This window comes from Camelus bactrianus, chromosome 12 (assembly GCF_048773025.1).
Source record: "Camelus bactrianus isolate YW-2024 breed Bactrian camel chromosome 12, ASM4877302v1, whole genome shotgun sequence".
Classification (NCBI taxonomy): domain Eukaryota; kingdom Metazoa; phylum Chordata; class Mammalia; order Artiodactyla; family Camelidae; genus Camelus; species Camelus bactrianus.
The window spans coordinates 11,493,419-11,770,190 of NC_133550.1; the positions used below are offsets into that span (position 1 = coordinate 11,493,419).

General features: G+C 45.3%; 18 protein-coding genes and 3 long non-coding RNA genes across 52 annotated transcripts in view; 14 read left to right on the plus strand and 7 right to left on the minus strand.

Moving 5' to 3' along the window:
- The first annotated feature begins 1,386 nt into the window (after positions 1-1,386).
- Positions 1,387-21,663, plus strand: GDF11 (growth differentiation factor 11). Of its 2 annotated transcripts, XM_074374666.1 has the most exons (4): positions 1,387-1,918; positions 6,816-7,213; positions 7,726-8,107; positions 20,736-21,663. In XM_074374666.1, exons 1-3 carry the CDS (start codon positions 1,468-1,470, stop codon positions 8,104-8,106), a joined length of 1,230 nt encoding a protein of 409 aa, XP_074230767.1. In that variant the 5' UTR covers positions 1,387-1,467; the 3' UTR covers position 8,107; positions 20,736-21,663. The 2 variants fall into 2 exon arrangements, with proteins under 2 accessions (XP_074230767.1, XP_010962201.3); XM_010963899.3 differs by lacking the exon at positions 20,736-21,663 and having other exon boundaries at positions 1,393-1,918; positions 7,726-11,096.
- SARNP (SAP domain containing ribonucleoprotein) lies at positions 10,919-55,755 on the minus strand. 2 transcript variants are annotated; one of them, XR_835958.3, is made up of 12 exons: positions 55,623-55,755; positions 47,157-47,256; positions 45,468-45,514; positions 45,175-45,242; positions 42,022-42,073; positions 41,095-41,168; positions 40,615-40,643; positions 38,263-38,288; positions 37,008-37,076; positions 17,388-17,477; positions 15,065-15,231; positions 10,919-11,057 (listed from the first exon to the last, which is right to left on the minus strand). XR_835958.3 is itself a non-coding variant. In XM_010963900.3 (11 exons), exons 1-11 carry the CDS (start codon positions 55,656-55,658, stop codon positions 15,190-15,192), a joined length of 633 nt encoding a protein of 210 aa, XP_010962202.1. In that variant the 5' UTR covers positions 55,659-55,755; the 3' UTR covers positions 14,943-15,189. The 2 variants fall into 2 exon arrangements, 1 of the variants encoding a protein (XP_010962202.1); XM_010963900.3 differs by lacking the exon at positions 10,919-11,057 and having other exon boundaries at positions 14,943-15,231.
- A 158-nt stretch (positions 55,756-55,913) lies between these two features.
- ORMDL2 (ORMDL sphingolipid biosynthesis regulator 2) lies at positions 55,914-58,533 on the plus strand. The gene is made up of 4 exons (XM_010963902.3): positions 55,914-56,071; positions 56,933-57,107; positions 57,277-57,428; positions 58,035-58,533. The coding sequence occupies exons 2-4, from the start codon at positions 56,934-56,936 to the stop codon at positions 58,168-58,170; spliced, it is 462 nt and encodes a 153-aa protein (XP_010962204.1). The 5' UTR covers positions 55,914-56,071; position 56,933; the 3' UTR covers positions 58,171-58,533.
- Positions 58,534-58,769: 236 nt separating this feature from the next.
- DNAJC14 (DnaJ heat shock protein family (Hsp40) member C14) lies at positions 58,770-65,931 on the minus strand. Of its 2 annotated transcripts, none has more exons than XM_045523251.2 (8): positions 65,342-65,931; positions 64,917-65,076; positions 63,008-64,473; positions 60,952-61,058; positions 60,649-60,768; positions 60,117-60,277; positions 59,932-60,034; positions 58,770-59,720 (listed from the first exon to the last, which is right to left on the minus strand). In XM_045523251.2, the coding sequence occupies exons 3-8, from the start codon at positions 64,415-64,417 to the stop codon at positions 59,510-59,512; spliced, it is 2,112 nt and encodes a 703-aa protein (XP_045379207.1). In that variant the 5' UTR covers positions 64,418-64,473; positions 64,917-65,076; positions 65,342-65,931; the 3' UTR covers positions 58,770-59,509. The 2 variants fall into 2 exon arrangements, with proteins under 2 accessions (XP_045379207.1, XP_010962200.1); XM_010963898.3 differs by having other exon boundaries at positions 65,769-65,929.
- Positions 65,932-66,339: 408 nt separating this feature from the next.
- LOC105075915 (transmembrane protein 198) lies at positions 66,340-70,752 on the plus strand. 5 transcript variants are annotated; one of them, XM_045523253.2, is made up of 6 exons: positions 66,350-66,496; positions 66,714-66,944; positions 67,490-67,749; positions 68,342-68,923; positions 69,371-69,531; positions 69,653-70,752. In XM_045523253.2, the coding sequence occupies exons 3-6, from the start codon at positions 67,575-67,577 to the stop codon at positions 69,788-69,790; spliced, it is 1,056 nt and encodes a 351-aa protein (XP_045379209.1). In that variant the 5' UTR covers positions 66,350-66,496; positions 66,714-66,944; positions 67,490-67,574; the 3' UTR covers positions 69,791-70,752. The 5 variants fall into 5 exon arrangements, with proteins under 5 accessions (XP_045379211.1, XP_045379209.1, XP_045379208.1 ...); XM_045523252.2 differs by lacking the exon at positions 66,714-66,944 and having other exon boundaries at positions 66,359-66,496; XM_010963897.3 differs by lacking the exon at positions 66,714-66,944 and having other exon boundaries at positions 66,359-66,496; positions 69,374-69,531.
- Positions 70,753-70,901: 149 nt separating this feature from the next.
- MMP19 (matrix metallopeptidase 19) lies at positions 70,902-76,454 on the minus strand. Its single transcript, XM_010963896.3, has 9 exons — positions 76,225-76,454; positions 75,862-75,947; positions 74,843-74,973; positions 74,380-74,595; positions 73,666-73,911; positions 73,108-73,233; positions 72,336-72,500; positions 72,046-72,173; positions 70,902-71,873 (listed from the first exon to the last, which is right to left on the minus strand). Exons 1-9 carry the CDS (start codon positions 76,312-76,314, stop codon positions 71,418-71,420), a joined length of 1,644 nt encoding a protein of 547 aa, XP_010962198.2. The 5' UTR covers positions 76,315-76,454; the 3' UTR covers positions 70,902-71,417.
- A 17,471-nt stretch (positions 76,455-93,925) lies between these two features.
- On the minus strand, positions 93,926-108,714 carry PYM1 (PYM homolog 1, exon junction complex associated factor). 2 transcript variants are annotated; one of them, XM_010963895.3, is made up of 3 exons: positions 108,641-108,714; positions 95,361-95,454; positions 93,926-94,882 (listed from the first exon to the last, which is right to left on the minus strand). In XM_010963895.3, the coding sequence occupies exons 1-3, from the start codon at positions 108,672-108,674 to the stop codon at positions 94,399-94,401; spliced, it is 612 nt and encodes a 203-aa protein (XP_010962197.2). In that variant the 5' UTR covers positions 108,675-108,714; the 3' UTR covers positions 93,926-94,398. The 2 variants fall into 2 exon arrangements, with proteins under 2 accessions (XP_010962197.2, XP_045379232.2); XM_045523276.2 differs by lacking the exon at positions 108,641-108,714 and having other exon boundaries at positions 95,336-95,445.
- A 3,063-nt stretch (positions 108,715-111,777) lies between these two features.
- DGKA (diacylglycerol kinase alpha) lies at positions 111,778-130,404 on the plus strand. Of its 5 annotated transcripts, none has more exons than XM_045523259.2 (24): positions 111,778-111,926; positions 117,205-117,352; positions 117,785-117,858; positions 118,191-118,323; positions 118,572-118,646; positions 119,109-119,158; positions 119,523-119,597; positions 119,797-119,916; positions 120,030-120,144; positions 120,707-120,795; positions 120,932-121,051; positions 121,253-121,351; positions 121,534-121,617; positions 121,857-121,930; positions 122,069-122,143; positions 122,542-122,627; positions 122,718-122,807; positions 128,082-128,242; positions 128,494-128,558; positions 128,758-128,848; positions 129,132-129,330; positions 129,438-129,558; positions 129,747-129,807; positions 130,072-130,404. In XM_045523259.2, exons 2-24 carry the CDS (start codon positions 117,289-117,291, stop codon positions 130,153-130,155), a joined length of 2,205 nt encoding a protein of 734 aa, XP_045379215.1. In that variant the 5' UTR covers positions 111,778-111,926; positions 117,205-117,288; the 3' UTR covers positions 130,156-130,404. The 5 variants fall into 5 exon arrangements, with proteins under 5 accessions (XP_045379215.1, XP_045379214.1, XP_045379216.1 ...); XM_045523258.2 differs by lacking the exon at positions 111,778-111,926 and adding an exon at positions 112,570-112,721; XM_045523260.2 differs by lacking the exon at positions 111,778-111,926 and adding an exon at positions 116,583-116,604.
- Positions 130,405-130,584: 180 nt separating this feature from the next.
- PMEL (premelanosome protein) lies at positions 130,585-138,571 on the minus strand. Its single transcript, XM_010963892.3, has 11 exons — positions 137,822-138,571; positions 135,755-135,865; positions 135,453-135,599; positions 134,616-134,750; positions 134,078-134,239; positions 133,197-133,838; positions 132,190-132,306; positions 131,865-131,949; positions 131,549-131,754; positions 131,359-131,446; positions 130,585-130,751 (listed from the first exon to the last, which is right to left on the minus strand). Exons 1-11 carry the CDS (start codon positions 137,973-137,975, stop codon positions 130,610-130,612), a joined length of 1,989 nt encoding a protein of 662 aa, XP_010962194.3. The 5' UTR covers positions 137,976-138,571; the 3' UTR covers positions 130,585-130,609.
- Positions 138,572-138,688: 117 nt separating this feature from the next.
- CDK2 (cyclin dependent kinase 2) lies at positions 138,689-144,328 on the plus strand. 3 transcript variants are annotated; one of them, XM_010963889.3, is made up of 8 exons: positions 138,689-139,032; positions 139,766-139,843; positions 139,952-140,072; positions 140,751-140,921; positions 141,394-141,495; positions 142,163-142,306; positions 142,610-142,813; positions 143,093-144,328. In XM_010963889.3, exons 1-8 carry the CDS (start codon positions 138,917-138,919, stop codon positions 143,195-143,197), a joined length of 1,041 nt encoding a protein of 346 aa, XP_010962191.1. In that variant the 5' UTR covers positions 138,689-138,916; the 3' UTR covers positions 143,198-144,328. The 3 variants fall into 3 exon arrangements, with proteins under 3 accessions (XP_010962191.1, XP_045379217.1, XP_010962193.1); XM_045523261.2 differs by lacking the exon at positions 143,093-144,328 and having other exon boundaries at positions 142,254-142,306; positions 142,610-142,748; XM_010963891.3 differs by lacking the exon at positions 142,163-142,306 and having other exon boundaries at positions 138,690-139,032.
- A 1,200-nt stretch (positions 144,329-145,528) lies between these two features.
- On the plus strand, positions 145,529-160,507 carry RAB5B (RAB5B, member RAS oncogene family). Of its 2 annotated transcripts, none has more exons than XM_010963887.3 (6): positions 145,529-145,662; positions 155,118-155,380; positions 156,489-156,640; positions 156,911-157,033; positions 157,597-157,690; positions 157,905-160,507. In XM_010963887.3, the coding sequence occupies exons 2-6, from the start codon at positions 155,218-155,220 to the stop codon at positions 158,018-158,020; spliced, it is 648 nt and encodes a 215-aa protein (XP_010962189.1). In that variant the 5' UTR covers positions 145,529-145,662; positions 155,118-155,217; the 3' UTR covers positions 158,021-160,507. The 2 variants fall into 2 exon arrangements, with proteins under 2 accessions (XP_010962189.1, XP_045379220.1); XM_045523264.2 differs by having other exon boundaries at positions 145,639-145,862.
- A 1,680-nt stretch (positions 160,508-162,187) lies between these two features.
- On the plus strand, positions 162,188-166,611 carry SUOX (sulfite oxidase). 5 transcript variants are annotated; one of them, XM_045523269.2, is made up of 5 exons: positions 162,188-162,500; positions 162,984-163,208; positions 163,918-163,980; positions 164,267-164,444; positions 164,682-166,611. In XM_045523269.2, exons 3-5 carry the CDS (start codon positions 163,928-163,930, stop codon positions 166,089-166,091), a joined length of 1,641 nt encoding a protein of 546 aa, XP_045379225.1. In that variant the 5' UTR covers positions 162,188-162,500; positions 162,984-163,208; positions 163,918-163,927; the 3' UTR covers positions 166,092-166,611. The 5 variants fall into 5 exon arrangements, with proteins under 5 accessions (XP_045379225.1, XP_010962186.1, XP_045379226.1 ...); XM_010963884.3 differs by having other exon boundaries at positions 163,009-163,208; XM_045523270.2 differs by having other exon boundaries at positions 163,066-163,208.
- A 140-nt stretch (positions 166,612-166,751) lies between these two features.
- On the plus strand, positions 166,752-192,051 carry IKZF4 (IKAROS family zinc finger 4). 5 transcript variants are annotated; one of them, XM_074374669.1, is made up of 10 exons: positions 166,752-167,510; positions 174,829-174,880; positions 178,571-178,720; positions 180,470-180,563; positions 181,837-181,941; positions 182,934-183,194; positions 183,790-183,957; positions 186,873-187,022; positions 187,481-187,612; positions 188,218-192,051. In XM_074374669.1, the coding sequence occupies exons 3-10, from the start codon at positions 178,634-178,636 to the stop codon at positions 188,976-188,978; spliced, it is 1,758 nt and encodes a 585-aa protein (XP_074230770.1). In that variant the 5' UTR covers positions 166,752-167,510; positions 174,829-174,880; positions 178,571-178,633; the 3' UTR covers positions 188,979-192,051. The 5 variants fall into 5 exon arrangements, with proteins under 5 accessions (XP_074230770.1, XP_074230772.1, XP_074230771.1 ...); XM_010963881.3 differs by lacking the exons at positions 166,752-167,510; positions 174,829-174,880 and adding an exon at positions 177,775-177,888; XM_074374671.1 differs by lacking the exons at positions 178,571-178,720; positions 180,470-180,563 and having other exon boundaries at positions 174,826-174,880.
- On the minus strand, positions 169,595-178,715 carry LOC123619399 (uncharacterized). Of its 3 annotated transcripts, none has more exons than XR_012510554.1 (4): positions 178,521-178,715; positions 177,087-177,337; positions 170,950-172,644; positions 169,595-169,694 (listed from the first exon to the last, which is right to left on the minus strand). It is a non-coding gene; the product is annotated as an uncharacterized LOC123619399 (long non-coding RNA). The 3 variants fall into 3 exon arrangements; XR_006727993.2 differs by lacking the exon at positions 169,595-169,694 and adding an exon at positions 177,746-177,830 and having other exon boundaries at positions 170,341-172,644; XR_006727992.2 differs by lacking the exon at positions 169,595-169,694 and having other exon boundaries at positions 170,341-172,644; positions 178,521-178,701.
- A 2,391-nt stretch (positions 192,052-194,442) lies between the features above and the next one.
- Positions 194,443-196,591, plus strand: RPS26 (ribosomal protein S26). Its single transcript, XM_010963879.3, has 4 exons — positions 194,443-194,598; positions 194,847-195,024; positions 196,007-196,137; positions 196,478-196,591. Exons 1-4 carry the CDS (start codon positions 194,596-194,598, stop codon positions 196,511-196,513), a joined length of 348 nt encoding a protein of 115 aa, XP_010962181.1. The 5' UTR covers positions 194,443-194,595; the 3' UTR covers positions 196,514-196,591.
- Positions 196,592-211,496: 14,905 nt separating this feature from the next.
- On the minus strand, positions 211,497-229,255 carry LOC123619398 (uncharacterized). 5 transcript variants are annotated; one of them, XR_012510559.1, is made up of 4 exons: positions 227,845-229,255; positions 223,230-223,294; positions 222,163-222,254; positions 211,497-214,420 (listed from the first exon to the last, which is right to left on the minus strand). It is a non-coding gene; the product is annotated as an uncharacterized LOC123619398 (long non-coding RNA). The 5 variants fall into 5 exon arrangements; XR_012510560.1 differs by having other exon boundaries at positions 223,218-223,294; XR_012510557.1 differs by having other exon boundaries at positions 211,497-222,254.
- A 209-nt stretch (positions 229,256-229,464) lies between these two features.
- On the plus strand, positions 229,465-246,584 carry ERBB3 (erb-b2 receptor tyrosine kinase 3). 2 transcript variants are annotated; one of them, XM_010963876.3, is made up of 28 exons: positions 229,465-229,697; positions 233,119-233,270; positions 233,839-234,025; positions 234,729-234,854; positions 235,501-235,566; positions 235,887-236,005; positions 236,114-236,255; positions 236,629-236,742; positions 236,844-236,964; positions 238,573-238,646; positions 238,820-238,910; positions 239,155-239,360; positions 239,551-239,683; positions 239,869-239,959; positions 240,182-240,336; positions 240,729-240,782; positions 241,127-241,268; positions 241,874-241,993; positions 242,120-242,218; positions 242,409-242,594; positions 242,748-242,903; positions 243,125-243,200; positions 243,383-243,529; positions 243,623-243,720; positions 243,818-244,006; positions 244,169-244,240; positions 244,455-244,749; positions 244,934-246,584. In XM_010963876.3, exons 1-28 carry the CDS (start codon positions 229,616-229,618, stop codon positions 245,455-245,457), a joined length of 4,017 nt encoding a protein of 1,338 aa, XP_010962178.1. In that variant the 5' UTR covers positions 229,465-229,615; the 3' UTR covers positions 245,458-246,584. The 2 variants fall into 2 exon arrangements, with proteins under 2 accessions (XP_010962178.1, XP_010962180.1); XM_010963878.3 differs by lacking the exon at positions 229,465-229,697 and adding an exon at positions 232,817-232,869.
- A 949-nt stretch (positions 246,585-247,533) lies between these two features.
- PA2G4 (proliferation-associated 2G4) lies at positions 247,534-255,357 on the plus strand. Its single transcript, XM_010963875.3, has 13 exons — positions 247,534-247,844; positions 249,662-249,790; positions 250,053-250,158; positions 250,254-250,323; positions 250,454-250,546; positions 252,327-252,390; positions 252,624-252,702; positions 252,849-252,927; positions 253,021-253,154; positions 253,456-253,550; positions 253,657-253,784; positions 253,939-253,992; positions 254,212-255,357. The coding sequence occupies exons 1-13, from the start codon at positions 247,757-247,759 to the stop codon at positions 254,275-254,277; spliced, it is 1,185 nt and encodes a 394-aa protein (XP_010962177.1). The 5' UTR covers positions 247,534-247,756; the 3' UTR covers positions 254,278-255,357.
- Positions 255,358-257,098: 1,741 nt separating this feature from the next.
- LOC105075927 (uncharacterized) lies at positions 257,099-258,334 on the plus strand. The gene is made up of 4 exons (XR_006728000.2): positions 257,099-257,156; positions 257,271-257,295; positions 257,694-257,716; positions 257,984-258,334. It is a non-coding gene; the product is annotated as an uncharacterized LOC105075927 (long non-coding RNA).
- A 2,876-nt stretch (positions 258,335-261,210) lies between these two features.
- On the plus strand, positions 261,211-264,096 carry ZC3H10 (zinc finger CCCH-type containing 10). The gene has a single exon (XM_010963873.3). The coding sequence runs from the start codon at positions 261,211-261,213 to the stop codon at positions 262,516-262,518; it is 1,308 nt and encodes a 435-aa protein (XP_010962175.1). The 3' UTR covers positions 262,519-264,096.
- A 2,176-nt stretch (positions 264,097-266,272) lies between these two features.
- ESYT1 (extended synaptotagmin 1) overlaps positions 266,273-276,772 on the plus strand; it is a 14,053-nt gene continuing 3,553 nt past the window's right edge. The window contains exons 1-26 of one of the 2 annotated variants that reach the window (XM_045523275.2): positions 266,273-266,405; positions 267,183-267,238; positions 267,988-268,278; positions 269,863-269,904; positions 270,088-270,222; positions 270,344-270,417; positions 270,534-270,606; positions 270,763-270,852; positions 271,029-271,084; positions 271,513-271,636; positions 271,725-271,901; positions 272,019-272,101; positions 272,408-272,456; positions 272,615-272,701; positions 272,801-272,893; positions 273,085-273,156; positions 273,338-273,424; positions 274,153-274,302; positions 274,631-274,786; positions 274,901-275,077; positions 275,253-275,335; positions 275,438-275,486; positions 275,592-275,681; positions 275,814-275,909; positions 276,154-276,225; positions 276,315-276,401. In XM_045523275.2, coding sequence (XP_045379231.1) covers positions 266,321-266,405; positions 267,183-267,238; positions 267,988-268,278; positions 269,863-269,904; positions 270,088-270,222; positions 270,344-270,417; positions 270,534-270,606; positions 270,763-270,852; positions 271,029-271,084; positions 271,513-271,636; positions 271,725-271,901; positions 272,019-272,101; positions 272,408-272,456; positions 272,615-272,701; positions 272,801-272,893; positions 273,085-273,156; positions 273,338-273,424; positions 274,153-274,302; positions 274,631-274,786; positions 274,901-275,077; positions 275,253-275,335; positions 275,438-275,486; positions 275,592-275,681; positions 275,814-275,909; positions 276,154-276,225; positions 276,315-276,401 — 2,634 coding nt within the window. In that variant the 5' untranslated portion in view covers positions 266,273-266,320. Of the gene's footprint in view, positions 266,406-267,182; positions 267,239-267,285; positions 268,279-269,862; positions 269,905-270,087; positions 270,223-270,343; positions 270,418-270,533; positions 270,607-270,762; positions 270,853-271,028; positions 271,085-271,512; positions 271,637-271,724; positions 271,902-272,018; positions 272,102-272,407; positions 272,457-272,614; positions 272,702-272,800; positions 272,894-273,084; positions 273,157-273,337; positions 273,425-274,152; positions 274,303-274,630; positions 274,787-274,900; positions 275,078-275,252; positions 275,336-275,437; positions 275,487-275,591; positions 275,682-275,813; positions 275,910-276,153; positions 276,226-276,314; positions 276,402-276,772 lie in introns of those variants that run through there. The other variant, XM_010963872.3, reaches the window with a different exon arrangement.

The following is a 276,772-nucleotide window of genomic DNA, read 5'->3' on the forward strand; positions in this document are numbered from 1 at the left end:
GCAGACCTCTCTCTCACCCTCACCCCTGCGACTACAAGCCCCTTCTCAGACTTCGAAGATCCTGCAGGTCCAAAAGTACATCTAGGAATTCAGAGGCCAGATTTCTCTGCAAGCACAGTGGTCTCAGCCCTGATCCCTCCCACTCCTCCCCCGATGGTGCCCAGTTCCTGTCTGTTCCAGCCTCTGACTCCCTTATTCCCTTTCAAGCCTCAATTTCAAGTTCACATTCTTCCCAGCTCTAAGTCTTCCTCTTGTTTCAGGGCTTCCCACCACCTCTCCACCTTCTCAGATTGTCTATGGCCTCTTCTCCTAGTGTTCCTCACTGACCCCCATGTCAATCCTTCCATCCCAAGCTGTGCTTCCTGATCCCCTGCTGAGCCCAGCCTGCTGCTTCCCTCCAAGCCCCCTTCAAACATCTTTTTTGGGCTGCTTCTGGTAACTAGGGCCCTTCTGGGCTAAAATCCTCCATCTCCGCCCCCTCGGGCTCTCCGTGCTTCTACCAAGGCTGACTTAAGTGAGTCAGCCTTGGGCTAGGCTGTTCTTCCTTCCGCAGGAGTCTCTGTCTTCCTATCTCTGCCTTCCTCTGATCCTCTGTGTCCGCTTCCTCTGTGTCTACCAAGGAGGCTCCCTTGGTATCTCCCAGTCTCTGTGCCTCCTGCACCTCCTCCTCCTGATTTCTCTGTATTTCTCTTTCCCAGGGCTCTGGTCTCCGTCCCATCAGTTCTTCTGCCCAGCTTCCATCTCTGTGCACCCCTGACCTCCTGTGGTCTGGTCCATAGACCGCCATCTCCCCTCCTGTCTAGCCACAACTCTCTCCTCCCTCTGGTCTCCCTCCTCTATCGTTGTCTTTGATTCTCCCTACTCTAACTCTCCAACTTGTTATGCCTGTCACTTTCCTTCTCTATCTGTCTCTTTAGTTAAGTCTCTCCTCTCTGTGTCTTCCCCACCTTTGTCTCTCTCCTCTTCCTCCAGCTCTTCCTATCTCTATGTCTCTGATCTGTCTCTTCCCCTTTATCTCTCGGTCTTTCTTCGATTTCTCTGACTCTGACTTTGTCTATCTGTCCCCTCTTCTCCCCCACCCCAATATCTCTGTCTCTCCATCTCTCTGGGCCCTCGCTCCCTCCCTCTCTCTCTCTTCCTCGGCTCTCTCCGGCTCCCTCTCTCGCCTCGGATGACAGCGCTGCCTCTTTTGTTGGCTCCGCAGCCAATCGCGGCCGCTGACGACACGGGGGCCGGGGCTATAAAGGGCCAGGCCCGGGCTCGGGCCCCCCCAGCCGCCCGCCCCGGCCGCCCGCCCGCCCCGCCCGCGCGCCCGCCGCCCCCGGCCCCCCCGGCCCCCCCTCGGCCGGGCAGCCCCCAATCCCGCGGCGCCCGGACCCCCTCCTCCTCCCTCCCTCCTCCCTCCGCCCCCTCCCCGCGGGACTCCGGCGTCCCCGCCCCCCAGTCCTCCCTCCCCTCCCCTCCAGCATGGTGCTCGCGGCCCCGCTGCTGCTGGGCTTCCTGCTCCTCGCCCTGGAGCTGCGGCCCCGGGGGGAGGCGGCCGAGGGCCCCGCGGCGGCGGCGGCGGCGGCGGCGGCGGCGGTGGCGGCGGCGGCGGGGGCCGGGGGGGAGCGCTCGAGCCGGCCGGCCCCGTCCGTGGCGCCCGAGCCCGACGGCTGCCCCGTGTGCGTCTGGCGGCAGCATAGCCGCGAGCTGCGCCTGGAGAGCATCAAGTCGCAGATCTTGAGCAAACTGCGGCTCAAGGAGGCGCCCAACATCAGCCGCGAGGTGGTGAAGCAGCTGCTGCCCAAGGCGCCGCCGCTGCAGCAGATCCTGGACCTGCACGACTTCCAGGGCGACGCGCTGCAGCCCGAGGACTTCTTGGAGGAGGACGAGTACCACGCCACCACCGAGACTGTCATTAGCATGGCCCAAGAGAGTAAGTGGTTGGTGGGACATGAGCGGTGGGGTGCGGGCTCCAGCTCCCGCTCGGGGAAAGTGAGCGCCTCCCTCTCTGATGCGGGGCGCTCCTGGCTGCTCCGTCCGGAAAGGCTTTTCGGCGAAAACTTGATGAATTGGGGGGCGGGGGCTGTTCCGCAGAAGTTTTTCGAGCTGTGGAGATGGGCTGCAGAGTTGTGTACACGCCCCGTCCTTGGAGGTGAGGGGGCAAACGGAAAGGATTGCGAGATACCGACTCCCACCCTGGGTGTGCAGAAAAGACCGGTGTTGCGGGGATTCTGGGGAAGCAAGGGTCCGCCTGCAGCGGAGGGGAAGGGGCAGCAACTCAGTCCTGAAGGGCCTTGGTGGAGAGGCTGGAGAACAGAATCGGGAGGCTTCGGGACCCCCGCAGTTCTAGCCAGGTTGCAGTGCTCTCCGCTACCCAATGGCCCTGGCACCAACTCTCCACTCCTTCCACCTTGGGCTTCGCAACGCGCCCCCGGGGCTGCAGAAAATCAAGTGCCCCTCTCCCTCTCCCGGGGACGAGATCCCAGAGCCCTTTTGACATCGGGTCTCTCAAGGGGCTGGAAAAGCTGTGCCTTCTCTTACTGACCGAGCTCAAAGAACTCAACTCCATTGCGCTGGGGATAAGGGTACCCGTTTAACTGTTCAAACCTTAGTGTTGTATCCCATATTCACCCGCCCCTACCCGCAACCAGGCTTGAGGAGAGAGAGGAACACTTAGGGAGAAAAAGAAAGAGGTAGATGGGAGGCAGGGGAAACCCAGGCATCCTAGCTCCTGGCCAAACGGAAGATGAACATGTTAATAGACTTGAGCTGCTTTGAAATTTTATGGCCTGGAAAATCCAGGCCAACACTCCCCGACACATACACCCAAACCCCCCAGCTCTCCCTAAGGTCAGATGACTCCCTTTTCCCCTCCCCCACTGAAGTCTCCCCCAACCCCCAACAACTCCAGGGAACCAGGCCCTCTCTTATTCCCTAGTGGTTTGGCAAAGTCGCCGCCCCCCCCTCCACTGTTTGGTTTTATGGCTCTGAACAGAAGAGGGGGAGACTGGTTTATTGGCAGATGGGTCATAAAAAGCTGGGGGCCTAGGGGAGTCCTAGTGGCCCACCCCCAAGGGAGAGGCACTGGAACCCAGGTGTGCATCTGGGAGGCTGAGTGCCTCACACTGCCACCAGTTTTTCTGCAAAGCTAACTCCACAGTGCTTGGTCAGGGCTGTAAAGAAAAGAATACTCAAAGGACTAGTAAACTAACCTGGGGTTGGGGGTGGGAAGGCCTGGGATCTGGTCTTGGGTTCCTCAGTCTCCCTTCTGTTCTTAAGGCTTCTGCTTTATAGATGCTGGGGTCAGTCTGAGACTGACAGAGGGCAGGGTTGGGGGTGGGGAATTATAACAGAGTTAGAAACAGTGGTAGAGGAATTCTGAAGAAGAGTTTGCTAGAGGAAGATGAAGGATACAGAAAAAACGATACTTTGGTCTATGTGGTGGAGTGTGTGAGAGAGGCTTTCCAGAATGAGTGATGGAGCTGTGGGCTTCCCCCTGCCTCGTTCTGTCCCTAGCATCTCTTAACCAATAGGCCTAAGCCCAGAGTTAGCCCTGGTAATGCAGATGCAGGAAGGAACAGACACCACACGCACAGTTTGGGAAGTGCAGGTTAGACGTAGGGGGTGGACAGGACAGGGAAGGACACCAGTAGATGGGATTCCACCCCAACTTCTACCCTCTTGCCACCCCAGGACTTGGATAACTAGGGAACTGGGTCTCCAGCCAGGTATTGTGCGTCCCCTTTAAGAGCTAAGCTGAGCTCTTAAGAGAGGGAGGGGGAGCAGAGGGAAGGGGAGGGAGAGAGGGGAAAAGGAAAAAGAGACTTTTATAGTCTAATCCCCAGGGACCCGCTTTAATAAGAGACTTGTGCTCTGCTAATCGGGGGAGGTGTTTGTCAGCAGAGATGGCCTCCGCTCCCCTCCCCCTTCTTCCCCTCCCCCAGCCCTCAACCCTGGACCCCAGCCCCCACCTCTCCTGGGCTGCAGTGCCTGCCCTAGTTCCCTCCACCCTCTCGGGCTCTCCCACCCCAGCCTTCATCCTGGGAACCCAGCCCCCTTGCCCTTCTGGGAGCCAAGCCCAGCCCCTCAGTTTCTCTCTCTTCCTTACACCAAGAGGCCCCTGCCCTCTCAGCCCAACCTCCTGCCCCTAGGCCTTCCAGCCAGGGTGAGGAAAGTGTGTTTGGTGTTTGGGGGTGGCGGGGTGGGGGGAGGAGGAGGTGGTGAGCAGGGAGGGGGTTGGGCTTTTGCTGAAAATAGTGCAATGACCTCTCTCCAGACCACAGCCGCCTACTAAACCTGACCTGCTGCCTGCCACCAACCCGATCAATCCAACACAGATGTGGCTCCTTCCCCTCCCCTTGGGAGCTGGGCCTATGTGTGTGTTGGGGACTCTCTCAAGCCTCTTGTTCCTCTGTGGCTCTACCTGCTTCTCCTTTGTTCCTTCCTCTGTATCCTTCTATCCTTTCTCTTTTTCCCACTAGGCTTAGCTACCTCCCTTCTTTTGGCTTCTTAACCCCCACCCACTCCTTTTGCGTCCCTCCTTCTCTCCTGGTGTTCTCCAGCTCCCAAACTTATTTCTTCTCTCTCTGCCATGATCTTCCCCTCTCTCTTCCTTCTCGCCTCCATTTCACTGCCTCTCTCTTCTAACCTACCCCCATCTCTAAAATCTTTTCTCTATTCTTATCTTCCTTGCCATCTTCAGTCTCTCCCCTGTCTCTTCTGCTTTCCCTTTTCTTCCTCCATATGTCTTCATCCTGTCCCCTTATAGTACCAACTGTCCTCATATCCACTGGGTGAGAAGTGTATGGTGATTCCTAGGGGTGAGGATGGGACCTGCCTGAAGGAACCAAAGACTGGCGCCCAGTCCCCCATCCCTAAGCCTTGGGCAGGTTTAGGTAGGGAAATATGTTTAGAGTTTAGAAAACTAATAATAAACCAACACTTACTGAGAAACTACTACTATTTTCAAATTCTTTATTTAATGCTCAGCACTCCTATGAAGCAAGTATTATTATCTGTATCACTGAGAAGTCTGGTGAGTGAGGTCAGACACTGAATAATATGGCAGACAGTGATAAAACCCACTTCAACTGCAGTCAAAGAACAGTGCTTAGATGCCAGGAAGAACTTTCAGACACTTGCCTATATAATTTAAGACTGGGAGTTTAGGGAGTTAACTCAGCATGCACTTACTTAGCACTCCCTGGTATTATGGGAGGCAGTAAGGCTGCAATGGTGAGCAAAACAGAAATAGTACTGACACAGTGTCCACTTTCAGCAAGATTAGCACCTAATGGTGAAGACAGGCAGGAAAATAAAACAATCTCTGTGCTGAAATTAGGTATAGCACACTGTTCGAATTGTTGCTATCACTCTCCATCTCACCAGCGACTACCTTGCCCCAGAGACTCCTAATCCCCAAATCTCCACTCCGTAAACCTTACCCCATTGCAGCTCCAGCCAGAGTTAAAATAATCGGGAGGACTATCAGTGCCCTGGGGCTTCAGAGAAAAACCAAGGGGAAAGAAAGCTGCAGAGGAACTTTGTGTCTTGTGTCCTGAATATATGAAGATCATTAAGCACTTTCCTTCCATTTAAATTGGAGTGTCTTCCCTTTCTTCCGGTGGGGGTTGGGGAATGCTGACGGGAGACAACAGATGCTAAATTATCTGTGATTATGCAGAACTCAAGACCAGGGTATGACAGACACATAAGGGCCTGGACTTCCTGATCATACTTACATGGCTCTGGAAGCTCATTCCTGATTCTTCCTGTTTAGCGTAAAAATGGATATTCCTATCCAATGGAAACATGACTTAGGGCATTCCCAACTAATTTAAGAAATTAGAAAGGGGAACTGAGAGGAGCTGAAATGGAAGCAGCGGCAGATATGGAGAATCATCCTTTAAACCCAAGAAGGGTCAATTTATGGTCCAGAACAAGGGGAAATGGGCCAAAATGTAAAATTGGGATGTTAAACCTTTGTAAAGACTTATTGGCACTGGACTAAGAAACCAAAGGAAGCTCAGAGGAGAAAAGAAGAGTGATTACATCTGACGTGGTGTGTTGACTATTATTTCCGATGCTCCAGGGAAGTATGAGAAAAAACCCCGGGAGGCAGTTTTTCCTCCCTTAAAAGTGGAGGCAGTGATGGTGATGCTGCGGAAGCAGCTGAGGGTCAAAGAAGTGAAGAGTCAGATGCATGAGTGCTTGAGTATTCCATACTTTTGGGTGTGTGGTTTCTAGTGGGAATGATGCCAGAAGCCTAGATCTGAATTCTGGCTTACTTCATGGAATAAATTTGGCCCCTGCTCCCTATCTGGACCCTGGATTATCCATTCTTTGAGGCCATCTGCTTTGCGGGGGGGGGGGGGGGGCTGTGCCAGGATCCACTCGGCCACCAGACAAAACAGAGCAGAAACGGGGCAAGGTGACCTGAGGACAGCAGGTGTGATATGAGGTTTGGCTTCCATGAAGAGCATCAAAGGTTCAGGAAAAGTTGAAGCCCTACATGCTGGGGAAAGCTGGAGGAAGGAGAGGCTACAGGTTGAGGAATTCCCTAATAACCGTCTTTGCAGGTTATCTGGTAGAAGGGAACTCATGCACTAGGGCAAGCAGGGTAAGGAAGGGGTACAGATCAGTAAGGCCTGAAAGAACCATCTTATAGGGAAAGAGCGAGGGGGGGTTCTGGGTACCAGTGACACTGCAGTCAACAAAACAGGCAAGAGAGAGGGGTAAGAACTCGAAAACAGGCTGAAGGGATTGCCAGTGCCCACAACAGCTGCTGACCCCTCCACACTCTTCACTCATGCTGTGCCCTTTCTTTTCAGCGGACCCTGCGGTACAGACGGATGGCAGCCCTCTCTGTTGCCATTTCCACTTCAGCCCCAAGGTGATGTTCACAAAGGTACTGAAGGCCCAGCTGTGGGTGTATCTACGGCCTGTGCCCCGCCCAGCCACAGTCTACCTGCAGATCTTGCGACTGAAACCCCTAACTGGGGAAGGGACTGCAGGGGGAGGGGGCGGAGGCCGGCGTCACATCCGAATCCGCTCACTCAAAATTGACCTGCACTCACGCTCCGGCCACTGGCAAAGCATCGACTTCAAGCAAGTGCTACACAGCTGGTTCCGCCAGCCACAGAGCAACTGGGGCATCGAGATCAACGCCTTTGATCCCAGTGGCACAGACCTGGCTGTCACTTCCCTGGGGCCAGGAGCTGAGGGGCTGGTGAGCAGGGAGCCTGAGATACTGGCAGATATATATAACCTGGCCCTGAGGAGGTGGGATGTTGGAAAAGGTAGACCAGGAATGTAAAGGGGGCTGAGGACCAATATTATTTTTCTAGGTTCCAGAGCTGATTCTAGAGGAGCAATTAGGTGGTAGTGATGGGGTGCTAATCACTTTTCAAAGATCCAAGGCAGGCAACAGCTGGAAACTGGATTTGGGGTGGTGTGTTAATAGATTAGTGGAAACACAGAGATGGGCTGTTGTTGAGACCTTGGGCCAGGGGCTGATGAGGGTCAGGTTGCCAGGAGAGGGAGAATTAGGGAAGGTGAATTGAGGGAGAGATGGCTAGCTGGCAGGAAGAGTGGGCAGAAGACGGGCTGGGGATGGGAGCAGGGGAAAGGCTAACAGTCTCCGTTTCTGATACTCCTGTTGAGGGGCAGGTGAGAAAGGAACAGGGAGTAGGAGCTCTTGGGGAATATGTCACATCTCTTTCTCCTCTCCCTCACCCCCAGCACCCTTTCATGGAGCTTCGAGTCCTAGAGAACACAAAACGGTCCCGGCGGAACCTGGGCCTGGACTGCGATGAGCACTCAAGCGAGTCCCGCTGCTGCCGCTATCCCCTCACAGTGGACTTCGAGGCTTTTGGCTGGGACTGGATCATTGCACCTAAACGCTACAAGGCCAACTACTGCTCCGGCCAGTGCGAGTACATGTTCATGCAAAAGTATCCACACACCCACTTGGTGCAACAGGCTAATCCAAGAGGCTCTGCTGGGCCCTGCTGTACCCCCACCAAGATGTCCCCAATCAACATGCTCTACTTCAATGACAAGCAGCAGATTATCTACGGCAAGATCCCTGGCATGGTGGTTGATCGCTGTGGCTGCTCCTAAGGTGGGGGATAGGATGCCTCCCTCACAGACCCTACCCCTCGAACCCTCAGCCCTGACCCCCATGCCCCCAGGCCCAAGAGCTCCCTCCACCTCTTCCCATGAACATCACACCTTGTTCCCTGCCCAAGCAGTGTGCAATACAACAGAGGGAGGCAGGTGGGGGATTGAGGGGTGAGGGGTTTGGGGGAAAAGGGGAAGAGGAGGGGGCATGGTCAGGTGGGGAGTGTTAGAGGTTTGAGGTGAGAACGTTTGGCAAGAAGACAGAGAGACGTAGAGACAAAGGTAGAGCAGAGGGATAGAGACAGAGGAACAAAAAGAGCAGCAGTGAGAAGGCAAAAGGATAGAGATGCAGAAGAGACAGAGACTAAGGCAGAGATAGAGAGAGAAACCGAAATGGAGTTTTAAGAGAAAGCCCCACACCAAGCCTCCTTTCTTCCACTGGCAAGGTGAGGGGCTTGGTATGGTTTGGGGAGATCCCCTGACTACCATTCTCAGTAGGAGAAGAAATCAAAATTCATTCTTAGCTTCTTCCCTTTCTCTCTCCAGCAGTGGCTGGGGGAAGGGAAGCGAGGGCAGGGGCAAAGGGAGGATTTTGGAATTTTATTTATTTATTTATTGTGACTTTTCCTTTTTTGGTATTTGGCTTTACTGAAATAGAAGGGCCCCTGCCCACGGTGCCCCATTTGTCCCTTATTCCCCAAACCCTGTTCTCCCTCAGTACCCATCTACTTAAGCACTTGTTTGAAGCCTCCAGGGTTGAGAATGGGAGTAGAGGGCAAGAGGGCTGACACATGAAGTTCCCAACCCCAAGTCACCCTACTTAAAACCTTCCTGAGCCAAGTGGGTTGAACTGAATTCCAGCAGTCACAGAAACAGGAGGGTTGGGGTTTAGGAGCTGGAGGGGTGGGGGGAGTGGGGCTCAACATCCAGGATCCGTATGAGAGCCACTAAACTAACCCTCAGGTCCACCCTCATAGTACTGACTTATTTAGGCAGAGGTGTGGCCTACTCATGCCCAAATTCCCCCCAGCTAAGAGAGAGACCAAAGAGCCTGTGGAATGCCTCTGCTGCCAGCCTTTATCTTCAGGTCAATAAAAAGAAGAGTAGAAAGCCCAGAGTCCCCTAGTCTGGGCAGCATTAGGAGGGGTCAAGAAAGTAGTAGTAAGGAGGCTGAAGGTAACAGGGCGTTTGAATCCAAATCACTGCTCTGGGCTAGGGAATAGAGCCGGCAGACCAAGGTGGAAGGGATTCTGGAGGGGGGACATTTTAGTCCCCCAACCCAAAGCTCAGGGTGGAAGAGGGGAGAACAAGGGAGCAGAGTGTCTATAATTATTTTTATCTTTTATTTTTTGGAATCTAGCAGTACCTGGCAGCAGGGAGGGGACAATACAGTAGGGAAAAGCATCTGACAAGGCCAGTTAGAGCAGATGGGAAGGATGGAGACTCCCTGGTTTGGAAGGCTAGGAAGCAGGCAGGGACTGGTTGCCACTCCAAGTCACTAGCTGGGCCTATTCATTCCTTCCACAATCCTGACCCACCCTCCTCTGGACTCACTGTGCCTCAGTTTCTTCCCCTCGATGGAATGAGAACTAGCAGCACCCGCCACAGCCAAGAGATGAATTCTGAGCACTTACCACGGGCACTTTATGGACATAAAATACCTCTCGCTGTGGGACAGATAACCAGGGCACCAGAGTAGTGGTGAAGAGATGTGAGGCTTAGAGGAGTCACAGGCTTCCGAGTACAAGTTCCCCTCTGCCTCCCAGCTGGACAGTGCCTGAAGCCAAGGAGCTGAGAATCTCCTGATCTGCACCCTATTCATACCTCACCACCAGACCTCTTGGCTCCGGGCAAAAGCCTAGAGGATATCAGGAGAGGAGGGGAAAAGGACCTTCAGCAAAATTGTCACTCTAATTAGAGCCAACAGTTACGGCTTTGATGCAAACAGTACTGAACTAAACTCAAGTCCAAGCTGGAGAGCTGACCTGGAAGGCTTGTTCTTCCCAAGAGCATGACTTTCCTGACTGGTCCAGCTGGTAGAAGGGGCAAAGGTATGTGACCACCCTTGGAAAGGTGATGCTGGTGAGTTTTGGCATCTTATTCCCATCCCCACAGTGAAAAAGTAAGATGAATTATTTCGGTATAGGAATGGGCAAGGGCTGTTAAGCATTTTAACTCACCTCTGCCCATATAGCAGCTATGCTAACCCCAGCCTCTCCTTTCTGGCCCTGTTCTTCATCCTTCCTTCTGCCCCAATCTTGGAGAGCAAGATACACCTGACCATCAACACCATCCACGTTTCCTTGGTGGAAGGAGAGGGAGAGAAGTGAAAGTGAAGAACAGAAGATGCCTCCTCCAAGGTCAAATGCCCATGTCTCTTCATGTTGGCACAGGGTGGGGGCTGGGCAACAGGCATCGGGTGACTTCCCTCTACAAATTCTAGAGAGCTGGGGCATTAGACTTGGGGGACACTTAGAATATGACCCTTTAGTATCACCAAATAAAGACCTTTGGGGGGGTCTTTCTCTATGAACATATATCTATGAGTTGAAGTCTCATTCCCCTGGTCCTCCCCACCCCCAAAGAGGCATGAGGTAAAGAAGCCTGGGGGCACAGCCCAGCAACCACCCCCCCCATCTCCCACCTTATGATGTGTATGGACATGGTCAGTGCCCCTCCGATCAAAATTAGTGTAATTATTATTTACTTTGTGTATTTGTTACACCATGTGCGTGATTGCCTTTGTTTGTTAAGGGTGTCTGAGGAGTATGGGGCTGACAGGGGCACTGGAATGCCGGGAAAGGACTTCTTCACTGAGACCAAGGCTTCCTGGAGGGAACCACTGCAAAAAGGCCATCAGGCAGTTTTCAAGTTATGTGACAGAGGACAAAGATGGCCATAGGGTGCTCTGAGTTTTGGGATGGTCACATGACACAATCCAGCACTTGAACCTGAAAAAAGAAAAATAAAAGCAGTCAAAGAGTTTAGAATTCAGTGATGAGCTCTTCTCCCTAATCAAGCGCCACATTTACACCTTGGAGACCAGGAAGCAGACGATCTGAGAGAGAATGAAACCCTATGTTCAAGGACTAAGAAGATGGGGTCTCTGAAGCAACGGAAAACACTGAGGGCACCTAGGATGAGGGATGGGATGTGCAGCCCAAGGGAGGTTGGGCAAGGGACAGGAAAGAGAAGGGACTTAGAACAACTCTTCTTTGGAGACTTAATCCTAAACTGTCTCAAAGATTACAAAAACCCTCTCTCAGCCTCCACAGAACAGAAGATCTAAAAGTTCTCTTGAGATGACCTAGCTAATGTCTACCCTATTCTCCTGCAGTTCCCTGATCTTAAGGTTTCTTCAACAAAATCCTCAAACCAAACCAACATTCAACTTGCCAGTGTACCAAGAGTGGTTAAGCATCTCAAATATTGATTCCACCATAAAAACGTCTGCCTAGGGCCTAAAGAGTTGGGGATAGCAAAGGAATCTTGCCTAACTCATATCTGGAAACAAAGGAAAGTTCCTGTGACATCAATCTGATCCAGATGGGGGACAGGGCCACTGACGGCTCAAGTGCAACCATGCTTTCTCTGTCCTGTCAGTTTTCTCAGTAGACTGACCCCACCTCAGACCAACTACAAGACTGAGGTTGAGGGAGGACAGGAGTGCCACATATTGTATTGTCCCCCCAAGGAAGTGCTTTACCCACACTTCTCCCTACCTTTTGTCCTGAGCTAAAAATAGGTCCCTGCCCCCCAACTGCTTATTGTTTCCTACATTGAGAGGACACCCAGAAGAGACTGCAAGATGACTTCCTGCAACTCAATGCATGAATAGCTATCCTATACTGTCTTTGCCCATGTCAGGAAGCTAGGAACCAACAGGCAGTGGCATTTATAGCTTCTGGTGTGTGGTCATGCAGAAGAGGGAAGTCAATGCCCCTGGCCACAACGTGAGCTGGGGTTAAGGGAGCAACTGGGACTCCTCCCATATCTCTAACCTCCAAATGCACCAGCACCTGCAGTAAGCATACACATACACACTCTCAAACTAGTCCACTCAGCCCCCTTTCTTCTAGCTGGACTCTACTCAGGGAAAAGAATGTTTCCACTGTAAATCACCTCGTAAAATTAGGAGCTAATATTTATGGAAAGATTACTATTCAAGCTATGTTAAGCAAACTGTGCTCAGTACATAATATGATAGTGTCAATTCTCACAGCAATCTTCACAATAGGGTTGCTCTTGGCACAGAGTCTGGGAACCAGCTGAGCTAGTGTGGTAGAACAAGGAATTACACCAAAAGAGTTGCAATACAGTATTTCATTGTTACTTACCTATTAACAGTGATCTGAGAGGTTAGAAAAACGAAAGGCAGGGACAACTGAGAAAGGAAAACAAAGAGAAAGCTGGGAGCACTTCGGGCTCAAAGGGTCCCCAAAGTTGTGAAGTCTGACATTTTTAGTCCCTTTGAAAGGAGAAACAAGAGGAGTGTGGACATGTAGCAAGAGTGGGAGATTAGATTCTGGAGAATTCCAATCGTCAGAGGCCCTTATAAAAGGGAAAAACCGTTCTTCTCCCTTATTTGTGTAAGTTCCTTCCTTTCCCCTCATCTGTTTCTCATGTCAGATATGACAACAGGACTCAACCTCAACACCAAGAAGTCCTGCTCTTATTCACATCTTCCTTCCTTACAGCCCTCACCCCCCAAAGAAGCTTCTAGCCTTGTGTCTTCACAAGTTCCCAGGATTTGCGGAGGGGGAAGGGCAGTTTAGAGTGATGGTAGAGAAAAAGAGAATGATCCTAGAGAACCATAAAAAGGTGCAGATTTACAGCGGAGGAAACTGGTTCCCTCCAGCATCTTTTATAGACTCCCTCATTAAGAGCTTCCAGGTATGCAGAGAATGTCACAGCCTCAGGACAGGGGAAAGAAGACTGGGGTTGGCTAACTACATCTGGATCCTGGATTAGCTACACTAAAGAGACTCGGGGATAGGAAGGAAGGGTACTTGGATCTCAGATAAAGAATTGTAAGCATGGATATCTGTTTTGCCTTTCAAGGGACTTACCATTTTAAGATTGAATTAGTAAAAGACATAGGCATCCTGAACTATTCCTGCTCAACAAGTATGTGTGGAATGGTTACAATGAGACAGGAAGAGGATTTGGTGATCAGGCTTGGAGGTGAGACTCCTGACCAACATAAGAATAGCTGCTGGAACAGGATGAAAAGGGTTAGTAAAAAATCCACACAAACTGAGAAACATTGTATTAAAGAAATGGGAAAAGTGAGTTGAGTGGGGAAAAGAATGATTAGGCTTCAGGAAGAGAATCCTCGGGGTGGGGACAGGGAGGTTGAATAACTATCTGGAACATTATAGAGGATAAGGAAACAAAGTGAAGAAAACTTCTGAAGGACCTAGTACTCCACTCCATTATCAGCATCTACTCCATTCCTTTACCTATTTCTTATTTTGGGTAGAAAACCCTTACTGAATATATAAACTCTCTAAAGCTACAAAACTGAACGAATTCTCTCTGGTTCTGTTTTCAGAGAGACAGAGTAAGAGGGGAAAAGCTAAATTCAAGATCAGGGCCTGGAGAAAAGAAAAGGGAGGCCGACAGTAGAGGCCAGAGAAAGAGAAGGAAGAAGTTTAACCAGTGTTCCCTTTTGTTCCTTTCTCCAAAGTCTCAGAATGGGGCAAAATTCACAACCAGTGGACAAACAGGCAATCTCTGGATATGTTCTCCAAGACAGTGTATTCTTAGGCATCTAAACTTAGGTCCTTGTCCTCTAGCAAACAAAGGGACTTTGTGGAAAGAGATCATTAGGAAGGGGATCAAATCATTACCTTTCTATTAATCACAAAGCCAGACAGAGGTGTTAGTAGAAATGGGAACAAGGAATTACACCACAGCAACATGGGATCTGATCACGGTACCAAGGTCTTCCAGTAAGGTGCCAGGTTCTTAAGTTTTATTATCAAAAAACCCGAATAAAACCCAACCTTATATAGCTGTACAGAAATAAAGATTAAGAGGAGAAACTCCATACCAACAAATCCAAAAAGATTAAGCAGCACGTCTCAGATCTATATGAAACTTTAAATGCAAACAAGCAGTCTGCTTACGGAGAGCCAAACCTTTCTAAGTAGGAGGCTCAGCAGAGAAAATGGATTTTAGTAGTATTTGAGAAACACTACCACCAAAACTGCAGAAGGGTATTTCTGCAACAGAAGAAGACAAACTAAACTAGCACAAGGCTTGATTAAAAAATAGAAGCCTCTAGTCCACAACTTATGTTCCCAAGGATCTAGGTACTAACGCTTAACACCTCTGACATCCTGTCATACTTTGAATCCCTGTATTTTCTTCCAGTTCTGAGGGGTACCCAGCCTATCTGCTTCCCTGAACTGCATAACCAACAGGGTAGGTCCCACATACTGGCTGCAGCACTCTTGAAAATGGGGATAATAGGGACTCTGGACTCCATTCCATAATAGACTACCAATCACTAGCCCTTGTATTTATATCCTTTGCACCTCCTAAAACCCACAGTTTTATCCCAATGGGTCAGGCCAACCTGCTAAAGCAAAGATTCAGGATGAAACCTGGCCTCTTCATGGAGAATAAAGAGGTAAAAGGATGCCTGTGAGTATGAGAGAAGGGAATAAACAGGCTTAAAGGGATAGACTCAATCCTTTTCCTTGTTCTCCTTTGTAAAGGATAAAGGCATTACGGCTAATTCTCTATAGTGTTTACCCCTGAAGCTCCCCTTATCTGGTCTAATCTGGCTCTAAGAACTCAAAAGGAGCACCTGATAAAACACATTGTTCTTTTTTCTGTTTTTTTTTTTTTTATTAACAAGCAAAATAATAATTAAAAAACAATAACACAACAACAACAACCTAAAAGTTGGAACAGCAATAAGTCAAATTGCTGAAGTTCACAGATGTACCTGGGGTACATGCTCCCTCACTGCGAGGCAGGACCTCAGCACATGACTGCATTTAGGCATACATGTGACCAGGAAGAGTCAGAGATGGAAACCACCAGAGAACAGAAAGCATCAAGAGCTTTTGATCAGGCAATCCCAAAGCGCTCTGCTCTTTTCCTCTTCTTTGCCTGTAAGGAAAAAGCAAGAAAAAAATTAAGATTGCAAGACACAGTGGCCTGGGTTCCTGGCTTTAGCCTAAACCCTCATGGACTGTCACAAGGTCCAAGAAGGAAGGCAGGCCGAGCTTAAGCTTGGCGGCCAGAGATTTAATGTCTGACTCTCTTCAGTTATCCAGTTAGTTATCCAGAGCTGGGGAGGTCTGGTGGAAAAGGAGGGTAAAGAGAAGACTGTGGGGAGCAGGGGGTGGGAGGGAGAGAAGAACAGTCATAGAAAACAGAAAGACTCCTAAAGGAGAGAGGGCCACTCGGCCTTATAGAAAGTTAGCTTGGAAACAATGGGACCTTAACAGGCTAGGGAAAGTCTTCCAGTCAGTGGAGAGATGGGAGATTTCAAAGAACAAAAGGTCGGCCAATGTTATGTCACGGAGAAGGTGACGGGGGATGCCATTCTGGGCTGTTATGCCCAATCAGCAACTATTCCTCAGGCCTCCCAATCCACAGAGAGGCATATAAATTTTCAGTGCCAACAGAGTAAATTCAGGGAAGGGGGAGGCGCAGTGAAGAGGCCAAACATGGATCTCTTAAGGATGGCAGCATTGGAGGGCATACAATGTGTAGAGGGGAGAAAGAGAAAGGTATTTTTGCTCTGGGAGTGACTCACAAAACAGAATTGAGTCCATCCTCACTCCAACCACTGCCCCAAAGCAAAGAGGGGACTCATTTAATTTAGATTAAAAAGAAAAGATGAGTACATGTAAGCCCAGTGCACTCCGCCTGCATCACTTACACAATTCTCTGGAATCAAAAGTTCATGTAAACTCCATCAGCCTCAGAAGTTACTACTCCCTTACATACACTTACTCGCCCCCAAAAAGCTACTATTCCTTTCCACCCCACAAAATCCTCACCTGCCTTATCTTGGAGGCCAAATTTACCAATTTAGTGAGCACTCCTGGTTTAGCAATGGATTCCCTGGCAAAGAGGGAGTAATTTTTAACTAGAATTAAAATAAGCCTAAGTTTACTTCTAGCTCATGCTGGCAAGTATCAGTTACATTTACTTACACCATGCAATGCTTTATCCTGAATTAGTAGCACAAAGAATACAAACTACTTTAGTTTTTTCCCTAGTGGAAAATGTAAACTGATCAGATTCTAAAATTTTCAGTGTTTATTACAAGATTGTTTTTGATATTTATTCATAAAGAGACTATAATTATTTTGAGTATATGAGGTAATAGATTTTCAGAGGCCATCTCCAGAGGTAGATGGAAAGAAGTAAATCTGGATCAAATGGAAGAAGCAACATTCCAAATTCCTTGCCATCTAGCTTTCTATAATTCTAAACATATTCATTATTTCAACTGTTCATGTATACCTGAGGTGACACCTCGTCTCCATTATAGATATTCTCAAGTCAGCAAATCAATATCATCCATTAAACATCCGTTAAAGCTCCGAGAGCTGTGAGCAGTCTGCCAATGCTCAGAGCCTCAGTGAATGCGAGTTACTCCAAAGAACGCTGAGATACGGATGAACACAAGTCTTTTTTTTTTAAAGGGGTAAACCACTCTTTCATTTTTAGAGCCTATCTGTAAACAGAGTGATAAGAACATGAAGTCTCCTTTGAGCCCACTCTCCTATTCCAGAGGGCAGTTAGGCACAACTGTATTTGTGTCTGGGCTGGACATGGCCTTCATTAAATGATCAAAGAAAATGCTTGGCAGATAATCACAGACATTGCTACTTACTGAATACTTAACAAGATGACAGGCACTGTGTCTAACATTTTATATAGAATCATCTCATGCTTAAAATACCACTTTGAAGTAGGTTTTAGTATCGCCACTTCCCAGATAATGAAACTGAAGCAGAAAACTACCATAACTTGTAAGTAATACTGTGATGTAAGTGCCACAGCTACTCTTCAAATCCAAGCTTAACTGATTCCATATCTTGTGCTCTTTCCTACTAGGCTTATCAGCTCTAACAGTGAATTACCTGTGGGGCTACTTTACCCAGAAAACAGATATTAAGCAAAGGACAAAAGATCCTGTCATCTGGTCACTTAAGAAGTAAGCCAGAGAAACAATAATGTTTCTCCACTGTTTGTCACCCTTATTTTCCCTTCAAGTGCTCTAGGAAGCAGTTCTCAGTAAATTTTACCTCTGTATCCTCTGTGGTTCCTGTTCCAGCTGAACTTGTGACAATCCCAAATCGCTCCTTCCTCTTTTTCAGCTTCTCGTCATCCTCAGACTGTTCAGGCATAAAGAAAAGAGTTAAAACAAGCTAGCCTCCATTCACAAGGTAAATGGGAATGAAATTATAACTTATTGGTCACAATATGCCAGCCAAGCTTGTGTCAAGAACTAAGGATCACACAAACATAAAGAACAGAAAACGGAATAAGCTAGCATGTAGCATATTGTCCTTGGAATGACTAAAAACAATCTTAAGTAGGGCCTCTATACTCATTAGACAAGTAGAGTCAAGAAAACAGTAAAAAATACTCATCAAACAAACTTTTGTGCTGAAGGAATTTTTGTAATTCAGAGACACGGAAAAATGAGGCTTTACTAAATAACACCTGCAGAGAGCAGGCTAGTAGAAGGCACCCAAATTAGTTGTTGAACACTGCTTACATGTTCCATTCACTTGCCAAGGGAAGGGGAAGAGAGCCAGAGTGGTGTTTCTGAAGAACTTACAAAGAAAGCTAAGCATTATGAACACCTAGCAAAGTCACAGAAAGTTTTGAATAGTTTGAAATGATTTTAAAATAAGGAAACAGCGGCAGTCATCTCTCTGAGAGAGATATTGTGGACCTTTTCCAAGCATCCAAGACTCATGTATCTGCCCTGTAACGAGAGAGAGAGAGAGAGAGAGAGAGGGAGAGAGAGAGGGAGAGAGAGAGAGTGAGTGAGTGTGTGTGTGTGTGTGTATGTGTGTGATGTATACAAAGATCCTATCCTCTAAGCTTTCCCAGGAGACACTCCACTCCACTCCACACACACATAACTACCCTCAGGTCAGGTCAAAAGGGCTCAAACAGACTTCTGAACAAGCTTCTGTGTGGTGCTCCTGAGCTGGATTTAAAAAAAAACAAAAAAGCCCTAAGGAGTTCATATTCCTGCAGTCTGTAGGCAAGTTTCTGGGTGTCCCCAAAACCAGAGCCAAAAGGAAAGGCAATAAACAGAACTACAGAAACATGGGAATGTTTAAAATACCTTTACTCTCAACTCCAGCCGAGGAGCTACCTTTGCCCTGACGACCAGGGAGCCGCCTTCTGGTCCAAAGCAGGGCGGCCCTACAGCCTCTGCGTTCAGTCTGCCCACCTGCCCTGCTCTCTGAACACAGCAGGCAGCAGTACTTTCTTGTTCTTACTTCAGCTCTTTCAACTTGAGAAGCATGTTCATTTTCTCCCTTTTACTGCACCTGCCTTCCAGCAAGGAAGAAAGGAGCTAAGAAAGGTTGGTGGCTATTCAAGGACTGAAGACTCCTATACAGGAGTTATCACTTAATAGTGTATTACTAGAATAGAATATTGCCTACATAGTTTTTCTGCCTTTTTCATTATAACCATGAGCAAATCCATAGTGGGAGCATAATTAATGTACTCTAAACTACTGTAAAACATTGAGCCAGGTTCCAAAAAATAAAAGAAGTTCTTGTCTTTAATAATCGTAAGTTAAAATAATGATGATGATAATATTAATCTCATTTATGTTTTAACAATCTTAAACATAGGTACTATGAATAAAATCATTTCATAGATAGGAAAACTAAGCCTTAGAGAAACTAAGTATCTTGCCCAAATCTCACAAATAGTAAGTGGAAGAGCCACAAGTGGAACCCAAGACATTTTACTCAAGAACCCACTTTCTTAACTTGACCATATTCTCCAGTATCTCACATAAGCATTTCTTTGGAAGAACAGTAGCAGAATGGAAGTAGTGCTTAATTTCCAAGGGAGGAAGGATCACTAAAGGATCCTTGCAAACTACTTCAACTACTTCCACTATTTCCATATCTCTCAAATAACTTGAGTCAGTGCTAGGATCCTATCCTTTCTCTACTATACTGTTTGCCTCCACTTTATAACTAACTAGGGATCAAGGGAAAGGACTCCAATTAGTAGTCTCATACTAAACATTTTCACAACTGAATTTGTTTCTAATTTTGGCTAATTGGCTCTTCCATCTGCTGAAATCTATGAAAAGAATTAGGATTTCCAATGAACACAGGCCTCACTATTTCCTTACCAAGGTCACTAGGGAAAGTTTTCTTGATTTTTGTCTACCGCCACTAAGATAAAAGTGATTAAGAAATATAAATGGAAATTTCAAAATGAGAACATCTATAGAATATTCTAAATGAAAGCCCTCCCTTTCATTAAGCCTCCAGGCCAAGCAAGAAACAGTTTCAGGGGGAATAAAAGGAGCATACCATACCCTTCTCAGGGAGAGGTAGGACTAGACTGTATCTTGCTCAACTACCACTATGTATTTTTTTCAGTGCTAGTGGGTACACAGCTAGGGGTACATCAGCAAGTTCAAATCACAGAGGGAGATGCTACTTCTGAAACCTAGCCATTCTCTCAGCACAAACCATGGGGCCATTCCCTCACAAATCTCATCACAAAGCCTAGATCCATTTAGAATATGTGGGACAGCCTTCCCTCTGGTTCTCTACTTTGCTACATCCTAAAATGTAGAGTTTCACTTCTAAATTAAATTTCCTGGGTTTTTTTTGTTTTTGTTTTTTTTTTTTAGTTCAAAAGTGAGGAAAGAACGAAGTAGGAAAAGAAGAGGAAGTGGGGTCAGGTGGATATATTTCTCTAGCCACTAAGGCTAGTATCAGAGATTTCCCTATGAGCTTCCTTTTTAAATCCCTTGGTGCCTCTCCTGGAGATCCAGGCAGAGCATCTGCTCCAAACCTACCAGAAGCTCTAGAGAGAAAAAAAAACAAACAATACAGATCCCCCCACCCACTATGAACAGCCTGCCCACCTCTCACCCGCAGAGACCAATAGGAGTTCTATTTATTTTGTGCATGCCTGCCCTTCTCTCCCCACCCAGTGCCCCTCAGCTCCCCTCCTAAAGCCTCTTTCCTCATTGCCCTGCAGGGAAAGTGCACAACAGGCCCAGTAAATCAACACAGTTCTAATGATCTCTCTCACTTGACCCTTCTAGCGTGACGGTGTCGCATGGAAACAAACATACAATAAACTTCACTCCATCTTTAGCTCCTTGCTGACAGGTTTTGATTCATGGGATGGTGAGACCCATTTCTGAGGGAAATTACCTCGATCAAAACGCATCTCTCTGTGCATTCATCAGGCCAATGCTCCCCCAGGCCATGCTCAAGTGCACAAATGGGGTTGTGCATCTGCAGGCAGCACTGACCCCTTTAACTCAGTGTCATATGCATTTGCAAACCTTCCTCTGCTTCATCCCTCCCCCACTTCTCTCCTGCAAAACTTCAACCACTAACAAATCTTTCTTCTCCCCCTGCAAGTCCCTATGTGGGAAGAACACTGCTGGAATCTGAAGCGCCCTTATTTGCTACCAAGTGAAAACTCCTCAAAACACAACTTGCATCCAAAATCAGAAGAGAAACCTGTCCTCAATGACTAAACACAGGCATTGGATATTCAGATTGATCCATATACTTCACTTCTCTCATTCTTACTCAAGATTTAAACAGCAAGCCAACTAACTGACTGATGCCAATAGTTTCAGCACAATCTTCACTCATCTCCCAGTAACTGTCTTTTCTTTTCAAAAGTTTGGTGATAAAATGAGAAAGAGAATTGTGCAGAAGAGGAGAGAGCCCATATAAGCAGCACAGGACAGAAAGCATGATATATATATTTAATAAAGACAAACACCCCCATGAATCACTATCACTGTATTTTTCATCATGGAACAAGATAGTTCTAAACTGTATCCTTCAGAAGATATCTTTCACTTTTCTTCTTGTTTCCCTTTCATATTTGGCAAATCCTCAGACAATATAAGGAAAATGATACCTGCTGAGGGAAAAGACTGAGACATTCCAGGCTGCCCCAAGATACAAATTACATGTGTGAAAGTGCTTGGTACACAGAAACTATCATACAAGTATTCAATAAATGTTAGCCATTATTTCTGTTGCTTCCTCGTGTTCCTTGAAATAAAGTCAGAGACCACCAACAAAATTTTGCAGCTAACAATGCCATTCATTCTTCTGCTACACTAGAAGTGAAGTCATCAAAGAATCATACTCATTACCAAGGCAACAAGGAAATTCCCTTTAGTTGCAGAGCAAATGACAGACAATTAGATTTAGCATTCCAATGTAGCAGAACAGTAACTGGACAAAACTCCAGGTACTATTAACCATCTTCTCTTTCTAGATCTGGCCTCTAACTCTGCAGACCTAATCCTAGATACTCTAAAGGCCCCTGGGGAATTGCTTTCACTGATTTACACATCAGTTTCTATCAACATTTTCAGTAACACTGAAATCATAAAATTAAATCATTCATTCACTAGTCATTCAAATAGCCACTGAGAGTCTACTTTGGGTCAGGCACTGTTTCAGTCCTAGGAACAGAGATATGAATAAGACAAAGATCCTTAACCTCATGAGGCTTATGAATTCACAACTGAGTTACAATACAGATGTGTGCCACTGTTCATTATACTACTGAATTATGGGGACCCATGGGGAAATTTTCTTTCCCATTCCCAGACCCCAAATAATTATACTTTTGCTGAGCAACTTGTTAGTTTTTACCTTCTGAACCCTGTGAATCATTGTAAACAGTACAACTGTGTTTTTCTTTCTATTGACTACTATAAAGTTTGGAGCAAAATGTGTGGCCTGTCTCTGTCAAGTGGTTTTGAAAATATTTCTATTAGAAAGGTTGAAGTGAGAGAGAAACATGAGATCAAAAGATGGAGATCAAACACCCAGATCCAGAGGCAGAAGCTTAGAAGACAAGATGAAGTACAGATAATCACAGGATTGCTACTGGCCGTTTCAGAACTTATTTCTCTCTAAATATAATTGGATTAATTTAAAGAAACTTCAATGCCCCAAGAAGGAAAAAGAGAGGGGATAGAAATACAAGGTTATAGCTAGAAATTTTTAATTAAGGGCTCTTGTCAATGGTTTCCATGGCATATACACTGTAGCCAGGAATTAAGTCCCAAGTGGAAGATCAGCTGCAACAACTGGCAGCCAGTGTATCATAGATACTTTCTAAAGTGACTGCCTCTTATTATGGCAAAGAGTACCATGGATTAATCTCTACCCAAAATGGAGTTCAAGCTTTATCTTCCAAACCCAACTTGTGTCTCCAAGATTCAAATTCAAGTGAACATTTTTCAAAAACAGTAATTACTAATTTTATCTTGAATACAATAAAGAATACCACTGCAAGCTTAGTGTGCTAGGGTTATTTGCGCCACCAAAAGGAGCCCACTTTGATTTAATTAGCACCCCCACAGGTTGTATGCTAAAGCATTCACCTTCTTCAATCTTACTACCAGGGCCACCCACTCTGGATCATAAAGAGAAACTAGGAGAAACAAAACAGTGACCCAAATGTAACCCAGGCTTATTTAGGGGATTTGAACTTGGTAAATCCCAAAACACAAAGCAAGAGTATTTACTAAATTCAAATAAGAGATATCCTCACTATTCTCACAGGAAATCAAAAGAATTAACCAAGTCAGGTATTTTTCCTGGTCAGTACAACAAGCTCACTCATTCATCATCCCTTCTTATACTGTACGTGAGGAGCAGAAATTCCAATCTAAACAATTCAGTCAGAGATATCCTCACAAGTAGAAAGGGGGATTTCAGGGAAGCTCACGTACTACTGAGTTGGAACTGGCCCTTCTGCTATAGCTGTTTTAATGACTGAGCTTCTATTCACATCCAACACTGTTCAATGTAAAAGTCTCATATATATTCCCAACAGCACCTAAACCATGCCACTTTATTCATCTCACTTTAACAGTTATTTTCTCAGAAGTCTTTTCCCTGGAGTGATGGAAGAGAGGCTGACAGTGAGCTAAAGATGATCACAGCTTGCAAAAATAAACAAGTAATTGCCCTCTTTTGTAAATGAATTACCATACCAAGATGTTAGTAATTCTCAGGCCAATCTGATTTTCCAAGGGAATGTAAGAGTGAAGCAAAAAGGAAGAGAGGGGGCCTTATGATGACTTTCCTGACTTTCACTGCCACATGACTGATGGTAGGATGAAAAGCAGAGCCTGGGGGCTTTCAGGCGATGGTAGATTAATAATGACATGGCCTTGACTTCCCAGAGGTAAAGGTTATGAAACACTCCAGGGTAAGTGGGCTTCCAATTTCATACTCTCGGGGTGAACGACAGCAACTGATGGTTTTTCTCTCAGAAACACTTCAATGCTTAAACACACAGCTGTCACCTCCCTGCCCCAGTTTCTGCAATTCATTTGAACATGTTTACTCCTGAGCCTTTACACCAGCCAGATCACAGAACATGGGGTGGTCCTAGAAACCAGTGCACAGTCTAAAGGTGAAGGACTGGACTAACAGAGGGTATGCCATCTTAACATATACATAGTAAAGAAATACTCTAACACTCCTGCACACACACATAACATACTTCCCAATACAATAATCTTACCTACTCACAACAATCTTTACACTGTTAAGATCAGAATCAACTTTCTAGGGCCACAAGGGTACCAGGAACTGTAAAACTACATCAAAATTAGAGACCACTAGGAACTGCATCTTCTATCTTTACAGTATTTGAAGCCCCAATATATACTCAGCTCAGAACCAAACACTCTTCTGGGTCACTGGCTCCCATTACTTTTTCTCTCTTATCCACATCAAGCTTTTCCCCTCGACCCCCACTCTTCCCCAACACCAGAGGAGGTCGTCTCGGTCTTGCTCTAGCTGACTGTAGGACAAAGCAAGGAAGGTGGAGGAAATGAAGGCTTCACACTTGAGACACTTGGAAATCAAGTTTCTATTAAAAGTCCCCACCTCCCTCTCTTAAAAGCCAGGAAGCTGCTGCTTTTAAGGATAAGTGATGCAGAGCTTGGCAGAAATGTCAAGAAATCAGTAGAGGGAAGCTAAAAACTTTCAAGAGGAGGTGAATTCTGTCTTCACGAAAATATACAGAGAATGAAAGACGATAGTTACCTGAGCATTCAGAGATTTATAATGAGCGCTAGGAAAATAGGTTCTTTTCACCTGTAATATCTTAAAATGCAGATTTCTGGCTTCACCTCAACCTAAAAAATCTGAATCTCGAAAGGTAGAACCTAGGAAACTGTAAGGGACCACTAAGACCCTTAGGTGCAGCAGTAGTTAGGAACAACTGCAAAAGGCTTTGATAAAGTATAGGGGGAAAAAAATTCTTGTTAAGACCAAATAAGGCTGCTATTCCACTCCAATTTCCCCCCAAAAACACTGGGGGCCTTCCAAAAAAGCTTATGCTTTCTGCAAACAGGTTATCTCAGCTGCAAAGATGTGAAGGGAAAAAGAAAGCTACTAAGGCATCACAGCTGGCTCAAAGGCACACATCTGTCTGGCTGCCTTCCTAGAATTAAAATAGAGAAACAGACTCTTCTATCAGGGGAGTTTAATACAGGAATAACACGTCAAAATAAGATCAGGGAACACCTCAGGTTTGTGGGAAAAAGAGAGAGGCAACTAGTTTCAAGCACACAAAGGTATTTTTTTCTATAGAACCGATACAGGGGAAGATGGAGAGTATCAATAAAGTGGAGAACAGACAGGAGAACAGATGGCTTTTGTCTTAAGGCTCATGTGTTTTGCTAGTTCATTTAGAGCACTAAAGAGGTCCAACATCATGTAAGGCTCATCTCTCACCTTATAGGTCTGTTAATTTCCAATTGTTCTTCCTCCTGAACAATTACATACCTTAAGCATAAGCATGGTAGTGAAAATTCTATAACTGCCTCCTCTACTCTACACCCCAATAAACTCCTCACCAAATAAATATTTTCTAATATCCAGACACTAAGCACTTCAAATATAATCTCCTTCTCAATAACACATCTTCATTGTTAGGAATTTAAACATTCAATATTTGATATAAACTCTAAATGTAGAACACTCTGAAAATACATTTCTATATCTGTCCTAAGAATCTGCTCTGGGGATGAGAAGCTATAAATACATTAAATACTACCTTTAAAAATATGTGAACAAAGTAGCAAAGGAAAAGGAAGGGAGAAAAGGAGTTAGCATTTTCTAGATCTTAACAAGGGACCTCAGATTTTATTAAAAAAAAAAACAAAACAGGGCCTTTGCTAGTTTGCAAACATCACCACCAAGTATCCCCCCCATAAAACACCTAATCTGATACCCTACCCCTGCCTCATCACCATCTCCATCTCCAAAATACTACAGGATTTTATCTGACCTGCTTCAGCTTTCAGGCATGAACGCAACTTTACTATTTTGGTGAAAACATAAGAAAATGAATTATCATGTAATAATTAACCCTTACTTGAACTCAACCCATATGTATTTTTTAAAATGCTACTTCTCCTGAAAGAAAAATACCATATGATATCACTCATACGTGGAATCTAAAAAAGAAAAAAGAAAAAAAGAGGACACTAATGTACTCATCTACAAATGAAACAGACTCACAGATATAGTAAACAGTCCTATGGTTACCAGGAAGGGATGGGAAGGGATAAATTCGGGGGTTGGAGATTTGCAAATGTTAACCACCATATATAAAAATAGATTAAAAAAAATTTCTTCTATATAGCACAGGGAACTACATTCAGTATCCTGTAATAACCTTTAACAGAGAAGAATATGAAAACGAATATATGTATATATATGCACGACAGGGACATTATGCTGCACACTAGAGACTGACACACTGTAACTGACTATACTTCAATTAAAAAAAAGTCACCTCTCCTTATCAATATCAGCCCAACAAACAGTATTACTCAAGTATTAGTCTCTCAGGTGTTAGAATACATCTTCAACATTCTGACACTGCTACAGCTCTTGTATCGTGAGAAGCCTTTGAACACCAAAATTTCATACTCCCTCCCAAAATTAATAACACACATACCAAAAAACCCAAACCAAAATAAAAAACATTCCACACTTTTCCCTCCCATACAGATTTTGAAGCATGGACAGGCCTGGATTCAAACAGTTAGCTCACATTTCACCATAGCCAGGGAGAGTATCTGGGAGTGTTCAGATACTGCTCTGCTTAGAGAGCCAGGCCAGCTACTGGTCACCCCAAAATTAGACATACAACCAGATATACAATCAGATATAATATGACTTATGGGTGGCTTTTAAAAGCCTTATGTACTATAGTGGCAATTTTTTAAAACCTGACATTCAAAGAATGATCCCACCCCCAAGAACTTGGTTGGCAAAAACAGCTGAAGGTATTTAAAAGCAAAACAGACTCAACAGAATGCAGCATTCTCCTCCTTTTCCAGGCTATGTTCACTCTTGAGGTAAAGACTAAGGGGGTCAACAGAGAAGCATAAAACTCGTTTTTTATCAAATTCATCAGTTCCGACAAATCAGAAAAAGGAATGTAAAGACATTAGTGGGAGTGGGGTATCAAGCAGAGGAGACAGAAAAGAGAATAAATTTTTTTTCTTACTACAAACTTTTTTACCTTCAGTTTTTTTGGGTTCAAATTCAATGAATGAAATGAGAGAGAGAAAAATAAAATGAAATGGTACAAGATCCTAGTGGTCTCAACCATGTACCTTATGGAAGTACAACCCTCTATCAGAAACTTCTCAGAGATCCAATTTACAGTAAACAGGGCAAATACCAGTTATAAATGCTAGTATAGCACCAAAAATTTCATTGTGTTTCCCCCAATTTTTAAAGATTTTCCTCTTAAAGTGATCAAGTTATATTCCTAACATTTCTTGCCCAATTTTCTTATGTACACAGCCAGATAAAAAGTGTATGTCTGAGGTTTAGGGCATAGAGGGAGGGTAGAAGAAGTTGAGCAAAGAAAACTCTGACTCCTATTTCTCCTGTTAAAATTAGAATATATTTTCAAGAGCCCTGGACAGGAGAGAGAAAAATTCCATTCTGCCTCTTTGCTCTTCCAAATTCCTATAGCCAAGTGGTTCAACAGCAGTTGAATGGCACACATAATGACATCATTGATTGGAACCATAATAGAAGGGAATGAGAAGAGAGGGTGGGGGGGAAAGTGGGAAGGGAAGGAGGTAAAGATGTATTTGTGTTACAGACAAAAGATAAGTTCTGTTCCTCAGCAGGGACAAATGAAGAACCAGATGAGGGGATAAACTGAGGTCAGAGAGTTTTCCCTATTGTTTCCTCTTTGAACAGCTCCTTCACCACTCCCTCAAGGTTTGTTCCAGTGGGTGGATGGAAAAACAGCAGCATATGTGTTATCTTAGAGGAGGAGGCAGAAGGGGAAAAAAAACCCCAAATACTTATTTTCAAATTATTATGAATTAGAAGGGGATTTAAAGGACTGGTTAAATTTTAGTTGGGCTCTGAACTCCCAGAAATGCTGAGGACTATGTGGGCTTGGATTTTGGCTTTTCTGAAATTCATCTTCTCTGATGGCCACTCTCGAATGCCATCTCTATCTATTATATAACCTGTTCTTATCTTCTCTTCTTGTTGGTTAATGTAAGTTAGAAGAACACAATTTTGCAAGCGGAAGAAGCATTTTTTGAGACAATGACAATCCAGGATGAAAGAGGAGGGACGGAAATTTCCCCCAAAGCCCTTCATCTATTAAATACAATGACTTAGAGGATCTACACTGATGTTTCTCCATCTACAATCCTACTATTTTTCTTACTCTCATAGGGTACCATGAGAAAAGAGAATAGAGAATTAAGTGTTGCACTTGGCCTAAGTACTGCTGCTTGAGTATACGTGAATGTAAAGAACCCAAACCTACTCAGAATGCTATTTTTCCAACTTACCCTGTGATCTAAATCTTCTACCTTCTCTTCCTTTAAGAAATATTCTACCAAACTTCTTGCCATAGCTTACGGCTCCTCAGGTTCTTACAGCTCCATGCTGGCAATGTCCTATGCATGTCCTACAATTCTTCCTTTGGAAAAGGTTTGTATACACACACTTAAACTCTCTAACAAATCCTAATTATAGACCTTGTGGGAAGGCTGATGACCAACATCTAATTCTATAGTGTGAACTTCCTTCTCTTCACATCCCTTCACTGGCTAACCTCTATACCAAAACTCACTGCTGAAGGGAGAAACAATCATTCTTCATCTCCTTCAGATGGTGGAATGCAATCTCAATAGAATCAAACAGGCCTTCCAGAAGAGAGCGAATGGAGTCAAGCCCATCGTCAGCCACAATGAAATTTGTAGACACCGGTGCCCTCCTGTGCTTGGAACTGACTCTTCTTTGTCCTAGCTTCCTCTTTGATATCTCAACACATTTCTGCGACAAGCTCCTCAGAATCAAGGCAGGTCCAACATCTCTCACTCTGAAGTGGTTCATCCCCAGCAATACAAAAGGTTCATGAAACTAATCACTGCAGCCTGAGAATCTTCTAGTTACCAGCCTCAACAAGAAGACAGTAGAGGGATATTTATTTTCAACCTTTTTATATTCTGACACTGTGTAACACAGTACATTCATCAGGGAAGATACTGGAAAATCACAAATCTGGAAAAAGTAGTCTTTAGGGTTTACAGGCCTTAAGATAACTCATCAGGACAGTTACTTATATGAAGAACTACAAGTAAGGAAAACTCAGTGATATCCTAGTAGAGAAGGAAGATGTATTAAGGTCAATATTTTCAACTACTAATCAAAAATCAAGAAGCAGTAACACATCCCTACTTTCTCAGGGAAGAAGAGTATAAACCATACTCCGGTTTTCTGCTTAATGCTTGGGCTTGGTTTTGTTTGTTTGTTTTAACTACTTACCTAACTGGATTTCCTGTAACTTCCTAAAGTATCAAGTTTCACTTTCCCAAATGTGTCAATGTTTGAAAACAAACCAAAAAAACCCAATCCACTCAAATCAGCTACATCAGTTAACAATACAACTATAAACCCAGACTTCGTTTTTACCAAAACTAACGTCCGATGACCAGCATATATTAACTGAGCTGGCTTCCCATCTATTTCCTCTATCCATCTCTCACTCCTTTTAGAGATGAATTTCTTATGTGCCAGGCCATGTGCTGTCCGTCACCAACAGGGACTAACCCAAGCACTACTTCTCTTGGGAGGCATGGAAAACTAACTGACAGAGAAAAAAAAACCACCAGTCAAGCACAAGGTTGAAAACTTAGCTGGTGATCAATCAGAACCAACCAGGCAGAGGTTATTTATCTGCGTTTTGTTTTGAGGTGGTGGAAGGTTTCTCAGTCCATAGTCACCATGAGGCTTATATGAGAAAAGGCATGCCATTCTATCCTCAAATAGTCCAAAGAGTTGGAGGAGACAATTTACAGCCTCTTGTGTAAAAAAATGTCTATAAATGCCAGTGCCATTCTTTGCCCTGTCACTTCCCATTATTCTAAACCTACAGGATTCTATTCACTGAGACTTGAGCTGGAAACATGAACGGGCAGGCCTTTCTTGGGCAGGGGGAAAGGGGGAAGATGATGGGGGGAGGTGTGGTAGCCAGATTTCTTTAAGTTTCTGTGTACTGCTTAATATGTATAGTACACTAGTGGAGCTGAAAATTGAAATATATGAGCAGTCATGCACAAGTCAGCCTAGGAAGAACAGCAGAAATTTGATATCTTCAAATTTATAATATGCTGAAGTCATATATTTAAAATATGAAGAGGAGATGGGCAGACTGTGACAGTTAGGAAAAAAATTTGTCATTAATACTATTGATCTATGGCTCACTCCTTTCACACATCCTGTCTCTTTATTACATCCAATGCAGCAGAATCTACTGAAGAGAAATCAACCAAGCAATCAGGGCCTTACACTGGATCAAGCAAACACGCCATGCACTGGAGATGGTAAGAGGTAGATCTCTCATTGCCCCTTTTAGGATACTAGGATGAAGAAGAGGTTATCTTCACATCACCTATTAACTTCTACCATCTGTACCATATCTAACTAAATGAGATTTGTGCCTAGAGAATTGTACAACTTAAAGACAGATGACCAAACACACAGGAGGAGGCTATACTTGAACCCAGGACCCCAGGATGAGATGGACATTAAGTGTGCTGATCTGGCTGTTCCATAAATACAAATTTAATCACATCATTAACCTCTAGCCAACCAAGTACAAGGCAGCAAATCATTTCTGACAATAGAGAACTGTTAAACACAAGACTCTAAACCAACCAACTCTAACTGAAAATATAGCCAGGTGCAATTTCAGGATTTGGGTCTAGAACACTAAGTTCTACCAAAAAAAGTTACTTGAAAAAAAAAACCACTTCCTTTTCTTATTTCCTATTCCCTTTTCTCCAACTTTTCTCCTTTTACAGATTTACTCTCAAACTGCTTATATTTTACAAATACTAAAAAATTCTGGGCTATGGAAACAATGGTCCAAATATGCGGTTTGATAAATGATTTCTATGCTATGTAAGTATGAAAACTGTGTGGGAGATAAAAGCTAGACTTGAGTCTAATACAAATGTGGCTATTTAAATTTAAGATAATTAGTGGCGAAAGCAGCAGCTCAGTGGTAGAGCACATGTTTAGCATGCATGAAGTCCTGCGTTCAATCCCCAGTACCTCCATTTAAAAACATTATTTTAAAAAGTTAAAAAAATAAGATAATTAAAGATTCCGTTCCTCAGTCACACTAGCTACATTTCAAGTGGTCAACCACCATATGTGGCTAATAACTAGAGCACAGGGACACCTTCTTTTACTGTGCTTCGATTCACTGCATGTCACAGGTATCGTACTTCTTACAAATTTAAAGTCTGTGGCAAACCTATGTTGAGCAAGTCTATTGGAGACATTTTTTGAACAGCCATTTGCTCATTTTATGTCTCTTGTATCGTATTTTGGTAATCCCTGCAATATTTAAAACTTTTTCATGATTATTATACTTATGGGGATATGTGATCAGTGACCTGTGACGTTACTATTCTAATTGTTTTGGGGTGCCACTAACTATGCCCATATAAGACAGTGAACTTAATAAATGTGTGATCTGACTGCTCCACCAACCAGCCATTCCCCTGTCTCTTTCCCTCTTCCTGGGCCTCCCTATTCCCTGAGATACAATATGGAAATTAGGCCAATTAATGACCCTACAAAGGTGTCTAGGTGTTTGAGTGAAAGGAAGAGTTGCATGTTTCTCACTTTAAATCAAAAGCTAGAAATGATTAAGCTTAAGGAAGAAGGTATGTCAAAAGCTGTAACAGGCAAAAAGCTAGGCCCTCTTGTACTAAACAGCCAAGCTGTGAATGCAAAGGAAAGTTCTTGAAGGAAATTAAAAGTGCTATTCCAGTGAACATTAGAACGATAAGAAAGTGAAACAGCCTTATTTCTGATGTGAAGAAAGTTTAAGTGGTTTAGATAAAAGATCAAACCAGCCATAATATTCCCTTAAACCAAAGCCTAACCCATGGCAAGGCCCTAACTCTCTTTAATTCTATGAAGGCTGCTGAGAGGTGAGAAAGCTGCAGAAGTCTGAACCAAGCAGAGCTTGGTTCATGAGGTTTAAGAAGCCGCATTCATGGAACATAAAAGTGCAAGGTGAGGCAGCAAGCGCTGATACAGAAGCTGCAGTAAGTTATCTAGAAGACTGAGTTAAGATAATTAATGAAGGTGGCTATACAAAACAACAGATTTTCAATGAAGACGAAACAGCCTTATACTGGAAGAAGATGCCACCTAGGACTTTTGCAGTTAAAGAGCAGAAGTTAATGCCTGGCTTCAAAGCTTCAAAGGACAGGCAGACTCCCTTGCTAGGGGCTAACACAGCTGGTGATTTTAAGCTAATGCTCATTTACCATTCTGAAAATCCTAGGGCTCTGCATGTGCTCTATACATGTAACAACAAAGCCTGGATGACAGCATATCTGCTTACAACATGGTTTACTGAATATTTTAAGCTCATTGTTCAGACCTATAGCTCAGGAAAAAAAAATTCTTTTCAAAATATTACTGCTCATTGACAATGCACCTGGTCACCCAAGAGCTCTGATGGAGATGTTCAGTGAGATTAATGTTGTTTCCACACTTGCTAATACAACATCCCTTCTGCACTCTTTGGATCAAGGAATAATCGCAACTTTCAAGTCTTATTATTTAAGAAATACTTTTCATAAGACTACAGCCATCACACATAGTGATTCCTTTGATGGATCTGGGCAAACTGAAAACCTTCTGGAAAGGATTCCACATTCCAGATGCCATTAGGAATATCTGTGATTTCACAGGAAGAAGTCAGAATATCAAGTTTAACAGCAAGCTGAAAAGAGTTGATTTGAATCCTCATGGATGACTCTGAGGGGTTCAAGACTTCAGTGGAGGAAGTAACTGCAGATGTGGTGTAAACAGCAAAAGGACTAGAATCAGAAGTGGAGCATGAAGATGGGATTGAATTGCTACAACTCACTGCAAAACTTGAATGAATGAGGAGTTGCTTCTTATGGATAAGCAAAGAAAGTCGTTTCTTGAGATGGAATATACTCCTGGTGAAGATGCTGTGAAGACTACTGAAATGACAACATAGGATTTAGAATATTCTATAAACTTAGCTGATAAAGCAGGAGTTGGGTTTAAGAGGGCTGACTCCAGTTCTGAAAGAACTTCTGCTGTGGGCAAGATGGTATCAAACACCACTGCATGTTACAGAGAAATCATCTGTGACAGGAAGAGTCAGTCAACTGAACCTCACTGGCAAGTGTCACTGTTGTCTTATTTTTAAGAAATTGCTACAGCCACCTCAACCTTCAGCAACCACCATCCTGATCACAGTCAGCAGCCCTCCATGGCAAAAAGATTACAACTCACTGAAGGCTCATATGATTGTTAGCATTTTTTTAGGAATAAAGTATTTTGTGTGTATTTATATATACATATTTATATATATGTATGTATATATTTATTGACGTATAGTCAGTTTATAATGTGTCAATTTCTGATGTACAGCACAATACTTCAGTCATATAGGAATATACATATATTCATTGTCATATTTTTTTCACCATAGGTTACCACAAGATATTGAATACAGTTCCCTGTGCTATACAGTGTAATTCAATAAAGTGTTTTTAAATTTAGGTGTGTATATTGTTTTTTTTTATTCGTGACTCGCTTTATTGCAATATTCACTGTACTTCGGTGGTCTGGAACTGAATCTGAAACATTTCCAAAGTATGCCTGTATTAGATAACACAGATTATTCAATAGAACAATATTCTACAGAATATTCCCATCATCACAGAAAGTTCCACTGAATGGTGATAATCTAGATGGCAAAATACCACCATTTCTGGAACATTTTAATGGTTTATGTGAAGCAAATTAGGGCAAAGTGTTAAAATTAGGATGGTTCTGAAAATCAGGATTTATGACTAATGTAAATGGAACCTATACTCAACCTATCTCAGAAAGTAATAAGTCTCCAAGTGGTTCTTGGAAGAAATCATATATACTCTAATACAGTGTTATTCAAAACGTGGTCTGCCTTTAGTGCTGTTTGTTACCAGTCGGCAGTAAGTCCAGAAATTGAGAGTGTTTAGAAATTTATGAAGCAACTTAACATTGCTTTGACATTTTTATTGTAGTTTACAAAAGTACCACTCTACAATTAACTGGAAATTTTAAAAACTAGTCTTTTGCCACAGAACTGGAGAAGCACTACTCTAGAACATGTGCGACAATAAAAGTTATTAAAGAACAGAGCTCATATAGTCAGTTCTTCCAATTACCATTATCTCATCATAACTTCAGAATTTAAAACAGGAACTGAAATCTTATCAACAATCAACTAAAACAGAAGTTAATTGACTCAAAGTGATAAAACCAGTTGGCCAACAGAACTGAACTAAGAAAACTAACATTTATTGAGAGTCAAAGTGTAACCATGCAGATAATTGCAAATATACAATTATTTATTCTTTGCAAACATGGTGTTAGGTTATTATTTCCAGTTTTACAGATGAGGACCAAAGAAGTTTAGTAATTTGCTCAAAGTCACAAAATTTGCTGGAAGTTAATAAATGTACCTCTTCATGTTTTATTCAGCCTCCTGTGGAGGCTAAAAAGAGATCAAATACACAGAAAGATTCCAGGAAAGGGAAAAGACAAGACTGATATCCCTGTATAACTCAGGTGGACAGTATAAAGTGAAGAACAAATTCCTCTCTAAATACAAATTTTATTTACAAACCGTAAATAGACTCACAGATACAAAAAACAAACTGTGGTTACCGGGGGGAAGGCGCGGGGTGGTGGCAGATAGATTAGGAGTTTGAGATTAACAGATACACATTACTATATATAAAATAGATAAACAACAAGCACCTACTGTATAGCACAGGGAACTATATTCAATTTTTTGTAATGAGCCGTAATAGAAAAGAAACTGAAAAAATATGTATGAATGTATGTGTATGTATACTGAATCGCTTTGCTGTACACTTGAAACTAACATTGTGAACTGACTACACTTCAATAAAAAATAATTAAACAAGTTTATACTGTACAGCACAGGCAACTATTCAATATCTTGTAGTAACCTACAATGAAAAAGAACATGAAAATATATATGTATGACTGAAACATTATGCAGTATATCAGAAACTGACACAACATTGTAAACTGACTATATTTCAATTAAAAAAAAGAATTTTAAAAAACTCCAGGGGGCAGGGTATAGCTCACTGGTAGAGTGCAAGCTTAGCATGCACAGCATGCAGGAGGTCCTGAGTTCAATCCCCAGTACCTTCTCTAAAAATCAATAAATAAACCTAATTATGCACCCCCCATCAAAACACAAAAAATAAATTAAAAAAATTTTTTAATAAAAAATTTAAAAACCCCAAATTCCTCTCAGGAATGTGTCCGTATGAGCTAAGGAGCAGGAGATATGATGTTCAATATTGTTAATTTTGATGGAATACACAATGTATGGCTGTAAGCATAACTGATGCCATCCATTTAGTTCCTCTTGTCCTTCCACTGACCCTACCTAGGACTATATTGTGTAATAAACCTCTTCTGTCATCAAGGGCTATTTTAATAGATACTAATGATCATTAGGTCTAGGTGGCCTCTATGCTCTGTTAGTCTTTAAACAACAATGAAGACCTTTGCTGACATACTCCCAGTGCCCCCGAAACTAGTTAGCCATTCATAAATCTTGACTTCCCATTTCCAAGCATGTACCCACAAACCCAGGTTAACTATAAAACTGTCCCAATGGTCCTTCAGCAGTGCAGAGTGCAGCTGCAAATGCTTCCGGATTGTTGTGTAACCGATCCTAACCTATGAGTAAGTTACCCTATAATAAACTGATTCACTGATTATATGGAGCTGCATGTTTCATTTTTTGTTCTCAAGGTAACTTCTCAGTTCGGTGGGTACCTTTTGTTCCCCTCCGCCCTCCAAAACACAAACTCAACAATTCCCTACGGGAGTCAAGTTACTGCTGAGATTCTCAAAATACTTAGCCCTCATATACAAAAGAAGGAAACAGATGACAACTAGGGCCACAAATCCAAGGAACCCTTCCCCCTGACCATCTAGCAAAACACAAATGACTTTTGGTTTATAACAGTTCTTCCCAATTAAGCTGCATATGGCTTGAATCATATACTCTGCCTACCTCTCAACTCCTAACTTATTTCATATAAACTAGCAAATACTCCTACTGAACACCTATGGTCTCAGTGTCAACCTGGGTACACAGATCTGATGCTGTATTTCTGCTAAACATAAAAAAATGTAACCCAAAGGGAAGGAAGATGAAGCACAGTTGTGTTCAAGATTATGAGCCTCATAGAGACACAACTAGTGTTCACTTTTATGTGCTTTTTTTTTTTTTTTTTTGAACAAAACTATAACTACTATCAGGTCAGTTTTTTTCAACGGATTTCCAGGGGGCTAAATGCTTCTATATCCAAATGGGAAATAATTCTTTTTTTCCCCAATGACAGTTTTTCTGGTTTGAAATAGTCTTCCCTTAACCCTACCACCACTTCAAACAAGAAACATGTTCTCATTCCCACAGAAGAAAGATTAAGAGACTACCTGGCTCTAGGCAAACAGAAGAGTCCTCAGCATTTTCTCCAATGTGCCTAGCAAAACTCCAAACACAACAATGCCCTATAGGACTGATTTACCCACCCAGCATGGTGCCAACAAAGTTATCTTGCTTAAACTTAATAGTATCAGTTAGCAGAGGGGCAGAAAGAATGAAATAACTTTCTCAATTTTGTTCCACAGAACCTCCAAATTTTGTTTCTAGGTACTTTTGACTTAAAGACAGGATTGTCTTCCCCTGATTATTCAATTTCCATTATGCCTACATCACAAGTTAAAGCAGATGTAACAAGTTTTAAAATCACTGAAATCAACATCTTAACCAGCCTGCATGGAAGCTTTGAAAACAATCTGTGGGGAACAATTAGCTCTGTGAAACAATTCACATAATGTAATCAATAGTCAGTGAGAGGAGGTAATAGTAAAAGGACGGCATTAAATGAAGTGCTGAGCAGCCAGCTCTATGCTCAGGACAGTCATTTCCAGACTATGAGCCCCAAAGGCTGTAATATTGCAAAAACAGTATCTTACCTTTCTGGAGATTGAAGAGACGTTCAAACCAAATCTTTGAGCTCTTTCTTTTAGCTTATCCAGGTTAACCTACAAAAATACAGGAAAAAAATTTTAAGAATCAAAACAGAAAATACGGAAAGCATAAACTATGGTCCAAAGCTAAGAGTTCAAGTAAGCCTACACACAGATACCCTATGTGCCAAATTAAGAAATTAAGCAACACCCATCTACGCCACTAATTATTAAAAGGCCTCTCCTGGAATGCAGTGAAAGATTTAGCCCTGCCTCCTTCATTCATCAAAGGTGGCAAGACCCCAAGGAGGGTTTAAGATCAAAGTAGGCCAAATACTGCTTGAAAAAGCAAACAAATGTCTAAATCATCACCTCCAAACAAGTCCATCATTCACAGTCCAAAACTGTTAATTCCTATACACAGTCTTGGCAAGTAGTTCTTAACTACCTCCTAGCAAAGAGAAACTATCACTGCAGTTACCCTTGCTTCAGAAGATAAATCTACTACCAGTACCCAACTCAATTTTATTCCTTACTTTTTCTTGGAAGCCCTGATATGTAAGACTTATCATAAGGATATTTGGGACATTTTCATTACTACTACTGTTCTAATTACTACTACTACCACCACCACTACTATTACCACTACCACTACTACCACTACAACATTTCACCTTCACTTACAGTATTGATCTATAACCCCAAGAGCAGGATTTCATAATGCTGAATATAGTTTGCAGCATTTATTCCCATTTTCTAAATATGCTGAATAGTCATAATGGCCCAGAAGGGATCTTATTCTACTAGTCTTTATTCCCTGGTTTTATATTTAATAATTAGTGTTGAAAATTCCCAGTATCTACAAATAGAACTCATAAGTTGCTTCCACAGATTCTCTTGTGGTAATCAAGAACCAGACATTATTCAAAGCCACTGGTTGAGGCCTAAAAACTCCAGTACCATAAAACAAAGAGCTACATGAACTGTCCTCAAGCTAACAAAATCTACCCACTATTTTTCCCCCAAGGAGTGGCAGGAAGAAAGATATCTATAATGACTTTGAAGATGCGGCAATTTTCCCAACCTCTTAGTACCTCAAACAATTCTTTTTATTCAGGACATAAAACACTGCACTGAAAACAGTCACCAAACTCATATGATCTCAATTTCCTCTGATCTGGGGAGAAGTAAATCTCTAACTTTAACTGTACAGAGCTAAGATTTGGCACTCAAGGTTGAGAAAAAAAAAAAGATTTCTTACCATAGGCTTAGTGTCAGATGACAGGCCTAAAGAAGTAAATTAAAAAGGTTTATTTAATATTTTTAAAAGTTGTAAAGAAAGTTGACAGTCTTCAACTCAAGTGAGACAGCACAGAAATCATATATAGGATAAATATCCTTTATCCTATGAAGGGAAAGAAAAGGCAGAAATTATATCTAGAGATCATGTCTGCATTCATTGCTGATGGGAATATAAAAGAGTACAGCCGTTTTGGAAAACATTTTGATGGTTTCTCAAAAAGCTAAACATGGAGTTTACCATATGACCTAGCAATCTGACTCCTAGGTAACTCCCCAAGAGAAATGAAAATATATATCTACACAAAAATTCAGATATGAATGTTCACAGTAGCATTATCCATAGTAGACAAAAAGTGAAAATAACCCAAATGTACACTAACTGATGGAAAGATACAATGTGGTATATCAGTACAACACAATATTATCCAATAATAAAAAGAAAGGAAGTAATGACATATCCTAAAACATGGATGAACCTTGAATACATTATGTTAAGTGAAAGGCGGCAGTCACCAAAGACCATGAATTATGAGATACCGTTTATATGAAGGCAAATTTATATATACAGAAAAAATTTAGTGGTTGCTTGCTGGAGGTTGGGGGGGAGGTGATGAGTAAAACTGCTAATGGGTACGGGGTTTCTTTTTGGGGTGATGAATATGCCCTAAAATTAGACTGTGATGATGGTTACACAATCCTGTGAATATATAAAAAACACTGAATTGCATACTTTAAGTGGATGAGCTGTATGACATAGGAATTATATCTCAATAAAGCTGTTTTAAAAAAGAGAAAGACACTGTATCTGGACAAAAGAGCAGAGCTACTATCAAAACGAGTTAAAATCATGATCTCTTAAAGCCAATGTTCAGTCCTGAAATTATCACTAATAAGTAGTATACTGGCCTATAGGCCCAACCCCAATCTAGTCAATAATTATTTATTTAAAACTTGACAGAATTATATTTTAAGCAACCTCAATCTTGTAATTGGTTCCCTAATTGTCCACCATAAACATTCAGGTATGGACTCAACTTTTACCATAGCTATTTGCTAGGAACTTTTAGGTATTTTTATGTTCTCACTCATAAAAACAATACTTCCTTTAACTGCTGCCAAATTCTATTCTTTTAAGAGCCACTCTGTAGTTCTCCAGATTATACAGATAGCACTGCAAACGTTATCTTTACATTATTTTATTGACAATCTTCCTTTTCAGGCTAAGTATTAATTTTAACTTTTGTCTTTCTTCAAATAGCACCATCTAATAATGCCTTTAATAATTTTTATTGTACCATCACCAATCCTATTATCTCTCTCGATGTAACTAAAAGCCAGAAAATATTTTGTTTCTAAAACATGTAGTGACAGTGACCAGAACTTTGCTGGACTTTTATTAAAAAGCATAGCAGAACTCTCTAAGATTTTTGAAGCACATTTTCTTAACGGACTTGAAACTACTAACAGGTCACTAGAAGACTAGATTGGATCAGGAGACTACATTTAAAGTCTCTGAGAACAGGAACTATGTTCTTTTTAAAAAGTATAACTTTTCTCCCTAATTTGTTACAAATATATACTCACTGCAGAAATTAAAAAAAAAGGCATTTAAAATTCTACCAACCAGAGATAATGTGTTATCAATTCAGTATATATCCCTCCAATCTTTTTTCCTATCCATAAGTGCATTTTTATTACTAAAATAGGAACACACTACAAATATTATTTTATAATATTTTTTCCATTTATATGTTTGACAAATATTCTTCAATATAATTTAAACATCTGCATAGTCTTCAACTGTACTATGATACATATTTATTTAACCAATTCTCTATTGTATATTACATTGTTTCCAGTTATTGATAACTATAATGCTGTGATAATCCTTGTGGCTAAGTCTTTAAACATAGCCAAAGTTTTCTCCTTGTAATTTCCTAGAAGGTAAAAGATACTCTCTTCTCTTTGCCACTCACACTAGGCAGTACTAACAATGGGCAGGTACACAGTAATTACATGCTGACTTGTGAAATCAGAATAAATAAGTAAGGTACTAGAAACTTCCCTAAAGATGTCTAAGAAAAGGAAAACAGATGTTGGTGCTTCCTTCTATTCTCTCATAACTTCAGTACCTTCTCTATAAATTGCCCAGGAAGGGTTAAGCATGGTTTTACCTAAAGCACAGAGGTGAATATAATAACCTCTTAAAGGCTTCTAGCACTAACAAGTTTACCTTAATTTGGAGAAATGGAATCTGTTGTGCCAAAAAAGACCATAAAGATAACTTTCTCAGAAGTCTCTATATTCTTACCTTTTGACGGAACGGAAGAAATCCCAAATCTGTAGAAAGAAAAACAAGCCAAATTTTAGGAAGCTGTTCACACTCCTGGTTGTCTGTCTCCGTGTCAAGTGTACATATGGCACTTCTTGCTTGTGATCTCAAGCCTTGCAATCATTAGCTAATTCTAACAACCCCATGAAAGAGGTCCAGTTGACTCTTTTTCTCACCAAGAGTCCAGAGAATAAACTAAAAGGAAGCCTTATCAGAACTGGGAGTAGCAGTCAGTTTCTGACTTTCACCTATTACAAAAACCCTGTTTGACAATAAAACCCAATCTACAGCTACTATATTGAATGAACAGACAAGTCCTGAATAAAGTCAAGAGAGTATTTCTTTTCGGCAAAGGCCTCTATTTCACTTAAAATCAACAATTATATTTAAAACCTAGGAACACACTTCCTCATCTTTGTATGATCACTATCTCAGGTCCAAAACACTGGGGACACTCACCTAGCTGCTCTGGCAGCTTTCTTACTCTCCAAGCTCACAGGTACATTGAATCGTTCAGCTCTCTTCTGCATTCTCTAAGTGGTAATAGACAAAAGAAGGGGGAGAGAAACACTCATTTTCTGGTTTTCTTTTTTTAAGAGAAAAGTTGTTAAGAAGTGTGTATCTTTAGAACATAAAGAGTAATTTCTTAGGTCTAAACTGAGTTATATTGACAATCTTAGAGGATATCAGGGTGTACCCCTCTCAGGGCTTAACTCAACAGCCCTTTCCAGAAAGCAAACACAAAAAGACTATTATTACATTCATGTCCTCAAAAACAAAAGGGAAGGAATAAAATAAAACCCACATTCTGCATCAAGCCAAGAAGACAAAAGCTGTGTTTGGTTGACCTTTGAAAAGGGATCAAAGGAACAGCTTGGTTCCAACACTAGTTGTACTCTTTCAGTTAGAAATGAGGCAGCATTGTCCTATGCCATCTCTACTTTAAAGGTACAAAAAGAACACAGATCTTGACTGGAACATAGTTTCAGAGATCTTGAGATGGAATTCAGAGAAATTTCAATCTCTCCATCTAGCCAGTAGTAACTTATAAGTGATATCTTCCCTTGTTACTTTTCAGCTCTTCCAAGGTACAATCCTCCCAAACTCTAATCCTAGTTTGTAAATATCTTAAAAAGAGTTACCACTAAGACCAGAATATTATACACAAAAAGACTAGGGCTTCAAAGGTGACTATGCCAGCCAGAGTATTTTCCCAAATATAGTTAGTTGGTGGAAAAATGTATCAATACCAAAATCTGTCAATATTGATTTTCTGCCTATAAGTAAAATTTTTAAAGTGATGATACAGATAGAATAGAGGGTAAGAAATAGAAAACAAAAACTAAAACATATATATATAGACTGCTCCTCTAAAAGAATGCATACCTCAGTTTGTGGTATTTCAGATGTAATTTTTACTACTTTCTTCTCTGCTGCCCTGGAAAAGAAAGAGATTTTCAAAATCAAAAAACTGATATTCTAAACCAAAACCTCAGAATTGTATAAGAATTTACCTGAGTTATATCCTCTGTCCCCTATCTCTCTGCCTTCCCTTTGACCAAAAAAACATGAAGCCCATTAGCTCTTCAGTTCCTTAAACTGTCGTCTATTGATAAAGAGTTCAAATAATAGACTAAGATACTTTGCTAGAATATAAGAAAGTAACCAGGAAAGAAGTTAATATACTGGGTGAGGGTAACACTTAAAGGACATTGGCACCCATTTCATTTACCTTTAGGAACTTTAAATGTACTTCTGGAGTAATGACTATTCTTCTAACCCTCATTTAAATACCAGCTCTCAATGTTCATCACAATAATCAATGAGTGCTCTACAAGGTCTGGTTTTCTTCTTTTACAAATCCCTTATTTCTCCCATGGGGACTGTAGTTCTTGCTGAAACAGTCAAAATGGGACAAATAAAAATGCCAAAGGGAGTAGAAAGAAAAAAGCCTAAGAGGAGTTTGAATTAGGACAACATGGTAAGTTACTAGTCAAAAGGTTTAAGAGAAAACAAAAGCAGGGGGTGGTGGTGGGGTGGACCAGAGGGGCGGGAGACAAAGTTCGGAAGTACCTAGGATAAATGGAAGGGTATTAACTCTCCACCAAACAACTCCCATAAAACTGTGGGTCATAACCAGTCTCATTAAGGTCCCTCATTTAAGGACATAGGCAGCTTTTGTTCAAATATCCCGGACACTTTTCCCATTTGATGCCCTGAAAGGTAGTAATGGTGTAATAGCATTTTCAGAGGAAGCAATTCTGTAACAGGAACTTACTCTCTCCTCCATCCTTTTGTTGGAAGTCCCTGGACTCACAGATAAGCAATGGGAGCCCCCTGCTGACCATAACTAAGTCCTGCAATATTTAACTGCCTTAGCTTGGGGTGGGGGTGGAAATCAAACTAGAAACAGGTATTTCTTTGGAGAACCTCAAGCGAAAAACAAAGCAAAGGGATCTACTTTTGAATGGTCAAAGGATCTAAATTAGCCCTCTATATTCTGACTTTTAAAGAAATTTCTGAATTCTTTCCATTTCCTGGTCATCCTTCCTTCCCCAACCCTCTGTTTTGTTCAGGCAGAGAGGGCCACTGAAGTTTAATGTTTTACTTGAAGTCCAATGCCATTAAAAAAGCAGTCCTCTCCACCAAACCCCAGGCTAATGACTTCCTCCACATTCCCATCTTAAAGCACAATCATTGCAGCACACCTCATGGCAGAAAGGGAACAAGGAGAGAGGAAGCTTCCTTCTGCTCTGTTCCAACTCCCTCAGGCACAATTAAGCTCAAGCAATAAATACACATCATATTCTGGGACTCATTCTTCTGTTCACTGAGAAGTTTCTCTCCTATCCAGTCATGTACAAAACATTCTCCAAACTACAGGCACCCAGAACCTTTCTGTATATACTTTAATCTAATCACTACTAGCTCTCTAAAAAGCAAAAGCACCCCCTCAACACACACACAATTTCAATTCCCTTGTTTAGAAATTCACTGACTAAATTAAAGCACTCTAAACAAGAGAATTACATATTTTAGATATTCTAAAGATAATGAACTTCTATAAATTTTTAAATTTCATTATTTTTAACCCACACAGGCCAATTATTACTGTATTTACCTCATCTTCCTTTTTGCCCCATTAAGTCCTCAAAACATCTCTATCTTAAAGCTATTCCATTAGGCGTTTTCTGAAGGCATTATACCTAGACACTAACCTCCTATGATGGAAGATAAGTAAATGATTTTAGAAAGCAGTAATATTTGAGAAAATCTAATAAAACATTAAATGCACATCCCCTATGTTGCCTCAAATCCATTGCTAGAAATTTATCCTACGGATATATCTGCATAAATTTAAAACTAGTTGTATAAGGACATGTAGTGCTGCATTTTCTGTAATTATGAATAATCTAAATGTCCATCAACAGGAGACTGGTGAAATTACTGTTCATTCAAAGGATGGAGCATTATTAGCTACCAGAAAGAATACAATTCCAAGTTGATGGGTTCATGGGGGTCTATATACTATTCTCATAATTTTTATATATACTTGTAATATCCCATAATAACTAAAAAAAAGAGAGCGAGACCTACTACTTACTAGGATAATCATTCCCATTTCACAGGGTTGAAGTGAGGATTAAATGAGAATACATGTAAAATAGTTAGAACCTTGCCTACTATATAACTATATTTAAATAAGGACATTATTATATAATATAGAAAGATCTGTATGTGAAAAAAAATCAAGAAACCAACAATTTGCATGGTGTGTACATATGTAACTGTATATACACATATACACACAGCATATAAAATATTCCAGAAGCATATACTGAAAACATCTGAGAAGTCAGGTGGGGATGAAAACAAGGGTACTTAATTTTCAATTTATATACTCCTCTACGTACTGTTTGACTTTTTACTAGTACATATATTATCTTTTATAATTAAATAGATTAATACAGCTATGAGGAACAAAAATGTTAAAAAGGACTCAACTGTTCTTAATGTGCTGGAGTATAAGATGGCCAGACATTTGTGGGGAGATCCCAAATAAAAGATGTTTGTGATCAATCTTGTGGAATAATTTAAATAAATCAAGATTCACTTTCTACTCTAGTACTCTGTCCTCCCCTCCACCACTGTAAGTCAAAAGGAAGAGAGAATACAGTGTTACTTTGAGAGATAATCTCTGCTCAGCACCCTCCTCCCTTACAAAATTCTTTATATGCAGAAAATTTGCATGACTCGATACAGAAAGAGAATCATCTATTACAGTTATACAACAAAGGCTAGGAGAACTAAACTTTATCTGGGCTTGAAGTCTCCAGCTCCTAATTATTACATAACCCAGAGACAAACTTAATTTTGCTTCACTGGGACCATGCACTTGAAATGAAGTAGACCCTCTGAAAATGTTTGATCTAATGAGAAATGAAAAAGCCAATGGGAATGTATGAGGTAAACAGAGTGAAACACTAAAAACCCCAGAACTGTCTGCTTTGTACTCATTATTAAAAAAAGGATAGTTACACATCAACAGTTTTTTCAGGTGGTTCTTCCTCTTTGACAGGCAGTTCTATGGGCTTTGGTTCTTCTTCCTAAAACCAAATGAAACAAGATGGTTAACATAAATTAAGAGTAAATACCCAATAATAGAAGAATATGAGAACTCCAAAATGAACCAGTCTTTCAGAACCTTCATTCCCCCTGTATGCTCCCCTAATGAGTTAGTATTTAAGCCCTCTAATGATTGATGTTCAGCAATGTGACCAAGGTAGTGGCACACTGCCAGGCCAGTGACTAACCTTACTCTCTCAACTCACCTCTGTTTCATCTCCCAGTACATCTTCTTCATTTGCCTCCTCTTCAGCTAAAGAATATTAAAATATTCAGGTCAAGCCCTGCTACAAAACCATCTTGATCACTGTACTTAGGCTAAAGTTGTATTTATTTTGCTTTCCCAAAATAAAATTAAATAATGAAGGCAGAACTGATGCTTACAAAATTTGTTCCACATGGAGAAGGTAAAACTCTTCTTTACCTAACATTGATATGAGGTTAAACTCTAGCTGGACTAAAGAAGTGAACGTGATGAGTTCAAACTACAACATTAATAAAAAATAATGTGGGAGAATTTAGTGTTGGTGAATAATTTCTTAAAAAAAAAACCCACAAACAAAAGTAATATGCAAAAAACTACAAATTTTTCAAAACTAGGGGAGGGCTCCACAGAAAAAGAAACAAATGAAAAAGAAGGTATTTGTGTCTAGAACAAACAAGGATATAGTTACTAGAATTAAAGAAGAAATGCCTGCAAACTAATAAGCCAATGATGGAAATCCCAATAGAAAAATGAGTAAAGGAGAAACCCAAAGAACCATGAACAAAAGAAATGTTTAAACTTTTTAATAATTAGAGGGATGTAAATTGAAACCACCAACAGATCAGCAAAAAATCGGGCCACTTGATAGGTCAGTGCCAAGTTTAGGTTTGTGAAGGAGATACAAAAACCCTCATGTGCTGACAATGAGATTTATAAAGCAATTCAGAAATACAACTTGTCTGTGTTTAGTCACACTGAGTAAACATTTATGAATAGATATTTATTAGCAATCCCATTCCTGGGTATATACCCCAGAAAGACTCTCACACCAGAATATAAAGAAACATGAAAGAAGTGGTTCAGGAGGCAATAAAGGCATCAGTCACCGAGTGAACTGAACAAAATGTGGTAAATTCCATATATCATACACTACCATGCAGGAATTAGAATCAACAGACTAGATGACCACACAGCCATAGGCCACACAAATACATCTTAAAAAAACACAGGACTTAGAGAAAAAATGAAAAATAAAGTAAGGCCTTATTAAGTAAGTATGGCCTTACTGCCAATGACATAAAAATACTGTATGCCAAACAACACTACATGATTTACAAGGACAAAGACAAAAAGTATTTATCAAACACTTCAGAATAGTTGCCTAAGGGAGTTGGGGTAAAAGGAATGGAAATAAAAACTAGGGAGGGATGACAGTATGCCTTAAATGAAGCGGTTTTTATTTGTTTTTAAAAAGGTGGAATTAGAGAATGTCAGAGCTAGAAGGGACCAGAGACTATCTAGGTTTATGGATTTCAAGGGTGGAGACATTTGTCTCATGTCACAGAACAAAACAGACACTTAGCCATGAAAACAGTGGCTGTCAAAGTTACCAAGTAAATTTCTGGCGTAAGAGTAATTAGAATTCAAATCTTTAAATTCTCAGTCTAATGATACTTTTTTTTTACCACACTCTCTTCAACATAATTTGCTGAAATAAAATTACAATGTCTTAAAAGGGAGGGGGGTAATTTCTTTTCATTGTAACCACTGTTTTAGATGACCCAGAATTTTGATACAATTAAGAGCTTACATCATCAACAACCTAAAGGAAAAGAAGAAATCTTCCATATGGCAGAGCCTAGAAATTAATCCCCTCACTCACATCACTCTGCCTCCACAGAGCACTCACCATGCTCTTCAAGATATGCCTGGAGCCTGTTGATGAGATCTTGTTTTATTCCCTTGGTCTCCAAACCACGAGCAAGACACTCCTGCTTTAGTTCAGCAAGCTGAGGAAAAAGAATAAAGCTTTTCCTTAATTTATAGAATGAACCTGGGGCAGGCGGGGAAGAAGAGGTAGCTCTCACAAGAAAGAAAAAGAAAGTTCAACCCCAAACTACTGCTCTTAATCCCACCAAGCCTCTAGGTCCACAAAGATGGTGTACTTTCCCCTAATAATACTCAATATGCAAGAGGACTTTTCTAACAGATTCTGAAGAATAAACAGCCTAAGTCAATAAAATTTGATCTAATCATGTATCTGTTTACTATCATAAATCTTTAGCTATTTCTGAGGGGAGAAAAAAAGGTGTCTTTTTTTCCGCAAATAATTACTGTACTAGCTCATACATGGAAAGAATGAATCTAATAGTCTAAAGGTAGATTATTCTTACTATCCCAGACTGTTTACTGCAATATTCCATATACATGCATACAAGTATGACCACCATAGAATAGGTAGGTATGTTAGCTTAATGTCAACAACTAATTGATTAAAGGATATTTGCCAAAATGGAAAAAGTAACAGCATGCTACAGAAGACATTATGTTGAAGACTTTGAAATCAGTAACATGACTAATTGTGAGGACAACAGAAGGAGGAAGAATTGATAGATTACTGACAGAACCAAATAGGGGGTGTCACTGGCTCTTCAGGGAGAACAATGAGTCAAAATGAAGACTCAATTTAGAAAGAATAAGGTACACTATAAAGTAGTACACTTATATTCAAAACTTAAATTGTTAAAAAAAAAAAAAACAGATGATAGGGATCTGGCTCAACAGTAACTCACAGGATAAAGACCTCAGTCAGGGTTTTAGACGATTACAAGTGCAAAAAGAGTTAACAGTATGATTTGTTACCAAAGTAATTTTAAGTTAAGGGTAACTGAAAGAAACAGAATCTATATTAAATGATGTAATAGCTTTACTGGGCTCTGTATTCTCATTTTACGGAGCAAAATGATATGCTCCTCCAAGGAGAAAAACGAACAAAAGGAAGGTCCCAAAAATCCTATATGTAGATCAGTGCACAAATATGTATTTGTCCTGAAAAAAGACTTAACCAGTTTTGAGGTAGAGATCTAAGATCAACCAGTAGAAGTTAGAAAGCAGATTCCTACAGAAAAAAGAAATTTACAATTAAGGGAATATGATGGGCATCTTTAGAGGCTTTCAACCACAGGAGCATTTGGAAATGGAGGGGAGCTTTTTTTTTCTTTCCCAACCGGGCAGATGGAGCATTCAGTGAGTGGGGCAGGCAGGGAGGAAGGGATACTATGTGGAAACTGTCCTACTCAACAAGCCAACAGCACCCTCTATTGAGAAACATGGTAGGTAACCACCTATTAAAAGTGTGGAGTGGATGCATAGCATAACATGGCCTCGGACTACCTTGGGTTCAAATTTCAGCTTTACCACTTACAGCTGAATAACCATGGGTGAGTAACTTAACCTCTGTGTGCTTCAGTTTCCTACAAAATGGGAATAATGCAACAGTACCCATAACATACGGCTGTTTTGAAGATTAAACCAGTGAATACTTATAAGGCATTTAGAATAGTGCTTGGCAGCTAACAAGCACTTTATAAGTGTTAGATACTAGATGAAGAGTTAGACAAGACTGGATAATCACTGCTTCTCAGATTTTTGAATTTCAGATTGATATATTTTTATTTATTGATTGATATATTTTAAAATAGGTAGACCGATAGGGCTGCCAACTTTTTATAATATTTCAGCCAGGTTGTGAACCAACACTTTTATGGAACAATAAAACCATTACTTGAAAAATGATCATACACTTGGATGTAGCAGTGATGTAGAAGTTTCTAAAAGTTTACCCAATTTTCTATTTTTGTTTTTTTACTTTTCACTAACCAACACTGGCCTACAGACCATACCTTGAATAGTATTAATCTAGAATCTAGACTGTAAGTGATCTCTAAGATCCATTTCTTAAGTAAGACTCAATCTTTCCTATATTGGTACTTTATTTTCTTTCAGTTTCCTGGAGAACAAGTCTTCTGATTTTAGTTAAGAGTTTTGTTGATTTGTTATAAAAGTATTACATTCACCGCCAAATAGTTTGACAATTCTGAAAAGTACAGAAGAAAGTAAAAGCCTTATTATGTAACCCCAGGACTTAGGGATCACCTAACATTTTAAATATATCATTTGGGTTATTTGGTGTGTGTGTGCGCGCGCGCATGTGCGTGTGTGTTTAGAGGGTGTTGGTTGGTTGTTTACAAAGCAATACAGCTTCTTTATTTCCTGTAACTTCTAATCTTCCTCAGAAGACTCCATTCCTTTTTTCTTTTGCTGGTTTAAGAACATTAAGACCACCTACAATAAAGGAATGCAAATATTCAGGCAATTCAAAATTCAACTTTCTAATAGAGTTGTTCCTTCCTTCCCCAAATTGTGTCTAGACATACGCAAAAGTTTACAAAAACTTCCAGATGACAAGGAAACAGACAGTGATGGTTTCTGCATAGGGTGCTGATCTGGTAGATTTGAAGCTGACAGACTGGTACAACTGGTTGTTTAGTGTGGATAGCATCTACCACTGCTGACCACTGACCTTGCCATTGCCTTTGGTCATTGAAATCTCAGCCTCCACTGGTTCTCAGTCCCAAATCTCAAATCTCTGGCTTATTAAGCAGTCTTCTCAGCACCTTCATATTCCCTTTCTGGTCATATGAGAGTGTTACATACAGTTTTTATACCATGTTGTATTACTTTAGTTATTACATTGTAGGTTCTGCTCCTATACTGGGACATTATTTCAAAAGGGAAATAGATGAGTAAAAACAAAATAGCTAAAGATGAAGTCGTTTTACACATTTTGACACAATTACGTTAGTAGTAGGACAAAATCCTTTTAAAGTCTCAAATAAGAACTTATAATATCAAATCTTACCCATTTTTATATGCATTTGACTTCAAAATATTTTAAAAGAACATATTTTAAAAGCAAGGTATACTGAATGAATTGCACAGTATGTGAAATTGTACCTCAGTAAGGCTATTTTTAAAAACCAAGCTATAGAACACTGTATACAGGATACTAACATTAATGTGAAAAATAATATGCACCCCCCCCATATAATGTGTATACATAAGATGCTTGGACAAGGAAAGAGCTAAATTAACACTAGTTTAAGGAGTTTGTTGAGGACAAGTGTAGGAGGGAAATTTTTTACTATATACCCTTATTACCTTCAGAATTGTGAACTTGTGCATGAATTACCTATTCAAAAGTTAAATTTTCAGTATCAATCTAAAAATATTATTTTTCAGTATTAACAAGGTACCTTTCATTCTACCTAGCCAACCAACAGAGAAAGGACCAATCAACTGACTACATAATACATTTGACATTACTCATTCATAGCCCTGTGATTTCTACTAATCTTGATTTTTTCTTTTTGGTATATACATATATTTTTATTGAAGTATATAGTCAGTTTATAATGTTGTGTGAGTTCTGGTATACAGCATAATGTTTCAGTTATACATGAGCACACATATATTCATTTTCATATTCTCTTCACCATAAGTTACAAGATATTGAATACAGTTCCCTGTGCTATACAGTATGAACTTGTTGTTTATCTATTTTATATATATTAGTTAGTATCTGCAAATCTCAAACCCCCACCAATTTATCTAATCTTGATTTTTGATTCAAATCTTTTTCATCTGTTATCTCTCAACCTGGTTTGTAAACATTTCAGGACAGAGACATTTTACATCATTTATAACATTTCATACGATAGAAACTAAAATTTCAAGTATCAATACGTGCCAGGAAAAGGGCTAAGTACTTTTAATGTATGTTCCTCATTTAATCCTTACAACATCATGTGGTTGGTACTATGAGCCCATTTCATAAAACAAGAAAATGAGGCTTAAAGAAACTCAGTAATTTGCTTAAAAATCACCCAGCCAGAGAACAGCAGAGCCAATACGCCAGCTCAGGTCTCTCTGATTCAAGCCCAGTCTTAACAACCAAAATGCGGCACTGCTCTTATGCACACTCTGTCTCTCTTACCGTTTTCCTCGTACCTTTCCTCCTCAGCCTCCTTGCTAGCTCTTCTTCCACCCAACCCTGTAAATACTGGTATTCACTGAGATTCCTTCTTTGGCCTTTTTATTCTTCCACTTATACCAAAGGCTTTTTCACTTCCTGGAATCCAATTATTGGCAAATCCTGTTGGCTCTACTTTCAAAATATATCCAGAATCTAACCCCTTTTTAGTCTTTCTTTCAAACATACTATCGTAAAAACTCTTCAGCCCTTGAGCCTCATTACAGTTTATTCTCAGCAAGGTAGTCAGAGTGATTCTGACAATTTAAGTCAGAATATGTCATTCTTCTAGTCAGAAATCCTCCATGGGTTTCCTATCTCATTAAGGGTAAAAAGCCAGAGTCCTAATGATCACCTCTAAGGTTCTCTTATTAATACTTTGCACAAGGCTCACTCTTCTACCTCCTTCAAGTCTTTGCTTAAACATCACCTTCTCAATGAGCCCTTCCCCTACATCCTATTTCAGATACCTTCTTACCACTGTACTCCCTGTTCTTATTTTTCTCTACAAACCTTATCATTATTTGACATACATCAATAAACTTCACTTATTTATTGTCCCTTCCCCCAGTAAAATATAACCTCCATGACAGCAAGATTTTTGCCTGCTATGTTCATTGCTGTATCCCCAGTACCTATGGTAGCTGGCACATGGTAAGCAATCCACAAATATTTTAAACTTTGATCAGCTCTCAGCTCTTGAGCAGGAGACCCCACATTTCCAAATGACTACTAAATATCTCCAAGGTCCTGTCTCAAAGACACTTAAACCCAAAACTGAACTTTTCTTCTCCTGCACAAAACTGGCTTCTTCTCCCAACCTAGACTAAAAGTATCACTATTTGGAGTCATGTTTCATTCCTCCCACATCTAGCTAATCTGTAAGTACTTATAATTCTATATCCCAAATTTCTTTCAAATTCATTCCTATTCTAAAAGCCACTACCTTTTCCAGGTCTTACTACGTTTATTCACTTGACAAATAGTTACTGAGTACCCACTGTATGTCAAGCATTATCTTAGATACAAGAAAATGATCATAAACAAAACAGAAAGTTCCTGCCCACATGGAGCTTACAATCTAGTATGGAAACAAGACAATCAATGATCATACATACAATGTTTAACTGATAAAAAAAAGAACTATAGTATAAAAGCATTTAAAAGGTGGCCTGACCTTGTGTGTGGATGGATGGAACCCATCCTACCTAAGGGTTCCTTGGATAAATGATGTTTGACTGATATCTGAAGGACAACTAACAGTTATTTCAACAAAGGTATGGAGGATGGGAGTAGCAAGAGCACTGAGTCCAAAAGCATATGTAAAGGTTCTGGGTACTAAGCTAAGGAGAGGCAGTCATGCACGGTGATTAAAAACATGAATTCTGGAAACAGATTGCCTGGATGTGAGCTACCACTTATTAGCTGTGTGACCTATAGCAAGTTATCCAACATCTCTGAGCTTCCATTTTTTGAAATGGAAACAATACAGGCATTCACGTTATAGGATTATTGCGAGAATTAAACCAGTTAACATGTAAAAACAGCTTTGACCAGCATTTGCCACATAGTAAATATTATGTAAATGTCAGCAATTAATGAACACAGCCATTCTGAGAAATGAAATAAAGCCACTTTGCTTGGAATGTGAGAAACTAAGCTGGAGAGACTGGCAGAGATATAATTAAAACGTTTTAAGCAGGGGAGTGACTTCTATAATAAAAATCTAACTGATGAAATATCTTCCTCTCCAGACCCCATCCTTCTTAATGCTAAAAGAACACAAGCTGATAACATCAGCTCCTCCTTTCAAAATTCCAAAGGCTCTCCACTTTCTGCCTACATGACAGAAACCAAACACTGTACACAACTTAAAAGGTCCTTTTCAGTATCACTCCAATCTACCTCCAGTGACACAGTTCACCTACTTTACTTTCCAAACTATCTTCAACTACAAACATATATGCACTTTATGCTTCAATATCACAAATGTCTCACTGTTCTCAACACTCTTGACACTAATATACCCTTCTTGTTCTCCTCTTCTCTGTAGTCCCTTTTTTCATCCTGGATTGGAAATCTGGTACTATTACAGTTCAGAGCATTTTTACCCACAATTCAGTCTCTCTTTCCAACTGTGTTCGAATGACTGCATTTCTACAGAATCTTCAGAAATTTACAGTTGATGTGGACTTACGTATCAATTGGCAGGTATTATGTTTCCTTCCCACTTCAAAGTTTGTACCTTTCCTCTGAGATCCTATACTAAAGCCCCCAAATTCTCTTTAGAAAAATGGAAAGTTGTGTTTTTGTTGTTTTTTTTTTTAAAGAGACAAACACTAGGTCAACCCAAAAGTCAGGATCACTCCACCAAGATCAACAGTGGAACCAAACATTAACCATCCTGGAAGTCAGAATTAAAGGCATGGGTTCTTAACCAGAGGTCCATGGACTCCTCAGGGCTACAAGGTAGTTTTATAAAGCCCCTTAAATCGCATGCAAAGTGTATGTACATGCCTTTTTCTGGGGAGAGGGTCCATACCTTTCATCAGAGTTCAAAGATATCTGTGACCTCCAAAAGGTTAAGAAGTGCTCTAGAGAAAAAGCAAAAACAAGCAAATATGATTAAAAGAGTGAATCCCTTTTAGGCTGTCAGGACTGTCTCATGTTCTCTTAGACTATAACACCTGAAATCAGGTCAGAGGACATTCCCCAATCAAAATGAAATTTAATACAGACCTGACAAATACAGATTTTTATGGAAGGTGGAACTCCATAAACCAACAAAATCCATAAAGACAAGTCACTAGGCTAGCACTTACTCTAGGGGTTTCAAAAATGGAACTACTAGGAAGAAAAATTAGAAATTCACATTTCCTTTTTATCTCATTCATTCAAAAGTTCCTTTTCTGTGTATATTTTATAACATACATAACAAGACAGTACATAATTTATATAAGTAAGTATACACATAATGGAGGTGTTTGCTCAACTTTTTTTACTTGCCATCCTACTTGGAGAGCACTGATACAATCTACACCTTTCAGGACCACCAAGTTAACAGTAACTCCAGGATAACACAAAAACCCACTAGGACAGTTTAGAATACAAGAGTAAGAAATCTATCAGCTTTCACAGAAAGGCTAATTGGTGTCAACTAGTAAGTGACTAAAAGGACCTCTCCCTAGCCTTAATCTCCTTATGCTCTTTTTTTTTTTAAAGGCCTATTAAGCTTTAAAGGGTAAGTTTTCAGCTTGGGCTACACCACCTTGGTTTGTCAAAGGTTCCCAGGGCGTGACCAAAACATGTGATGGGAAAACTACTTGTGAAACCACAAATGGACATCTAATAGAGATATTTTATTAATTCACCCTAAAAGAAACTACTCTTTTCTTCCAGGAAAACAATAATCTAAATTTTAAAAAGCTACCAAGATTTCCAAGACACAACTCAAAACCGCTTTTGTGGTTGAGTGTCACCCAGTGGTGACACCAAGAGATGCAGGGTCCATCCGCGATATGAAATGGGACAGAGATAACCCTAATCTTGGAAATGCTTTTCCAAACTATCACAGCTCTGAGCGAGTTGCTCCCTGGTGGTGGGGGCAAGGCTGGCGGGCAGAGAACCGCGTGAGAGAACTCGAAAAACTTTTCAATCTAGGGTATCTGTGCCTTTACTAATTCTTAAGGTCTCTAAAGCCCAGGCCTCTACACAGAGGCCTATCTTCGGAGGCCTCTCCTCGGGTTTCAAAATTCGCCCCGGGGGCATCACCCCACCTAAAAACGGGGAGTGGAAGCATTTTCTGCATCGAGTTTGAGACCTGGATGGGCAGAAAAACACGAAGGTGCCATAATCTGCTAACGGGAAGCTCAGTTTTGGACGAGAGACAAAAAAAGCATCAACCCAAGGGAGAAAAAGGGGTCCCGGGTCCCGCACGGGCCAAGAGGAGGAGACAACTGACGTAATGCAGTCTGACGAGAAACGAAAAGGGAGTGGAACAGGTTGAAGGCACTTACACAACCCGGCGGGGAAGTGACGGACAACACAAAGGTGGAGGAAGGGGCCAAAATAATAAGTAAAGATACAGTAAAACTGGGAGAAGAAATGGGAAATTAGGGAAGGCGTAATGGGGAGGAAGGGAGGCACAAAAGAAAAGAACTACGGTAGTAGCCGGAAAACGAAGTGGAAGAGCCCTCAAGGAGAACACGCAGGAAAAGGCGCAAGCCACTCGGCAGAATTCAGTCTCCGGAGAAGTCCGCTCCGGTCCTTCCCCCCTCACGGTACCTTCAGCTTATGGAGCTCCACCGTCTCGGCCGCCATCTTGATACCCCTCCACTCGGCCAGGCCCCCACCCGCTGGCTCCGTCTCCAGGAGCTCCCGCCTCGGCGCCGACAGCCACAGCCCGCCAATCGCTGCCGCTCTTACTCCCGCCTCCTACCATCAACTCTTCTCATTAGTCGATAGCTGGCGTCGCCCTCACTCCAGTTAGAAGCTTTCCCCACCTCTCTCGAAAGGTGGGACTAGGAGAAGGGCGGGTTCGGGACCTTCCGATCGACGGAAATGGTGACCAATTGTGCGTCCAATTGGAGACAGATAGCCAATGGGTGGTGGCAGCCCTGACTCCGCTCCACCAGTAGGCAGCGCGCAGATGGGCCGGGGCGGCTGCTTCCTGGAGACCGCAGGTGTAGAAGCAGCGCCGCGCCCCGAGTCGGACGGGCTTCCGAAGTTGGCAGGTAGGGGTACCAGGAAACTGAAAAGGGGTGCCAAAGAAAAAAGGTGGGAGGCGAAAGTGGGGCGTGGGTGGAGCAGCGGCGAGCTAAAGACCGAGAGAGGAGAGCTGAAGAGAGCCCTGAGGGGAGCCGATGAAGGAGAGAGGGGAGCTGGGAGGAGCAAGGGGCGGGCTCAATACCAGTGTTTAGGGAATTTTAGGTAGAGGGCGGGCAAGAGCTGCTTCCTAACTGGGCATCAACTTCTGGGCTAACACGATTTTAAAGGGCCAAGTTCAGACTATCAGAGCCGCCCCTGGAGTCGGGAATAGGACTTCATCTCTCGAGACGCGTAGCTCAGGTCCCTTCCTAGCTAAATCCAAAAGCCCTAGGTGCATTCTTGCAGCGCCTCACGCTTGAGAGAAGGACACTGCCTGTTTACATGCCAAGGAGATGACAGGACGGGCGAGCCCCAGAGGAAAAGATGGGGATTAGATGAGAAAAGGTAGTTCTACCCCATATCCCTCCTTAGTGGTTCCTTGTTTCCCATGTTCCTCTTCTGAAATTCTGGGTGTACGTAACGTCTTCGAGGTTCTTTATTAACTTCTTCAGGAAAGTAAAGTGAGGCACTTGTTTCCATTGCTCCTTTAAGCAAGTGCTAGGCTTAAGCCTTCAAGTTACAGTTAAGTGTAAGAATCAGAAGAAAGATTGCCTTCTAGTTTTCTCCCTCAAGTCTGCAGTTTTTCTTTTGTGCATTTTGGGGAAGTTCTTTCCTTCCCAATAGAGTTCAGGGGATTTTGGCTATTCAGGAGACAACTTGGAGGAAGTCTCAAAGAGGGGTTGAGAGGAAATTAAGTTGGATTCCTGCCTGATCCCCCACTGTGGTAGGATGAATGTGGGGGTGGCACACAGCGAAGTAAACCCCAACACTCGAGTGCTGAATAGCCGGGGCATCTGGCTGGCCTACATCATCTTGGTAGGACTGCTGCATGTGGTTCTACTCAGCATCCCCTTCTTCAGCATTCCTGTTGTCTGGACCTTGACCAACGTCATCCATAACTTGGTGAGCACTAACCCATGCCCTTACCCACCCCAGGCCCTAACCAACCAAAAACAAAATAAAACCACCAATTATTTGGGGATTTCGCTCTTCCTTCTGGGGTCTAAGCATACTTCTTGGGCTGAAGGACTTCTTTCTGCCCTCCTCACACTGCTCCCTCCCCTCCTCCCAGGCTATGTATGTCTTTCTACATACGGTAAAAGGAACACCCTTTGAGACCCCTGACCAAGGAAAGGCTCGGCTTCTGACACATTGGGAACAGATGGACTACGGGCTCCAATTTACCTCTTCCCGCAAATTCCTCAGCATCTCTCCTATTGTACTGTGAGTCCAGGGGGAGATATGGGAGCTGCTTCAAGAGCCAGGTACAAAGGCCCACATGGAAGCTTTAAAAAAGCAGACTACTACTCACTTAGACCCTGTGAAGACAGTATAGTATCCTAGGGTCTAAATCTAGGGAGAACAGTAAAAAAATAGAAGACAGTAATCAAGCATTACTTGCTGCCTCCTTGGTGGTAGGGGAATGGAGAAGGGACTGAGAAAAGATAAAACATATAATAAAACAAATTGTACACTTCCAAAAGAAGTGAATAAATAAAGGGAGAACTGACGTAAAACTGTGAAAACTGAGAAATGGAAGCAAAAAGGAATCTAACAGTCATACAGGCTGAAACTGCTTCAGCTGTCATTTGTCACGTGTCATTAACAATCAAAAAAAAAAAAAAAACCACTAATTTATAAATCGCCAGTTAAAGGTGCTATCTGATGATCTGCCCAACACCAGAGTAAATAGTTAATATAGCTGGAATATTTTCAGATATCCTAGGATTACATGCAGTCAAACTGGTCATTTAAAATAGAAGAGGACGTCACTGGAAAGGCCTGATATGGAAGGCCAACTTGACTCAACCTATTTCTTCTCTTCCCCAGCTACCTCCTGGCCAGCTTCTACACCAAGTATGATGCTGCTCACTTCCTCATCAACACAGCCTCATTGCTCAGCGTACTGCTGCCTAAGTTGCCGCAATTCCATGGGGTTCGGCTCTTTGGCATCAACAAATACTGAGGGATGGAGCCGGGGACAACATTGGAACAAAGGGCTATAACATCCCTCTCCTTCCGTCATACTGTCTTCTATATCTTGAAAGCCTGAGAACTAGACAGCCTTTCCCAAACTCGCACTGGAAACGCAAACATCCCCAAAATTTCACTGGAAATGGGTGCCCTTGGCTCAGCCCTGCTAGGAGCAGGTTTCTTTGAATCACGAAAGACAGGTGAGGTAAGGGCCAAATCACTCTTCTCTACAGCAGGAAGCCATGTTTGGGCAGCTTTTTGGTTGATTATAAGTTTTTCCATATTATCCATTCCCACTGCCTTCCAGCTCTGTTTTGTTGTGTATTTTCCTTATAATAAAGATACACTTTTTTCAGATATGGCTACAGTCTGATCAGCAGGAGGGGTAAGGAGATGTCTTCATAAGGCTGGGGAAGAAAGATGCAACAGTGACTTACTTAGAGAAGTATAAAATTCTCTAAGGTATTTTTTTTAATCCCCTGTCCCTTGGTCCAGTAGGAGGTGCCCTTCACTCTCAGCTAACAGTAGGGAAAAGATTCTCAAATGAAAAAAAGGGCTCCAGCTATATGGGCAAAGAAAAGAGGGCAGATACAGGTTGCCAGTTACATATTTATAGAAAGATAATCCCCTGGCTTTAAATAGATATGTACATACAAATATGAACAAACTTAAAAAAATACAAACCCTTGGATCATATGGGGGCTGCCGGGAACCTCTTTATCCTTCCCCATCACCCAAGGGCAGAGGGCATGAATCTGCTCTTTAAAAGTTACTAGTTTTGGCCATCCCTGCAACAAGCATGAAGTTGGATGCTTACCCACAAGGTGAGAGTTGCCACTCTGAACTCTGTATGTCCTGTAATGAGGCTTACATGCTTTCTTGTTCATTTTTACTAGTATATTGGGGCAAGGGAGGGGGGGCTCCCTCCTCAAATGGGTCAAGAAAAAAGATAAGACTTGTAGTTTAAAAAGGGGAGAAAGTGTCATCTGCCATAGAAGCAAAGGACAAAACAAAGGCATACAGACCTCAGGGAAATACCCAGTTCCCACACTACTGTGGGAGATATTGTCCAGCCCAGATCCAGGCCCTTAGGTTCTTTGCTCTAGCCACCCTCTATTTCTTTGGTATTGTCAGAAGACAAGATTCAGTTTCTGGGTGCTGATGGAGGAGGGAGAGTGGTTCCAGGGCTTCCTACAAATACTGAGTGAACGATTTGAGCTTAAAATCTTCCCTTTTTAAAATATTTAAAAATAAACAAATCAAACTCCATCAGGTGCTATACACAGCCCTTTTGACTCCCTGACATTGATTTGAGGAAAGAGAAGAGGGGGTCAACGTTGGAAGGGCCTCCTCACTTTCTTCCGCCGCTTGGGTTTGGCTTCTCCCTTGGGTACTGTGCTGTTGGGCTTGGAGGCTGCAGTGGCCCCAGGACCAGGCTGAGGAGCTGCAAAGAAGTTCCCATTGGACATCTGGCCTGGGGGTACTTGAAAAATCCGGCTCAAGAAATCCTGAAGGTCAGCAGGAGGGGCATCTGGGGTAGCTCTGAGAGAAAAACAGAAGGCATGATGAGGCAAGAGATACTGCAGTCAAATGGTTACCCATGTTATCTATCTATACGTACGTTAAAGATAATTCTGAGTCAGTTCCCGAACTTCTTAAAGGTGACACGACTACATGTCCTAAACAGCATGTCATTTGAAACCATATTCAGAATGAGAAGAATGGATAGATTATTGAGAGAAATACCACCTACCTCTGCCGCCCACTGGTGCCTGGCATCCGCGAACCAAATGAGATGTGATAGGGGACTCTGTGGGTATCTGGGGAGATTCCCACACGCTGGCATCCAGCCCACTCTGCAAGCATGAGAGATAATTAGCCAAAATATCACAGTTTTGAGGATGTATGAGCCCGGACTTCTAGAGGGCAGAAGTATACCTGTGATGTCATACACCTTTCCATCCATCAGCGCAAAGTAGGTGATCTTGAGGCCCAACATGCTTGACTCTGCCCAGAAGTCTCCTTCCTCAGCAGGATGCAGCCTATTACACTCAGCACAGTATCTGGCATTCTTAGGTTCCCGGTCCATTTCAAACCTCCTAAAACCAAACATAAGGACAGTTCCTTAATAATTCGTGAAGCCTTCCTAGGGCACTGCTGTAGTCTCATCCTTACTGACAAATATGGCTGCAACAGCTAAAATGATCTCCATGTGTAACAATGATCAGTTGTTACATATGCCCACATACACCCTGCCCTCAACCTTCTACCTTACATCTAGAAATGTTATCTTTTCTTCTTGCTAATTCAAATTCTCAATCTCTTGACAATATGGCAAAAGTAAAAACCTCAGGGTCCTTTTACTCTTTTTACCATCTGTATCGCATAACTACCAATAATACTCACAAGGAAGGTTTTTGGCTACCCAGTTCCTAAGCTGTGGCTGTCCCATTCCTGTCCTATTTCATACCTATGCTTTCCCTGGCATCGGCTGCACATCATAGTATTCATTGCCTCTTTGAGGTCATCCTGCAGCTTGGACAGAAACTCATTCACTGACCGGCTCAGCTCATTCTCTGCCATTCGTTTCCTAAGAGAAGAAAGGCTTTGTAAGTCAGGGTATCAAGTGAGGGACAAAGGCCCCTGGCCAGCTAGAAACACAAGCCACCTCAGTTCTCTCTGCCTCAGAGAGCCTCCATCCACAAGTCTAGGGATCTCTGTTATTGAAGATTGTTCATTTACCCAACCTTACAATTTCCTAGCCCCAACTTACATCTCATATTCCTTCCGTCTTTCAGGGTTGCTGACAATGTCCCAAGCTGCCCGCAAAACCTTGAAGGCCTCCTCAGCCCGGGGGTGATGATTTTTGTCAGGATGAACCTACCGACACAAAGATTTCATTACAAATCCATTGCAACCCTCTCCCCATCTTGAGTCAAAATAACCTCGTATCAAAGGGTTCTCCTTCACCACCCTTTTGGAGAGTCAGTACAGCTTAATGGTTAATTGCTTCAGCTCTGCAGACAGATCTGGGTTCGAGGCCCAGCTCTGTCGCTTATGGGCTATATGACCTAGAATATTTTCTCTCTCATGGATTGTTGGGAGTATTAAATGAGAATACACGTGAAGCATATGTCACAGAATCAAGTGCTGTGGTGATCCCAGTGTGCCTGGGACTGTCCCAGTTTTAGCACTGGAAGTTCATGCCTCAGGAAACCTTTCAACCCCAGGCAAACAGGGATGGTTGGTCACCCTACCTGGCACACACATACTAAACCTTCACATTTTAACTTTATTGTCAGTCATAGAGTTCCAACAATATTACATCCTCAGACTCATTGTTTTCTAACTAGGGAATTCTCTGATCTACTCAAAACCTCCTACAGTAGTTTGCCTTTCTGTCCCAGAAATGTGGTAACACACCAAGATCCTCACAAGCTTTTTATCCACTTTTCAGCCTTTTCTCCAAGACAAGTAAATCCTCACTTCCTACAGCTTCCTGATTGTTCCCATTCTCATTCACCAACTAGAGAGAAAGCTGGTCTCTTGATTGATGCCAAATAAACAGAATGCTGTTAAATCTCTCAAATTCCCAAGCTCATAGAATGTGGGTCATGGTACTTTAGGGCCTAACAAGGGCAGTGAGAGGTATGAAAGAAGCCCACAGTAACTCTGGCCCAGAAAAGGGGGAGAACTTTGAGGTGTGGGTCAGGTCTACTAAGGATCAGGGAACAACTATCTCTACTCCAAGAAAGTAAGCTGAAAATGAGAATTTTTGAACGGTATTTCCCAAGAGAAGACATCTGCTAGAAGACACGAATGAGAAAAAAGAGTTCTACCATTAGTAATAATCTGAGTGTAAGCATTGTTCCCCACTCAGAATATCCCTGGCTATCCACTAAGGGGCATACATTTCTCATTTAACTAATTTAGTCCTCTGGTAAGTTACTTTATTGTGCCTTGAATGGTTAATGGAAACTTTGCCCATTCCTCTTTGGTGTCATGCAACCCTTGAAGTAATTTGCACACTGTAATATTTTACCAGTCAAGTTCCATACACTCAGATAGGCCTCCAATGCAATTTACACACATTACTTATATTCATAATACAGTTTTACTTGTATGGAAATATCAGTAACAATCATATCTAAAAACAGCAACCTAATATCTACTTCTAAAAACAATTTGATCTCATGCTTATATTAAACCATTTCTGTCAAGCATATGGTAAGTCACAATTGAAGCAACCATATTTTCATGTATGACATATGTATGCACATGCCTCTGTATGATTTATGTCCCATTCTTCTTCCCTTTCCCACTTAGGGAAAAGTTGGGTTGCTGGTCTTGAAAAAGCTTGTTTCTTTCACCTGGCCCTGGAATAATCATTCACATGTATTCCCTGAACCTTCCCCCACTAGTCCACATTTCCCTTACTGGGCCAGATAGATTTCCCTGTATTTTAAAAACTCTCATTTGTTCAGGGGAGAGAAACTGACAGGCTTCCTGACTAGGCCTCCACCCTGCTCAGAAGGATTTCACCTGGTTATTCCAGGGTGAGTGAGTCCAATACTCTAATACACCAGGCTCAATTATTTATATATTTATTTGAAAGAAAGAATCTCATGACAAAAAGCTTTAAATGAAGGTAAAGTCAGATCCCATAGTAAAGGGGAAAAAGTCTAATTCTTTCCTAAGGATTAAAGATACTAATCTTCAGATTGACTTTCTACTCTGCCTTCCATTTATTCTGCTCTCCCTAAAACCGTAATAGAAAATAAAATTTGGGAACAAAGAACAGGTAACAGGGAACAGGTAACAGTACTCACCATCACTGCCAGCTGCCTATAGGCCTTCTTCAGTTCAACATCTGATGCTGTGGCTTCAACTCCCAACACATGGAAAGGGTTTAGCTCATCCTCAGAAACCCCAGCCATGGTCAAGAGTCGAGCCACTTCCTCTTCAGGCTGGCAGTAGCGCCCACTAGCTACCGGTGCATTCCCCTGCCTCTTAGTCCTCTGCTTGACCCAAGGCAACTCCAGCCAACCCCACTGAACCATTCTTACCAGCTGCTGCCATGGCCTGCTATCTCTCAGCAGAATCAGGCACCGTTGCCAGGTGGGAGAAGCCAGCCAAGAGAAGAGCCAGGTGGCTTTACCCCTCCAGCCTAAACGGTCACCCAGTCCTACCAGAAACCGCCAACCCAACTGTAGACAGCCCAACAAAAGGGCCAGGGCCAGAAGCAGCAAAGCACCCAGTAGCCTAAGAAAACGGGTGAACAGCCCTGCCCCATAGCAAGACCCTTGGCTCAGAAATTGGAATATCACCTGGGCCCAGCCCCCCAGTCGCCCTGCCCAAACTCCCACCCAGACTCGAAAAAGGTCCAGATCACTGCCTTTCAGCTGCCTGCATGCATAGATGAGATGGCCACAAGTTTCCACGTACTCCCCCACTAATACCAGCAGTTCGATCAGCCACCAGAAGCCTGCCTGTCCAAGCTGACACAGCTCCTCTGCTCCCCACAATCCCAGGCCTCTGCGTTTATCTGCCTGACTTCGTTTGCGACCCAGCCGATGCCGACCAGGGGATCTGGGATCCCTGCGTCCACCCTCCCGAGTATCCTCCTTGGCTGGAACTCGGTGCCGCTGTCTCCGGGGTGGAGGTTTCTTTCCACTGGGCACACGTGAAAAATCACTGGGGAATTTAAGAGGTTCCTCATCATCGTATTCCTCTTCCAACTCTTCATCTTCCCCCAAAGCTGGAGAGGTACAGTGGTGGCAAAAGTTGCTAGAAGAGCTATCTCCTCCCTCAGAGTAAGGCCCTTCAGGGATTCCAGGGGTTCCCTGGCAGTTACAAGCAGATGGAATGGAAAGAAAAGACGGGTTCCCATCCTCCTGGTGCCCAGTCTCATTCTCTCTTGAGAGTTCCTGGTCCACTCCTGACTCTTCTGAAGATGCCTCACACTGATGTGGGTCCTCTCCATCCCTTGGGGGTCCTGGACCCCTCGGGAGGCCATGGCTTGGATCCGACCAGTGGGCTGGATTTGGGGGCTGTGTGTACTTAGGACTAGAGTGCTCTGTGAGGCAGCGGGTACCATTAGGAGCAGGCCCCGCTGAGTCCCTGAGTCCTGAGAATGAAAGTATTTCAGGGTCCACAGAGGGTCCTAAAGTCCTGAGGGAGGCACCACCACTGTGGTGGGCTCCACACAACCCTCCTTCTCCGGGGTGCTTCTGGGCCATGACCCCGGGGCTTCCTGAGGACTTTAGGTCACAGCCATTATGGTAAGTTCTGATGCCTGTAACAAAGGTATCAAGGTGGGAATGAGCAAGGATAGGACAAAGAGAGAGGTTAAATAATCATATTGGGGATATATTGAGTAAACCAATCTCCCTTGTTTTCCCAAGTTCTTTTGGGGCATTCATTAACCCTAGCAATAAAGCCACTACATTAACGACAACCCTGATCCCTCCCCCATTCCTCCAAATCCCCTTATTTTCTCTCTGCCCTCAAAAGCTATAATCCTGAATCCAGGAAAAAGGGAGGTACCGCAAAGGGTGTGGTCCCGGGGTCACTCTTGGGAAAAAGGAAAAGAAGACCGGAAAGGGGGTCGCAGGCTGCCAGAAAAGGGTGGGGACTGTACGGCCCTTAAGGAAAATCTGAGGGCGGAGCTAGGGGTTGCCCCTGAGAGAAAAAACCAGGGAACCTTTGAACTAGGTAGAAGGTGCGAAGGTAACGTACCAAAGAGCGGCAGTAACTCCTCCCCCTCGAGCAGCTGGGCCTAGGGCCAGGGGGAGCTACGAGAGCAGCTCCCCCGGCTCCGCCTCCTCCTCACGCTCTGCTTCCGCCTTCAGTCCCCGCCGCGGCCGCCGACCTGCGCCCACTTCCACTTCCGGGGTCACTAGAGAAGAGACGGGAAGGAAAAGTAAAAGCGGTTGGCGGAGGCGCGAGCCAGCGCCGCAAGTGGTATGTCAAATCAGAGGAGGCGGTCCTTGGGAAAGCACTGGCCCCGCCCCTTAAAGGGCCCTCTGCTGCCGCCCTCGGCGTGCTGGAGTGGGGTCTCCGAAGGTTGCACCACTGGAAGCGAAGCAGATGGGCGCTATAGCAGTGCCTGCAGACTGGGGACAGATCCTTAGGGCTCCTCTGGCTATATTCTTGGGCTTTACCGAGACCGGGAGATAGAGGAAAGCCACCAAGCCAGTCTGTTTCCCTTGCAGAGAAAACAAGGGAGCTTAGAGGAGCCACCGGCCTGATCCCTTCCTTGCTGGCTGTAACGAGAACAGAGGCCCTTTTGTATCATGCGGAGGTGGAGCGGAGGGGAGGACGCCCCGGGCCTACCCACGGCCTGGCCCTCCTTCTCTGCCCCTTCTTTCCCATCAACCCTCAGCCTCCCAGCGCCTGACCCAGCTGGCCAACTGCCCTGTATAACTGTAGCTCTCACGGCCTGGACCCCTCCTCTAGGTGCAGCTCTCAGGCCCCGTCACGAAGCGGAGCCGGAGGACTTAAAGCGTAGGCCCGCTGGGCTCAGGACCCGAGCCGAGCGCCAAAAATCCCTGCACTCATCTCATGCTGCTTTGCATCTCGTTTGCATACCAAGCTGTTCAGCCAACGTAGACACGCGCCCCCGCCCCCACGCAGACCCGGCTTGGGTTTCCTCTTTGTCGGTCCCCTCTTCTGCATACGCCTCTCTCGTTAGTCCCCCTTTCAAATCCCGTCTTGCTCCGCAAGTTTCTCCACCCATGAACCCCCTTGCCGACGCCCCCAGACCAGTACGAGCCCCTTCCCAGGTCCCCGATCCCCGATCCCGACCACCAAGTTCTCCTGAAGACAATACTCCAATTCTCTGGGAAGTGGAAGAAACCAAGCCGGAGCTGGGGGGGACGGTAGGACATGTAGGGTCTTTGAGAGCTTCGAGTTGTTGAGTCAGCGCCTAAATAGTCAGAGATCTTTTCCCAAACCTCTTATGGTTCCCCCAAGACCCTTCCCTGTTATGGTTGGGGATCTGTGGTCTCAGCCTAGAGCAGTAGGCAAACTGGGTCCCCCCACACACAGGGAAAAGAGTTGGAGGGGCCCGCCCCGTGATGTCACCCCCCCCTCCCCACACACACACCGTGTCCCCTTCCTCCACCCACCAAGCTGGTTGCATTTAGCTTAGAGGGCTTGGGCTACGACTTGCAAGAGTTTAGGGGGCAACGAACAGAGTGGCCCTGGGGGTGCCCTCTCCCGACAGCCGCCCCGACGCCTAGGACTCCGGGCAGGGATGCAGCTGGGAGTCTAGGGAAGCACATCTACCCCCTCCTCTCCTCAGCCCTGGCAGGGTGGTGAGTAGCTAACACCCCCTCCCCAACCTCTCCTTGTTTAGGGTCCCTAGACTTCCAAGCTGATTGAGGAGAATAACCCCAGGGATTCCCCAAGCCAACTCTCCTGCCTATTAAGACCTTGATGTCCGAAAGACCACTGAAGGGAAGTCCCTGCACCCACCCTACCCCACTCTCATAGTGCCCCAATGCCAGCCCCTCCTTGGTGTTCTCCTTTCAGGAACTGAGTTCAAATCCCATGGCAGCCCTGCCACCCCAGGGGAAAGGGAGAGGTAGGAAAAGTCCCATCAGTATCCTAAGGGGAGGAGCCAAAGGCTACCAGGATATGAGACGTCTGTGGGCAAGGCGCCTGCTTAGTCCATAAGGGACCGTGGGAGTTGGACTGTGACTGGACGCTCCTTCCCCAACAACTCCATCTTTTGAAGCCGAGGCTTCAAACCCCTGACAAAGTGTGGGTTACTGTCTCTGCTTAATTCCTTGTCCCAAACTCTTCTGGTGTCTGATTTTTTTCCCTTCTTCTCTGGGGTTGGAGCAGCTGTCAGGGGACCCCCACCATGACTCATTCTCTCCTCTTTCTCCTCCTTCTCCCTCTCTATTAACTCCACCCTTCCCAGTCCAATGGGATAGCTTTGAGTCCCGGCTGCAGATGGGGCAAGCTTTCTTTTCGGCTGGAACAGGCTGCAGGGCCTTTAGCCCCCAGTCTCACCCCTGGGCCTCCCCCTCCACAAACCTAGGACTTCCTACTCCTCCAGCCCCACCCTGAAAAGCCAGGGGGCAAAGATTCATTTCTTGTATAAAATTTTAATTTCTACTTTAATGTCCTTGTTTCAGAGGGTGGTAAATAGACAGCTGGCTCCCCTCAACCCAGCCCAGTAGATTTTTTCAGTGATCTCTTAATTTCTCCCTCCTGAAATTGGCCTTTCTTCTAAAGCAGTAGAGATACAGAGTCCTCAAGATTCATGGGCACCTGAGTTCCTGCCCCTTACCCCCTTGCAGGTTTCCCAACCCCCTCAAGACATTCATGGATGGATGAGAGGAGCTGACACTGACCTCCCCCTCTGTGACCACCTTCTCTTCGGCCATGGAGGAAGCCTTGCTGCCCCTGGCCATGACCTCTGACCCCAGGCCCTTTAATCAACAACTCCCAGAGCCTCCAGACCCAAGATGTGTCTTGGAACCCCAGGACAATCCTGAATTGGCACCTGCCCTGGTGTGTGCTCTTTGCTGCTGCTTTGGAATCATCTACTGCTGCTTCGGTGAGGGCAGGGCCAGGGTTCTGGGGGGCAGCTGCCCAAAACTGTCACCCTCAAGGATGATGCCAACTTTCTCCTTTGCTCCTGGGCCACCTCTACTCCTCTATCAGGGGACGCCTACCTTCAGTGTGGCCAATGCTGCTCTTGCCAGCTCTTCCATCCCCCATGCCCACTCACCTTCCAGCTCTGACTCCTGGCAACTATCACATGCTCTCCCCTTGCCTCCTACCTCAAAACTCCATTCCCAAATTATCCTCCTTGCTTAAGGCGTCTCCACCCTTCCCCAATAACCTGAATCAGCCTGTGCTGATTTCTTCCTGTCTACCATCCCTGGAAGGATTAAACCTTTTTTCTATACTTAGTCCCCTCAGTGCATCCATCTTACTTCCTGATTTGCCCTCCCATCCCCTCAGTTTCTGAAAAGTCCCTGCCCTCCCAAAAATGATCCTTTCTGCTCTTTGCCTTGATGTCCTTGAGTATGCTGTTCCTGTCTTCTGCACCTCTGGTTAGCCATTCCTCTCCCTTCTAATTCATCAGAGCTATCCCTGTAGAACCCCGCTTTCCACGTCTCAGTGCCTCCTGCCTCCCTTCCCAGGCTATCGCTGCTTCAAGGCAGTGATGTTTCTCTCCGGCCTGCTGTCAGGAGCTCTGGTGATCTTCCTGCTGTGCCACAAGGAGCGAGTACTAGAGACACAGTTGAGCCTGGAGGTGAGCGCGGGCATTGCGCTAGGCATCGGACTCCTCTGCGGCCTGGTCACCATGCTGGTTCGCAGTGTTGGGCTCTTCTTGACTGGTCTCCTGCTAGGCCTAACCCTGGGTGCCGGGGTCCTGCTGGGCACCGAGCCCATCTACCAGCCGCCTTCAGCCTGGGTGCCGGCTGGGGGGCTGGTGGGGCTGGCACTGCTGGGAGCCCTGTTCACGCTTCGGTGGCCACGTCCATTCACAGTTCTGGGCACAGCCCTGCTGGGTGCTGCGGTGCTGGTGTCCTGTGCTGACTACTTCCTGGAGGGGCTGGCACTGGGCAGTCGGCTGGGCCAACGCTTGCAGGCACTTCCAGCCTTGCCTCCTCTCTGCTGGTATAGCTGGGTCTTGCTGGGGACCTGGCCAGCCCTGGGGACCCTTGGGGCCCTGGCCCAGTGGAAGCTCATGGATGAGGAACATGGAGGCCACGCCAATGGTGAGTTAGTGCCGTGGTACCGAAAGCAGCCAACCTGTGCCTTCTCTTGTTTCTGGTTCCCAGACTTGAGGAGGGGAAGGGGGAAAATACATGTGAGGGCAGAGGGCAGAGGCATCTAAGATGAATGGGGCAGGGCTTTGAAAGAAAGTTACAGTTGGAGGAGCCAAATGTCTGGGTAACAATGACAAGAGAAATTGTTGTGGGAGGAAGCGCAAAGAAGAATTATTGGGGACCATTATGGAAGGAAAGGAAGATCTCAGGGATATCCAGAAGGAAATAGTAGGATGAATCCAAAGAAAAGCTTCTTTTAGAATAACTGGGGGGAAGGTGAGGTTTGAGAGACACGAAACAGGGAGATTGAATGGGTTTCCCTAGAGTGTGAGTGTATTTGGGGGTGGGTTTCAGGATCTAAAGAGGCCTCCCTGAATCTATATTGCCCCCCTCAAGCAGTGGTCTTGAGCCACCAGCGAAGGCATCTCCAGCTCCTACGGATCCGTCAGCAAGAGGCCAAGTGGCACCGGACCTCCTCTGGGGTAGGGATCTGTGAGGGCAGCTTCCGGCGCCAGCTCCCCTCCAGCACCCGGAGTCCTGCTGACAGTCTGGCTCCAGTGAGTGGAGGGGTAGGGGCTCTCTGGGGCATGGGGCAGAGGGCACATGGGATGGCCAGGGTGGGAGGAGGGCTCTGACCCAGGCCCTTCCTTCTGCCCTCTCTGCCCTGTGCCCCTCCAGAGTTACCTCCAGAGCCTTCGAGAACGCCAGCTGGGACCAGGCATCCAGGCCACAGCCCCCCACACCGTCCTGGACCTGGATTCTGACTGTGGCTCAACTGTACCGCTCACCACAACTTCTGGTTCTGTCCGAACCTGAGCCTAAACCTCCAGTGATGCCCTCACCCCTAGCAAGGGCCTAGGAACAGTAGGTGGTCAGACCCTGAGCCCAGAGGACACACAAACCTCCCAACCTCTTGGACTTGGGGATAGAATCTGTGCTCCAACCCAGACCAGCCCTGTAGGGATATGTTTCAGAGACAGACAGAGAGGAATCTTGTGGTGAAGGGAGCGTGATGGAAGTATGAGTACCTACCTCTGTCCAATAACAGAGGTGCCCTGGTCCCTAAAGCAACTGACTCCTTAATTGTCTCCAGACCAAGGAGGCCCGTTACCCAAATAGCCTTCTGTATACCCACCTCAGTGCCTCACAGCGATAAAACAAGGGGCTTTGTTTCTGTAGGATCTATAGAAAATCAGGAAGCCTCCTAAAGCACTTCATAGCTTTGTGATGGGGAGAAGGGCACAGAGGTGCTCCGGGATTCCTTCATCCCCGGACCCTTCATTAGGGGGTAGTTGGGTTCCTGGTTAGCCTGTCCCTCTGGACCCCCATAGGCTCAAGCCCCCTTCTACCTCAGTTGGGGGTACTGTCCTCCATGGTGCTTCCCTTGCCCTCCTTCTTAACATGGGGAAGAGCAGAGAGCAGTGCCTGGCTCAGTACCCACCTTCCCCGAAAGCTGGCTTCTTGCTCCAAGGAGAGAGCATTGGCCCAAGTGCCAGAGTCTTGCCCTTTTGCCCAAAGGAGCCTGGTCTGCGGGGCTGCATGGGAGACAAGTGCCTTCTCTGCCTCTCATTATAGGTGATGCTAATCTCCTTAACCAGAACATTGTCCCAGCCACTAACCCATTCTAACTCTCTCCCCTCCCCTGATCCTCCTGCCCAAGGTCTGTTCCCTGGTTCCCCAGACAGCATGAAGGAAGATATGTCCCTCTCCTGGGCAGCAAGGTTATGATGGGAGGAAGAATGTGGGAGCATGTGAATAAAATGGCATTGAACACTGAACCAGGGAGTCTGGCCTTTACTGTTGCTGTTCTTTTCTTTCTTTGCACCCCAAAACAAAGAGTTAGCCATACTGACAAGTCCTCTGTCCCTTAAAGATCTTATAAGGGTAACTTATCAGACAGAACTACCTCTGGCTGCTCAGTCCTCTCTTATGAAGATGAAGTTAACCTTTATTAGGCACAGATGTGCCAGGCACTTCACATAGAGTATTTCATTTAATACAACAACCCTGAGGGGTTGGTATTAACCTTATTTTGCAGATGGGGAATCCCAGGCTCAATGAGGTTAATTAACTTGCCCAAAGTCATAAGCAAATCAATGTGATTCTAAGGATTCCAAAACCCTTGCTGATTTTACTGGCCATGTTGTTTTCTTGCACTCTGTCTAGGAAGAACAGAACCAGGCATTCCCAGCTGTTGCCTCTTGTCACCTAAAGGCCTGATGGATTCCTTTCCTCTACCAACGTCCTCCAGAGAGTAGATAACACAGTTGGAAGTGCTATCTAGGATGGGGAAGAAATGGATGGAGTTGGGGGCTGTCCCAGAGTTAGGGGGTCACTGCCCAGGAGAGAAAGAATACAGGGGAGTGGTGGCTGAAGCAGGGACATTTAGAGGCCTGAGGTCTTTGGTTCATGCCGAAGCTGCAGCAGACATTTGACTCAGGTGTTAGGCCTCTGGGAGGGTGACATTACCAGGGAATGAACGAATGGTAGAGACTGTGGCTGAGGGTGAAATGTCCAAGATTGTATCGCTGGGTGAGTGGTCAGTGTTCAAGGTGATATCTATGGCCAAGGAAGTGGTATCCGAAGTTGTTCCTGTGGCTGAGTGGTCAGTGCTTGTGGCTGAGGAGGTGGTATCCCCACCTGATGAGGTGGCGTTTGGGGTCTCGGGATGACAGTGCATCCAGTTGTGGGCTATATCTCTGGGATAACCTTTCTCTACTCGAAGCTGCCGATTGAGGCGCCAGTACTGTTTGCCCTTGAAGAAGTAGACACGGCCATCCCGCCAACTCATAGCAGCTGACGGCTGGTCTGGCACTCCTGTAAATAACAGCTTGGTTGGTTTGGGGTAGCGGCTGAAGTCAGTTGGGGCCAGCTCGTCCCATTGCCAGTATTCGGAGCCCTAGGTGTGGGGTGGGCAGGGAGAAGAGAAGGATGAGGAGAGACTTTAGAGACACCCACAGGTCTACCCTCAGCCCACTGCAGCTGCAGAACTCCCTTCAAGAGCAAGTCTTCTTGTGTGAGGGAAGCCCACCCTCCTAAGAAAGGATTTGCCCTTGCTTTGAATTTTATACCTTAAAGAGGAACACCTTTTGGTTGACAGGCCAATAGAGAGCTGCATCCAGGTTGGGTTCCACCCTGTTCAGTTTCTTGGGGAAGCCAGGAGACATCTTGAAATTAACATAGCGCCACACCTTGTCTCCTGAGAGCGTGCAAGGAAAGATCAAGTCACCCCTGTCCTCAGGTGATAGCTTTCGGATCCTCCATTCCACCCTTTCAGAAACTTCTCATCTCTCCGTCCCTTTTATGGCTTCTCTGATGGGAGGCCCTCCTCAGTTGACACACTGTAAACCAGCCCCCTTACCCTTAAAGAAGTGAATCCATTGTGTTCGAGGAGAGTACACAGCAGCATCCAGATTTCCTGGGAGCCCCTCCCACAGGGCAGACACTTGGAACAGGGGACCCAGCCCTGAATCTGTCACGGTCCACACGTAGTTTCCCTTGAAGGCATAGGTCTTCCCGCGGGGACCTGAGAGCACAGGTGCATCAACAAGTCGAAAAGACGGGGGTCAAATAAAGACTCATGGGTATCTCAGGCAGGCTGATCATTTGCCCTCTTCCCACAGGCTGATGCCTCAAAAATTCATTCAACTTTAAGGAGAAGATTAAGGTCAGAGAAGGCAGACCCAGTGCTCAGCCTCTCCTTTGTTCACAGCAATTCAGCTCTGGTCCACTCAACAAAACAAAAGCCCTGCAGATAGCTGCTCCCCCTTGGGGCTCTCAGCTACTCCAAGTGACTCCCAAGCTGTAGGTCCATGCAGGTATAATTCCCTCTCTAGTAGACATTCCAGTTAAGACTGTTTTCTCCATCTTGCTGTATTTTCCAGATGTGTTTTAGTTTTAGTTGCCCTCATAAGGTGGCAGCCAAGGTAAATGCCTCCCTGGCCCACTTCCATTTGGCTCTGAGCCCTCCCTTCCCATGTCACATGCCTCCTTCCATGGCTACCAACCCCTGCTTGGTGTCTAACCTCCACTGCTCATGCTAAGGTCCCATGTCATTCCCATCTGTCCAGGTCTCAAGGTCAGCGGGCTGCCCCTACTGCCTGCCTATACAGCCTGGAGGGGAAGGGTCTTACCCAGCATCATGGCATCCAGTTCACCACTGCAGGGGTCTGGCATGGGCATGGGTTCTGTGGGCACTTGGGGGACAGCAGGGAGCTCTGTCTCTTCTTCCTCATTCTCTGTCTCTGGGGTCTTCTTGCCTGCAGAGTAACATAATGCTGCTCAGGGTAAGAACTCGGAGTGCTGGCTTCCCTACACTTCTACTGTCAGTTCAGCTCAGAGGCCTCATAGAGAGAGGAAGAGGGAATCCTGGAGAGCTTCCCTTGGTGGGAGGCAAGATCATATTTATATCAGCAGGAAACACGTCTTAGTTCTGAGAGGCACTAGAAAGGGAAAAGGAGGTTTGCTAGAATGCTCATTCTTTGTCCTCAAGAAGGGGTGTGAAGGGAGAGAGGCCTGGAAGGAAGATTAGACCTGGGAGTATCAGAAAAACAGCTCCTGAAAGTGAAGGAGCCTGAAAAACAGAGCAGCTGGAAGAGAAAGAAGCCAAGCCATTTCCTTCCCTGGAGATTAGACCTATCTCTTTAAGCCTGAAGAGATGCTGGTCTTGATCGCTAGGGGAAAGGACTGACCATAGAGAGCCTGGATCCCTGCCACGTCATCCGGGTGCAGCTTGAAGTGGGGTCGGTAGCCAGCGTAGACAGGGGCCATGAGGGCCTGGGTGTATCGAGAGTGCCCAAGCCCCAGGGCATGGCCCAGTTCGTGGGCTGCAATGATGCGCAGGTTCACCCCCCGGTAGGTCCCCTCAGTCCAGAGCTCATCTTCATCAAAGTGCACACTGCCCATCTCTGGGATGTCAGCATGGGCCAGGACCCTCCCTGGACAAAAGCAAAGGTAGATAGGAAGGTAGTCAGAGTCTCCTAGGCTGGAACATCCCCTGCCCATTATAAACTCCAATTACTCCATTCCCTTAAAATTCCCCCATGCACATTCAGTCTCTGGGATGCCTCTCTCGCCTTTCAGATTCCCCTGTCATCACCCAGTTCTCTCAGGGATGCCCATCACGCTGTCCCATTACCTCCCAGCCACTCCGTTCTCTCTGGCCCAGTCCTCTCTGAGGTCTGCCTTGAGCGGAGGAACTTAAACCAAAGAAGGCATAAGCTTTGTAGAAGAGGCTTAGAAAGCCTCGGGGAGGTGACATGCTACTCCCCAAGGGAATGTCAAAAGCTGGTTACAGAGTGTAGGGTGCAGCTGAGCATAGAGGGCAGCCTGAACATTAAGGTTCCAGAGTCACTGACTCAAGGAGACAGAGGTCTGTGAGGTGGGAGCTAAGAGCTGGTGCCTACCAGGTCCGTCAAAGCTATTGGAGCAGTACGGGCTTTGGCGGCCGTGAAAGGAGAGGCGGATGTCAGCCCAGCCAGCCTTCACCTCCCGGAAGGTCAAGGGAGCCACATTGCTCCAGTACTGGAAGGCTCGAAGCAGGGCTGCCCGGGCTGTGTAGGATGGGAGCGTGGAGGGCAGGTTCAAGATGCGGAAGGTCAGGTGCTTCTTTCTCCAGCGGCCTGGTTATTGGACAAGAAAATAGATTAGAAACACACATACTTCTGCCAACCCTGGAAAGCTTCCCGGAGTCTGGGCACTCACTTATCAAAGCTGTGTGACAACCCCTCCAGGCAAATGATGATCAGTTAATCACCATGTGATCAAACATTCAACACTGAGCTGGTCCAGGCTGTCCCAATGCCACCTGTGATACATAGCCGTGCCCCACCCCCAATTCGTCCTTCCTTTCCCAGGCTCATTCCTCACCCAGCAACAGGTATTTAAGGGTCTTCTGGTTGAAGGGGTCCTCCAGGCCACAGCGTGGCTGCCTCATACGGGCCCTCGTGGCATCATCCAGCTGACCTGAGACTGGCAGCTCAGATGCTTCCTGAAAAGCTCTTAAAAAGAGAGAGAGGGATGGGTCCAGCAGGGCAGGAGAATCTGGAATGACTGGGAACTGGGGACAGCTCGTTGGCCCCCTGTTGCTCAAGGTGGTGGCTAAGAATGGTGACACATAAACTCTGTAGTTAATGGGATCACTTTAGGATCCAGTCCTCATAAATGGGACTTCCTCTTCTGTTCTGCAGAAAAGGGAGTACTCTAAATTCACCACCAATGCTCAGTCTCTTATTTGGGTAAAGTTCTCCTCCAGTGTAGCCTTCTTCCCTTACTGCAATTTCTAAACTCCTGCTCTGGTGAAGTGTCCTGCCCACTGCTCTGGAGACTCTCCTACCACAACTCCTACCTGAGGGCCTGTCCACCCTCAGTCTTCTCCCCTCCCGGATGCTCTGGGGCAATTTCATCCATCAGGCCCTGCAGGTACTGTGGTTTTTCAAGGGACTGTGAATATACCTGAGAGTAGATAGAAAACTGACCCATTAGATCCAAAATACGAAAAGAGGACTTCAAAATAGAAATAAATAAATGCTGAAATAAATGTCCACAAAAGGCAACATCTGTCAACAACTCAATCCCAACTCAACTCAACTCAGTTTTGCATACAAATTACCCTTTATGTGGGATGTGACCAAATATTAGTATTTTGGATACAATGTGAGCTGGAGCCTCCAAAGGAGTAATTAGGGCCTAAGAAGATCCAGTGACTGTGCCCTTCATCTTTGAATCGCCATCTCACCCCAGGGCCCACCACCCATTCCCTAGATCCCCAACATGGACCTGGGTCAGGCAGATGTGGGCCTGGGGAGTGGAAGGGATGAGGAGAGAGAAAGAAGACCTTGACACCTTGTGACCTTGATCCTGAAGCCATGTGCCTTACGACCTCTCACCTCAGCGCCTCCATGATATCTTCTGGCCTGAAGTCATCAGGTCCTTCTAGAGGCTTCTGTAGGTACCCATATTGCAATAAGTAATCCTATGATGAGGGTAGAGATCAGCAGAATAAAAATGGTGTTAGTAAAGATTCTAAGTGACATAACAGCCCATAGGATAGGAGGGGACAGACTTGAAAGGACTAGAGGAGAGGCATCTTAGGGAAGGAACAAGGGGAAGGAGTGGGAGATGGGTTGGGGTGGATCATGGAGGAAGGGAAAGGCAGGCAGTTGTAGGTCAGAAGGGAAGCTTGGATGGGACTGTGGAGCAGTGCCTCTATCCCTCCCCCAGCCTGGGTCCATATTTCCCAGGGGACTCACCACTGCTTCCTCCTGCTTTCCAGGCTCCAGGGCCCGGCCTGAGACTGTCATGGGGAATAGAAAGCCCAGCCATAGCCCCTGCCAGTTCATGGTCCCACCAGGCAAGAGTTCCAGAGGCTGTCTGTGCCCTCTGCCCTGAGCCTTCTGAGAGCCTGGGGAAGCAGGGCTAGGTGAGGGGCTCTTATCTCCAGTTCTTTTCACTCTCCAGTCTCTGGTCCACTTTATGAAACTCCAGGGGAGGGGAATTGGGGGGAGTGGCAGTAGGTGGTGACTCAGCCCAGAGATGTGTTGCAATTCACCATTAACCCCTGTCCTGCCAGAGAGCAGAAGTCAAGATAAGCCTCCAACCCACTCCCCCAGGGTCCTCTGGTGGAGATAGGAAGATATTTCATATTGTCCTGTGAGTGGTTATCCTGGCAGGATTGGAAGCAGAATATCTGCAGAGACTCAGGATAGGGGCTATGGCCATCCCCTAAAGCTGGACATTCTTGTGCCCCAGGGATCCCGGGGCAGCAACTCCCTCATCTACAACCTTCAGGTCTCCCTGTTAGCTCTAGGATAGGAAAAAACAAACAAACAAACAAAAAAAAACAACTACTAAGAGGTAGGAAGCAGGTTGCTTAGATGCTTGGGTTTCAGGTGAAGGAATGAAGAATGAGATCTCTGTTTCTTCACATCCAAGACCAAGTTGGGAATTGAAACGCTCTGGAAGCCTACTTGTGTCTGCTTTAATAAAAAGTCATCATATCAAGCATTTAATGAATCTGGAATGCATGGGTGAGGCTAAGGGTTAACAAAGACACAAAGAAGTAAATGTCTGGAGCCTACCTGCAGGGAGCTTACAGATATAGGGTGAGTCCAACCCAAATACCTGAAATGCAGGGAATAGGATGCCAGGCAGGAGGTGCCCCATCCAAGGGGTCATGGGGCTATGGGGGGGGGGGTTCACTGAGAAGGCAGGCTTTGAGCTGGACTGTGAAGGCTGGCTATGAGTTAGATTGAGTAAAAGAGTCTTAAGGCACAGGGACAGGGCAGGTCTTGAGTAAAAGTACAGAGCTGAGAAATGCCAGCTGTGCTCAGTGACTAGGTTCTGAGGGTCTGCTTCATGCACCAGAGTCCCCAGTGCCCACCCCAGGCTAGCTCAAGGCTTCAGGTGATGCTTAATAAATCTTTGTTAAATGATTGACTAGAGTGGGAGAGTGGCTGGGAGCCAGAGGTTGGAGAGGGTCTTGAATGCTATTTAAGAAAGCAGAGAAAAATTTACATTAAAAAAAAAAACCCTACTTTGTGTTAGGTGCTTTATATATCATCCCATTTAACTCTCACTATCCTCCTGTGAGGGAGGAATTACTCTGGCCATTTTTTATGAGAGGAAATGGAGACCCAGATAGGGAAACGGTGACTAAGGACATGGAGCTCCTAATTGATTCAAATCCTTCTGCCAACTCCTTAACCCATTCCCCTTGCGTGTGCTACAGCGACTCTTAGAGCTTTGTTCTCTGAGTGGTTGGGAGCCACTGAAGTTTCCACCATCATTTGTGCATCACACAACATTTACATGCTGTTTGAACTCAGGGAAGTAGGGATAGGAGTGGGGGAAAGGGTTACTGAACTCATGTTCTCAGTAGGACCCCAGTTCTGAGCCCTTCCCCACCTCCCCAGGCTTAAAGGCTGACAGGCCACCAGGGAACCCTTCTCACCCCAGGATCGAGGTGGGGGATACCGCTGACTCATATAGCTGCCCTCAATGATGCTGGTCCTCTTGACCCACTCAGCGCTCAACTGGGTAACAATCAAATGACTAAGTCCCAAACGGCCAGTGACAGGCAAGGAAGGACAGAGCCTCTGACTGATGAGTGACAGAAGCCATGACTAAGGCCATGACCAAGGCTGATTCCCCAGGAAAAGAGGGAGCTTGGAAACCATCTCCATTCAGCCTCTTTCCACCCCTCACCCTTCAATCCCTCTTCTTTTGAGAACAGAACATGGGCCAATTGGAAATTATATATATATATTTTCCGATTGAAGTCTTCACTACCTTTTTTTGAATAAAAGTTATCCATTGCTCATTGTAGTAAATTTGGAAAATACCAAAATAAGCAAGGAAGAAAATGAAAACCACCAGTAAATTCTACCCAGAAGAGAACCACTAGTAACATTTTCATGCATTTACTTGAAACTGTCTGTGGCTCTGAGTTCAGCTCCAGCTCTGCCAGCCCAGCTCAGTCCCTGGTGACGGAGTGGGATGAAAAAGAGAATGATAGGAAGTAGTGAGGACAGTGGGGAAGGGCCAGGAGCTGATGGCGGTGTGGGGAGAGGAGGACACAGGGGAAAGCGGTGGAGTAAGATGAATGTGATAGCACATTACTCCCTCCCCTTAGACACCTCATAAAACAAACAAACAAAAGAAGTGGAGAGGAAGCCTAGGTTTGTTAGTGTGTTAGTGAAAGAGATGGTGTTTATTATAAGAGGTGAAGGATGGGCACTCACTGTCACTCTGGCCTCAGAAGACCCAGGAGATGGAACCACATTCTAGATACAAAGGAGCCAGGGAGAGAGCAGAGTGAAACAGTAAATGCTGCCAAACAGTTTATCTCATTTAAATCTGGACAACAACCTGTGGGCTGCTAGTATCACCTTTCACAGAAGAGGAAACTGAGTCTCGAATAGGTTACTTCAGGTCACACAGCTAGGAAGCAGCAGGGCCTCAGACCCAAGCTATGATCTCCTCGGCCTCCCAAGAGTTTCCGCAGGCACCCAAACAAAACCCCCTAGAGCCAGGAGCTGCAGGCTGGGCATGTGCACAAAGACGGCATGACTAACTGTTCCCCAAACGGCGTCATGACCAGCCCTTCCGCCAGCCCCCTCTCCCTGAACGGGCTGAGCCAGCTCTTTTCCCCACTGAATTTGTCACCTCTCACTGGGGGAGATGTGGGAATGTGTGCAAAGGGTTGGACCTGTGGTCTGCCTGCCCCGAAAAGGGAACTTGGGTCTGACAGCAAGAACTTCTGGGTTCTTTGGCTGGTTTGCTCCTGCCCTGCAAACTGGTTTCCCTTTCTGCTCATAGTTTGTGGCAGAAGAGTTTGTACAGAAATATGTTTAATTGAAATATTTTAAACTGTAGCGGCAGGGAGTAGGTGAGACTCTTGAGAGTACTTTCTAATGATCAGGGGCTACGGGGCTTTGGATGGAGGGCAAAGGTTTGTAGAGGTCTCTCAGCCCAGGAGGAGCCAATCTCTAAACCAGCCCCCAGCCCCTTGGACAGCCATTCATACCGAATAGGGTGGCCTGGAGGGCTGGGCATCCTAGTAAGTAAAGGGCAAGTCTGGGGCCTGAAACTGGAAGCTGGGGATGAGAAAAACATAACGCATAACCAAGTTAGACACTGGCCTAGACAGCGCTCTTGATGGAGAGAAATATGAGAGAAACATAGTGTTAGCCTCTGGCCTGTTTTCCCCGCAGAGCCCTGGGGGGGTCAGGAGAGAGGGAGATTTTGCTGGCTGGGTGAGACTGAGTTCTCGCCAAGCCGTTACCCTGGAAACCTCTGTTTTAACAGGACACCCCCCCACCTCCACACACACACTCCTTTAATTAGTCATGAGTTCCTAGAAGCCAGATGGGAAAGGAGGGCCAGGACTGCGCACAGCTGGAACCGGTTAGTAACCAGGGAAGTGGGTGGGGTTTGGGGATGGCTCAGGCTCATATTCTGCTCCCAGGTTGCCCCAGACTTCCTCAACCCCCATTATAAACACTTTCCGGTATTCCCTCCCACCCACTGCTCCTTAACACGCATCCACTCGCTTGGGACTAGCCTGAACTGGCTCAGGTGAGAGTACGTCAGACCCAAATTCTTTAATTCTTCGTTTCCTGTCAAGTATTGGGGAGACCAAGATTAGCTCCCCTTCTCCAATTCACAAAAAAAGGTGTTATCCCACAGGACTCCCCGGGAGATGCTTGAGGTCCCATCACCCAGTGCCAGTGCCCAAGGGATGCACAAGTTCTAGCCTCTGGAATAAAGAGGGGAGCAGAGGAATAAGGAGTTTAAGATGACAGGGAAATGATGGTAACACAAAAGATTTTTGCTCCAGAAACAAAGAATTTTTGCTCCTTCTGGGAACAGCAACCTTTTTCTTAGCAAAACCCAAATGGATCTTTATTGCTTTTCCCAAGCAAAGTAGGATGTAGGGGAGCACTGTGGCCTCCTGTCCTCATCCTGTGACCCCAGGAAACTGATCTGTCCTAGTGTTTGGGGACAGTCATGGGCCTGGAAAATCCACATTTGGCTGCCTTTACTGTTGGCAAAAGTGTTTGATAGGGGGTTGGCAAGGGAAGGAGCTCAGCACTGCCTTCCCCTTTTGAACTGGATGGGGGAAGGAGACCTTGGGAAAGACCCAAGTTTCTCTGTTTTCTGTCAGGCCACCAGTGGAGGAGAGGGCGGTTGGGGTGAGAAGGCTGCCCTGATGAGGGTGGGGGAGGCAGGCAGGGAGAGGGTTCTCCTCGGCATCCTCTGTTTTGCCCCTATTAAGAAAGATAGTGGATGTTCACCAGTTTAGTTTTATTTTTGTTTCTTGGTGAATTTATTCATTTGACGATGGAGGAAGCGTTGATACTATACAAGCATATTGTGCACAGAGTGAGGAAGAAAGAGCAACAGGATTTTAAAGTGACAGAGGGGCACAATTCCAGTTTGAGTTGGAGCCCCGTGCCACTTCGGCATAATGAGCGCTCCCCTTCAGCTGTGGAAGAAGATTTTGAAAGGGGAAATAAGAAAAGACAGCTGAGAAAGAAGACCATTAAGAATATGAAAACAAATATATGTATGGCTGAAACATTATGCTGTACACCAGAAACTGACACATTATAACTGACTGTACTTCAATTTAAAAAAAAAAAAAGACCATGAATCCTAAGGAAGACTGTGTTCTCAGATTTTTTATCCAGAAGCTATTCATAACTATGTGTGCTTGCCTGTTGTCTATTTTTATAAGCCCCTTGTGTGTGTGTGTGTGTCTGTGTGCCTGTGTGTGCACATGCATGTGTTATTACAGGAGTGACGCTTCCCTATTATAAACAATTGAGCTGATATATAACTGTTTACCTACTTCCAAAAAGGAAGCCAGATATTGATAGAATAGAAGCACACTGGGGGGAAAGATTTGAGGGTCTTTGAAAACCAAAGGCTGGAAAAATATCCAGTTGATCACTCGCCATAAAGCAAGTCTGGCCACTGACCAGAGGTAGCCATGGTGATCAATAAGATCAGAAAGAACTGATTGACAAAATGTTGGCCTCTATTATGAGGCCAGTGGTGGTGGCCAGAGGCAAAAATAGAGTAAAAGAGAAGCAAGAGAAAAGGGCAATCTGGTTGTGGAGCTGAAGGAGCATGTGAAACCAAACCTGGCTTAGATTACGGTCATATATAGAGGGCAAATGGAAAGAGCTGTTTTTATGACCAGACAAATGTAAGAATGAGTATTGCAGGGGAGGGGATAGCTCAGTGGTAGAGTGCATACTTAGCATGCACGAGGTCCTGGGTTCAATCCCCAGTACCTCTATTTAAAAAAAAAAAAAAGGATGAGTGTTGGTAAAAGTTGTATTCATCTGTCACTCATTACCTTACTTATTGAATTTATCAATGCTTCAACTTTTCTGCAAATATTTCCTAAGTAGATTATAAAAATATATATGAAGAGTGTAGAGGTGTAGGTACATAACTGTGGTGGTTACACCTTCAGGGTATTTGTCCATCTCACAATGATGACCCCTTCTCTGCCCTCCTTCCACAGGGTCAGGGGGTGGCTTCCAGCAGCCATGTTTATCCTCCGTAAAACTAAGTATAGAATTCGATATTGACAGGTTTTCTTTTTCCCTTAGAGTGCTTTAAACTGTCTTCTGATCTCCACAGTTTCTGGTGAGAAATCCATGATGACTCAAATTATTTTTTCCCCTGTGTTGTTTTTCTCAAACTGCTTTCAAAATTGGTTCTACTTTTTGGTTTTCAACAGTTTGAGTATGATGTACTTAAATGTGGTTTGCTAAGCTTCTTTTTTTTTTTTTTTTACTGTATTTTATTTTATTTTTAATGAAGTGTAGTTGATTTACAATATTATATAAGTTTCAGGTGTACAACATGATTTACAAATTTTAAAGGTTATACTCCATTTACAGATATTGTAAAATATAAGCTATATTCCCTGTGTGTACAATATACCCTGTAACTTATTTATTTTATACAAAGTATTTTGTATCTCTTAATCCCCTACCCCTATTTTGCCCCTCCACCTTTACCTTTCTTCACTTATAATCACTAATTTGTTTTCTGTATTGGTAAGTCTGCTTCTTTTTTTTCCTATATTCAATAGTTGGTTTTATTTTTAATTCCACATATTAAGTGGTAAAGAGTATTTGTCTTTTTCCGTTTCACTTATTTCAGTAGAAATAATATCCTTCAAGTCCATCCATGTTGTTGCAAATGGCAAAATTTTCATTCTTTTTGATGGCTGAGGAGTATTTCATTGTATAAGTACACCACATCTTTTTTATCCGTTCTTCTGTTGATGGACACTTCGGTTACTTCCACATCTTGGCTATTGTGAATAGTGCTGCTATGAACATTAGGGTGCATATATCTTTTCAAATTAATGTTTTTATTTTCTTCAGATATATACCCAGGAGTAGAATTGCTGGATCATATGTTAGTTCTACTTTTAGTTTTTTGAGAAACCTCCATAACGTTTTGCATGGTGACTTCACTAATTTACATTCCCACCAACAGTTGCTGAGTTTCTTTGATCTGAAAATTTGTGTTTTTCACCAAGTTTGGGAAGTCTTCAAACATTATTTTGTTAAAGAGTTGTTTGCTCCATTCCCTTTCCTCTCTTTCTGTGACTCCAATTACATACATGTATATTAGATTTCTGAATTTCTGTTCACAGTTTTCAATCTTTTTTCCTCTGTATTCTTCAGACTGGATTCTTTCTATTATCTATCTTTAAGTTTACTGACTTTTTCCTATATCCCAATGTCTATTAAGCCCATTTAGTGATTTTTAAATTTCAAATACTGTATTTTTCAGTTCTAGAGTTTTCATTTGCTTCTTTTTTTATAGTTTCTGTTCTTCTGCTGAGATTTTCTATTTTCCCACTTATGGTGAGCACAGTTTTCTTTACTTCATTCAGAATTGTTAACAAATTCAGGCTTTAAAGTCCATGCCTGATAATTCTGATAAATGGGTTATTGTATGAGTCTGCGTCCAACCAGGAAAGAGAAACTACATGGTAATTTAAACAAGAAAAGTTTACACACACACACAAAAGCAAAGAATAAGTGTGCAAAAAAAGAGAGAGAGAGAGAAAGTTTAATATGCTAAATGGCAGGCAAGAAGCCGTGGTTCCACACCAATAGGACCTTCTGGAAATACGCCATATAAGGTGTCAAGGAAAGCTGTTCATAGGAAGACGCCCCGCCTTTCACTATAAAACCTCCTGAGGGTGAGGGGTTACCATGGAAAGCTGTTGGCTTCTGGGTGCTGCCAGTCCCCACGCACTGGAGAAGCCACACATTGCAGGAGCTTGCTGAGTGAGCACATCAGAATTAGGAAGCAAATATACACAAAATGTTATGATAACTCACAGAGAAAAAAATGTGACAATGAGTGTGTACGTGTCCATGAATGACTGAAAAATTGTGCTGACCCTGGAATTTGACACAACGTTGTAAAATGATTATAAATCAATAAAAAATGTTAAAAAAAAAAAAAAGAATTAGGAAGCGAAAGACGTTTCTCTAGTGATGTTTCTCCAGCACCTTCTACTGACAAAACTTCAGTGCCCACTGGCAAAGATTTTCCAAAGGGCCCCCATCCATTTTTATGGAGCAGGCAAACAGGTGAATTTGGAGCTGAGAGGCAATAAATCAATAACCAGCAAGGTCGTTTTAGGGTTGAGCTCTGTTGATTATCTTTTCCTTTGAGAATTATTCACATTTTCCTGATTTTCTGTGTGCATACTGTAGATTTTTGGATTGTATCCAAGACATTGTGACATGGTGTGGGGACTGTTTTCTGTTATGTTCCTCTACAGAGTGTTATTGTTTCTGAGCAGACCATTAACTGGATTAGAAATCAAACTACAAATTCTGTCTCACCTGTGGTGGTTGGTAGGTCAGATCTCAGATTATTTTAGCCTTAACTGCAAGCTGCTTTGAGTCCGCCACAAGCAGAGATCGTCCAGACACGTGGGTAATGTTTATAAACAGATATGGGGGCCCCACTTTCTGATTTTTCTCCTTCCTGGGATTACATCCTCACTGTCCCATGGCTACGGTTGCCCTGGGCTCTGAACTCTGGTTCTTCAGGCCAGATAAAGGTGGGTTTTCTATCAAAGTTTTAGCTGTCACATGCCACACTATGACTGTGGTCTGCCCTCAGGCTAACATTGCAAAACTGAGAAAATCATTCTTGACTAATCCCTTTTTCCAAGTTTTGACTCTCTTCTAAAATATACCTGCTTTGGTTCCTCCTCCAGAGCTTTCAGGTGGTTGTTTTGTATTGCGTCCTGAGTTTATAATTGTTATCTGCAGAAATGTAGGACTGTTAGAGGTTTACTTCACTATTCTGGAAGAAGAAGCCCCTAGACTCATGTTATTATTAGTAGTAAAAAAAAAAATTGTTCGTTAAGAATTAAGCTACAGTGGTGATTATTTTATAATGTATATAGTACCATGGAATAGCTATGTTGTGCACCTGGAACTAACATAGTGTTGTAGGTCAATTATAATTCAATTTTTTTAAAAAAGAATTAAGCTATAAACACCAACATATAATGAATAATAACAGAGCTAGGCAAAGCCTCCAATTAAAGAAATAGAATAGTTCCCAGCAAGATGAAAGACAGAAAGACAGGAAGAAAGACGAAAGAAAGAAAGACAGACAGAAAGAAAGGCAAGCAAAGAAAGAGAGAGGAAAGAAGGGAGGGAGAAAAGGAGGAAGGAAGGAAAGAAGGAAGAAAAGAAAAACTAGGCAAATCAAAAGGAGTTTTGTTAGTCATGGAGACATCAAAAGGCAGAGTCACAGAAGCAAACACTGGCAACGGCCATCCAAGCACTGTATTGAGAAAATGAATCTTAGCAATGGACTTGAGTATTCAGCATATTTGACACGACCATCCCTACTGTGAAAGTAAATGCATCACACAATGTAGTCTGGTAACTTCAGTCTTTCTAGTATAATTGACTTTTCATGTCCCAATTTCCATCCTGTAGAAGCTGAAAAATGTGCCTCCTAAATATGATATCCATCTCTGAATCCCTGGAATTTATACATAATACCTTATATGGCCAAAAAAAAAAAAAAAAGTGAGGGAGGTCTTTGCAGATGTGGTTAAATTAAGGATTTTGTGATGAGGAGATTATTTTGGATTATCTGAGTGGGTACTAAATGCAATCACATGTATCCTTATAAAGCAGAGAGAGGGAGATTTTACATACAAAGAGGAGAAGATAGTGTGAAGATGGAGGCAGAGATTGGAGTGAAACTGTCACAAGCCAAGGAATACTGGCAAACACCAGAAGCTGGAAAAGGCCAGGAATGGAGTCTCCCCTAGAGTCTCTGAGGGCACTGTTGTTTTGCTGTTACCTTTATTTTGATCCAGTGATACTGATTTTGGACTTCTGGGATCCAGAACTGTGAAAGAAAAAGGTTTTGCTGTTTTCAGCCACCATGTTTGTGTAATCTGCTAGAACAGTCGTGGGAAACATGTGTGTTCACCAAGTGACCTTATGAATATAGTTTGGTGAACCAAATTAGGAGCAATGTTTGTGGGAAGTTGGAGTGCTGGTTGTGCTGGCCCAAATATTCTGTTTCCCATGGCAGGTGTAGTATGTGTAAATTGATAACTTGACATTGTAGTTTATATATTCTGGTTTATATATCAGTCTTATGAGCTTGACTAATATGAATCTGACCCGAAGATCTACTATTTGTGCTGACAAAACCAGATGTCTGTCTCTGTAGGGATATTTGCAAGATCCTGGCCATAGTAAACACACACGAAACTAAATACTATATTGTTGAAGTCTCTTGAGAAATATATCTGGCCTCTCCTGGTTATTCCATGATGTGATCATCAGTTCTCTACTTCTAAACTTCATTAATAATAACTTAATCATAGAACTTACAGTTTAAAAGCGACTTCATATTTATTATCTCATTTAATTTTGATAATAATGCTGTGGACTAGGTTTTATCATCATTCTTATTTTTATAGTTGAGGAAAGCAACATTCAAGAAGGCTAAGAGTTTTGCCCATGGCAAGTGGAACTGAGATTTGAACTCAGATTTTCTGACGCTGAACCCTAGGGACTAGATTCAACCAACAGACATTTGTATTATGTTTCATTATATGCTAGGTACTAAAAACTAGGAATTCAGATATGAATAAGACCAGCCTTATTTCCACTGCCATGAGGAGCTCCCAACCTAGTAGGAATAAGTATGCAAAGTGTAAAAATGTTTAGAGCAAGGGCGAAAACAAGTAGCGCAGAAAAACTAACCTTACATTGTGCATAAGGAACTATAATTCACTGAATTTGCTTTGTATTTGAGAGTTTTAGAATTGTTACAGCCTGCACATTATTGTCTGGGATGTTATTGCTAGATAAGATGCCGTTTTTACAATCCAGTTAAAACAAGCTTGCCACTCAGAGGAGGAACTCTAGGCAGAGGGATTCGTGTTAAACAAAACCACACTTATAATTAATTCTATGTGTGTCTACGTTAGATTTTTGATGAATATAGAAGTAGTTTACATAGTGTTGTCCTTCCCAATAATCTCCTTCATTTCTAAATCCTGGGTTAAACAATTTACTCAAATATCATTAACCTTAGAAATACCTATACTCAAGAGGACCCATCCCTTCCTCTAGAGCAGTCTTGATGCCTGGGTCAGACTAGCCCCTGCTGAGTGTGCTAACCTAAGTCATACAGATTTTTAATCAAGTGGTGCTGAAATAAGCAAAATCCCTGATTTTTGGTAGTGCCTGGTAAGCTAGTCTCACATATGTTCAGCAGGAGAGGTAAGCATGATTCATAACTAACTTTAATACATGGATCTATGTGATAAGTACCATGAGAGACATATAAGAGGCTACAGAATTTGAAGAAGAAAAGAACTATTCTTAGTTGGGAGATTCTGAGAACAGTTCACAAATGAGTAGCTTCTCAGCTGACTTAGGTTAGCACACTCAGCAGCTGAAAAAAATGTAATAAACTTCATTTTTTAGTTTATTAAAAATAGTACATAATTTATGATAATAATTGTAGAACATAAAAATTATATAAAAGAAAAATCATCTATAATCCTACTACCCGGAATCCCAGTGGTGGTTATCACTAACATTTTTCAGTATTTCCGCTTAGTCTTTTCATGTAATTAAGTGTCCTTCTTAAATCTTTTCAAGATTTCTTTTTAAGAGACTGTAAGAAATAAAAAATACCATTGTATAATCTTAACAGGAAATTAGACAATGCAATTGAAAGACTTGAAGGCATAGAAATAAAAACTATCTAAACTGAAGCATAAAAAGAAAAGAAAGCTAGGAGGAAAAATGAACAGAGCCTTAGCAAACGATTAGACATTATCAACTACTCTACCATACATGTAATTTGGAGTAGTGGAAAACAGGAGGAACAGGAAAGAATATTTGAAGAAATTATGGCAAAAAATTTACCAGATTTATGGAAAAAATACCAACACACCTATATCCAAAAAGTTTGGTGAAACATGAGCAGGAAAAACACAAAGAAAACTATAGCAAGACACAGCATTAATCAAATTGCTGAAAGCCAATAATAAAAAGGACATTTGAAAAGAAGCCAGAGAAAAAGATCATTACATACATGGAAGCAAAGATAAAAATAACTATTAACTTCTCATCAGAAACAATGTAAAACAGAAAACAATGGAATGACACCTTTAAAGTGCTAAATGAAAAAAGTGTCAATCTAGAATTATATACCCAGAGAAAATAACCATCAAAAATGAAGACCGAAAAAAAAGAGATTTTAGAGGAGGAGAGTATAGCTGAGTGGTAGAGTGCATGCTTAGCATGCGCAAGGTCCTGGGCTCAATTCTGAGAACCTCTGTTTAAATGAATGAATGAATGAATGAATGAATGAATGAATGAATGAATCTAATTCTCCCCCTCACAAAAAAAGAAAGAAATTTTAAGACAAACAAATGTTGCAAAAAATGTGTCATTAGCATTACAAGAAATATTAAAGGAGGTTCTTCAGATTGAAGAAAAGTGATACCAAGTGGAAACTGAGATCTACACAACAGAATTAAGGGCATGGAAATAGCAAACATGTGGGTAAAGATAAAAGACATTTTTAAAATTCTTTAAAATATGGAAACAAATATACATATGTATATGCATGACTGGGATATTGTGCTATATACCAGAAACTGACATTTTGTACTTCAATTTTTTTTTAATTATTTAAAAAAATCATCATCTCTGTAAGACAAAAGTAGTCATTATATATAATGAATATACTTTATGTAGAAGTTAAATATATGACAACAATAGTAAAAAGGATGGGAGAAAGGAAAATGGAAGTATACCTTTGTGAAGTTTTGACATTACACATGAAGCCATATAATATTATTCGAAGGTAGATTGTGATAAATTAAAGATGTATATGGTAAACCCTGGAGCAACTACTGAAAAAATATATAATTAATAATAGAAGATTATCACTAAAATAAAATACTAAAAATACTCAATCCAAGGTCAGCAGGAAAAATGGAGCAAAAACAGATAGGACAAGTAGAAAAAAAATAGCATGATGGTTGAGCATTAAACCCAACCATATCAATTGGAATTGTCTATTTATGGAAACTGCCTATTTTTCTGTTGGAGAGTTTGTCTTTTCTTGTTGATTTGCAAGAGCTCTTTATATAATCAAATATAAGTCCTTTGTCATATATGTTTTCTGCCTTTAACATTATGCTCAGGAAAACTTTCCTCTCCCAAAACAGGTAGTGTTTCGACAAGGAAGATGAGACTAGTATAAATTTAAACACTGAGGTAGAGAATCATAAGCTACATTTAGGAAATTAATATTGATTAGGTGTGTTTGGCTATAAAAAGCACGTAAGGGAATCACAGAATATAAAGTAGAAAGAGTAATTCAAGACCAAAACTTTGAGCGCTGTCTTAGTCTATTCAGGCTGCTATAACAAAGACTTATAAATAACAGAAATGCATTACTCCCAATGGGGAAGGACTATATAGGGGTAAGGGATTAAGAGGTACAAACTACTATATATAAAATAAGGGGGGAGGGTATAGCTCAAGTGAAGGAGCGCCTGCTTAGCATGCACAAGGTCCTGGGTTCAATCCCCAGTACCCCCTCTAAAAAAAAATAAATAAATAAACCGAATTACTCCTCTCAAAAAAATAAAAATAAAAATAAATAAACTACAAAGTTTGATTATACAGCACAGGAAATACAGCCAATAGTTTATAATAACTATAAATGGAATACAACCTTTAAAAACTGTGAGTCACTATGTTGTACACTTGAAGCTTATATAATGTTGTAAATCAACTATAAACCTAGAAAAAAAGAAAAAAATTTATTACTCACACTTCTAGAGGCTAGAAGTCTGAGATCAGGGTGCCAGCATGGTCAAGAGAGGGCTCTATTCCAGGTCTCAGATTTCTCTCCTCACGTAGTGGAAGGGGCTCAGGAGTTCTGTGGGTCTCTCTCTCTTTTTTTTTAAAATTAATTAATTAATTATTTTTTTGGTGGGGAGAGGTAATTATGTTTACTTATTTAGTCATTCTTAGATGAAGTACTGGAGATTGAACCCAGGACCCCATGCGTGCTAAGAGCGCACTCTACCGTTTGAACTATACGCTCCCCGCTGTGGGTCTCTTTTATAAAAGTATCAGTCCTCTACATGAGGGCCCCACCCTCATGACCTAATCACCTCCCAAGGGCCCCACCTACTAATACACTTTAGGGGTTAGGATTTCAACGTATGAATCTGGGGGGACATAAACATTCAGACCCAAGCAACTGCCTTTGGTAGACCAAAGGGAACCCACTAAATGTTTGGTGAAATGATACCATCAACAATGGGCTTAAGGGAGGTAAATCTTGTTGAAGATCAAAGTGTGTGGGACTGACTGGGGAAGTGGGTTGTGGAGAGAGATTTAAACTGGAGAACAGTTAGTGTGCTTTTGCAGTAGTTCAGATGAGAAATGACTAAGAGAGCAACCCAGACAATGAATAAGGATAAAAACTACATGATTACTATAAAAATCAACAGCCTCAGGCTTCTTTCAGTGCTTGGTTTTAGATAAATTGAATCTGAAGCACCAACATCCAAATAGGAGATACTGGATAGGCAGGTTTTAGAGATGCCTGGGCTAGAGAAAGTTTGGGAGTTACTAGCACTGAAATCACAAGAGTAAATGAAGAACCTTGTGGATTTCTAGAATGTTGGAGGGCTCCTACTCGTCCTTCCAGACTCAGCCTTAATCTAGGTGTCGTCTCGTCTGTGGAGCCTTTCCTGATCACCACCTGCCCCACCCCACAGCTGACTTAGGGGTCCCCTCTTGGCCTCCAAGGCAACCTGGTTATGCCCCTAGTAGAGTATCTTTCATACTTTATTATTGTTGAGTGTTTGCCTCTTTTTCTTGAGACTCTAGAAAGGAGTCACCAACATGTATCCATCTTTGTGTTCTCTTGGCTATGGAAAGCTCTTGGAGAATGTTTGCTGAATTTAATCAAATTCCATGTATTGTTGCTTTCCCAAGGATGAGATACTTTAACATTTCTCTCCCCTCCTCTCAGCCAATTTTACTACCCCCATCCAGCCAGTTACTCGTTCTGGGGTATAACCTCCACCCTTTCCACTTGAGTTCAGCATCCGTTTTGATCTTCAGGGCAGAATGGAAAGGATTGCTGTTGACCATCTTTTGAGAGATGGCATTACTGACAAAAAATTGTACCCTCTCGATCCCAGATTCTCTCTCTCTCTCTCGATTTGTAGCACGAAGTTATAGTTGGGAAGGGGAGGGAGATCTAGACACCCCTTATCCATGAGTGCCTGTGAGCCTGAAGAGAAAAGATTTTCTAGCTGAGTAAACCTCTCTGCTAATTTCAAAACAAGCTGGAGTCTAGGGACAAGATAACTTGCCAGCGCTGGCCCCTCACAGCACCACCTAGTGGACATAAAAAACTAACACGTGGACTCTGAGCCTGTGAGGGCAAACGGCCAATCCTAAAATAATTCACTTCTAGATCCCAAAAATCTTTGCTATTTACACATTAGGAGAGAGGATTCACCTGCAAGGAAGAAAGAAATGCCAAATAAATAGTAATACAGTCTCAGGAATGGAAAAAAAAAAAAAAAACAGGGGCTAATGTACTTCGCCTTAAGCTGAAAGAGTCCTTGGGGAAGTAATTAAACTAGTATCCTTCTATCCCACTCATCCCAAATATAAAGCCCAGAAGGAGAGTGTATGATGCCTTAGCCCCTCAGTATTGATTTTATCAGTGGCTTTGGAATTTATTTTTCTGCAAACCAAGGTAAGGAAAATAAATCTCTTACATTCTAACCCGGTACTCATATAGTATATATTTGAAACAAAATTATCATGAGACATATTTACTCTTAAGTATCTCTCTCTGCTCTTTTCTATTCTATTTAAGAAACGATATTGGTCACAACTTTCTAAATTGATTTCATAACCCACATTTAGAAAAACACTAGCTTATCTGTAAATATCATCCTATAGCATGTGATTAACATTGATTTTTATGTAAAGAAATGTGTCTCTGCAAAATTGAAAGCAAATTTAAGGGGGAGGGGATAGCTCAAGTGGTAGAGTGCGTGCTTAGCATGCACAAGGTCCTGGATTCAATCCCCAGTAACTCCTCTAAGAATAAATAAATAAATAAATAAACAAATAAACCTAATTTACCTCCCCCCAACAAAAAAAAAAAAAAAAAAAAGAAAGCAAACTTACCACGTACCTTTCATGCTGCCAAGCCTTTACTCATTTACTTGCTCTCCCTTACCTTTCTTGAGATGTGAGGGTCTTCAAATTCCAACTCCACCTTTAAGCCTCCCCATCCCCCGAATCAGAAGTTTCTTTCTTAGCTCTCCCTCAACACGTTGCTGATCTCTCTACCATAGTAGTTAGTGATTTGCACGCTTAACAGCTTCCTTAAATGAAGGGTCTACAATGTCTTCTTAATTGCATCCCTCCGGACTAACACAATGATTGATAGGACCCAACAAATATTGAAATAAACTTTAATCAAACCACTGAAGACCCAGAAAATGTAAAGGCTTACTGTGGTAAATTCTTTTGCAAAACAATTAATCTCTCCCTAATAATGATTTTTAAAGTATAGATTCCTCTGAAACATCAGAACTTACAAAGCATCAAACACCTACTTATAAGCCAATTAAATCTTATTTAAAATCTTTATAATTGCGTTGGTGTCCTTTTGGTTTTTTGGTTCTTTGGGCTTTTGGTCTCACACTGAGGTCCCTAATCAAGTTCTCATAACTGCTCAGGTGTGCCAGGCACAAATTTTCTCTCCTCTTCTGTTTCCCCACATGGCTTGTGGCTTCATTTGTTCAGCCAAATATTTGAGAATTTATTCTGTTGGGCACTGGGATGCAGTGATGATAAACACAGTCCCAGAGCTGGAGGAGCACATGATCTAATGAGGAGGAGGAGGGCTAACAAGTAAACAAGCATGACAATATAATGTAATAAATGCCACTACAAATGTTAAGTGTGGAGTGTTAAGGAAGTAAGTTAAGAAAGGTGCCTAATGAAAAAAAAAAAAAGGTACCTAATGTTTGGTAATGAAAGTCTTCCCAGAGAAGATAACATTTAAGCAGAGATCCAAATGCTAAGAAAGAGTTGATTAGGGAGAATGAGTCCGGAGAAGTATTCTAGGCAGGGGGGCCAGCAGGGGCAAAGGCTTAAGGCTCAGAGAGAATGTGGCTCATTTGTTGAACTGAAAATAGTTCAAGAGTTGGAGCAGTTTGACCAGAGTTGAGGAATGGCCAAGAAACAAGGCCAGATTGTGTGGGACCTTAAGAGTCAGGCTAAGAACTGTGAACTCCTGAAATAGTTCATTACAGCTGACTTTCCCCTCTGTTGGTTTCCATACTGGCAGCTGGCTAGAAAGACTGTGATAAGTGAGGATGTGGAAATCAGAGGATAGACAAAAAGTGACAGCTCTTTATGGCTGAAAATTCCTCTTCCTGTCATTAGTTGGCTCCACAATGCCGTCTGGGGGTGGGGTGGGGGGCATGTGAGAAGGTAAAATTTCATGAGTTGAGTTGCGCCAGTGAAGCTGTGAAGTAGGTCGATGATCTTCAGAAATAAACAGCAAGGGAGATACCAAGGCCCCGTTGCTATGCAGCACGATAATGATGACACATGTAAATTAACGTCCAATTTAATTTGTTGTTTCACTTTATTATAACACTAATTTCTGTTCACTGAAGTCTGGGCAAACATGTACAGAAGTCAGTACTAATTTGGTAATACACATCATTTTTAAAAATTAAAAGCAATATTACTCCCAACACTTACCTTCCTGCACCAAACTGATGGGGATAAAACACCTAGAAGCTGACAAAAGAGGCAAAGCAAGACATGTTGTCTACTTGAGTTTATTCTGTTCTTTTTTTTAAAAAAAGAAAAAAAAAAAAAAAAGAGGTGAGGGATGGAGGGGGAAATAACCCATAAACACTGTGAACAGGAACCAAGACTCCAAGACTTGGGCGTACTCCCCCCCCGACCCTTGACCTCAGTTCTCCAAGAGACTCCCACCCACCCGATTTTCTTTTAAACAAGACATCCAAATCAGCAGCAAAGGTACCTCCTGGGGTAGTCACGGAGATTTTGAACACTGGGAATGGGAGGGAGAAAAGTCCAAAAAAATAGGAGTTGGTAAGGAAAGGGAAGGAATGAAGGAGAGGCTAGGCTCTGGAGGACAGAGTTGGGCCATGAGAGGTGGAAGCGAGCCAGTAGGGGGCACCCCTCCTGACTGCCGCTGCCCACGTTCCCCAGGACCCCGGAGAGCCCCGCGGTTTGTTCTGCAGTCCGTTCCCTGTTCCCGGGGGGGCCTCACAGGCCCAGCTCCAAGTCCTCTAGCTCCTCCTCCAGCGCCCTCCTCCTCGCCAGCTTCTCCAGCTGCTCTTTGCTGGGCTGGCTGATTTCCCCAGCCTGGATCCGCTGCTGCAGCTCCTCCACCTGCCGAAGCTTCTTCTTTAGGTTCTTTATCTTCTTGGCCTTCTCGGTGGCGGCGGCTGGGTCGGGCTGGTCCAGGGCGGCGGTGGGGGCTGCCCGGGAGGCCTGTGGAGCGCTGGGCACCTGGGCGCTCTCGCCCAGGGACACCTTCTCGAGAGTCCGGCTCAAGGCCTCCGCCTCCCCCTTCTCCTGCTGCTGCCGCCTCTTCTCCTTCCGCTTCAGGTTGCGTTTGGCTGTCTTGGAGAGGCCTGGTTCACCGCCTTCAGGCCTGGATGGGGTGACGGGAGCAGTGGCCTCGGGGCTCAGCCCGGGGGGCAGTTCTGGTTTACTCTTGAAAAACTTCACATACTTGTTCTCATACCTGCGGGGAAGAGTGTCAAAGAATCACGGACTTTTCAAAGTCCCCCCCTTTTTTTCTTTTCTTCCTTTTTTTTTTTTAAATCAAGCCCTCCACCCTTTTTTTCCGAGCCCTTTTCTTAACAGTATAAATTATTTCACCCCTTTCTTTCCTGCTTCCTTCTTCTCCCTATGGCCCTTCCCCAGCTTTCCTCTGCTGTGCAGGTTGTAGGATCCCCCGGTCCTGAAGCTCCGATCTCTGAACGCTATTTACAGGTTCTGCTGAACAGAGGCCATAGGAACAGGGCTGGTCACTTGGTTACTCATCCCTCACTCATCCCTAAATCCTAGCTTCCTCCTCTCCCTTCTCTGATAGCTGCCCCCTCCTTCCACTTCGGAGGATTCTGGGATCAGAAAACTCCTCCTTGAACTCTTAGGCACGCATTTTCTTTCTTGCGGCAGGGACCCCTTTAGGTACCCCCTCCTCACGCCTGACCACGCACACTGGGACCTCCTCCTGGGGCACATAGCCTTCTTTCACCCTCCGCTGCTTTCGCCAGGTCCCGTCTGGTCGCTGAGTGGAGGCGATGTACTTGCCTGAAATAACAGAATTGCGTTGGAGTTACTCTTTCTAATTTTCAATAGACTTTTCAAATAGATTTCAAATAATTTTTAAAATTTTTTAATTTCAAAATCGATTATATTACAGTCATGCTTGTGGAATTAATTGTACATAATAAACTATTATATATGTATATATACACATTTTAAGTTATAGAGAAAGTTTATTTTGGCAGAGAGTGTTAAACAAAATTAAAGTTGCATACATTAGTAACATAACTCAACATCGTTAATTTGGTGTAAGTGTGACTCCCAGGATGAAAGAATGCATCAGAGCACACAGCTTCCCCCAGCACCCATCCTTCCACTAAAAGCAACCATTAAAGCATCCTTTTCTCACATCAATCAACCCTTAATTAATCTCTCATCATTATCTATTGCGTGCCTATACACTGTATAATACACCATCCCTGCCCTCAGGGAATTTCTAATTTTATAATCTAGTTGGCAAGACAGGACAGGCATGGAGGGAAGTTTAAAAAACACAAGACAATAGCATGGGGACATCAAAAGACAGCAAATGAATAGGAGGCTAAAAAGGGGCAAAAACAAGAATCATGGGAAGGAAAAATGACCAGAGAAATTGTAGAGAAGGAGAAGTTTTATTAAGGTGAATGGTGAGAAAGAGGTCAACTTTTAGGAATCCATACTGTAGATACAAAAGCACTAGCACACAAGGCTGTATGTAAAGATGTTTGCATTAATAATGTTTCTGTATTATTTAAATTAGCGAAAAGCTGAATGCAACTTGAATGGCTATCAGTAGATGAACGACTACATAGATGTGGGTCATCCATACGATGGAACACCATGCTGTTATGAAAAACAATGTTAGATACAAATGCACTGATCTTGAATGGTCTTCATGATATACTTTGGGATCATAAGAGTATAGATCCTCAAAGTTTTTAACGTCAGGATCCCCCACACACTCTTATTTTGTAATATTATGCATTTCACTACGCAATATAAAAAACAATCGTTTTAGATTCATAAATCTCATCAGAAAAGTCCTTACTAGGAAACTGCCATGCTCACAGTGGCAGATACAAGTTTCCCAAAATTCCGATTTCCTCTTGAAGGTTTGAATTTTATCACTGGCAACAAACACTGTCAATTGTTTTCCTTGAAATGACAGGCTCACTTCATTTTCAGGAAAATGCTATCAGATACTGAGGTCTGAATTACCATGGTTTGTCAGTGGTTCTTTCAAGTAAAAATGGGGTTCCATGAAATGGAAGCTTGTTTAGCTTGCAACTCGGACAACTGCACCAGTGCTTTTCCTTGAGACACCACCGCACTTCAGTGTGCAGCAGTGCTTCATGCTTACGTCCTACTTAATTCACAGAGAACACCAGAAAGCTGTGTAACTTTCAGTTATAAGATGAGTAAGTTCTGAGGGGGTCTAAGATACAGCATGGTAACTACAGTCAGCAGAACTGCATTGTATATTTGCAAATTGCCGCAGAGAGTAGAGCTTTAACATTCTCACCATAAAGCAACGAAATGGTCATTACATGAGGTAAAGGATGTGTTAACTAACCTTATTGTGGTAAACGTTTCACAATACATACGTGTATCAAATCATCACACTGTACACCTTAAACTTACACAATGTTATATATGTCAATCATATCTCAATAAAGCTGGGAAAAATAATAAATAAATTAAAAGATGTACATTAAGGGGCCAGGGTATAATTAAATTAATAATGTTACAAGGACATTCTTAAGTGAAACTGGCATTATTTACTGCAGTGTGTCAGTGAAGAACACAATGATTAGTACAGTTGGTGCCATCACCTTGATTACTGTTAAGGGGCCAGGAGTTTCCCCCATCATTGCTTTTGCACCCTTAGTGCCAACGTCAACCCAGCAAAAGAGGCAAATAGCATCTTAGTATATTATCAAAAGAGTTATGCTTGCAGACCTCCTGAAAGGGTTTTAGGGACTCCCCAAGGGTCCTGGACATTCTGAGAAACGCTAGGGTAGAGGACACTCCCATTCTTGGGGCAAGAGAAGCACTTAGAGGTCCATACAGTCTGTGTACAGGGGCAAAGAGAAAGGTGTGGAAAGACATAACAAGATACCAAGACTATGCTGGCTACCTTAAGAGGGATAACCTAGAAGAAGAGGTGGTAGAAACCATTAACTCCTAATAATATATATATATATATGTATCTTGTGTGCCTCTTGTTCTTCCTTTGAGCATCACTTTTGTAAAAAACAAGAAAGGGGGGAAAAAAGGAAAGATTTAAAAACTTAAAAGTCAAGTCAAGAGCCTCCCACAATGGATTATACATGGTTACATGAATTGAGTTTTTCTCAAAATACAAATATCATTAATAAATTAAAACTAAAAAAAAAAAAAAAGTTAAAGAAAATGGGTAAGATTTGACAGGTAGGGGGGATAGGAGAAACAAACATGAGCCAAGAAAGATGCGGCTGTGAGGCAGCCTGGAATATGCAGAGAGCAGAAAGCAGAGGAGTCCAGGTGAACCGGACAGTCCCTATTGGGGAATAACACAAAGTGAGGCTGAAAATTTAAAAATTTAAAGATCTTAGAAAGCCTTAAAAACAAAGTCAAGGAATTTGGAATTTATCAGGTGAACAAAAGAGGGCCCACTGAGGATACTGTTTGCTTAGCTGTGACCGTTTCGAGACAAGAGTTAAAAACTCAAGGCTCCGTGGAGGGAGGACTGAGACTAGAGGTGGGCTCCGAAGAAAGAGTCAAACTAAAGTAAATGAAAAGGGAAGCAGAATGAGATTGTAAACAGAATCTTACTCTAAAGCAAAATTTCAGACATGGGAAGGTAGATGGCATGTTCCAGAAAGGGTGACTAGACCAGTCCGGCTGAGTCAGGCTGGTGTTAAGTAAATGAGAGAATGTTCAGACCTTGAAATGTCAGTTAAGGAGCTGAATATCTGGAACATGGCATGCATTCAAAAAATATTTGTCAAATGAATGAATCTTTTATCCAAAGCAGTATTTTAGGGCAATTACTCTGGCATGATGAAAAGATGAATTGTTAAGAGAAAACACTGGAGACTGGGGAAATCAGTTAGGAAAAAAAGACTGCAATAATCCTGGCATGAGGCAGAACTGCCTGAAACAGTGAGAATGGAAAGGAAGAGAATGATGCCAGATACATTATCAAAGAATCAACAGCCTTCGGTAATTCCCTGACTTGGGGAGGGGTAAGGAGGTTGAAGTCAAAGACAATTCAACACACTTTGTTTCAGTAATTCTGATCTTGAGAATTTAGCGTAAGTAAATAGTTCTAACAGGGAAAAAAAAACAAAAACAGAAAAAAGAAGAAAGGGAGTAATCATGTGAAAATTATGGTATTATCTATAAATAGCTAAAAAATAAAAACAAACTTCACATCCAGTTATACAGGAATGGTTTACAAAACAGCCATTAAAACTAATAACAGTAAATTTTTTAAAAAATCATTAATGTGATACAGTGGAATGTAAAACATAATAAAATTATATAAACACCATGATTTCAACTCTTAAATATTATATTCAAAAGTTTAGGAAAGAATGAGCAATATGAAGTTATGTTGGGTGACTGGATTATAATTTTTCCTTTTAAAATTTTCCATTAATGTCATATTGTGGGTTTTTTAAAATCTCATTTTGTTTCAAACCAAAGTGGCTTGGAGAATGGGTACACCAAGGAGAGTGAAAGTACTTTTGACCAGGTGACCTATAAAGTTACGGAAGACAGAACATCTTTGTGATCTTTGGAAGATGAGCAGGATTTAGACAGGTGGAGGTGGGGGTGTGGTTAATGAGGAAAGAGGAAAAAGGGAAGATTTTCACGCTTATAGAAGAATATAAACAAAGGGACAAATCAGACTAGTCATGCCCCTACTTAAAATTCTTCCAGGATTCCTCTTGCCCTTAGGGAATTTACATGGAGGATGGAACCACACACAAAGGTCTTGTGACCCAGCTCTTGTTAGTCTCCAGCCTCTCAGCACCCAGTCACTCACCCCTGTGCTTCAGCCACTGAAATATTCACAAATTGCAACTGACTGTGTCTTTACTCTCTATGCCTTTTTGCTTTTGCTTCCTTTGGCTTGCAGTAGACTTTCTTGATTCTTATCTGAATTCCTATTGGTCTTTAAAGGTCCAGTTCAAGTGTAAACTCCTCAGTGAAGTCTTTCCTAACCTCCCCACACCAAACCAGTTTAGAAGTTGCCCTGTGTACACCCACAGTACCTGTTTTGGCCTTTTCTCATGATCTAATGTTTAATGTAATTGTTTGCTTGCTTGAGAGCAGGGACTTTGATCTTTGAAGCAAAGGTCTTGGCCCCTAGAAGACTGTAATTATTCAAATTAATAAATAAATAAAATTAAGTATCATATTAGGGAAGAGCAAATCTCCAGTATATTTTGGGCAAAAGGTGTATGTAATGGGAAAAGAGACTAGAGGTAAATTAGTAAGACTATGAAAGGTATCCAATCTCCTCTTGAGTTTGGACTCAAGCTTCAGAATGTGGGAGAATGTTAAAGGCCATTAAGGGAGTACAGACTCTGCTCAAAGCTTTGCTTTACGGAGATTAACCTGAAAGTGTAACACAAAGGTAGAAAAAAAATGAAAGCAATCGCTGCCATGTGAGAAGACTTAATTGAAATGATCTCTATGGGTATTGAAAAGAAAATGAAAGAGAAATTCATCATGAAGAATTAAGTAAATAGGATCTGACAACTGCCAAGATTTGAATGAGAGAGGAAATCATTGAAATTGCTACAGTGGATTTAATCTGGTGCTTGTCATGTGTTCTCTCTTATTTTTCCACAACATACCATGTGGGTAAATAGGGCATATGGTAATAACATCCATTCACACATGGATTTTAAATGTTTATTGAGTACTTGTTGTTGAGCCAGGCACTGTAACAGGAGCTAGGGATACAATGAATAAATAAAACAAGCAAGGGTCTTGCCTTCTTGGAGCATGCATTCTAATGAGGAAGAAAAAAAATAAGTAAGAAATAAACACAAATCAACAAACTAACTACAATATCACTCTTGAATGTGGACAATTTGGAGGAGAATAAAAACCACCGATACAAAGAAAGTCCAAAGGACAAGACAACTTTGTGAAAATAACTAATTCAATTCTAGACAGGTAGTGTTTTTACGTGGGATTAAGGAGAAAGGGACAATGCTAGAAGCGTGTATTTACGTAACTGCACAGAGATGATAACTGAAGCCTTAAGACTAGTACAGATGAAATTAGAGAAAAGCTAGGACAGAAGCTTCTTGAATGGCCATCCTAACTAGAAGTCCTCAGTGATATAAACAGCCCATCATCACAAAGGAGCACCCATTTTATGTTATCTTGGTTCCATTCTCTGGCCTTGATGGTATTCAAAGGTAAAGTCAAAAAGAAGGGGGGAGTGTGCCGATTTATAACCCTAGAAATAAAAACCATGGGCAGAATATTGGGATTTTCAGGTGGCATCTTTTTTTTTTTTTTTTTTTTTTGAGACAGGGAGGTAATTCGGTTTATTTATTTATTTATTTGCATGGCAGTACTGGGGATTGAACCCAGGACCTCATGCATGCTAAGCAGGCACTCTACCACTGAGCTATACCCTCCCCCTCAGGTAGCATCTTTGAGAGGCAGAACCGAGAGGTTAGAGACTGCTACTATAAGAACTTCATAAACTTTGTTATTCCTCACATCTGCTGTTTTGTAATCCTCAATCTGTTTCCTTAAACTGAAAAGGGCTTTGTTTTCAGGGCTGGCAGGAAGACAGAGAAGAGACAACACAGCAAATCTTGGGAGGACTCCAAAGGATTAGGGGGAAGTAACTGGTAAAAGGTGTACTGAATCCCTGGAACCTGCTTCAAAGTTAAGAAAGGAGATCTGGGTCACAGATCTGAGCCTGAGGATGATCTCGGGGCCAACAATGATAAGACTTAGACATGGTTTCTAACATAGAGAAAATATAAAAAGAGAAGATCCATCTTGGAGGCATGACCCTCCAAAATGGTCATGGTCATCTTCCTCAAGGAAAAGGTGTCAGCAACACCAGGAAATGATCCTAGAAAAGAAGGACCAGGACAGTGCTATGCCATGGAGACCAAAAGGATCTGAAGTAAGGGCAGATGATTACCTGTGTAGATACTGTAAAGATTGTGGTAGCTCACAGTGAAAAAAAAAAAAAATGTGACAATGAATATACATATGTTCATGTATAACTGAAAAATTGTGCTCTACACTGGAATTTGACACAACATTGTAAAATGACTATAACTCGATAAAAAAAATGTTTAAAAAAAAAACACTGCAAAGAGATTAAGAAAAAGGAGAACTGAGTCGAAAAAGGTTATTCATTTTGGCAATTTGGAAATCCCTAATTATGTACAAGACTTTAGCTTCAGAAAAGTAGAGTGGGCAGAAGCCAGACTACAAATTAATTAAATGTAATAAACATTTACTGAAAGCCTCCCATGAGAAAAATACTCCACATTCTATGGGGATTATCAAGATCAGTAAAATGGTCCCCACTTTCAAGAAATTTACAGTTTAGGTCAGGAGAAGTAGGAGCAAGTTAGGCAAAGAATCACACAAAAATATACATGTCTTAGGTATCCCTAAGAGACACTGATACATACTAATAAGAGATTTCAAGAGAATAAATAAGCACAGCCTGTTTGATGGGAGAAGGTGACAGGAAATTAGGAAAATCTCAGGGACTTAATCTTAAAGACTAGGTAGTACTAGTAATGATATCAACAATAAAGGAACGGCTGATACTTCTGCAGGCAGAGAAAGGAAGGGAAAGGGCATTCTAAGAGGAATAACAACAAGCAAAATCATGGCAGGCTAAAACTCACAGTATGTTAAGAACAATCAGGAAAGAACATAAGGAGCTCCATTACACCAGGAACTTTACATCCACCACCTCACTGAATCGAGATAATGCATAGATTACTATCACCCACAGCTGCTGAGGCAGAGTCTTCAAGAAGTAAAGATATGTCCAAGATCACAAGGGTAGCATGTAGCTGCGATCTGAACTCAGTTCTGATGCTGAAGCTTACATACCAGCATACTGCTGTTCCACCTGCTTTATACTGTACAACCCAGTTTCCCTGGAGGGTTTAGGCAGAGATGTGATGATACTGTATTGGAAAGTGGTTTGTGCTCATACTAGAGAGGAGTATCTTGAATGAAAGAGCAAATTGTCCGTATGTAAATTTGACAGTCCATTCCAAAAAGATAACAGCACCTTTTTACTGAGTGCTTTGCTTCATGCCAAGGACGGTGTTTATATACATGATCTTATTTCATTCTCACAACTCCATGAAGGCTTATTCCAGATGATGAGAAATTTAATAACTTGCCTGAAGTTACAATGTCAGTAAACTGCAGCAGAATTCAAAATGAGGCTGTGGGTTTCAAAGGCACTGCTTTTTACATTATTACTGTGTATTGTGTTATAAATGAAAAAGATACCAAGAAGTTCAACATCACTAATAATCAAAGGAAATACAAATTAAAACAATCATTGTCAGTGGTAAAACCCTTTAGAAAGCAATCTGGCTACATAAACCAACGCTAAGCTAACTACTAACAACTAACTAGTACTAAGAGAGTGAGGTGGTCCTCTCATATAGCAGTATTTCCCAAAGGTTTTGTTAGATAAAATACTACTTCCGTAAGATATTAGCAAGGAATGTCCAAAAGAACTGTTAAATAAGGTTTGGAAATTCTGGGTTAAACATTAAAAAAAAAAAAAAAAAGATTCTGTTTTTTATCAGTAAGACTTAAAATAAGCTATGTTCTTATTCATGTGAGTATTAAGATGTAAATGTAGTTCATCACTGTGTTTCCCAAATTTATTTGACTACAGGAATCTTATTTTTATATCATTTTATTTTTTAGATTTTTATTTTATATCCCTTCTCACAGAACTTCTAATTGTTTCAAGGATCGTATTTTGGGAAGTACAGCCATTCGGTACAATCACAATTATGTTAAATAGATATGCTATGTATGTATGTATATATACATATACATATGTGTGTGTGTGTGTGTGTGTGTGTGTGTGTGTGTGTGTGTGTGTGTGTATACACATAAAACTAAAAGGGAATGTAAATGTAGTTATCTTTGGGTTCTGGAATTACCAAACACACATGTGACTTATATAATATACTAGTTATGAAAATATTTTCCAAGTTTTCTACAATCAGTAGGAATTAATTTTTTAATTAATTAAAAATAAATAAAAGTTTGTACCCTCCAATCCAGTAATTCTACTTCTGGAAAATCTATCCTAAGAAAATAACCCTAAATGCAGACAAAAATTTACGCACAAAAATATTCATAGAGTTCTTATAACAAAAATTCTGGAAACAGTCTAGAAGTCCAATAACAGAAAATTGGTAAGAGAAGGTGCATGCCCAAACAATAAAACACTCTGCCAGTATTTCAAAAGATGTTTACAAAGAGTTTTTAATAACAAAGAGAAACATTTTATGTGTTGCTATGAAAAGGCAACACATAAAAATATATATACTGTCTGATTTTAAAATGCACAGAAAAATAAATATCAGAAGGATCTATGCCAATTTTTTAATAAATTTTTTTTAGCTTTTGTTTTGGGGAAGAGGTAATTAGGTTTAATTACATTTTTTTAAAATTTTTAATTTAAATAGAGGTCCTGGGGATTGAACCCAGACCTTGTGCATGATAAGCATGCACTCTACCACTGAGCTAAAGCCTCCCCCTGGTATATGCCCAATTTAACAGAGGACTCTGAATGAATTATATTGAACAAAAATTACACAATTAAGTTTGTACTTAAGGAGCAGTAATCTGGTAATGGTGTGTCAAATTAACTGGACTAGAGAGAGTGACAGAGGTAGGACAACTATTTGTTGTCACAGCAATATCTGCAGGATAAAGGAAACTAAAATTTTATCAAACACTTAGAATAACCAAAATATTATGCCTGATACTTTACATATATAATCTCTTCTAATCCACACAATAATCTTTACATAACAATAATAATTACAGAACCATTTCTTGGGCACTTTCTATGTGCTAGACGTGTACATTATATCACTTAAATTTTAATTCTCACAATAATCCTATATTGTAGGAGTTATTATTCCTATTTATTGATGAGAAAACTAAGGCTTGGATTCCCTAGGCTTAAAATTCCTAAGGCCACATAGTTAACAAGTATTGAAGATGGAATAAGGGTAACAGCAGTAGGAACAGAAGAATGATGTTTTGACAACAGGGGCCGGTGAGGAGGGAGTAAAAGACAATGCAAAAACAACACCCCAGTTAATTTTGTTACTAGCAACAAAAACACCTAGTGCTCTGATCTTGGTTTCCTGTATCACTCTTCAATAAAGGGAACAAAGCCTCCTTGGAGAAATGACTCATTCTTAGACTGGGACAGGAAATATGCAAGATGAGGCTGGAGCATCTTCTAGGGCCAGAAAGTAAGGAAGAGCTTTTAAAAAAAAAAAAAAAAAAAAAAGAGGAAAAACAAAAAACAAAAAAAACCCTACACTGATGGCAGTATGTCAAAGGGTCATGGGGCCAACTAAAGAGCTCCCAATGTCCAAAGCTGGAATGTTTGAGCAATAAAATAAATATAATAACTCAAAGTTCAAACTGATATAAATAAGTGATTGAATAAATAAATGAGGAAGAAGAGACAAACCTCCTGTGCAGAATTCCAAATGATGTGTATAAATAAATACTCCATCCTTAAGGAAGAGAGCATAACTCCCTACTCTTCAAGTGTGGGCTGTGAATAGTGATTTTCTTCTAAAGAGTACAAAATGGAACGGAGAGAGGAAAAAAGTAACTTTATAGTGGAGAAACCTTAACGCTACCTCAGCAGGAAGAGCATGCTAAATATCAAGAGTAAAAAAATCATTGTGATACTGTGTATCCCTGTAAAATATGAACTATGTATCCCTGTATGATATGATGAAAATGTTACTTTACTTCTAAGGTTGTCCCCTAAAAAGTACACAACCCCACTATAATCATGAGAAAAACATCAAATTCCAGCAGAGGGGCAGCCAACAAAAATACCTGACCAATACTCCTCAAAACTGTCAAGACCATCAAAAACAAGGAAAGTCTGAGAAACTGTCACAGCCAACAGGAGTAAAGGAGACATGAGAACTAAATGTAATAAGCTATACTGAGTGGGATACTGAAACAGGAAAAAAAAAAAAAAAAAAAAAAACTAGGTAAAAAATAAAGGAATCTGGTAGGGAGGATATAGCTCAAGCAGTAAAGCACATGCTTAGCATACACAAGGGCCTGGGTTCAATCCCCAGGACCTCTAAAAATAAGCAAATAAATAAACCTAAAATTACCCCTCAAAAAAGGAAATCTGAATAATGTATGAACCTTAGTTTATAACAAGGTATCAATACTGGTTCATCAACTGCAATAATGACACCATACTAATGTAACATGTTAATAACAGGGGAAGCTGAAAAAAGGTATACGGGAATTATATCATTTTCTCAATTTTCCTACAAATCTAAATCTGTCCTAAAAAATAAAGTCTATATAAAATTTTTAAAAAGAGAGAGAGAAATGATGCAAAAAGTTGATCTTGGTTTAGCTAGAACAGTACTGCCTTTAACAGAAACAAGGAAGGAAAAACTGATACTGATTTTGGTCAGACTGGATTTAAGGTGTGACAGTACATCTAAGAATGAAAGCTAGTCACCAAACAATCAGAAAAGGGAACTGGCAACTCAAGAGAGAGGCTGGTGCTAGAAATAAATCACTGTAAAGAGTTAAGAAACAAATAAGCAGTAAGGAAATGGAAATAGTATGTGTGGACCTGATATTCAAGAAATCAGGCTATGAACAGGTAAGAAAGAGAAATGACAGACCTTGATTTCTCAGTGAAATAAAAAGTGAGGTCATTTGCCACAAGAAGGAGATTTAAAACTGAAGGTTACAGAGAGCTGAGAAAGGTAGGGAAAATAGCCATGGTAGAATGCAAGCAAACCAAGAAAGAAGAATTGGACAGAAGCTGTGATGTTGGCAGAAGTTAACATTAAGTTACATTGTATTGAATGTGCAACTGTCTGTGTCTTTTCTCTACCCACGTGCTGTGGCCTAGAAGCAGAAGCCAAGAAAACAGTTGATGGGTATGATTCAAGATAACAGAAGTGCTTGCTTAGTATAGAAGATCAAAATGAAGGAAGAAAACAATGAGGACAGCATCAAGTGACTGGTTACAGAGGTCTAGATGGGGGCCTCAAAATTAGTCATGAAAGAAATGGAAGACTCAATGAAATGGGAAAGGTAAAGGACCAGAGAACCTAAGGAGGACAAAATCTGATTCTGTGAGTGTGATGCAGTAAAAATGGTTATTGGGTAAGGAGGTTAAAGTGAGAGATGGAGAGGACCTAAAGGCAGAAGCAGTGTCATAGGTGAGGTCCTATGTAGTAGGTAGGTCCAGATTGTAGTGATTTTGATGTGTAGTTGGTTTCAAAACTCAAAGGAAAGTCAATGGTCTCATGCTGAGGAACTATAAGATAAGAGTATTCCAAACATGCTGGAGACACTGAGAATGAGTGTAGACACTGAGAAACAGAATGGAGAAAAAAAATATGATCGGATACATCTGGGTCCTTGTGGGCAGTAAATGATGGCCCTTGAGGTTTTAGAGAAAATGCTATAATTGCATGGCAGCATCTTCCACGAGGATGAGAGTGATAGTGGTGGATCGGTGATCTGGAAGTAGTAAGGGAAAGCAAAATAGCAGTGTGATTCCTCCTCTTCCACATTGTCATAGAAAACAGAAGATGCTTCTTGGTGGGAGGGTAGGGTGAGATGTGATATCTGGATTTTCATTAAATCAGTTTAAAGAAAACAGAATAAGGAGACGTGTACTGGACAATGAGTAATATTTTCAAAGCACACATTAAAGGGAGCTGGTTGAAGAAGGACCTACTATGTAGACAGCAGAGGAAGAGGTGGTACCACTTTGAAATGTGAGGTTGCAGAGAAGTATCAAAGACTTGAGTTGTCATAGATACCATAGGAGAGGTGGGTTGAGAGGTAAGTAACATGGAAAACAGCAAAGCAAAACGACACATTTTAGAACAGTCTGCATGTACCAAAGCACGCGTGCACACACACACATGCACACACACACTGTCACTTCTACAGGATATACATACACAATGAGGGCTACAAAAAACAGTAACATCTTGCCTTGCACAGCATTTTTATAAGTTGCTTTCATATATACTATCTTATTTATCATCAATGAGTAGATATTACTATGCCCATTTTTTTAAAGATGAAATTATAATGGGAAAGCCAAAATGAAAATCTTGATTCTCAATTTTCAACACATAATTCTCACACACACAGCAGACAGTTCAGCATCTCAAGCAGCCAGGCTGGAAACTCTTCTCTAGCCAGAAGTAATAGTAGATTCTACCAGCTTGTCAGAGAGCTTGAGAGGCCACTAGACACCTTCCTATTTGCCTTTTTGCACCTGAGATCTCTCAACTCCTATCACCAACACCAGAGAAGGGACAGAAGGCTGGTGCCATCAAGGAGAAAACTCAAGCTGAAAGTTGTATTAGGTTCCTCTTCCCTTCATACCTCTAGACCTCAGTGATCCAACAATAAAGATGAGGAAGATAGTGGAAAAAGCACTATGTAGCAACGAGGAGGTTTCCAACAGATACAGCTTCGAGAAAAAGAATTAAAACGGGGCTAGGGTAGGGCAGAAAGCAGGCATACTAAGAGATGGGGGAGGGGAAGGGGGCGAGCAGGATTTGGAGGGAACTGAGGGTGGAGGAGTCCCCAAGGCTGAAGAACCCAAAAGAGATATGGGAGCTCCAACTGCTGGAGAAAAGTTAAGGGCCAGTGAGGGTCCTGGAGCAAGGACCAGCATTGAAGAACCCCAGGGTTTGGGTGACCGGAAGCGGAGACCCCCAAACTCGAGACCAAAAGGGGGCGCAGGTGACACCCCGTAGGGGAGAATGAATGGGGAAGGCGGTCCGGAGGGCGGGGCAAAGGATGGGCCCCGGGATGGGCGGGGCACAGACCCCTTTCCAAGTCCGAACCCCTGCCCCGAGAGCCCGGGGAGAAGCGGCTCCGGGTCTCCCGCACTCACCGCCGGTCTCGTCAGTTACATAGGGAGTCGCCATCTTGAAAACGCAAACCACTTCCGGCGTGAGCGGGCTGGGGTCCCGCCCCCCTCCCCACCGGAAGTGGAGTCCTGACCGTAGCAAGCCACCATTTTAGTCTTAAAGGGAGAGTACACCATTTTATGGACCGAGGTGGAGAAGGAGGGAGTAGAAGCTGAAGGCTTTAATAAAATAAGAGCCGTGGGCTTGATAATGCCACTGATAACATTACTGAGGTCCTGCTGCGTGTATAGCAGTTCTCTGGGCGCCGAGAGAAGTGCCGAGGCACAGCCCCTCTCCTCACAGGCATTCTTCGTCCGTCTAGGACCTGCGGGAGAAAAGGGGGCAAGGCCCATCTGCACCCAGAAAGGGGGAGTCGCTAATAGATGAGGAAAAGAATATTCAGACCCTGGCCTGAACCCAGGTCCCAGAGCAACTTGGGGACATGGGGCGGGGCAGGCCAACTCCGGGAACGCACTGGGGCGCACCAATGTTAGGGGCGAACGCAAGACCCCAACTGACCCTCTCTTAGAAGGTGGGGAGGTCGAAATCGCTTGCCGATTGCCCTTGGCCGCTCAGCTCGACCTCCGGACAGAGATCCGCGAGAGGGGCGTGCTGGGGCAGAAAGAGCTGCCGGCTGGTCACCGGTCCCTGAACCTCAGGGTTGCTGGCGGCTTCTATGGCTGAGGAGGCGCCGGGCCTGGCCGGGCTGGGCGGGCAGCCCTGGGCTAGCCCTGCCCCTCGGGCGGCCCCAGGACTCGGCGGCGAAGTGCTGACAGCCCAAGTTTGTTCTGGCCTTCGACCCCGGGAGCCTCCTCGGGTTTGGCCCCAGGGTCAGAGGGCAAGTTGAAGGCTTCTGGGCGGACCCAGTTAGTATTCTTATTAACCTTGTCCGTGTGTCTGGGCGCTGGGGATCGAAAGCAGGGCAACACGCCAAAAATCCGAGCCGTACGGTCGGTCACTCCCTTTGCAGCACTGCCCTGCCCCGCGCCTCCCTATTCTTTAGACGAACCCAAATGTTCTCCCTCCCCCGCTCTTTTCAGCAGCTCTTTTTCCTTCTGGGCTAAGTCCTGCTAAACTCGTTTCCCCTACAGCCTAGGAGGGGCCAGCTGCAGGTTTCTCTCCTCAGGTGTCTGCCCACCCCTTCCCCCGACGTTGCTTTTTCCTTATCAACCCTTCTACCTTCCTCCAAACCCCCAACTTTGGCTGAGGTTAATATCCAACGGAACCGCTTAGGGACCACCTCCAACGCTAGGCTGTATGTCCCATTTATAAAACAAATGAACAACAACAACAACAAACAAAACAGAGCAATGGCTGACTAGGAACTTCCTTAAGCTTTGATATGAAGCTTCAGAGATTTTCTGGGGTCACAGCTTGTCCTCCCATACTCCACCTTTCTGAATTCCACCAAAGGCTCAACTCACAAGAGCTCAAAAAGATTCATTTAAAAACTGATTTGCATTCACAGTTATTGCAAGTGTTTTAACACTGCCATCCTTAACCCTTGCCCTTCTTTCACCGGTAGTGCTTCAGCCCTGCGGATCTAGCATCCTGTCAATAGCCTTGTTACTAGCAATTAGAGGTAAGGGTGAGCTGAAGCTTCTAAAAGCTAGAGAGTTACATTAGTCCCGACTGTACTACCTGAGGAGGCCTAGAGTACTAGTACTAGTGGGCTGCTCAGTGGACCTTTTTTTGCAAGAAACGTGGCCCCTGTTGACTACCCACCTCTAGGCCCCCCACTACGCCCCCCTCCATCCTGCCTCAGCTCTGGGGTTGACAGGAAGTGAAACTCAATGTCTGCCTAGCAGACCTGCCTGGGACCCAGCCCTGAACCCCGGATATGGCCCCCCCACCCTGAGGAGGAAGAGGAGAGCTAAGAGGCTGAGGAGAACAAGGCTGTTGTTTTTTCCTTTCCCTTTGTTCACTGCGGTTTCTTTCTTTCTGATTTTTATGATGTGGTTGATTAAAGACATGAGCACCTGGAACTGTAGGCATTAGACGCCTCCTCCTTAGATGTTTCTTGGCCTTTCTTCCTCCCACCCCCACCCATAACTGACTGGGGTATGATGGAGCACAGATCCTAAAGAAGACGCAAGCCTAGAGTATGACTGATTCCATCTTATTCCTTATTAGAGAGATCACCTCAGGCCCCGCATTGAAGTCTCAAAAAATGTCTTAGAAGAGGCATCTTTAACTTCATGTAGGAACATAGCTGAGGATTACAGAGTGAGAAACACAGGCCATAAATAGAGTGGTAGCACTGCAGGAGTTACTTGTAAGGAAAGCTGAGTACCTTAAGGATCAGTGTCATTCCAGGATTCCTAGATGAGGGGTTCAGGGGCAGAAAACTGGTTGGAAGAGGGGCTAGGGTACTTGTTCTTACTTAAATTCTATGTTTGTTTAGGATGGCTTTTAGTGGTGAGGCTTTACACACATACCCACACACACCAAGCCACTCTCTGGTGCAGTCCATAAGCTGGGCTATGCTTTTGGCTGTCCTGCAGAACTAAGTACAGGACCTGGGCATAATAAGTCTTCAAAAGTTCTTATGATTCCATGACTAAGGAGGTCACGTAGGAAGGGAAGATGAAGGATGGGGAGTGGCAGGGTCCTTATCTTTTTAAGATTAGAGGGGAGAGGAGCAGAGAGACAGGCCCTCTCCAACCCCTGCCTCAGATCTCCAGTTCAGATGCAACCACAATACTCCCAAACCCTATTACTCAGCAGCTATATTTCTAACAAAAATGGAGGATTCTCTTCCGACAAGGATATCTTGAAACAGTCTGAGAACTGCTTAGATCCCTCTGTTTCCACTAGAGGGCCTCATGTATTCATTCCTTCTCTCCAACCCCCACCAAAAGTATGTCTATATTATGTGTGTTTGTATGTGTGTACATACAAACACAACATATGCACAACACGGACATATACCTTTCCAATCAGAGTTCTCCCCTCCCCACTCTTCCATCACTAGGTGTACGAGGGAAGATTCCAGGAACTCAAGCCTTTGTTACTGTGCCCTATTTCAATGAAAGGTAGGAGGGGGTTAGATGGGGGTTAGGGCGGGGCCAGGGAGCAGGATGCCTGGGTCCCCAGTTCCTACCAGTAAGGCCCTAGGCCTCTGTCTTTCACCCTTGCTCTACCAGCATCCATGCTGCCCCAAGAGCTGTAACAACTCCAGAACAGATTCCAGACAGAAGAAGCTGAAAGGATCTCCTTTCACCCTGATTTGTGGCCAGGGCCTTCCATACCACCTGCTGAGGCCAGCAGGTAAAGTGGGAGGGTTTGGGCATGAAGAAAGGGTGGACACAGACCAGAATGCTGTTTGCACCTAAACCTCAACCCGAGAATTAAGGGAAGAATCTGAGTCTTGAGAGAAGAAGTTGTCCTTAGCCTGGGGAAAACAAATCCCTGACATCTAGGGTTTGGGTTTAACCTAGGTGAGGAGGCAAAGATGGCCAGATTCTTTCAGATAGTGTCAAGCAGTGGAGCCCATGGTGGCAGGCTGGGTGTTTGGTTTTAGGATGTGGAGTCTGGAACTCTGGCCTTGCTGCTACAGCATCTCCTGAGTATGAATTCAATCCATGGTGGATGGAAAGGAGTTGGGAAGAGAAGTCCCCAGGTGGCAGCAATTAGGAGAGGGTGAGACAGTTGGGTGGACAACTGACAAGCTGTCCCATCAGTGACCCCGCCTCCAACCTTGGCCTCCAGGGGTTGGGGATGCAGGGAGCGGTTTTGAGTGGTTGAAAGATAAAAAAAACAGAGCTGTTATATCGGGGCAGGAATGAGTGGCTCAGGAATGTAGAGAAAGTGGCACAAATTAGAGCCCTGGAGATATTCGGGGGAGGGGAGACTCGGGTCTGGTGAACTAGAAGTTCCCGAAGTTGGGGGCGCCGGGAGCTGGCGCGGGCGGGCGGGCCGGGGTGGGGGGCGGGCAGCTGTGTCGTCAGGAGCGGGGCGGCCCCGCGGCGGCCGCGTCTGCCTGGCCCGTCCCCTCCAGCCCAGCTCAGGCTCCAGCTCCCGCGCCGGCGCTCCAGCTCCGACCGCGCGCCCTCCGCCGGCAAGGTAGAGACCCCGCGAGCCCCCCGCCGCCTCCAGTCCTCCCGCTCCGGAGCAGGCGGGGACGGGGGCAGCGGGAGGGGACGCCCCAGGGGCTGGGGTAGGGCTGCTGGGCCGAGAAGGAGGAAGCGTGACAGCTGGAGCGGGCAGCTAGAAGGGTTTGCGCCAGGAGCTGGGGGCAGCGGGAGGGCTGGCTCAGAACCCCGTAGGCTGCTTTTCCCCCAGACCTTCCCCCGCATCTCTCCCGATCACTCGGACGGATGCTGAAGCCGGCTCATAGAGACGCGAGTCGGAGGAAAGTCCGTTCTGGAACCTCCACAGAGCTGCACGGGTAGAGAAGGGTTCTTGTTTGGCCTCCCGGTCTCCAACTTCCCACCCATCTCCTTTCCACACCTGTCACCGGGAAGTTTCTGAAACTCCCTGGGTCTGAATCCCACTTTTCTCCTTTAAATGGGGGAAATGAACTTTGCCGGGAAGAAATGCAAATGTTACTGGGCAACTCCTCAACCTCATAACGTATGAGCCCACATCCCCCAACCATGCCAACATCGTAACTTCCTCCTGTACCACATAATGACACCCCCCTACACAGACACACTCACATGCACACACCACCCTCCTAATCAAGCAACACTACCATCTGCGACGTTTGTGGAGGCTTAACACATTTTGAGGCTTCAAGCCAAATGATTCCCTCTAGGAGCCACTGATGGGTAGCAGGAATGGGCAGTAAAGATGAGACCTTCTCTCGGTCCTCAGAAAGAGGAGGAGGTTGCAAGCCCTGGTGTGGTGAAGGGATTGAGAAGTCCAGGTGATCAGGGGAGTGCCTGCTCCTTGGGGTGTTTTGCTGGGTCAGCCTGAGTATTCCGGGGGCATAGCTGATTCTTGAGTAATGGTAAACCGACATGACTTGGAATGTTAGCAATGAATGTTGAAATGAAGAAGGAAACTTGAAATGTTAGCACTGGTTTTAAAAATCATATTTCTCTCTTGGTTACCAGTAATTTTCATGTTTAAAATAAGATCTAGAAGACCAGAGGCACTAAGATTTAATCGAATGGACTAAGGACAGGATGTCTCGAGTCTGGGTGTGACCCTGAAAGAGTTGCTTTTTCTCTGGGCCTCAGTTTCCTCCTCTGTAAAATAAGAGCGTTGGTGCCTCCCAGCTCTAAAGATGTTCAGGATACTCTGCCTCCAAGTCAACTTCTTACTTTCTGACCCCCAAGTTTGTAGGGGCAAGCAGGGAAAACAGGAGGGAAGGGAAGCGTGAGTCACAAATAGCTGGCGGGCGGGCAGCAGACCCCGCCCTCCCAGCCCTGGCACTCGCCTGAACTAGCCCAGGTTATAGCCTCGGGGTTGGGATGGAGAAGGACAAAACTGAACTCATTCCAGGTTTTTAAGACCCTGGACAACTGGGAAAAAAAAACAACCCAGGAGCCCTTATGGCCAGTGTCTCAGCCCAGGGATGTCCTTGGACCCTGACAGTCTAGTTTCTATAGCCACCTCCTCACACTCCCAGAGGCAAAGTGCAGGATCCTGATACTACATGTCTGTGCCTGAGATATGACACAAGAGGGAAGGTATACAACTGGGCTTCACTGCTGCTGGGAGTCCCTAGAATTTATGCCTTCCTGGTCCAAGGCATTATTTTTCCTAATCTCCAGATGTGTTTCTCTAGCTACCACCCTTGTATAATAATAATTAATAATAATAGTAGTAGTAGTAATGATAATAATATAATATTCATTGCCTTCTTTCTCTGTGCCATGCAATTTGCTGAGTATATTGCGTGTATTACCTTATTAATCCCCAATTTGTGACTAATTTGTCTAGACACCCATTTTACCAGTGAGGAAACAATTTCAGGGAGATGAAATAACTCACCCAAGAGCTAGCATTCCAATCCACGCCTATCTAATTCAAAAGTCCATTCTCTTAACTTCTACTGAATACTACATTTAAGATCTAGGGGGCTAGGAAGGTTATTGTGAAAAGAGAGGCAAGAAAGAAGTATTGTGTCCTCTCTCCTGTTTGTCCTTTTTTGCTCTCTCCCTGTCACTTTCTCTCTCAGATTCCATTTCCTAGAAGCTTGGAGCCATCTAAGAATCCCCAGGGGTAATCAGAGAGGCTAATTAAGCCATACAGGCCCCATTAGCCATAAGACTATTATGTATTCATTAGATCCATTGGCAGTAGAAGTTGGATTATAGTCATTGAAAGGGCCAGAAGGGTGGAGTCCTTTCTCCAGAATATCAGTGTCCCAGAACCCCCTTCTAAGAGTTCCCAGAGAGCCTCCAGAACGGGAATAGTATACTACACAGCAGTGAGCAGCAAAGATGTCCCAAGGGCAGAGGCTACAGAGAAGGTTCTTGCATCATCAGAAAGGAAATTCTAGAAGGCCCTAACTGCCTCCTTAAGCCTGACCCAACAACCCTCAATAAATGGGCAGAAGGGAGATAGAAGGTCAGAGCCTTGGGTGGAGTACCACAATAAGTACTTTCTAGCATCATTTATTCATTTAACAAATAGTTATTTAGCACCTACTGTATGTGCTCCAGATTGTCTCATATTCCCCTGATTGTCAGGATGGATACTCTGGCATCCCATTTAACCATATTTTGATTCATGGTCCCCAAATATGATTCCTTAACTTTACACAACTATTTGCACAACCAGTATGGAACATTTGCAACAAGATGGGCATTAGGTATTGGGGATCCAGTGGTGAAAAAAGACTGACAAGTCCCTGCCCTGTGGAACTTACATTTTGGTAGGAGAGAACAAACAATAAATAAAGAAGCAAATGCATTGGCAAGACAATTTCCACTTGTGATAAGCTCCCAGAAGGAATCAAAGGAGGATGCTGTGCAAAGGAGAGGGGCAACTTACGACAGAATGATCAGGGAGGTCCTCCTGGAGGAGCTGACATTTGAGATTAGGCAAGAAGTCAGCTCTGCCAAGAGTAGGGAAGGGTGTTCCAGGCAGACAGAACAGTCAGTGTCATGGCCCTGAGCAGAAAGGATTTGGCATGCTTGCGGAAGAGAAAGGAGGGTAGTGAGACTAGAAGGCAGTGTGTGAAGGGGACAGTGGAACAAGAGGAGGACAGAGAGACAGGCGTGAACCCCGTCATGCAGTTTTGGGGTTAGAGCCTTGGCTCCTCCGCTTATCACCTGCCTTGGGAAGTCCCAGCCTCTTTGAGCTCCCATTTCTTCATTTGTAGGATGGCTATACCAATAATTCCCTCCTAGAATTTGATTTTACTTGTTAATACAATAATACCTACCATTCCTTGTAAGTCTTCTATATGCCAGGCATTATACTAGGTACTTTTCATACGTTATTTCACTTAATCCTTGCAACTATGAAATTGGGTATCATTCTCCCCATTTTATAGATGTAATTTGCCCAAGTTCCACAGTGGTATCAGAGCTAAGAATGGGGCCCAAATATGACTAACCCCAGTTCTGTTTGACTCCAAAGTGGTGCTGTACTGTAATACTGTAAGATATTATTGTTATTGCTGTTATTGAATCCTCAAGGCAAGTTGCCCTCTGCAACCTGGCCCTTGGGTCAGTGGTCAGCCTGATCCACATGGTGGCCCCTCCTTGGTCCCTGAGTCCCATAGTGGGAAGTTGGGGGTCCCCAAACACTGCTAACCTAGCGGAATGGAAGGAGGAACCCAGCATCAGAGACTCCCGCCCTCAGCACAACCCTCCTGGAACTGAGAAGCCAGGCAGATGCTCAGCGCCTTCCTCCCCTGCCTCCTCCCAACCTCTCTGCCTGGGTCCCCGCCCTTCCCCTGTGGAGCTCTGCAGGGCGGAGGCGAGGCGGGGCCGGGCCGGACCCGGCGAGAGCTGGTTCTGTGTCGCGCGCGTCAGAAGCGCTAGAGGTCGTTGCGGGGCGTGGGTGGCTCTGGGAGTGGGTGGCTGAGCGGAGCTGGGGACCGGGGCTGGGGACCGAGGCTGGAGGCGGAGCAAGATGGGGTCGCAGCCAGGGAGGCGTTCCGCCATCTCAGTGAGAACCGCCGGAGGGCCGGGACCGCGGGATCCGAAGGGAGATGGGACGGAGCGCAGGCCCGGCAGAGACCGCAGAGACTGGGGGTGGAGGGAGAAAAGGTAGAAGCAGGAGAGGGACACGCTCACAGAGACACATACAGCCTGGGAACGCGGGGCTGGGGCGCGGGGAGGCGAGGGTGGTCAGGGATGAATCAAATTAGGGGAGAAATCAGAGAGCTGGAGAGGGATCCACAAATGTTGGAGAGAAAGTCAGAGATGAGTCAGAGAAACAGAGACAGAGGACAGACACTGTCAATGAGAGATAGAGACATAGGGGAGAGGAACACAGGGAAAGGAAGAGACTTAGGGAGGGACTCAGAGACAAGGAAAGAACAGAAATTATAGTAGCAGTGGAAAATGACCAGAGTAGCTGGAAGCAAAGAGGAACAGACAGCTGGCTAGTCCTGCCACATGCTTTTGTTACCTTCCTCCAGACCTACCTTTGGAAGCGGAGGTGCAGGCACCGGAAGTACTACTACCAAGCTGCCTTTGCAGCCATCCTTAGGAAAAAAAGAAAGATGGCCAAGGAGAGGGGCCTAATAAGCCCCAGTGATTTTGCCCAGCTGCAAACATACATGGAATGTGAGTCTTCCTCTCAGCCCTTCAGTTCTGGGGACCTCACTGTTAAAGAATCCCTTCTCCTCCTCATTCCCACCCAACACCCCCTATTTTCTCTAGCGGCCTTGAGACAGTGTGCTGCTGAGATCTGCCTGGCTGGGGAGGGGAGGAGAGGAGAGGGAAATGGGGAGATGCCTGGGGTCTCAGCTCTCTTCCCACCTTCTCTGAACCTTGACCTCTGGCTCCAAGTCTCAGAGAAAAGAAGTAAAGAAGGCAACCACCTTGGAGGATCTGAACTGTTTTTCTCTCTGTATTTCTGAGTTTCTTTTTGGAATCTCTTCTTTTTTCTTGTCACTGGAAACTTCTTTCCTTTTGGCTGTCTCAGCAAGAATCTAGCAGAGGACAGGGAGAACTGAACCAGACTAATGCTCTACTCTCACTCTCTTCACACCCTAGACTCCACCAAAAAGGTCAGTGATGTCCTAAAACTCTTTGAGGATGGTGAAATGGCTGAATATCTCCAAGGAGATGTGAGTGGCAGCTGGGAAATCCTCTCCATCCCCAACTCCTCCCATCTTTGTTTTTGCTACTGCATTGGGATGCCCAACTTCCAGGGATTATTCTGAGCCCAACCCTTGCTGTCCTCTCTCTAGATTCCCCAGTGCCCACTGTCATGGCAGCTATTGCTTTGGGACAAAACAAGAGATTCCATTAACTCAGACCTTAGCCCAAGAAACCATATTCCCACTTTGGTTGCTTCTCAACTCTGCACTTATTGTCACTGTCCCCACCACTCTTGATTCGTCAGTCCCCAACTCCCATCCTGTAGACTCCCCCAGGGTAATGCCTGCTCTCATCGTAGGCCATTGGGTATGAGGGATTCCAGCAATTCCTGAAAATCTATCTGGAGGTGGATAATGTTCCCAGTCACATAAGCGAGGCACTGTTTCAATCCTTCCAGACCGGTTACTGCTTAGAAGAGACTGTAAAACAAGGTATGGTCATGTAGGTGGGACTGGGCTGGGCCTCTGGAAGAACAAATTAAGTGTGAGTTCTGGGGTGAGAGTTGAATTGAGTCACATGTTGGGGGCAGGGTAAGAGGAGAGAGGTGGAGGGTGGCCAGACGGGTCTAGGAGCTGGAGGGAGGAAAGTTAAAGGGAAGAGTTGGAACGAACAAGGGAAAAGAGAAGAGCAAGAGCGGAGGCAGCTGCAACCTCAGATCTGCTGTAATTTTTGTACCCAGATGTGGTGTGTCTCAGCGATGTCTCCTGCTACTTTTCCCTTCTGGAGGGTGGCCGGCCGGAAGACAAGCTAGAATGTGAGTTGCCATTCAGAACTGGGAGAGGGGAGGAAAGGTGAAGGGAGAGAAGGTATTCCCCAGCCTTCCTTCCCTCATTTTTTCAGGACTCCTAAAGGCTGACAGGGCCAGACAAAGGTGGGGCCAGAGAATGGGCCCATTTCCTCTCTTCCCCCAGACTCCTTATACGTAATGCCATCCACCATAGTCACCCCAGTCCCCATGTCTTGTATATTTTCACGTGGGTGGCCTGGGATGTTCTTGGGATGTGGGAGGTGTCTACTGTCTCCCCTGTCAGGTTCACCCAGGGTAGCATCCAGGCCTGTTTCCCCTCCCTGTTTGTCTCCTGTCTCAGTCTCAGCCCCAAGTCCTGGTTGTTCATCCAAAATGTCCTTCCTTATCTCTTTGTTTTCCCTGTATTCTGTTATGAATTCTCTGGGTATTCCTCACAAACTGACCCTGGCCCCCTGAAACACCCCACAGTCACCTTCAAGCTGTACGACACGGACAGAAATGGGATCCTGGACAGCTCAGTGAGTTGGGGGACCTGTATGCTGGGCAAGGGAGTATGTGTCCATTTGTCTGTGCCCTCCTGTTCCCAACTCTTCCAGGATCTTAAGAAGCAGAGGAAGCTAGAGGGAGAAGTTGAGTCCTTTAGGGCTAAATTTGGGAGTAGGTCCCAAGCTCTTGACTCCCAAAAGAGGATGCTGGAGACATGAATTGGGGGCTGCCTTGCACACATACAAACACACATAGACACTCATTTACTTGACAGAGGCACCTGAGGATTAGAGGGGGTCTGCGGGTGGAACTTAGAAGCCCTGATTTCTAGAGAAGAGTTTGGATGCTGGTAATGAGGGGAGATATGGCTGTGGCTCTTACCCTCTTGGCCCCCAGGAAGTGGACAAAATCATCATACAGATGATGCGAGTGGCTGAATACCTGGATTGGGACGTGTCTGAGCTGAGGCCGGTAAGGCAACTCTTCCTGCATGGCCCTTCTTGTACCTTCTCCCTGATGAGTCCCACGTCTCCCTTACCTCATCACTGACAGGCAGGCTGGTGCCCTTGGCTAGGATGGCTAAGCTGGGTGTCCTAGGGGGCAATGGAGAAGTGTCAGATCTGAGGGACTACTCATACCAAAAGTCCCCTCACCTCCATTCTCTGTTCAGATTCTTCAGGAGATGATGAAAGAGATTGACTATGATGGCAGTGGCTCCGTCTCGCTAGCTGAGTGGCTCCGGGCTGGGGCCACCACTGTGCCCTTGCTAGTGCTGCTGGGTCTGGAGATGGTGAGTAGGGGAGACTTGTGAGGATGAGTAAGACTGTTGCCTTGGGTTGTGCTTGCCAGAGGTTGGCCCTCTAAGAGCTTAGACACTCCCCAGCATCTGCTGTGCCCTCCCAGACCCTGAAGGACAATGGGCAGCACATGTGGAGACCCAAGAGGTTCCCCCGACCCATCTACTGCAACCTATGCGAATCGAGCATTGGTCTTGGCAAACAGGGGCTGAGCTGTAACCGTGAGTGATGGGACCTCAGGGCATGGGAGCAGAGGGGTAGCCCAGCTGTCTATGGGAACACAGCACTCTGAACTTAGAGAGACCTGGGTTTGAATCCCAGGCTCTGCCACTGATTAGTGATGTGACCTTGGGGAAGCCACATAACCTCTTTAAGTCTTAGTTTCTTTGACTGAAAATGAGGTAATTGTGAGCATTACATAAGTTGATGCAAGAAAAGTGCCTCATGCAGTGCATGTACACACTATTAAGTCTGCAATAAAAATTGGCTACTGTTATTCTTTTTGTTGTTGTTGTTCTATCTGGGCCTCCTTTACATCATCCAGTTCAGCTCCTGGCACATCAGTTGAGTGGGACTGGGTGTGGGGTAGCAATTGCTCTTTGAGGGGGAAGAGTGAGCAAAAGGCACAAGTGTGGGAGGTGAGCCCCCACCCCAAACTTTCCTACCATACCCTCAGAGCAAGGGGTTATATGTATCGTTTCAGTAAGTGATCTTGCCTCACCCCCAGGTAAAGAGGGAGGAGGGGCTGCAGCGAAGGCTCTGACCTTCTTCCCTCTCACCTAGTCTGTAAATACGTCGTTCACGACCAGTGCGCCATGAGGGCCCTGCCCTGTGAAGTCAGCACCTATGCCAAGTCTCGGAAGGACATTGGTGTAAGTGACGCCATGCCCACCCAGTCACCACCAGCATCCTGGCCCTGGCCCTGGCTCTTGGCTCGTTGCTGCCCTCAGCCCTTCCCGGAGTCCCTGCTCAGACCCTCTCAGACAAGAGATTGCCTTCTTCCCCAAGGTCCAGGCACACGTGTGGGTGCGAGGAGGCTGTGAATCTGGGAGATGTGACCGCTGTCAGAAAAAGATCCGAATCTATCACAGTCTGGTTGGCCTGCATTGTGTGTGGTGCCATCTAGAGGTCAGTTTGGGAGCTACCCCTCCAGCCTTGCTTTGGGGCCCCTCCCTAAGCTGCCCTCTTTCCAGTGGCCTCCTCCAGCAGCATGTCTCCCCTACTGTCACAGTTGCCCTACTCCCAAGGGCTCTCTGTCAGTACCAGACCCCAAGTTGAGAGGTGACAGGATTCCCTCCACCATCTCTCCATGCCTACTCTGTGTTTCAGATCCATGATGACTGCCTGCCAGCCATGGGCCCTGAGTGTGACTGTGGGCTGCTCCGTGATCACATCCTGCCTCCATCTTCCATCTATCCCGGCGTCCTGGTGAGACCCTTGGGCAGCGGCTGGGAGAGGACAGGAGTGCTCCCCTAATTTAAACACACATGCATACACACAGTGCCATTTAGAGCAGAAAGCCTGTACTTTTAGGATTCAAGTCAGACTCTCATCTGCTTATGGATTCATACAATCCAGTTTTTCTTCCTTCTGTTTCACTCCCTTCCTAGGTCTCTGGACAGGAGCGTAAAATTAGCAAAACAAGCCAGAAGACTATAGATGATATAAATTTGAGCCCCTCTGAGGCTCTGCGGGTAAGGGGTTAGAGGCTTGAGTTTCGTCTTGGGGGCCAGTTTTTCTTCACTAGAGCCCTCATGGGAGGGGATGAAGTGGGAAGCCTGGGGAATGGTGCCTACTCTGCAGAAGCCCCACCTGGTAGGGGAGGGGAAAGCCTCTTGAGAATGCCAGCCTCTGCCCCTGTCTCCAGGGCCCATCCCAACTCTGACAAAAGTCTGCTTTCCTTATCCCTCAATGTTTTCTTCCCTCAATGCAGATTGACCCTGTTTCTAACACTCACCCACTTCTGGTCTTTGTCAACCCCAAGAGTGGCGGGAAGCAAGGGGAGAGGTGAGGAGATATACTGGGTCTTCTAAGGTGGAGACATTGGGAATCTGTGTGTATGAAAGGGACATACCTTGAGGAGGGCATCAAGAGAGTGGGGTACAGAATATCCCCTGCCATGATCTTTCCTTTTTCCCCACACAGGGTGCTCTGGAAATTTCAGTATCTACTAAACCCTCGACAGGTGTTCAACCTCCTAAAGGATGGTCCTGAGCCAGGGTGAGTGTAGTTAGGGGCTGTGTCACAGTGTCTGCTTGTTTCTGCCTGTCGGTGTTGGAAGAGAGCAGGAAAGGGTACATGTTGAGAGGGGAGGGCTAGGGGAGCCAAGAAACCAGACTTCCGAATGCTGCTCTAACTGGGTATCCCAACTTCTGAATTCTCCGGCTTATCTTTGTTCTGCTCTCAAAGGATGGAGATGCCAATCTCTCCCTCACCACTGAGGAATGGCTATAACTTCCCCATTGTACTTTTTCTCTGCCCTTAATAGAAACAAGTCTTTTGACGAAGGGGAAGGGGGTTGTAAGGAATGAGAGACAAGAAGTACTCTGCCTGTCCAGGAGTTGGGTAGCCTCAGTCCTGTTGTCCTTCCTCATCTTCTCTCTCGCCTTTTGTCTTAGACTCAGATTCTTCAGAGAGGTTCCTGATTACCGGATTTTGGTGTGTGGTGGAGATGGCACAGTAGGCTGGATTTTGGAGACCATTGGTCAGTGAAGGGAGAGGCTCCGGGCAGGGCATGGGGCAGTGGCCTTCCAGAGCTAACTCCCTCTATTCAACTCCTCACCTGCCTCCCCAGACAAAGCCAACTTGCCTTTTGTGCCTCCTGTTGCTGTGTTGCCCCTGGGCACTGGAAATGATCTGGCTCGTTGCCTAAGATGGGGAGGAGGTAAGTGGTTAGAAATTGTTTTCCTGGAGGGATAGGGGTTGGAACGGAAAGGCACATAGAGAAGGCATCTAGGCATCTGGTGTTGAAAAAAGGTTGGTAGAGAAGAGAGGCAGAGATGAGTAGGTCCCAAAGTGGATTGTCCCAAAGGAAGAGAGCTTTGGAAGAAGCAAGGATCACAGTCTTAACCTAGAAGGGTCCAGGGGTGACAGTCTTCTTCCCCATAATCTAAAAATATCCCAAGTCTTAGGACTCAGAGAATCAAAGAATATGGGGGTGGAGAGGACAATGTGGGAATAAGGAAGGTTGTGTAAGAGCCAAGCCAGATGCTGAGTGATGGAGCTAGCAGGGAGCTTGGCCATGATTCATTCATTTATTCAACCAGTTACAGTTGAACAACATGGACTGGAACAACGCTAGTCCACTTCTATGCAGACATTTTTCAGTAGTAAATCCTACAGGACTACACAGTCCACCATTGGGTGAATCTGTGGATGCAGAGAAACAGTGGATATGGAGGGCAGAATATGTTATATGCCAACTAACCCCAGTGTTATTCAAGGGTCATCTGTAATCAGGGGTCATTCATTGATTCATCATGATTTTTTTCCCAAGTCTATTACAACAGTCTCCTAACTGCTCTCCAGTTTCTAGTCTCTATTTTCTTTCAAAGAGAAGGAGTTTAAGGGATGGTATTGGTAGATAAAGAGATCAGTGTGGTGAGATTGTCTTGGAATTGAGGCAGTTGTCTTGGAAACGAGGCTCTTGGATTCAGAGTCCAGCTCTGAGATCTCTCAGGAGAGTATGGAGTAGGGGTCTGCTAAGGACTGCAAAAGGTATTCCAGGTGGAAAAAGTTGTGTAAGTCCAGAGGAGCCACCAAACAACATAGTGGTGCATTAGGGAAGGTGTGCGTCATTCTCTGTGACTTGGACACGGGGTGCACAGTGGGCAATGGGAAGAGGGAGGGCTGAGTTGAGCAGGGTCCAGATTATAGAGGTTCATGGATGCTGTGCTGAGGCATTGTGAACTTTATCCTGCCGGAGACTGAAAGCTGACAGTCCACGGAAATGATTTGTATTGTATTGTGTACCTTGCTGCTTTTTTAATCTGACCTTGGTTATTTCTAAGCAGTGGGTCATGTATTCTTCAATTCACCACAATTCCCTCAGCTCCTGACCATTCATTCACTTAACCTTTCTAGCCACTGAGACATTTGAATATGCAATCCTTGAACCATGGGGAACTCTTAAACTCATGAAAGATGTAATTAAAAGAAAAAATTGGTGTGTGTGTATATATATATATATATATATATATATATATATATATATATATATATAATACTTTTATATAATAAAAATTACTCCTTACATAAAATATTATTCCAGAAAGTAGAGATATCTCTGCATATTATAATTTAAATCTTATATATAAACATATGACTTTTTTTTGGCCAGTTCTTAAATCCTCAACATCTGACTTTGTTTTCATTTATAGTATTAGACACTTCAAAATCATGAATTTTTGAGTCTTCACTTTGTGTTCTGCAAATGAGACTTTCACAGCAACTTCTGCTAATTCCATCTGAATCATGAAAATAATGATATATATATATATATATGGGACTAATGAAAATCTGTGTTGATATTGAAAAAATGATGAGATTTGAAGAGGGGTTGATGAAAAGAATACGGCTATGGGAGCATGATGGTGGTTGGATTGAGGAAGGAGGCAGGACCTCAACTGCAATAGCCTAGTCAAGGGATGATGAACACAAAAGTGGTGCATCAGTGGAGTCATGAGGTAGAAGCCACAACATTTGGTAACTAATGGATTGTGCAGGAGGAGTTGAGGACAAGTCTAGGACATCTTCTAGGCTTGTGGAATGAGCAGATGGGGGTACCATTTATTAAAATAGGAAATACAAGTGGAGGACTAGTTTAAGGAAGAAAGATAGGTTCAATTTTGGACGTACTGAGTTGATGTACTAGATGTCAGTGGAGCACCCAGATGGAACTATGTGGTAGGTAGTTGGAAATCGATATTAGAAATTTAGGAGAGAACGTGATTGAGAGTCATCTGCTCCTAGGAGGTAACTGACATCCTCAGAGTAGTTGAGTTACCAGGGAAAGAGGCAAGAAGAGAAGGTAGATAAGGACAGCCAGATCCTGATAAACACCCTATTTAGGGGTTGAACAGAAGATGAATTATTAAAGGAGTCTGTATTAGTGTCCTATTGCTGCTGTAACAATGCCTTAAAACAACACAGATTTATTCTCTTACAGTTCTGGAGGGCACAGGTCCAAAATAGTTTCAACTACACTAGCATTGAGATGTTGGCAGGGCCATGTTTTCTCTAGAGGCTCTAGGGGAGAATTCCTTGCCTTGCCTTTTCCAGTTATGAGAGGCTGCCTGCATTCCTTATCTCATGGCCCCCCTTCCAACCAGCAGTGTTATCATTCCAGCCTTGGCTTCCGTTGTCAAATCTCCTTCCATGACTCTTCCATCTTGCCTTTCTTTCACTTATAAGGAGCCCTGTGATTACCTAGGGCCCAGCCAGATAATCCAGGATAATCTCCCCATCTTAAAATCCTTAATTTAATCACATCTACAAAGTGTCTTGCCATTTAAGGCAACAGATTCACAGAGTCTGGAGATTAGGATGCGGACATCTCTGAGGGGCTGTTGTTCTGCTCACCGCAGAGACTAAGAAGAAAGAGAGTGGGTCCTCTGATACCTAGAGGTATTTTAGAGGCCAAGTGAGGAGTTTCATGAGTTAAAATGAGAACTGAAGATATACTGTTGCTTTTGGCAGGAATTATTGGCAAGTTTGCCAAAAGAGCTTCAGCAGGGTGGCATGGAGAAAGACAAATTACAGTAGGTTGAACCATCAATGGAATGTGAGGAAGTGAAGAGCTATTTTTTTCATCTTTTTTTTCCTGATTACAAAAATGATACATGCTTGTGGTAAAAAATAATTCAAACATTTCAGATATAGATGCCAAGAACGTGAATGTTCCCTGTAATCTACTTTCTGAAGTTTAGGAGTCTATTCCTCCATTTCTCTCTAGATCTCTCTCTAGATTTCTCTCTATTTCTCTCTAGATACATACTAATATATATTTAAACAATGAGATCATTTACTGATGTTTTTCTTCTTATTTTAACCAAACAGTTCATCTTGGTTATCATTATATTTCAATACAATCAGGTGTGCTTCACTGTTTTTATTGCTGAACAGCATTCCATTGTGTGACTATGTCGTAATTTATTTAACTAGTCCTATATTGATAGACACTTGGGTAGCATTCAGTCTTTTGTTACAAACCGTGCTGCAGTCTATCTCTGCACACAGATGTGAGAATTTCTCTAGGAGAGATTTCTAGAAGTGGAATTGCTGGCTCAAAGAATATGAACATTTTACTAGTTATTTTATTTGTTTTAAATTACACAAATAATGCATCAGTACATTTTCCCTGTAAAAGATTTTAAAAAGTAAAATGTATGAGTCTTCACATACAGGTCTCCTCTTCCCTCCCCACTCCACCACCAAATTCCACATACTTCCCCAGAGATAACCACTGTTTTCTATTTGCACTCATTTTTCTGTTTTCACATGCACACATATACAACACATATACAACTTTTAAACAAAGATAAATATGATCATACTATATACATTGGCCTGGGACTTTTTTCATTGACTATGTCTTGGAGAACTTTCCATGTTAGTAGGTAGAGATTTCATTCTGATTTCAATAGCTGCACATTATTTCATGGCATGGATTTGGCATAATTTATATAACTTTCGCCTCCCAATGGGCTGTAGATTGTCTCCAATTTTTTGCTGTTTTAGTGAGTACCTCAGCAAATATCCTTGCACATGCATCTCCGTGCATGTGTTTCTGTGAGAGAAATTCCTACAAGTAGAATTGCTGCGTCAAAGGATATGTTTTGATAAAATTTGATGATATTTTGATAAAAGTTGCCAAATTGCCTTCCAAAAATGAAATACCAATCTATGCTCCAACTAACAGCAGTTGAGTGCCAGTTTATTCATAATCTCATTAACACTTGGTTTTCTCAATCTCTGTAGTTTGTCAATCTGATAGGCAACAAAAAGTTAACTGATTTACAGTTTTAATTTATAATTATTTTAATTATCAGTAATATTGAGCATCTTTAATATGCATATTGGCCATCTGTATTTCTTCCATGATTGGCTTATTTGCCCATTTTTCTATTGACTTTTTAAATATAGGGATTCGTAGCATTTTTTGAATGTTGAGGAAGTTAGTCTGTTATATGTGCTGCAGATAATTCTTCCCTGTTTGTAGTTTGTCTTTTTTTAGGTGTATGTTTATTTAACCATGCAGAAGTTTTTTGTTCATTTGATTGGTTGGTTTTGGGGTTTTGTTGTTGTTGTTAGAACTATTTCTGTTTATTTTGTGGCAATTTTGAAAATCCCAAATATATTTTCTTTACTTTTGTTTGATTTCAGAAGTTTTAACTTTAATATAATTGTATTTATCAGTTTTTTTCTTTTTTGGCTCTGGGTTTTGTACTATGCTTTAGAAAGCCCTTTTCCACTCAAAGATTATAAAAACATTCACTCATGTCCACTAGTACAAATTGTGCTTCAACTTTTTACATTTAAATTTGTTGACCCATCTTGAATTTATTTTAGTGTAAGGGTTGACTTTTACATCTAGCAGCATTTACTGAGTAATCTGTCTTTCCCCATTTATTTGAAATGTCATCATATTCTAAATTCCAGTGTATACTTGAGTCTATTTCTGGGAACTCTGTTCTTTACTGTTGAACTTTGTATTGTATTCACTGTGACAGTGTCACCCTGTTTTGACACCATTGCTTTATGCTGTGTTCCATCTGGTAGAATGAGGAGGGGAAGCATCAGAGAAAGAGAGAGACTATTCATATTCATCACTTGTCTTTTCAGCATTTTGCATTTTCCTGGCTATTTCCTTTACTCTTCCAGATGAATTTTGGCATTTATTGCTAAGTGCACACACACATTTGGGAATATACACCTTCCATGACAGTGACAGTATGGAGAAAAGGGTCAGCAATGGTCTGACCTTAAGACTGGTCTGTGGGAGCCATGACTGAGCACCCTGCCCTTTCACTGCTTAGGGGTGGGAGGGTCTGCAGAACCAGGTCAGAGGATCCCTGGGAATTTGTGGAGCTGGGAACTGAGAGGAAGTCCCTCTGGGAGCCGGGGCTCAGTGCTAACCTGTCTTCTCCTCCACCCTTAGGGTATGAGGGACAGAACTTGGGAAAGATCCTCAAGGATTTAGAGACAAGTAAGGTGGTACATATGGATCGATGGTCCGTGGAGGTGATACCCCAACAAACTGAAGAAAAGAGTGACCCAGTCCCCTTTCAAATCATCAATAACTACTTCTCCATTGGTGTGGTTAGTGGAGTGGAGCATGGGGGAAAGGGAGACGGTGGGGGTTAAGTAGGCAGAGGCCGGAGAAGGGCAGAAAGGGAAGGTAGAGGGTAAGGGAGCTGTGACACAGGGAAATCAGGAGTGGGGTACAGTGGTGTGAGTTGTAAGAAAAGAACGTGGGACATATTACTCCCCAACTTGGGAGTTAAAGAGACGGAGGGCTCTGTGCTGAGAGAGGGGGCAGCCTCTGATCTCACACGCCCTGAACTCCCCAGGATGCCTCTATTGCTCACCGCTTCCACATCATGCGAGAGAAATATCCTGAGAAGTTCAACAGCAGGTGAGAGAAGGGGGGATGGGTGCGGGCATACACAGCGGCAGGGACCAGGCTGTGGCCCAGTTTGACTCAGAACTTAGATGAGCAGTGAGACCTCTAGGAAGCCCCTCAACCAAGCCTCCCTGACCGCCATGGGACTGCATGTAGCCCACCTCTGCCTCTTGTCCCCTTCCTCCTGGGGCTGCTGTTGGGGCCGACACAGAATGAAGAACAAGCTATGGTACTTCGAATTTGCCACGTCTGAATCCATCTTCTCAACGTGCAAAAAGCTGGAGGAATCTCTGACAGTTGAGGTGGGTGTGATAAGACCCAACCCCATATCCCTTTCAGTTTCTTGTATCTTAGTTTCTTCCTCCACAGGCGCCCTCGGGAACTCCGCATATTCTTGAACTTATACTTTGACCTCCCAGCTCTCCAATTGTGATTTCCCAAGTTCTCAAGATACACCGGTTCCTGTTTCCCTCCATGTCTTGCAAGCCTCCAAATCCTAGCCTTCCCAGTTCATTGTCTGGTGGAGGGAGGGGTCACGTCCATGATTATGCCATGAGGTAAGGATCTGTGCTCTCCTCCCCTCAGATCTGTGGGAAACCACTGGATCTAAGCAACCTGTCCCTAGAAGGCATCGCAGTGCTGAACATCCCAAGCATGCACGGTGGCTCCAATCTCTGGGGTGACACCAAGAGACCACAAAGTGACATCCATGGGATCAACCAGGCCTTAGGTGCTACAGCTAAAGTCATCACCGACCCTGATATCCTGAAAACCTGCGTACCCGGTAAGAGGAGCAGCCTTGGGAGCTGAGTGAGTGGGACTAATGGAAGGTGTGACTCTTTGGAAACACCCTGCTTCTACAAGACCTATCTCCCTACTTTTCACCCCCAGATCTAAGTGACAAGCGGCTAGAAGTAGTAGGGCTGGAGGGTGCAATTGAGATGGGCCAGATCTACACCAAGCTCAAGAATGCTGGACATCGGCTGGCCAAGTGCTCTGAGATCACCTTCCAGTAAGGAAAACGCCAGCCAGGGGCTCTGAGGGAAGGAGCGGGGCAGGGAAAGCGGAAGGGGTCTGGGGATGGTGCGGAGGGGCTGTACCAGATCTTCCTCAGTGACAAAGAGTCTCAAAACCAACCTAAGAAACAGAGTTTTGGTACTTGGTTGGTAATCACCACCAATCTACCTTGACCTCACACAGCACCACAAAAACCCTCCCCATGCAAATCGATGGAGAACCCTGGATGCAGACACCCTGTACAGTGAGTATTGCCTATGGCTGCCAAAAACTGAACCCTCATGGATCCTAAATTTCCATTCCACAGCTTCTTTACTTCCTCCTGAGGCCCGAAGTTCCCTGTGCACCCTTCCTCCCAAATCCTGATTTCTCAGCCCCTAGTCTTCCTACCATGGCCTCTCTAGGACCCTTATAACCCACCCTAAACCCCACAATGTTCCCCAAAACTCTGCTGCTCCAGCCCCAGAGCCCCAGGTCCTGCCTCTGAATGTGCCCCCTTCCCTTCCAGATCAAGATCACCCACAGGAACCAGATGCCCATGCTTATGGGCCCGCCTCCCCGCTCCTCCAATTTCTTTGGCTTCTTGTGCTGAGAGGGACATCTCAGCTTCCAAGCCAGCCTTGAACCCACCTCCTCGTCCCTGGACTCTACCTGCTAGGCTTTGTACATTGCTGCCACACCCTCCTGCCAGCTCAGGGGAGTGTTCCTTCACCCTCACAGTATTTATTATCCTGTACCACCTCCACTATTCCCCATGCACATGTGCACACACACACACACACACACCCCACAAACAATACATTCGAAGTGCCTCATCTGAATAAAATGACTTTTTTTCCCACTGGGGTATCTGTTAAGTAAGTGGTACCCCTCCTTCCTTTATGCCTCCACTCCTTAAATGACATGGATTCTCCCAGAAGCAAGGAAAAAGCAGCACCAGGTTCTGAGTGTTTATTTCAGGCAATGGTAGTCTCCAAGGGAAGACTGAGGAAAAGACAGACATTGCTGTCCCCCCCTGGGTAAATCATGACATCACATGAGGGTACTCAGACCTGCTGCCCACTGAGGAGGGGCCTGCTCTCCCCAATGGGGCAAGAGCGGAAGAGCCAGGGCAGACGCAGCCAGTGGGTTCTACATTGTGGCAGCTGGGGAACGGGGAGATCCAAGCCCCGCTTCACAAGTCTGCGCCTGATATTGGGAGAAAAGGGGGGATACTGGTTAGCAATGGTCCAGGGCAGCCCGTTTGTGCTTCTCCAAAGAAGAGGATAAACGCTATCCCAGGTTTACTTGGTCTGGATCCGAGCTCCCTCCCCTTCTTACTAACAGGGTTCATCCTCTCCTGTTTTTGTGGTAGCCTCTGTCCATGCCCCTCTCTCCCTACAAGCTTCCTTGCCTTGAGGACCTGGCACTCTAGGCCTGGGGAGTTGCCTTGTTATGGGTGGAAAACTCAGTTTACCCAAACTCCTCCACTCTTCATGTTATTATTAACAGTCATCAACATCATCATTTATTGTACTCTTGCTTCAGAACCAGATGCTTCATAACCCCATGGTCTGGAATCCTGACAATAGCCCCACAGGGCAGGTATTAGTTTTCCTATTTTTCAGAGGCTCAGAAAGGTTAAGCTACTTCCCCTGAAGTGCCACCAGGAAGACTGCAATCCAGGCCTGTTTAACTTCCAAGTCTGGGCTCCTTCCTGGACACTGTGCTCCCTCCCTGTGCTTCTTCCCTTGAAGAAAAGTGAGTGGTGGAAATGAGGGATAAGGGGGTGTGAGCTGGATGGTGGGGCTCTCACCTATATATCAGAGATGCAAGCAGCAAAGCCATCAGCCCCAGCACGATGCCCACGAACAGGGGAGCCTGCCCGAGGCCTGCTTCTTGACCTACGAGCAGAATCCCAGACAGAGCTACAGTCAGTGTCTGCTTCCTGTCAGGTAGCTTCTGCCACTCCCCTGCTTCATCCTACCTCTTGTCCAAGTACCTACCAGGCATGACAAGCTGGGTGCTGACCATTGCCAGGCTGTTGGTATCAGTCAAAGACACATTGAGGCAGTAGGTCCCCGAGCCACCCGTCAGTACCTGGTGCAGAACCAGCTGGCAGGTTGGGCTGGGTGGCACAGGCTGACACAGCCGCTGGGCAGGGGGCTGGCACCCTGGCGATGAGATGTCCATACAGGCTTCCTTGGGTAGTCTGGGAGAGATGTCACCTTATGTCAGGGGGTCTGGGAAGGAACACTAGACACCAGAGTGTGGGGCAACAGTCAACCCAAGAGTTCTCAAGGCAACCAGTGGGCTACTCACCTGCCTTGGCAAGACACAGTCAGCTCAAATGCATCCCCTTCGCTGGATGGCACAGCCTGCAGTATCTCAGCACTCTCAATGCCCTCTGCAAAGTTGCAGGATTTTAAGTCTGGAGTTCCTCTCCCAGTCCTCCCCAAAGGCCCACGGACAGGAACAGCCTAGGGCTGTTTCTCCAACCCCATCCTCCTGCCTTCAAATGAAAACGCTGGGATATGGGTATTATTCTTGTCCAGGTGAGCTTCCTCCTTTCAAGCTGTGCTTCCACTCGGCAGCCCTAGGCAGCACACGCCTCCCTCTAGCAACCCCCAAAATACACAAGACTCACGGACAATGTCCAGGGTGAGGGAAAAAGAGCCATATCGATACAGAACACAATCCAGGGGAACTTGTCGCTTCACCAGGATTAAGGCAGCTGTGCCATCCAGCAGAGGGCTCTGGGAGCCTGGCAGGAGAGGATCAAAGAGGAAAAGTCAGGAGACAAATGACTCACCTGGAAACAGAGGCCAAGCAGGCATTTTTTCCAGGTAGGGCCAGAGCTACTGGATCCAGGCTTGGAATCAGACAAGACCTGGGAAGTCTCATTTTATAGATAAGGAAACTGAGGCCCAGGAGGAAAAATGACTGCTCCTGGGTCACACGGGTAGAGTTGGCATTTTTAAAAATCTCAAATATCACACCCCACACTGTGCCAGGTCATGGCCTAGACACTCAACACACGTTAACTCATCTAAGCATCACTATCTCAGTCCTCCCTTTTCAGTGTTCCTACCACAGTCCCAGGTAGGCCTGCTTTGGGGTGGGGATCCAGGTGGGTGGGGTGGGAATTGGTGTCAGAGTCTGGGAAAGATTTCTGTGCATTTACAGTAATCAGAAAATGAGATATAAATATTATGTAAATGGTTACAGTCTGCTCTCTGACCTTCCCTTCAGGGAACAGCTCTTTTCATGGGTAGAGAAGCAACAAGTTCTCTCCCCATGGCCTAGAGGAAGACCCTGGTTTCCTGAACTCCAGATCTATTCCATGCCATTAAAAGGAACTTGTGGGGAGTGGAGTATAGCTCAAGTGGTAAAGTGCATGCTTAGAATGCACAAGGTCCTGGGTTCAATCCCCAGTACCTCCACTGAAAAAAACAAATAAATAAACCTAATTACATCCCCTGCAAAAAAAAAAAAAAAGAGGAATTTAAGGGACTTTAAAACCAGTGAAGACGGAAGGGACTCCACTGCTAAAGCTAAGGATGGGGTAACATCCGGGTCCTGAGTAAGTCCTTCAGCTCTTTAGAGTGGTGACAAATGCCCCACCTCAAACCTCATTCACACTGGCCCCCTTACCTGTAATCCTTTCTGTAGGCATGAATGGGCTGGCATCTGGACCCTCAGGCTCAGGGGTGGGTGCCTCTCCAGCAGTGCCCTCTACCAACTCTGTAGTTGTCACCTGTGCAGCTGTGGTCCCAGAGGGCTCTGCGGCTGTCACTTCAGGTGTGGTACCTATGGCCTCGGCAGTTGGCATCTCTGCAGGTGTGGTACCTATGGCTTCTGAGGTTGGTACCTGCTCAGATGTAGTGCCTGTGCCCTCTGTGGTTGGCACCTGCACAGCTGTGGTTCCAGAGGGCTCTGCAGTTGGCACCTGACCAGGAGTAGTACCTACGACTTCTGCAGTAGGCACTTGCCTGGCTGTGGTGCCTGGAACTGGGGAGGAGCCACAGGAGGTGAGGGGAATGGCAGCCTGCAGCACCACCTGGGCAGTGACTGGGCCAGGCTCTAGGTAAGTGTGAGTGACCACAAGTGCCCGAGAGATCAAGGTCCCAGTACTGTCTCCGAAGTCCCAGGTGTAGGAGAGGTCAGCCCCAGCCAAATAGCCACTAGGGTCGTGGAGCTGGAGGGCAAAGGTCAGAGGTTGCTTTCTCAGGAAGTGCTTGTTGCCTCCATCCAATGCCTGCAGCTGAGACACGCTCACGGAGAAGGGCACCTGGTCTGGGATTGGAGCCAGAAAAAGTGAGGACCAGGCCTGGGCCAGAGCTTCCCCTTTCACAGCCACACCCTCCAACCCCAAGCTGACTGGCCCTTCACTGGCTCCAAGCCCCACATTCCTCTGCCCACATCTTCCTGGCTCTGCCCCTTTAAGGTTACACACCATTACCTCTTTCCTCTTTCCTGTCCAGCCAAGCTTCCCCATCTCCTGCGAATGGCCTTGTCCCTTCCTAAATCCTTACCAGTAATGATGAAAGCTGAGCGGGAGTGAGCGAGGGGTACGTAGCTCTGGGACCCCCGGCGGTGGTAGACAGTCACTTCCATGGTGTGTGTGCCCAGCACTGCTGTGCCTGTCCCAATGCTCAGCCCGGACACTGGGCCCCCCAGAACTTGCCAGTATTGGCCTGAGGTTTTTGGAAGGAAAAGTAGGGAAGGGGTTACTAGTCAAAGGGAACTGAGGCAGGATTAGAGAAAAGACAACCAGAGAAGGAAGGTCAGGAGATGTATTGAGGATGGTAATTTCAGAGAGAAGCTTATATATGGGGGGCAGGAAAGGAGTCCTAATGAAAGGTTCTGTGGTATGGGACTGTAATTGGAGAATGGTTCCCAGAAAGAACTGTAACAGAATTGACTAGGTGCTATGGAAGAGGAAGGAGTCATGGGGGAAGTGAAGACTAGGGAAACTCACAGAGTTTAAGGGATGAGGCCAAAAGGAAGGGGATCAGGCAGGAAGAGGTGAATCCAAGTGTGGAAAACAGGCCAAAGAATGGAGTCTCTTACCCCAGGTCTTCCATACATAAACAAAGCTTCTCCTCCGAGATGAGGGGCCAGATGGGCAGGACCCCCCATCAGGGAAGACACAGGTATCATCAGGTTCCTGGGAATACACTGGCTGTCCTCCCCACACCTGACTCCCTGAAAGGAAGATACAGAGTCCCCCTCAAACTCTGGCATTCCTTACTATACACCAAAACCTTAAACATGGCTCCCAGAGACAGGCTCTAGGAATACTCCTGAGCTACAAAATATGTTCTCCTCAGTATAACCCATTTGGGGTGATGGTGGGGGAGGATGGAAACTATAATTAAAGATTCTTATGTATATACTTAGCATAGGAAAGAGATTGGAAGGCCATATGTCAGAATGTTTAGGATGATTTACTCTAGCTAGTGGGAAAGGAAAAATAACAGCTCAACTAACATTTATTGAGCCTTCACTGTAGCCTAGGGCAGGCATTTTGCTAAATTATTTATATATTATCACATTTTAATCCCTTACAACAACTTTTAAAATAGGTATCATCCCCAACCTACAGATAAGGGAGTGGAAGCACAAAACAATTAAGTGATTTGCCCAGGGTCACATACTAATAACAAGTTTAAAACCAAGTCTGTCCAACTTCTATATCAACTGGGTCTTCTGTCCCCTATTTGAGGGACTATAATCTTTTTTCTTCTTCCTTATCTGTGTTTTCTAATTTTTCTACAATGAATATGTATGACATTTATAATTTGTGGGGGAAAAGAAGTAGAAGAAGAAGGGTCATTCCTTGAGCTCACTGAGGGTACCAGGGATTCTGAGCCCTGGGAATGAGGCCTGGAGGAGAGAGGTACTCACCATTGATGATGGTGTTGTTGGTCCAAATGACCTGTCCATCTGGCAGCACCTTTTGGCTTTTAGGAAACTGAAGGGCAATAGAGAAGGAAGCATTTGCCCCAACCAGTGTAGGCCCATCATTGCTGACCTTCAGGGAGACCTGGCCACCTGAAAAGGGTAGCTGCATTAGCTGGGACTCTTTGGCTTCCCCTCCCCACTTGCCTTTTCCCTTCCTATCTTCCCAAGCTACATTCAGCCCAGTTCTTACTCCTCTCCCCACCCCATTCCTACCATGCCCTCCCCAGAAATTGCCAAGTTCCCACCTCTCCAGCAGTCAGACCCCTGGATTTCTGTCCACTCTGGATAAAGCTTCCTGTTCCATGATTTAGTTCTGAGCTGCCTTGAGACACCAAGCCAATCCCGGTCTCTGGGTCCTAAAAGGAAGGTACCATGAGGGCCCTAAGGTCATCTCTCACTCCCTTCTCAAGGGATAACAATGTCTCATGTCACCCCACTCATTCTCACATTCAAAGTATATTTTAATTTACTGAATACCCACCTCATACCAGGCACTGTGCTAGGTTCAGAGAACTTAAGAAATGAAAAAGAAATGGTCCTGAAGGGATTCAAGTTAAAGTATATGAAATAGACATATGCATAAATTATTATAAATTCCAGGCGCTGTATAATATGAGCCATAATAGACATGCACGAAGTACAACAAAATGACAAACTAAACTGACAGTTCCACTCTGGTATATTGGGAAAGATTCTATGAGAAGCTGGCCTGTGGGATAAAGCATTCCAGGCAGGAGGCCCAGCCTGAGCAGATACATGGCGGTATGCAAGCACACGCATGACAGGGGACCACTAGGCGATGTGGTGACGTACACTGTGAGAGATGAGGCCAAGAAGAGGGGCTGGGGGCTTTTCTCCTGTGGGCAAAGCTGCCTGAGAAGATTTTCTTAGTTTGTTTTATTGAGATAGAATTCACGTACCATACAATTCACCCTTCAGAAGTTTTTGAATAAGATCAGATTTGTGTTTTAGAAGGACCACTATGGCAGGCAGTGAGGAGGATGGATCAGAAAGGTAGAAGTTGGGCGTGGGGCCAAATAAAATTATTATAACTGACCAAGACAGAGGTCTGAGAAAAGGGGACAAGATGGATCTCCGTATGTCTCGCCCAGATCCAACAATTCTCAGCTTTTGCCACATTGGCTTTATCTATTCTTTATTGTTGTTGCTGTTTTGTTTTTTGACTAATATATTTAAAAGTAAATCCCAGACATCATGTTATTTTAAATCCTACAAATTCAGTATGTACCTGTAAAAAAATTTTAAAAATATTTTCTTGAATGAGCATGTCAGTTCACACCAGACAAAATTATCAAACGCAGTCCATATAAAATTTCATGAATATCTAAAAATGCCTTTTTCTGATTTTAAAAATCAGGATTCAGAAAGTAAGCATAGTATTTTAAGAGCGTCAGGTGGACACATATGAACAAAATATTTTCAAAATACATTAGGAAACACAGTAAAAGGGAAAGACTTGAAACTGCACCATAAGTGAGGGAAGTCAGATCAAGGAGAACTTCCTAGAAGTCTGTGAGATCTAGAGAAATGGTGGCACTGGGATTTGATATAGATATTTCAGCACAGCAGAAACTGTCCTCACTCCATTTGTAATGTGTGCCGGAAACCTGGTGGATTCTGCTGGGGAGGATCTGGAATCGCCCATTGAGCATCCCACCACTAGAGCAAAAGAGTCATAAGATGTCCCATTCTTTCTCCATGCCCAACCCTCCCTCCTCAGAGCAGCACGGGACATTCCAGACCCTCTCACCATCTCCACCCCCACCGCTCACTCCTGTCACGAGGCTCCAATCCCCCAGAGCCCTTTCATGTGATACTCAGCTGAGACCCCTCTGCCTGTCTCTTCCAGTAACAGAGCCAAAGCCTGGGCTGTGTTCACCCATGCCCATCCCAAAGAGGGGGTGTGGCGCCTCATTACCTTTCTATCCAATACCACATTCTCTTTCTCCTCACGTTAAATACCCTATCCCAAGTGCCTGAGACATTGTCTAAAAGTCTCCCATTCATTTCGCCCCTTTTGGAGACCTGTTCCAGCTCACTGCCCAAGGGGTTTTAGGATTAGGACCAGAAAGATTCACTATTCTCTTGCCCTTCCAAGCAGATGGGATTATTTTCAGGCTCAGTCCCAAATCTCCATGTGGGGAGGGAGCTCAGGTGCCCAGACACTCACTAAATCAAATTGGGAGAGAAGCCAGAAGCATTGCTGCTATCTCCCATTAGGAAGCGGAAAGCCAGAGCAGGCGTGCAACCCCAAATTTACACTTGTTTGTATCCACATATCCCACACTCACCTTCTGTGGCCCCCACAGTCAGAAAAACACCCATCACAGCCACATGGAGAAGGTATTTTCTCACCACCAGATCCATCCTGTTCTTTCTTCCAGCAACCAAAGGTGCTGGAAGGTGGGACAAGCCCCTATATAAGAAAGGGGTGCTCATTTGCATAGCCCTTCCTCCTCTCCTTCTAAGGGAGGCCTGGGAGGAGCAAGAGGACCTGAGAAAGGCAGAACTGACGAGGGATCCTGTCCCTGGACATCTTGCTACTCAGTGAGTTTCTGGTTTCAGAGTCATTCTCATCTTCTCACACTCCATCCTCCTGGGAAAGAACTGACTGAAGGGCAGCTAAGTAACACAACACGTACCGGTACACACTATTCACCATGGAAGAGTAGATCAATCAGTTGTGAGTCAAATTTAGAACCTCTCAAAAAGACTTTAGAAACAGTGACCCTGCATCCAAAAACAAAGAGAGACAATTTCCGGGTAGTCTGAGAGGCGGAGGCAACGATTCCTCTGAGGCCCAGGAAATTCTTACAATGAGATTCCCAGCTTCCTGCTTTTCAGAGGAATCTCCTTGGGCCAGGTGGAATTTAATCTCAGATCAGTACACATTTTCCCGGGGGTGGTGAAAACGGCGATTTAGAGATCAGGAAATCCTTACAGACTCAGGACACAGGTAGGATTCTCGAGTCCAAATCAAATACTTGGAAACAGGTATTCGACCTCCCTACCTAGGTTGAAACTTATCTTAATATCCCTCAGAATCAAACTTGTGAGGGGCGGGGTCATTTGCGGCGCGGGGCGCACGACTGGCACCGCCCCTCTGACGTTGGCCAATAGGAGGGCCTGGGGGCGGAGCCATGGAAACGCGGGAAGGAGGGGCGGGGCCTCTGGTGGCGGTCGGGAACTGGGGGGGGGAGGCGGCAACATTGTTTCAAGTTGGACAAATTGACAAGAGCGAGAGATACAGTGCGTTCCATCCCGACCTGGGGTCGCGGTGCTGGGCCCTGTTCCCCCTCCTCGGCCCCTGAGAGCTGGGTGCCGCTTTCTGCAGGGTTCCCAGGCCCCCGCTCCAGGGCCGGGCTGACCCGACTCGCTAGCGCTTCATGGAGAACTTCCAAAAAGTGGAAAAGATCGGAGAGGGCACGTACGGAGTTGTGTACAAAGCCAAAAACAAGGTGACGGGAGAAGTGGTGGCGCTTAAAAAAATCCGCCTGGACACGTGAGTGGCCTCTGTACCCGGGACTCCTAACTCGGGAGTTCCTTGAGTGCCCCCCACCCCCACCCTAACAGTTGGGTAGCCATCCAGGGACCGGAAGGTAGCAGGGAGCGACTTCTTTGGAAGTGGAGAGGTGGGTTGAAGGACAGTAGAGGATTTCCCTGTGGAGAATATAAGGTACTGTAGAATCCATGGTAAATTTCCTCCCCAAAGTCGGGTTATGACCCCCAAATGTACAGTCAGAAAGACTCAAGAAGAGGAGGAAGGAGGCCTCTGAGAGGGGGCCCAGGACTCCCGTGTAGTTGGGTTTTGTGGTAAGCAGTAAAGAGCACCTTTTTGAATGATAGGCCCTCCTCACTGCCCCAACCCCACCCTCATCTTAGAATTCTCTCCCTCTTTCAAAAGAATGGCAGTTGAACCTCACTGGCCCCTCTAGAGAGGCTCGGTGCTGCTACTCCTTTTTTTTTTTTTTTTTTTTCTGTTAACCTTCTTCACCTTCACCAGGAGGCTCTGCTAACCTACCCTTGGGAAAAGAAGAAATAATGATCTTAATGTGTCCAAAAGCCATTCCCTTTCCCTGTCCACCCATAAATTAACCCCTACAGCCCCCCTTCTTTCCCTTTCCTAGGGGATGCTGGGGTGGTGTCTCTGTAGGGGAGTGGGAAGAGTGACTGGGCTGGGGGGAAAGGAATATTTGTAACCACATTCCCATCTCTGCTTTCCCAACTTCTCCAAGTGAGACGGAGGGTGTACCCAGTACTGCCATACGAGAGATCTCTCTGCTTAAGGAGCTTAACCACCCTAATATTGTCAAGTAAGTATGTACCTGGGAGGTGCTCTGACAGTAAAGGAGGATGTGTTCTGTGTGTGTTGTCTAGGCATTTCTCTCCTTCACCTCTATTCCTGGACTCCCTTTCCCTAGGCTGCTGGATGTCATTCACACAGAAAACAAACTCTACCTGGTTTTTGAGTTTCTGCACCAGGATCTCAAGAAATTCATGGATGCCTCTGCTCTCACTGGCATTCCTCTTCCCCTTATCAAGGTAATCCTTCTTATCACCTCCTCTCCAACGTGGGCATGTCTTTTGGGGACTGAAGGCAGGCAATCCAGACTGAGTGATGATTTGTGATCTTGGCTTCCTTCCCAGTCCTCATCCCCACCCCACCCCCAATACACACATACACACACACTCTTTTGTTATTTGTATGTGGCTCTTTCACTGCTTATTATGCTTATTATGCTTATTAACCCTAGGGCTGGGCAGGAGAATCAAAGAAGTTGAAACTCTAGTGAGTCAACTTAGCTCAGGTGGAAGATGAGCTGAAACTCAGATAAATCAGACTTAAGGGCACTTGGTAGATTCCTCCAAAGAGCTTTTCCACCTGTTTGGTGCGGAAAATAGCCAGTCAGTTTCTGGGTTGTCTGTTTTGCTGGGTTCTTTACTCCTGGAGCTACTTTCAATCTGTCAACAAACATTTATTCAACACACATTTACTGAACACCTTCACTGTGCTGGACACAAGATATGGAAAAGAGATGCAAAACTGAATAAGACCTGATCTTTATCCTCACTGGACTGAGGGTCCACTGGGAGAAATTGCTTGTTAACATGTAATTATAACTTAATATAGTAAAGGCTTTAGTAGAACTTTAGAGGCACAGAGCAGTCCCTAATCTGCTCACTGTGATGGAAAAACAGTCTTTTCTCTCCCCTCTTCAGAGCTATCTGTTCCAGCTGCTCCAGGGCCTAGCTTTCTGCCATTCTCATCGCGTCCTGCACCGAGACCTCAAACCTCAAAATCTGCTTATCAACGCAGAGGGGTCCATAAAACTAGCTGACTTTGGACTAGCCAGAGCCTTTGGAGTCCCTGTTCGTACTTACACTCATGAGGTGAGTTCTCGGCATGTCTTCTCTTAACTTCCTGGGAGGTGTTAACAGGGACATTCACAAAGTTACTAAAAATATCTAGCCAGCAGTTTCTCTCTCACTAGATGGAAAGTATCTCTGACACCCCAAGAGGTCTTAGAGTATGCACAGAGTTCATAGTTTGATATCAAGCCAGGAGAGCTGGATGGCACAGCATTAAAATTATGATCACTTGCCTCAAGTTTTCCAGGAAGGTCGCAAATTGGGCTTTCAGAAAATATGGTCCTGAGAGCCAGGGGCTAGGTTAACTCTGAGCTAAGAAGTTGTATGTGGTTATTTTACTTAGGGGAAATCACAGGGGTGAGAAAGGGAAAGACGGAGGGAAAGAAGTTGCTTTTTAAGAAGCTGAGAGTTAGCAGACTAGTGTTGAGAAGCTGAGATAATGGGCATCTCTATGCCCCCTACACCACCCTCCCCTTCCTGCTCTTGTCCCCAGGTGGTGACTCTGTGGTACCGAGCACCTGAAATCCTTCTGGGCTGCAAATACTACTCCACAGCAGTGGACATCTGGAGCCTGGGCTGCATCTTTGCTGAGATGGTACGGAGGCATGCCCGAGTTCCACCCAGCCCACTCCTCCCCACATTCAAGAACAACCAAAGTGTTTCTTGGCGCAGAATCATGGCCGTTCTCTTATCACAAGGTTCTTCCTCTAGAGTAGCACAGAGGGGTGGTGGGGAAAGGACTGTCAACCCTGATGCCACCCACAATGTTAGGATATCCTCAAACAGCCTTAGCACGCACTATACATGTCTCATCCCTGAATTGAGCTAAATCATTTCTACAGCTGTTTTAGCTGTAGTCTGCATATATTTGGGGAATGAGTTCCATTTAGTGTCTCCTTCTTTTGGCCTGTAGACCTTATTGTAGGGTACCAGGAATGTGATGAAACCAATTGTCTTCACCTTATCCACACCTTTTATTTAAACTGCAGACTTAGATCACGTCCCCCCTCCACCTCTGGCTTTTCAGATTGAAGGATCCCTGAGGCCCAGCCTTATAAGAGAGCTCTCATCCCCTTTAATACAACAGTGGAGTGAGCTGAGTTTTCAAATCAAATCAGCAGCATGTTTTCTGATCCCTTATCTGGGTTGTAACTGGGGGCTTGGAGACCATTAGCCTATAAATATAATGTGAATTTATCCCCAGTGCATTACCTACAATTGCCCATATTCATCTCTCAATTCATCAAAAAATATTTGTTAAGCACCTAGTGTGTACCCAGCACCATGCTAGGTGCTATGGGGAACACAGAAGAAATGGAAGACACAGTCTCTGCCCGCTGTGCTCCTATCTAGAAGTGGCTGCATCACAAGGAGGGGGGATGACCGAAGTGTCTACCCCACACCCCGTGAGTGGCTTGGGATCCCTTTGCTACACGTCAGTGGCACCCCAGACATTCACCCCCTCCCAGCCCCACCCAGCCTTGGGGATCTGCAAAGCCATGGTTGGGGGAAGGAAGGAGGGGGCAAGGAGACAGATGAAGGGACTTCATTGTCTCAGGCTCTGTGTGACTGACCCCATGAAAAGCCCTGGGGAGGGAGTCATGGGGCCCTGCTGACCTTCCACTGCCTGTGGGAACCCGCATTATTCAGTGGGCAGTTTTTACTGATGTCAATGTGGGTCTTGGCCTTTCCTGTCTCCCCATTTTCAGGTGACTCGCCGGGCCCTATTCCCCGGAGATTCTGAGATCGATCAACTCTTCCGGATCTTTCGGACTCTGGGGACCCCTGATGAGGTGGTTTGGCCAGGAGTTACTTCTATGCCTGATTATAAGCCGAGTTTCCCAAAGTGGGCCAGGCAAGATTTTAGCAAAGTTGTGCCTCCGCTGGATGAAGATGGACGGAGCTTGTTATCGGTGAGAGTGGGGGCTGGGCACCCATTTCTTCTCAGTTGCTCCCCTAGGGCAGGGTTTTTCCAAGATGAAAGAAGAATGAGGCCTTGGACTCCTGGTCTCAGCATCTCCCCAGCCCCTGCTTGCCTCTCGTCATTTGTGCACCCATTAGATATAGGGAGGAGGGAAATAGGAACTCTGCCTTGGGTGAAAGGAATTCTATTTTCCTGATTTCTCAAAACACCTGCTGCCCATTCAGTCCATTATCACATTACTGAAGTCAGCATGCGTCTCTCCCTCCAGCAAATGCTGCACTACGACCCCAACAAGCGGATTTCAGCAAAGGCAGCTCTGGCTCACCCTTTCTTCCAGGATGTGACCAAGCCAGTACCCCACCTTCGACTCTGATGTCCTTCTCCAAGCCCCTGCCTCCAGGATCACCCTCTCCTCCAGTGGGGGCCCGATCTGCCTTGGTCCTGGGATCTTAGCCCACTGATTTTGTCTGGCTGCCTTAGCACTCACCTGCCCCTCTTAGCCAGCCAACTCTGGGGAAACAGCAGGTGGAGGGGAGAAATAGGTAAAATTGAAAGGAAGCTTCAGTATTAGATGCACTTATGTCAGCCTCGACCATCCTATCCCCCTCCTCTTAGTCATTGCTTAGGAGGGCTGGTATTTAAGGAAAAAAAAAAAAAGATTGACTCTTCCTCATTCCTCCATATAGGGTTTGCCATCCCAGTCTCTGAAAGCCCGGCAATTATTATTTTCTGTGTTCGGGATGACAGAGACCCCAAGCCTCCTGCAGCCACTGTGTTTGTAAGGCCAACTGAAAGCGAAGGGGCTAAGTTGGAACTTTTGGAAACAAAGCAAAACAAAAACATAGGGAGGGTCCTGTTTTAAAGAATTAGGTTAAATAATAGGTCCAACCAGTTTATATCTTAGTTTTAGTGTTTCATCTCACCTAATAGTTTGGGAGACTCCAGATTCCCAGTCTCCACAGTCCTGGTGGGGCTGCAGTAGAAATGATTACTCCTAGTCTTCTTGCCTGTCCCTTTTATAGGCAAGGAGTGTCTGGGAGGCTCTGGGACAGGGACTGCTTCACTGAGGCCTTATGGAGACAGTGAACGATGTTTGAAATTTTCTCTTCTTTTTAAGATTCTTAATTCTTCAGGTGCTAGTTCCCATCTTCCTCTGAAGGCCACCCCATGGAGTGAAAGTGAAGGTTTAGACATCATTTTGAGAATGCTGACACTTTTAGGACTGAGTGGGGGGGTTGGGAAAAAAATTTTTTTTCTTTAAAAGAAGGATGAACAAGTATATTTATATTTCAGGTTATAATAGTTTTTTAAGTCGGAATGATTGGACTTGTTGCCATGGGCACCTTGGGATTTGTAATGCAAATGTCTTTAAAAAATCCTTTTTTCTTTTTATGATTTTGTCTCTCTTCTCCCACCTTTTGTCCTTGAATGTTCTTGCTATTAACATTATTTGTAATTTAGTTTGTAATTCATTAAAAAAAAAAGTTCCTGGTTTTATAGTTCATCTTTTTACTCTTTTACTTTTGTGTATTTACTGAAAGAATGTTGTGAGAGAGAATATGAATGTGTGCATGTAATTGATTTCAGACCCCACCCCCTCCTTTTCCTAATCTCTCTGTGCAGGGTTACCCACCTCACCCCTTTTTGACTTCTGTGATAAAATTGGGATAGTCCCGAGGGTGGGCGAAGTGGGAATTATTGCCCCCATTTTACAGCTGGGGAAACTGAAGCCTATGTATTTCCTACTTCACTTTCCCCACAAACCTGCATCTAGCCCCCGACCCCCTAACACGCACAGACCAAATACACACACATACAATGGGCCTGTTCCAGAATTTCAGTGTTAGGAAGGGCTTAGGAACAGTAATTTGGTTGAAAGTGGGCTCCATGGGAATTTGCCTTGACACTGCAATTCCCAGTAAGCTCGTCTTTTTTCCTTTTTGTTGCATATCACTAACAGCAAAGTTTTCTAAGGCTACTTTATACACATTTACATACGATTCAGAATACATCAATCGTTTCATGAAAAATCATTATAAAAGAGCTAATGCCTCCCTCAGCTACCACTTCTCAGAGTTGCCATTGTCTTAACCTCACCTAAAAGAAAAAATCTCAGGCAGGCCCGCGGGCCACCCCCAAAATTCTTGTGCTCTTGGGCCCCACCGAAAGGAGAAAGCACCGACAAGAGGAGTACTTAAATTCCCAGGCTCCGGGTCCCTAGGAGAGGTATTTCCCTTCACGCCCACGAATTTGTCATAGAGGGCGGGGCACCGGAGGCAACCCCCGCCAAATCCGGGGGGAGGGGCGAAGGTCAGTAGCGGCCTTCCTAAGGCTTTTCGACCCCGCCTTGCCTGCCATTCAAGTACCGAATTTTCTCAGTACTGGTTAAAGTTTCACATTGACCCGCCTCCGTCGCTCACCTGATTAGATGTTTATGAGTCAAAAGGCGGAGTCATGAGGGTGTCGAGAATTTATTGGTTGGTGTATACGCCTTCTACAGGGCACCGCCCCCACCTCGGGAAGCTCGCTCTTTAGTGGCTCGTCACCTGGTCCGTCTTCAAGGTTTCTCTCTCTGTATTGGTCCAGGATCCCGCCTGTCCAGTCCTTTGCTCGTACTCGTTGGTGACAGCGCCTAAAAGGACCCGCCTTTCTCCAGAGGATTGGCGGGTTAGTGCGCACAGAGCCCACCCTTGACGGTAGGCGGGTAGTCGTGCTATTGGCTGGGGCCCCCGCCCCAGGGCGAGGAGGAGGAGGAGGAGGGGCAGGAAGGTTTGGTTGAGCTGCAGCTGTTTGTCTGTTCGACACAGGCTTGGGCCCGACGGGGGAACGGAGCCCCAGGTACCGGCCTGATGGAGCCCGCAAGGGCAGGGGCGGAGGCGCCCGGGAGAAGAGAGCGCCCTGGCCTGAGGGCAGAGGCGGGTCTGGGCCTCAGTGAAGGGTTAGAATGGCCCACTGGAGAGGGGAGAAGGGGGCCGGGCCCCCGCAGGCCTAATGAGGGCGCTGAGGAGGGGGCCGGGCGGGCTGGGAGCCCGAAGTTGGTGAGTCCGGGAGGCGGCCGGGTGGTGTTGGCGGCCGGGCTTGGGTCGGCGCGGGAGGCCCGGGGCTCGTGTGCGGGCAGGGGCAGGCCTCACTGAGCGGCGCGGGAGAGGGAGGAGCTGGGGGAAAGGGACGGGGCGGCGGGTGAGGTAAGCCCATTCGCCGGGAGGTGAGGAGGGGTCAAGTCCGGCGCCCGGCCCCGGAGGAGCTCTCTCGAGATGTCTCATTGGAAGGGCCAGAGAAGAGCTCTTAGCTGGGTGAGAGAAATTCTTTTCAGGAAAAGCGATTATTATAAAAATAACTAGGGTGCCCCAGAGTTGAGCCGAGAAGGGTTTGGGTTCAGGGAGGGAGAACTGAGACAAGGGAAGAAAGCTTTCCTAATCTAGAAGACTCAGGGAGCTGGGGCAATGGAAGTAGGGCCTCGTATCAGTTTAGGGAGTTTATGGGAATACTGAAGGGTGGGCTGCAAGTACCCTTGGGAGTAGTAACTCTTGTTCCCATTAGTATGGAGATGTGGCAATTTTAAGTTTTTTGGTATTCCCAGGGTAGCCAGTAAGACAAAAGTAATTTTTTTCTGTAACTATTGGCTGTTCCAAATTCAGCCCCTAACACTTTCCCTTGCCCTCAAGCTGGTCTTGGCTGCAGTCTCTGTTACTTCTTACCTACTGTTTCATGACTGTGAAAAAGCTAAAAAGTTGGATTTGGGGGATGTTTGTTGGTTTCTTTCCAGCTTAATAATGTGGTCTATATTGGATGCCATATCTCTGACCTAGAAGTGGGGAATCAGTGATTCATTTTCTGCACTAGAAATGGGCTTAGGGATCCCCAGCTATCCAGAGATCTTCTGACCATAGTTGGTGAAACTTTTATGTCTCTTAGACTTGGGTATTTCCCAGGCAGGTAGTGGTTAGGTAGGACCAAGCTTGGAAATATGAGGTGATATCACTGAGGAAGGGATTTGGGGACAAGTGAGAAATTCCATTCCAGAAGGTTGGCATCACAACTGTTCTTTATCTACTTCTTCAGGAGCCCAGGTTTCTGAGCTATTAGAAGGTTGGGTCAGAGAGGCACTTAGGGAAGATGGTGAGTAGAGAAAAGATGGATTACTAAGACACAGGAGTCCCCTCCTATTTATGTTTAATGGCCTACTGACCTCCTTAGTCCCTCCATAGATTGGAGCTTATTGGATTTTCCCTTGTTATACTTCCTCCTTTTTCCCTTTTATACTACCGTATTTTATAACTACATTTCTTTTTAATTAGAAAAGTAATATGTACATATTTTTAAATATTCAAGTTTTACAGAAGTGTAAAAAGTGTAAATCCTCCCACATATACCTCACTCATTTCATCCAGAAAGGTCAGAGATAAGAGACAGCACATCAGACCAATCTTGCTTCGCTTTGGGGGATATGCCACCAAAGGCAATTCTGTTTTCATGTTTTCCACCAAACTGATTTCTCATTCTTTCCAGTTTTCCCTTCTGAGATGATACTCTGTTATTCATTGTGCTCCTTTCACAGTTCATTTTGTCTTGCTTTTATCAAAGTCACACAAGCAGAGAGCTCTACTCTGGGTTATCCTGTACATCTTTACATACACCCCCTTGTGCATGGGTATCCTAGGAAATAGCCAATAGATGGCCTGCTTCTCTTTTATGGGCAGGAAAGAAACATTAACGTGAATTATTTTGTTTGGGAGAATTATTGGCATCTCTGCTAAAGTGAGGAATTTGAGACTTCTATCTTCTGGTTCATGGTCTCTGCATGTTCAGATTATGTGACTGTCCCTTCATTATCCTAAAAGAAGATGATGGGTCTCCTAAGGGGCCCCTGTATCTTTCTGTAGTGTTACATGAAGGCTCCAAATTTCTCTGGATATGAAATTGATTTTCCTCTAAATCTCAGCACAGCTGGGATGCTTTATACACCACCTTATTAACTGAATTTGTCCTTACTGGCTGTAGAAGCCCTTTAATGTGCCCAGCCTTTGTACAGTGCCCCCAGAAACCTTGATTGTTGTCCCCCCAGGAGCTTTTATTTTCTCTTCTGCAAAGCCAGTCCTAGAGAAGATTGTGTAGATGCATGTGTGTGGGGGGAGGGCTTTTTTTTTAATGCTCACTAGGCTTCCTACATCCTAGTGGTATCCTGTCCCTTTCTTCTTCTTTTTGTCTTTTCCACCTTCCTCATAGTCAAAGTCTACCTTCAAGAAATGATCTGGAATTGCTCCATGTTAAGTTATAAATAAAAAATAGTCACTTAAAGTATTAATCATTCCAAGGGTTTTTGCTTCTTAACATGGAGCTAAGGAGTAGAATTATCAATATAGAATTTCAAACATAGATCTGGAGTTACAAAAATACTTTTGGAGAAGAGGGCTTTCCCATTGCCCTTGAAGTCATACCTCATATCGTCCAACTCTTAGTTTGCCCAGGAGCAAGGATTGCTCTTTGATAGTTTGCTTGTTTGTGTGCATTGATACGAATTTGACTTATGAGAGGGGGCATAGTGTAGAAGAAGCAAGTGTACAGTACAGCCTGCTCCCTAATCCTAAAGCATTTCGGATTAGAAAGTAACCAAAGTGTAAGACAGTGAATTTAAAATAAGGAAATGCAACAGCCTTCTAGGAGGAAGGATACCTTAAAACCCTACATAATACAATCCCACTTGTTTTAGAAAAGATTTAGCCCTTGACTGCACAGTAACTGAGCTGAATAAGGAGCTACCCAGGTGAGCAAAGTGTGTGCAGATTTCTGGGCCAGGTTGTAGTTTCTACTGAGGGGCAGTGGGTACCTTTTCAGTGTCCTCTAGGTCTGTGGTGGTATGATTTTTTTTTTAACTTGTGTTTCTTAAGTTCAGAAATTAATAGAGATAATGACCCAATGTTTTTTGAACACTTCACATAACTGAAAATTCAGAGAACTTTTTTAGCCACTGTTGCTTCAGTGTTAGGTTGGAAGGGCAACATATTTAGTGTGATTAGGCCATCTGAGGCATAGTAACGGGTGACAGGAAAAGCAGTTAGCCCATGTGAGTTGCAACAGTACCTTGTGGCCTGGGTCCCAAGAGGGCCCTCCATCCAGGGGAGATCACAGAGAGGCAAGAGGGAGAATTGGTTCTCTGAGGCCTATTAAAAACATTCCCAAATGGAACTGAGTAAGAATCTATCCAGATGGCACAGAAGGGAAGGAGTAGATGGAGGAAGGAAGCAAGATTGCTTTGGCCTTAATTAATTTAGGGAGCATTTAATGAACACCTACTAGGGACCAGGTATTGTGCTCTGCTCTGGAGATTCAAGATGACTTAAAAAATAGTCACACTTAGTGAGAATATCATAGTTTAGCAGAGAAGACAAACACAATTAGCTCATATAATGTAATGAATGCTGCAGTAGAAATAGTCTTAATACTCTAGGATCCCAGAAGAAGCAGTGATGAATCCTGCTGGAGTGAGAGAGTAGTCATGGAATTTCACAGAGAAGGTGGCATTTGAGCGTGGCTTTAGAAGGTATCTTAGGAGTTTGCTAGGCAGTCTAGAGTGGGGAAGGGCATTCCAGTCTTTCCTAGGTCAATAACAGGGAGTTTGTAGTACCATGCTAATAAGAGATAGGTATGCTTTTTGCCTCTTGGGGAACTACAAGGGAGAAATGTAAGTGGGGGAAGTGGAAGGACTCTCATTTAAGCCAGTGACTCCCTGGTTAACATTGGATGAACACAATGAAAGCTGAGCCAAGTAGTGGAACTCAGTTTAAGATTTTGGTAATTTGGGGTCTAAACAAAGTTGGAGAGTTTAAGGTACTTACTGGCTTCTGCTCTATCTTCCCTACTCAGTAAATCTCACATTAATCACAAGGCACACTGAATCGTGCGGAAATTACCACTGCTTTCCTGACGCCTTCCATTGAATTGCTTCTATTTCAACTGTCCTGGCAGGGGTTGGTCAAGACCGTCTAGAGAGGCATAGTAATGAGTGAGTCCTTCTGTCAGAAAAATAAAGGGCTGGATCCCAGTTCCCAGGGAAGGCCTGGGCCTTCCTAACTTGTTTTTAGTTCCCAAAGGAAGTGCTTATCTAAACCGAATAGAGGCAGAAACTTTATCCAGTCTAAGCTCTTGTTCCTCTCCTGGTGCCTTTGGATTTCAGTTCAGAGTTTAGCACCTCCTGCTTCCTTACGAGGTGTGGTGGTACAACAGGAGCCAGAGTTCCTGACTAGGAGTACTGGCTAGCTAGGAGATTTGCTAAGCGGTTGTGGGGTAGCTTGCTGTATGGTAACACCTGGTAGGTTGATTGATTTGCCCCAGTTTCCTCACCATAAAATACAGAGACTAGACCAGATGACCTCTAGACTGCCTCTTATCTGGCAAACTGAACTTATAGGGCTGACATTTGGGAGTGGGCTAGACTCTAGTGGCTCTGTACCTGGAACTCAGTCTCTATTGATAGATGACAGACTTCTAGAGGCTTCATACTTAGTTGGCATAGTGACCCAAAGCTACCAAGTAGAAAGGGACCTGAGGAATGGAGTTTTGCCCTACCTGGGATTGGCAGGCTGAGGAACTTATCCTATTCATATTTTCCTGTGCTGCTGGGAGAGCTGCCCACACTAAAGAACTTACCCCTCATCTTCCACGTCCCCCTTTCCCAGTGGGCTGATGCCATGGTCGAGCCTTGATCCTCCCTAGTTAATGGTCATTTGATAAGCCATTCTTGTGGAAAGTTAAGTCTGATTTCTTCTCTTCTGAACTGAAAGGGTTGAAGAAAGAAAAACTTCCTTGGGGAGGAGGGTAAAACTCAGTGATATAGCACATGCTTAGCATGCATGAGGTCCTGAGTTCAATCCCCAGTACCTCCATTTAAAAAAAATTTAATTAAAAAATAAATAAACGTAATTAGCACCCCACCCCAAAAAATGAAAAGAAACCTCCTTCTCCTATTTTTGCCTCCAGTTTGAAGGTAATAATCATCACACTACATGACTGGTTGGCTGTGGTTTATTTTTGCCTTTGGATGGGTCGTTTGCCCACTGTCAACTCTTAGCAAAAAAAATCACCATCAGAGTAGAAATCAGTTGAGTCTTATATGTATTATTCCATTTCTGTACCCCTGAACTTTTGAAAGTCCAGCTATTGCCTAAGAAACATAATACCCCTATAAACACGTTGGGATTAAAGATAAGGCACAGAGATGACAACCCATCAATTACTGTGAACAGAGAAGGTAGGACATACCCTTGAGTTAAAACTTTGGGGTAGAGGTAGTCTCCTCTAATCCAGTAGTTACTAATCTGACAATTCAAGAAAGTTTGCTGATTGCTGATGGGCTCTGGCTTGACTTAAAATCTGTGAGGGTTAGTGACCAAGGGCTTTGCAACCCTAGTGTCTGACTGTTTCCTGTCTTCACACTTCTCCAACTCCCTACTGTTTTCCCAGGCCTAGCATGATGTGTTTGCCCATGAGAATTCAGTCTCTTCTAACTCCCATATATTGTAGAGCAGTAACATTAAGGCTTAGTGTTCTGCCCCTTGAATCACGTGCTTTGGTAGATAAAAATGTGAGGGAGTAAGTCGAAGAATCTAGTAACTTTCCCTGTTGTTTCTTAAGAGTAGAGAATGTGTATGGCACCTAAAGGAAACTTTATCAGCTTATTTGTAGGGTTTTTTTCCTATTATGTTATCTGTTTTAGAGTGTAGAGTTATGATGGCCTATCTTCTTTTCCTATGAAATAATGTATATGAAGTACTACATAAATGTTTTAAAAAATAATTCATCCTCACAGATTCTGAGAAGTCAAGACCTAAGAGAAACAGATATCTTAAATGTACCCAGAACTTTGGAATTGAATTCAAATTCTGCCTTTTGCTACTTTCACCTATTATCCTCCCCACCCCACCCCCACATCCTCACAGATAAGGAAACTAAGGCTCAGAAAGGCAAAGGGAGTGAATAGTCTGAGATCCCAATGGGTTCATTGCAAAGCAGAGAATAAAACTCAGGCTTGCCTGATTGCAAAGCCCTTACCATTGTGTGGGACTGCCTCTGTCGGCTTTGACTTCCCATTTTCATAATTGCTCCCTAACTTTAGTAGCAGGGTTGGAGAACCTCTGACCCCTGGAGAGCTATATTCAGCCCTCATCTTAATTTCATCTAGAAGTACTTTAGTAGTAACCATAGCCTATAGGCTGGCCAGAGACTGGCCTTCATGTTAACCCATCTTGCAGTGTCAGACATCTCCAAAGCACTGTTTCTGTATGTCCTTGTTGTTTATCTGTCTTATAGATAATAGTGTGTATCTGTTAATACCAAATTCCTAATCCAGAGCAATGTTTTCTAAACTTTTTTTGGTCATGGCATTTTAAAAAATTTTTTTCTTTACTTCGTAATTCATTGTGTGTACATCTACCCACAAGTGAAACATTTTCGCAAAATAATTCTTATGCTTATTATTTACAATACATTTGACTTTTTTTCTTTCTTTCTTTCTTTTTTTTTTTTTTTTTTTTTTTTTTTAATAATACTGATCATGATCCACCAAGTGATTTCAGGGTCACTGTTGGCTTACAGCCACAATTGGAGAAACAGTGCTTTAAAGGTTTGAGAATGGAAAGAGCTAAAGAACTGTGACTAGTGGTTAAGAAGTGAGTTAATACTGATTCTTGCAATACTAGTTCCCAGGATTTTGGATTTAATAGACCAATTATTTAAATTTTGGCGTTTTTATTTTTATACATAAAACAAGGTTATTTAGAAAGCCTATCAACACTATTTTTTAAAAGCACTAAAAAAAACCTAGTTATATGGGAAACTTTAAAAATATATATTTCCTGTTAGAAAAGGATTATGTAGAATGAAAAAAATCTGAATCCTTCACATACCACTCTCCTCAGAGGGAGGTAACCACTGTTAACAGATGAGTCTGTATCTTTCCATACTTTTTTCTCCGTAGGATTTTGTTTTGTTTTATAGAAATAGGATCAACCATGTGTTTTGTTCTCCAGTTTATTTTTAACGTTAACAATAGGCCTGAGAGGTTTATCCATGCAATAAATATATATTTACCTCTGAAAGAAAATTGATGCTGAGAAAGTAAGAAGTTAGAAATCTTAGAAAGGATATTTTTAGATTGAATAAATTTAGCTTTATGAAAAACTTGCTATGTCATTTTTCTTTTAATCATTTTATCGTAGACTAGTGAAAACTTCACAAAGTGGCACATGTATATCTAGATTCTTAGAACTCATTGACCTAGGAGACTACAAAATACCCAGTAGGATCAGAGTAATTTCTTACATTCCTCTGTCTTAATTAGTCTACTTTGGGACTTTTCTGAGTTCTCACTTCTGTCTCATTCCTCTGTTAACTTCCTCTTTATACTTTTTTTTCTTGTTTTTTTTTCCCTCTATCTCATATCATGGCTTTTAGAAATATATTGATAACGACTAATATTGAGAAATTTAATATATTAAATTGATCTTTTCTGTGAATCAGGGCCTCTAAATGACATACCTACCTTATTATTTATTAGCACTATGCTAAATATATCTTTCATTTAATCCTCATGGCTACTTTATGAGGTAGGTTTTTTTTCCATTTTATAAATGCAGAAGGTAAGGCTCAGGCAGAGAAATTTTCTTGATGTTATATTCATAATGATTAGTAGCTTAATAATCATTGAGCACTTTTTGTCAAATATTTAGGTTCTTTGTATATATTATCTCACTTAATCCTCACACCAACCTTATGAAGTAGATGCTCATAAGGCTATTAACCCATTTTACAGATGTGGGAGTAAATACACAGATAGATTTAATAACTTGTCCCAAGTTTCACAGCTAGTAAGCAGAACTATAAAATAAATCCAGTGAATTGGACTCCACAACCTGTGTTCCTCTGCATTGCCTCCTGTATGGTTTTTCTGTCTTTTATTTTCTGTCTTGTCTTCATCTAGGATTGCAGAGATTTTTAACCCTGATTTGACTCCAAAGCAACTTGCTATAGTGACAAAAATGTTTCCCCCTATATGTCAGAGTATGTTTGTGGAGTCAACAGAATTAACCCTAGAGCAGGGAAAGAGTCACTTGAACAAGCAAAGTACAACCCAAGCAACACTTAGGTTTTAGAGAGGTTTTGCATGCTCTGATCATGCTGACATTTCTTTGAATCTTATAGTTCATTTCCCCTCAGAGTCAACATGATATGTGTTCAGGTTTGGATGATGGGACACTCAGAGTCCCAACTTTTCTGTCTCCTCCTCCACCACCAGCTGTCCTAGCCACTTGGAAGGTAGAGAAGGTGATTAGTTCTATTCTTTCATCAAATATTTATAGCTTGAAGACTTAGCCCCTATACCATCCTCTAGAGACTTTTGCATGTATTGAGAAGGTACCTTCTTTCTCTGCCTGTAATTTGGAGGGCTACAGCTGTTGGGCCCTTTTAGTGTGGAGGGTAGTCTAATCCCTAGGCACCAGGAGGACAGCTGCAGGTTGAGAGCAAGTCAAACTTACTGACTCAGAGTTTCAGGTTCGGAGAGGTGGCAGAAGCAAAGTGAAGAATTAATACTGAATGTGTTCTCTTGGTTGTGTTTCTATACTAACCTTTGACCAGAAATGAGAAAAGATAGATTTTTTTTGGTAATTGGACCTTGATTAGATTTTCATACTGAACGTGGGCTCTTGGTTGTGTTTCTGTACTTACTTTTGACCAGAAGTGAGAAAGGACACATTTTTTGGTAATTAGACTTTGGTTAGATTTTCAGAAATGTCGAGAAGAATGGTCATGTATGAAGGATATAGAACAGAAGCTACCCTCCACTGAGGAGGGGTGACTTGTCTGACACCCCTAGAGTAAATCTCTCATTTTGAAAGCTAGAAAAAAGAGGAGAGTAAAAAAAGACAGTATCAGGACACCAAGGAGTTAGCAGGGATCTAGTGTCCTTGTGGGTGGATACGGGTGTTTTAACTAAAAAGTTGATCACTTTGCCTTTCTTTGAAGACCTGTTCGGGAATGAATGGGAGGTTAAAAACTTCTCTCACACGATTTTTAGTCTCCATTTCAGCAAACTCTATTTTAGATGCAGTTCTTATTTTACTGTTTCCCACTCTTACCACTGAGTGTCTGCTGTCTAGGTATAACCTTTTAATGATGGGTGATTATAAGAGTTAAGTCCTCATGGGAGCAAAGAAATGAAGAGATTCTATCCTTTCTTTAAAAAATGATTGCAGCTGTAATGGCCCTGTGTTTAATTTTGCCCACTTTTTTTCTTGCAGGACTGTTGAAGCCTGGAAGTCCCCTCCCCTCCCCCCTCCCCCCTTCGCCGCTTTGTGGCATCCCCCTCCCTTCACCCTTTCCCACTCTGATAATCTAGCCATGACTAGCAGAAGCACAGCCAGGCCCAACGGGCAGCCCCAGGCCAGCAAAATATGCCAATTCAAATTGGTCCTGCTGGGTGAATCTGCAGTGGGAAAGTCTAGCCTGGTATTACGTTTTGTCAAAGGGCAGTTCCATGAGTACCAGGAGAGCACCATTGGAGGTGAGTACCTCAGGGAGAGAAGAGGTTCAATGCTTAGAAAGGCTTTGAAGGGAGATATAGGGACCTGATTGTGGAACTGGCCCTCTTGGCTCCCTGAAATGGAAATCCTTTGTGAAACAAAAAAATTGCCATAATGCCAGAAAGCAGGTATATGTTCATCCTCTTACTTCCTAGAAGGTTAGAAAGGTTGGCCTTTGTGCACCAAGAAAACCACTAATTTTCTATCACAGTCTGTTTTCCTCTTCCTACTCTCATCTTTATGCCAGTGAAGTTCAGTTGAGTGTCATCTTGAGCAAGGTTGGTTTGGGGCAGTGACTCATAATCAGAGATGTACATTAGAATCACCTGGAGACCATTTTCATCCCATGCATGCTTGGGTCCTACCCTCGATCTACTGATTAGTATTGGGGGTAGGGTTAGGTTGGTGATGGTATAGACATGTATGTTTGGAAAAGCTCTTTAAATGATCCTGATGCACATATCTGGTAAAATAGAGGCTGGAACTAAATACAAAAGATAAAGGACATCTGCCTTTTCCACCTTTGCTACCTTCTCCCTGCCACTACCCCAAAATAGGGTGCTAATTCAATAAAGGATCTTTTGCGAATTCCCATGTCTTTCTTCCCCACTTTTATTAGTCACCTTGGAAACGTGTTCTTGGACCAACAGAAGAAGATATGAAAAAGTAGCAGCCAAATAATATTGATAATGGTGGGACCTCACATCAGGCTTTAAAATCTTCTAATCAGTTCTTGATGTGACTTTTTTCTGAAACTTATGATCTCTGTCATCATCTTACTCCTCTGTTTTGGTTGGAAGAGGGATGACTCTGGTATAAGTGCCAGTTCTTCTTTCTGTCCCTCAGGATTTATGACGTGCCCCCATTCCTTAGCTAGAGAGACTTCTGACAGGAAGGACTTAGCCAAGAGCAGCCTTAGTTCTGGTTCCAGGACCTGGAGGAGAATGCTAAGCCTTTCCTATAGGTGAATAGCCTGGGTGGTGACCGGTCTTGGACTGAGAGTGGAGATATTTTGAGGAGGGGGTGGTGGGATCTTCTCATTCATCCTTCCACTTAACAACAACTTCTCTTCCATTCTCTCATTCATAGCGGCCTTCCTCACCCAGTCTGTTTGTCTAGATGACACAACAGTCAAGTTTGAGATCTGGGACACAGCTGGGCAGGAGCGGTACCATAGCTTGGCCCCCATGTACTACAGAGGTGCCCAAGCTGCAATTGTGGTTTATGACATTACTAATCAGGTAAGTGGGCTGAGAAGATTGTCCTTGCTTTTATTTATAGGAATTAAATTAGGTGGGGGAAAGAAAACTGGTTCTTAAAATAGCAAAATAAGAATACAAATTATGCTTCCAAGTGCTGAGAAGACATAGGTAATGAATTGTCAGACACAGGTGGTTTCAGTGAGTGAAGGCTGCTTAGAAGAGGTGAGTTTTAAGACTGGTTTTTGAAGGTGATGGGCCTGGATCGGCAGTCATTCCAGCCTATCCATTCTCATCCTCGTGTCTTCCTAGGAGACCTTCGCCCGAGCAAAGACATGGGTGAAGGAACTACAACGACAGGCCAGTCCTAGCATCGTTATTGCCCTGGCGGGGAACAAAGCTGACCTGGCCAACAAGCGCATGGTGGAGTATGAAGTAAGATGGCCGTAGAGTCCCTCTCTAACACTCTCCCTCTGTGCTTAGGACCTCTCTTTTCCAAACCTGCCCTCTCTGAAAACGTCATCTGAGGACATTCATCATCTCATTCCCCAGTTCTGCACCAAGTTAAATACAGCAAAACTGTGACCCTAATGCCAGCCAGGAGATTTTAGAGGAGTCAGAAGACAATTCCAGAGCAAAGGGGTAGGGAAGTACCGGTACCAGCTGTGGGGGTACCAATGTGAAAACAGGAAAGAGGGAGCAATTGAATTTGAGGTAAGGGACTATTCAAGTGTCAGAACTCGAAAACCCCCAACCAGCTTACCTTCTTCCCCATAATTAAGATTCCTGACCTCTGTTTGTGGGATTAAGTGGGCTAGACCCTGGGTTATCCTTGAGGGAGTCATCACCAAAATATGGGTCCAGGGCCAGCTGGCTCAGAGGGGCAGTTAAGGGAGGGAACCTAGGATATTGGCTAGCTCTGGTGCTACATGGGAGTGGAAAGGCAGTACTTGTTCCTGCCCTGCATTCTGAGCACCAGTCCACCCCACCCCTTTCAGGAGGCCCAGGCGTATGCAGATGACAACAGCTTATTGTTTATGGAGACTTCAGCCAAGACAGCTATGAACGTGAATGATCTCTTCCTGGCAATAGGTAAGGTCAGAGCAGCATCTTAACTTTCCATGTGACCCTCTGTCCTACCACTGCAGCTTAAGACCCCTCATCTTCAGTGTAGTTTACAGTGAACCCGCCCCCCTGCAGAACATCCCCTTTCCCTCGTTCCCCTACTTCTCCCCCACCCAGTAGTCTTTTTTGGGAGTATCAGTAAAATTGACCATGCTTTGTTCCCTTCTGTTTTTATCTCTAGCTAAGAAGTTGCCAAAGAGTGAACCCCAGAATCTGGGGGGTGCAGCAGGCCGAAGCCGTGGTGTGGATCTCCATGAGCAGTCCCAGCAGAACAAGAGCCAGTGTTGTAGCAACTGAGGGGGTGGCTAGCAGCAAACAAGCACGGAGCTAGCACGAGAGCTAAGAAATAACCTCCATCCCCACCCCTCAGCACACAGCCCCTATGGTAACAGCACACTGAGCCCTGGCTCCAAGGGCTGCCTCCTGACAGCTCCGTCATGGCACTTTTTAACGCTTCAGCAACCAACACCAGGCAGCTGTTGCCACTGGCCTCCTACCCCTACTCTGGGGCTTGGGGGTCAGATCCCCCAGGACTTACCTTCCAAAACAAACTTTCTTCACTTTGTATTATAGGTGCAAGACAGTGACCTACTTATCTTTCCTCCTCCTCCTCCCCATTTTTTCAGAAAACATTTTTTGTCTCCTGCCCCTTCCCCTTCTGCTTTTGGTCAATCTCTGTTCTTGATCCCTTTTTCCTCCTCTCCCCAGGATGGAGAAGGTGGTGAATCCAGGAACTGAAGGAGTTTTCTACTTCAGTCACATTAAGGGCCCTGGGGAAAAGTAAGGTGCGGAGCAGGAGGGAGTAAGGAAACGTTTCCTTTTTGTTTTTATTTGGTTGGAGTTTCTCATATTTGAAAACACTGCAGTATCCGTGAGTTGGTCTTATGGAGGGTGTTTCTAGGTGGAGGTGAGAATGGGAAGGCAAGCTCTTGGGCACCAGGCTGGAGTCATGTTGTTAGCTAACTGGGAGGAGGAGGTGGAGACGTAGTGTCATCTGTGGCTCTGGCATTCTTCTAAGGCCTCCTTTCCCCTCACCCAGCCTCTTAGGTAGCTTCTCCCCCATAGCGGGGGAGATTCTGGACCCTAGAGTCCTCCAAAGAATCTTCACTGGTTGCCTGCATCTTTGGCTCTGCTGTGATCTAAATGGAGGAGGGACCAGTTTCTGATACCCATCCTCTGACCTTTACATATGCATTTTTTCCCCTCTCTTGCCTTCAGATGGCCTCAGCCCCAGCCACTGTATCCCCCTGCAGTTTGCACTTTAATTGATGGTAGTTCAGTTGTGATATTTGTTTTATAGGGGTTTTGATTGATTTACCTGCCCTCTACTCCTTTTAGTTAAATGGAATCTGAGGTGTATGTGAGGTTTGGGGAGGGGCTGTAGAGAACAGTACTGGTGGCAGCTACTCAAGCCCAATCTCCACTGCTACCTTCCTCCAACTCTGATTCTTACCTCACCTGTATTCTTACCATCCTAGCTCTTGGGTATAGGTTTGCCTTTCCTGGGGAATCACTGAGCAACTGAAGAGGAGTCTCAGGACAGCATAGGCCATGGTAGGGGAGTGAAGAGGAGTCAGGCAAAAGGGAGGCATTTTCTGTCCTTTCCCAGGGTTCCCATTCAATTTGATCCACCAATTACCATGTCTTTTCTACTTCCCTGTAAATAGATATGATCTTTATTCCCACTGTACAGTCTGTTCTGTCCCCCATCTCCCTATTTCTTTTCTTCTTTGTTAGTATCTTCAGTTTGGTTCCTCCATGATATCCCCACCCCCCATACAACCAGTGGTTTAATCCACACACCACTAGGGGGTAGTACCATAGAGGCCTACATGTGGCTCCCTCATATCTTAACACCTGTTCCTGTGGACAGGGAATGACTGGCACTGAAGGTCCCTCACGGTGTCTCACATCCCAGAGAATGGTTGTCCTTTTAAATCTCTAGCCTCTTTACATCCCTCATCAGGAATTTTAGGATGGCTTTGGGAAGCCATCAAGGCAAGAGAGAACTTTCAACTCCTTCTCGTTCTAACCCAGAGTTTTGGGACTATTGGGGGAAGTAAGGAGAGGCCATAGTGACCCAGGATTGGAACCTTTCTGCCCTTTCGGCTTCCAGACTGCCTCCTGTCCCAGAGCAGCTGAGAAATCCAAGAAGCTGAGCTTCTGGAGGACCCAGCTTAGGTTCTTCCACTTAGGCCTCAATTCCCTTCCTTTTCCAGGGGCAGCCTTAGTTCCCGTGGCCCTGAAACACGCAAACATTTTCCCCTTTCCCAGCGCCCACTAGCACCAAAAGCACTCAGTGCATCCCTACAAGTGGAAGAACTAGGATGGCTCTCTTAAGCCTCTTAGAAATGAAGTTCTTTGTCTGCACAGCTTTCCTTGTGGAGCAGGAGTAAAGATGTTTCATTGCCTTGGGGCTGGGAAACCATTTCTCCAGGCTTCTTCTTCCCTCCCCGCCCCCCCTTAGGAACAGGATTGGCCTTAGCTTCTGGGCCTGTCTGCTGCCTTCCATCTACTTCCAGCTCTTCTGCTTTCCTTTGAGCTCTGTTGGGCTTGGGGGAATCTTAGTTTTTATTTCCCAGCTCTTCATTTTTTTTCTTCTGATCTTTTTTTTTAAGCGGGGAGGCTTTTTTTTTTTTTTTTTTTTTTTTTTTTTTTTCCCTGAGAAAGCATTTGCCTTTTCCCCCCTTTCTCCTTCTCCCAACATAACAATCGTGGTAACAGAATGCGACTGCTGATTTACCGATGTATTTAATGTAAGTAAAAAAGGAGAAAAAAAAAGTGTACTGGAGTGTTTCTTTTTCTTTTTATTTATTTTTTCCTATTTCTCCATCTGATACTAGAAATTTGGAAGGAAGGACACCCAATAATGTTTATTGAATCAGAAACACCCTCCCTTGTGTCTTGGTACCACCATATTCCCGCTAATCTTTTCTTGAATAGTGAGGTAACCCAATTTGGAAATAGCCCATTTATTGCTGTTTAATAGCTCCTGTTCCCAGGCCACTAGAGACCTCATCAAATCTGACCCTAGTTTGTTTATTTAGGCCATCTATACAGAATGAATATAAGGGAAAGGGTGGTGGTCTATAGACCTCTGGCAGACAACTGATGAAATTGGAGGAAGAGGTGATACTTATAAATGCTTTGAAGTATTACTCAAAGATTTATGTGCAGCTTTCTAGGGAGAGGGTCCACAGCCTTAATTAGTATCTCGGGGTCTGTGACCTAAAGAACTTTTTTTTTTTTTTTAATCACTGAATGTTTTTGATTGATCATGTAGTTTCTAACCCAATAGGAAAATTTCAACAGGAAATTCTGCTCTTGTTTCCTACCATACTTGAAGCCCTTCAGTCCATCACAATCTAAGTGGAAGTGGGTGGGGGATATTGATACAGAGAAAAGATTAGGTATGGTTGCAGAGGGAGTTTTAAATTCCAAAGAATCTGAAGGATAGGAAAGACAGAGTCAAGTATTCTGTTCCATCTCTGCCAGCTTAACCAGCTGTGGCTTTGATCAAGTTACTTAGCTGCTCTTTGCCTCCGTTTCTTATGTAAAATGAAAAAAAAAGTTGAGGTTTAAAAGGTCAATTATATAAAGCATGTGTGTGGCTTTTTATAAGGTGACACTGTTATTAGGCAGAAGTCTCATCCATGGCTTCAGACAGTCCCTAACTGACTTCTTTGTATACTTGGGCTGAGCCCTGTTTCTTAAGACTGGTGGGAGAGGTTGGGCATCAGGCCTCTTTGATGATTAGTTTATATACAGTTGAGTTGGGAATCATTTTCCAAAATCACCTTTTCACTGTCGGTTCCCTTTTGTGTATATCTCTTAGTACTCCCCACACAGCTCCTTGATTCGTAGTAAAAGCTCAAGTTCAGTTGAGAGCAGAAAGGGAGCGGAAGTGATCTTCCAAAATTAAATAAGGCCGTCACTTAAACTAAGGTTGTAATTCAACCTTCTAGTCTCTAGAGGGCAGTGTGGGATACGTTTGCAGCTAGCTAATGACAAATTCTCCGCACCAAAAGATAAAAGGGTAATTTGCAAACAATTTCTATTAGTGTTCTTTATTCTAAGATTATGAGCAATTATAATCTTCCTACTTTTGAATGTTGAAAATGTCATTTATTTTATTAAATGGCAACTAAGCAAAATAAAGATGGCTATTGAATGTTGGTTCTATAATTTGAGGGAAACTTCAACTAGTCCAAGGAATCTCGAAGTCTTTGAGCCACTTATTTAGGCCTCATTTCTGCCCTCATTTCTGGATATAAGAGACTCGAGCGCTTGATCCTGTTTTCTCTAAAAGACAAACAGGGCTGTTGTAATTGCAACACAGACGTTTGTCAAAAACAGGGTAGAGGCCGAGCTCACCACCGGGAGAAAAGCCAGCTGGATCCCGAGGTCTCTAGTGAAAGCACCTTGTGTCTCTGCCGGGGCGGGGGCATCTCTTAGCCCAACCTTTGGAGTCCTTGTCACCTTCCACTGCCTGGGTTCCGGACATTGTGAGGGTCCCATTCATCCTCTAGCGGGAGGTGGAGACAAAAACATCGCTCCTAGCTCGGAGCCCAGGGGGCGCCCCGCCAGCATTAGCCTCCGGGAGGCGGTCACAGCAGCTGGGAGGTGGCCTGCAGCCCGCCAATTGCTGAGGGGTGAGCCGAGGGGCGAGAGTGGTCCTTTACTCTGGCCCTACGTCACGGCGCTGCCCCCGCCCCTTCGCCGGCAGCTGCTGGGCCGGGCGGGTAAAACAGCCACCGTGTGGACTGCCGCCGAACGGGTAAGGAGGCTTGGGCCGAGAGAAGGAAAAGGAGGAGGCAGGGCTAGTAACCCGGGCGGGGGTCTTGGCACCCAGAGCGCTCCGAATACCACGGACAACAGAACCGCCAGTACCCGCCTCCACTCCCGCTAGCCGGGTGCTCCTGGGGCCGCGGGGTGTTGCTATAAGACACTTGGGCCAGCTGCTGGGCAGTAACATGGGACCGGGTGCTTGTGCCCTGGTGCTGGTTATATCCATATTCTAACTAAAGTGCCCCCTGGGAAGTGACTGGCTACCACCTGCACAGGGGGGTGACATTGTGTTTTGAAGGCTGTCTCTCCCAACCTGGGACACTGGACTGATCACCTGCAGGTCAGTCCTATTTGCACCGCTCCAGTTTTGTTCTAATGGGTTGCTGGGATTGAGGGTAGGTGGAAGGAAGTGAGGGTCCCAAGGTACAGGAGTAAAATGCAGACTCTATTCCAACACCTAGCTCCCTCACAGTCTCTCTGCCCGCCCCCGTCTTTAGCATCTCATCAGCAATTCTGACTCGTACCCCTCCCCACTTTGGCCCTGCTGGGGTCAGTGATCTGCTCAGTGCTGTGAAGAAGAAACTGCTGCAGGCAGGCCAGAGCAGGAAAATTACCTTCTTCCTTCTCTAGCCCATCCCCTGACACCCTGGCCATTAACTTCTCAACTTGCTGAGCTCATTGGAATGGCATAGACAAGGTAAGGGTGGGAACCCCAGGTTGGGGTCCAGTTCCCAGCAGGGTTCAATGTTTATTTTTTTAGGGTGGGTGGAGGGACGACAGGGAAAGGCCTTCAGTGACAGGGTTATTACTTGTTTGCTCATCACGTCAGCTCTGCTACACAGATGTCATTTCATAGATGAGGACACAAGTTCAGAGAGGCTTGGTATCTTGCCCAGGAACAAGGCTGGTTAATGGTAGGGCTGGTTTCACAAATGCAAGGCAGTTTAACTTCAGAATCCAGGCTTCTTTACCCCATTAGGCTGCCACTACCTTTTTTACCTTTTTTGTCCCTGTTTAAGTAGTCTGCCCCTCAGTTGTCCTCTGCTGACTTCAGAAAAAATAAACTGGCAAACTGGACAATAGACTTTTGGCCCCCAGACATTGTTCTCTGTAGTGGACAAAGTAGAGAGTGGAGGATGGGAGACAGGTGATTCTAGGAGACTCCACATAGACACCGCCTCCCATTCCTTTCCATCTTGTCAGCATAGTCTGTCTCCGAAGTGCTCCAGATTTTCTCTAAGGCCCATTTGGACCCCCACTTCCATCCTTTGACCTCATTGCCACAGAAAAGTTTTCCCCATTTGTCCAGAGAGTTCCTTGCTGAACTCTGTGTCTTCCTCCCATTCCCTCAGTTATCACCTCCCAGGACTCCCTATCTTGATCCTGGAATCTTCCTCCTATCCTAGGTCTGCCACAATGCTACTGCTGCTGCACAGAGCTGTAGTCCCAGGGCTTCGACAGGCCTGCAGGTAGGCCATTCATTTCTAGGACTTGTTTCCAATCTCATATCTCCTAATCCCCCACCCACCTCTCCCTACCTTTATGAATGTTATCTTATCTGCCAGATAAGATTGTTGAGGTAGTAGCCAGGGAGGAAAGGGAAAGCCACATCCCACTTGTCCCACCCATCCTGGGAGAAACTAAGTCCCAACTAAAGGAACCAATTGCCAACCAGGGAGAGGTACACCCTGGGCCTTCCTCGGCCCTTTCTTAAAATCAGGAGTAGTGTGCCACTAAGACCTCTCTCTCTTCCAGACTCAAGTCAACCCCCTCAAGGTTCTGCATACAGGCCTGCTCTACAAATGATTCGTTTCAGCCCCAGCACCCCAGCCTCACCTTCTCTGGTGGTAACTCCAGCACCAGGGGTTGGAGAGTCATGGGAACCCTGCTAGGCCTCGGTGCAGTGTTGGCCTATCATGACCATCGGTGCAGGGTAAGTAGGGAAGGAAGCGACTTTACTGTCAGAACAAAGGGGGCCTAGTGAACTCCCCAGGCAACCTAGGCTTTATTTACCACAGAGCCCATGGACACTGTCTTCGTGTGCAGTAGAGATGGAACCCATTACCTCCATTTCCCAGTGGCCACATTTTGTGGATTGGGTCAGAGTGAGCTAGAGTGATTTCTTCTTAATATTCTGTTCCCTTTTGCCTCACCCCTGCCCTGACTGCAGGCTGCTCAGGAGCCACCACACATATACACGAGGGAGGAAGTGAGATCCCACAGCAGCCCAGAGACTGGGATCTGGGTGACTTTGGGCTCTGAGGTCTTTGATGTCACAGAATTTGTGGACCTACACCCAGGGGGGCAATCAAAGCTGATGCTAGCAGCCGGGGGTCCTCTAGAGCCCTTCTGGGCCCTCTATGCTGTTCACAACCAGTCCCACGTGCGTGAGATACTGGCTCAGTACAAGATTGGGGAGCTGAGCCCCGAAGACAAGGCACCCTCCACCTTGAAGACCTCTGACCCTTACGCTGATGATCCTATACGTCACCCAGCTCTGAAGATCAACAGCCAGCGCCCCTTTAATGCAGAGCCCCCTCTTGAGCTGCTGACAGAAAACTACATTACACCCAACCCTATCTTCTTCACCCGGAATCATCTGCCTGTACCTAACCTGGACCCAGACACCTACCGCCTGCATGTAGTAGGGCCACCTGGGGGTCAGTCCCTCTCCCTATCCCTGGATGACTTGTACCAGTTCCCCAAACACGAGGTCACTGTCACTCTGCAGTGTGCTGGTAACCGGCGCTCTGAGATGACTCAGTTCAAAGAAGTAAGAGGTCTGGGGTGGAATGCAGGGGCTATTAGCACTGCACGCTGGGCTGGGGCACGGCTCTGTGATGTGTTAGCCCAGGCTGGTCACCAACTCTCTGAAACTGAGGCCCATGTCTGCTTTGAGGGACTGGACTCAGACCCCACAGGGACTGCCTATGGAGCATCCATTCCTCTAGCTCGGGCCATGGACCCTGAAGCTGAGGTCCTGCTGGCATATGAGATGAATGGGCAGCCTCTGCCTCGTGACCATGGCTTCCCTGTGCGGGTGGTGGTTCCTGGTGTGGTGGGTGCCCGCCATGTTAAATGGCTGGGCAAAGTGAGTGTGGAACCAGAGGAAAGTTACAGCCACTGGCAGCGGCGAGATTACAAAGGCTTCTCTCCGTCTGTGGACTGGGACACTGTAGATTTTGACTCGGCTCCATCTATTCAGGAACTTCCTGTCCAGTCAGCCATCACACAGCCCAAAGATGGGGAGACAATAGAGTCAGGGGAGGTGACTGTGAAGGGCTATGCATGGAGTGGTGGAGGAAGAGCTGTAGTCAGGGTGGATGTGTCTCTGGATGGGGGCCTAACCTGGCAGGTGGCTGAGCTGGATGGAGAGGAACAGCGCCCCCGAAAGGCCTGGGCCTGGCGACTATGGCAGCTGCAAGCCCCTGTACCACCTGGGAAAACGGAATTGAACATTGTTTGTAAGGCTGTAGATGACAGCTACAACGTGCAGCCAGACACGGTGGCCCCAATCTGGAACCTGCGAGGAGTGCTCAGCAACGCCTGGCACCGTGTCCATGTCCATATCGCCCCATAGAAGGTGAAATGGAACCATCTACTCTTCAGAATCACCTTCTCAACCCCTTTCCACATCCATCCTTTGGCCTCATTACCACAGAAAAATATTTCCCTCTACCTCTCCATGTCTTGGATCACAACCCTGACTATGCCTTCCTAAGCCACACAAACATACACACCACACATTTCCACCCAGGCATCCACCCTTCCTTTGACACTGTATTATATACTCCTCCTGGCTACTAACCCTGTGCCAGGAGGTGAGAGCTGTTGGAGCAGAGGACCAGAAGTGGGAAATTCTGGAAATAAGCACTATTTTCTCTACCTACCCTATCTCCTTTTCTAATGCTCATCACCACTGAAGCCTTATTTTGCTTTTCTTCTTAGGGTCTTCAGAGAATGTGTGAGAATATGTGTAAGAAAACTGTATACAATTTTTTACTGCCTCTGTAGTTTGCCAGGGGTTGTGAGGGGCTCAACCCTCTTCTTTTATAGTTACACTTTTCTAAATACTTCAATAAAGTATCTGTTTAAGACTACCACTATGAAAAAGCAAAAAATAAAAAGTGACTTCTGGGACCTCTTGAGGCTAGAGTGAGCACGTTGCAGGAAGGAGATTCAGTGGTACTGGGATGTCTAGTGAGACAACCCAAACAAAAGGTGGAGGGGAGGGGAAAAGGAAGCAGTACAGGGAAATCAAGAAATGGGGTTTCTTTCTCTGATGTCTGTCGGCATCTGCAGGGCTGCTTAGGTGAATGACCTCAGGATATCCCCCCAAGAGGAAAATATTTTAAATTCGGCATCCTTAAGGTCCTCTTCCCCCTCCCCCGCAATCCCTACGCACTTGGCAGGAAAGGCAAAGAATGCTAAGAGGTTAAAATCAATATTGTCTTAGGACAGGCAGAGACAAAACTTGGCACTAAGAGCAGATGTGGTAGGACAAGTAGGGCGTCCAACGTGGCCTAGTTTGCAAATTAGATGGAGGTGAAGGGGCAGCGATTGTTACGCTCTGCCCGGGACCGCGCCTTTAGGACTCGAATTTTTCGGCGCTCGGCTACTCTCCCCTAGCTCTTCCATCTCTCCCCAGCAGTCTCCAGGGCTTGGGGGCGCTCGGTGTTCGGCCACGCCGCCTGTCGCCTGGTGGTGGGGCCGGAAGTTGTTCGCGGGAGGGGGGAAGGTTGTGATGGGGGGGGCTTATGGGGGGGGGGCCGTCCCTCCTCAGGTGAAGCCGCTGATGGAGATGGAGCCGCCGCCGCTGCTGAACGCCCGGATGCCGCCTCCGGCCCGGCTGCGGCCACCTCAGTGACCCCACTCCCCCCGCACTGGGCCGCCCGGGCCAGAGTGGGGGACCGCCGCCGCCCCGCCCCCCTCTCCCCCAATACCGCCCCCTCTCCCTCACCGCCCCCCCCAAGCCTGCGCGCGCGCGGAGCTGCCTCAGGTGAGTGAGGGGCGGGGCTTGGGCGAAGCGCGGGGGCGGGGCCTCTGTGGTCGGGGGCGGGGCCTGAGGGGCTTGGGAGTAAAGCGCGGGGAGACGTGGGCGGGGGCCAGTTGGGTAGAGGGTCGCTGGGTGGGCTGCGGCCCGAAGGAAGAAGCTGTCATGGGGGAGTTTGACGCGAGGCCACAGGGTTGAGAGGGAGGTAACAGAAACCAAGGCAACCTAAAAAGGCGGGAGACTGGTCAAGGCTGAGGACCGAGGACAGGCAGGAGCTGGCGTGCGCGAGGCTCCTCTCGGGGTACGACTTGGGTAGAACAGAGGAACAGGGCGGAGAAGGCATAATTAGACAGGGTACCTGGGCAGAGAAGCTAGAGACCGGGGATTTGGTAGAGAAGGTTAGAGTGAAAGACATAGGCCGAAGTGCGAAGATCTGGGAGGCAATGAGCCTAGTGGGAGAACCATGTAGTAGAGAACAAAGTCCGGAATGGAGTGAAAAGTGCTGTCTGGAGTACTGTGTAGGGTGAGAAGTCTGGGGAACCTGGGAAGGAAGAGATTCACTGCATAAGACCTCCAAGAAAGAAATGTAACAGAGAAAGTCCTGGGGCAGACAACCAGAGAGAACAAAAGACCTTGAGAAGCAGGTCTGAACTAAAACAGCCCTCCCTGTACCTCTTCACACAGACCCATTCCCAGTTATTTTCTTCCCCTTTATCTAATAGAATTGTAGTTCCTCACTACCTTTGATTTCTGTGCTTTTTTTTCCCCTCTCTAATTATGAATGGCCCTATCGGGTGACAGTGGAATATTTAATGGGAACATAGACCTAAATATGAGATGTTTAGGAAATATAGTACCCCATTTCCCCCTCCAAGGTCAAGAATTTACTAATTCTGCTTCCAGGAAGATTTGATGTATTACCAACCACATTGTGTCAAATTTTGCACACCTTCTTTCGCCTCAGTCCCTTCTCTTATAAGCAAAACTGTCTACTGTTGTGACTCTTACCCACCCCCACTTACATGTTTGATAGCTGCAGCTGTGCCCCAGTCTCCCCAGTATGAGCCCTCAAAGCATCAAGGGTGAGCTTGGTATATTTTTGACTTGCTCACAGGTCAGCTCTAAGCCTTCTAACATCATAGCCAAGCAGAAGACTCTGGAGGCCTGGCTGTTTTCCCTTACTGCTACTTGTTCACTTTGCCTATGTGAAGGTACATGTTCATATCCTTAGGAAGTATTAAAAACAGGTATCTCACTACCTAGAATATTTCCACTTAAAGATAACTAAAATTCTGAGGACAAGACGAGATAAAAGGCCAAATCAGACGCTGTTTGAAAGTATAGCATCTTGTTTGGTAGGGGTTGCTGGGAATTCCTCACCTCCTCATGGGTCTGCCAGTGGGTCCTTGAATCTTGCTTTGCAGTGTGCAGAGGACTTCAGCCTTCCCCACTAACAGCCTAATTCAGAGAATCCAGACAGCTCCGTGGGTCATGAGAACAGTCAAAAGAGTGGCTCCTTAGTTAAAAATAAAGTCTTAAAAGAAGAAAATAACCTTACTATGGGGAAGCAGGAGAGGTCTCTCTAGAGTAGGCCCCAGGACAGTGGGAGCTGTCCTCAATTTGGCAGCTTCAGAATCATATCTTGTCCTAATCAATAGATGCTGAGGTCTCAAGCACAAAGCATGTTTTCATTGCCCACTGAGTGCAGTTAGCTGAATTGTAGCTTCTGGGCGGTCCCCTTACTCTCAGTAGGTTAAGGGTAAATCATGTTTCAAGACTTGGCTCAGAAATAAGTCCTGACTTTTTTTCAGTAAAAATGCAACTGAAAATTTATTCCTTATTTCCTCTTAGTATATAGTCAGTACTTCCCAGCATGGGAGGAACATTATCCTATCTTTTATCCTACCTTCCCCACCCAACATCCACAAAGAAGTTATTTTCTCTCAGACTGGCCATCTCTTTTCTCAACACACACACAGAATAGTCAAGGAAAAATAAAGATAAGTTATTGTTGGACAGGTACTTCCAGCCTCATTTTACTCTGTAGGAACAAATAAGAGTGTGGGGCCCTGTGCATGTAGACAATGTCACAGGCAGAGGGACTCTCTTTGTTGGTCTCTTGACCCTGCTGGCAAAGGCTCTGAATTCCAAGCTCTTTTATTTGCCTCCTTTTCTCAGAAGTTGTGGATTCTGTATTGGGAACAGAGACAGGTTCAAGGTTTATCAGATGAAAGCACCTAAGAAAAGACAGTGCTGATGTGAATGGCCTGGTCCCCACCCTCTTGGGGGAGGTGGGGAGCATCAACCTTGTAGACTCTCTGGAATACTGCTGGTCTAATCCTTGAGCCAAGGAGCCCTGTTCCTACCTTAAAGAGATGTAGTGAGAGTCTAGGTTGACTTTTTCCTCAGGCCCATAATCTCTGAAAGCAGACATGGGAAGGAGAGGGTTCTTTCTTTTCCCATCATAAACCTGTATTTCTAGTTCAAGGATTTAAGTCACTGAGATGCAAACCCCAAAACTGTTCATTTCATTACTCAAGAAAGAGGGCAAGCAGAGTAGCCCCAAACCTTACAGTTGTGGCAAGATTTAACTTTGTGCTGTAGTAGAAAGAACCCGACTGGTTACCTGGGTGCTATTTGTCTTACTTCTATTGCTAACCAGATAGGGGACTCAGAGCTTAATTTCCTCTTCTGTTAAAACCAAGAGATTGGATGTCATCTCTCAACTCCATTCTAGCTCCAGGATTCCCTAGGTCCTGGAGTAGCCCTGCCCCAGACCCTCCACATGAAGAGAGGCTTACTGAATTGGATTGTCAGAGCAAGATTCCTTGTTAGCCGAGGAGCCTGAAAACATCTTTTTCTGGCCCAAACAACAGTGAGCTGCTTTGGTCAGCATGCATTAGGGACTTCTGGCCAGGACAGCCACCAAAAGCAGTTGTTCCTGTCTCTTCCACCTTTTTGCCACCCTACACCAACCAGAATAGTTAATTGAGACTTCCGTGTCATTTCAGACTTCACTTGAGAGAGCAAACCGTTTTGGGCATCACCTCAAATTGAACTGCCCTGCTCCACTTTCATGACCCCTGCCCAAACATGCAGCTGAACAGCGTGACTTTGTGGGGCCTTTCTATAGAAGCAGGGCTTATGTACTCAAGGGTATACCCAAAAGACTCAAAGTATCGTCTCATGCGCATCACACCTAGTGATTTAAACTGTTTCGTTTGGCCCTTTCCTTATTCCTTAAATCCTGAAGTGAGACATGGAGGGGTGAGATTGTTTCCCCTCCCACCCATAACCCTTAGCAGCATTCTCTCTCTTCCGCAGTCTGCATGGGGAGGACAGGGAAGCGCAAAGAACAAGAGAAAAGATGCATCCATCTGAGATCTAAAAGGAGAAATGAAGTGATACTTTCCCACTGCCCAGGTGTTGTGTTTCCCGCTCTTACCCCTTCTTGTTTTAGAGACTGGCCATTCCTAGGGAGATCTGGGAATTCATCCCCTCCGCTCTGCTCCCCAAGCACTTGGATAACGAAGCTGAGCTGTCTTAGTCTATGTTGTATGTAGGCAGAAGGTCACCATCTACAGCCTGGTGGAAAAAGGAGTCAGAGCTTTCTGCTGTACATACAGACACATGAGCTGAGAAAAGGTTGGTGGGTTTCCTTCAGAGGGCACTAGGTTGACCATCAAGGTCATTTCAGAGCTGCAAACTGCTCCATGTCAAGGTCTGGATCCTGGAAAGGGGCATGTAGTCAGGTTGCAGACAATGCCTAATTCTACCTCTTCCCTCAACCCTTTCCCCTCCCCAAATATGCAAAGTCCTGGTAGAACGCAGAGCCAGCTATGTGATTCCAGTGTATTTGCTCAGATTTCATTCAGTTCAGGAGGGCACAGACAGGAGAAGATGATGCTGTGGGTTTGGTCTACTTGTAGTATCTGAACTGCTCAGGTCCAGGAAGGTGGAAAGTTCTGTCTTATTAATAATCACTGGGCTCTGCCTTAGATCCCAGATCTTAAGAGGGGCCAGAGGAAAAAACTTCCACTTCTCCATGTTGCACTTTGGGAATAATAACCAAAAGGATGGCATGGACCCTTGCCCCTCTCTCCACTCCCACCCTCTTTCCCACCAATATCCTCCTCACTACTTTTCTACCTAGTATGCTACATGGTGGGAGGAGGGAGTGTTTTAAATTCTCATTTTGTAGTGTCACTGGATCAAACAGGATTCTTTGGAGGATTTGAAGAGTTTTAATTACTTGTGATGTCCATCTTATTTCAGGCTTTCAGGGCCACTACACAGAGAAAATTTAACGCTCTGATATTTTTGTTACCAATAGTTAGAGCTGGGGGAACGTTTTTGGGGAGATGGTGAGATGGAGGTGCTAGCTGATGCCTGACCTGCCCTTGGAAGTCAGACCTTGGATTGGTCTCCCCTGCTGCTTGTCAGGAAGCGTGGTAGGAAATCTGTCTAGAAGGGGTGCCCATTCCTGTTCAAATGTGATATCATGTTGATGGGAGAAAGCCAGGGCCATGGAGGACTCCTGTGATGGTGCAAAGTGCATTCAAAGGAACAGGGAAGAAAATCTTTGTCTCCAGAGTTACAATGACTAACCTTTCCTCCCTTCTTACAGAGCTACTTTCTTCTGAATTGGGAGACTGGCTGTCTCTAGTTGCTTTGTATTCAGCTCACTGAACTGAATTTACAGTACATATGTGCCGACCTCCGTCATTGAATGATGTCTATGTTGCTGTAAAGCCAGTTTCCTTTCAAGATCTTTGAGCCAAACCTGTCTTGTGAAACTAACTTCTCCGTCCTTATACCTCTTCCCCCTGTGGTGTGTCTCCAATTGGCACTGCCTAATCTGACCCAGTTCCTCTAAGGAGACACTAAGATCTGCCTGGCTGGCCAGGCAGGGAAGGAGGTGCTGTGAAGGGCAGGGAGTGGGAAGGTTGAGAGGGATGTGCTGCCTGGAGAGTTGAGCAGACAGTGAAGTACATCTCCTGATGTGCTTGTGGCTCTCAGAATACCAGGATCGGGAACAGCAGAACCTCGATCCCATCTCACTCCCAGGGGTCCCAGCGTGGCATTTAGACAGTTGGAGGCAGCTAAAGATGGTTTTTGCCCAAGCTGTGTCATGGGGCACCTGTTAAGAACAATTAAGAAGCAGAAGAGCTCAGTTTACTTCTAAGAACAAAGTCCAACTCAGAAAACAACTCCTTCAGACCCTTCTGGCAATTATTTTGGGGCCATTTGGGCAGGTGTCCAAGAATGAGATATACTTCCTAAGCCAGTACTAGCTGAATGCTATGCTTCAGCTGCTCTGCCCACCTAGTGCTTGTCTAGCTCCTGGTTCTCTCACACACACACACACACACACACTCTCTCTCTCTCTCTCTCTCTCTCTCACACACACACACACACACAATTGCATTAGCATATTTCTCCCCTTAGAGCCTGCTCAACTTGTTCTTCCTTTTCAAGTAACAGACCCCACTCCCACAGGGATCACACCAAAGGAAAATATGCAAACCAGGGAAATTGATGTTAGAACCAGGACAAGCAAGGAGATCCACGAAGGCCTTGAGTACCCTGGCTTTTGAAAGGAAGCAAGATGGTTTAATGGAAAGAGCACACCTCAGAGAGGCTGGAGACTTACTCTTTTCCTTGTTCCGATCTCACTGTGAGCCCTGAGACAAGTCCGTTAGCTGCCCTGAGCCTCAGGTTCTCCAAGCAGAAAACAGGGGAAATCCTGCTCACTCTTGCTTCACCTGCCTGGGGGCAGTGTGTGTGAGGGAAGTTACTTGTGGCATCTTGAGCTTTGCAAAATCCCAAAGGGCAATTATGGAGCTAATGACTCAGAAATGAAAGGGGCCCGTGGGTACCAGACTGCCTTCCCTCACATTTGCATCCCTGACCACCCGCAAGTTCTAAGGCTAGTTCCAGAGGCTCTGAGTTCACTAACCACTGTGGACTTGGGCTCTTCTCATCATTGCCCCTAAGGGAACCTTCAAGGAACCACTTATTCTTGTGGCTTGGTTTAACAGTCTGGTCCTAAGTCTCAGTCCATCCCAGGGAGGATGTCAAGAAAAGAGGAGCTGAAAATAAATTTAGAGAATTTTTTCTTCCACACCCAGGCTTCCTGGGTAAAGCTAGGAATCTCTCTAATGAAATCTAGGGAGAGCTGCTTTGCAAAGTGAAGCAAAGCCTGTGTCTTGGGCTTTCTCATGAGACTATTTACAGGAGTATGTCTCTCAGCACTAAACAAGAATGACTGGGGAGGAGAGACAGGGTAATAGATACTTTCCCTCTGGAGGGGGTGCCCTCCAGAACCCCCTACTCCCACTTTTCTCAATATAGTATTACAAGCAAACCAGATTTTCATCTGTTTGCTTCAATGAATCCTTTAGAGACCAAGAATCCTTGTGCAGCTCAGCCTGTTCCCTTGGCCCACCCTGGCTCCCCCAGATCTGCCCCTGGGGTATTTGTTTTTCATTAGATGATGGGTGAAAGCAATTTTGGATATATGTAAATTTCCACCAAATAGATTTTTTTTCTCCTCCCACAGGCCCCTAAGGAGATAATTCATTGCAACAAATTATCACTTTTAATTGTTCTCAGTTCTTGGTTGTTTAATACTCTACTGCCAATTACTGTTTGCCTTCCCTCAAATAGACTAGCCTGCATTTTAAATTCAGAGTCCCCCCACCACTCCACTTAAAAAAAAAAATCATAGCAAAGTAATTGACAAGAAGGTAAGGGAAGCCACTTAAAGGTTTAATTTATTACCCCTTCAGTAGAGGAGTCTTCACTGAACCTAAGGTGGGCTGCTCTTCTCCATCTTCTACTTTCCTGTCCCCTCCCATGCTCCCTCCACCCAAAAAATATCCCTTGAATGACTGAATCTAGCTTCTTCCTCTTATTACTACCCCATCCTTAACAAGGTTTAGAGCCTCTATGGGGCTGTTTCTTTGCCACCCGAGGGCTGGTCTGTAACCTGTCTCCATTCCTATTCCATCACCCCATCTACAGGAAGAGGGTCTACTCTCAAAACAACACAACCAGGGACCAGTCTGGAATAAGACAGTGTTTCTCCCCAAGAGACTGGGGAAGTCTGCAGAAGTTGGGGTTGGAGGAAACCCTGGGGTTTGCAAGTCAGTGTACATTGTCTTTCTCACCAGGACAAAGTATGAGGTTTTGATTCTTTAGGATAGGGTCAGAACACACGTAAGTGATCCTGTAGGGTTCTTGCTAACTCCAGAATGTTAGAGAGAAACCTCCTCGTTCCTCACGTCTGGCTTCTAATATCAGCTGTTTTCTCTTCCAGCAGAATCTCCCTAAGATGGACATAGAAGACTGCAATGGCCGCTCCTATATGTCTGGTATGCCCTCTTGTGCATTCTGTTTGTAAGGGGCTGGGAGCAGACACTCTCCTGTGGAGCAAAGTGGAGAGCCCCAGTCACAGAGCTGACACTCATGCTTGCTAGTGTGCATTTATTGTGGTCATTTTACATTCTGTAAACAGTGATTCTCTTCCCAGACTTCTTGAGGGATGGGGGAGGGGAAGGCAATAGGAAGGGAAGATGAGTGGAGACTATTAGAGAGAGAAGTGATTTGAAACAAAGAGATGGAAGGAAGATGTGTTTCCTTCTCCTGTGCCCTGAGGACACCAGCCAAACTTGACATTCTGTCCCAGCCAGGTAGAGAGTGGAGCAGGGTTTCAAATCTCAGAAGCCTGCAGGGGCCATGCGGGTATGTAGATGAATGAACTAGGCTCAGATAATGAGCAGAAGAGACCGATGGGGCTGTCATGAACTGAAGAGCACGTGTCCTAACCTACCTCAAGGAGCAGCAGCTCTGCAGTGTCCACCAGGCACTGCCATGTGGGAGTGTGTATCCAGTGTAGCCAAAACTTACAGTTTTTCAAAAGAAATCAGAAATTGAAATCTTATAGGAAATGCCACCCTTTAAAAATAATAACTCAATATTAAAAAAAAAAACCAAACATTCCATGGGACAAGCCAAACTGATCTATGGTCTGAATGAGTTCAGCCAATGGGCCAAGAGCTTACAACCATTAAAGCAGAGCTTCTCATTTCCCCCAGTCCTTTCCATGATCATAAGATGTTGTAGTTTTTTATACTGGCCAAATGCTCTTATTGAGGTGGAAGAGATCACTGCTTATAGTATGGATGGCTGTCAGGGATATGAAAGTAATCAGGATCCCCTCAGAGTTTAACAAGATGAAAAGAAATGAGGAACTTCATCTGGCCTCCCCTCTGAGGGTGGAGAAAAGGGCCTAAGACAGAGTTTGTCTCGAGGATGACAGGAATCATTTTTTGTACCGTTAGAATGCCAGGGCAGGAAATGATTTTAAGAGGTAAGGGAAGGGGGATGGGTATAGCTCAGAGGTAAATGCAAGCCTAGCTTGTGTGAGGTCCTGGGTTCAATCTCCAGTACCTCCATTAAAAATAAAAATAAAAATAAAATAATAATAATAATAATTAAATAAAGGCCCACCTTTGGGACCATGGACCCATAAACAAAGAAGAGGGAGGGTATAACTCAGTGGTAACACTCATACTTAGGATGCACGAGGTCCTGGGTTCAATCCCCAGTACCTCCATTTAAAACAATTAAAATAAATAAATAAACCTAACCCCCCCCCTCAAAAAACCCTAACATCTCTTAAAAAAAAAAAGAGGTGATGGAACCAGAATTGGATTTTGATGTGATGCTTTTCCCCATTAGTAATCCAAGCACCATTGTAGAAATGACCTATAGCTTATTTTTTTTTACCTTAAAGTGGGACCAATGCGTGAATTATGAGTATGCACTAAGGGAGATAGCAGGACAGGTCAGACGCACATATGAGAGTCATTGGCAACACCCGCATAATGTTAAGGAAGAAGTTGACTCTGACCCCTTTCTCATTTAAGGAAGAAAGGAGTTGGAATGGGTACAGGCAGACATTTGATCCCTGCCACATACTGGACAGAGTGACAGGGATCTAATGGACTGATTTAATTGAAAGAGACTTTATTGGAACTACAGTCATGGCCCTTCTGAGGAGCCAGCCAATCTTCCTAACTCCTGCTCAGTTGAGCCTATTCAGAGAACCACTGTTGAGCAACACCAGTTCTCAGGACCCTGCCTTGGTGCTGGGGATCACTCAGATGGAGAAAATCCGTCCCTGCCCTAAGGCAGGCAAATGAGAAACTAGGAAGGCAGCTGGGGAAATATCCCGTGGAGCTCTTTTCAGTCCTATCTCTGGAAAATGTTGGACATTAGACGAAAACTTCTGAGGGTGTTGGCTTTACTGTGCTATGAAACCAAACTCCCTGGCTTTCAGCAGGTTGGCATTTCCTAGGTAAGAAGAGTCTTCTGCACAGGATGGCTTTTGAATGAAAGAAAGCCAGAAACCCCTCATCTGTGTTTTGAGAATTCTAGACGTCAGCAGCTACCTGAGAGAGGGACAGGGAACAGTCAAGGTAGGGCTAACCCTCACTCTGAAAAGCAGCCCTGCAGGACTGAGCACGGCTGTGGTAGCCCACCTGAGGGGCACCTGAGTGCCCATGGCTGACCCACCTCTCCCGGATTGATTCGGAAGCAGCGGGAAAGGCGGCAGTGTACACCACTCCTGAAGCACGCAGCGGCCCCTTCAAGGTCATCACAGCTCTTCTGCCTCCACCCGCATCTGGTGGCCTTCCTTTGCCTGGCCCATGATGAAGCGGGTTATCTCTCCTGTTCTTCAGATAGATTTTCCCAACTCACAGAACCTAATTTGGAGTCCATGTTTTCTTCTTCTATCTCTTTCTAAAGGTACAGATCACTCCCTCCTGGGGAAGAGAGGGAAGAAAGGAGGAATCCATTAATTTGCCCCACAGAGGCTCTCCTCACCCCTATTCCCTGTCTTTCAAGTGAAACTGAGTTGCTCAAACCCAGCCCAGGCAACTAATTGACTGAGCATTGCTTGTCCCGAGTTTTCTGGGACTGAGATGTTTAAGGGAACCTTGGCCGAAAAGGATCCAGGGGTAGGCAGCCCAAAGTTTCACGGCCCCTCCCACCCCCAAATTCTTGGAGTCAGAAAATCTAGTCTTCCAAAGTAGGTCAGCACGTCAGTGAGCAGCTCCTCTGGAAGGGAAGGGAGCAGAGGCCTTGTCTTGATAGAGGGCGGATTCATCCAGGGCTGTCGGCTGCTGGGGCCCCAGGGGCACAGGAGGGGAGGGGAGGCGGGGAGGCTATACCAGTATTTTGCCTGGGATCTGAAAGGACTCAGGGCCACAGAGCAACACCAGCCGGAGATCTGGACTGTGCAGGGCCTTCTCCCTGCTGGGAACAGGGAGGCTGTCAGTCCCCAGATCTGGAGAGCGACCTCCCTCCTGGAGGAGTAAGGAGAGGAGGGAAAGGAGTGCCTGAGTTTGGTGGGGGAGGGGCTGTCTGCCGATCTGAGAGCCTTGAAGCTGCCCCGTGTCCTGGGCCCCATGACCTCTGAGGCCTTGGCTTTCCCCAGCTGGCAGAGGATTGGGCCTTCCCTGGGGGCCCCCTGTCTCCCCCCACCCCGCCGGCCCATCCATCTCTCTCTCTCTTGCACACACTCTTGTCTCTCTCAGGCATTTGTTGTGCGGTTCCTCTTTGTCTGCTGGGCACGAGGGCAACGGCGTCTGCCTCCCCCTCCCCGTGCACACCTCCCACCCCTAGCCCTTCACCGGCTTGGGAAAGGGATGCTGTAGCCTCACGCACCCCCGCCAGACACACATACACACTCTCTCCAGCCCCCTCCCCGGGCACATCCAGGCGTGAGCTGCTTGCGCTCTCCCTCTCTCTCTCCCTCTCTCTCTCCCTCTCCCTCTCTCTCCCTCTGTCTCTCTCTCTATCACACACACACACACACACACACACACACACACACACACACACACACACACACACACACACTCACTCACTCACTCACTCACTCACACACACATACACCCTGGGCTGAGCTCTTCTTGCTGGCTGCAGCCGTGGGCCCCTGCTCACCGTGCCGCTGCCGCTGCCTGCGAAATGACGGCGGTTCCCCTCACTTCCAGGAATCCACGCTTCCTGGAAGGTGAGTGGCTGGGCTCACCCCTGCCTGCCACCGAGACGCAGACATGCACACACCGCCCGCACTCCCTCGCCGTTTCCAAGGCGGCGGCCGCGTTCGCACCCCAGGGTCTCACCGGCAAGGGAAGGATAATGTAAGTTCAGGCAGAAGGTGGCTAGTGGAGGGGGGGAGGGGGGTGCTGGGGCTAGGGAACCAATTCAGTAACAACTCCCAAGCCTGAGGAGAGGGAGAGGATGGGGGCTGTGTGTGTGGCGGGGGAGGGGGCGTTCCTCCTCATACTTGCGGAGGATGGGAAAGGGTGTTTGGTGTTGCTAAGCAAAGACTGCGACTTGGACAGTGGGAGCTTGTGGTGACATCTTGATTAGGCCTTGGGGACAGATGTAGAGCTGCCTGGGGTGAAATGCCGAGACAGGCTGGGGTGGGAATGGGTAATAGAGAGAATCTACGTAAAGAGGAGCCCCGGCAGCAGATGCCTCAACCTGAAACAGAGATCTAAGGGGCCTCAGCCTCCTCCCCACAATAGAGCTGGGGATGGGCGTCTTTCTTTGCTCCTGTACCCCACTCTTCCCTGCTAGCAGGCTAGCATCCTGCCCCCCGGAGTCCATGGTCAAGAAAGGGAAAGCAGTTAGGATAAGGTCCCTGGCAGAGAAGTGTGAAGGCTCCGGACCTCATGGCTCTTCCCTAGAGGTGGCCACTCTTTGAAGGGATGGAGGAAGGGCAGCTGGAGCGAGGGCTCGGCTCCCTCAACATGGGAAACACATTTAGCATGTGGGACATTGCCCTGGTTCCTTTCTCTCCCTCCTGCTTTTCTGCCCTTTACCCACCTCCTGGTTTCTCTGATGTGAACCTCATGATTTGGCTTTGCCCTCCAGGGGTTCAGCCAATCTATGATGACTTTGACCAGGAAAATTTCTCTGAGACCTGAGAGCAGCCCTAATTCTTGGCTTTGACAGTCCGGGATTTCTTGGGAGTCCCAGGCATTTGAAATTCCCTCACTGGGGTTTCTGGGGCTGAGAGAGGAACTGCTGAACTTCCTAAATCTGACTCAAGTTCTTTTCACCGTCTGGCTAGAACTCAAAATCCCTGGAGCCCAAAAAGGCTTTCTGACCCCTGAAACTGATTCATTTTTCTGTATCAGCCCCATAAAAGTAGACTTGAGCCTGTTGTGCCTCTTACCTTTATCCTAGGAACGGCAACGGCATCAAAGAGCCCCTTGAACTACTGGCGTGACTCTGGAGGTACCTGCTCTTCCTCCTGTTCCCAGGCCTTAATAGGGAGAGCCACAAAGGATGTTTTCCCCTTAATGTCCCTAAATATCCCTTTAAGGATATTTTCTCCATATACCAAGCCCCAGGCCCCAAGAGGCAGCCTCAGCCTAGTAGGCTGGGACCAGCGAAGGATTTCCAGCAAGCTCACTCATCCTTTTAGGGTCAAGGACTCAGCGCCAGGGCCCCGAGCCCTGTTCTTCCCCCATTACTAACATCCAATGATTTAGGGCAAGTCAGCACTAAGGTTTGAAAAGGAATGAGAAGATACCCTTCCAGCCCTTCTAACCTTAGTAAACCCTACTCTTAGTTGAAAGGACTTATTTAAAACTGTGTCTGGGTCTACAAGTCTCAACCCTCAACTCTGAGATGTTCACTTCATGATATGTGTGTGGTCCTGATTTGGGTCAACTTTTTTTTAGATAACCATGGCTCATCTAAAGAGCCCCAGCTGGGGAACCTCAGTTTCAAGCCATAAGGTTTTTTTCTATAGATAGTGAACAAATTTCCTCAGGCTTTGACGGGATAGAATGGGGGAAATGGGACTTTTAGGAGAGGATATGAATGGGAAATGGTCCCAAAGTCCTGAGTGGTTGTTTTCTTCCCACTGACCAAAGCTGGAGAGGGATCCCTCAGGAGGGTGTGTTCCGGATTTCTTGCCTCAGGCCCAAGACTCCAACCATTTTATAATGGAATCTTTATTTTGTGAAAGTAAGTATGTGCATAGCCGGGAAATTGGGTAAAGTACTAATAGGTGGACTTCAGGGATGAATTTTAGGGTTTGTCTCTCTCAGCGTCTTCCACATTAGGCCTGTGTGCACATGTCTATGCATGTTCATGTTAGCAGATAACGTAGACGGCTATGGCCATGTCTATCCCGCAGGTATGTTCTCTCTGTGTGTATCTACATATGTGATATGTGTCTGTGTCTGTGTTTGTCCACACGTGTTTTATTTCACCCGTATATTTGTGCAGAAGACTGTGGGGAGGAGGGAAATTTTTTTAAAGACATGATTCGTATCTTCAGGTATGTTATCTGATTTTTTAAAACGTATATGACACTCTTAAAAAAGCATTTTTTACGAAGCAATTTGTCAACAAGTTAAAATGAATATGTGGAGAATTAACTGATGATTTCACTGTCAAGGGAACATCAAGTAGTAAATGTGTGATTGGAATCATATCAGATAGGAGGCTTTTTAGAGTAGCCACATTTTTGCTGATTTTAGAGAGTCGAATGGGCCCACCTCTCCCCTCCTGAAACAGTGACTCCCAATTGGCTGTACAGGTGATGTTAAGGACATGGGTACTTACTGTTTGTTGATCAGATCCAGGTTCTACCACTAGTAGCTGTGTGACTTCAGACAAGTAACATAACCTTTTTTGTGCCTCAGTTTCCTCATATGCAAAATTAAGATAATATTGGCACCTACTTCACAAAGTTCTTGTGAAGATTAAATGAGATAATTCGTTTAAAGTGCATAGAATGATGCCTCGCATGTAGTAAGCACTCAGTTAATGTTAGCTGCTGTCATTATGATTACTATTACTATCATTAGATTCAGGGACAATTCCAGCTGCCCTTCCTGCAGATCCTGAACCTGGTGTCAGGGGCACCGGAGAGGAAGAGTAGGGAGGAACGGCTGTCCTGAACCGCCTCCCTCCTGAGGCCCCCATTTTCCTCTCCACCCCGGCCCGCCCAGCCCCAGCCCTGCTTCCTGTGGACGTCAGGCAGTGATGCTCTTCCCCTCAGGCCTAGATAAAGGTAGGGTGGGCAAGGTGCGGCCACCGAGCTCGCGGAAGTCAGCACCGGGCACCCAGCCTGGCGAGGGCACAAGGTACGGTGCCCAGCATACAGCACTGCCTTGTACTAGGCTACAAGATCAATGTTCATGAAACTTAGCTGAATTTTGAAAAGATTAGGCGAGGGACAGTAAGTGGCTCCAGCTGCAGCTTCACCCTTGCTCTTGTTCTCTCCTCCAAGGTAGCGGGGACTCATCTCTGGAGAAGGAGTTCCTCGGGGCCCCAGTGGGGCCCTCAGTGAGCACCCCCAACAGCCAGCACTCTTCTCCCAGCCGCTCACTCAGTGGTAAGTGCAGCTCCTGCCCTCCTTTGGCTCCAGGCTCCCCGTCTGTGTCTGGCCCTCCGTTCGCCTTCCATGGCAGCCATTTGTTTCCCCAGCGCTGCCTCCTTCTGGGTTCCGGCTCAGAGTCTCTAACAGCACTGAGGAGCTCAGTGTCTAGGGTTCCCCCGACTTCTGAGAAGAGAGTGAACGGTCACTGCCTAGTGACCAGGGGGGGATTAAAAGATGCATGGGTGGGATTACGGTAAAGGCTCCAAAGAGAAATTCTGGAGCTGGACAAATGAGTAGATAGAAATGGCCGTGAGCTGGAGGTAGGTAGGAAATAGAGATGAGAAGGTTCTCATCAGTGCCCCCCAGTCTCCTGCCCAGACAGGGTCCCCATGACTGCCCCTCCTCAGCTGGCCCTGGATCTGTGACATTCTCTAAATGGTTGGAATAGCCAGGAATGTAGGTCAGAGCTAGAGCCAAAGCTTTCTCCTCAATGGCTCCTCCCTCCTCCATCCCCCTCTCCAGATTTTTACGGAGAGTAGAGATGTTCAGTCCTATGGGGGCGATAACGTGAGCCACGTCCGTCTTCCAGTTTTGCTCTCTCTTTAGCCCGCCATCTGCAGTCTTCCTAGGACCACTTTCCCGCCACTGTTACTTGCTGGCTTCCTGCTCAGGGCCAAGCCAGACGTCTTTCTTAATGACAAGAGAGGGGAGAAAAAGGCTCCCCTTATTCTCCTCCTCTCCCCAGTGGCTGAAGACATCCATGTACCCCAGGCTTTTTTCTCTCGAAGTCTATCTGCCTGGTTGGTGGGACAGGAGGAAAAGGTTGTTTCAGGTCCCAGTAGGACCCAGAGGTCACCACCTGGGATACTTAGGGTGTTGGCCTCTTCCAAAGCCTGAACGTCTCAGGGCTTGGAGATAGCGTTTTGGACTTCAGGAGTGCCATGCTGGCCCATGGGCAGGCTGCCCCCTCTGCCTATCCCTCTCCTAAACACCATCCCACCCTCCAGCCAACTCCATCAAGGTGGAGATGTACAGCGATGAGGAGTCGAGCAGACTGCTGGGGCCGGATGAGCGGCTCTTGGAAAAGGATGACAGTGTGATCGTGGAAGACTCATTGTCGGAGCCGCTGGGCTACTGTGATGGAAGCGGGCCAGAGCCTCACTCCCCTGGTGGCATCCGGCTGCCCAACGGCAAGCTCAAATGTGACGTCTGCGGCATGGTCTGCATCGGCCCCAACGTGCTCATGGTGCACAAGCGCAGCCACACGGGTGAGTCCACCAGGCTCCGGGAGGCACTCCAGGCGGGCTGGCGAGGCAGAGGCAGTGCTGGGAGGCCATGCTGCTGTGGGGCAGCCTCGGAAGGGGAAGGGTCTCTCCTCGCAGTTTCCAGCTGAAGGAAAAAGGAGGGGGGATGGAATTTGGGCTCCCTCAACACCTGTACTTCCCAGCACTTCCCTCTGCCATTGTTACAAAGAAAAGCTGATATTTGTCTCAGGAGGTGATGGAGAGGAAGGTGTGTAGCCTCAAGAGGGTCCTGGGTAGTGTTTGAGCCCTCCTGTCTCATGATTTAAAAAAAAAAATAAAAAAAGGAAACAGAAGCTTCTTCTTGGCTGCTCCGGATCTGGGGGCAGAGTGAGCCCCATGGGCCTCAGTTTTTGATGACAGTCTTTGGCCCAGTGTTCTAGGCCTGGTGTCCTGCTCCCTGCCACACACCTCTAGTCCACACCTTCCCGGGGTCAGACTGTTCCCACCTCCTGAATACCCTCCTGCCCCCAGGGCAGGGTGGAGCGGAGGGTGAAGGACTAGGTTCAGCCTTCAGAGTTGCTCACAGCCGGTTCTCTGGGATCTGTTCTTACACTCGCAGGGGAAAGACCCTTCCACTGCAACCAGTGCGGTGCCTCCTTCACCCAGAAGGGCAACCTGCTGCGCCACATCAAGCTGCACTCTGGGGAGAAGCCCTTCAAGTGTCCCTTCTGCAACTACGCCTGCCGTCGGCGTGATGCACTCACTGGCCACCTCCGCACACACTCAGGTCAGTGGCCTGTCCAGTCCACCCAGTGGATAGAGCTCGGCGACCTCTCCTGTGTTTGGGGAGTTACCGTGCCTGTCGCTGAGGAGGGGGGAGCACTCACAGAGCGGGGTAGCAGGGCCCCATGGGGAATTTAGGGGACTCTTTGATGGGGTATTTTACATCAGCCACGTTCCGTGACATGGACCAAAAGGAGCACAGGCACTGCTCTTGGCTCTCTACAGCCACCCTCCCTGACTTTGTTTTTAAAGTTCATGCTGATGTCAGAACCATCTGGGCCCCATCACCCCCTACCCCTGAGCGCCAGGGGAACCCCTCCTTCCACTCCCATGTGCTCCAGGCCCCACACCTGTCACCATCTTCACCTCCCCCCACAGCACCACAGGTCACGGGCAACCTCTGTCAGTCCTCCTCTTTATTTCCTGCTGATTCTTGTAAATATCCATGAGCCTCCCAAACTGGAAGAAGGGAGGCCTAGGAAAACTGTATCCCATTTCTGTTTCCCGTCCCAAGAGGTTGTCACCTCAGAGGCAAGAGCAAATCCAGAGGGTGCCTGAGGTCAGCGTTTGGGACAGTGCCAGGGAACTGGACTAACCAGGTTTCCTAGCCCCAGCCAAGGCGGCTTGAGTCAACATCTTTCTGAATCAGCTGGACAGATAGCACTTTTGAAGCTAAGTCTTACGCTTTCGGCTTAGACTTGAGAAGAGGCCAGGAGCTGAGCTGGCAGGAAGGAGGGAGCTCAAGATTGGGAAAAGGCCGGAAGAAGGGCAGAGGGGAAAGAATTAGTAGGGTCTGTCCTTGGAAACTTTCTTTGCTGTTTTTCTCTTTGCTTAAACTCTTCTGGGCCAGGATTTAAAGGGACAGAGCAATCACCTCCCCACCTTCTACTTTGCCCAGCCACCTACCTTGTTCTAGATTCTGTCACTTTGGGGCTGGGACCCCTTTATCTCTGTGTACGTGGAGAACGATCATTATTGATTCATGCCTTATAACCTACAAAGCATGTCACGCATGTCTCCTCCCTCAGGTGATCCTTATAACAATTCCAAGGTAATGTTGTTATCACAGAGCTATTCCGCAGCCTCGCTGGGCTCCCACTAATGTCAGGTGCCACGGTGTCATGCTCCTTCTCCTCAGAAAAGGGGCGGCTCCCCCTGCTGGTTTGGAACAAGGATGGCTTGGCCCCGAGAATTCCTACCAACAACAACTAGGCCAGCTGGGCGGATATTAGATGTTGTTCTGTACAAGATTAGTAGGGACAGAAGCGAGCACAGATACACTGTTGGGTCCCATCGCTGTGAGATGTTTTCTATCACAGTCCACACTGTAAGGAAAAAGAAGTCCCTCCCCTAGACAACAGGGTTTTTTTTGCTTTATTAATTAAATTAAACCTATTTCCCCAAGAGGCTTGGGAGGGTAGGGACCATGACATTCATCTCATCCCCTAAACACTCGTGTTTACGGAGTAAGAGCGAAATGGCAGATTGATTGAGTCAAGGCCCAGTTTAGGTGTTGTGGTGGGAGGTGACGGGGGGGGGGGTAGTAATTACCAGCCTCCTGGAGATACTTTCTCCTGTCTTCCTGCTCAATAGTACCAAGAAATGTTAAATATACAATACCTTGTTTCTCTACTCTCACAAATACGTCTCAAGTTGTCTTTAAAGGAAGTATTGATCTCGGTTTTCCTAACCTTTTTTTTCAGTGGAAACAAAAAAAAAGTTTTAATACATAATTTCTACTTCATTTCTTTTTTTCTTTGTGTATATATATATATTTTTTATTGGAGTATAATCAGTTTACAGTGTTGTGTCAATTTCTAGTATATAGCATAATGCTTCAGTCATACATGAACATACATATACTCGTTTTCAAATTCTTTTTCACTATAAGTTACTACAAGATATTGAATATAGTTCCCTGTGTTATACAGTATGAACTTGTTTATCTATTTTATATATAGTAGTGTGTATCTACAAATCTCGAACTCCCAATTTATCCCTTCCCACCCTCTTCCCCCACTGGTAACCATAAGTTTGTTTTCTATGTCTGTGAGTCTGTTTCTGTTTTATAAATAAGTTCGTTTGTCTTTTTTTTTTTTTTCAGATTCCACATATAAGTGATATCATATGTTATTTTTCAATCTGTTTCTGGCCAAAATCTTTATAACCTTTTCCTTATTTAAAAAAAAAAAAAGACCCCAAAGTTGGTGTTCTCTTCCTTTTACTCTTCTCCTTTACTTTCCTCTTGTTATTTTATTCTTTTTTGGTTTTTCTTCTTAGAATTTCTCTCAGTGGTGAGTTCTCTAGGGCTCTCTTGGTATCTCAGTATAGAGAGACAGAAAGAAAAATGAGCAGTACAACCAGGTCGGGGAGGCGGGTAAAAGTACAAGTAAAGGTCAATGAAAATTGCCCCTCCCCATATTGGCAGGTCTAAGGGCTCTTGTTTCTGTCACCCCAGCCCACCAATTTCCCCCAAACTGAAGCAGATAGTTCGTAAGCAAAAAAATCCCCTTGTCTGATAAACAGCACTTACACCCGCCTGCCACGTGGAAAGGTTAAACCACAGTCTGGGCCCCAGACTCTGAGATCCTGGGGTGGGGCCAGCCTGCCTGCCAGGGATGATCCCCTACAAAGTCCCTGGGTCCTCCCTTCCTCTCAGCAGCAACGTGGCCATCTTGAGGCCCACCAACTGTCCCTGGGGCCCCCTCTCCTCCCATAGCTACATGTTGTCCCTCTTCTCCAAGGGTTGGTCACCTATCCATGCCTGCGGCCGAAGCTGGAGAAAGAAAGACAAGCAGAAGAACTCAGCTGAGCAGCATCCCTTCGTCATGCCCATGTCCACTTGCTCCTGGGTGACTGTGTCGAGCCAGGGCTCAGGGGGAAGTACCTCTGATGCTCTTTCTCTCCTGTCTCCCCCAGTCTCCTCTCCCACGGTGGGCAAGCCCTACAAGTGTAACTACTGCGGCCGGAGCTACAAACAGCAGAGCACCCTGGAGGAGCACAAGGAGCGGTGCCACAACTACCTGCAGAGTCTCAGCACTGAAGCCCAAGCGCTGGCCGGCCAATCAGGTGAGGCTGCGGGAGGACCACAGGGCAGTGGAGGGCCAGGCTGGAGGGAGTGCGGGACACGGACGAGCCCAGCACCAACCCCAACAGCGAATGAGGTCTGTGGAACAGGGGACTGTCACTTCAGTAATTGTGCTGAGCGCCCCAGGGGGTGAAGAGCCCTGTGGTGGGCGCTGAGGGATGGTCAGAGGTAGAGGTGGATTTGCTCTATGTCCTCAGTCTAAAGGGAGAGAGAAAACATAAGCATAAAATCAAGGTCAGATGTACGTGATTGTCTCCAGTTACCTGAAACACACTGCGGTGAGGTCTAGATGGGGTGATGTGAGGCGAGCCACATTTCCCAGTCACTGGATGTGACCTCCCTCAGCTCCTGAGCTGCTGGTTTTCCCCCGGCAGAGGCTGCTGGGCCCGTGCTGCCCCTACTAAGCCGCTACTGTCTGTTCCCACCTCCCTCCCACTAGGTGATGAGATACGGGACCTGGAGATGGTGCCAGACTCCATGCTGCACTCATCCTCTGAGAGGCCAACTTTCATTGATCGTCTGGCCAACAGCCTCACGAAACGCAAGCGTTCCACCCCTCAGAAGTTCGTAGGTAAGAGTCCAGTTGGAAGGAGACGTCAGCTTTAAGCCACAGCTCACCTAAATCTGAGCTCCGGTGGCCATTAGACCAACTGGATCTGCAGATTTGCTTGAGGGAAAGAAAGCAGTCTGGTGGTCTCCTGTGCTCAGAATCCATCCCCAGAACAGGAGGGGAGCAAAGAGGGAAAATGTACCTCAGGAGGGTGGGAGAGGGTCAGTGTTGAAGCAGGGGTGCGGGGACTCGGCTCTTCCAGTTTTGGACACTAATAAAGACTTAAGTCTATGGGGGCCAAGAGAAGGGCCCTTAGAGTCAGAGACAGAAGGTGCATGTGTGGTCGCCTGGCCTCGCCCTTGTCGTTAGCTCCCTAAGGACCTGGAGCTTTGTAGAGAGTAATGAAGGGGGAATTAAGATTGATGAGCTGGGACTGAGTCCTTCTCTAAGATTATTGCCCAGGGTCGGGGAGCAGCCCCACAGAGGACCTGACCTCAAGGGAAGTAAATGAGGCATGGTAAATAAAGTCACAGTCATCCCCAGGGGGAAGAAACAAACAAAGAAGTAATCCTGAGGGGCTTAGGAATGATCCAAACCCAGCTCTGCTGAGACCCTCCTCTCCGCAGGCGAAAAGCAGATGCGATTCAGCCTCTCGGACCTCCCCTACGATGTGAACTCGGGCGGCTATGAGAAGGATGTGGAGTTGGTGGCACACCACGGCCTGGAGCCTGGCTTTGGAGGTTCTCTGGCCTTTGTAGGGGCAGAGCATCTGCGTCCCCTCCGCCTTCCACCTACCAATTGTATCTCGGAACTCACTCCCGTCATCAGCTCTGTCTACACTCAGATGCAGCCCCTCCCCAGTCGACTGGAGCTTCCAGGGTCCCGAGAAGCAGGTGAGGGACCCGAGGACCTGGCTGATGGGGGTCCCCTCCTCTACCGGGCCCGAGGCCCCCTGACTGACCCTGGGGCATCCCCCAGCAATGGCTGCCAGGACTCCACAGATACAGAGAGCAACCATGAAGATCGGGTTGGGGGGGTGGTATCCCTCCCTCAGGGTCCCCCACCCCAGCCACCGCCCACCATTGTGGTGGGCCGGCCCAGTCCCGCCTACGCCAAAGAGGACCCCAAGCCACAGGAGGGGTTACTGCGGGGCACCCCAGGCCCCTCCAAGGAAGTGCTTCGGGTGGTGGGTGAGAGCGGAGAGCCAGTGAAGGCCTTCAAATGTGAGCACTGCCGCATCCTCTTCCTGGACCATGTCATGTTCACCATCCACATGGGCTGCCATGGCTTCAGAGACCCTTTTGAGTGCAACATCTGTGGTTACCACAGCCAGGACCGGTACGAATTCTCTTCCCACATCGTCCGGGGGGAGCACAAGGTGGGCTAGCGACCTACTGCCCCCGCCCCACTCAGCCCACCACTCCACTGCCCGAGCTGCAGGAGTCTAGCCCTGTCCCCACCACATCCCAAGCTGTTTGGTTGTGTAGCCCTCACCACTGGCTACAGGACGTCACACTTGACCCTGATCCCTCCCCACTACGCTCCTCCTCTCCCTGACTGATCTAAGCGTTGTGATGAAATAGGTCTTTTGCTTATTTTTCTACTTTTTCTCTTCTCCTCTCATCCCACCATCTCACTGAGTTATTTATTAATATAATTTGTTGATTTTTCTCTTGCTTTTTTTTTCTTTTTTTTTTTTTTACCTTATAGTGGTTACTTACCACTTACTACTCCCCAACCCTCCTGCCCACCGTCCCCTTCCACTTTAGGCCTCATTTTTCTCTTGGATCCAGCTTCCTCCAGCAGCCCCAGGGGTAGGAGGCTCCTCTCAGTGCTAAGAGACCTTGAGCTTCTTGAGTTAAGTCCTCACCTTTTACATTATCCGATTCTTCAGTTTTGATGCTGGTAGCTCCCTCTGGCCCTACCTTAGCTCTGTGGCATTATATCTCCTCTCTGGGACCCTTCAAACTGGTACTTCATACCTCTCGTGCCCTCTCACTTTAGGCAGCTTGCACTATTTCTGAACGAATGAAGAAATCCCTCACTTGGAAGTAGGAGGGGCTGGAGAAAATCTCCCCAGGCACCGTGGGACCTAGGGTCCTGTTGACAGACCCCTGGTAATATGAGTTCCCCAAAGCCTGTATTCGGGATCTGTCTTCTCTCCTCAGACAACCCCCAGCGCTGCTCTACTCTCTTCAGCCTGCCAGTCTACTCTGGTGGTTTTTCTCTCTTTGGAATGCCCCAATTTTATATTCTCAGGGGCCAAGGCTAGGTCAGCAATCCTGTCTCTGACACATTGGGAGCCACAGGTGCCTAACTGGGAACCAGGGAAGGGGGTGGGTCAAAATCTTTCTCTTTCTCTTCCACCTCTCAACTTTCTTCACTCTAGTGACCTTCCTGGGCTCTCAGGGGCTCCGGGTGTCCCTGTCCTCTGAGAAGCTGGTGGGTTGCTGCCTGATGACAAGGGGGTAGTATCCTCAGCCCCCCAGTCATGCTGCCTTCTTCTCCCCCTGGTAGGATTCACCCTCTCATTCCCGGGCTCCTGGCCCTGTTCTTAGGATCAGTGGCAGGGAGAAAAGGATGTGTCTTTTCTCTCTTCTAATTTTCAGTGTAACCAAAAATTATCCCAGGATAAACAAGGGCACGTGGCCCTCACCCCATTCCACTCCTGTCCCAGCAAGAATGGGATGGGTGCAACTGAATTGGGGGCCTTCCTTTACTGCCCCCTCTACAGTCAGCTCCCAGACGTAGGGCAGGAGGGGGGCACTCTCCTGGCTGCTGCAGAGACCCCTGGCTATTTGGGTCACCTAGAGAAAGGGGCAGGAGGAGATACAGCTCCATTGCAAGTGGAGGTCTCTTTCTACAAGAGTTCCCTGCCCAAGGCCACAGCCATCCCATTCTCTGCTTCCTTGAGATTCAAACCAAAGCCTGTTTTTCTATATTTAAAGAAAAAAAAAGTAAAAACCAAACACAACACCTCACAAGTTGTAACACTTGGTCCTTCTCTCTCTCTCTCCCTCTCTCCTTCTCTCTTCCCTTCCATCTTTCTTTCCACATGTCCTTTCCTTATTGGCTCTTTTGCCTCCTACTTTTCTCACTCCCTATCAGGGATAATTTAGGGGGATGGTAAAGGGTTGGCTAAGGAACAGACCCTGGGATTGGGGCTCTTAAGGGCTCTAAGAGAGTCTACCTTACCCTCTTCTGGGAAAGGTGACCCTAAAAACCTTCTCTTCTTCCTCCTTTTCTCCCCCATTATGCGGTCTCCCCAGGAGAACCAGATTGCCAGGGAGGGGCACTGTGGGTTGGTTGTTCCTCCTTGACAATGTAGCAATAAACAGATGCTGCCAAGGGCAGAGGATGGGGGAGTCCGCTGGGAGGAGAGTGGTCTCCGGGGAAGGGGAGAGTCTCCAGAGCACCCCAGCGAACTGGCTCCTTGTTTCAGAATGGCAGCAGAGCTGAGATTAGTATCTGGGGTTCCCCTCAACTGTTCTGGTTATTGAGCCCCTTCCCGACTGACGTGCCCCCACCACCTCTTCTACGTCTGCTGTGTATTTGGTGGCACCTCATTAGGACTATTCCCTCCTGGGGCATCAGAGCCTTAGGGTGCCCCGCCCCCTCCCCAGTCAGTTTTGGCACCTGTAGCCTCCTGGAACATGAAGGACTATGCTCTGAGGCCATACTCTGAGCCCATGAGAGCAGAGACTGGAAGGGCAAGCCCAGGTGCTAAGGAGGGGAGAGAAGGGCACTCTGTCTCTCTCCAGACCATCACTGCACTTTAACCAGGGTCTTAGGTACAAAATCCTACTTTCCAGAGCCTTCCAGCTCTGGAACTTCAAACATCCTCATGCTCTCTCCCAGCCCTTTTTGCATAAAAAAAAAAGTAAATAAAAAAAAAAATACGTTGAAACCCACATGGAGAAAAGAGGTGTTTTTCTTTTATACTGATATTTAAAATCAACACCACACAAGAAAATTTCTAAATAGACGCTTTTCCAGACCTTTGTTTTTTCTTGTCAGTATCCAAGCTGCAGATGGGATTTTGTAATACTTCTGGCAGCTTCTTTCCTTGTGTACATAATATATATATAATATATATATATATATTATATATATTTTTAATCAGAAGTTATGAAGAACAAAAAGAAAAACTAAAACAGAAGCAAGTGCAATACCACCTCTTCTCTCTCCCAGGGTTTCATTTGTAGCCTATGCTTGGTGTCTCCTTGGATTTACCCCTTCACCTCTTCCTCTGGTTCCCCTCTCCTCCTCTTTTTTTTTTTTTTTTTAAGAGTTTTTCTCCTTTCTCAAGAGGAGTTAAACTAGCTTTTGAGACTTATTGCAAAGCATTTTGTATATGTAATATATTGTAAGTAAATATTTGTGTAACGGAGATATACTACTGTAAGTTTTGTACTGTACTGGCTGAAGGTCTGTTATAAATAAACATGAGTAATTTAACACCCCTGGTTGTTTTTGCAGACTTCCTTTGCCTTGCTTTTCTGCTGGGAGGGAGGGGAACCTCCTTGCATCATATTGTGCCAACTACTAAATATTTTGAAGGTGAACAAGCCTAAAACTGAGAGGAAACCAAACAAAAATGCTCAAGTTGTTGCTACAGAAGAACAGATGAATTTTCAACCCAGAATGGGAAGTAGAGGAGATTTTCCCATCAGGAGTGCCTTCAGGATAGAAGAGAAAGCCTAGCCTGCCTATGCATCCAAAGCAAAGATTCATCAAATAGTTGTTGAGTACCTCTTGTGTGCAAAACACACTATATGCCCAGGGAAATACAAGATACAATAGCATGAATGATGATGATAATAGGGTCTACCATTTCTTGAGCATTTCATAAATGCCAAGCCCTGTGCCAGGTATTCATTTAATTGTACAGACAACCTCCAAAAGAATGATCACCATTACTAGTGAAGAAATAAAAGCCCAAGAGAGAAAAAATAACTTGTCCAAGACTTATCAACCCGTAAATGACAGAACCCAGATTTGAACAGAACAGTATGTTACTCCAAAGTCTATATCCATCCCTTAATGCCCAGTTATGCAGCCAGTGAAACCCTCAGGCTATGAAAATCCAAAGAAAAGCCAGCACAGGAACATTAACTTGGTTCTGTCTCTTTTTTTTATTTTATTTTATTGATTTTGTTATTGAAGTACATGTTCTGTCTTCAATATTAACTATTTTCTGTCCCCTTCACTGAATTTTTCTGTTCTTTCCTATCTACCACATTGCCATTCCACACAATATTGTCTGCCTCATTTTCCCAGGAGACTATATTGAAGTGAAAATTGGAGACACTTCCATCCAGAGTCTATCATTTTCCATGCCCCATTGAAACTAACAAATTGAAACTCAAAAGAGACCATGAATATAGCTGTTTTAAAGCCAAAACAAAAGTTAGAAAATAAATTCAAACCCCAATAAAGTGGGTTAGAGGTTAAGAAACCATAATAAGTTGTTGGAAGGAAAGTGAATCTGCTGTATTCAGATTTCAGAATAATTCATGAATGAATTGTTGGTCTCCATCTGTACTGTCTTGGGTCTAATGCTGGGAGGTCTCCTTTACACCCAGGTTTCTTCAACTTTGGAGACAAGTGAGTGGTTGGCTGCCCATGTATAACACTTCTGTTTAAGGCTAAAGACTTTCTGAAGGCTCTTTAGAGGTAAATGAGCTTATACATAAGAAAGCATGTTTCATTAGGGGGCCAGATATTTCAATGAGTAGTGAAATCACTTTAGTGGGGCTTGATCAGCATTTATTAAAATAGAATAGAAAATAATAGAAAGTGGAACATACCAGTGCACCTTATGTCCTTAAGGGCATTGCTTCATTGTGTTTCAGTTTTGCATGTGTGTGTGTGTTTGTATCTGTGTATGTGCTGAGTACCAGTGTAAAATATATTTCCACGAGGGATCAAAATCAAAATAGTTTAAGTCACTGGTCCAGACTATACCTCCATCCATTTGTTTGTTAGGTAAGAGGCATCAGAGTATAGTGAAGTCAGAACACCACTTATCTAGCTCTGTGTGACTTTGGGCAACCTCAGTTTTAACCTCTTATACCTCAGTTTTTCAATCTGTAAAGTGCGGATAGTAATAGTTCCTACTTTGTTGTGGGGTGGGGGTATATAGCTCAGTGGTAGAGCGCATGCTTAGCGTGCACAAGGTCCTGGGTTCAATCCCCAATATCTCTATTAAATAAATAAATAAAATTTAAAAATAATACTTCCTGCCTTATAAGCTTGTTGCGGACTTAATGAGTTAATGTTTTTACAGCATTTACTACAGTACCTGGTACTGTGGTAATAGGATCCCGGAATAAAAAGGTGAATGAGAAACAGCCCGCGCACCAATGCACTTATCCATGGCCCCTCATTGTAGAGTCTTCCCTGTACTGGAAGTGGGAATTAACAAGATGTTTTGTCTTCCCCCAGGTCTTCCCTTTCCCAATATTACACCAAGCAGCAAGACTGTCAGAGAAATGAGCCGAGAGCGTCCCCCGGTGGCGTAGTGCCGCCTTTGGTGTAAGTACCTGGGGCCCGGGGCCGGCCAACCTCGCACTACAATGCCCACAATGCATCTCTTCCCCTCTGTCTTCTAATAGGGAGTATGACTTATGGTCCTGCGCCGGGCAACTTCCGTTCCTAGCGTCGCAAAAAACTAAGAAGTATAAACGCCCAGAATTACTTCCGGGGTGGGCGTCGCACGGCTTGATGGGAAACGCATAACTCTAATTTTCTTCCGCCAGTTGGTTAAATAGTCCCATTGTCACTTTGTATCACGGAAAAATAAATTCGAGAAACACCTTTCTACCCTGTACTTCAGCGGAAAGGCTGAATAATAAAGAAAGTTTGAATAAAGTGGCTTGTCATTCTTGGCTTGCGCATAGGGGACGTCTAGGAAAACTCTCCCAGCCTAAGCGTAGGGATCTCGCTCTATATAAGAGAGCCGGAGAGAAAGCCGGATCCTCTCTCGCGTACTCGCTTCCAAGATGGTGAGTTGTGGCGCGTGGGGAACGTGCGGGATTGGGTGGAGGCCGAGGTGTGCAGACTCTGGGATTGGGTTTTAGAAGACTGGCCCACGGTGGAGGAATGGCCAGAGCGTATGTTTCTTTTGGGCTTGGAGGGATTGGAGATCTGACTGGCGCTTTTCTGGGGGTTGCCGGCCTTGAAAGTAGCCGGAAGGGGGCTAAGGCTGGGTGAGTTGCATTTTCTTCCTAATGGGATCTTCATCCCGATGCAGACCAAGAAAAGAAGGAACAATGGTCGCGCCAAAAAGGGCCGCGGTCATGTGCAGCCTATTCGCTGCACCAACTGTGCCAGATGCGTGCCCAAGGACAAGGCCATTAAGAAGTTCGTTATTCGAAACATAGTAGAAGCCGCAGCCGTCAGGGATATTTCCGAAGCAAGCGTTTTCGACGGTGAGTGAGCGCTCGGCGCGAACTGTGCAAGTATCCTAATACCTAAAATCTCCGCTCGCACCCCGCACCCGCAGGCTCCGTTCATTGGCGCGTGCCTCGCAATTTCCTTGCACCTTTGAGGTTGTTGTTGGCAGAAGAGAACGAAATCTTTTCTCTCTTTTGCGTTTTGAGCTTTGCTTGGGCAGAGGAAGACTCTTCGTCGTAGTGCGCAGTCTTTAAGCAATTTTGTGACTACTTGTGTAGGGGGTGAGATCCCAAAAGCACGTACAAAAGATACTCTGTCGAAACTTGGGGAGTACTAGCTGTAACCGTCGTTAAACGTAATCTTGGGTTGTTGAAGACTTGAGTACTCGTAGAAAAGTGTGGGTTAAGTCTCCTGAAAACTTAAGAATGAAAGCTGTCTAGTTTGGTCGACTAGGGTGATCTTTGGAACAATGTGACGTCGTTTTGCTCCTTTCTTTTTCGTGAGACAAATTAACATTTCTTGGACAACAAGAAGGGGTCCAGGAGTAGGCATTAGGGCTGATGCAGTTTCCGAAGGAACTGGATTCTTGGAGTTGTTATATCTATGGGGTGGATTCGGTCTCCATGGTGACAGGATGGGTTAGTAAGGGGATACTCATTTGTGAAATTCTGTATGTGTTTAGGCATCAGAAACCAAACAATTGAAGGGAAGTGGGTTAAGGCACTTGCTAATGTTAGGTTAATTCTTTCTGGCAAATGGCTTAAGTTGGTGTCTTAAAAGTGGGGCGGAACTATCAAAGTAAGGAGTGTTAGACGTGCCTAACAGACGTTTAAGTGGGTTTGCTTTTTTTTTTTCAACGCTTGTGTCGAGGGCTGATTTTCAATAGCTGGCAGCAAGGGAGCTGCTCTGCTACGTATGAAACCCCACGAATGGGTTTGCTTTAGACTGAACAAGAAGGAACGTGCAAGGTGGGTGTCTAATTCCTAATATTATACCTGTAATTTTCCTGTTTCTTAGCCTATGTGCTTCCCAAGCTGTATGTGAAACTACATTACTGCGTGAGTTGTGCCATTCACAGCAAGGTAGTCAGGAACCGTTCTCGCGAAGCCCGGAAGGACCGAACACCTCCGCCCAGATTTAGACCTGCAGTGAGTATCTTAAAGAGCAGATGTGTATAGGAGTCAGAGGGGTGGTGGACAAAAGATGTGTGAGGACTAGAGGAATATCAAGATCTCTGCCTATGGATAAGATTGTCTGGTGAGGCAAATGAGACCCATACCTAAAACATTTGCTTAGAGACACTTAAGAAGAGTTGTTAGAATCTGTTTCAGATTGAGTACTGTGGTTTTCTTCCACAGCTGTTGATTTTCCATGTGTTTATGGCCCAGATACATTGTTAGTGAGGGGGGAGTAGTGGTCATGTTCTTAGAGAAGGGAGCTCTTCCATCGATGGTTTTTAATTTACTCTTTCATTCCTTTGTCTTTCAGGGTGCTGCCCCACGACCTCCACCAAAGCCCATGTAAGGAACTAAGTCCTTAATGACTGAAGAAATACTGTTCTTTGGAAAAGAAAAGCCTCAATAAAATGGAAATTATACTTTGTATAGCATGTTGAGTGTATGTTGCTAGGTAGAGTGAGGGTTGTGTATGCCATGGGAACTGTAATCATTTTTACCAAGCGTGGACTGCCACATAGTCTTTTTTCATGCCAGAGAAAGCTTATCCATGTAAGTTAAATCTTATCTTGGTTTTCTTTTGTATTTCTGTCTTTGGCCTCACTGATCTGTATAGCTATGTTGGAGGGAAGCAGATTAAAGCACTTGCTAATGTTAGGTTAATTCTGCCTGGAAAGTGGCTTAAGTTGGTGTCTTAAAAGTAGGTGGGGAACTATCAAGGTAAGGAGTGCTTTTGAGTGAGGAGCTCTTCAGGAAGTGACTTAGACTGAAGTGTGTGTACCCCTGATGGAGGCCATGAGGGCTTTAATACAAGTTTGTGACTTGGTTTAGCTTAAGGGGATCTGTATCCAGAATCTTTTTCTTTTTTTTTTTTTAACAGTTTTTATTGATTTATAATCATTTTACAATGTTGTGTCACGGAATCTTGACTGCACAAAATTTACCTGCCTTCCTTGGAATTGGTCTGCTGGTAAGCCAGTTCTCACCCAACCTGCATCTTTCTGTGGTGCGTTTCTCTTGGAGTGAAAATGTCCAGGACACCAGAGGCATTCCTAGAAACTTGTGAGAGTCCCACAAGAGGGAAGTTGCCAGATGAAATATGGGGAAAGACCGTACCTATTTTCTCTGTGTGACAATGGTTCACTTGTCCCAGATTTCAGAAATCAGAAAGTTTCAGCTGAGGGTATACAACTGACCTTTGGACAACATGGGTTCAACTGTGAGGGGTCTCCCCTGCCCCCACCCAGATGCACACACTGCATGATCCACAGTTGGTTGACTCCTAAGATGTGAAAGCCCAGATACAGAGAATCAAATCTGAAGTTATATATAAGGATTTTTGACTGGGCGGTGTCTAACCCGTGCATTGTGACAAGGGTCAACTATATGTTTATTTGAAAAATTAATTTGGGAGTGGATTAATATGGGCTGGCTTCACTGGTTAAGTTATTTTTTTCCCCTTAAGCTGAACTAATAACTTGGGAGGGTTTAATTAAAATACACATGGTGCTGGGAAGCACATTTTTAGAAGTGTATTCAAAAGACGGAAAAAAACAAGATAGGGAAGTAATTAAAATCTAGTAACACCTAATTTTTTAAAAGACAAGGAAAGGGTAGGGTATTTCAGAGTGTAGAGGTGGTCCTGTTAGACCCTTAACTGAAAAAAACCCAGATGGAAACTGTTCATGCTGACTTGCTCATGGTCAGCATTACCAGTGCACGTGCTGGAACAGCTGTGGCAAATCCTGAATTTGCCAACACAATGTCGGCAAGAGCGTCTCCATCCACTGGGGAGATCCACAGTATCTGCTCCTTTACTCTTAAGTTGTAATGACCCCTTTACACCAGGGATAAAACACTGAATAGGAAAACCAGATTCAAGGTGAAAATAAATGCTAACCCTGGTGGTCCCAGATCCCACCTTGCTCAGTGAGACCAGATGCAAGTATAAAGAGCCATGTGACTGCTGTGAGATTTCTCGATACTTAGTCATAAACTATCCTTTTCTCAGGGTAGGTCTTAGCTGGCTCTCCCATGAGCTTAAAAATTGATCTAATGCAATTTAAATGCAATGTATGATCCCTTCTCCAGGAACCTTACATTAAAGAACCTAACACTGCTGAAAATTGGATTAATTTTACCTACTCTAATTCCAAACTGATTTTGGAGTGCCAGAAATAACTTTCACAAAAGGGCTCTCCCTGTGCTCCATGCTCAAATAGCCCCATCCCACTTCCCAATCGACCACCAGTTGCAAATAAATCATGTCTAATGGGCAACTGGGATATCTAGTTTCCACCTATGGGAAAGTTACCTGCTATATAGGCATTCACCTATCCCAGAAATGAAAGCCACATCTTGTCAGATGTGGCCCACAGGTCAGCTTGAGGGTCTCCAGGTGTTTGGACAGCAAAATCAGTGTGCTCTGCTTAACCTGTTGAGGACTGAAGTTCTAGTAGTTGGTCACAGAAAACTTGGTATAGACCTTTGAGCCCCTGCCTCCCACCCCAATCACCCAGCTTGTTTTAATGAACTACTAGGGGAGTTAATTGCAGTCTCGGCACCTCCATAACATTTGTGATGTGTTCTTTAAACTCAATTTGAAGCCTCTGGCCTCTTCCAGTCATTTTTTCAGTGGCTACCTGTGAAGTTAATTGGATTTCAAGTCAATTCCTTGTGGTAGACAGGATTCATTGAGGTCCTGGACCACCCTCTCCTTCAACCTCAAATCCTGGGTTTTCATTTTTCTTTGTCTTCCTCTTCATGACTAGGCATGTATGAGGAAAAAAGTATTCACTGCCTATCACACAATTTAGGTTAATGTGCTTTTCTAGTTTACACATTTAGCCTATTCTTTCAATATTGGGTATAGAGGGGTTCGCACTAACAAGCTAATAAGCTTGTCAAAAGAGACTGAGCAGTAGATGAAAGAATGGGCTGGAATCTACATTCATTCATTTATTTGTTAAATAAATATCAATTGCCTATGTGATTGGCACTCAGTTAAGAAAACCTAAGAAAGCTAACTCCTGGATGTAAATCTCACCTCTTACTTTGAGCTGTGTAACCTTGGGTGAGTTACCTAACCCCTCTGTCTTCAATTTTCTAATCTTTAGGACAGTCACTCTTACAGTATTTTTACAAGATTAAGTGATACAAAGCAATCATTTATTTAAAAAATACTGAGTACCTACTATGTGTCAGACATTTCTAAGTGCTAAAGACAGGCAGTGACCAAGACCCTGGTCTGATACGGCTTTACATTTTAGTGGGGGAGCAGTGTGAGAGGGTGGTCTGGCATGAGGGAGGGCTGCAGTTTTAAGTAAGTTTTACATAAGGTGGTCTTATAAGAGTGACAGATAACCTTTGATTAGAAAATTAAAGTGAAGGAGCAAGGCATTTGGATAAATGGGGAAAGAGGTTTACAGCAGAGGGAATAGCCAGTGCAAATGCCCTGAGGCAAGAGTATGCCTGGCATGTCACAAAGGGCAAGACAGTGGCTAAATTCAAGTGAGCTGGGGGAAAGTGGTTCAGGTCTACAGTCCTTTATTTGAAGTCCTTGAAAACTTAACTTGTATTGGGGTTGCTTTTTGGTTTTAGGACAGTAGTACAGAGCATATACTATTAATATATAACATTCCCAGAGTGACCTGGAATAGCACTCAGGATCAAACTATTTCTACAGCAAAATATAAGGATAGTCATGTTAAGTAGAAAAAAGACTATAAATTACCTAACAAGAGTTTCCTGCCAGGTTTTGCTGCCATGTGAGTTTTTAAAAATCTTGATTTTCATAGTTGTTCTGGTTTTTCAGTTGCAGACAAGGGATTATGTATCTGTGGTACACAAAGTTACAGAAGACAGGTCCAGATCACATGGGGCCTTGTAGTCCCTGGCAAAGACTCGACTTCACTCACAGTCTGATAGTAAACAATGAGATACCACTTCGCACCCACTAGGATGGCTATAATAAGACAGATAATAACCAGTGCAGGTGAGGATGGGAAGTTGGAATCTCCACGCTGCTGGTGGGAATGCAAAGTGGTTTAGCCACTTTGTAAAACAACCTGGCAGTTTTTCAAAAAGTTAAACAGAGTTACCATATGACCCAGCCATTCCACTCCTAGGTATATGCCCAAGAGAATTGAAAACACATACATCCACACAAAAACTTGTACATGAATGTTCATAGCAGCATTATCCATAGTAACCAAAAATAGAAGCAGCCCAAAAATCCATCGGCTGGTGACGGATAAATAAAATGTGGTAGATCCATACAGTGGATATTCAGCCATAAAGAGGAGTGGAGTTTTGCTACATGCGACAACATTCATGAACCTTGAAAACATGCTAAGTGAAAGAAGCCAGTCACAAAAGACCACATACTGTATGATTCCATTTATATGAAGTGTCCAGAATAGGCAAATCTATAGAGACAAAATAGATTAGGGATAGGGAAGACGGGAAAGTGGACTCACTGTTAAATGGTACGGGTTTCTTTTAGAGGTAATGAAAATACTCTAAAATTGTGGTAATAGTTGTACAGCTGTGTGAACGTACTAAAAACCATTGACTTGTACACTTTTAAGTGGGTGAAGTGTGTAGTATGTTGAATTGTAGCTCAATAAAGCTGTTAAAAAGTAAAAGTGTGCTGGTAATCCATTGGAGAGTTTTGAGTAGAGCAGTGACATGATATGTGACTTAGATCTAGTTAGTTCATGAAAAATATTAACTATTCTATTTCTTCTTCCAGTTTTGTTGAGATATAATTAACAAAGCACTGTTTAAGGTATACAGCATAACGATTTGGCTTACGTCATGAAATGACTCTCACAATAACTTCAGCAAACATCATCACATGAAGATACAAAATTAAAGAAATGGAAAAAATATTTTTTCCTTGTGATGGGAAGTCTTAGGATTTACTCTTTTAACGTTCATATATAACATACAGCAGTGTTAATTTTATTCATGATGTTGTACATTACATCCCTAGTACTTATTTATCTTGTAACTGGAACTTTGTACCCTTTGCCCACCTTCATCCAATTCCCTCTCCTCTAACCCCCAGCTATTCTTTTTTCTAACTCTTTCTTGTGCCACAGCTACCTCTGAGGTCCGAGATGACTATTTCCTAAGCTTCAGGCACTTTTGTACCTCTTCTGGTATTTCTGTCATATCTACACTATCATTTTCTTTAAATTGACTCATTTTTTACATGTATTTATTCTTTTTTAAAAGTTATATCCGTATTCCCAATGGGAAACTAATAACTTCTATTTAGAAGGCAATTTTTAAACTATATAGTTTTTAAATTTAAAAAAGGTTCATCAAGAGGGAGGGTATAGCTCAGTGGTAGACCACATCCTGGCCTCAATCCCCAGTACTGCCATTTAAATGAATGAATGAACATGATTCCTTCCCCAACCCCCACAAAAAAAACAACTAAAACAAAACAAAAAAAGTTTATCACTATTTTTTATCACCAAAATGACTTTTATCACCAAAAACAGTACCATCCAATGTAAAACCGAAAATATCCCTGGGAAATGTCTCACAAGGTCAGGGAGAGTGTCTAGATGGTCTGTTATATTGTCTGATGTACAGCAGGTACTCAGCATTTGCAGATGAGTAAGAATGCTTGGCCTATGGAAAAGTTAGGGGTTAATGAAATAATTTTCTTTGTGTGAATAAAAATCACTTCTACCATTTGAATACAATGCACAGTCCTAAAGCCACACTTCTAAAAAGCATGATTCAGTGCTTGAGATTGGGTCTGGGAATCTGCACTTTAATAGCATCCCAAGCAATTCTGACATAATTGGTCTGCAGGCCATGCTTGGAAAAATACCAGGGAACTGGACTAGAGAAAGAAGATGCATGATTGGTTTGCTCTAGTTTGAGAATACAAACATGCAAATCATGGTGCTTTTTCAGTCATGACTGTTGAATGAAGGAGTCCAAGATCTACTGGGAGAAAAGGGAGGCCAAAAAGGAACTGATTGGAAAAAATGAGGGTGGCTGAGGGACTGAGAATCTTGAGCAAGAGGGCAAGTTCAGAAGGTATAGGGGAAGTAGCTGGAGTCCCCCCTCCAATTAGTTATAAGGCAAAAGATAAAAATTCAAAAAGTGCAAAAGCAAATATAGTGAAAATAACTTAATCTTCTCCCAGCTACCCAGGAGGCAAACACTTATAACTAGTTTCTGAATAAATATATTTACTATAAGCGAATACATTATACTCAGCACAGATGGTAGCACACTACATACCTTCTGCAAGGGAAGAAAATGTTGCAAGGAAGAGCAAGTGATCAACTGTGCCAACTGCTGTTAATAGGTCACATAAGATAAGGACTGAGAAAATGAAAACTGGCCTTAGCAACATGGAGTTACCAGTGACCTCGATGGGAAGTTTCAGTGGAGTGGTGGGGCAAAAGCATGGTCAGAGTGGCTTCAAGAGAGAATGGGACACAATGTCTCTAACACATTTTTTATTAAATATGGTACTAATTGTAAAAAAAAAAATAATGGAAAGAACATTGGAGACAACTTTTTCAAAGAGTTTTGCTGAAAAAGGAAAGACAAATAGGGCAGTGGCTGGAGGAAGCAGTAGGGTCAAGAGAGGAATTTTATCAAATGATAGAAATACTAGAATATTTCCTTGAGGCTGGGAAAATTGAGAGAAACAGAGAAAAGTAGATGATGCAGGAGACGAGGTGAACCATGTCCTTGAACAGACAAGAAGGGATGGAGTCCAGTGCACTAGCAGAGAGGTTGGCCTTGGCTAGGAGGATGGATGGTTTATCTACAGTAACAGGAGAGAAGACGGAATATATAGTCCAAAAGCAAGTACGTTCTTTGCTACTTCTGTTTCTCAGGAAAGTAGGATTCAAGGTCATCCGCAGAGAATGAGAGTTCAGGGAGGAGCTGAAGGTTTGAAGACAGAGAAAAAAGAATGGAATAGGCATCTGGGAGAGTGGAAAGGGAGTGTGTCAAGGACTGTGATCCAATGTAGTGTGAATGCCCAGCAGCACTGGAGGTTAAAGGGCAGGGATTTAAAGTGAGATCAGTTGGCATGACTAAGTATTTTTTCCCACTTACTCAGTTCTTTGGGTACAGACCCAAAGTGGATGGAGACTTGGATTTAACCAGAGCTGTGGGCTAGCCACATGAGTATGCTAAAGTGAGAAGGGCCAAAGGAACCAGGGAGTGATTTTAAGGACATCATGGAAGTTCAGATGGACACAGAGGAAAGATAAGACATGGGGAGGGTGAGGTCCAGTGAAAAGGGGATATAATCAACGGGTTCAAGTTCTGTTTGGGTTTAGGACAGTAGAGCTGGTAAAATACATGAGGTCAAAAAAAAAAAAAATGAAGTCAGAGAGTGGGATGTTTAAAATAGAATATATGGAGGGGTTTCTTTCCGTTGCTGGTCAAGGGTCCTTTTGAGAGAGCCAGGTTTCCTTTACAGCAGATGGTGACAGGAATGTTGAAGTTGGGCGATTTTACTGATGATGAGCCCTGAGCTCTAGAAGGTCATGCAAAGGTTTCAGGAGATGGGGGAGAAACGGGATCAGAAAGGACCGCATGGGCGTTAGAGTCTGGAAGACAGATGAAAGGTGCCCTGGGCTTCTTGTGGTGACTGCACTGCATGTAAACAGGGATAAGGGCTGCAGTGCAGTGAGTCCTGGCCAACATGACACCTCACAACTCAGGTGTGTGCAGTGGGCCCGGAGTCCCAGCTCACCTGTCTGCAGGGACCCGGACCTCACAGCTCCTCCTCAGGGCTGTTTTCCTGACGTTTTCTCTCCGCTCTCTTGTCTCAGGTCAGCGTTGCCCTCAGCACTGCTGACATGGTGGGTGCCTAGGAAGGCAGCAAGGTGAGGGTAGCCCAGAAGCACTGGGATGGGAGTGGGGAGCTCTAGGAGAGGAGAGAAATTGGGGTGGGGAGGGGCAATACAGGGCCTCCCTCCCATCTCCCCATCCATCAAAGAGAAGTTCTGAGAACATACCCTTTTCTCCAGTATAAAGCATTACAGAGCCAGGCCACCTGGATGATTAGGTTCAAGAGCATGCCAGGGGCAGCAAGACAGGCTTCACCAATTTTAGTGCCTGGAGATGACCAAAGGGGGCAGTACAGTGTAGCAGTTAGGTGCTCAGCTTTGGAGTCAGACCTGAGTTTGAACCCTTCTTATGCTATGCAGTAGCCTTTTGACTTTGGGCAAGGTACCTACTCTCTCTGAACCTCCATAACTTTGTTTAAAAATGGTAATAGCTATTCACAGGACTGTTTTGAGAATTAAATGAAATCATATATGCAATGGACTTTGCATAGAACCTGATAGTTAATAACTTTGCATGCTTAAAAACTCAATTTTTAAAATAATTTTATTGAAAGTAATTGATATACAATAAATTGTAGATTTATGAAGCGTTCAATTTGAAAATTTTTGTTGCTGTTTTTTTCAGGGAGGAGTAATTAGGTTTATTTATTTATTTATTATTTATTTTTCAACCGTGCATGCTAAGCACACACTCTACCACTGAGCTATGCCCTCCCCTCAAAATTTTGGATATTTGTATATACCTATGAAACCATCACCATACTCAAGATAATGAACATATATGTCACCCTAAGAGTTGTTTCTTGCTCCTCTGTAATCTCACTGTCGTCACTCTTGGCTCCATACCCAGGCAACCACTGATCTGCTTTTTGTCATTATCTATTTGTTTGCATTTTTAAGAATTTTACATAAATGAAATCCTATAGTACATACTTCTTTGTCTTGGCTTTTTACTTTGGCTTAAATACTTTGAGATTCATCACCGTTGCATGTATCAGTAGTTGGTTCCTTTTCATTGTTGAGTAGGATTTCATCATATGGATGGACCACAGTTTGTTTATCCATTCACCTGCTGATGAGCGTTTGCGTGTGTTTCTAATTCTTGGCTATTATAAATAAAGCCATTATAAACATTTATCTACAGAGTCTGTGTGGACATACGCTTTCATTTCTCAAGTAAATACCTAGGAATGGAATCACTGGCTGGTCACACTGTAGGCGCAAACTTAACTTTTTAAGAAACCGCCAAATTGTTTTCAAAAAGTGATTGTACTATTTTACATTCCTACCAGCAGTGTATGAGAGTTCCAGTTTCTTCACATCCTCTCCAATATTTGGCTGTCTTTTTAATTTTAGCCATTCTAATAGTTATTTAGTGCTGTCTCATTGTGGTTTTAATTTGTTTTTCCATAATAACCAATGATGTTGAGCATCTTTTCATGTGCTTCTTTGCCAAATATATATCTTCTTTAGTGAAATGTCTGTTTGAATCTTTTGCCCTGTTTTTAAAATTAGGTTGCTTGGGTTTTTTTCCTTCCAGTTTTATTGAGGTATAATTGACGTACAGCACTGTGTAAGTTCAAGGTGTACAGCATAATGATTTGACTGACTTACATCATGAACTGACTACCGCGATAAGTCTAGTGACCATGCATCATCTCTAGAGATACAACATAAAAAGAAAAAACATATTTTTCCTTTGTGATGAGAACATAGAATTTACTATTAACAACTTTCTTTTTAAATAAAGGTAATTTGTTGGTTCACTCAGTTGAAAATATGGGGTACACAGTGTACATTGTATCTCCAGTACTTACTTATCTTATAACTGGAAGTTTGTACCTTTTGACTGCTTTCCTCCAATCCCCCTATCCTTGCCTCTGGTAACCACAAATCTGATCTTTTTCTGAGTTTGTTTTTGAAGTATAATTGACTTACAACACTATGTTAGTTCCTTGTGTACAACACAGTGATTCGGTATTTCTGTACATTACAAATGATCACCACAAGTTGCTAGTTTTTTATTGAGTTTTTTGAGTCCTTTATTCTGAATGCAGATCATTTATCAGGTATGTGATTTGCATATTTTTTCTTCCAGTTTGTGACTTACCCTTTCATTCTCTTAACGTTGTCTCTGAAATCAGAGGTCATTAATTTTGTTGAAATCTAGTTAATTGTCTTTTGTGGATGGTATGGTACATTTGGTATTGACTCTGAGATATTTTCCTTACTCAAGGTCACAAAGTTTTTCTCCTGGAACTTTTATAGTTTTAGGTTTTTACATATAGATTTCATTAGGTCTGGGATGCATTTTAACTAATTTTTGTATCCAGTATGAGGTATAGATTGAATTTTTTTGTGTATTGATATCCAGTTGTTCCAGCGCCATTTGTTGAAAAGACTATCCTTTCTGTATTGAATTGCCTTTGCACTTTTGTCAAAAATCACTTGACTGTATATTTGTGGCACTATTTCTGGACTCTGTTCTGTTCCGTTGATCTATTTGTCTATTTTTATGCTAATATCACATTATCTTGATCAGTGTAGCTTTTTAGTGAGTGTTGATGTCAAGCAGGGTAAGCTGTCAACTTTGTTGTGCTATCACTTTCTGCCAAAAACAAAAACAAAAAACTCTGCTGAGTTTGTAACTGGGATTACATGAATATATCAATCAACTTGGAGAAAATTTGACATCTTAACAATATGCATCTTTCCATCCATGAACAGGGTGTATCTCTCCACTTATTTAGGTCTTCTTTAATTTCTTTCAGCAGTATTTTTTAGAAAAACTCAATTTTGACAGCTCACTCAGAGTCAAGCTAGCCACACACTCTGGGTCAGGAAATCGGCTGAATCACTGAAGTTTCATGTGGACTCTGGAGTCAAGACGACCTGGGTGCAAATCCTAACTAAGATTTACTTTCTGTAATATGTAATTATAAATATAAATAAATATATATATACACATACATACACACACATACACACACGTATATATTTTGCAGCTGGGTGTCTTAATCTGTAAAATGTGAGTCATAATAGTAAATTCCTCATGATGTTGTGAAGATTAAATGAGGTAATATGTACAAGACACTGACTGTAGCATCTGGCGCAAAGTAAGTGCCCAATAAACGTTAGCAGTTATTACTCTCTGCTAGGCACTCTATAATTGTTACCTCATTTACATCTCAATCCTAAGACGTCTCTGCTTTTGGATCCAATCTTTGATGACGTATTCCTAGCATTTCAAAGATTCCCACTAATGTTGAACTTCCCCTTTACCATAAACACAATTTACTGGCTCAGTTTGCACTAACACTAAAGACTCACTGCTCTCTCACTATAGTTGAATTTCACACTACATCAGGGCTTCTGTTTTTCTGTTTCATAAGACCTATGAAATTACAAAATACAATGAAACTATGGTTTTCCATTTTTTTAGGTGGCAGAACCCTTTCTTCAAGTGAGTGTCTCTCAGAAACTCAGTATGTACGAGGTTGAAGTGCTGCTTTTGCTGATGCAGCGTATCTCTGTGTCTGTGGAGTGCTCACATCCTTCTCCTCATCCCTTCCTACCCCAAAGAGCCCCTGAAACACCTCCAGGGGTCCCAGAAGCACAGTTTGAAAAATACTGCAAAACAAACAAAACAAACAAATCTCCCACACAAATGCTACAATTGCAAAATAGCTCCAAAAGCAAAAAGGTGACAAATGCAGAAACCGAACTGTTGGCTGTTAGGAAGCATCATCATATAACTGCATCATGGGAATAATTCCTCTGCTGATGTTAAGAAGGAGATTGAGAGTGCAAATATATAATGTGCAAAATTGCCGGTATTGAAAGCTCAGCATAGAAACGTTGAGGACCCTTATGTTATCCATCTAGAATGGTCACTGGGGACAGGGGCTTAGAATTCTGCTGCCCATATCCTTTGAGGACTTTCCTTCCCTGCCTCTCTGTTCCTTTGGCATGGCATGCAGCTGAGGTGCCACCAGTCCCTAGTGCTTTTACCTCCCAATTCTAGCATAGTCCAAATGCACCTTGCCTGTGGTATGAAGTTCACGGTTTTCCAGTTACTCTTGCTCTCCATTTCTAAACTTTAAACACAATAAATTGCAAAGCCCAGATCTGGACCTATTCAATTCCAAATGTTGTCTTCTTTATCATTTGCCCAGTTGTCTCCTAAAGCAAAGGTGCCTATGTATGTTCCTATTTCTTTTTTTTTTCAATTGAAGTATAGTTGATTTACAATATTGTGTTAGTTTCAGGTGTATAGCAAAGTGATTCAGTTATACATATAAATATATATATTTTTTTCATTATAGTTTCTTTTTTTTCCCAACTTTTTTTTTTTTTTTTTTTTTTTTTTTGCAGAGGCAGTAATTAGGTTTTACTTATTTATTTTTAGAGGAGGTACTGGGGATTGAGTTGAACCCAGGACCTTGTGTACGCTAAACACGCGCTCTACTACTTGAGCTATACCCTGCCCCCCTATAGTTTCTTATAAGATATTGAATATAGTTCCCTGAACTATAGAGTAAACCCTTGTGGTTGATCTATTTTGTATATGGCAGTATGCATCTGTTAATCCCATACTCCCAACTTATCACTCCCCTTTGGTAACTGTAAGTTTGTTTTCTATGTTTATGAGTCTATTTCTGCTTTGTAAATAAGTTCATTTGTACTATTTTTCAGATTTCACATGTAAGCGATATATAATATTTGCCTTTGTCTGACTTACTTCACTTAATATATGATAATCTCTAGGTCCATCCAGTTTGCTGCAAATGCCATTATTTCCTTCTTTTTTATGGCTGAGTAATATCTCATTGCATATATATGCATACACACACATATATATACATATACATATATATATATACGCACACACACCGTATCTTCTTTATCCATTCATCTGTTGATGGACATTTAGGTTGCTTCCATGTCTTGGCTATTGTAAATAGTGCTGCTGTGAATATTAGGGTACATGTATCTTTTTAAATTAGAGTTTTCATCTTTTCCCAATATATGCCCAGGAGTGGGATTGCTGGATCACATGGTAACTCAATTTTTAGTTTTTTAAGGAACTTCCATACTGTTTTCCATAGTGGCTGCACCAAATTATGTTCCTAGCAACAGTGTAGAAGGATTCCCTTTTCTCCACATGCTCTCCAGAATTTATTATTTGTAGGCTTTTTGATGATGGCCATTCTGACTGGTGTGAGGTGATACCTCATTGCAGTTTGCATTTGCATTTCTCTAATAATTAGTAATGTTGAGCATCTTTTCATGTGTCTGTTGGCCGTCTGTCTGTCCCCTTTGAAGAAATGTCTATTGAAGTTTTCTGCCCATTTTTTGATTGCGTTGTTTGTTCTTTTGTTATTGAGTTCTATGAGCTGTTTGTATATTCTGGAAATTAAGCCCTTGTCAGTCACATCGTTTGCAAATATTTTCCCCTGTGTACGTATTTCTGACGGCACCTATCCCTAGCAAAAGAATTAAGATCGGTTACTTCCGTGGGACAGTCCCTCCAACCAGGTAAATCAACTCAGGAGACCAAAGTATAAAACTGAGGGTTGTCCAATTAGCACCGTTTAGAGCTGAAGTAGTAAATTGCCCCTCTCTACTCTAGGGACAACTTTACCTAGGAAAGGTAATTTCTGCATAAACACAACACACCCTCTATGACTCTATAAGCGTGATACATACTTACTAACCTTTCTAAATTTTCATTTAAAAAAACAATCAAGAATGCATTTGCGAACGCAGAGTGGGTTGGGCGGTCGTTGGAGGGGCTCCTTTCCAGCTCGGAGAACGGGTTCCTCACTGGGCGGCGTGGCGGACAGGAAGCCGCCTGAGACGTGGGCTCCGGGTGAGAGACACTGGCCCGACCCAAGCCCACCGCGCGTGAGCCCCGCGGGTAGGAACGCGCCCCGCAAACGCCCGGCCGCTCACGCTGCCAGGAAAGGCGCGCCCTCTACCCGCAGGGTGAAAAAACCCTCACTGCTTCAGGCCTGGGGCCGTTGCGCTTGGAGAAGTCTGTCTACCGGAAATCCACCCAGCCCCTGATGGGGAAGCTGCCTTCTCAGAGGCAGATTTGAGGGAGAGAGCCCAGAATTTCAAAACTGACCTGAGGTTCCAGAGTGCCGCCACTCTTGCGCTCCAGGAGGCTCGTGAAGCCTACCTGGTGGGTTTGTTTGAAGATACCGATCCGTGTGCCATCCACGCTGAGAGTCACCATCAAGCCCAAAGGCATGCAGTTGGCTCGCTGGATGATGGGAAGGCAGTTTTTACGGTGTAGCAAATTCTTTGTTTTAAAATACTTTGGTTTAATTTGTGACATTTTTTGTCAGAAATTATTTCTAATATGTTGCATCTGTACTTGAGGCATTCCATCTTTCACTCAGGTTGAATGTGAGAAGTGTTCGCAGACCTCAGCGATGTGAGCACTATTGCTCAGGAGTGACAAGCTGCTAATATGCAGAGGGGCTGAGTGGTAGTTCTTGCTTCTCATGATGCGTGTTTCTGTGTGCTAATGACTTGCTGGGCGGCTATTAAGGTACTAGAATTGATAATGGTGTACAGGGTCCTTCCTTTTGCAATAAAACTGGTTATGATTTGAAAAATAAAAGTAAAAATGCATTTGCTATGTTTGTGCATAGAACAGTTCTAGAAGGATTCCCAACAAACTGATAGCAGTGTTTGCCTCCAGGCTGTGGACACTGGCCCCAAGCCATCACCACTTCTCAGGTAGATTCCAGCAATGACCTCAGAACTGGTCTTTTTGCTGCTAGTCTCAGCCCCCACAGTTCATTCACTACACAGCAACAAGATTTGATTATTTAAAAAAATAAACCCTATTCTGTCCCTCCCCCACTCAAATCCTTGTAAGAGCCTCCTTCTGCAAGTAAAATAAAATCCCAGCTCCTTGCTGTGGATACGAGCCTCCGCATGATACGGCTCCACCATTCCTCTCTGACCTCCCGTGACCCTTTCTGCTCCAGCGCATGGACCTCCTCTCTTCCTCAGACACTCCGAGCTCATTGCTCCCTCAGGGCCCGTGCCCTTCCTGGTTGCTCTGCCAGGAATGCTCTTCCCCAGATCAACATACAACTGGTCCTTCTCGTCATGCAAGTCTTGGTGCAAATGTCACCTGAGAGAATTCCCCTCTGACCATTGTGTCTAAAGTAGCCCTTCCCCTGGCACACCAGTGGTCCTTTCCCTGGTACCTGGTTTCGTTTTCGTCATGCCCCTTACTACTGCAGTTATTTCTTGAGTTGTCTGTTAATTGTCTACCCTCCCTAGAATGTAAGCTCCTTGAGGGCAGAGACCTTGTCTCATTTTACTGCTGTTTCCTTGGTGTTTAGAACAGTGCATGGCACTGAATGAATGACTGATGTCTGAGGTCACGAAGGAAGGTTTCAGGTCGTGGGCCGTTGTACTAATACAAGTTCCCATGGTTGCTGTAACAAAATTACCACAAACTCAGTGGCTTAAAACAACACAGATTTATTTATTATCTTACAGTTTTAGATGTCAGAAGCCTGCAATGGGTCATGTGGAGCTAAGATCAAGATAGAAGCAGAGCTGAGTTCCTTCTGGAGGCTCTTCGGAGAATCCCCTTCCTTCCCTTTTCCCACTGCGAGAGGCTGCCTGCGTTCCTTGGCTGTGGCCTCCTCCTCCATCGTCAACGTCAGCAGCACAGCAGCTGCACATTTCCCTGACAGTCACGGCTCCCTCTTGTAAGGACCCTGTGATCTCACTGGGCCGACCCAGACAATGCAGGAAAATTTTCCCATCTCAAGATTCTTAACTTAATCATGTCCTCAAAGTCCCTTTTACCATGTAAGGTAATATAGTCACAGGTTTCATAGGGGAGGATATGACATCTTTGGGGGCCATTAATCAGCTTGTAGCAGCCATAACCCTCAGTCCTAGTTTAATCACCCTGACTCAGGCTCTGCACCCACCCTGTAGCCTTCTCAGACCATGTCCCCTGCCAGAACAGATAACCAGTCCTTTTGTGCCTGCACCGTACTGGATTCTGTCACAGCACTTACTGCTCTTCATAGAAACGAATGCATCTGTTAACCTTTCTGCTCCTCCATTAGGCTGTGTGCCTTTTAGGGCTGGATCCAATGTTCATTCACCTTTGCGTCTTCAACACTTAAAATGCTGATTGGTTGATTCATTCATTCATTAATTCATCCAAAAATATTTACTGAAGGCATACTATGCTCAAGATGCTGGGAAATATAGTGCTAAACAAACACAGAGTTGGTCTCTGCCCTCAAAGAGCTTACAGTCTATCTGGATAGGGAGACAATTAAACTGCCAGTAACATAAAAGGAGACCAACGATAGGGTCAGTGCAGTGGGAGATCAGAACAGGAGCAACCACTCTCGTCTGGAGGTGTCAGAGGGCTTCTGAGCTATGTGGTCTCTGCTGAGGGCCAAGGATGAGAAGGAATGAGCCATGAGTGCAGTCTGAGGGAACAGCTCGCAGCCACCCAGCCACCACTGAGGCAGCACCACTGCCACCATTGGGCCCCCCGCACCACCAGGTCCCACCATAGTGGGCAGGTGCCCCCAAAGCAGCTATAACCCAAGTGATGCGTTAGAAATGAGTGCTCCCGAGGAAACTTCGAGAGTCATAGATACGTTCATTATCCTGACTGTGATGATGGCTTCACACACATACGTCAAAGCTTATCAGCTTAGACATTTGGAGCTCACTGTCAATGTCAGTTGTACCTCAATAAAGCTGTTTAAAAATAGCAATGAACTGAATTAAACTAAATCAAATGTCTCTTTAAAAATAAATCATTATCAAGCAGAGTTTATCGTGGTAATGCAAGAATAATTCAATAACAAGAAATCTAAAAATGTAATTTACCACATTAATAGACTCAGTGAGAAAAATCATAGAATTATCCAAAGAGAGACAAAAAGAGCTTTTGGTAGAGTTCAGTGCTGTTTATAATAAACCTAAAAAATAACTTTCAATAATCAAAGATAGAAGGAAAGTTGCTTCACCTGGTAAAGGTTAACAGCTGTATATTATATGTTAACTATGGTTAACATAATACAAATGGTCACTGGCACGACTGCTGTTTAATATACAGCCTCTTTTTGCAAATAGATTGTAAGCTTTTTGAGGGCAGAGACCTCAAAAATGTTTGCTTAGCACGTAGTTGGCTGTCAATAAATATTTTTTGAATGAGTGTACTAGAGATTCTGACCAAAGTTCAAAAAATAGAGAAAGAAAAAAGTGTAATACTTAGCAGAAAGAGCTAAAACTGCATTATTTGCAGGCCATATGCAAATATACTTTGAAAGCAATTAAAGCACAATTAGAACAAGGAAATGACCCTGGCATGAACTAAATGTCCGGAGGACTGACTGCAGTGAGAAGGACTCTGGAAGCTCCCCTCTGCTCAGGGCATGGGTCTGTCATTCTACCTAAAGGCTTTGCTCTTCTTAAACTGACCACTTTAAACATACGTGGTTCATTATATGTCAGTTATGCCACAATAAAGCAGTTTAAGAAGAAATGTTTCCTTCCACAAAGAGACCATCGGACAATTCCATCAGAGCTTGTTTCCTCCCCCCACTTCCTTCCTTCAGTCCAACACTACTGTCTGCCTCCCTGATCTGCCTCAGTCCCAGCCTCTGTGCTCTCCTGAACCCCCACTCTGTGATGAGCACCCCTGGAAGATTCTTTCCTCTCTCTCTCCTTTTTTTAATATTTAGTAATTTTAATTTTAGACCTCTGCACGACCGAAAAACTACCATCTTAGAAACCTCAAACCCAGCTCTCCAATAACCACCTCACCTTCCAGGTCACTGGCTCAACCATGCCGATCTCAATAGTTTGTTTTCTTCACATTTACCACCAATGCTTGGATCCCACCATTTCCCCAGCATCCGGCAGTCTCCACCTATTTCTCCAAGAATTTTGGTTTCTTTAATGAGAAATGGAAATTAGAGAGCACCATGAACTAGGAACGCTCGTGACTATTGCGTTGGTCACTCGAGGTCTTTTCATTGGACAAAGCTATGTAATAGAGTGTTCATACTGATATTTCTAATTCAAATTTGGAACTATCAAACTACAAAAAAAATCTGTATTTTCTTTCTTGCATCAAAAATTGTGGTTCTTCGTAGAGATTGCACCCAAGTTTACATGAGGCTGTTTCTTCCCAGGTTCTAAAGAGGAAGCTTCACACTCTGGCCACAGACAAACAGGCACGAAGGAGAATTAGCTGGAAGTTGAAGGGGTGGACTGCAGTCTTTGATGTGTCTGGACCAACTTTTTGTTTTGCTACTGGCTGTATGTTTTTATCTGTGGATGGCTTGCTTGAGTGCAGATTTTGGTGACCTTGTACACAAAGATGTGAAGAGTTGGGTTGGCTACAAAGCACAGAACAAGGAATTTTAAGCAAAGGCAGACCTTCGCTTACTCTGAAGATTTCAAGAGCATTAATGACAGCAGCAGTCATGCAGCTTACCAGTTGACAGGCAGCTTGCTGGATACTTACGGGATAGAAGATCAATCAACTTTCAATTTTAATAAACCTCTATAAACCATAAATAATAATAATCATGGTTCTTAAAGGTACATAAATAGAGAATTAGAATATTTCATAATTACTCATTTGCTTTACCCCACATGACACATTCAACAGTCTCAGAATAAACTAGTAATATTGCCTCCACCAATTATGATTACTGAAAACAGATTAAAAATTTTTTTGCAAATGTCATTCCCTCCCATTTTGTGTGGTTATAATATCTACATTGTCAGATTCTATGGTCATTATATACTATGCTCTCTCTTTTAACCTTCATTCAGTCCGAGTTTTGTAAGTAACTAATATTACAGTACTCATTCACAGCCCTTATGTTGATGTCCGTCTAGGAAGCTGGGTTGTCTGAAGTGCATTCTCTAGTGGATTTCTTAGGAAAGACTCATGGGAACAATATTCCCTGAGTTCCTGCATATTGATAACAATTTGTCTGTGGCCACTATAGTTGAAGATTAGTTTGCTTTGGCTCACATGCTCTTTTCTTGAATATTTAAAATATGTCAACTTCATTTCCTTCTTGCATAAATTACTGCTGTCAAAAAGTCTGATAATTTTCTAACCTGACCCTTATGAGTCATACTCTTTTTGTCTGATCAAGAATTTTTTTTTCCTTTAAAGTCTAGTAATTTTATTAGAATATGTCTTGGTGTTGGTCATTCTAGATCAATATTTTTGAGTAACTTCCATATTCTTTTAATACACAGTTTTGAAAATTTAAATTTTAGGGAAGTTATCTTGAGTAGTATTTGGTGTTTTTCTGTTCCTTTGCTTTATTTTTCTTTTTCAGAGATTTATATTAACCTATTAGTGGGGTCCATGAAGACACTCTAAGTGTTACCTAAAGAAAGAAAATACGAGTCAAGGATTTTATATCTTCCTTGTTTGTAACATTTGTCATTTTTTTCTTGAATCCTCTTACTTCATTCAACTTTTAATTTCTTCCTCTTTTTCATCATTTCTTTTAAGGCATTACTGGCGTTTATTTGCTCTTGGGTTCCTTATGGTTCAGTCTTCATTGCCAGAATGTTTTTTCCTTTACTTCAGTTTTTTCCTTGAGTTCTATTACTTCAAGCTTCTTGAGCTTAAATTTTCTGGCCTTTGTTATTCTTTCATGTTTCTTATCACTTTCTTAATGCCTTTTGGCTCATTTTGAAATAAAATGTTACAAGTTTCGCCTGTTTTGTGAGCGTATGTCTCTGGCAGGCTTTCTTTGCCTACAGGGCTGATTTTCTATTTCTGATTCTCTTTTTTTTATATAGTAACTTTGTATAGGATTTAACTTGATACTTTCTGCTGCTTATCTTTACCTGAATTTAATTTTCCTGAAGGATTTGTTCAGGTAGGTTTCCTATCTCGACAGAGCTCCCTGTTCTGTTGCTTTGGGGTCAGTGTTTAAAATACGGTGGCTTGCTCTGTGAGATTTTCCTGCTTCGTACCCCGACCCCACTTTCCTCCGGACCTTCTCTTCTTTTGTCTCCGTTGCCCCATTCCGGCTCAATTTTTGATTCCTCTCTCGGCAGTTTTTCTTAAGTCTGGGGCCTGTCCCGCAAGGGAGCCCTGGATGGTCAGCTTGGAGAGTTTAAAGGGGTGAAGTAACTAACCCAAACTCTTCAGGCCATGCCGGTACGTGGGGGCCTTTGCCTTCACCCGCCACTGGGGGCGCAAAACTTCCCTCAGTTTCAGCTGCCGTTGTCGGATCGGCCGGCCAGGCTTGCCATTTGGAGCTCGTCCTGTTCTCCCTCTCAGACCCCCGGGTTGCTTCCTCTGCTCTCTCCTGCATACACGCCCATTACAACAAGCAGGTCTTGTGGCTTTCGGTGTTCATTCCCGCTGCTTGTATTTTGGGGTTTGTGGGGACACTTTGTCACCTAGTTTTGTTGTAATGTTGCCCATAAATTTTTGGTTTTGCCAGCTAGTTACTCTGTTCTGTCTGTGTTTTATTTTGGTGGGGATTTGTGAAATCCAAGAACCGAGCTGCCTTGCGGCTGCCGTCTCCCCACCCACCACCACACAGACCCCCCCTCCTTACTCTTGTATGGGACCCTGCTTATGCTTTACTCTTCTTCACGTGGTAGTGATATGTGTACTTGTCCATTATCTTTTTCTCCCTAGGTTGTAAGTGCCGAGGGAGCTCAAGAATAGCGCCTGGGAAATAGGGCTCAATAAATATTTGTTGAAGGAAAAATGTCCCAGAAGAAGTAGCATATTAGGAGGTTGAGAGAAAAGAGTCAGTTTGTGGCAGATACACAAAATGGGATAGAGAAGTGGTGAGAGACAAAGCTGGAGGATTGGACCAGGTCAGTGTAGGGCTTTGTAAGCCTTTATCCTGAGGGCAATGAAAGTCCTTTAGAAGATTTTAAGTAAGGGAGAGGTCTGATGAAATTTCTGTTTTGTTTTGTCTTTTTAAACATCACAAACTGCAGTAAAGATAATGGATTGTGGAGACAAAGATTAGAATCCATGGAAATAATACAGTATAAATGATGAATAAAAAACTGAATTTCAGTGATCTGATTTTCAGATAGCTTGCATAGCAGAAAACATTATCAGAATCCAAAAGGCAATATAATGGCCAGAAAAAGGATGAATCTCAAAAAGATGATAAATAGCCAAGATAAGTGAAAGCTCATTCAGACCCCCAATTCATAACGGATGATCGAGTATAGGCTGGTTTAATAACAGCTTCTGGAAAGACAAGTCAGCAGCAACCCTATACGAAGTGACACTATGATGAAATTGACCAAAAATGTTAATTTACTTTTTTAAAAACAAAAATATATTCTTTCAAAAATTCACATTGAGATATAATTTATGTATGTAATTAACCCATTGAAAGTGTACAATTCAATGGGTTTTAGTATATTCACAGATACATGTAACCACCACTATAGTCAATTTTGGAACGTTTCCATCACCTCAAAAAGAAACCTCAAAACAGATAAAAAACAAATTTCTTCTGTATAGCACAGGGAACTAGATTCAGTGTCTTGTAATAATCTTTAATGAAAAAGAATTGAAAATGAATATATGTATGTATATGCATGACTGGGACATTGTGCTGCACACCAGAAATTGACACATTATAACTGACTATACTTCAATTTTTAAAAAACTTCATACCATTCACTATCATCCTCCTATCCCCGCATCGTCCTCCCAGACCTAAGCAACCATTAATCTACTTTCAGACTGTAAAGATTATGTTTCTCAGGATGTTCATAAAAATGGAATTATATAATATGTGAACTTTCCTGTCTGGCTTCTTTCATACAGCATAATGTTTTCAAGGTTCATTCAAGTTGTAGCATTCATCAATATTCTATTCTTTTTATGGGCAAATGATATTCAGTTGTATGGATATACCACATTTTGTTTGTCCATTTTCCCGTTGATAGACATTTGGGTTGTTTCCATTGTAGGGGAGGCAAAACTTTACCTCTACCCATCTTAGGTTCTCAGCTGGGGCTCTTTAACAAAAAGATAGATTGACAGGACAAAAACAAACAAGTTTATTAGCATATGCAGTGCACATCACACAGGAGAAACCTCAACAAAGAGTAACTGGAAGCAGTGACTTGGAACTCTGTCTAATATGGCATCTTCAAGAAGAAAGAATAAATTTGTGGAGAAATGATAGGACAAAAGAAAAGGGCTTTAAGCTTCCAAGGGTAGGAAACTGTGGAAAGATAAATATGTGTGAGGAAACTAATGGAGTGAGATTTGTTTGCAGATTTTTCTGGTGCCATCTCTGGGCTTATAAGGGTCTAGAGTGTCTCCAGTAAAGGAAATTTTATATCCTGCCTTTAGGCAGAAAAGGAAGAGGGGGGAGAGAGAGCTTTTTCTGTGTTTGCTGTTTGTAATTGCCTTTAGCTCAAAATAATTTTTATGTCAAAGAGACGTATTTTGAGATGACATATTCTGGTTTCCTTCATCTTTTGGCTATTATGAATAATGCTGTTATGAACACTCATGTACAAGTTTTGGTGGGGACATATGTTTTCATTTCTCTGTGGTATATAACCAGGAATGGAATTGCTGGGTCATTTAATTTAGTCTTTGTTTCCATTAATAGACATAGTGTTCAGGATGTGCTAAGTGATAGCCCCACTTGCAATCTGATATTCCGTCTTGGGCGACACACATTGACAAACTGGACCACGAACAGCCAAGAGAGACGGGGCAATAGAGAAGAGATTGTTAAGCGAGTCATTTAAAGAACAATGGGAGGACCTGGAGACATTTGGCTGGAGAAAAGAAAACAAAAGGAGAAAAGACAGACATCTTCAAACATGTGAAGGGTTGTTACATAGAAGCGGGATTAACCAGAGGGTAGAACTAGGCCTACCTGGTAGAAATTACAGAGAAACATATTTGGTCTGAAGATTTTCCTTCCTTCTTACCTTCCTTCCATCCTCCCTCCTTCCTTCCTTTCCAATTATTTCATTTTTTGACTACATAAAACATGAACAAAACAAAAAGTACAGAAGGATATGCAGTGATGTTTGCATCCATTCCTATAGGCAGTTTCTTGTGTATCCTTCAAAATATATTTTAAGGATATATAAACAGCATTTTTTGACTTTTTAAAAAGGAATCTGGGGCGGGTATAGCTCAGTGGTAGAGTGCATACCTAGCATGCACGAGGTACTGGGTTCAATCCCCAGTACCTCCATTAAAAATAAATAAATAAACCTAATTACTCCCCTACAAAAAAAATACATTAAAAGATAATTTTTAAAAAAAAAGGAATTTAGTGCACTTTTAGAGAAAGTAAAAACATTTCTGACTCTCAGAGTGGCCCAGCCCTGTATTGATTGTCTCAAAAAGACATTCCTTATCCTGGGAGTATTCAGGGGAAACTGAAATCATCTATTAATCTTCTAGGGTATCTTTCTCTTGCAGTCTGTTTGTTAAAGAAACTTAGATTGTTGTCCTATAAAATATCCTGCATTCTGTATTTTGCTGACTGTGTGGTATCTTTCCTCTGTTCTATGAATTTGATGTAAATTGGTATTGGACTGAGAGGCTGATCAGATTCAGATTTGGTTACTCTGGTGAGACTTCATAGATGTCGGTGAGTTCTTCCATTAGGAGGCATATAATATCTCGTTATCTTTTTTAGTGATGTTAGCAGCTATTGTTGCTCAAAGCTTAAATCCATAAATTCATTGGGAGTTGCAAAATGGTGATATTCTAATTACATTATCACTTCTTCATTTATTAGCTGGTATATTCGTGTGAGAAACTTCCCCTCAGAGCTGTAGTAGGCTACTCTGCTGTACAGTTTATATAGGAAAGACAGGATAAGTGTTTGATACTTTATGTAGAGTTTTCAAAATAATGGGTTGGTTCCTATCACCTTCCAGTGATGACTAGTTCGTATTTCTTTAAGAAGCATTATGAACTCATGGATTTAATTATATTTAATGTGCTCCAGTCCACTGTAGTTATTACCCTAGTTACATTGGGGTTCTCTTCAAGGTGACTCTTGAATTCTTCTGATAGTAGAAGGGTAATCTGTAGGGTCTGAAAGTAGATAGTAGTTTTTGATAGCTTCCCCCAGTCTAGCTTCAATCCACTATAAATCAGGTTTAGTTTCTCAAGTGAGAGAAACTTGTCTTGTTAAAGTCATCAAAAATCTCCACATATGATCAAATCCCTGGTCAATTTTCAATCCTCATCCTTTTTGCCCTCCCGGCAGTGTTTGTCCCTGCTTGTTTAAAGTTTCTTTGCTTTTCTTCTGAGACAGTCTTCTCTCTTGGTTCTTCTTCTTCTTCATGGACACATTTGCTCTCTCTCTTCTTTGCTGGATCTCCCCTACTTCCTAACTTATGGAGTGAGAGTAGACACTGAAACACAAGGACTGAGCTCTAAAACCCCTCACCATTTAGAGATCAGAAAGAAGAGGAAGATATAGCAAAGGAAGAGCAAACTAAACCTAATGCTAGCACAGGAAGGAAATGATAAAGATTAGAACAGAGACAAATGAAATAAGGAATAGAAAAATAATAGAATAAATGAAACCTAAAGTTAATTTTTTGAAAAGAACAAAATTGACAAAACTTTAACTAGTCTGAAAAAAAGAGATAACAAATAACTAAAATCAGAAGTGGAGACATTACTAGCAACCTTACTATAAGACAATACTGTGAACAATTGTACACCAACAAATTAGATTACCTAGATGAAATAAGCAAATCCCTAGCAAAGGGAACTATATTCAGTATCTTGTAGTAACTTATGGTGAAAAAGAACATGAAAATGAATATACATATGTTCCTATATGACAAGTATTGTGCTGTACACCGGACATTGACACAACATTGTAAACTGACTATACTTCAATAAATATATGTGTATATATATATATATATATACAAAAAATAAAAATAAAAGAGAAAGAAATGAGCAAATCCCTGGAAACACAGGGATTAGCGAAACTGTATCAAGAGGAAATAAGAGGTCTAACAGACTCATAACAAGTAGAAAACCCCCTAATCAAAAGAGTCCAGGACCAGACAGCTTCTTTGGTGAAATCTACCAAACATTTGAAAAACTGACGCTAATTCTTCTCAAACTCTTAAGAAGAGAAGGAAGAATGAGAAGGAGAAAGAAGAAGAAATGCCCTGACTCATTCTATGAGGCCAACATTACCCCAATACCAAAGCCGGAAAAAGACATCACAAGAAAAAAAAAATTGCAATGTCATTCAGTTCATTTACAGTATTATACAACTGCCACCTCTATATAGTTCTAAAACATTTTTCTTACCCCCAAATAAAACCCCATGTCCATTAAGCAGTTACTCCCCATACGCACTATCCCTAGCCCCTGGCAGCACCGATCTTTCTGTTTTTATGGATTTACCTATTCTGGATAATTTATATAAATGGAATCAAACAATATGTGATCTTGTATGCCTGGCTTCCTTTCACTTAGCATAATCTTTTTAAGGTTTATTTGCATTGTAGCATGTATCAGTAGTCCATTTTCTTTTCTTGTGGCGGGGTGGGGTTAGGTTTATTTATTTATTCTTAGGGGAAGTACCGGGGATTGAACTCAGAACCTCATGCATGCTAAGCATGCTCTCTACCTCTTGCACTGTACCCTCCCCCTAACAATAGTCCATTTTCTGTAACAGGGGAAAACTTTCAATATTTTACCACTAGGTATGATATTTACTATAGGTTTTTGACAGATATCCTCTATCAAATTTTTAAAAGTTCCTATCTATTCCCAGTTTAATACATTTTTAAAAAAATCATAATGGGTGTTGAATTTTATCAAATACAGTTTTGTTTTCCTAAAAATGTTTCTGCTTCAACCAAATTTTAAAATTTATTTTAATAAAGTTATTCATGATTTCCTCTTCCTAACTGTAGAATCCGTAGGAAGTCTCCTTTTTTATTCCTGTTATTAGAACAAACTTAGCTTTGTTAATCTTCAACATTGTATATTTATTTTATATTTCATTAGTTTCAGCTCTTGCCTTTATTACTTACTTTCTTCTACTTTCTTTGGATTTAATTTGTTCTCTTTTTCTAACTTCTTGAAATCAATACTTACGGCTAGTGGCTACCATATTGGACAACAAAGATCTAAAGGAAGCAAATGTCATAGTCTCCATTGTATCTTCAATTGATTCACCAGTCTGGTCCCTGCAAAAGACAAACAGACCCTGGAGGATTACAGTGAACGACTGCAAACCCATCCAACTACTAGCCCTAGTAGCAGCTGCTTTGCCGTATGTGGTATCATTGCTAGAGCAGAGTAACAGGGTCTTGCCATATGCAGTATGCCGTATGCAGCCCGTGGTCTGGCAAACACATTCCTTCCCAGCCCTATCAGATAGGAGAACAGTTCACATACATTCATCTGGAATAGGCGATGATATACATTTACATTCTTGCCCCAAGGCTATGTTGCATCTCCTGCCCTCTGTCATAAAATAGTCTAAGGAGGCCTGACCAGCTGCACAGCTCCCAGAACACCACTACATTGAGCTGCTGGTTGATAACATCATGCAAAATGGACTGGTTGAGCAGGAAGTGGCAGGTATGTCGGATGCCTTGGGTAAGACACTTGGTCTCCAGAGAGTGAGAGATTAATCTTTTTCCAGAGTTCCCTTCAGAATTAGTTGAAGCGTTGTGACTGCTCAACTTCTTCCAGTCTTGTTTCCTTCCTTTCCTGTAAGTACTGATCCCAAGAGCACGCACTAATAAACTGCCTGAACTCTAACCTACACTTCAGAGTTGGCTTCCCTGGGAACGCAATATGTGATCAAGGGAAAAAGCTTTACCAGGCAAAGATAAACCAAAAGCAAATTGGGATTTTAATGTGATAAAAATTAAGGCAAAAAATTATGGGGCAGTGGGCGGGGAGGGTATATATCAATGGTAGAGCATGTACTTAGCATGCATGAGGTCCTGGGTTCAATCCCCAGTGCCTCCTTTAAAAAAACTTTTTTTAAATAAACAAACTTAATTACCCACCCCACCCCCACCAAAAAAATTATGGGGCAAAGGAGAGAGTTACCTAACAAACAGGAGAACAAGAAAATATATCCATCATAAGTGTGTTTGGCAATGTAGGCTCAAACTATATAAATTTTAATACTTAACTTTACTGAGTACCTTCTGTCTGCCAGGCATACTCTTGTAGGCTTTACATGGATTAATTCTTACTCTTCATTATAATCCTATAAGAAAAGACTATTATTCTCCTCATTTTACAGTTATCAAACACCAACTGACACATTCAGGAGAGAAATACAAATCAACTATTGGAACTGGAAATATTTACATAGCTCTCTTAGAAACAGATGGATCAAGCAGACAGACAATAAGGAGATCTAGATCTGAATAATGCAATTAACAAGTGCAATATATTAGACATGGAGAATTCTACCCCTAACAAACAGATCATATACTTTTTCTAGCACTTGTGAAACATTTACGAAACATGACTACCTACTAAGTTACAAAGGAAACCTAATATTCCATGTTAAAGAATCAACATTACACAGTCTGTGTTCTATGACTAACACAATAACATGAGAAATTACTAATCAAAGGATAACTTTTTAAAGTCCTCAAATGTCTGGAAACTAAAAACATACTATTATTAGTAAACCTGGGGTTAAGAAAGATGAGAAATTATGAAATACTTTAAAGTTTCTCAAATTTTCTAGGCTATAAATAAAGTTTTAATTAGAGACATGGAATGTTAAGTACATTTGAAAGAAACCAAAAAAGTTTAGAAACTAATGAACAAAACATTCAACTCAAGAATGAATCAACTATTAGAACTGGAGATTTTAGAGTGAAAATCTGTTGTACTGTTTTCAGTAGCCAAGACATGGAAGCAAACTAAATGTCCATCAACAAATGAATGGATAAAGAAGTTGTGTACACACACACACACACACACACACACACACACACACACACACACACAGGAATACTACTCAACCATAAAAAAGAATGAAATAATGCCATTTGCAGCAACATGGATGGACCTAGAGATTATTGTACTAAGTGAAGTAAGTTAGAAAAACAAATGCCACATGATATCACTTATACGAGGAATCAAAAATATGACACAAATGAACTTATTTACAAAACAAAAACAGACTCACAGACATAGAAAACAAACCTAAGGTTACCAAAAGGGAAAGGGGAGTAGGGATAACTTAGGAGTTTGGGATTAGCAGATATAAGCTACTATATATAAAATAGATAAACAAGGTCTTACTTTACAGTCCAGGGAACTATACTCAATATCCTGTAATAAGCCATAATGGAAAAGAATATGAAAAAGAATATGTATCTACGTGTATAACTGAATCACTTTGCTGCGCATCAGAAACTAACACAATATTGTAAGTCAACGATACTTCAATTAAAAAAAAAGAACTGAGGATTTTGATATACCCTCTCAAACAATAAGCTGCAATATGGAAGATCTGAAGGATATCATTAAGAAGCTAAATCTATGAGATGCATGGAGAAGAAATATGAATAAAGGGAATAATATAATCAATGAACCAGAGGGCAAACAAAAGAGAACTCTAGCTAGAAAGATAAAGAAGACAAAAAAAAAAAAACCAAAAAACAACATAACGCCATTTGCAGCAACATGGATGCTCCTGGAGAATGTCATTCTAAGTGAAGTAAGCCAGAAAGAGAAAGAAAAATACCATATGAGATCGCTCATATGTGGAATCTAAAAAACAAACAAACAAACAAAAACAAAGCGTAAATACAGGACAGAAATAGACTCATAGACAGAGAATACAGACTTGTGTTTGCCAGGGGGGCGGAGGGTGGGAAGGGATAGACTGGGATTTCAAAATTGTAGAATAGATAAACAAGATTATACTGTATAGCACAAGGAAATATACACAAAACGTTATGGTAGCTCACAGAGAAAAAAAGGTGACAATGAGTGTGTATATGTCCATGTATGACTGAAAAATTGTGCTGAACACTGGAATTTGACACAACATTGTAAAATGATTATAAATCAATAAAAAATGTAAAAAAAAAAAGACAAAAAAAAAAAGAAAATGCAAGTAAGCAAAATACAGGATGGAAATGGGACACAAACACCGCAGACAGAACACACAGATACAATATTTTTAAAATATTTTACTTACTAGATTACTAGTTATTATAAAAGGATATAATGCAAGAACAGCCTGATGGACAAGATGTATAGGGCAAAGGATGTGGGAAGGGGCAAGGAGCTTTGGTGCCCTTCAGGTGCCTTCCCCCCACGTCTCCATGTGATCACCAACTCAGAAGCTCCCAGGACAGAGACTTTTAAAAAATAATAACATTATTAATAATCATACACTAGTGAATTTATAAACCTAGGTGAAATGGATAACTTTCTGGGAAAATATAAACAACAAAATGGGTCAAAGAGAAATTGAAAACTTGAAAATACCAATAAGCACTACAGAAATTAAAATGTTAATCAAAGACTTTCCTACCAAAAGTTTCGACCTGATGATTTTGCAGATATGTTCTACTGACTTTGGAGGATAGTTTCTTACCACTTTATGCGAGTTTTCCAGAAACTTCAGGAAAGAAAGTGCAGATGATTATTGTTTAATACACTGATTAAGTTAACTAGTATTTTACTTAGGCTATTTGATATACACACATTAGAGATGGACCAATAACATTTGTTTCGTGAATTTTCATTATTCAGTTTTAGGATCAATCTAACTAGTATTGATTGGGTAATATTCATGTTGTACTCAGATATCTTTTTAATGTTCTTGCTAGTTCTAATGCATATGTGGAGCTTTGTTCGTTTTTGCATTAATTCTTGTATTCTTGCAGGGGCTTTGTGTTACATGAAACTTACCTGGCATATACTTTTTACCTATTTTAAGTATTTGACATGGTCCAGTTCAAAGGATTCTATATGTAAAATACCTCCCCTAAAGTTTTCTCCCCTCAAAATAACTTTAAAAAGTGCCAATTTTTACTATGTAGTACTAGCATTTTTTAGTATTAAAAATCTACTACTAGGAACAAATGGTGCTTGAATAATTGGATATACACATGCTGGGGTGGGGCAGCGGCAGGGGGAGATTATGGGGAAGGATTACCAAAGGGCACGAGGAAATATTCCTGGGTGATGGATATGTTCATTACATTGACTGTGGTTATGGTTATGTATGTATGTCAAAACTCATCACACTGTAGACTTGAAATATGTACAGTTTACTGTATATCAATTACATCTCAATTATACCTCAATAAATGTGTTGCAGGGTGTGGAAGAAAGTCTTTAAATGTATCAAGATCATGAATCATATGAAGTAAAACTGACTAATTAAATTATGCCAAAATTAAGGATCTCTGTTCAATAAACAATATGATTGACAGAGTTACTGATGCAAGTTGGGAAGAGATATTTGCAGTGTCTAAAATCAATGAAGGACTAATATCTGAAATATATATAATAAACAGCCAAAAATCAATTTTAAAAAACTGGAATCTCAATAGAAAAATTGGCAAAGGAAAACGAATATGCAATTCATTAAAGAGAAAAACCAAAAGTAAGAAGAAATTTGAGATGTTCAAACATATAAATAATTACAGAAATGCAATGAGATATTTTAAATTCATGGCAAATTGAAAAATTATAAAGTTGAATAATGTCAAGTATTGGCGAGAAGGTTGGGATATAGAAATCACACCATTAGTGGTGTGACATTCCAGACAGTGTGGAGCTCAATATGCACAAGAAATTATCACAGGACCAAAGGAGACATATACGTACAAGGATATTTATTTCAGCATCGCTTGTGGTAGCAGGAAGCTGGAGGCAATCATTAGAGTAGTGAACAAATAAAGCATAGGGACCAGTATAAGAGAGTATCTTGCAGTAGTTAGAAGCAAAGAACTAGAAGGCCATGGGGGTCAAAGAAAGTTTGTTTTATTTATTTTTTAAGGGGGCAGATATTACAGCACACTTGTATGCTAATAGGAATGATCTAGTAGACGGAACAGTTGATAATATAAGAGAAAGGGGGTAAGAGAGGAAAAAGGCAAGGAGAGATGACTGAGGTGTAGAACTGGAGGGTAGGGTGAGGGTGGAGGTGCCGGATGGGAATGGGAGAGTGACAGTTGGTTTAAATAGTAGCAAACAATTCATTGTAACATGATGGTAGTCAGAGTATATAAGCAACGATGGAGGTAAATTAACCAGATTGGTGGTAGAAAGATAAGGATGTTTTCTTTTGGTTACTTTTATTTTCACAGTAAAATAAGAACCAAAGTCATCAACTAAGAGTAAGGAAAGATAAAGGGATGCTGGATAACTGCAACAAGCTTTCCTAAATAAATCCTCCCTTCTTTCATTTATAGAGTCAGGCAGCACCCAACAGAGATGAAAGAAGTAAGAAAGAAGTAAGAGATGAACAAAGACTTGTCAGCTTTATCCAGTGTTTATATCCCTGATGTTTAGCATAATGTACTGAAGAAGGGAAGCCAGTAAGCACACCTGGGGATCTAGTTGGGGAGGGAAGGGTTGGGGTTGGTAATAGCAGGAAGAAATACTGCTAGCTAGTAATGAAGAGCTCTACCTACTTTTTCTCATTAAATACAAACAATAACCTTTAAGTAAATATGACTGTTTGACAAACAAGGAAACTAAAGGGGTTTCCTCCTTCAGAACCAGAGCCTTAAACACTAGGTTGAGGTGGATGAGTAATAAAATGAAAGGCACCTTAAGTGGTATTAGTTGTTATCTGGTGGGAGTTTGATTCTGAGCAGATGAAGCTCTAGTCTCAGAGTGACAGAAGAAATCCTCCTCCTGATCACCTGATCATCTCTCCAGGGTCACCAGGTGGATGACCTTGGAGTAGTCACACATTTCCAGTTCTGTAAAATGGAGAGTGATGTCGCTTAGCTCACATAATCTTTATGTTAAGTGAAACATTCTCTAAGTTTGAGGAAATGCTTGCAAACGATGTAGTATATGTATGCATGTGTTAATGTTGCTATTACTATTATGACTGTTATGTAAGTGGTCAGGGCAAAGTCAACGCCCCAAGGGCAAAGATAGCCTCTAACAGAGAATGGGCTCTCCAGGGTGCATATTAAGACAGAGCAAGTTTAAAGAATTTTAGTAATCTTGGCTCAGAGTGAGAGGCGAAATTTTTCTTCATCAAGGCTCAACTGTTCTTGACGTCTTCAGGCTTGAAACTCCGAGGGAAATTATTAGGCTCTCTGGGCAGGATCCGGAATGCAACGCCGTGTGGGGCCTCACTGCCATCCGCTGGGCACCAGGGGGTGCCCGAAGGAGCTATTCAGAGCCTGGCAGGGTTTAGGGGCCGCCACTCGCGGTGAGCCCGACCGCCTCTGGCCAGGATCCGGGTTCTCGTGCTGGAGATGCCCGGAGTCCATGTCCTTCGGAGACGCAGTCTCTAGTGCCCTCTCCGCGTCCCCCTTCACCGCCCCCTCCTCCTTTTCTCCGGCGAGAGCCCGGGCGCGGAAGGCCTGGGAAAGCGTGAGCGCTTGCGGTGGGAACGGTGTGCCCATCTGGGTCCTCAGTAGAGCGGCGGCAACGGCGGCCGCCCCGACGGCGCGGTCAGAGTCCAGTGGGCAAGGGGAGGCAGCTGTTCTCCCAGGCGGCCGTGGGGGGGCAGCAGAGGGGACGGCGACAGGTGCGGGAGCCCCTCCCGGGGTGGAAGTGAAAAGGCGGGCTTCGGGGTCTGTTCCCAGGCTGGAAACCACCCCCGCCCCCCAACCAAATCCCCGGGAGAGGCCGGGCCGGCGCCGGGCCTGGAGGAGGAAGCGGCCGGAGACAGTGCAATTTCACGCGGCCTCCGGGGCTCGGGTTCCTCGGCAGCGTGGATGAGTTATGGGGTTTCGAGGAGGTTCCGGGGAAACTGAGGTGCCCTAAGCAGGCGGCAAAAACACCCTCCCCTTCAAAAACACACAGAAACATTCACATTCAGACAGAAAATCCCTCAAGTGACCCAACCGGCTAGGGGAGTTGAGTGATTTGGTTAGTGGGCGAGGCCAACTTCAGGGGGTCGGGCTATGGAGCGTTCTCCCCACCCCCATTACCTTTCTCCTTGGAGGCATTTTGGGGGCGTTTGGGATCTTGGCCTCAGCTTAGTCCAACTCCTGGAGAAAAATTAGGGTGAGACCCATGCGGGCTCTGCGTAGCCAAGCTGCAGGGCACTCGGGCGTGGGGCGCGCTCGGGGCGGGCCGCCCAGGCTCCAGCAATCCCGACTCCGGCCTCGCGCCCGAGGGGGCGCGGCCGTGACTCACCCCCTCCCCCTGCGCTCCCTCCCAGACTACACCCCTCCCCTGCCATCCCGCCCCGGACTCCGGCTCCGGCTCCGGCTCCGGCTCCGGTTGCAGTTTGCAACCTCTTCTGCCGCCGCTACCAAGTCGCTGGTGGCTCAGGTGGCTCCGCTTCGATGTCCTAGTCCCGGGGCCCCTCCGGCCGGATTGGGCTGGGCTCCCCTCACCCTCGGCTGGAGTCATGAGGGTGAACGCGGCTCTGCAGGTGTTGGGCTTCCTCCTCAGTCTGGCCCGGGGCTCCGAGGTGGGCAACTCGCAGGCAGGTAAGCGGCGCGGGAGCACAGGCAGGCTCGGAACCCGGGATCCCGAACCGAGTGCGCGGGGTCCGGGAGGGCAGGGGCAGGAGCTTGGGCGGTGTGAGCCTGGGGGTGCTGAGCCCAAGCCCGCTGCGACCCCCCGGGTGGGGACCATCAGGCTCGGGTTCTCGGGCGGGGACGGGATTCCTGGACCACCATCTCCCCACCCCGGCCGCCTACCCCTCTCTGATTTGTCTCTTCGGATAGGGCTGATGCTTAAACAGTTCACACTTATGAGGGGCCCTGCAGCGAGGGGAGCTGGGACCTCCATTCTGTAAATGTGAGGGGATGATTGGAGGTGGAGATCTTGGAGGAAGCGGAGTTGGGGGAGTCTCGGTTTGCTCTCCCACCTCCTGCCTCCTGGGTCTCAGCCACCTCCAGTTTCGTTGTTTTGCCGACAGGGCGGAGCTGTGGAAGGGGGGGGTGGGAGGTTGTTGTTCTCTAGTGTTGAAAAACAACAGCGGCACCTCCTCTTCCGTGAATGGGCCTGCCCTGGGAGGGCCAAGTCCAGGTGACCGCAGGGTGAGGGACCACGCAGAGGCTGACTGCCCGCTTTCCCTCAAAACAATAAAGTTGGCTGGTCCCCGACGTGACCTCTCTTTGTCAAGAGCCAGATCAATTCAAATATTTATTGAGCATCTACTATATACAAGGCCAGGAGCTGTAGGACCAAAGACTTCCAGCGGTATTTCTCTCTTTGTCTTTTCTCTCCCCAACCTGAGCGCCAGCAGGGCACCTCTCCCATCTTCTGAGCCCCTGTCCCGGGGAGCCTGTTTTAGACCTGCTTTTCCCACACCCCCATTCTGTTTACTATCTGGCTGTCTCTAGGAGTCTAGACAAGAGTCAGATTGCTCTCTATTCTTCTTCCCACTCTCATGCCAGCTGAGCCTACCCACCACTTTGGGGTGCCTCTGGGACCATGGACACCTGAGGGGTGCTGGTGTTGCTGGCATTGGAGGAATCCTGTTGATCTCCTCCCCTCCCCCCAGATCTCAGCTCGAGGTCTGGCACAGCCAGGGCCCCTTCCCCAGGGTGGGAGTGGGAGAAACACCTGTGCTTCCCTCACAGTTGCTGGGCCTAAATTTAGACCCTGGGATCTTGAGAAGTGAACACTCCCAGCTGGTGGAGGGCGGGTATCTGGGGAATGGAGTGGGACTGAGTAGAGTGACTGTCACTGTCCCATCCAGACTCCTGGAATCTTCAACTGGGAACCCAGGAGTCCCAGATCCTGGCCACCTTCCCTGAGGGAGACAGGAGGCAGGCTTGGTTGGGTCTCTTTACCCTTTATCTGGATCCTGCAGCCTCTGGGCATCCGGCCCTGTCTCAGTCCTTCTATAGCCCCTTTGTCCTGGCTGTGAAGGGGGTGGGGGACTTTGGAGAGGAGGCCTCTGGTTGAGGAGGGGCTGGAGATTCTTGCTCTGACCCACCCCAGTGCTCTCTACCAAAGGACGGCCTGTGATACTGGCCCTCCCTATGCCCCTGGTCCCTGGTCCAGCAGGAACTTTATGATTCCCCTCCCCAACCCCTCCCCCAAGCTGCCTGGTTCCTCCTGAGAGGTGTTGTTAGTGCTCTTTTCCCGCCCAGCCCTTTGCTCCCTGTTTGTGTAATACGGACTTTACCCTCAGGGTGGCCAGGGACTGGGCCCTCTAACACTGTAGCCTCCCAGGCACGGACACTGTCTGCACAAACACATATGGGCAGGTGGGACAGATGGGGTCACCTGAAATACTTCCTAATGAGGAAACTTAAGGACAGAACCAGTTCAGACTTCTGGGCCAGTAGAGGAGCTGTGTACATGTTTGTGTGCGTGTGCGCGCGTGCGTGCGTGTGTGTGTACAAGTACACACCCTGCTTCCCTGTGCAGAAATCCTGGCTCCTCCCTTATCTGGGGAGAAGGGTTGCTGCCTTGACTTGGAAGAAGGGGTATCCTGCCAGGAAGGGGGGTGGGGTGGGGCTACTCTAGAAATGATTAAACTTCCTAGTCCTTTTCTTTTCAGCCCAAGGACCCTGGAGGTCCCAGGCTTCTCTGGGAGCTCCTGGCATATTTACCCTTCTGCTGGGTCCAGCTCACCCCTTTCTGGTCATGGGGAGTGATAAGGAATGGGAGCCCTTCAAAGGTCAAGTGGGCAGACTAGGGGTGCACTAGGAGGAGGGGTGGGGCCTCACCAGTCTCCCTCCCTCCATTCCTACTCCTGTCTCCCACTAGGCTGCCGCTGCCTCAGGGAAGGGTGGTTGCAACAGGTGGTAACTGCCGCCCCTCCCCGCGGTCTCTCACTGGGCCTGAGGAAAGAGACAGGGATAAGCCTTCAGGGTCCAAGAGTTCCCATAGCCCCTGTGTCCTCCACACTTACCAGGTAAAGGAAGCCCCTGAGACTGACAGGCCTCCTGCTCCCTGAGTCTAGGCTCTCCCTGAGGGGAGTGAGGACTGCCATGTTGGAAGGCTTTTTAATGAATCTCCTCTGACAATGAAACGGGCTAGACGGTTTAGAATGGAGGCAGTCAACTGCTGTTTCCATCCAGCTTCTCTGTGTTTGCTGAAAAATACTCTAGGGCTGGAAAGTGATGCTGAGGGAACGTGAATGTGTTGGGATGGGGAAGGGAGTGAGAAGGGAAGCCAGAGTTTAGGAAGGGGGTGCAGGGTAGGCAACCAGCTCCTTATCTTCCAGCTTTATAGACAAAGCTCACAATGACCCCCCCACCCCCGCCACCACCAGAACGCCCCTCCTCTAGTGAGGTCACTTGTCTGAGCCCAAGGCTTGAGGGTGGAGGGGGGCTGCTGTTGAGGACAGGGTGTCTGGGGACAGGGTGGGGCAGCCCCCTCCTCCTAGATAGAATCGCCTCATTGTGGGCCGGACTGTGGCCCCGGGCACTGCCCCCACCCTCTGCCCCCATCCCACCCTCGGTAGACACAATAGGGGCTGTGTGCTGCCCCAAAGAGATATTTATTCCAGGACCTAGAGAGGCAGGATGGGGGTAGAGACGTAAGTGCCCTGGTTGGAGGGGGAGGGGAAGAGGAGGGTAACCAAATTGTGGCCCTTTTCTAACTTCTTTCCAGGGAGGGGAAAACAACCCCACATCCTTCTCGGTTAACTCCTTAGTATCCAAAGAAGCGCCCCAAAGAGGCACAGAGGAGGCCCAGGTGGATAAAGGAAACCTTTTCACCTTCCTTTTCGGGGGGGATGGTGAGGGGATTCTGGGAAAAGAGGAAGTTTAGGCTCTCAGTCCCACATAGGCCTTCATGTCTGCCTCTAGGGGTGAGGGCTGGAGGCAGCTGCCTTCTGGGCCTATTGAATGTTCCTGGAAGAGGGCAACCAAAGGGATGGTCTTGGGGAATGGGGCTGAAAACTTGTGTCCAGCCCTCTGCCACTCTCACCTCCACTTCAAATAGTGTGCCCTGGGACTCTGAATGGGCTGAGTGTGACTGGCGATGCCGAGAACCAGTACCAGACGCTGTACAAGCTCTACGAGAGGTGTGAGGTGGTGATGGGGAACCTCGAGATTGTGCTCACAGGACACAACGCTGACCTCTCCTTCCTGCAGGTTAGCATGCTCGACCTCCTTCCTCAACCCGTTCCCCCTTGCCCTCCCCAGAGACGCCTCCTTCATATCCTCAGTGCTACCCTCTGCTGGAGTTCAGCATTTCTAAGACTCTATAGTTTCTAGGATCCAAACCTGTGTTTCTGGGGCAATGATTGGAATCTGGGACCTGTGGTCTGGTCGCTATGGCCGGGGAAACAGGTGCTGGCCATGAGAAGGGGGCGGGGACAGGGAGGTGTTCTGCACCAGGGACCCACGTGGAGAGGCACCTGCCAACGGAGAGATGCCTGGGGAGGTGAGGAAGGGGTAAGCACAGACATGAGGAGCATGAGAAGCTCTCCTGGCATGAGGAGCTCTGAGAAGGAAAGGACAGGAGCCCAGAATTCCTCAGTCATTTCTGCTGCCTGTCTTCATTTGCAGAAGTCTATGTGGTACCATCTACTCCCTACTCCAAAGCAGGACTTGGAAAGAATTCAAGGAGTTAGGGATTCTCAGTGCCTCAGGGAGGGAGAGGGGATTGAGACTTTTCACCCCACTGTCCCTCTCACTGCTGTGATCTGCTCTGTCACAGTGGATCCGAGAAGTGACTGGCTACGTCCTTGTGGCCATGAATGAGTTCTCTACGCTGCCACTGCCCAACCTCCGAGTGGTGCGGGGGACCCAGGTCTATGATGGGAAGTTCGCCATCTTTGTCATGTTGAACTACAACACCAACTCCAGCCATGCCCTGCGCCAGCTCCGCTTCACTCAGCTCACTGGTCAGTTCCTGGTGATTCCTTCCCGTCCTGCCCCTCGGCCCACCTGCTGATGGTGACCCAAGACTGATCCCTCTAAGTGCTCCGCTCAAAGTCCCCAGCACTTTGACCACTATGGTCTGAGGGTCCACTCCTCCTTAGATAAAAGAGAGCCCTAACACGGAGCTGGGGCATCTGTGCCCTGGGGAGGGGCTGGAGCTGGAGCTGGGGCTGGGGCTGTTACTCATTCTTCTGACCCGGGTACTGTGTACCTTGATGTCCGGCCTTCCCTGGGGATGGGGATCCCACCTCCTTCCCCTTTGCAACCCCCCCCCCCCCCCCCGGGCTGGAGGACTTCGGGGCTGAAATACCGCCTGGCTCCCTTCTACTTCTCCCTGTCCCAGTCACTTGAAAAGCACTCAGGTAGGGCTCGCGGGGGTGGGGGGGTGAGTCAGGGATCTTCTCTCCTTCTTTCCCTTCCCCTCCCCCACTGGCTAAACCGGATCTGGACAGGTGTCTGAGGAGGCAGGACTTTCTTTTGGCTGGGCTCCTCCCCTTTCTTACAGGTCCAGCCTTCTCTGCAGTTTGGATTTAATTGGACATATCCGCCCCTCCCCCCACGTCCCCAGCTCCCGACTCTGGTGGCCTTTCGGACCGGTGGGGAGGTCAGGAAGAGGAGGGCTTCTGTCACCAGCCCTGACCCTGTCACTTCTCTTCCCCACCTCAGAGATTCTGTCAGGGGGCGTTTACATTGAGAAGAACGATAAACTTTGCCATATGGACACAATTGACTGGAGGGACATCGTGCGGGACCGAGATGCCGAGATAGTGGTGAAGGACAATGGCAGGAGCTGTGAGTGGCCACGATCAAGACTGCTTCCCTGCCCCCGCCCAACCAGAGTGCCTCCTTCCCGCCCCACACCCCCATCACTTAGTCCTGATCTGAACCCACCTCTCCACTGAGCAAACTTCAGGCTCCAGACCCAAGAAGCCTGCCACCAGGAAGCAGGCCAGTCCCCTAGAATCTGAACCACGGAAGCAGGGAGTGAAGAAAAGGGGCTAAAGATTTCTGTGTTCTGAGTGAGAAACCAGATCTCTGGACCAGATATCCATTTCCCTTTCCACTACAACATCCTCCCTTCTTGGAACCTACCTACCCTGACTGCAGTCTGCTGCTCCCTGTCCACTCACTCGCACATACTCCTGCTCGGTGCAGTTTGCCAAGGAGGACCCAGATAACCAGGTTGGGACTGGGCTGAGCGAGGCATGTGTCCCAGGCCCTCCCCTCAGCGGCCCTGTGGGTGGTGCGGAGGCGTGGCTCCACCCCGTGCTGACAGGTTCACTTGAGCCCAGCCCTGCTCTGCGAAGGCAAGGAGGGCCGCTGCCCTGGCTCTTGCCTTCCCGGGACTGGGTGCCTGTGTGCTGACATCATCCTTGATGACTCGAGCAAGCCGTTCTTAGCCCTGACAGTCCCTCGTGTTGCTTTCTCTCCCAACCAGGTCCCCCGTGTCATGAGGTCTGCAAGGGGCGATGCTGGGGTCCCAGACCAGAAGACTGCCAGACATGTGGGTTTTCTTCCTTCTAAAAACTTCAAACTCGGGGGAAGGTATAGCTCAAGTGGTAGAGTGTATACTTAGCATACACAGGGTCCTGGGTTCAATCCCCAGTACCTCCTCTAAAAATTAATAAGTAAACCTAATTACCTTCCCCCCAGAAAAAGAAGATTAAAAAAAAAAACTTCAAACTCACATACACTTTCATATCCTTGCTCACTTCAGCCTGTGTCCACACGGGGTGAGGGTGAGCCTAGAGGGCAGGAGGGTGAGTGATGGCCTCAGAATACAGTCCTAAGAGCTCTGACAGCTGTGCTTTCTCTCCTCCACAGTGACCAAGACCATCTGCGCCCCTCAGTGTAATGGTCACTGCTTTGGGCCCAACCCCAACCAGTGCTGCCATGACGAGTGCGCAGGGGGCTGCTCAGGCCCTCAGAACACAGACTGCTTTGTACGTACGGTACCACCATTTGCCTTGTTCTGCAATGGGATGCGGGTTTTGGGGAGGAAGTAAGGGGATATATGTAACATGAGTTTTATGAGCCTCCTGTGTTCCTAGGCTTGCCGGCTCTTCAATGACAGTGGAGCCTGCGTGCGCCAGTGTCCACAGCCTCTTGTCTACAACAAGCTAACTTTCCAGCTAGAACCCAATCCCCACACCAAGTATCAGTATGGAGGAGTTTGTGTCGCCAGCTGTCCCCGTAAGTGTCTGAAAGGAAGGAACGATGGTAGTGGAGCCAGGATTTTAGACAAAATTTTAGGAGGCAAAATGGATTGAGTTGGGTGGTTAATAGAGGATGTAGAGGCCAAATGGGTGAGATTATCTAATCACCCCTGATGTATGACCCCTGGGTCCCGTTCCCCCACCTACTTCCCCGTGACTTCCAGCAATTGCTCTTGGTTCTGCTTTTTGGATCAACAATGAGCAAGGGCCTTTCTAATCCATAAGATAGCACTTAAGGAACGTTAGGTTGTTGATTGGAGCCAATCCGGTGCAGAGGAGAAGGGAGGAGTTTCAGCTGGTAGTTGGCAGTGTTCCTCCCTCATCCTTAAGGGTGCCCTCCTCTTTCCTAGATAACTTTGTAGTGGATCAAACGTCTTGTGTCAGGGCCTGTCCTCCCGATAAGATGGAAGTAGATAAAAATGGACTCAAGATATGTGAACCTTGTGGGGGTCTGTGCCCCAAAGGTGAGTAGGTGATGGTAAGGAGTTGGTGAACAGACATCTTTCCCCTGCGACTATTCAGCCTCCACTCCCCAATGCCCACTGAGCCTCTTCTGTGTTCACAGCCTGTGAGGGAACGGGCTCTGGAAGCCGCTTCCAGACTGTGGACTCGAGCAACATTGATGGATTTGTGAACTGCACCAAGATCCTGGGCAACCTGGACTTTCTTATCACTGGCCTCAATGGGTTAGAGATTCTGCTTTCCTCCCCCGACCCCCCACCCCCTCCACCCCCTCACAGCTTGCTGTGTTGGTTCAACCCTTCATATGTGGAGCTGATCAGGAGTCTAGATCATAAAATCTTAGCAGTCACAGAGGACCTGACAGTGCTTAACTCAGTATCTCAGCCACGGCTTGAATCCCCTCAGAGACATCCTTAAGCAGTCCAGCTAGCTGAGTGGTAAGGGACAGGGACATCGTGTCCTCCTTGTTAAAGTTTTCTAAAAGTTCTTCCTTAAATTTAGATAAAAATCTGCCTCTCCGTGACTTCCAGCTATTTTCTCTAGTTCTGCTCCTTGATTTGGAGCTACAAAGAACAAAGGGACGTTCTAATCCATAGGGCAGTGCTTACAGTGAGTGAGTGTGTGTGTGTGTGAACGTGTGTGTATGTGTTTGTGTGAGAAACGTTAGGGCTATCTACACTAAAGTTGCAAAAAATGGTATAAAGTTTTCCCATACACTCATTACTCAGATTCTGCAAATGTTAACGATGTACCACATGCTTAGAATTTTTCTCTCTACACATGTGTGCACACACTATTCATGCTCTTGTTTTTTGGAACCACTTGAGGGTAAATTTCCAGACGTGGTGCCCCCTCATCCCAGTTACATTTAGGTGTGTATTACTTAAAAACAAGAACATTTGCTTACATAACCACAGTACAGTTGTTTAAATTAGGAAATCAGCATCGATACAAAGTGTTATCTCATCTACAGACCTTATTCAGATTTCACTAATTTATTTTACTAAGTCCTGGATCATACATTACATTCAGTTGTTCTATCTCTTCAGTCTCCTTTAATCTGTAACAATTCATGACCTTGACTTTGATGAGTACAGGCCAGGTAGTTCGGAGTGTTCCTCAGTTTGGGTTTGCCTGTTGTTTTCTCATGCTTAGATTCAGGTTATGCACTTTCAGTAGGAATACTTCAGATTTATTCTCAGCGTGTCCTTGCAAGGAAGCACCTGTTGTTGATTTGCCCCATCATTGGCGGTGAGATCTCTGGTCATTTGATTAAGGTGGTGTCTGCCAGCTTTTCTACTGTAAAATTACTGTTTTTCCCTTTGTAATTAATAAGCATCTTGTGGTGAGGTATTTGCCTGAATCAGTTTTTATAATAAGAGTTGCAAAATGATGATTTTCTAACTCCATTATTGCTTCTGCATTTATGCTGTGGCATTTTAGTGTTCAGAAGAGTTTTCCTTTCCTATTTATTTGTTTGTGTGTTTAATCTGTGTGGATACTTGTTTCATTCAGTGTTTCATAATCTCTTACAATCATTATTTCAGTTGACCAGTTCACTTGTCCCCGATCTGCTCATTGTGGGGCCCCTTCAAACTGGTTACCTGTATCCTTTGGGCTTGTACCCTTCATGCTTTGAGCATTTCCTTACTTTTTTTGCACAAGCTGCTGTAGCTTAAGTTATATTTCTCCTCCCTCAACTATTTCTCCAAAGAGCCCTCTTTCCTTCTAGTGGAGAATGGTATTCAGAAACTAAGTTCTAAGGCTGGGCATGTTCACTGCAACTGTGTTATGCCTCTGCTTTGTTGACTGGTTTCTACTGTTCCCTCCAGAGACCCCTGGCACAAGATCCCTGCTCTGGACCCTGAGAAACTCCATGTCTTCCGGACCGTGCGGGAGATCACAGGTGAGTGGGAGGAGAGGCTGCCCGTTCTGAGATGGATGGATGAACCACTGGCAAAAACTGCAGTATAACCACTTGAGGAAAATCATGTCCCAAGCAGCAGGGGAGGGACCAGGAGAACTCGAGAAAGGAAAGGGAGAGACTCCCCGCTCACATGCCTCTCTCCAACCCCTCAGGTTACCTGAACATCCAGTCCTGGCCACCCCACATGCACAACTTCAGTGTCTTTTCCAATCTGACAACCATTGGGGGCAGAAGCCTCTACAAGTGAGTAAGGGGTTTGGAGGTGGTGGTATCTCCATGCAAAGAACCCTGTTTCTCAGGCATCCCTGAGTGAAGTACAGCATTGCCTCATACAGTGGGAGTTTGATGGGGAAAAGGCAGAAGGAGAAGGATCCCCTCTCAGCGGGTCTGACTAGCCCAGAGCAAATTTGTTGAATGAAAGTGAATCCACTACACTGTCGATTTGCCCTTTGTGGTCTCCCCTCTCATCCCATCTCCTCGTTCTCAGCCGGGGCTTCTCATTGTTGATCATGAAGAACTTGAATGTAACATCTCTGGGCCTCCGATCGTTGAAAGAAATTAGCGCTGGGCGTGTATACATAAGCGCCAACCGGCAGCTCTGCTACCACCATTCTCTGAACTGGACCAGGCTGCTTCGGGGGCCTTCAGAAGAGAGGCTGGACATCAAGCATAACCGGCCCCGCAGGGACTGCGGTGAGGGAAGGGGCCCGCAGCGGGGTGGGCGGAGGGGGTCAGGAAGCAGCAGCTGCGCAGATCCTTCTGCCCTGCAAGTGGGAGTAGGGCTGGGGGACAGAGCCAGGGAGGGTTAGGCTGGAAGCAGGAATTCAGGAGACGGCTTGTAAGGAGTCCTCAGCCTCCTCCTAACCCACCCCTTCCTTTCCAGTGGCAGAGGGCAAAGTGTGTGACCCACTGTGCTCCTCCGGGGGATGCTGGGGCCCAGGCCCCGGTCAGTGCCTATCCTGCCGAAACTACAGCCGAGGAGGTGTCTGTGTGACCCACTGCAACTTCCTGAATGGGTACAGTGAGGGCAGAGAGTCAAGAAGGGGTGGGGGAATGGAGCTGTTCAGGTGGCACCTGAAAGCTTTTAGACCACTTTCTGCATCTGCCTTGGTGGGAATTAGGTAGGTGGCCCATGTTTGGGGGATCAGGACATAAAGGTGAGGCCTTGGCAGTGACCCCCTCCCTTTACCCCCTACTGCAGGGAGCCTCGTGAGTTTGCCCATGAGGCTGAATGCTTCTCCTGCCACCCGGAATGCCAGCCCATGGAGGGCACGGCCACGTGCAATGGCTCGGTACAGTAGCAGCACCAGGATCTCTCAGGGAGAGAGGGCAGGGGCCACACTGGAGGGTCTAGGGAATGATATGGCCAAATCTCAAGGCCACAGAGAGGCACAGGGAGGCCAGATAATGCTAGGGTCTGTGGGTGGAGGGTCTTAAATGGCTGGGTTAGTCTTTGCTGGGGATTATGGAATTGACCTTGAGATCCCATTCTTCCTGACCTCTCTTCCACCTAGGGCTCTGATGCCTGTGCCCAGTGTGCCCATTTTCGAGATGGGCCCCACTGTGTGAGTAGCTGCCCATTTGGAGTCCTCGGTGCCAAGGGCCCCATCTACAAGTACCCAGATGCTCAGAATGAATGTCGGCCCTGCCATGAGAACTGCACCCAGGGGTCAGTGATGGGATGATAAAAGGGTGTTGGGGGAAGGTTAGGCGCACAGAACTAGGGGGAAGGAAGAGGGTGAGGGGAGCAGAAAGAAGAAAGGAACTATGACTTAAGAACTACTCCCAGCTGTGCAGTGAAGGATTGGAGAAAGGGAAACTCACTAACAGCACAAAATGACACCACGTTTGGGGAGCCTGGAATAACTTTAGCTCGGGGGAGTTTCATTCAAGAGAGGGACTTGGAGGGGGTTGGGGGGCCATGTCTTGGGGTATGCTTTGGGCTCCAGGGTGGGATGCCATGGTAGGTCCGAGACAATGTTGTATGTTGGGGCTGCTGGCATTGAGCCTCCTGTGGGAGTCTCCCAAGCCCCCATTTAAGGAGGTGACTTTCTTCTCCAGGTGTAAGGGACCAGAGCTACAAGACTGTTTGGGCCAAACACTGGCACTCATCAGGTATGATGGGCTTGGAGAATTAGGAAGCTGGGGATATTTGGGGGAGGGCAGTGACCTGCTAGGAAGAGTTGAGTCTCTACTGATTCTGGCCTTTGATATACAGTCTACTGTCACTGGACTCAGGATGCAGAAATCCAGGCTTCTGGCCTTCCCTTCCTAAAATGAACTTGCAGTAGCCTCAGGGGCTGGAGATTTAGGTTAACCCCTTCAGTGCTCAAGGAGATATGTAGGTGTGAATGTTAACTTCTTGCCCCAGACCTGCGCCATACTTTTAGGACAGGTATGGATGACATCTGTGAGGGAAATGTAGACCGAGGATAATGCCGGGCTTCTCTGTCCTGCAGCAAAACCCATCTGGCAATGGCTTTAACAGTGGTCATAGGATTGGCAGTGATTTTCCTGATCCTGGGCAGCACTTTTCTCTATTGGCGTGGGCGCCGGATTCAGAATAAGAGGGCTATGAGGCGCTACTTGGAACGGGGTGAGGTGAGTGCCTAGCTTACTCCTGAAATGTTCCCTATACCATCATCAAGCTTTTAAGAGCCTCTTCCTTTCCCAGAGTTTTGATCCATTTCTTCAAGGAGGTAGTATGGTCCACATGAAAGGACTCTGGCCAGGGAAATGGGAGACGTTAATTCTAGTCCCAATTTTGCCATTAATTTGCCTCGTGACTTTGAAGAAGTTGCCTTTCTTCTCTAGGTCTCAGTTTATGCATGTATCCCAAGGGAACAATAACATCCATCCTTGCAGGATGGCTGTAAGGGTGAAAGGGGATGATGTATGTGAAAGTGCTTTGAGAAACAGAGAGAAAAGTACTGAAGGTGATAGTATTACCAGCTTTCTCCCCTACCCGCCGTCAATGGGAAAGCCCAGCCCTCTTGACCCCTCATCTCATGAACACAACTTCCTTAGTCCTCAGAACCCATTACTCCCCAGTATGCCTGCAATGCTTTCTAAGACTAGAGACATCCCTTTTCCTGCTCCCACCCCTTTGGACTTTGCTGCCCTTGGCATCCACCTATGGGAGAGGGGGTTGGAAAGGGACATGGGAGTGGGCTATCCTGAGGACCTCCTTCCCATCTGCTCTTCAGAGCATAGAGCCTCTGGACCCCAGTGAGAAGGCTAACAAAGTGCTGGCCAGAATCTTCAAAGAGACAGAGCTGAGGAAGCTTAAAGTACTGGGCTCGGGTGTCTTCGGAACTGTGCACAAAGTGAGTGGCCCACAGGCAGTCTGGGGAGGTGGGGAAAGGAACTCGGGCGAAAGGGGAGAAAGGTTTAGGGAAAAGACTAGCCTGGGGAGAATAACCTTAGGCTGACTCCTGCCCAAAACTTCCCAGGGAGTATGGATTCCTGAGGGTGAATCAATCAAGATTCCAGTCTGCATTAAAGTCATTGAGGACAAGAGTGGACGGCAAAGTTTCCAAGCTGTGACGGACGTAAGTGAAGGCAAGGTGTCCTGTACACCACTAGGAAAGGGTCAATATTAGACACGATTATGAAGAAGCACGGTCTGGTGCCAACAGGTACTGTGTTAGCCACATCGATGTCCTCGATTGTTGGGGGAGCCCTGGTCGGGGTGCACATGAACTGGTTTGCTCCCTGGATAACCCTTCTTGTGTCTCTTAGCACATGCTGGCCATTGGCAGCCTCGACCACGCCCACATTGTTCGGCTGCTGGGACTGTGTCCAGGGTCATCTCTGCAGCTCGTCACTCAGTACTTGCCTCTGGGTTCCCTGCTGGATCATGTGAGGCAACACCGTGGGGCACTGGGGCCACAGCTGCTGCTCAACTGGGGAGTACAAATTGCCAAGGTGAGAGGAGGAGTTTTATGATGAAATTGGCTGGCTGGGGGCCAACAGGGAGGGGAGCGGGAGTCTGAAGTGCTGAGAGGTGTCTTAGGGTGTGGGGTGACTGACTCTCAAGGACCAATTCCCTGACCCTTGAGAATACTTCTTCCCCTACAGGGAATGTACTACCTGGAGGAGCATGGTATGGTGCATAGGAACCTGGCTGCCCGAAATGTGCTGCTGAAGTCACCCAGTCAGGTGCAGGTGGCAGATTTTGGGGTTGCTGACTTGCTGCCCCCTGATGATAAGCAGCTGCTGCACAGTGAGGCCAAGGTAAGGAGATGCAAAGCCTGGGTAAGGAGGCGGGGGTGGAATGAAGCATGGGGACGTGGAGCGAGCAGGTGCTGCAAGGTTAGTTCAAGGAGAGGAAGCTGGAGATGCCAGAAATAAAAGTTCAGAGAGCAGCAAAGAAAAGAATGATGGAGAACGTAGGTTTAGAAATGCTAGGAAAATGTGGAAATCAGCTGGTGACATCTCTGTCTCTAATCCTCCAGACTCCAATTAAGTGGATGGCCCTCGAGAGTATCCACTTTGGGAAATACACACACCAGAGTGACGTCTGGAGCTATGGTCAGTCCATCTGGATGCCCTCCAAACCATCACTGGCCCAAATTCCAAAGCTGTCTCTTGAGACCCCTCCTTAGACTCTCTAAGCCCTTCAGATCCTCTGTCAGATCAAGTTCTGCCTTCCCTTCATCTGCACGCCCATGTCTGCTCTTTTGCCATCAACTCTTCGTGTCTCCCTGTGCCAGGAGTGACAGTTTGGGAGCTGATGACCTTTGGGGCAGAGCCCTATGCAGGGCTGCGACTGGCTGAAGTACCAGACCTGCTGGAGAAAGGAGAACGGTTGGCGCAGCCCCAGATCTGTACCATTGATGTCTACATGGTCATGGTCAAGTGTGAGTTTCCTGCTGATGCCAGCCAATTTCTAAGTGACTTTCCTCCCTACTCTACTCACCTCTCATGGCTCTTTTCCTACATCTTACTCTCAGGTTGGATGATTGATGAGAACATTCGCCCGACTTTTAAAGAGCTAGCCAATGAGTTCACTAGGATGGCCCGAGACCCACCACGGTACCTGGTCATAAAGGTGAGTAGGGACTAGTAGGTGTCAAGGAGATCCAGAGAAAATGGTACTCCAGCTGGAACCAGGATCTACCTTAACAATCAACCACCTGCCCTTCTAGAGAGAGAGTGGGCCTGGAATTCCCCCTGGAGCAGAGCCTCCTGCTCTGACAAACAATGAGCTGGAGGAAGTAGAGCTGGAGCCGGAACTAGACCTAGACCTGGAGTTGGAGGCAGAGGAGAACAACCTGGCAACCACACTGGGCTCTGCCCTCAGCCTGCCACTTGGAACACTCAATCGGCCACGTGGGGTAAGGCACTTTCTAGTTATCCAAGACTTTCTGCACCCTGAGCCCTCTGCACACCTGTGCCCTCGTGAACCCTACAGATGTCCAGGTTAACTACACAAAGGCCCCCGTGGTAAGCAGATTTCTCTCTTAATCTAAGCCTCTTCCTCATTTTTTTCATCCTAGAGCCAGAGCCTTATAAGTCCATCATCTGGATATATGCCTATGAACCAGGGGAATCTTGGGGAAGCTTGTCAGGTAAGGTCTGTCTCTTTAGGAGGATGCTGAGAGGCTGGATGGCAGACTACTGTAGGATTGATAGGGGTAGTGTGGGAGACTTTAGAAGCCTCTGAGGTTTATTAATCAGTGTCCCACAAAAAAGAAGGCACTGAACAATCCAATCTCCTGCTAAACAAATCTCTCTTCCTCCCTCGTCTCTGTGTAAATCTCTGTGTATTATTTTCCTCTTTAGGAGTCTGCAGTTTGTGGGGGTAATGAACGGTGCCCCCGTCCAGCCTCTTTGCACCCATTGCCACGGGGACGCCTGGCTTCAGAGTCATCGGAGGGCCATGTGACAGGCTCTGAGGCTGAGCTCCAGGAGAAGGTGTCCATGTGTAGAAGCCGGAGCCGGAGTCCACGGCCACGTGGAGACAGTGCCTACCATTCCCAGCGCCACAGCCTGCTTACTCCTGTCACCCCACAGTCTCCACCAGGATTAGAGGAAGAGGATGTCAATGGTTATGTCATGCCAGATGCACAATTCAAAGGTGCCTGACTCCCTAGCACTTTCCTCAAGTCTTTCTCTAATTCTTTTTCTCCAGGCTCCTCTTAATCCTTTTGTCTTCTCTAATCATGTCCCTCCCTGTTCATTTTCCCCCAGCTTTCCCCCATCTCCCACTGCCTATTACCATGAAGTTCTCCACACCCCTAGCCTCTCTTCTCAATCCCCAGGTACCTCCTCCCGGGAAGGCACCCTTTCTTCAGTGGGTCTCAGTTCTGTCCTGGGTACTGAAGAAGAAGAAGAAGATGAGGAGTATGAATACATGAACCGGAGGAGAAGGTGCAGTCCACCTCATCCCCCTAGGCCAAGTTCCCTCGAGGAGCTGGGTTATGAATACATGGATGTGGGATCAGACCTCAGTGCTTCCCTGGGCAGCACACAGAGTTGCCCGCTCAACCCCGTGCCCACCATGCCCAATGCCAGCACAACTCCAGATGAGGACTATGAATATATGAATCGGCGACGTGGTGGAGGTGGTCCTGGAGGGGATTATGCAGCCATGGAAGCCTGCCCAGCAGCTGAGCAAGGTTATGAAGAAATGAGAGCTTTCCAGGGGCCTGTACACCATGCCCCCCAAGTTCAATATGCCCACCTCAAAACTCTGCGGAGTTTAGAAGCCACTGACTCTGCCTTTGACAACCCTGATTACTGGCACAGCAGGCTTTTCCCCAAGGCTAACGCCCAGAGAACATAACCCCTGCTGTCTGAGGTACTCAGGGAGCATTTGATGGCAGCTAGTGCCTCTAGAGGGTACCCCTGTTCTCCTTAGTCCCTCTCCCTCACAGGTCTCAGCCCCTCTGCCCTAGTCCTTGACAATTCCATTCAACCTTTGGAGGCCTTAAACACTCGGACATGAAATTCTTGTGATATGTAGCCAGCTGTGCACTTTCTTCTCTTTCCCAATCTTAGGAAAGGAGACGGTTTTCCCTATTTTGTGTGCTTTCCCAATCCCATTCCTCAGCTTCCTCAGGGGAACTCCCTGGAGATATGAAGGATTACTCCCCATGTCCCTTTCTCTCAGACCCTGACCTGTTGAGACTAGGCTTTAAAGTGTGCCTTAGTTTCCCACTAGACTTTTACGAAAGAGGAAAGGGGGTAACCTGGCAGAGGAAAGTAAAATTTTGGCTTATGACTCAACTCCTTAGAAAAAATGAAAAGCTTAAAATTGTGTGAAGAGGTTGGGAGCAGATGATCGTGATTACTATTAATTGAGCGTTTACTATGTGCCAAGCATCATGCTAAACTTTACATTATCTCACTTAGTCCTTGACACCAATTCTGTGAGCTAGGTATTATCCCATTTTTACAAATAAGGAAACTGAGCCTTAAAGAGATTAAGTAAATTAAGTGGCAGGTCCAGGATTCAAAATCTTCCAATGCATGTGCTCTTAAAAGTACCAAGGAAAACTTACATAAGTCAGAGCCCTTTTAAGGGGCATTGTCTTCTTGTTTTTGCACTGAATCAAGTCTAACTCCGACAACCACAGCCTCCTGCTACACCTGGACTTCTCATCTCGGGAAGTGGGAGTAAGGGGGTGGTGAGAAGGAAAAAGAACTGGCCATCTTCATGTAAACCATAACCTATGTGTCCTATATAATCTCCACTTCTTACCCAAGGGACAGATTCACAAGGGTCCCCCGAGCTACTTTTGGGAGCTATTCTCACCCAGTGGTGGGAAGCTTCCAGTTGGGATACAAAGAGGACCCAGCAGCTTCAGGCTTCTGCCCCCTTGGATGGGAAACTGGGGGTATCTGTTGTTATCCTTGAAGTTTTTTGTTTTGTTTTTATACATGTCTGAATAAAAATGCCAAAGTTTTGCAGCTTCCTGTCTGTCAAATGAAAACCCTTAGTGTGAGGTAGACCTCCCCTTTTCTCTGTTCCTCAGCAGTGGACAGCTAGCACCGCATGCTGCCTTCTCTGTCTTCTGACAGTCCTACTCGGCCTCATGTAGTTTCCTCCATACTTTTACTTATATCCCCTTAAGACAGTCATAGGGCAAAATCCTTTTCATTTTAGAGTTTTATTGGAAATCTCCATAGGGCTACCAACTGGGAATAACAAACAAAAACAACACGTTTGAGGAAGTTGGATAAAGCTCTAAGAGATGGAACACTGAAACGCCCATCAGTTTCAGAACTCTCATTCTCAAAAGTTTCTGAACAGTTCCCTTTGGTGCCATCAAATCCTGTTGTTGGAACAATAGTGCCATCTTCAGTGGGAGTCCGGCCTCTAGACTGGGAGGTTGTAAATGGATAATCCCTCACAAGTCTGGCTGCTCAGTTAGCCCCTGCTCCACGCACTCTTGGTCTCCTTCCCACTAGCTCTTCTCCCGGTTTCCCAGCACCTGGGGACAATCGGACCGGCTGAGCTGGTCCCGCCTGCCGCTCCCGGGATCAGGGAAGGGCGTACCCAGCCTCCCTGCTCTCAGTGCAATTACCCCTATTCCTCTCGGCTCCGCCCTGCCCCGCAGCCTTCAAACCCACTTCGCCGCTGTGGCTCCGCCCCCTCTCCCTTAGCCCGCCCCCCTCTATTACGGGTTCTCCCTCAGCGCTCCTGGTGAATGTGGTTTTTTCCGGGACAGACCACGCTTCCCCCTCATGCTCTCCAACGGCTCCGCCTTCCCGCGGGAGCCTGACCCTTCCCAGCGTGCTTGGCGATTCCGGCGTGCGAGGCCCTTGGAGGGCAAGGCCCCAGGGCCTGGCTTAGGGGCGCGAAAGGCAGGCTGGGAATTGTAGTTCACAGGTCCGTGAAGGCGCCTAGAGGCTGGCGGCAGGAAGGACTCGTTGTCCCAGCGTGCCCTGCGCCTCAGCCCGCGCGCTCGCAGCTTCTCGCTCTCGCTCGCCCGCCCGTTCCCTAGCTTGCTCGCGCTGTTGCTTGCGCTCTCCTCGCGGATCGAAGGGGCTCTGGCCGCAGCCTGTGGCTGGGAAAGGCGACAGAGGCGGCGGCTCAGGAAAAACGAGGCTGCAGTTGTGGTGGTGGTGGTGGTGGGAAGATGTCGGGCGAGGACGAGCAGCAGGAGCAAACTATCGCCGAGGACCTCGTCGTGACCAAGTATAAGATGGGGGGCGACATCGCCAACCGTAAGTGCGGCCTCAGGGGTCCGGAGATCGAGGCTGGGAGGGAAAGGCAAAGGGGACGGTGCTGGGCTAGCCCCCCAGGGGTTGGACTGGTGGGGTCATGCGGAGTGAGCTAGTGAGGGCCCCGTACTGGTCTGCTGGGGCTGGCGTAGTGGGAAGGCTCTGAGTCGTGCCTGGGACTTGAGCGGCTAGGCCTGGGCTGGAGTCTTGTGGAGGTGCGGGCAGGCTGCCGGGAAGAGCTCAGAGCGAGTCCCGGAGCGGGCTTCGACCCTAGGCCGTTGGTAAGGAGGCAAGGCGTATCTCCTGCCCCTCACCTTTGGGTCCGGATAGCTGCCTCCTCCGATTTTGGCAGCAACGAGGCCACCTTGGAAAGGAAGCACCCCTCTATTTTGTCGCGGCTCCCCCCCACCCCCCATCAGGACCCTGGCTGGCACGTGTTGCCGGGTCCTCTGTGGGTCGCCGGCTCCCTTCTTCCTCCGCCACGGTCCCTGACACCAGCTTGCCTACCACGTGCTCTGCTGTAGTCTTTCGTTCTTTACTTTAGCTCCTTCTCCGATGGAGGCCGCCTTCTACTTTTGGTCCAGCTCAGGGACCGTTGAAGGGTACCCCTTGGGGCTCCTAACATAACTCTTGGAGGTACATCTGGCTGTTGTTGAAGTTGTTCATTACCATCTCCAGTCTGCGCAGATAGATTTAGTTCGCCATCAGATTTGATTGTTCTCAGGGGTTTGACAACTCTAAAAGTGTTTTGAGGTTCTCCTCATCCCAACTAGGCAAACCTGTGAATAGTACCGGTGGAGGGGGGACCGATGATAGGATCATAGAAGCCGTCCTTATTAGGACCGTGCTTCCACTTTCTCAGCAGCTGCCTGCCACTCTAGGCAGATGTGTCACTTTCTATTTTCTCTCTTTCCAATTTAAAACCCAGTTAGGGGGACAGAAAATGCTTGTCTTTGGGCTTTTAAGTGGTTTTTGACAGTAAAGATAGGTATTTTAGGATGCCTTTGAGCCTGTGACTGAAAACCTGAGTTTTTCAGGCTTCTAAAGAATCACCAAAACTTGGATCACAGAAATCAAACCTGAAGTTCAGGATGGTCCATGGAGTGGGTATCCAGTGAAAAGAACAGTGCTTTTTAATGTAATGGACATTTAGTGGTTTGAATCAGAATTTTTTTCTTCTTTTTGCAGTTTATAATTTCTGAGGCACTTGTAATTGCAGATACCTGTTTGAAATTCTTTTGGGTCACATACTTCTTTGAGATCTGCTAAAAGCTATAAGCATGAGCTTGCTGAAGCCAGGGACCTTAGGTTAAGTCTCCTGGACTTGTTATGTGAAGAAATAAGTCTTTATATATTGAGATTACTAACACCTAATTGGGGTGTCTGGGAAGGGCAGAAGGTAGCATTTAACAATGCATCAGCTTCGAGTCAGCAATTCTGTCTACCTTCCTGTTGTCCCTGACGCCTATAAATTTCCTCCAGTCTGCTTTGCATGTATGTTGAGTACCTTGGTGAGAACCCCCTGAAGTTCATAACTCTGTCCTACCACACCACAGGTATCATCTTTGGAAAGTCTCCCTTGCCTAGGGAGACAGATGGTGCATACCCAGTTATCACATTATATAAGGGAGGAAAAGGAGGTAGAGATTGAGAGATTGTAGGTAGGTACATCCCAAGAGGCAAAACTTATTCCTTCTTTCACCCTTCGGGCAGCGGCACTAGGGAATATTAGAAACTGTGAGTCCCGTTTCTGGATAAATTGCTTGGATGGTATCTTAGACAACACATGCAGCACTGATACGATGGGCTTCTATTTCCAGGGGTCCTTCGGTCTTTGGTGGAAGCATCCTGCTCAGGTGTGTCAGTACTGAGCCTGTGTGAAAAAGGTGATGCCATGATAATGGAAGAGACGGGGAAAATTTTCAAGAAAGAAAAAGAAATGAAGAAAGGTAAAAAACAATCCCCCACTAATTTCCTAAGTTTGACTCTTACTCAGTTCTGTTTGTTTTATTGTAACGATGCAACCCCTACACCAGCACTTGTTGAGATATTTGGAGATTTGGAATGTCAGGGGACATTTAAGCAGTTTCCTACCCAATCCAAGCTGATTAAACTTAGGCAAGACCCTGAAGAAAATCCTTTCATTTTTCTGAAGGGCAGCAGGGCTCCAAGAGAGCGAGCAAGGCAGTAAGGCTGATTGTCTCTTTACAGGTATTGCCTTTCCCACCAGCATTTCAGTAAATAACTGTGTATGTCACTTCTCCCCTTTGAAGAGCGACCAGGACTATATTCTCAAGGAAGGTGACTTGGTAAAAATGTAAGCTTAAGCCATTTTAGAGACTTGTCTTTTTCCTAAGAATTCACAATAGTGCCCATTGCTAATGCTGTGCTCTGTCTGCTCTTGCCTTTCAGTGACCTTGGGGTCCACGTGGATGGCTTCATCGCTAATGTGGCTCACACTTTTGTGGTTGATGTAGCTCTGGTAGGTGGACTGCTTTTTCTCTCCTGACCACTGGTGGGCTTTGCATAATGGGCAGACAGCTTTTAACTGAATGACCAGCTGAGTTAAAGAGCTTTCCAGGAAGGCATTGACTGCATTTCCTTATCTACAGGGGACTCAAGTAACAGGGCGGAAAGCAGATGTCATTAAGGCAGCTCACCTTTGTGCTGAAGCTGCCCTACGCCTGGTTAAACCTGGAAACCAGGTAAGCTATTTAGTCCAACTCCAAAGCTTGCTAGAGCCGAAGATGCAGTGAGCACCTACAGCTATTCTGTATTGAACAGCCAGCTTCTCCTTCAGCCCCCTTATAAAACAAACAGCTTTTTAAAATTAGCAACATCTTAGGATGGGACTGAAAGAGAAGAGGCAGGCACTACTAAAAAGCTTAATACCAAACAGTAGTGAACTCTGAGTGCCTACCATAGGTGGATGGTTCAGTGCCAGGTAGAGGGAATGTGTGGGCCCTTCCTCATGGAACCTATAGAGATCCTTCCTTTTTCATGTCTTGGATGTGTGTCTTTCCCCAAAACAGTTTGAGATCAATAGCTTACAATAAAACACAGATATAAAAATTCAGTTTATTTTTTATTATTATTTTTTTAAATTGAAGTACAGTCAGTTACAATGTGGCAGTTTCTGGTGTACAGCACAATGCCCCAGTCATGCATATATATACATATATTCATTTTCATACTCTTTTTCATTAAAGGTTATTACAAGACATTGAACATAGTTCCCTGTGCTAAACAGAAGAAACTTTTTAAAACTCAATTTTAAAAGTTTGTAAAACAAAAATCATAATCATACCAGTAAACTGTGACAAAGACAGGCCAAAGGTCCTTGCAGGACAATATTGGGAAGGCCAGGGATCGTAAACTTCTCAGGAATTCATACAATTTAGCGTGTTAGACTATCAGCAGAGGCATTTAACACTTAAATTTCCAGAGACCTGTTCAATACTTAAAGCATCATCTTTTTTTCTCCTTTTCTGTGTTCCCTTGTTCTTCACACTGTTCATCAATTTGTCCCATTGTTACTTAATTGCATCATTTTTACTTAAGCCTCTGTTGTAGTTTCCTTATAATGGTACCTACTTTGAACAGTGCCTGGCACACAGCACTTCTGTTAGCTATTACTATTTTGCACATTGATTATTTTTTGTTTATGTACTTAACTACTGTGTATCTTCACTGGAAGGCTAGTGTTGTGTAGTGGCTATTATTTAGCTATGACGTCAGACCTGGGTTCTTACCCTATTGCCACCTCCTACTGATTAAAAATAACTTCAAGTTCAGATTTCCTCATCTGTGAGATGGGAAAAATTAAATTGTGCCTCATTCTCACAGGGTTGTGAAGATTGAGATGATCCATGTAAAGTGATTATTATAGTACCTGGCACATAGTTTAATAACTAGCGGTGACTGGTAATTCACCTTACCTTTTCTTTTTTTCTTTCTTTCTTTCTTTCTTTCTTTCTTTTTTTTTTTTTTTTTTTTTTTGTCTTAATAACTGTAGTTTAGGTGAGGATCAGATCATGTTTGAAAGAGGTAAGAAGAGGGAAATAGGAGTTTCTGTACCCTCTCTGCAGGTTAGAATGCCAGGCATAATGAACTTAACACTTGGACTGTTGTCAGAAAACCTGAGTTTATACCAGATTCTTTCAGTTAACTGCTTTAACTCTGGGCAGATCAGTTAACCTTTCTGATCCTCAGTTTCCTCCTCTAGATTGGGGTATAGATCTGCCCTGTTCACCTTCCAGAATTGTTGTCTAGGCCATCTCCGTGAAAGCACTTTATAAAACGGTATGCAAGTGTAATCTTTAGGTTGTAGGGTTGACAGGGCTATGAGATGAAAAATGGATGAGAATCATTGCACTTGCTGGAGGATGTCAGAACCCTTAGTTCTTTTATGCTTCTTACTCTCGTGGTAGACAACTTACTACTAGCCCCTGGTAACTTAACTTTTATTTGATTTTGTATTTCTAGAACACACAAGTGACAGAAGCCTGGAACAAAGTTGCCCACTCATTTAATTGCACACCAATAGAAGGTGAGACCTCAGTAGGGTTGAGGGTTGAGTGGTTTGGCAGAATTAAGACCTTTGCTCCCTTGAGGATCCATCCTGGCTCTGACACAGTCCAAGCCAAAAACCTCAGGGCCCTGGGTTTCCATAGCCAGGCACTTTGCTCTCATAGCCTGCCCTGTGAATCAGCTTGGGTGGGTGGGTTGAAAATCTTTTGGGATTCTAGATGGGCAGGACCACAGGCTTTGTCCTGTCTACAGGTATGCTGTCACACCAATTGAAGCAGCATGTCATCGACGGAGAGAAAACCATTATCCAGAATCCCACAGACCAGCAGAAGTAGGTGCCCACCCCACCCTGTACCTTCCATCGTACAAGACTCGTCATGAACTTCTTCCGTACTCCAGGCTAATCTTGTCCACCTTTTACTCTAAACTCCAGGAACTACTGATTGCTCTTTATGGTTCCCCTTCTGTTCCTTTTAGGAAGGACCATGAAAAAGCTGAATTTGAGGTCCATGAAGTATATGCTGTGGATGTTCTTGTCAGCTCTGGAGAGGGCAAGGTGGGGAGCGTTTACCAGAGCTAGCAAAGAGGGGCAGCTGAGGGTGTGTGTGTTCCGAGAGCACGGGACCAAAATGTGATCTAACTTCTTTAGGCTAAGGACGCAGGACAGAGAACCACCATTTACAAACGAGACCCTTCTAAGCAGTATGGCCTGAAAATGAAAACTTCACGTGCCTTCTTCAGTGAGGTCGAAAGACGTTTTGATGCCATGCCCTTTACTTTAAGGTACTGCTGCGCTTAACGAGGATGGGCTTGAACCAGTCTGCTGCACAGACCACACACCCAGGAACACACTTCTTTCCCTCCCCGCCCCTCCCTCCATCCCTCCTACTCCCCTCCTGCCTAGACTTGTAGTTCCAGCCTGCGTTCTGTCCCTCTCCCCATCTCCCTTTCATTGAAGGTAGTGTGAAAAAACAGTCCTACACGTGATTTCTGCCCAAGGCTAGGAGCTATTTAAAAAACATCAGCAAAGTGGTGAGACATGATAGGGAGTTCAGGACACCTGAATTTGTCTTTCCCTCCCCAGAGCATTTGAAGATGAGAAGAAGGCCCGCATGGGTGTGGTGGAGTGCGCCAAACATGAGCTGCTGCAGCCATTTAATGTTCTCTATGAGAAGGAGGGTGAGTTCTAAGAAGAGAGCCCCTGATTACGGTCCTCTCCTCCCTATAGCTTACAGAAGAGTATGACAAGGGGACATTTTATCAAAACACTTTGTTTCCCTCATAGGTGAATTTGTTGCCCAGTTTAAATTTACAGTTCTGCTCATGCCCAATGGCCCCATGCGGATAACCAGTGGTCCCTTTGAGCCTGACCTTTATAAGTCCGAGTTGGAGGTCCAGGATGCAGAGCTCAAGGTTAGTAGTGGGTAGAAAGTGACCAGCATGTGGCACTTGTCCTGGGAGTGAGGACTAAATGATGGCAAAGTCCTGAAAAGAGCTATGGTACTGAGAGTGACACTCGGTGTTTCCTCCATATTCTTCAGAATTTGTTTTCCTTCTTATTTTCCAGGCCCTCCTCCAGAGTTCTGCAAGTCGGAAAACCCAGAAAAAGAAAAAAAAGAAGGTTTGTTATGACCATCCCTCTGTGGCAGGATGAACCTGATCCCTCTTTGTTCTGCCTTCCTGGGTCGTGGTGGGGGTATCAATTTCTGTATGTCCTTCTTTTCCCCCCTTCTCAGACCTGACCTAGAGAATTAGGATATTTTTGTCCTTGATCCCCTGGATACTACCCCAGGTTGTTAGAAACTGACGCGTCTTCTCCCTCTCCTTTCCACAAATATAGGCCTCTAAGACTGCAGAGAATGCCACCAGTGGGGAAACTTTAGAAGAGAATGAAGCTGGGGACTGAGGTGGGTCCCATCTCCCCAGCTTGCCACTCCTGCCTCATCCCCTTCCCACCTCACCCCAGGCTCTGTGAAGTGCAGTTCGTCTTCTCCACCCAGGACCGCCAGCAGAGCGGGGTCTCCCTGTCCTCATCCCAGTCCCCCAACCCACCCCCTTCCAACAACAACCAGCTCCAACTGACTCTGGTCTTGGGAGGCCAGGCTTCCCAGCCACCGAAGACTACTTTAAATAGAAAAGAGAAATTGAATAATAAAATCAGGAGTCAAAATCCATCGTCTTCAAGCCCCTCTTTCTAGCCTTTTTCTACTGTTCTCCGCTTGGTCGATGTTCATGGCCCTACAACAGAATGGGAAGGAGGCTAAAGTAGCCACCACCACTAGAAACTCAGCTGAAATTTTTTTATACCACTCCAGTGTCAGCATTTTCCCATCTGTTGGGACTTGTTGCTCTCTCTTCCCATCCTCCCCCCATGTATTTTATTAGGCCTCAGTATAAAGAGGGGCTATTCTTCAGATTGTTTTTTTGCCACATGCCAGATTCCTTTTATGACCCAGGCTGTCTATTCAGGCCCCTCCCATTTTTAGGAGCTGGAGCCTGCATTTACTAAGGGATTCTCATCAATCAAATGGATCCTCATTTGTAAATCTTTGTAGTCAATTTTGTTCTGCAGGACTCTTTTTCTTTCTCCTCCTCACAAAGCTGTAAAGAAGTAATCCATCTCAACCTTGTCCATTTCTTTGGAGTCAGTGGGGTTCTTCCCTTGCTCCATCCTAGAAACCTGAGCTGGAAGCTCAACTGTGGTTTTGTTTCCTGTTTGAATTATTTTGACCTCCCTTCCTTGAAAGAAAGACCAGGAACCAGAGGAGCAGACTGAAGAGACAAAACTGGCTTTCTGAAGCTGTGCTGGCTTTCTGAAGCTGTGGACTTGGATTGGATGAATTGCTAGGGGTTTGGAGAGAAGGGTGACAAATTTCAGTACCTCTGGCATACTGTCCCAGGGAACTTAGGGCTCCCGCTAATTTATGAGGTTTTTAAACATATTGAAAATGACATGGCGTTAAAATAAATTTGGATTTGCTCATAATCATGTGCCTTTGTGTGCTGCTCTTATTTGATGTGGTGGGGAGATATGAATGATCATTTAGAATGTTTGTTTTGGTTTTTTTGTGATCATTTGGAACTGGTTTTCTATAGCCTTTCTAAAATAAGGAACATCTTGGGTTGGGTTCTCTGAGTTAAGAGTCAATTTTCTATGGGAGTTTGATTTTTCTAAAGTAAAAACATCCCTTGCTGCTGACACTTTGTTCAAGGACACAGTGTTTATTGCAAAGAAGTGTTTATCTTGATTTAGGAAGCCAGGAAGAACGCCTTTAGTATTACGCAATTTTTCACAGCCAGTTTAAGAGTAGATGCATAATTAGAGCATTTTAACATGAGGCATTGCTGAGCTGAAGATACTATACTGAGCAAAACTTCTCTTTTTTTTTAATGGAGGTATTGGGAGCTGGGGAGTTATAGCTGTAGTAGTAGAGTGCATGCTTAGCATACCAGAGGTCTTGGGTTCAACCCCCAGTACCTCCTCTAAAAATAAATAAATCTAACCCACCCACCCCAATAAATTAATGAGTGAATGAATGAATGGAGATACATGCACTCTACCACTGAGTATCGTACAGGCCCACTCCCCTGTGCTGAATAAAGCTGAACAAAGATTCCTTCATAAGAGCTTACAGACTAGGGGGCAATCAACAGGTGCAATCTTGGTGGACATGATACAGAATAATTTGACTCAGTTTTTATTTTTTGTTTTCAAAACCTTGGTAGATTCTGATGGTGACAGTAGTAGAACCACTTAAGCACTTGGAACAAGGGCTCTAATTTTAGAAACTTGCCAGAGTTAAAAAGGTGAAATGTTACAAAGGAAAACCATTAAAAAAGGAGGGACTATAACAAGCCTTAAAATATCTTGCTGTGAGTAAGGTGAAGCCTCTATGATTAAGGGTGCTCTTTCATCCTTCATAATTCAAGTTTCCTGTAGTCAAATCTTTGGGTGTCTGTTTTCTGGGTGCTTCTGACCTGATCATATCATGAGACTGGGAATGTTATCTTACCAACAAATATTCTCCTAAAATGTCTAGCCAATCTTGCTTCTCCTCTGTCCATTGATTTGATCCTCACCCTATGTAGAGGGAGTATCACTGAAGTGTTTTCTGAAAAAGATGCATTGTGGCCAGGAATCTAGTGACATTCTGCCTCAGGCGTTGTGGAAAAAGACCAGAGTTGGCTAGGGAAAGAGCTGATCCATTTCAGCGACAAAGTTCTCTTTGTATTATGGCAGTTTTCTCAACTCCCCACTTAACATTCTTCCATGTTCTGGAATCTTAGGACCTTTGGAAGTTCCGAGATCGATTCTCCTTGCAGCAATTAAGATATAAAATAAAGCAAACCAGTACAACAAATCAGGAATTTTTGTACAGTCCGCACCTATCCATGTATCCAAAACTTCATTCAACCCGCAGTAAAATGGAGGGTGTCGCCAGGAAACTGCAATTCCCATGAAGCAATGAGGGAAAGCGGAAGTCGCTATCTTTGCTCGTCTGCATCTTTGTCTCTTATTGGAAACACTGTGCTCATATTTAAGTAATTCATAATAAAACTGGGGAAAGGGGGATTTTGTAACTCAAAATACTGTTTTCCAAGAGAACTCTCCTAACTCGATCACTTATCAGGTACCAGAGAAGGACCGAAAACTACCTTTACTGGCCCAGGGCAGCCCCGCCCCGGGGGCAGGGCGAGCTACCGGAAGTGACGACACTGAGCGTTTCATTAAATATCCGTAGGCGTGCCTTTCGCGCTCTCTCGGCCTTAGCGCCATCTTCTGAGGTGAGTGTCGGTTTTGTCTGTGTTCGGATTCCGAGTACAATCCATTAACATCTCGTCTCTGCACTTACCATCATTACAGCAAACTAACCGTAGCCTTTTTTTCTTTACCCGTAGAAGCCTCCTCGCAATGAGAGCGAAGGTAAGCAGTCCCTGCCAGTAAGCTAAGGCTGTAGGAATTGGCGATTGCGGCGAAGACCCAGGCCAGGGAAGTTCGCCATCATTCCCAGATCATTGGGTTCTCAAGGGTGCCCAAGGGCTAGTGGGAGAGGGAGGATAGTTTGGGGAGAAGCAGCGGAGGTGGTGGGTAAATGTGGAAGAGAGGGCGGGAGTAGAAGAGAGCATGCGGAATTCGGGGTTTTACGTTGGAGACCCGGCTGGGAGTCTGGATTGTGTTTGTGATTATTGCAACTGTGCCTTCATACTTGGTCAAGAACTTGCCAGGTTTTAAATGATGCTCTTCGTAACCCTACCTAGCTTGTTACTGAAACTAATAATCTCTTGTTTTAATCTTTGTCTCTGGTTATGATCGGTTGCCAGTGGAGGAAGAAGCGAATGCGCAGGTACGCTGAGACTTTGCAGGGTAGGGGAAGTGGAGCACTCCTTGGACAGAACTTGGGAGGAACATTTGGTTTAGAAATCTGAAACATCTTTAAGTGAAAAACGTTATGAGCATTGACTTGTCAAAGCCAGGGATTGGACACAAGCTAATAGAACTGTAGTGTTGATTTTTACCCATTCCGTGTATTGTATGCACATTTTAGATGGGAGGGAAAGACTGAACCTCGGACTTGTGGGCAGGAAGTGTATTCTCATGTTTGATTTTTCAGGCTGAAGCGCAAAAGAAGAAAGATGAGACAGAGGTCCAAGTGAACTTGTACACCCGTGGAAGCCACAGGAGCAGAAGCAAGGAAAGCCAGAGGCCAGGGACACTGTTAGATAATGTTGGACTGCATGTCTACTGTCCAGAACTTGTTTCAGTGGATTTGGAACATCTACCGCCATTCTGATCGCCTCGACCACTTTTAAGAGACCCATCTTGCTCATATCAAAACGGGCCCTTTTGGTCCTTTGCCCTGGACCTGTGATATTATGGACTAGTTCTGTTCTCAGTTGTGGCTGAATGTAACACGTGTACAATAAACCATCTCTTCTGCTGTTTTAGCTGAAGGAAAAAAATCGTCTTGTCTGTTCCGTGGCTTTTTTTGTTGTTGTTCCATTGGGAAGTTTTTTTTTAATCAGTACAGTCGGCCTCTACCCCGAGCTGTACAGGATGTCAAGCGAGCTGTATAGGCTTCAGTCGCGGATGTGGGCCCCGCCCCTGACCAACATCTGGTTCCCGTCCCTCGGAGCTGCCAGAGTATTGAGTGGCCCTTCCTGGAAAGGGGAGTTATACACGCCAGGGACAGCTTTCAGGTTGATTTCGGGGGCATAGGGGTCAGTGGTGTCTCAGCTAAATTCCCGCTTTTTAGGTACTTTGCTGTGCCGTTTTATCGGGTTGCCATGGTGACACGCAAAGCTTGCTGGGAACTTCCTGCGGCAAGTCGCGCAAGTACTTTGCACACCATAGAGTATAGTTCCGGGTCTGCTGGCTAGAGCGTCTTTTCTTCCGCAGGAAGCGGAAGGACGATAGGGTAGGCGGCTCTTTGTCGAAGCTAGAGGACCGGCAGGCGGCAGCAGCAACTACGGCGGCGGCGGCAGGTGAGGGAGGCGGGAGACTTAGGTGGAGACCGCGCCCGGAGGGGAGGAGTCGGGGCCGGCCCAGCGGCTGGTCTCAGCCGGGCTACACAAGGCCCCCCCAGGGCCGAGTTGGTTCTTCTTCATGTCTCAGGGCCGAATCTCTTTTCTGATTGACCCCGCTTCGCGAGTAAACGCCAGCTCCGTGACGTCACAGCCCTGCCCATCCCCTCAGCTTGATGTCACCTGGAGCCCCCTCCCCGCTTCAGTTCGTATTCCCATAGTCCTATTCACCTGGTCCCCGGCTGAACTCCGGCGGCATTGAACGAGAGTCTGCCAGGCTGTAAGACTTGCTGCAGGAAACTCCTTGACTTTTTTCGCCAACTCTGGGGTGTTGCGAAGCGTCATAATCACCGCCCCCGAGTCTAATCCGCCATCCCACTGCACTGTCAGTCGCTGCCCTTGCACGGCTCGCTGTTCAGAGTTCCTAATCCCAACCCTAGGTCGAGCCCTGATCCCCACAGCCTCCTTCATCTTGAGGCAGGGCGCCCCTCACCCTTGTTCACTTGAGGCTGGTTTTCAAACCCATTATCCTAGGCTCTCCAAATTGGTTCTACCCCTTACTCTTCTTGCTGGCAACTTTTCCTCTTGACAAGTGAAGTTCAATTTGAACCCTAAGGAATTCTTGAAGTTCCCAGAGCTCTTGCCTTTTTGTCAGACTTCAGTCTTGTAACAACCACCCGCTAGTACTCCATTCTTACCCCTTCTCCCACCCAAGTATCTGTTTTTCTCCTGTTCAGAACCCAGCAGTGATGTGGAGGTGGAGACCCACAGGAGCCCCGGACTTCACCTGAGCTACCTCAGGTATCGAACAATCCTGGGAGAGCTGGGTGGGAAGGGGTATCTCGTTTGATTTTTCTGTGTCTGGTGGGACTTGCAACATGAATCAGGCTTGGGTAGGTGCCATTTATTTTTCACCAGGTCTTTTCCCTTTTAGTAAAAGTTTCTATCTTTTCTTTTCCCGCTGTTCTCCTTGATTGTTTCTATCATTCTGGGACTACCTCCCTTTGGAGGAAGAGGACCCCTCTTTTACAGATGCTCTCGTCTCTGATCTGGTCGGTTCATTTTAGGGTTCATTTTACCTTGAACGCAAAGTCGAGGCAATGGATTAGATGGTTGAGGGGCGATCAAGGCCAAAGAAACTGGAAAGATTCCCTTATACTCATGGGGAAACAGCATGGCGTTTTACTATTTGAACAGCAGAGGGAGCCTGAACACTGCCTAGGAAAGGCTTAGGAGGTCAGACACGTGGTAGCAGGGACTCCTAGTCTGGTTGGGGGTGGGGAGAGGGGAGGGCTAGAACCACGGCAGTGGACTGACGTTCCTGAGCCCTCTTGGGAAAGAGAAGACTTAAAAAGCTTTTATAGAGTCTATAAATAAAGAGGATCTTTATGGGGTGAGGAATGGTGTGGTTTCATGTCGGTGGGATCTTCCCATGGAAGGGTGGAAGGGGTATAGAATGGGGAAAGAAAGATCCCTTGTCCTTGTGAAATTAACTCCTTTCTATTGCCTTGACCTCCCCAAAATGCTTTAGTCCTTTGTAGGGGCCTATAAGTGAAGAGTCTAGCTGTAGAATTCTTCCTCTGAAATGGAGGGGAGAGGCTGACCACTCTAGGGTTGAGAACGGTGGTGAGCTGGCAGAGAATACCAAAAAAATGACAGGTTATAGGGACTGCCCTCAAGCTGGTGATACCAGTCTCCTTACTCAGGATTTCTTGGGATCTAGAGATCTGATACTTCACAGAGCCCTTACCTGAGATCCCATGGAAGAGAGGTTCAGGGAAGTTCTGTCACCAGTATCTTTATTATCCACAATCTTAATAGCTTACCAGCTTATCTTGGCCACTATTCCTAGTCTCCTCTTAGCCTATTCAGACAACGACAAACAGCAGTTTTAATTTTGCTTCCACAACTTTAATTAGGTCAGTTCAGAAGGGGAAATAAAATCCAGTGCTGTTCTTTCCCTGCCCCCTCCTTGGCCTGTCATCGTTAGGTGAGATGAGGTGACTTGACCCCAGCTCCCTCCCTCCTCTGTTAGCCAGGCAAGGATGAATCATTCTGACCCAGGCCAGGTGCACGAGCTAGCGCCTGGGTGGGACTTCTGACAAGCCAGCCAGTCAAGGCAGAATTCTCATCCCTTGGATTCTCCATCTCCAAAGCCATTGCCCCTCTGGCCTGCCTCTTGCTGGACTGCCTCTCCTATAGTCAGGAAGAGTTTGACCTCCGTCGAGGACTCCTATTTGACACAGTTCTCCTCTTTTCTAGCAGTCACCAAGGGTGGCAAGAAAAGGAAGAGAGCCCTGAGTTGGGGGGGACCAGGATGCCGGACCGGGACAGCTATGCCAACGGCACTGGGAGCAGCGGTGGAGGCCCTGGAGGCGGTGGCAGCGAGGAGGCCAGTGGGACTGGGGCAGGCAGTGGCGGGGCCAGCTCAGATGCCATCTGTAGAGACTTCCTGAGGAACGTGTGCAAGCGAGGCAAGCGCTGCCGTTATCGCCATCCAGACATGAGTGAGGTGTCCAACTTGGGGGTGAGCAAAAACGAGTTCATCTTCTGCCACGACTTCCAGAACAAGGAGTGTAGCCGCCCAAACTGTCGATTCATCCATGGCTCCAAGGAGGATGAGGATGGCTATAAAAAGACAGGAGAGCTTCCTCCTCGGCTGAGGCAGAAAGTGGCAGCCGGCCTGGGCCTTTCACCAGCTGACCTACCAAATGGCAAGGAGGAGGTCCCTATCTGCCGTGACTTTCTCAAGGGTGATTGCCAGAGAGGAGCCAAGTGCAAGTTCCGGCACCTGCAACGAGATTTTGAGTTTGATGCTCGGGGTGGAGGAGGCGCTGGTGGTGGGGGCTCAACAGGCCCAGTTCCCCCAGGACGACGTCACGATCTCTATGATATCTACGACCTCCCTGACAGGGGCTTTGAGGACCATGAACCAGGCCCCAAGCGCCGACGAGGTGGATGCTGCCCCCCAGATGGCCCCCATTTTGAATCGTATGAATACAGCCTGGCTTCGTCCCGAGGGGTGGAGTGCAGACTGCTAGAAGAGGAGAATGCCATGCTCAGGAAGCGGGTAGAAGAGCTGAAGAAGCAGGTCAGCAACCTGCTGGCCACCAACGAGGTACTGCTGGAACAAAATGCCCAGTTCCGCAATCAGGCCAAGGTCATGACCCTCAGCTCCACTGCACCAGCGACTGAGCAGACTCTGGCCCCCACCGTGGGCACTGTTGCCACTTTTAACCATGGCATCGCCCAGACTCACACTACTCTCAGCAGCCAGGCTCTACAGCCTCGCCCCGTGTCCCAGCAAGAACTGGTGGCCCCTGCTGGAGCTCCAGCTGCTCCCCCAACTAATACTGCACCTCCTGCTGCTCCACCACCCCCACCCCCACACTTGAACCCAGAGATCACGCCACTGTCAGCTGCTCTGGCTCAAACCATTGCCCAGGGAATGGCACCCCCACCTGTCTCCATGGCTCCTGTGGCTGTATCTGTGGCTCCTGTGGCCCCTGTCGCCGTATCAATGGCCCAGCCCTTGGCAGGAATCACAATGAGCCACACCACCACTCCCATGGTGACTTACCCTATCGCTTCCCAGAGCATGCGTATCACAGCCATGCCACACTGATGGGGCTAATGGACACTCCCCTGGTATAGCCTTCCAGGGCTGGGGTCGAGGGGCCCTTACCCACCCACTCGCCTAGCCATCCCAGGCCCTGTCCGAAGGGCTCACCCATGAACGAGGACGAGAAACTACAAGGAGTTTGCTTCTGAGAAGGGATTGGGTTGGTGTGTTTTCTCTCACCTCCCTTTTATGAGGGTTATCTTGTCCATCTTCCTTCAAGCCTCACAGAGGGGGCTTGCATAGGAGCGCAGACTGAAGCCAGCAGAGGAAGGACTGACTGAGGGCTTGTGTGTCCTCTGATGGGAAGTTGGGGACATCCCTGGTCTTGTCCTCTCTTCTGCACAGCACAGGTTCCAGCACTAGCTTTGGAAGAAAAAAATACCCTGTCCAGAGGGAAAGCCAGGAAAGATGGGGAAGTGGGTGGCCAGGAGAAAAGGCCTCGTAGGAGCCTTCAGACATTTGGGGGCCTAGTTGAGCTGGACAGTACAGGAGCTGCTCCTGGTCCCGTGGGAAGGCGGGGACCACAGTACTCCAGCCCAAACACTAGGGGAGCTTTCAGTACCTGGCTTGGCCTGGCAATCCATAGGGCAGGGCCCACCATTTTCCAAAGAAATAAAAAAAATTATTTTTAACAAGTGGAGGCAGTGAAAACTTGCTTAGATATTCTGTGTGGAAGATGGGAGCAGTAAATAGATCTCATGCCAAAATGAGATAAAGACCCCACTCTCACATAACTTGGGTAAGGTTGGATGGAAGCCAGTGAAGAAAGGTAGGACCCAGGACAAGACCAAGACCAAAGGCTTTGGGGAAGGCAATTCATAGCGTAAAAACATTGGAGCCACCTAGTCTAGTTTAAAAATAGTCCCATCTGTTCAGGTTTCTATCTGCATGTACTATTCCCAGGTTGCCTTAGTAACCAGGGTTCCTAGGGTCATTTAGGGGGGCAGGTACTAAGGAGGGGGCTGTGCTGGGAAATGGGAATAGGGTATGTACTGACAGATCTTCCCTTATTCAAACAGAGCAGGGCAGGTGGCTCTGCAATCTGAGTTGTTGATGGCAGTTACATCCCTCCCACCCCATCCTGTCCTCAGTTACCAGTGCCTTAAGCCTTCAAGGCTTGAGAGGTGCTGGGAAAAGGAGAGTTCTTCTGGGGACTCCGGCCTCAGGGTTCATCCCTTTCTTCCCTCTGCCTCCACTTAGAACTACAAAGATTTTCGATCCAATTGAAGAGTAAGGCCAAGGGTCCCGGTAGCCAAACCTCAGTTCCTCCTCAGCTCATGGCTGATGTAGGGGAAACAACTCAGGTGTCTAGTCTAATGGTCAGTGGATTTGGGGCTAGAGAAAGTGATCCTGGGTTGTTCTCTCCCCATCGTTTCGTGCTACCTCTTGTTCTCTTGTCTGGTTGATCACTCAGGTTACACCTGGGGTTGAAGATGGTGGGCTAGGTAAAGGCTAGTCATTAAGGGGGGGGGGGGAGGCTGAAGACTAAAAACGGGCAAATACTAAAATATTGTACACGTTGGAAAGCTTAATGTTGATTTTCTGGCACAGTTCTGGATTATTAAAAGAGATTGTTTATGAGCATCTAGACAAATGTGATCATAGATACCAATGTGAATTCATCTTGGCCAAATTCTGACAAGCTAACTTTATTATTTTTTTTTGCTAAGTATCTCTAAAGAGGTAGATTTGGGAAACTGTAGATGTTGTCGGTACTTTATTAATGTACTCCAGCTAGAGACCACCAGGGGTACACCTGCAGTTGAACAAATTGGATTTAATGCTCATTGCAATGATGGAGAGAACATGCCATGCAGAACCATAGTGTATCTTGCAAGAGGGTGTCAGAAAGGACTTACAGGACCTGGACTTTGCTTAAGTGACTTAGGGGAAGGTTTGAGGAAGTGGGGCTTCACTCTGGATTCAGTGCTGTCAGGGAAGCAGGGATAATTCCAAGATTGGCTATCTTTATCTTATCTAGAAAAAGGGCGGACTAAAGTGAAGCTGAAGCTGTACTAGGTAATGAAGCAGCAGTCACTCATTAGCTGGGAGAGGGGGATGTTTGCTGTTTTGTGGTTTGCACACTTACCTTGTTTAGTGCTTGAGCACAATTTCAAAGTCGTCTTCTTTTTTGCCTCACTTCATCACAGTTACTGAGTGTCCTTGGCTGATGTTGGTGTTTTGTGAGACTTTCTGTCCAGCAGGAGAGCACCATTTCCTACCTATGAGCCCAGGTTAGCCCCTAACAGTTCCAAACCTAGCTGTATCAGGCCAGTTCCCAGATGTCGGAGCTTCTTTCCTCTTTCTCACCTGCTAAGTCACTGCAGATAAGCAAATAATTAATGGGTTGGTTAATAGTAGCGTTTGACAGAATTAAAACTGAACATTTGTGCCTAGTAGATGTTGATGAGCACATTCATGTTAGAGAAATCTCTAGTCTCTAGTGATATCCCCAAAGGTTATGTTTTATTTAAAAAAAAAAAGAAGTATAAAAATATGAAGAGCCCAGTTACCAACAGTAACACAAGGAAGTACTAAGTAATATTGAAAGTGTCTGTAACTTGGATTGACTAAATTAACCCAAGGGGTCAATTTGGATCAATTTAGATTGACTCTCCCCATGAAAAATTGTTTGCGCCTCTCTGAGGAACAAATGCAGAGATCTACGTTAGCAGTAATTCACATGAGAACAACGTGGGACTTCCAATTGGTTACATAAAATTAAAATCTTACTCTTCATAATGTCAATAAATATTAAGAGCCTGCTCTGTTCTAGGTGCTTTTCTAGGAGCTCCATAAGGATAAGAGAACCATAGTTACACAGTGTAAATATAGCAGTTCAACCCTGTAGGAGTGGAACCAATTCTGAAGTGTGTGTTCTTCTAAACAGTTTTTAGAGAGGGCCCTTGACAAACTAGTGTGGTACCTGAAAATAACTGACAAGAAGACTGAGGGTAGACCCAGTAGATGTCTTCAAAGATTTGAAGGGCTGCCTAGTGGAGAAAAGGTCCTACCTTGTTGCATAGGAAATAAGCAGGAAGTTCTAGAAAAACAGCTAACATTTGAGTACTTTATATAAACCAAGGCACTCTGCTCAGCACTTTACATGCAGTATCTCATTGACACGATGAGTATTATTAATCTACCCAGTTTGCAGAGGAGCAGGCAGGCTTAAAGAGGGTAATCAACCCAGGGTTCTGCAATTAGTAAGGAATGGAGCCAGGAATCTATTTAGGCAGACTTGGCATAAGATAGTTCTAATGATAACAGCCATCCAACAAGGGGACCACTATGCAGTAACTTGCTAGGAATAATACAGAGGACGTTTCCTCAAATCCTGTTGATCCTTCCATCTTAGAGTAGGCTGGGACCAGATTACCATATCTGACCCTCTGCCTCCCCTGAGAGGCAATTGTAGTTTACATATAAATGCAGATTGCAAACCCGGGAAGTCTCAGTACTCTCCTCACTTAAGACACTTCCTCTATCAAATGGCCATCTTTTTTACTGTTACCCACTTACTGCTTATCACCACCAGGTGGCACCTGGGCAGCAGAATTGTCAATGGGCGGGGACCCACCCTGTTTACTTGTTCTGGTGCCTGCATTGCAGCTGCTGATTCTGTGGCTCCTGGGTCCCAGATGGGAAGAGACCTTCCTGGGGATGAGCTTTTGTCCTCCATATACCGTCTTCAGTGCGAGGGTCTGATGACTTAGATAGGATGAAAAATGTAAAGTATGGAAAGGAACCTCTATAGATCGCCCTCTCCATCCTCCAGCCTAAAGGAGTCCTTCCCCCTACTCCAATGCTTGGCAAATTTCAGTTTAATGAGAAGTTTCTCTCTAAGGAGGTTCATCCAGTTTCCTGCCATAGTTCTGCTTCATCAGTTGGTAAGTAGATCCCTCTTACATCCTCCAAAGAAGCAGTTTAGATAGTGTTATCTTCAGGGAAGTAGAGAAAAGGAAGTGAGAAATTTTAAGATTAAGGGAGGAAGGCTGGGCAGGGACAGGTTTTAAGCAGCTTTGATGAAACACAGCCTGATGAAATCTGTCCTGCAGAGCCAGATAAAATTTAATGGCTGCAGATCTAGTCTCTTTCAAAAAATCAATCCTAGTTCCCCTGCTGCATCAAACAGAATAACACAACGAGCCCCACATATACTGCATTAAAAGGTAATCATCTTATCCCCAACCCTTCCCTCCTGGGCTTTCAATCAGTCCACTTTCTAAGTCCCTAGACAACATTCCACCAGTTACCTTAGTCATCATCAATGAACCCTGCATTTTTCCGTTCGTAAACCTACGCAGTGCAATGTAGAACTGCATTAGTTCTACATCTGACAGTATTCTAAACCTTCCTTATAACTCAGGCAAATGAGAAATAGAATCGTCTCATTACTTTTGATTTCTCATTTTCGTGTCCTAGCAGTTCCTCAGGGTCAGGAAATTCTAGGAAGATGTAATCATTTCTGCTGCAGCTGATCCCCTCCCCACTTTGGAGCCAATTTAGTTTTAATCTGTCCTTTAACTCTTGGAGACAGAATGGACTAACTTGGAGATTTCTAAAGAGAAACAAAGCCTCACTTCCTATTCACTCCGCCTCCCCCCCCCTTCCCTGAAGGCTGGATAATCTCAACTCTAATTCTCAGATTCTCACGTTTTCTGTAGTGTCTGTCTTTACAGCGCATAGACAAGGTAGAAGACTGGGGAACAGGATAAACAAGGTCAGTCATTGAACACTTTCATTCCAAATAGGGTAATTTCTTTCCTTGTGTAAGGAGACCCAGGGGAAAAAGTATGAAAGCTAGGGAAAGTTAACAAATGAGCATGTAGGAATCCCAGACTAAATCCTGCCAAACTGTCTGAATGGAGTGAAAGGAAATCCTGATCCTCCACAACTTAACTTCACAACCCCAGCTTGCTCTAAAACCGAGTAATTCGCGACGCGGCTCTGCATGACGTCATACCACAGGCACTCCAATCCCACGTGGGGGAACTCCTGGTCCCACCTCTCCTCTTTAAATGGTACGCTACGCCTCCTTCTCTTTCTGCCTAATCACAGGCTGCACTTTTAGCCTTTTTACTCCTTTTCCCGCCATTCCAGACCGCCTATCTTGGCACTCTGGTCCAATCAGGAAGGTCCTGCCTTTCCGGAGCCCTCTCCCGCTCCCCGCGGAAGGGGGCGGGGTCTCGAGCTTTTGACTCCACCTTGGTCTCTGCGGCGCGGGCCAACCCGAGTCGTCAGGGAAGAGGGCGTGGCTTGAAGTTCCCTCCCCCATTCTGGGATTTTTGGTTTGTAGAGGGGAGCTCGTCGCAAGACTAGGCAACCGCTAGCTGGTCTCTGGGTCGGGTGGGTCCTCCCAGAGGTGGCACCATGGAGCGCTCTCTTGGAGACGACTCCAGCCCTAGCCCCGTGGACCAGACCTCTACTCCCTCCGACCCCCCTGACCTGTCCCCCACTGCAAACACAAAGCCGGAGCAGAGTTCTGGGAACCAACCTGCCGGCCCAGGCGCGGCGGGTGAGGCCCTGGCGGTGCTGACTTCGTTTGGGCGGAGGTTGCTGGTGCTGGTGCCGGTGTACCTGGCCGGCGCAATGGGACTCAGCGTGGGTTTCGTGCTCCTCGGCCTCGCCCTCTACCTGGGCTGGCGCCGGGTCCGCGAGGAGAAAGAACGGAGCCTTCGAGTAGCGCGGCAGCTGCTGGACGATGAGGAGCGGCTCACGGCAAAAACTCTTTACATGAGCCATCGAGAGCTACCTGCCTGGGTAAGCGACCCCCCTCAATCCTCAGTGCAGCATAGCCCCCTTCTAGCCCTCCAGTAGTAGGGCTCTCCCTCCCTGTCCCTAAAGTCAGCTCCTCATCTTGGGACGATGGACCCCAGACTTTCCCCTCCCGCCTCACTAGCCTCCTGCTTGCTGGAACGCGCCTCTCTTGGGATCGACTATTCCCCTCCCCTCGCCGTCCCACCTCCGCCTTCCGCACGCCCAGATCCCGGTTCTTCAACAAAATCAGGACTTTTTCCTATACGCTTGGGCAAGAGCAGTAATAACATCTGAGGAGCCCGTCTCAGCAGTGGCTCTTCCTCCAAGCTGCTCGAATGCCCCTCCTCGTTCCTGGTGCCGCTCACGCCGTTGCTGCTGCTGGGCATCCCCGTTCCCGCTCAGAGGGTTCCCTCGTCTTTCCTGTCCTCCCAAGGACTTTTAAAAAATTTCTTAAGGCCATAAGGTTCTTCCTTTTCCCGCTCTTATCCTTGGGTACCCCTGGGACCCAGCTCCGGGAGCAGCCAAGCCCCTGCACCTGGACGGACCCTCCGGCCCTCGTCTTCCAGCCTCAGGCAGCGGGGCCGCAGCGCAGCGGAGGCGGCTTCTGGACAAAGGGCGGGGGTGCTGCGGGGAGGGCAGTGCGGCTGCTGCAGTGCCCGCTGCCCACACTCCACCGCCCCTGGCCGGCCCCACCCTTTTCCGGACTGTGGGCCACGCTTTCACGGTTGGGGCCAGGACCCTATTACTACGCCCCTCTCCTCTGTTGAGGGGCCAGAATGGCTTCTCTTAGGCCTTGCAGAGGCAGAGCCCGTTACCCGGCCCCTCCCTTCCTGCTCCTCCCAGCAGAGGTGCCCGTCGAGGGAGAATCAAAGTTGACACAAGGCAGACACGGCCTTGCTACCCAGATCCTGGACTGGGGTGGAGAAAGGGGGAGAAGTGGCCCCAGGAGACTTATAGCCCAGGCAGCAACCTGCCTCTGTTCCTCCTACTCCTCATCATGGAAATTAATCTTTCTGCTAAGGCAACTCCTCCTCCGCCCAATACAAAGCACAGGTGTCCTTCCTTCCTGTACAAGGAATCACATTGACAAAAAAGAAAACAGCAGCCTGGGCCTAAATAACTCCTCTGGCCCCTCCCTAACTCAGGAGCCGCTTCCCTCTTCACCTTCTTGGTATAGAAGTCCCAGTCTGAGGGTTTGAGGGAAGGCTGGTAAAAGGAACCCGGACTAATCCAGTCCCAGGATTTCCTCCTCAAACTCTGACTTGTCAGGACCTCCCCCTCCAGAAAGAATGTGCCCTTCTCTTCCCTCCTCCTCTCTGCCCCAGCAGCTGTCAGTTCACCTCCCTGAGCTATCCGCAAAGCAACATGGTGTGGCCTGCACCCTGGCAGCTCCCTTTGTCAGAGACCTCAGTGCCCCCAAACCCTGTGGAGGAATGAATCTCAGGACGCCCCAGCCCCTCCCCCCAACCCCTGGGTGTGAGGAGGCTCTGTCGCACTTGGGTTTCCTCAGAGGGCATCCCACCTGGCACCTTAGTAGGACCCAGGAGTAGGGGTGTGCTCCTCACTGTCTGCTTCCTCCACCTCCAGGTCAGCTTCCCAGATGTGGAAAAGGCTGAGTGGCTAAACAAGGTGAGGGTTGATTGTCTTGATTTTTTTTTTTTTCATGAGGGGGAATGGCGTTCATTTCTCTTGCCAGGCCCTGTCATACTTCACTTCTAGCCCCAGCCTAGTCCCCAGTCCTCCCTGTGGGGAGGATTCTGAAGGCACTTGCCTTAGAGGGCCAGCTCTGTGACCAGATCCCTTTCCTCCCAGATTGTGGCCCAGGTCTGGCCCTTCCTGGGCCAGTATATGGAGAAACTTTTGGCTGAAACTGTGGCCCCAGCTGTTCGAGGATCTAACCCTCACCTGCAGACATTTACATTCACACGAGTGGAACTGGGTGAAAAAGTACGTATGTAGGAGGGAAAGTAATGGAAGAGAGGAGATGGGACAGGGGAGGTGGGTGGCCCAAAGGAGGCTGAGGTATTCCTCCCTTTCCATCCCCTCTCAAGAATTCATCTCTCTCCAGCCACTGCGCATCCTAGGAGTCAAGGTTCACTCTGGTCAGAGAAAAGAGCAGATCCTGATGGACTTGAACATCAGGTAATGCCACTCACCACTCTTCCCACTTTCCCTTCCTGGTCACTCTACTTCACTCCCTGGACCCCCACTACAGCCTTGTACTAACCCTCTCTGTTCTCTTCCTCACCAACCCCCAGCTATGTAGGTGATGTACAGATTGATGTGGAAGTGAAGAAATATTTCTGCAAAGCAGGAGTCAAGGGCATGCAGGTGGGGCAGATGTCAGGAGCCTCCAAGGGAAGCCTTTGCCCTAAGTTTCATCAGGTGTAGGGAAGTGGGAGGTTGGGAAAACCCAGGCTGGGGAGGTTTGTGGGAGAACGAAGGCCTCTTCTGAGGAAAGGCTTTGCTTTTCTCTTCCTGCCCCAGCTACATGGTGTCTTGCGGGTGATTCTTGAGCCACTTATTGGGGACCTTCCTATCGTGGGGGCTGTGTCGATGTTCTTTATCCGACGCCCGGTAAGGGAAAACATTGAGGAGGGGTAGATGAGTGAGGAAACAGGGGACTGGGAGGGGGAGGGTGGCCAGCTATGGGGGAGGGAATTGACAAGCAGGCTGAGGGGTCTGGTACTTGTTGGATGGGGTGACCATGCCACCATATGCTCTGTCCTGATCCCCTTGCTCTGTGCTTCCAGACCTTAGATATCAACTGGACAGGGATGACCAACCTGCTGGATATCCCAGGACTCAGGTATCAAGGACTTACTGAGTACCGCTAAGTATTCCAGCCCTGGCTTGGAGGATTAATGAATACAGAGCAGTAAAAGCTGAAGCCAGTGTCCTCCAGGAGCCTTGACCCTAGTTGGGGACATCAGACAAATACCCATGAAAAGTTGCATACTGTAATTTTTTTTCTGTGGGAGGACCGTGCATTTTGGTAGAGGATGAAGAAGGCTACAGACTCCTCAGCAGGGGCAAAAGGAGAAAGACGAACTGGGATGGTAGTGAGGGAGGGACAGAGCAGTAGGTGGGAAATCAGGGTAGAAGCGTAGCAAAAAGGTGTATTGAAGCAAGGACTTCCCTCTAGCTTTACATCTCTTGATTGTGGGAAACAGTTGGGGGTGGGGAGATATGGGAAGCTAGGGCCACACTCACCTCCTTTTCTCCTCCCTCATTCAGCTCCCTCTCTGACAACATGATCATGGATTCCATCGCTGCCTTCCTTGTGTTGCCCAATCGATTACTGGTGCCCCTTGTGCCTGACCTTCAGGATGTAGCCCAGTTGCGTTCCCCTCTTCCCAGGGTACGGCCTCTCCCCTATTAGACAGATCCTTCTCTCAGGAACCCTGTGCTGGATCTTTAATTTCTCACAATCTGATTCCTGCCCTCAGGGCATTATTCGGATTCACCTGCTGGCTGCACGAGGGCTGAGCTCTAAGGACAAATATGTAAAGGGCCTGATTGAGGGCAAGTCGGACCCGTACGCACTTGTGCGAGTGGGCACCCAGGCATTCTGCAGTCGTGTCATCAATGAGGAACTTAACCCCCAGTGGGGAGAGACTTACGAGGTGGGAGAACCAAGGAAAGGGGCTATGTCAGGTTGGGAGGCTCTGGGAGGTTTTGAGAGAAGATGCTGATGGGATGATTCTCACACTTGCAGACCCTTATCCCTCTGTGTCCTTCAGGTGATGGTACATGAGGTCCCAGGACAGGAGATTGAGGTGGAGGTGTTTGACAAGGATCCAGACAAAGATGACTTTCTGGGCAGGTGAGACTCTGCCTGTGTTGGGATTCTAAAGCCCCAAGGCCACCAAGTTCCCAGAGGGAATTATAATCCTTTTCCGAGCTTAAGAATCATGTGTCATTTTCCTTCCCAACCTTCCCACCCCTCATCCCCACCACACACACACATGCACACATACATAAATGCCTCCTGAGTCTTCAGAAGGGAGTCTGAGATCTGCCAGCTATTTCTGGGTGGTTGAGTGGAGGGCCAATGAACAACATGCTGCTAATTACAACACTCCCCTCTTTTCCCTTTCACTGCCATCATCACCACCACCACCACCCCTAGAATGAAGCTGGATGTGGGGAAGGTATTGCAGGCTGGAGTAATGGATGAAGTAAGTTGAGAGAAGAGGAAGGTGGAGGGTGGTGTCACCCATTGGGTAGACAATGGTTGCTACGTTGGCGGGGAAGAGGTTGGGTGGGTATCTGATCTCTACTCTACTTCTTCTGTAGTGTATACTATACTCACTTCTTCCACTCCCTCTCCCTCCAGTGGTTCCCTCTACAAGGTGGGCAAGGCCAAGTTCACTTAAGGCTAGAATGGCTTTCACTCTTGCCAGATGCAGAAAAACTGGAGCAGGTAACTAACATGTACAACAGGAACCTAGTAGGGGAGAAACAGGTAGTTAGTATGGGGGCCTGAGGGGATGGAGGTCTGACTGCTACCCGCCCCCACCAGGTTCTGCAGTGGAACCGCGGAGTCTCCTCCCGACCAGAGCCCCCATCAGCTGCCATCTTAGTGGTCTATCTGGATCGGGCCCAGGATCTTCCTGTGAGTGTGGCTTCTGAGGGCGTTCCCACACCATCCCCCTTGCCCCTGCTCCAGAAGCAACAGCATGTGACACAAGGGTTCCAAGAAGGGGATCAGAGCCACCTCAGGGGAAAGATTCTGATGAGAGCCCACCTTCCTTCACTGAAACAAAAACAACCAAGATGGTGACCTCTGAACTGTATCCCCCACAGCTGAAAAGGGGGAACAAGGAGCCCAACCCCATGGTACAGCTGTCAATTCAGGATGTGACCCAGGAGAGCAAGGTGAGGGCCAGGACAAGGACATCACTGTGGGAGGTGTCATACGTGTGTGGGGCCAGAAGGAGGGAGGACTGTTCTTGGGATGAAGTCTTCCCTTTAGAATGCCTGTAAGGGCAGGGGTTTTCTGGAGAAGTAGGAATGGTACTGTGCCGTGTACCTTTGACCCCATCCTGCACATCTCCAGTCTGTCTATAGCACCAACTCTCCGGTGTGGGAGGAAGCCTTCCGATTCTTCCTGCAAGACCCTCAAAGCCAGGAGCTCGATGTGCAGGTAAGAGAATCACCTATCAGCCCCTCCTGGATTCCCTACTCTGTCTTTCAGATCAGCACCATTTCTTCTCTCCATCTTCTCCTCTGATCTCTATTTTCAGTCCATCTACCTAGACTCTCCACCTCCTCCACTCTCCATAGTTCCTCACCCTTCTCTCTAGAATCATTATAATTGAGAATTTTACACTGAAAATAGTGATTTTTGTGGTATGTAAATTATAGCTCAATACAATTATTTTTTAAAAGAGAAGAACATACTGAGCACCTGCAGACACCTAGCACTCTTAAGGTCATAGAGCATGAAACATGGTATCTGCCTTCATGAAGCTCACTGGCTAGTTTCATAGACACAAACATATATAAAATCATCTAAGTATGATTCAACATTAACCAGTGGGTGTGAAATACCCATAGTATGGTGCTAAGGATGGCCAGAGAAAGGTACAGAGGGTGGAGAAAGGAGAGACTTTGTGAAGGAAGCAGGATTTTCAGTGGGTCTTGAAGTATCAGTAGGATTTAAATAGGCAGAGAGGAGCAGAATGAGAACTTTCCAGGTAATGGGACCACAAAGAGCATAGGAGGGACCATCGAGTGGGCAGAGGACTGTAAAAGGAGCAAAAGTTTTGTCTTTGGCACAGAGGGAATGAAGCTGCAGCCATGTTATTGTTTTTTGAGTCCGCCTCCCTCTTCCCTAATCTCTTACTCCATCCCCTTCTCCTGGGCCTGTAGGTGAAGGATGACTCCAGGGCCCTGACTTTAGGGGCACTGACCCTGCCTCTGCCTCGTCTGCTGACTGCTCCTGAGCTCACTCTGGACCAGTGGTTCCAGCTCAGCAGCTCTGGCCCAAACTCCCGGCTCTACATGAAACTGGTGATGAGGGTATGGAGATGGGGAAAGTGCTGTGGGTAGGGAAGGGCCTTGTGGATTCCTCGGTATTAAGAGTAGGGAAAGGGCATCCCCTAAGATTAAATGAGCTAGTGTATGTGGAAGCATCTAGAAGGAACACAAAAAATGTTGATGTCACTGGAGGAAGAGATGGTTGAGTAGAGTGAGTGAGGAGGGAACCCTCTAGAGATATGCCCAGCCCAGGCAGGGACCTGTTTACCCAGTCAGAGCCCCCACTCTGTCCCCTAGCCCCCTACACCTTGCCTGCCGGAGCCTAAATGCACTGCTTTGACTCGACAATCACAGTCACTCCCCTTCCCAGCTCCTGTACTTGGATCCATCCGAAGTGCGCTTCCCTGCTGTGCCTGGTACTCCGGGGGCTTGGGACCTGGACAGTGAGGACCCCGAGACAGGCAGCAGTGTGGATGCCCCACCTCGACCCTATCAAACTACTCCTGACAGTAATTTTGGGACAGAGGTGAGTCACTATCTGGAAGGAACTAGAACTGTGTGTGTGCAAAGCCTATTTCAGGGCTGGGTCTGACAGGTTCCTCCCTTTGACATCTGGTGCCCCCATCTGTCCCTTTTGCAGAATGTGCTTCGGATCCATGTATTAGAGGCCCAGGACCTGATTGCCAAAGACCGTTTCTTGGGAGGATTGGTGAAGGGCAAGTCAGACCCTTATGTCAAACTAAAGCTGGCAGGACGAAGCTTCCGGAGCCGTGTTGTTCGGGAAGATCTCAACCCCCACTGGAATGAGGTCTTTGAGGTCAGAACCGAGTGGCTAGGACTCCTCCCAGCCCTGCCCCCTTCTTCCCCCAGTTCTGACAGTGGTCCAGAAAACCTCTGCAGTCAGCTGATGGGCAGGGGTGGGGGTGTGGTCTCGTCATTTGAAGAAGGAAAGGAAAGGATTCCCTTACGTCCCCACTGTTTTCTCCCACTAGGTGATCGTCACATCAATTCCAGGCCAAGAGCTAGAGGTTGAGGTTTTCGATAAGGACCTGGACAAGGATGACTTTCTGGGCAGGTGAGAGGGTAGGAGGCTGGGCCTCTGTAGGCCATGGAAGTTTGGCCTCCTGGAGACAAGAGACTGGCTTTGACCATAGACTTGACTCTTTCTCCTTTACAGGTGTAAAGTGAGTCTCACCACAGTCCTAAACAGTGGCTTCCTTGATGAAGTGAGTATGGAATTAGAATCAACCATCCCTCCTGAACCTGACATGTCTCATTCTCATAGTCCCTGTCTCCGCACCCCCAAGTCTTAACCCTACCTAATTCCACAGTGGCTGACCTTGGAGGATGTCCCATCTGGCCGCCTACATTTGCGTCTGGAGCGTCTGACCCCTCGTCCCACTGCTGCTGAGTTAGAGGAGGTAAGGAAAGATGCTGGAGGAAGGAAGGGACCACAGATGGGTCAAGGTAAACTCTTCCATCAGCTTTCAAGGCATATGCCAGGCCCCAGGGTGTCAGTGACCACTCCCCAGCCCCTGTGTGTCCTCCCCCAGGTGCTGCAGGTGAACAGTTTGATCCAGACTCAGAAGAGTGCAGAACTGGCAGCAGCCCTGCTGTCCGTCTACCTGGAGCGGGCTGAGGACCTGCCGGTGAGATCTGCTCCCCACACCCCATAGCTCTTTGGCCCTTCTACCTCCCTCAGGTTTGGATGCTGCTGGTGTATTTGGAATAGTAAATTCCAAATTCCTCTCTCCCAGGTGGGAAGAATTGTCTGTCCAAGAACAGGAGGGTGGTGGCTGTCAAGTGATAATGGGGACATAGGCCACTGGCTGTGGATGTAGTTTGTGGTGGGGATCCACTGGTCCAAATTTAAGACTAATATTCTCTTTCCAGCTCCGGAAAGGTACCAAGCCTCCCAGCCCTTATGCTACTCTTGCTGTAGGAGATACTTCCCATAAAACTAAGGTATTAGGAAATGCTGCAGGACTAGGGATGGGAGGGACGAGAGGAGTAGAGAGTGTCAACCACTGATCATCACCCCCCATCTCCACCAGACTGTTTCCCAAACATCAGCCCCTATCTGGGATGAAAGTGCCTCCTTTCTCATCAGGAAACCAAACACTGAGAGCCTGGAGTTGCAGGTACTGTAACTTCATTCTACAAACATTTTGCAGATTGCTGTCATGGGTCAGGCACTGAAGCAGGCACAGGGCATTCAGAGATAAAAAGTATAGTTCTTATCTTTTTGGAATTCACACTCTCTTGGGAGAAAAATGACCAGAGAATACTTCCAGACAGATAATAACCACTAAGGTAAAAGGCAACGTGAGGAAAAAAGGAGAGGTTCTAACTCAGACTAGGGAAAAGGTGAGGTGGGTGCTAAGAAAGACATCCTTAGCTTAAAGGTAAATAGGCCCTGACAGGAAAACTCTTTAGGCTGAGAAGGAAATGGAGGAGAAAGAAGGCAAATTATAGATTAGAGAGGCAGGCAGAAGGGAGCTCACAGGAGCTC

Excerpts from the sequence above, each read along its gene's own strand:
- GDF11 (XM_074374666.1), top strand. The coding sequence starts at position 1,468 with ATGGTGCTCGCGGCCCCGCTGCTGCTGGGCTTCCTGCTCCTCGCCCTG. Across the intron at positions 1,919-6,815 it reads CATTAGCATGGCCCAAGAGA|CGGACCCTGCGGTACAGACG; the intron begins GTAAGTGGTTGG and ends CTTTCTTTTCAG. Across the intron at positions 7,214-7,725 it reads GGCCAGGAGCTGAGGGGCTG|CACCCTTTCATGGAGCTTCG; the intron begins GTGAGCAGGGAG and ends CCTCACCCCCAG.
- SARNP (XM_010963900.3), bottom strand. The coding sequence starts at position 55,658 with ATGGCGGCCGAGACGGTGGAGCTCCATAAGCTGAAG. Across the intron at positions 40,644-41,094 it reads AAAGCTGCCAGAGCAGCTAG|ATTTGGGATTTCTTCCGTTC; the intron begins GTGAGTGTCCCC and ends TTCTTTCTACAG. Across the intron at positions 38,289-40,614 it reads TTCTTCCGTTCCGTCAAAAG|GCCTGTCATCTGACACTAAG; the intron begins GTAAGAATATAG and ends TTACTTCTTTAG.
- ORMDL2 (XM_010963902.3), top strand. The coding sequence starts at position 56,934 with ATGAATGTGGGGGTGGCACACAGCGAAGTAAACCCCAACACTCGAGTG. Across the intron at positions 57,108-57,276 it reads CCAACGTCATCCATAACTTG|GCTATGTATGTCTTTCTACA; the intron begins GTGAGCACTAAC and ends CCCTCCTCCCAG. Across the intron at positions 57,429-58,034 it reads AGCATCTCTCCTATTGTACT|CTACCTCCTGGCCAGCTTCT; the intron begins GTGAGTCCAGGG and ends TCTCTTCCCCAG.
- DNAJC14 (XM_045523251.2), bottom strand. The coding sequence starts at position 64,417 with ATGGCCCAGAAGCACCCCGGAGAAGGAGGGTTGTGTGGAGCCCACCAC. Across the intron at positions 61,059-63,007 it reads ATAGGCAGCTGGCAGTGATG|GTTCATCCTGACAAAAATCA; the intron begins GTGAGTACTGTT and ends TTGTGTCGGTAG. Across the intron at positions 60,769-60,951 it reads AGACGGAAGGAATATGAGAT|GAAACGAATGGCAGAGAATG; the intron begins GTAAGTTGGGGC and ends TTCTTCTCTTAG.
- LOC105075915 (XM_045523253.2), top strand. The coding sequence starts at position 67,575 with ATGGAGGAAGCCTTGCTGCCCCTGGCCATGACCTCTGACCCCAGGCCC. Across the intron at positions 67,750-68,341 it reads AATCATCTACTGCTGCTTCG|GCTATCGCTGCTTCAAGGCA; the intron begins GTGAGGGCAGGG and ends CTCCCTTCCCAG. Across the intron at positions 68,924-69,370 it reads ACATGGAGGCCACGCCAATG|CAGTGGTCTTGAGCCACCAG; the intron begins GTGAGTTAGTGC and ends GCCCCCCTCAAG.
- MMP19 (XM_010963896.3), bottom strand. The coding sequence starts at position 76,314 with ATGAACTGGCAGGGGCTATGGCTGGGCTTTCTATTCCCCATGACAGTC. Across the intron at positions 74,974-75,861 it reads GATATCATGGAGGCGCTGAG|AGCTTTTCAGGAAGCATCTG; the intron begins GTGAGAGGTCGT and ends TCTCTTTTTAAG. Across the intron at positions 72,174-72,335 it reads ATGGATTCACTTCTTTAAGG|GAGACAAGGTGTGGCGCTAT; the intron begins GTAAGGGGGCTG and ends GCACGCTCTCAG.
- PYM1 (XM_010963895.3), bottom strand. The coding sequence starts at position 108,674 with ATGGCGACTCCCTATGTAACTGACGAGACCGGCG. Across the intron at positions 95,455-108,640 it reads TGTAACTGACGAGACCGGCG|GCAAGTACATCGCCTCCACT; the intron begins GTGAGTGCGGGA and ends CTGTTATTTCAG. Across the intron at positions 94,883-95,360 it reads CCCCAGGAGGAGGTCCCAGT|GTATGAGAACAAGTATGTGA; the intron begins GTGCGTGGTCAG and ends TCTTCCCCGCAG.
- DGKA (XM_010963893.3), top strand. The coding sequence starts at position 116,694 with ATGGGGTCGCAGCCAGGGAGGCGTTCCGCCATCTCA. Across the intron at positions 121,052-121,252 it reads GTGTGTGGTGCCATCTAGAG|ATCCATGATGACTGCCTGCC; the intron begins GTCAGTTTGGGA and ends TCTGTGTTTCAG. Across the intron at positions 128,559-128,757 it reads CCTGAGAAGTTCAACAGCAG|AATGAAGAACAAGCTATGGT; the intron begins GTGAGAGAAGGG and ends GGGCCGACACAG.
- PMEL (XM_010963892.3), bottom strand. The coding sequence starts at position 137,975 with ATGCAAATGAGCACCCCTTTCTTATATAGGGGCTTGTCCCACCTTCCA. Across the intron at positions 131,447-131,548 it reads CACCCAGCTTGTCATGCCTG|GTCAAGAAGCAGGCCTCGGG; the intron begins GTAGGTACTTGG and ends TTCTGCTCGTAG. Across the intron at positions 130,752-131,358 it reads CTTGCATCTCTGATATATAG|GCGCAGACTTGTGAAGCGGG; the intron begins GTGAGAGCCCCA and ends TCCCAATATCAG.
- CDK2 (XM_010963889.3), top strand. The coding sequence starts at position 138,917 with ATGGAGAACTTCCAAAAAGTGGAAAAGATCGGAGAGGGCACGTACGGA. Across the intron at positions 140,922-141,393 it reads TTCGTACTTACACTCATGAG|GTGGTGACTCTGTGGTACCG; the intron begins GTGAGTTCTCGG and ends TCTTGTCCCCAG. Across the intron at positions 141,496-142,162 it reads GCTGCATCTTTGCTGAGATG|CACCTAGTGTGTACCCAGCA; the intron begins GTACGGAGGCAT and ends ATATTTGTTAAG.
- RAB5B (XM_045523264.2), top strand. The coding sequence starts at position 145,816 with ATGAGGGCGCTGAGGAGGGGGCCGGGCGGGCTGGGAGCCCGAAGTTG. Across the intron at positions 145,863-155,117 it reads GGGCTGGGAGCCCGAAGTTG|GACTGTTGAAGCCTGGAAGT; the intron begins GTGAGTCCGGGA and ends TTTTTCTTGCAG. Across the intron at positions 157,034-157,596 it reads AGCGCATGGTGGAGTATGAA|GAGGCCCAGGCGTATGCAGA; the intron begins GTAAGATGGCCG and ends CACCCCTTTCAG.
- SUOX (XM_045523269.2), top strand. The coding sequence starts at position 163,928 with ATGCTACTGCTGCTGCACAGAGCTGTAGTCCCAGGGCTTCGACAGGCC. Across the intron at positions 163,981-164,266 it reads GGGCTTCGACAGGCCTGCAG|ACTCAAGTCAACCCCCTCAA; the intron begins GTAGGCCATTCA and ends TCTCTCTTCCAG. Across the intron at positions 164,445-164,681 it reads ATCATGACCATCGGTGCAGG|GCTGCTCAGGAGCCACCACA; the intron begins GTAAGTAGGGAA and ends CCCTGACTGCAG.
- IKZF4 (XM_074374669.1), top strand. The coding sequence starts at position 178,634 with ATGCACACACCGCCCGCACTCCCTCGCCGTTTCCAAGGCGGCGGCCGC. Across the intron at positions 178,721-180,469 it reads ACCGGCAAGGGAAGGATAAT|CTGGAGAGGGATCCCTCAGG; the intron begins GTAAGTTCAGGC and ends CACTGACCAAAG. Across the intron at positions 187,023-187,480 it reads AGCGCTGGCCGGCCAATCAG|GTGATGAGATACGGGACCTG; the intron begins GTGAGGCTGCGG and ends CCCTCCCACTAG.
- RPS26 (XM_010963879.3), top strand. Across the intron at positions 195,025-196,006 it reads CGAAGCAAGCGTTTTCGACG|CCTATGTGCTTCCCAAGCTG; the intron begins GTGAGTGAGCGC and ends CCTGTTTCTTAG. Across the intron at positions 196,138-196,477 it reads CGCCCAGATTTAGACCTGCA|GGTGCTGCCCCACGACCTCC; the intron begins GTGAGTATCTTA and ends TTTGTCTTTCAG.
- ERBB3 (XM_010963876.3), top strand. The coding sequence starts at position 229,616 with ATGAGGGTGAACGCGGCTCTGCAGGTGTTGGGCTTCCTCCTCAGTCTG. Across the intron at positions 234,026-234,728 it reads CCGCTTCACTCAGCTCACTG|AGATTCTGTCAGGGGGCGTT; the intron begins GTCAGTTCCTGG and ends TCCCCACCTCAG. Across the intron at positions 243,530-243,622 it reads CTACATGGTCATGGTCAAGT|GTTGGATGATTGATGAGAAC; the intron begins GTGAGTTTCCTG and ends TCTTACTCTCAG.
- PA2G4 (XM_010963875.3), top strand. The coding sequence starts at position 247,757 with ATGTCGGGCGAGGACGAGCAGCAGGAGCAAACTATCGCCGAGGACCTC. Across the intron at positions 249,791-250,052 it reads AGAAAAAGAAATGAAGAAAG|GTATTGCCTTTCCCACCAGC; the intron begins GTAAAAAACAAT and ends GTCTCTTTACAG. Across the intron at positions 250,324-250,453 it reads TTGTGGTTGATGTAGCTCTG|GGGACTCAAGTAACAGGGCG; the intron begins GTAGGTGGACTG and ends CCTTATCTACAG.
- ZC3H10 (XM_010963873.3), top strand. The coding sequence starts at position 261,211 with ATGCCGGACCGGGACAGCTATGCCAACGGCACTGGGAGCAGCGGTGGA.